Genomic DNA, 256,750 nt, shown 5'->3' on the forward strand with positions numbered 1-256,750 from the left:
CAACCTCCGTCTTCAAGCCACTCTCAGCCTACCATCATCAGGGACAGAAGACCTCCGCCCTTCTGGGCGGGCACCGCCATTCCTTCCGGTTACGGAGTCTCTCACGCCGTGCTCATGAACAACCACAGACCTCCTTCGGCGTCGGCATTCAAGAGGCCCTTCCCAGGTGTCACGGCTATTCACATCTACCCGCTGACGACCGCACCATCTTCGACCACAGCCGTTTACCCTTCTCAGGGCACCATAGCCTCGATGCCACTCTCGGTGTACGACACGGTGGCCAACACGACCATCGTCCACTCCAACATCATCACGCTGTCCAAGCCGACGCACACCTTGTCGCCGCCGGTGTATGAAGTGACTACGTCCTCCCCGCCTTACATGGAAGAAGACGAGTACATCACTACAACTGAGGCGATGACGGAGTCCACCGAAGCATCCTCCTCCCCATCTGCTCCAATGAGGCCGCCGGCCACAGAGCCGCTGCCCGCCTGGGCACTCCAGCACAAGCCTATGATCACCACGTCGGCGCCTTCGTCCAGCCTTGTGGCTCCTATCGGTTCCATGCCGGGAATATTGGGTCCCATCGGAAACCTGGTGCAGAAGTTTCCTACCGGATCTCTGTCCATGTTCCAGAACATAGGACGCGTCATGGCCGTGCTGCCGACGATGCTGGCCGCCTTCCTCCTCACAGCTCTGCTGTTCGTGTGAAAGCTCGTGCGCGTGTGTTTGTGACAAGATGCAGGAGGCTGCACAGACAACTGTTGTGCGCGGCATGATGTAGACGGTGTTTTCAACAAATAGCGTGTACCCGCGCTTCGTGCGTAGCCTATCCCCTATATGACCGCATCTTCTATTTTCTTTCCATTGATTGATAGAAAGAACTGCCATTCTACAGTCGGTTAAGAAGAGCTTCATTCTGCGGACTAATCTGCACGTCGTTATGTGCAGTAGCTCTTGACATAGAAAGGAATTCTTGTTCATTGCTAAATTATTTTAGTGAAGGCCTTGCTATTGCATACAAAGAAATAGCTAGAGGTCAACTTTTCCCTCGCCAGAACAATTGAGTGCGCATGGTTGGACCCCTACCTGGACCTGCGACGGTGTTCACCAATGCTGGTACCGCATCGTGTGGACCATGCTCAGTCATCCTCAGTGCTACAAGTTCAGGTCTAGCGGCCTTTATAACTGTGCCCCTTTCTTAAGAACAAGACAAGAGCTTCATTCTTTTCCTTCCTATCTTTTGGCTATTTTAAAGCTTGAATGCTTGTAGGCCCCGCTAAACCGTTTCTCGCAGGACCTCACTAAATTGTATACACCTTCACGTTTCCTAATCGTATAGCTTTGAATCGTTTTTACTGCGGTTCAAAGTTCAAATGCGGTTAAAGAAATGCATGCATATAGACAAATCAAGTTATTGCTTGTAAAGGCAGAGAGGCCGGCAGGAATGTTGAACATCTGGCCTACTACTCTACATTTGAGATGGAAAAGAGGGGAAGAAAAAGGGTCATGATGAGTGACACCGTGGTGAGGAGATGGTATGAAAATACACAGGTTTTGTTCTTCTGCCCCCAAATTTAGTGTAGTTGGCTTAAATGAGACACACATTTGTCACCATTGAAATCTCTGCTTTTAATGATTGACTGCGCAACTGTGCGACTGCAGCGTCAAACTGGGGGAGTTTCTGTTGCCTCGGTGTCGACGCTTGCATCGGTGACGACTTCGGTTTGTCTCAATGTGAAGGCCAAAGGTCAAGTCGTGACTGGCCCCCGCCATTGGTTATCATGTATGACAGTCTCATGACTATGTTTTGCTAACCGTTTAGCGTTGCTGTGTAGCTGTTGCTATGCACGAGCATGACACTGCAAGAAAGAGAAGATTTTGCTCGGCGTAGTAGGCACAGTGCCATGACTATACATGGCTAACTGTTACAGTGTTGGTATGCATAGGCATGGCTTCACAAGCAAGACAAGATTTTGCAGAGATTAGTGATTTTGCACTGATATACTCCAATCATTATCTAGAACCAAATTTACCATATTAACCGTCTGAACTAATTCGTAGAATTAAGTTCCCCCCAGGTGTCCAGGTGGGTTATTTATAAAAAGGGAAGAGGGGGTGAGAAGTCGTGTTCAATATATCGTACTCCGAAACGCAGCAAAGCAATATGCAAGGAAGCTACACGGAAAGACAGATTGCAGGAAAGGAAATCAAATACCAAAAGAAACGGCAAAACGAAAGTTCCCTAAGCAAGGCAAGCTTATGGCAATTTAGTAACGCATATCGACCAGACAAGAAAGTAGCAAAAACGGAACATCGCAAATCATGATACGTCATGATAGCACACACGCAAAATGAAGAAAGCACCACCGCAATGCACATATTTAAAGCGCGAAATTAATTAAAAACCAAGGTACGCGCAGCAAACCATGACACAGAGCTTGTACTCTCGCTGATATTAATGTGAAAACAGCGGCAATGGTGTAGTGATGTCATAAGCAGCATTATGAAGAACGCCCCTTGAGGAAGGTCACAAGAGCACGACACGCTCTGTCACGCCGTGATGCACAGCGATGCGTGAAAAGGACATTGTCATAAATCTCACTCACACCACCGAGAAAAAGACTGCAATCATGAGCAACTGGCAGCAAGCCTGCAAGGCGTACCTCAACGGGGAACTCAGGCAAGCCGCCGCTCACATCATGAGAAATCACGCTCCCGGTGCCCGCACCCGTCACAGTATTCTGCGGATTCCAGTTCGCTAATGCATAGAGGGCAATGAGGTGGCAACAAGATAACTCGAGGTCGTACATTCCAATCCCCGTCGCCGTCCACCTCTGAGCCTCTCCACGAACATACGGCGAAATCATAAACTACCACCGACTTAGTCGCAGCCCCCCACAAAGACCTCACTCGACAGGAAGCCATTATATGCCGAAACCTGCAAGCCCGCACACCTGCGGCCAGTTACCGAAGGCCACAATTACCGAAGGCTGCAGTTTGCAGATTGGGGCATGTGACATAGCCTGTCCGAGAGATATGGCATTCATCTTTTTCCAAGTGGATGAATAAAAAGCCGTACCACGTTCAAATCCAAGAGTGCAGAGCATCCCCCCCCCCACACGCACACACATGCACGCCCGCCCGCACGCACATACATGGGCGCACTCAGACACCCATGGTGATTTCAACGAGTCGATTAGAGCTGGGCGCCTGAACCCGCACAAAGCGACCTAAACCGCTACACAGCGAATCACCCTTGGTCGACCAGCAGTCGCATCCCAACGGCGAAATTGTTGTGATTGATAAATAGGCAGGTGTGCGGCCCTCTGCAACTTGCTTTCGATGAATTTAAACGCTGTAGACATTTTTCAATAGACGCACTTCGATATATTAGCGCAAAAAAGAAACGGTGATGCCAAATCACATGGAGGAAGGAAACAACTAAGGAGGGGCCCTTGCCATTCCCAATGCATTAGAGAAAGTGTGGCGGAAGTGACGCCCAAATTAAGGGTTAGCCAAGTCAGGCCATTAGCAACGGCATCGCTGTTGATGTGAAAACTCGGGCCACTAGCAATAGCGTTGCTAAGAGCCCGAGCAACGTGAGCGTCGCGGAGAAAGAAAATGCGAAGGGTAAAGGAGGAAGAGAGACATTGCAGCGTCCTGTCGCGGCGCGGCCGCGCCGGCTTAAAAAAAAGTGACGTCAGGGCCTCTTCTAAGTTATTTCCTTCCTCCATGCCAAATCACCTCAGCCGACTTCGCTAAAATCGTTAAAAACTGCCAAAAAATTCCGGAAGTAACCACATCACCGGCTAGAACTTCCGGCGAGATCCGACTTTGGTCGGCGGATCAAGCGCCCTACCTTGCCCCGAGTTGCTCCAGACGACCAGCGGAATACGCGCAACCGATCCCGATCGACCAGTGGAATTCGAAATTGTCATCCCGGGGTAAGAAAGGGTGCTCCAAAGCGACCAGTGGAAATCGCCATCACACACACACACTCACTACACTTTCGTTTCGCTTCGGGATACAAATAGCAAAGAGATCCACATTATGATACGAAGAAATTCGCGGGTGCTTACCACTGTCGCGTGTGCGAACGACAAGCGTTGCAGGCATTGACGCAGTCACTTCACTTGTTGTCATTGAAACTTCTGGTGCAGTTGCACTTAACCTATTATTGTTCTAGCGTTGAAGATTTCACACTCGTGCAGCTCTGAGTCGCATGCAGCTTTTCGTATTCACATTGTGCAAGAGGCCCTATATATTTATGTCTATTTATTACGTGCATGCTGTCAAAATGCACTTTGCCGGTAAAGATCAGCTTTTATTTTCAAGTCAGAGCGCTGAAAAGGGAAGACATACTTTAGTTATGTGATGCCACGTAGTAAAGGTATGTCACGTTTTCTGAGAAAGACTTGCGGAATGCTTGTTTCCCAGTCTTTAAAATATCATGCGAATGAACTTAGCAGAAGTGGAAAATGAAATGCTCACATCAGTGAAAATTTATTACCGTGATATTCATTTCACTCTGTCTGAGCACAACAAATTTGTGTTTTTATATGCAAGACTTTTGAAAACAATAACCGAAGTATTCTATTCCAGAGTATTATTGAAGAAATATTACTCGCTAGGAGTAGCATTTTTCGAGGTTACGCTTTCTGTGTATACAGAGTTACTGAAAAGTATACGCGCCCCGCTTCAGGTGACCGAGAAACGCGGTAAAAAACGTGAAACAGCGTGAATACTTATTTAAGTGCTCTTTGAATCATTTGAGTTTAAAATATGCCCACCGATCCCGATTCTTACAGTCCCTGAATGATATTCCTGTGAACCTCGGGACACTGTTGATCTTTTGGCAAAGTCTCTATTCTGATATCCCACTGCTAAGCATAGGCGGTGAAACTCATTTCTTACTCTATGACCATTTTTAAGCTACACCATGGTACACTAGAGTAGCAAAAACCTTGGTGGTATTGGAGCTTTGCTACGCTGGTGTAGCTGGAGTAGGTTAAAAAGTTGCCCTTATGTCCCACCGTTGTCATTTGAAATATACGGGGCACCAGCTGCCCCCCCCCCCCCCCCCACTCCACCTCGCCAATGCATGTCAGAACAGCATTTCGATGACTTGTGGCACCGAGAGATAGTGTCGTGAAATTATTTTATTTAAGCCTGTGCGATCACAAATCTAGGTTCACAACTGCGTAGTTTAATGCTATCGAAGGCTGGCCTCGAATACCTCAGTATTTCAACGAGACTCAATGGTGTGCGTCTTGACAGTAAGTTATGTACCCAGCTTTTAGAATCAGTCTCACGAACCGAAGTCAATAAATCATCTGTCTTCCCCTGGCATTGATTGTTTTGTATCGACCAAACGACGAGAGAGCCTCAGAGTTACCGGCCGATGAAGAGGGTTCCGGAAACTGAGTCGCTAAGCATGTGCCCTACATGCGCCTCCTCTATGCTTTCCCGGTCACGTGAAAAGCAGCAGCCTCATGGACCAAGGACAATGACGTGTACAAGGACAAGCACGTGTGCAGCGGTGGTAGTGGTGAAAAGCTTTTATTGCGCAATAAAGAGAGGTGTGACCCCACCAGCGAGGACTTACATGCTGGGTGGCGTCCCTATATAGTCCGGGATCTCATTGGTCGAAGCCACCGTCCGGCGCTTGAACCAAGGGCATCAGAGCTTGAAGATCTGACCAGCCAAACAGGGCTGCCTCCCAACGGGACAAGAGTTCAAAAACAGAAAATGAATGAATGAATGAATGAATGAATGAATGAATGAATGAATGAATGAATGAATGAATGAATGAATGAATGAATGAATGAATGAATGAATGAATGAATGAATGAAAAGGCTAAGAAAATAAGTAAGCAACATGCGCGCCTCGAACCATAGCCTTTTGTGATTTAGCGTTAAGCTATTAGAACGAGTGGCCGGACAGTGCTAAAACACATTAAAAAAACATTGTTCTACAACCATTCCAATATCACCCCCAAAATTAGCTTGGAAGCATTAGAAGCTTCATTGGAAGGAAATCACAGCGTCTTTCGAAAAGCGGCACCATGCTTAAAAAGTTGCGTTAGTCCAACAAGCACCTGCGCAATCAGCTGAACGAAACAATACGAGATCATTAAGATTCCCATTGGGAAGGAAGCGCAGCTCCCCTCAAAACATAACCTCATAAATCCCCTACCACAATCAATCGAATCACTTATCTGACATGCATTGAAATCTGATTAAATAGAAACCAGTCCCAAACGGGAGGACAGGAAATCCTCGTTGACTGGTGCTTTGACAGGTAAAATGGTCATGCGGTGATTAGCTGCCGAGTTGGTTAACCTCAAGACATCACATGGCATGGCCCGAATCGGCAGAGGCTTTGAGCGTCAGATTCCAACGGCTTATTTTTATTCCAGTGCCCCAATATTATGCTGAGAAATTAAGGGACGTCAACGTCATTGTTGAGTCTTTTCTTTTTAAATTTTCTTTATCGGCGATGCGACTCGAAACATCGACGACGAAAAAAATTCTGAGAGGCTGTGGAATCTACACTGCAGAAATGCGAAAGCCTGAGCATGCTGGTGCACACGGGGTATCCCGTTTGCTCTCATTATCGTTATCGACTAAACGCACCGTCATTATTATTGCTAATATCATCATTGTCATTATCACTAATTGCAGTGTCATTGTCATCGCTACTATAATCCTCACTGTATACAATAGACAAAGCGAATTATGATGTGTGTTTCTCTATTTCACAGAGATGTTCTCGGTAGTCGGCCTGAGAAACCTTAGTGGATAGATGTGGTCGACGGATTGAGCAACATGAAAAGGTTTTCATATATCGTTCTAGCCAAAGGTAGGCAGCGATTTTTATGCATGTGTGTAATTTGTTGACCGGCAATAAAGAAAAAAAAATCCCGGGCGTGGCGCTGTTGGTTACTGCGCTCGTCTGGGGATCCTAGGGATGTAGGGGCTCGATTCCCGGTGGAGGCAGGATTCATTTATTTTCAACTCTCATCCTCACGGTAGACAAGGAGAATTATGATGTCCCTTTCACGATCCCGGGCGTGGCGTAGTTGGTTGAAGTGCTCGGCTGAGAATCCGAGGGATGGAGGTTTTTATTTTTCTGATCACGTTAGTTTCGGTTTCATGTGATGACGTCATTTGACTGACAGCTATAGTGTGACCGAACGAACGAACGCCGACAGTATGAGCCATTTAGGGCTTTCGCCTTAAAATTGAGGGGCACTGGAACACTCGAACTCGGCTTGTATGACCCGGCAGATTTATTGGCCAGTGTCTGCCGACTCATCTCGCAGATCTTCTTTCACGTACAGGGCCATCAACATTTAGCGTGAACACGCGAGCATGTGGCCGCTCTCGTCAAAGCGTCAGTGCATCCGACCTGTTTGCGCTTCGAAAAGCCGTCTCTCGTGCGAAGCACCACCTCCAGGTTCATCTCCTTCATGAAAAAATCTATTTATTGTGCCGATGACTATGTGGTGAAATAGCCACTCCTGATCCCATATTGTGGAATTATAAAAAGGAGCCGCGCCCCCGGAATCTCTAATGCAAGTTCCTACTCTCGAACAATAGGAGGCCGTGTTGGTCAGCTCAGACATGGGAGTTCAAACTTGGGCTATTAGATGGGCTACTCAGGTCGCTGTCAACCGCCATGGACTGATAGCCACCTAGCACGGATCATCTGCATTTTGCCTTTTTTGACGAAATAAGTGTTTTGCAATCCAATCCAGGTTCATGTGTACAGCCTCTGTCAAAAGTGTAGACCCCAGGGAGTCTGCTTTTGAGCAGTGTAGTGGCGCTGATTTAGCATTAGTGGAGGTCTTTTCCATTGTAAAGGCCAAGACAAAAATCATCTGACCATCAAGAGATTCGGAACACTGGAAATGCATTACAAGCTTCACGAAGTGGCTCATAAGCAGACCCCCTGGACTCTACACTTTTGACAAAGACTGTTCATGCATGCGCTACTTTTCTGTGATGGACGGTCGTGTCGCGTGCAGCAGCGCTTCGAAGAGAGCGACCACCTCCTTGCGTGTTCCCCCTAAGAGTGCACGACCCTGTACATGCGCTTTGCTACTCGCTGAATTGCTGTCTTAATTTATGCCTCTATTATTCCACACGCGCTCAGTAGCATACAGGCGCTATTAAGATAGCACATTACTTGAAACCGAGTGGACATAGACAAAATGCCCGCTTTAAATAAGCTGGGCTACTATGCATGCGTGGCTATGCACAGCGCTTTTAACACGCGGGCCCTAATATCCCGGAACGGTGAATATTCCATCGCAATGGAAAAGCACGAGTTGACAGAGCTCATTAACTCGGCCATATCCTATGACCACGTGATGTCGCACATTCCAAAGACCAGTCAGTGCATGGCAGTGTTACCTGCCGTCTGCCATCTGCAAAGAGCCATGCCCATGGTTAATTGAAAATATGGCGTACGCGCCGGCGTTGGCGTAATTCATGAACATGGTGCTGGCCTGCAGTAGCTGGCAGCTGACATGTCCGCCACACTGACTGGGCATTACGTTTGGCAGGAGCTGCCAACTCGGGCCCCTCCTTCCATATCGGAGGGTAATATCAGTATCAGCCTCCCAGGACTGTTGAATTTACGTTACCACCTAGATAGGTAGATGGGTTTATTGAAAGGAAAGGCAGAGAGGTTGGCCAGAATTATTAAAATCTGGCCTTCTACTCTGCACTGGGGAAGGGGAGAAAAAAGAGGATCATGATAAGTGACGATGTAAAATGTGCACAGGCACGGCACTGGCTTTACAAGTGCGAGTAAAGTTTGGTGGCGCATAAAAAACAAAGAGCCCGCACTGCCCGGATACAAGGGGATAACCCTTTTCCTGCCAAGTGGCCAGCAGCAACTCCTCTGATAGAGGCCTCTTGTCCAAACGCTTCAAGGAAACGGCTAGCACTTTTCATTCACGCGCATACACTGGAACACTTATACTTATGGTCCACAGTATTGAGGATGCCACAATTTGAACATTCCGAGAAATCTGCCAGTTCAATTAAATGCAAGTATCTGCGCGTGAAAGCTACGTTTAAACGAAGTTTATGTAAAGCATGCGTGATGGCGCGGTGGTGGTAGTAAAAACATTTATTGGATATTTACGAGGAGGTATGTTTAGCGCGGAACCTTAGGGGCCTCCTTAAAAATACTAAGTGGAGTCCCTAGTCATGGCAGTTGCCGCCTCCCGCGCACGCCGAGTTAAGGCCTTTGGGCCTGTAGGTCCCTAACCCCTCCCAGTCCTCCCGGGAAGGATTAGGGATGAAGGGAAGGCATGAGATCTGTTGGCAGGCCCATACCATGTGGTAGGTGTTAGCCACCTCCCTACAGTACTGGCACTGGCCATTGAATTGGGAGGAATTTCACGCGGAACATAAAATGTCAATGTTCGATCGAGCCTTCTTAGACGGATGTGTTGGGATTACCACCGAGGGCACGCAGGCACGTTCATACGGCTTGGTAAAGCTGGGCATTATGTGTGGAGTGGTGGCCTACGCTATCGCGTAGGCGGAGCTTAAGTGTCCCTTAAAGGCGGAGCTTAAGTGTCCTCCATATTGTTTTCCCTCACAACATCTGCACCGACAATGCCAAAGCCAGATTTCATAGAGAATGGGGCTTTTAACCGCGCTGTCGCGTTAACACGCTTTTGAGAGCATGTTGAAATGGCTTTGTAAAAATATACAAATGCCAAATGTCATCGATGCGTGCGTTGCTGCCTCCAAATTCATGTTAACGTTTTTAAATCATCAAACTCACAAACAGCATCTGTATTTGATGCATAATAAATTTTTTAAGCCTCATAGTTATGCTGAAAATACAGACCGTGCTTATGCATTTGATGATGTAGACGAAGTTAACGTGAACTGTGTGACAGTACAGCCAGAAATTTCATGGGACAACAACACAACCAGTAGCGACGGCGTTCTGTAATGTACAATGCGTGAAATCCAACTCAGTAAACATCCAGATCCGTATTATTGAGGATCGATATTTAGAGCTATATTGCCCAATAAATAATACATAAAGGAGACTCACCTTTGATGTTGACGACCTTGAATTTTTAAAAATATAATTATGCAAAATATCAAGAATTAAAAGTTAATTAGTTCATTTAGCTGATTATTGTCCTATTATTATAATTCATCACGGCTACATTGTCTGCCTTTTTGTACACTCAACCTGCCCAAGACTCAGCAACGCCTCTTTACATCTTGATATATATCGGGGACACTTAAGCTCCGCCTTTAAAGGTATGACGCGATAGCGTTAGGCTATCAGTCCACATATAAAGCGCCGCTTTAACCAACCTGTATCAAGTGTGCCTGCGTATAGCCTATGGGTAAAGTGAATGCAAGGGTCCTGGCAGGCTGATCCTGATGTCAGCCTCCCATATGAAAAGAGAGGCTGATCCTGATGTCCTGAGCCTCCCAATGAAAGGAGAGGCCCATCGCGCCAAAACAAAACTCATTCACCCCGCCGATTGGTACAGAGGTTAACATGCTCGACTACTGTACCGGAGTATCCTGGTTCGAACCCAACCGCCGACGGCCGCGTTTCGATGTAGGCAAAATGGAGAGGCATCCATATGCTGTGCGATGTCAGTGCACGTTAAAGATCCCCAGATTAAACGTAGCCTTGAACGCTACTCCCCAGATGGGGCTGGGACAGGTAGGTCACCGCCGCTTGGTGGTGGTGGTTAAAACATTTATAAATAACAATTAAATGATTACAGAGGTGTTTGGGTTAGAGACGTATCGGTCTCCCCCTCACAATACTAGGTGGAGCCCCTATTCCGGGGCCCCATTGGCCAGCAACGCCGCCCGCGTCCGTTGAACCAAGGCCTTTTGAGCCTTGAGTTCTTGACAGCCGAGCAGGGCCGCCTCCCAGTCCTCTCTAGTTGGATTGGGGTTGGGGGGAATGGATGGGTTTGACTGGCACGCCCAGACCATGTGAAAGGTGTCGGCCACCTTCCCACAGTACTGGCACGCACCATCAAAGGACGGGTTGAAATGTTTAAGCACCGCCGGGCACAGTACTGTATTGGTAAAAATTTTGATGAGGAGGCGCTCGTCAGCGCGATCCAGTCCCTTACAAGGGGCCGGGTAGCGCCTGTGCTCCTCCTTGTAGTAATCGGTGATGTCTTTGAATGTAAGGGCCAGATTGTCTGATTGGGAGTAGGCTTCCAAGGACAAGGAGATAGCCCGGGGAGAGAGTGCGCGGGCGGCCTGATCGGCCTGTTCGTTTCCCCTGAGCCCCTGGTGACCGGGTGCCCAAATAAGATTATGCGGAGTTGGGTCTATGTATCGGCAGCTAGATTGCAATATACGCCGGGCAAGCGGGGGAGCCCATCCCAGCCTATAATTCCGACAGGCCCCTCGCGAGTCGGTGATGATGTGTTTCGAATTGGGAATACTGAGAGCCAGAGCGATAGCAATCTCCTCCGCGTGAGTTGTGCTGTAGGCTTTGAAAGTTAGCCCGTTAACCGTGTTTGTGTTGTGTACGACTGCAGCCGTATACCACCCCCCATGGTAAGGGCCGGCAACATCCACATAATACACGTGTTGCTGGTGACCATAGTATCGCTCCAACGCTTCCGCGCGCGCCTGGCGACGACCGTTATGGTCTTCTTTGGACATGTTGCGGGGAAGGGGTCGGACCCGGAGGGCGCGTCTCCAGAGTTCTGGCACTCTCACCCTTTCCTCAATGTGGTAATCGTGTTTGATGTGTAGCCGGTCCAAGAGGCGGCGACCGGACGTGGTCTGTGTAAGACGCGTGTATTGGCTTAGTAAGTGGGCTTCTCGTAGCTCCCGGAACGTGTTCACCACGCCCAGAGCCAGAAGTCTCTGGTTGGACGTGCTGACCGGAAGGTCGAGAGCCCGCTTGATGACTTTCCGGTGGATGGCCTCCAATTGATCCTCATCGTGTTTACGCAGGTACAAGTAGGGTGTCGAGTAGAGTATTCTGCTCGTTACAAAAGCATGGGCAAGCCGCAGTGCATCCTTGCTTCGTAATCCGCCCCGCTTGTTGGAGACCCGGCGGACCATACGACCCACCTGGTCTCCCACCATGCGAAGTTTGGCCAGAGTGGTGTCAACTCTGCGTTGATGGTGTATGAAGAGGCCAAGGACGCGGATCTCTTTGGCCTCCCGGATCGGTCCCGAGGGGAGACTGATGCGAAGCTGAGTTGTGTCTCGAGGGGATGGACGTACGTGCACAAATTCAGATTTAGCTGGGGCGCACTGGAGTCCGCAGTAGGTCGCGTAGTCGTCGACTACGGTCGCCGCTGCCTGCAGGCAGGACTCCATGTGGCCCAGGTTACCTTGCGTGGCCCAGATTGTGATATCATCCGCGTAAAGTGCGTGATGTATCCCGGGAAGAGAAGCCAATTTGGAGGGAAGATGAAGCATGGCTAAATTGAAGAGGAGGGGAGACAAGACAGCGCCTTGAGGTGTTCCCCTCGAGCCGATGGTGTATGGCCCGTGTTCCGCATCTTGTATGCGTATGTAGGCTTGGCGGTCTGTAAGAAATTGTTTTATGTAATTGAAAGTTTTGTTACCACAGTTGGTGTGACTGAGGTGATCGAGGATTACTTCGTGCTTCACATTGTCAAATGCGCCTTTAAGGTCCAAGGCCAGGACCACCTTGTCATTATGGGGGCATTCGACAGGATCTAATATGTCGTGGTGGAGCTGAAGGAGTATATCCTGTGCTGATTTTTGAGGGCGGAAACCGAACATGGTGTCCGCGAAAATGTGCTGTGTTTCAAGAAATTCGGAGAGTCTGTCGCGCACCATTGTCTCCATCAGCTTGCCGACACAAGACGTGAGAGAGATGGGGCGAAGGTTCTCCACATCAATAGGTTTGCCGGTTTTCGGGATAAAGGTGACGAGAGCCGACTTCCAATCGAGAGGGAGAGGAGTGTCTCCGTCCCAAATACTATTGATGTATTTTAGAAGCACAACATATGCTGCATCGGAAAGGTTGGCCAAAAGCTTGACCGTAACCTTGTCGCGCCCGGGTGCAGTGCCGCGTTTCATTTTGCTTAAGGCCGCCCGGAGGTCGTGGAGCTGGAACGGAGTGTCCAGCTCCGTGTTCTCTTTGCCTGCATACGAGTAGGCGACCGCCCGGGGGTCCTTGGTGGTGCACAGGTATCGATCCCTGAGTGTGTGCGCTAGCTGTGTTGTCGTTCCTGTAAAGTTGTGCATGACTTTATGTAAGTGGCGTTGGGTTTCCGTGCGTGTTTGTGTTGGATCGATGAGCGCGCGGAATAGGCGCCACGTATTACGACCAGACATCTGGCGCGCAGCCGTGTTGCACCTGTCTACCCAGTTAGTGTCGGCTAGCTGAGCAGCATATTCCGCGGCTTGATGTGTGAGTTCGAGGATGCGTTTTTTAAGGCGTTTGTTATGTTTCTGTTTTTTCCATCTTTTGGTGAGGCTGCGGCGGGCCTCCCAAAGATGTAGGAGGTGGTTGTCTACGTCCGTTTGCGTTTCCGTGAGCTGTATCTGCCTTTCGTGTTGTTTCAGTGCAGACGTGAGTGATTTGTACCAGGTGTCATATCCCGACTGGAGGGGGTCTACGATAGACAGAGAGGTGCGGAATTTTGTCCAGTTCGGGACACAAGCTTGTGTTTGTGGGCGTTTCAGTGGACGCGTGTAGATGGTTGTGTAGATTATACAGTGATCACTACCAAGAGTTTCCTCTGTGTTCAGCCAGTCGGCATGGCGTATGTTGCGTGTAAATGTGAGGTCCGGGCAAGTGTCGCGTTGAATCGAATTTCCTACACGTGTTGGGTTGGTGGGGTCGGTGTGGAGGGTGAGTCCGAGTGTAGAGAGAAGTTCCGCAAGCTTCCTCCCACGTGTGTTCTCCCGGGGATACCCCCAGAGCCTGCTGTGAGCATTAAAATCACCGACAATCAGAAGTGGGTCCTTTCCCGCTACCTGCATAGCTTGCGTGAAAATTTCGCTTAACGTAACATTTTTAAGTTTCGGGGGACAATAAATGTTTAGAATGTGTACAGGTGGGTCAGACCGCCTTAGGGGCAGTACTGACACCATCGTGTACGCGAACGGTGGTGTTGTGGGGAGTGTGACTTCCTGTGCAGTATATTGCTTGTGAACAAGTATACATGTCTGCGGGTTGTGTTGAAATGTAGTGTAGTTTGTGAGCTTGACGCCTGCGCCGGGTTCCTGAAGGGCAACCGCGGCAACGAGGAATTCAGAGGTCTCAAGGTAGAGGCGGAGTTCATCCCGCTTCTTGCTGTTCTTGAGACCTCTGCAATTCCACTGCGTTAGTGTAAGCGGCTGAGTTGTTCTGGCTCTCGACTTAGGGCTGGGGGCCATGTTCGGATACGGAGGGCGGGATTACGTTGTTAAGACCTCCCAGTCCGCTAGTGCCCGGCGCAGACATGCAGGAGTCTTCAGAAAGGTCAGACTCATCGGGAATGACTCTGTTAAATTTTGAAGGTCGGTTAACGTCCCTCATTGCACCCATGCGTTTAAGAACGCGAGGATTTTCCTGTATCCATTTTTGGATAATGTGAGTTACAGCTTGTGTCACCTGTGTGATGACATTGTCCAGCTGACGCGCGATTGTGTCATGGATAATTTTGGGAAGATCAGCCAACTGCGTTTCAATCGCGGTGACCCGAGTCTCCAGGGTTCCGAAGCGACTCTCCATATTATTAGGAATCTCCCTGTCTGTTATGTTTTCTTCCTCGTCGCTAGAAGAGGGTTGCGTAGTGATTTGATTTTTCAGCGAGTTAAGCTCACTGGCTAGTTTTTCGTTTTGAGCTCGCAAAAGGGCGAGCTCGCGTTTAAGTTCCTGCGTCTCGGCGGTGCTGGTGAGGGGGGGAGGGGAAGAAGAAGAAGAGGAGGCGACCCTTGCCCAGCTGCCTACCTTGGATTGTTTGCAGGCGGCGCCGCCAGGAGGAGGCTTTAGAGCTGGGAACTCCGCGTCTCCGGGTGGTGGCGTTGATCCAGTTGATCCCGCTGTCTTGGTATTTGGTGGCGTTCCGCCGCGGTTTTGCGTCTCCTGTTGGCGTTTCTGTTTGGCGGGGGGGCCCGATGTCTTGGGCCTTGGCTGTTGAGGCCTGATGAATTTCCCCGTGCATTCGCGGGAGCTGGTGAGGTGCGGCCCCCCGCAGATTATACACACTGGATTGCATTCGTGGGGGGCCATCCCCTCAGTACCAGCCCCAACGTTTTGGCCACAAAGTCCGCATCTTTCATTCACTGGAGTGGGACAATTGTCCGCCCGGTGACCCAGAGTGCCACAACGGTAGCACGCTGGCACAGTCTTCTTGTAACCCCTTACGGGAGTCAGTTCTGCGTTGTAGTGTACGTGCCGCGGAACGTTACGTCCCGCGAAAGTGAGCACAGCAACGTTGGAGTTCCCCAGCTTGCGCACATGGACGAGTTCTCCACCACGCCACTGCACACTATGTTTCAAAGAGTCACTGGTTTCTAGGTTGTGCACAGTAATCACTCCGCGACACACATCACCGGTGAGCTTGAGGTGTCCGTGAAGCGGAAGCGGTCCTTTGCTGGTGTTAACTTTGAAGTCCGTGAGCAGCTTCTGAACTACCTCTGCGTTCTGCGTGCCACAGACGATGATGTTTTGTTCCCAATTGGGAGAAATTGTGATGGCGTTCATGTGCTGCCTACCAATGTATTGAGAAATGGCAGCGCCGAGCTCCCCCTGTTGAAACGCTGTCTTGAGGTCGACCGTAGTACTTGGCTTGATCACGATCACGTAGTCGTCAGAATTCATCCTGACGGTTGGTTTCGGCGTCCACTTGGAGAGTGGGGATGAATTTTGTTGAGTTTTCGAAGACGGAGCGCGAGCGTCTCCCGTGTCTGCATTGTTCAGAGGAGTCTTTGACTTGGCCGCTCCTCGTGCGTTTTGCCGGCGAAGTCGCCGGTTCTCGACGACTTGAAAAAGGGCAGCTTGTTCCGCCGAAATGGTGGATTGGCCGTCCTCTGGCTGGCTTATAGGGACAGACGACCACGACAGAGTCGTGGGGTCGTAGCCGCGTTGTTCGTGCTGAGCCATGTTGATTGGGTGGCCAGCGGGCGTCTTCGCAACCAGCGGCGGGGGAGCCGCAGCCGTTAGGCTTAGCTCATCCGCTACGTGGTTATGCGCAGATTTGCTCTAAATGGCCGAAAATTGAGCGTACCTGGATATGATCGGTGTCTCCAGGATCGCGCTGCCTTCACGGATGCAGATGCGCAAGTTTCGCAGGAGTCAGATCCAGATTTCTGCGGTTCCAGCCGAAAATCGACGGAGCCAGTACGCCACGCGTCCGATCGCTCCGCGCTGCGATGTGTCGCCCCGCCGCTTGCGGCGGGGGCTAGCCTGCCACAGAATTTTTATCTCTTATAGGCCGTCATTGCACCCGCCACCGTTTCGGTGGTGGACGACGGCTGTTGTTGCGGCGCGCGCCTTTCTCTCCCTCCTCCTTTGCTATTTTCTCTCTTCTTTCTCTCTTGCCACTTTCAATCCCAAACCTTCCTCCGTTCCCTTACGGCGCGGTTGCGGTGTCCACAGAAAACAAGTGAGACAGTTACCGTGCCTTTCCTTTCCTATAAATAAATAAATCTGTCTGCACGAGGCAGCGAAGGTGGCTCAGCTTCAAAGCCAATAGCAGGCCCGTGCATTTTCTTTGCCTTCCTCCATGAACGATGTCAATCGGCAGAGCAGCGACCACCTGCATTCTGTATGAAACGATAGTCCGACAACGAAGATCGGTATGCTTGTACGAGCGCAACAAATACAGGTCATTGTTGTATACGAGCTTGAACCAACTAGGTTCGCAACGTATATTACTGGAATTCCTTTAATCTTCTTCCAGCGAATTTCTTTCAAAATGTTTATGTTTGCGGTGAACAGTACCGCTTTGGAAGATAAGCGATGCAAAGCAAGACGCCGTGCAAGCGCCACACAAATTCGATGACGACTTTGCAATTAAGCGCGTTGGGGTTTTGTTGTGTGTATTATTGTCAAAACATATCGCGAGCACTCCACACAATACAGTAGAAAGGCGATGGGTCCTATATTAACGAACAAATCTGGCAGTAGTGCACGGGGCAGCCGAATGATATTTAATCTGTAATGAGGCAATCACATTTGACACGGACTTGGCCTTGTCGAAGGACGCAAACTATAGGATTGTTGTTCATTTAGAGTGAACGAAAGGGTAATCATTTGGTTTATCTGGCGCTTGCATTTACGCATTTAATACCGTCGCAAGTGGGACACTAGATTGTAAACTGTTCCTATATTAACTCGAGTTATAGTAGCATATATGCTGTCAATTCGAAGTCCCCTGAGTGCTCGCGAGTAAGCCAGTAAAATTCCTTTCTCTGCTGGACGAGATACGGCAGGATGATATGCGTCAAAATCAAAATACTCAGACCTGTTATCGGTTTATGCTCCCCCACTGCAATTTGACGTTATAAACCGATTTCATACTGAAAAAAAACATGCATAAAGTAATTCAAACACTCCATTAACGACAAGCTTAAAAAGGCTCTAGGTACGGAGATTTGGCATAAACACCTGAACACATTGTGGCAAAAACTCACACAAACACCTCATTCAACACCAAGACGTCCAGTGCTCAAGAGACAAATGCTTTCAGAGACTGCGACGTGGGTTTGTCAGCCCTACCTCTGGGCCACAGAAATCTACATAAAGACAAGCGCGACAGCCATGAAATGAAGGTTCTTGAAAAAGAGGGAGCGTATGGTTATATCTAAGTGGTCTTATGAAGACGTTAACTTGAAAGATTTATACTCGCGAAAAAAATATGTAAAATAAAGCATAAGAAGACATTGGTGCCTAACAAATACTTTTTTTGACACCGAGGGAACCATCGCGTGGAGTTCTAACAAGTGGGAAATGCAAAACAAGCCACCCTGATTACGCCCGCCGTTCAGTGTGGTCGTCGTGAAAGACCTCAATTCTATACTGTTTCTCATTGCCTGATCGGCGACGGCGAGGATGGAGTAGAACGCCTCGAAAGAAGTATCTGCAACAGCGAGTCAACTCGGACGGGCTCCTGCTGTTCGGCCTCCTGGATGGTGTCAGGCACTCGCAGTAAGTTAGTCTCCGGTAGGAGCAATGCAAGCAAGCTGAATCCCAGTGTCCCGAGTGAAACCACTAGGAGAACTGACGTGTCCATCGCTAGCGGGTCCAGGTTCGTCGCGTTTCTTAAGACCAAAGCGACCAAGGCCCCCAGTCGGCCGCTCATGGTTGAAAACGCGAATCCCGCGCCGCGCACCACAGTCGGAAACACCTCCGCCGTGTACACAAATAACGTGCAAAAGACACACAACACCAGGAGCACTGAGGCACAGAGCAGAGTTGAGGAAAGCAGCCTGATCTCTAGCATTCTCAGAACAGCGAGAGCAGCGCTGAGACAGGATAGGAGAGTCATTCCCAACGTGAGCATCCGGCGGCGTCCCCAGCTCTGCATGAGAATGTAGTGTATAATGAGCAGCGGGCCTATGCAGTACGTAACCACCATCTCGCACTTTCCGGAGCCCCGAATCCGGGTTCCAGGCCGCAGACTCGTGGAGGTGTTGAGCACGAAGAACCAGCAGCCGCACATGATGAAGCTTCGAACGCGCATGGCCTTGGACCGCACCAGGTCCCAGACGGTGAGGGGTGCGGGAAAGCGGCGTAAGCGACTCTTCATGTTCTCCACCACTCCCCTGAAGAGCGGCCTCATGTCGGCCATGTTGAGTCCGTTGATGCGCGCTGCCCAGAAGACTACGCGCTCGGCCTCGGCGAACTGCCACGTGACGACGAGCCACCGCGGTGACTCCTCCATCCAGTAGGTGGCCGGCACAAGGAGAATCGTGGACACCATGATACTCACCTGCACCACTCTCCAGTTGTAGGTGAAGCGGGCGCTCATGGAAAGCCAGAATGGGCTTACCACGCACGCCCCGTACACTGCCAACGCCGTGAACCCAGTGCGACCTCCACGCGGGGTCACCTCGAACAAGATGAGCGTGGCGCTTATCTCGGCCACGCTGGCCGCCGCTGAAGTCAGGATTCTGAGAATGGCGAACGTGTACAGGGTTCTCGCCATGCAGGTGGCCATGCTAGATAGCATGAACAATACGACCGCGCCACAGAGGATGGGGCGGCGTCCCACTCGGTCAACGCCCAGTCCCGCCAGAGGCATGACTGCCATTCCGCCTAGGAAGTACGACCCCTTCAGCACGACCAGAAGCCAGCGCCGTTGGCAAACAAGATCCCACTCGCTGACAATAGTCGGCCCGCCTATGCTTAGGTCGTAGTCCCAGGCCTCGCAGGCCACCTCGGTTTTGTTGCCCTCAGCGTCGGGCAGAGGCGGCTCGTAGCGGGAGCACCGTCCCGGCCCGCCGTCGTCATCACGGCGAGGAAGGCTCACGTCCTTCCAAGTCTCGAGCGGAAGGTACTCGTACTCCGGCGGTCGCTTGCACCAGTGGTCCACGGGTCGCGCTAGGGCTGTCAACGCCATGTGGTGCAGGGAAGTCGCCAACAGGCAGAGGAAGGTGCAGAGCAGCACGCGCCTTTGGAACGGCCCGGTACCGAAGATCAGGACCGACCTGGGCGCCGTCTGCTCAATCAGAGTCTTGAGTTTATCGCCATCAATGCGGCGGAGGGAGAGCGGCGAGCCCCACGTCGAGTCCATCGCTGGCGATGATTTCTACGGAGGACGATCTTTCTTATGAATGTTTCAGAACGAGCTCATACGCTAGGGGAGCTCACGAGGCACGCGTTGCCACTTCAGCGTCCTTCTCCACCCTATCCACTTCTTCGTCTTCTTAAAATGCGGGATCGAATCCTGGCCTCGGCCGCTGCTTTTCGATGGAGGCGAAAAGCAAGGCACCCGTGTGCTGTGCGATGTCAATGCACGTTAGAGAACCCCTGGTGGTCGAAATTTCTGGAGCCCTTCACTACGGCGTCTCTCATAGCCTGAGTCACTTTGGGACGTTAAACCCCACAAACTAAACCAACCAATCTTAAATTTGGCCAAACTCAATCTGGCTCGTCAGTGTCCAAATCAATAATAATACAAGGTAAAGAAAAGAACAACTATATTTAGTCACTCAAGAAAAAGCCGCACCGGTAGCCTGGAGGGATAACATCCGGTCTAGGGCAAAGCGAGGTATTCGGGTGAACGCGTGATAAACGTGCAAACCAACAAAAAAAAAAAAAGAAAATGAAAACAGGAAGAAACAGGGTGAAACAGCATTTTTGGTTTATGATATAAGAAACGTTACTATGAAGACATGTGTGAATGAAGTAGCTTAGGCTTCGCCATTATGAGCCGCGATGTAATACAATGATTTCATCGGTAATCTATTTCTTTCCTTACTATTTTTTCCTTTTGACATCGATTACCGGGATTTGTCATTCACCACGGCGGGTAAGAACAAAATAGAGCAGAAAGAAAAAAAACTTTATATTCTACCAACCTTGACTACGCGTCCCCACGTGCCCTTGGAATACTACATTAACCAGCACGTATAGTTCCCCTAAGTTTTTTCCCAAGATTCTATGCAGTTGCTTCCAACCAATCAAGAAAACACAGTTGTCGTAAAGCGTAACAAAAAGAATTTTAAACGACAGCTCATATAGCTTCTTAAATCGATAAGGCGTCACCGCCGCCATTATCCATAACTGAGAAAATGTGTCGGGAAAAGATATGCACGTTATTTCGTGTCAAAGTTGTGACGCGGCCATTCTTTCTCCAGCATTTGTGCGGTGTCATACTGTTTCGCTTCATATTAAACATCCATCTGCTACTTAAATTAGAGCCTAGTTTGCGATAAGGATTCGAACCTGCGACGTATATATCTTCAATTTTATGCTGCTCACTATAAGTGTGGGCGTTGTATCTTTTCTAGTTGCTGTTATCGGTGAGGGGTCTCACCTACATACCGCATGTTCGGGCCAGAACAAGCTGAGGGCAGGTGGCGTTCATCGCGCGCCTGCGTTCTCACTGTGGAGGAAAGAATGTGCAGGTAATTAAGAGCACAAATATATATTCCGCAGAAATCTGCATTATAAAACACCGTACTAATCCCCCAGACCTCAGTAAAACCCGTAGCCTTTGCCACAGCAACCGAAAGCGGGGCCGTCGCGCCGCTCGCGCAAGGCAATTTACTCACGCGTTCGCAGCGAAGGTAAGGGCGCTCGCAGGTTGCACAATTAACAAAAGGGTTAAAGCACGCACGACACATCATGAAAGAAGATGAGGGATGCGCGGAGCTGCCATCAAATTACAGGAGAACAACAACAACATCTTGACAACACAGGTTGCACGTCGCCGACTCATCGTGCATCGCCAGCGGCACTGGCCGGTGGTGGCCCTTGCAAAAAATAATCCTGAAGTTGCGTTGACGTTATGTTGAGCAGCCTCAACATGCCATCTTGAATTCGTGTCGGGGTCATGCAGGGCGGTGGTGGGCAGAATATTGAGGCAGAGTTGAATCACCGTGAGTTAACGTAATCCTGAACCTTTTCAACATTATTTCTAGCTATTTTCTTGTTGAGGCCATGTTGAAATTTAGTGTGCTGACTCAACATGCAATTGCCTTTTCTGGCTAAAAATGTATATGAGCGACCGTGTGCCGAAGCTATTTTAAGTGGCCTTCAACACCGAGGCAGCCTATAGCTAAACGTTATATGCAGTACCTAGACGTAGGATGTTTTAGACACGATGCTGAGCACACACAGATTATAAGCACATGCACCCCTAAGCATTAGGCGCCAACACTCACAGGTAACAAACAATGGAGCAGTTTTTCACAGGACACTATAATAGAGGGTAACTTGGAAACCTGTGCCTTTTCACATGATGTACAGCTCAAGTCCATCTATATATACTTCTCCGCAAGGACTTCTAGAGGTGTGCAAGTTTTCAACTGCAGATATGCAAAGTTGCTTAAGCTATTCTTGATAGTTATCTATTTTTATTGCGAAAGCAATACTACTCTAGGTTTCGAGCCTTCAGCGTAGCGCGGCGGTAGCCACGTCTTACCCACTTGATGTTGTGACGTCACGCCCCACGTGACAGTAAGGTGTGAGCTGGGCTACCAACTCAAGCGGTCGGCATAGCGCGGCGGTAGCCCCGTCTAACCCATGTGATGCTGTGACGTCACACCCTACGTGACACAAAAGCGAGAGATGGGCTCCCAACTCAAGCGGTCGGCGTGACGCGGTCGGAGCCGCGGCTCAGTTGGCAGGAGCTTCCAACTTGGGTCTCTCGTTTCACATGGGACGGTTATGTCAGAATCAGCCTGCTAGGACCCTGGCATTCACGTTACCCCAATAGGCCACTAAGGCACGTTCATATGGCTAGGTTAAAGCGGGGCTTTATATGTGGGCTGAGGAAGAAGAAAAAAGAGGAGAAGAAGAACGCTCGATCACCCGCAGCTAGTGCTTTCACTCAATATTTGGTTCAGCAGCATTGAACTCTTGAATTTTTTTTATTGCAGTAAAACTAATCAGGTCCATGTAATGCCATTAAGGCTATGCGCAAAAAAAGACAACACAAAAAACAGAGGCAATGACAGGACGAGCGCAAACTAACAACTAGTTTATTCAGAACTGTTCTGAATAAACTAGTTGTTAGTTTGCGCTCGTCCAGTCGTTGCCTCTGTTTTTTGTGTTGTCTTTTTTGCGCATAGCCTTAATGGCATTGCATGATTCAAGCCAACTAGCCCGACAACAACTCTTGTTAATCAGGTCCACCATGCTACACTCTGTTAACTGAGCCCCTTCATTTCTTTGCCGACAATAAAAATGAAGCGATTAGTTAGAGCTGATTTGTGTTTTTCATAAAGCGTTGCCCAACTATAAGAACATACGCGTCCCCCTCCGCGTTCTTCTTGGAACTTGGTTTTCTTGTTAGATTTTAGCCCTTATTTCCCGGTACTTGTATGCAGTATATTGCGCACGCTTTCAAATATTTGCCAAAGGGGCCCATTTTCATGTTTCAGCCGATGCACTTATGAGCGTATATTTGCTGTTTATATGCTCTTGAAACCACGACGGAAAATTAACCTGAAATCGTAACATAAACTATATGCTGTGAAAGTGCAAGCGAAATTTTGGTTAGCAATAGATGAGCAGACTCAACATCCGGTTCATGATAGCTTTCTGTCGACTCAACTCGTACTCATCAAGGCGTCAAAACCTGCTCAAAAGTCATTCAAACGCCATCCGGTCGCCGCATTCTTGACCGACTAGACATCCAATGCACCACCACCTTTGAGGAACGGGTACGAGCGCCAGAACCCTGGAGACGCGCCCTCAGGGTCTAACCCATTCCCCGCAACATGTCACACTCTGATCATAATGGCCGTCGCCAGGCGCGTGCGGAAGCACTGGAGCGGCATTATGGTAGACAACATGCATACTACGTGGACATTGCCGGTTCCTACCGTGAGAGGTGGTTCACCGCTGCAGTGGTCCACAACACCAACACAGTGGCAGGACTCACGTTCCAAGCCCACAACACAACATACGCGGAGGAAATCGCGATTGCGCTCGCCCTTTCCCTCCCACAAGTAAAACACATCATTACCGACTCCAAGGGGGCCTGTCGGAATTATGGGCTGGGTTGGATACCTCTTTTAGCCAAGCGCATCCTACAAAATTGCTGTTCGGTCCAGCGATCCTCAAAATTGCAATTTCATCTGGGCTCCCGCGGCCATCAGGGACTCCTGGGAAATGAGTTAGCCAATCAGGCGGCCCGCGCGCTCTTTCCCCGGGCACTCAGACTTGCTCGGAAAGTCTACTCTGAGCCCACCCAATGCCTTATCACATTCAAACAAATTACTACATATTATAACGACAGCCATCGCCGCTTTCCGGAACCTTGTAAAGGTCTCCGAAGAGTGGACAAAAGGCTCCTTCTCAAAATTTTTACAAACACAATGCTGTGCCCAGCAATCTTGAAGTGCTTCGATACAGACTTTGATGGGGGCTGCAGCCTGTGTGGAGCGACTTTCTCGGACGTTTTCCACATGGTCTGGGCCTGTTCATTCAATCCCCACCGTTCCCAATCCTTCATTACCCACCCTTCTAGGGAGGCATGGGAGGCGACGCTGCTCAGCTGCCATTTCTACAGTACCAGCGGACCTTGGTCGCCAGGGCGCGAGCGGTGTTAGACGCCATTAGGGCTCCGGAATAGGAGCTCCACCTAGATTTGTGAGGGCCTGGGCCAATAGGGCCTCGGTCCAAACACCTCCTTATAAAAAGAAATAAATAAATGTTTGTCACCACCACCACCCTTCTTTGAGAGGAAGGTTTCACTGAAGAGTTAGAAACGTGCCGGAAATAATACTCACGGGATATTGGAGCAAAGCTGTGACGCAACCGTTATTTGTGCAGCGCTCAGGATGACGTCATGCCGTTTAGTTTCCCAATTCGCATTCATATTCTAGACAAATTGGAAGCCAGTTTGCGATAGGGATCCGAACCGACAACATATGTACCTCCGACTCTATGCCGTTCATTGGAAGTGTAGATGTCCACTCTGAAGTGAGACAGATACAGCGCTTTCCTTGCCCCCAAAAAACAAGCTTAAATAAACAGTGTTATCGCGTCTATTTCCAAGGCGAAGCTTTAGCGTCCGCTTCATTTTCATAGCACCGGCACCCACTCTGCCTGCAGAAAAAGCATTTCGTTGCACACCGAGAGGGTGAGCGCCTATCGTATTTAATATGCCGGAGCAGCTGGCACCGCTAGAGCAAGTACAGTATTTATAATTCCGGAGCATCGGTACGGGCAATGCTCATAGTCTGCCTCCATTGGAGTGGGGTCTCTATTGGTTCGAGCACAGGCGGAAAGGGAAATAAAGAGGGAGAGAGAAAGCAGCTGGTGGCCTGCCTCGCACATCGTGTTATACAATTTCATGGGGAGAAATCACATCAACCAAGTGCATATTTCTCCTTCTCGGGCTTTAGGAAGTATGTTAATGCCGTCTTATTAAAAATTACTGAGAAATTGCTGGAACAACAAATGTTCTGACAATGCAATGACAAGAAAAAAAGATGTCAGCCTGCTTCGTATTCGCACAACCCTTATACAATATTCGAGTGCGAAGGAGTTTAGACCTCTCTTCAGTGTTGGTGGGCTGACTTCCCTGACTTTAAGCCTTGGGTACGGGCTGTGCAGGATCCAACATGCACCGGTCGACGTGCCACACGTATACCGGACGCTCGGTCGCGATCAGCGAATAGGCGTTGGCAACGCGGTGGACGAAAAAGAGAAGATTCAAAATACTACACGAGTTCCGGGCCATCCCTGTCGCCGCCCGCACACATCCGTGTTGTCACACGAGCACGTGCATCCTCCCCTCCGTCCACTCCTCGTTCACCCTCTCCTTCGGACATCACGCGGCATGCGACACGTGTGACAAGGCCGACGACGTGCGGTCGTGAGGACTCCCGCTGTGCGCCAGGAGGCGCTGCCCGCACATCTCTGATGCTTTCGTGAAGCAAACAGACCCTGCCGCATAGTCGGTTGTTGCCTGGTCAGAAAACGTGCCCACAGATGGCCACTACATGGAGTGAATGAAGGCTGTTGGTGAGAGCGGCTCAGTAAGACCCCGCCATTGCAACGACCTTTGGGAGCGGAAAACCTTCCCAGTGCCGCTCACGCTTATCACGTGCACGAAACCGGAATACGCGTGAACTTTGAGAACGCACGTTTTCGTTATAGCAAGCACAGCCCAGTACATAACGAAAAAACAAACGAAGTCATGCGACGCGAATACTTAAAGGCAAACACTGGCGCTGATTACGATTCGAATGGTAATAATAAATCAAGGCCAAATAATCTGTAATTGTCACTGGAATGTAGAAAAGAAGGCTGAAGCATATTTCACGTGGAAGCTTTACTTTTTACCGGGCTAGTTATCTTTTAATGCTGGTAAAAAATATATACTTTGCGTAAACGGTAGCTTGGTGTAGACGTTCTAGTCAGCTGATTTTCGAGGCTATTTGCAACTTTTACACTGACGTTTTGTTTTTCAGCTCAATAAATAGAAGCATATTATTTCTCACTGAATAGTAACGTATGTAGGGCGAAAATATACAGCACAGCTGGCCGAGCGACTACCAACAGCTCTCGGTTGGTTGTACTATAGGCGTCTTTATTGAAACTTTTGTCACATTCAGGCATATACACGAACCCACACGCCTTAGGCCAATTCGCGTGAGGTCTAATAAATCTTCCCTGTAGACAGTCATAATATCACGTAGAAGAAGTTCTGGAGGAACAAAGTCATTTTGTATTCAAGAACGAATTCTGCTGTTACTTCTGTGATGATGTTGATAATGTTTACTGCCCTAACCCGGCCATGGGAGAACCGTTTACAACAAAGTAAAAAGTGTGTAGTCCAGTAGTACTAAATGACTGTTGGCACCAAATTTCGAATGGATACTTTATCTTTTATGTAAAGATTTCATGGATATTATATCAAGCTTGAGAGGGGGCGGGGGGGCTTGGCACTTTGCTGCGACTGCCAAAAATCTGTGAGCGTAGCCCACCGAAAAGGAGTTCTTATGTGCGCCACACATAAGAACTTCGCTCTCATCGCTGGCCTTATTCGAGGCAATTTTAGTTTTTTCAAGCCTCCCATGATCTATACTGAACTTTTACGTCGCGTAAATCCTTCGGCTGTTGAAACAATAACCGCATGTGAAAATAATTTTAGAATTTTTTTATCAGACGCAGGCAAATACTAAACAAAATTTAACGTTGGACGAGATCTCGTCTAGTAAGGTAGTAAGTTCATTTCAACAACAAAAGGATCCCTAACCAATGATTTGGGTCAGGAAAAACAAGACGTTTCGGCTTTCCTACGAAATCATTATTCATTACCAACAGTCTCTTCACTAGCACTTACTCACTAACAGCAACCTTGTTCACCAACAAGTGAACAAGACTTTCGCAGGGAAGCCGAAATTTCTTGTTTTTCTTTAGCCAAGCGATTGGTCGGTGATCCTTTTGTTGTTCAGATAGTACATGGTGGTTCATGTAGGCTAATGTTTTACGCATCATTGCGAATAAGAAAACATGCAACGAAAAACAAGGTACCTACACCGGTTTAAGCAGTAAGCTTCAATTGAATGTGTATAATAGATGGATCCACCTGCACAAAGCCACAACAAAGGTGCACCACTTCAATGGGGTTCGCCATAATCCATAGTACACAGTAGAAAAAACATTTCCAAGCAATTTTTTCCTTCAATTCTGCTGGTCAATAAGTGTCGATCCCTCTTGCGCTTATCATCAACAGGGGTGCTTGTAAAACATACAGTTTAATACTACAACAGGCGAAGTGACATCCGTGCATTGGTGAATAATGTTATTTTGCGAGATAGCAGACAAAAGGGCAATTTTTTATTTTACTCTTAACACCACTTGATTTTGACTTAGGGATTATATACATTTCCACCGTGTACGCGCAGCAGTCAAAACTCTGCTCTTCAGGTTCAGTCAAAACAATGAAACTACTGACCAAAGGCAGTTGACATTAGCTACAGAAAGCTTGCGTTACCAACCCTTGCGTGCTTGCGCCACGTTCTACCAGCATTCCAGTGAGCAATATGGCGACGCCGGGGAAAGCGTTTTGTAAAGGTCATTACAAGGTATACAAGAACGACACGGCCGCTTCACGACCTACATGATTATCAGCGGTCAGCTTGTGAGAACAGCATGTTTAGAGGTGGTTCGAGACATTTTATCACTACCTATTGCGTTATGGGGCTCCTTTCCGTCATAAGGCCGATAGTAGCCACCATATAGGTAACTCTTTGATGCCTGCAGTTAAGCTTCCAAATATTCATTCATCAAATACTATGATGGTCACGCCATTAGGATCGGAGGCGGTTACAAATATCACAGCGCTCTACATCTCAGCAGCTAACGCTATATATATATATATATATATATATATATATATATATATATATATATATATATATATATATATATATATATATATATATATATATATATATATATATATATATATGTATGTATATATATTCAAACTCAAATCCACATCTTCTTTTGTTTCACACAACAGTGTTAAAGGCCCCGTTATAGAGAAGATCTGGTTTGCGCACTGATTGGGCACTGGTAGGTTCTAGGGTTGTTTTAACACGACAGTGTTAAAGGCCCCGTTATCGAGAAGATCTGGTTTGGGCACTGATTGGGCACTGATAGGTCCTAGGGTTGTGCGACTTAACGCGACCACGTGACATGGTAGATTTGACAAGAGCTGCCAACTCGTCCCTCTCTTTCCAAATGGGTGGGCGAGAGGAAAGCAACCTTCCATAAGACATTTGTATTCCGTGACACGCTAACATAGGCCACGCAGGCACATTCGCACGACTTGGTTTAGCGAGGCTTTATATCTTTGCCTGGCGGTCTTCTCTAAGGCGAAAGCTTTTCTTTGCTTATAGGCTGCAGAAGTGCTCGCGGGAAATGTCCACAGGAAATATTCGCACGAACTCAAAACAAATATATCTCCACTGAAAATCAAACCTCAACAATTATCAGCATCATGCTTTGAGAACCACTAATCTATATGAAGGCACGCCTAAGAGGCATCCGAGCAACAGTGAGCAACGACATTTCTAGAGATAAAAGACAACGAAATTAAAAACATATTTTTTTTTTTTTACCCCGTAGAAAAACACCCCCGGGTGATCTTGCGATGTGCTGCCGCAGATCTGGGTTAGCAGAACTGTAAATTTCGTTTTTGAATTGCTTTCCCATTGCGCTTTTCTTTTTAATTTCATCATCGGCCAATGGTGGATGGAGTTTTTTGGAAGGTGGGTGGAGGTTTTAAATTGGGACATTCATTGGGCCGGAGGCACCTCCAGGGAAAGAGGCAGGTGCCCGCAAGGTGGAGCTATATTTGCCCGCTAGAGACATCCGCAGGTGATCTTGCGATGTCATGTGACATTTCCGAGTTAGCAGCAGTTGTTGTACATTTCTCTTTTACTTTGCCTTGCGCTTTTCCTTTTGCTTTCACCATCATCTAATGATGGATCGAGGTTTCTGGAAGGTGGGCGGAGGTTCGCCGGTAGGAAATTCATCCACCCAGACGAGCTTCACTGAGAAGCGCATTTTCACTGACAGAGGACTAACCGCTTATACTGTAAAATATAGCTAAATGACAAGAAATACTAGATTTGGTAAGACATATTTAAACTCGGCGATTCGGCTGGATCACCACCTCCAAATGTCAAAGCAACCAAGAATAACGTCGATCCTCCAACCCTGGGGCGCGCCCAAATCCAGCCGCTGACATAATTATACTCGCCCTTCTGTTTAGGCTTATATGGTTGGATGGATGGAATATAGGAGCGTCCCCTTTGAAACGGGGTGGTAGCAGTTGCTGTCAAGCTCATTTTCCCCCCTATATCTTAATTATTGTTTTAGATTGGTTAACTATAGCATCACTCTATTTATTGAATTTTTGTTTCTACGTTACTAACATTATGTCACTTTTCTGCTTTTAAGCCACCAATCTTCCAGTCGTTTTTTGCTAGCTTCCACCGCCGGTTTATTCACCCGGCCACTGGTATCTCTAAACCCGAGAGCTTCAGAAAGAGTGACTGCGCTTGCATCGACTTCCGTATGGATACCATTACATTCGAGTATAATATAGTCAATTGTTTCAGTGAAGTTACCACATACTGCACATGCGTCATCTTCATTATTAAAAGGCCCCGCTCAGGGTGGCGCAGTGGTTACGGTGCTCGACTACTGCTCCCAAGGAAGCGGGATCGAATCCCGGCCTCGGCGGCCACTTTTCGATGGAGGCGAAAAGCAAGGCGCCCGTGTGCTGTACGATGTCAGTGCACGTTTAAGAACCCCAGGTGGTCGAAATTTCCGGAGTCCCCCACTACGGCGTCTTTCATAGCCTGAGTCACTTTGGGACGTTAAATACCACAAACCAACCAACCATCATTATTGAATTTCTTTTTGTAGCTGCGTGTTCTAAGGCACCCTGATCTAGCTTCAAAAGTAGGGCACTGCCTCTTGAGTTATAAAAGAAAGCTTCCTTCGTGATCTGCCTTTTCCACACTCTGTTTCTTTTCCATCGAATTTATCCAATTTTACCTTCTGTGTTTTTCACCTGTTGCTTATAATGCCCTTTATTTCTTGGTCCTTGTGATCAGCATACTTACTGGTTAGTTTCCTAGTTCTTTTCCTTCATTGTGAGTCAACGCTTCTTAGGTATAGGTATTTAAATACTTCAGCTGCCCATTTATTACTGTCCAATTTCCTCAGGCGTTCATCACATAATATTTTACTCTGAGCTTCCCGTACTTCGAAAGATGTCCAGCCCATATCTCCCTGTACCGCCTCATTTGTGGTTTTGCCGTGGGTACCCAATGCTAATCGTCCAACGGCTCTCTGATGTATTTCTAATGTCGACTGTGCCTCTGATTTTAGGCACAAAACCGCATTTCCGAAAGTATAACCCGGGCACCATAATTCCTTTCCAAATAGCCCTCAAAACCTCATACCCGTTGAATCCCCACAATGCCCTATGCTTCATTATCCCGGCATTTCTTCGCCCTTTTGCCTATATCAGCATGCACAGCAGCGCCACCTCGCTATGCACACGTTACGACGCCCTCTTAGAACTCCACGTGCTACAGGACGAGGTCGCGAGCCGATAATAAAGAAAGCACGCGTGCCGTCTGACAAAGGGAGACGGCATGAGGGAGGGAGAGGCTCCGCTGCATACAGCGGTGGCAGCGGCAGCCAGGCGCAGCGAATTAGGAACCCCACAAAGGACGGCGAAACAACGTGACCGCGAGCCGCGTCGTGTGAGCGACGTCACGAAGCGCTGCTGCACCTTCGGGCTCTGGCACAGCGAACGGAGAATGAGCGCGGAACCAAGCATTTTTCTCCGCGCTCCTGTCACCCTCCGCGATGAAAGATGGCAGCCCCGAAATCGGGCATAGCCCGCGCGACGTGACTGTGCGTCGTAAATTTGGAAAATAACGTGTTTTTAAACGTCTCAACAGTTTAACGCTTTTTAAGGCCAATGCAGCGAGTGGCGGAAAAGGAAAATGTATATGGGGCAGCATTAAGAAGGAAAAATTAGAAGCTCGGACATATATCATGACAAGGACATGAACGGAACATGCAGTGCGAAGAAAAGATAGCTAAGGGTGAAAACCTGCTGTAGACCGTTCAGTTGCCTCATGGGTTGTTAATGTGAAGGCGTTGAGGTACTCATTAAAACTAAAGCGTCCTTCCTCTCGATGGTTCTCAGCACCTCTGTACCTTTATCTCTGAGGTGACGGGATTTCCTTTTCTCTATATTTCCACCTGCCAGCTATGGTAGGACGTAGTAGCTAAATTATATTTAATTCACTTCCTATTTAGTTAAATTAGGTTAATAAATGAATTCTCGCAGGTTGCTGTTGACAGGTGGTTTATGACACCACTTTTTGAGGAACACCGGGTTCCCTACCAAAGGAGCTCCTTTTGATTTCACATTAACAATAAATTATGGGCGTGCACCGCTGTGTTTGAAGGGAACACAAACGTAACCAGATCCAGGAAAGAGGCAATGATGGAGACGAGTCGGAATGTTTGATAGCGGGGCTAGGCAGGGGTAGCTAGACTGGTAGGTTAGGTAGAGGATAGGCAAAGAACAGCTCGGCAGGGAATTGTGGGACGGGGAGGCACATTGGAGAGGTCTTCTTCCTGCAGCGAACACAGGTTGGCACCTGGGGATGATTACAACGACGTGATGACATTTATAAACGCGTTACTACTTTTAGCGCTCTCGCGGCCGTGTCAACATCTTTGGAACGTGAAGGGTGCTTAATTTCTCTTTTGAGCTCATATGCATGCTTTCTGGGTTCAGTACTATAAGAAAGTAGGAGCAATCAAATTCAGCGCCATTGCCAAAATACTTTATATGCTACGCATTTTCCCATGCCGGCTTCAGGCTCGCATATCTCTGTGGATACCTCAACAAAGGACTCTGTAAAAGGGGGCTAGAGGATTTGCACGACAGATCAAGGTCACCAGAGTGAAATTGATCACTGTTTGCACAGGACTTATTGTCGATCGACGTTTAGAGTCTTCGAAAAAAAAAAAAGCTCTTTAACCAAATTTTTGTGAAGACAGATAGCGGTTCTTGGCAGCGCGAAGCAATGGCATTGGTGAGAGTGCAGATGCCCCAGAAATTTTTACAGACCACTTAATAAACGGCGCCACCAAACGACCAATTATGTCGTTATTACGCCGGTCCCACGAAGCACAACAAAAAAAAATTCTCCGCAATGCATGCCCGGACGCAGCACGCCGATGTAACATACAATGAGCGACCATCCGGGGCATCCTATGCAATCTGTTACTTGTCTGTCTCTAATAATTATGATGATCATTAACAGGCGAGAGCAGTTTTCTACATGCAGGCCAAATATTTCTCCCAATAATAACCAAGTAAATCACCTTCTTTCCAATATGGCTACGCTATGCCATCTAACTTTTTCCCCTCATTGCTTCATGTATATCCTAACCTCCCCTACCAACGTTTTTCATCAATATCGTCTTAGTCACTCCAAGAGAGCACTGGTTATCAGTTTTACGCATTAAATATCTAGCAAACCATTCCCAACTTGTTCTTGTTAACAACCAAAACTCTACTTCTTTGGTTGTAACATACGGCGTCCCACAAGTCACGGTTCTTGGCCCACTGCTGTTTCTAATCTATATTAATAATTTACCAACGCATAAAAAATGTAACGCTAGCATAATTGCCAATAATTGTGTCAACTATGCCGCAGCGATTAACATATCTAATCGATCAGCTCTTCAAACAATCTTAATCACGTTCATCGCTGGTGCAAACAATGGCTCATGAAACTAAATGCTAACAAATGCAAACTTGTCTCTAATTGTCACCCAACAGCATCTTGCATTTAACTGTATTATCCTCAACTCTGCTGTCGAACGTGTGCAACTTTATAAATACCTTGGCGTAACCTTAATCGCTGATCTTTCCTGGCGCACTCATATCACTAACTTTGTAAAATCGACCAACCAATCTCTTGGGTTACTTGAATGATGTCGTTAATATATAAGAGAAATAAAAGTGGACATAGCACTGAGCCTTGCGGCACCTCTGGCATGACCTGAACTATGTAAGAGTTTTTACAATTAAAAGCGAGGGGTTGAAATCCTAAGTGTAGGTAATCAAATATCATCTGAATTAATTTATTACCAGGTTAAATTTCACTAAGATTTAAGAGCAGTTTTGAGGCTCACAGTGTTGAAAGCTTCCGAAAAGTCGATGAAGACGGCACCAAGCTGACGGTTACTTGTCGTTGTAGCTATAATTCAGGTCAGGACTCTGGTCAAGCGGAAATTCTAATTGCTCTCTCATAGAAAATCATGCTCTGAAACCGTGCAACTGCTAAGACAAAAAAGTGGTTTGCCGATAAATACTGAATGATGTGTTTATGAATGATGGGCTCGAGAAGTTTGCAGCAAGTGGACAGCAATTATGTAGGTCTGTAGTTAGTGAATGGCTGTTTGTTAGCAGACTTGAAGAGGGGAATGATGTTAGCAAACCTGCGGAACCGTGGACGTTTCAATACAGCTAGTAGAGACATTTAGCATACCGTGATCCGCGATCCGCTACCGTTGTCCGCCACCGCGCGTTCCACTGCGCATGCCCAGATCCCCTTGAAGCCGATAGATGGCGCCACATACTTGATGTCGGCTCATAGACCTGCCGCGTCGGGACCAATCAGCTTGTGCGCTCCGCCCACGCGCGGTAGAGGGTCACTGTGGCGGATCGCGGATCACGATAAGCTAAATCTCTCTATTGAATATTACTGTCAGGTAACGTGCGTCCCATTCAGAGCACAATTTTAAGTTTTAATAAATTTAAAGCCGTCCAACGCTGCCCAACGTGGATATCGAGCGTTAGTTCACGGAATGCAACCGTTGAGGGCACAGCTTGATGCTGGGATTTCTCCGTAAATTGATGATATGCATGCTTCAGAAATGAAGGCACGACACGTTGGTAATGTGTTTACGTAGCTGTTATTTATTTTGCTCAATCAACTCATAGACCGTACGATGATCAGTGAAATTGATGGCTATGGTTTCTATGGCGGTAACCTTGTCGTCACTACGCGCTAGAGACAATTGGTAAACACCATATCGATGGTTGTCCCCAACTGCGTAGTCGGAACTTCTTATTAACGCCAGCTTTTTTGTTTCTTTTTTTTTATTTATTTATTTATTTATTTATTTATTTATTTATTTATTTATTTATTTATTTATTTATTTATTTTGTTTATTTTCAGAGCGTTATCTCTACTGCTCACATTCGGCGTGATGCCATGATTTCATCTTGAACTACAGGTGTTCGCCGCGCCGCGGTGTATGCGCGGCGCGGCGCATACACCGCGCTGCGCGTCATCTCCCGTGGAGAGGAGTGGAAATGGTAGTCTAGGGAGTAATGGTAGCCGTAAAAACATTTATTGAAACCAAGGCGTTTCGAGCCTCCTACTAGCGTAACATGAGTATCCCAGTCCTGCCAGGTGATGAGGTGCTCCAGACCCTGAAGAGGAGGATCCGCCGGGCATTGGTATAGACTGTGGGCGAGGGTGGCGGTGGGGTGGGTGCAAAGTGCACGAGGTGTTGGTGAGGGTTTGGTGGTATCGAGACCTAATATAAGGGGATGGGTTGGTTCGCGTCTAGGTGGCGCCATATTGTTTGATGGTAATTGTCTAGGAAGGAGTGAGGTGGGGTGGGGTGCAGAGCTGCTTCTCAGCTTGGTAGCCCGAGTCAGCTCATTGAAGATGTGCATGCGCTCACGGGAGTACTCCAACGAGGAAGCCGCCTGTGCTCGGCGTATCATACCTCGGGCTAAGCTGTTGGCGGCCTCGTAGCCGGGGCTCTCCGAATGCGCAGGCACCCAGATGATATCCACGTGGTGGGACGGATTAGCAGCGGGCGAGGTCAGTATGCGAAAAGCGGGGACATGAACTCGCCAGCGCGCGAAACTTAGTAGTGCAGTTTTGGATTCCGCGAGTACATATCTCGCTTCCGTGTGGGCAATTGCAAGGGCAATGCCTGCCTCCTCGGCGGCTTCTGAGGAGAGGACCAAGGGTATGGGGAGGGTTGCAAGAGACTGAAGATTATCGCTCACCTCGGCTGCCGCTGTTTCCTCGCCCGAGCATGCGGCGTCTACCCACACTGCGTCCGTTCCAGACCCGTAATATTTGTGGAGCGCATTTGCCCGGGCTCGGCGGCGGGGCTCGTGGTGTTGTGGATGGGAGTTTCGGGGAAGGGGTTTACATCGCGCAATCATGATGACCCTATTCCATCTTAATATAGGCGTACGTATGTATACACCAATATCAGGGCGCTCTATACCAACCGAACGGCTTAAAGCCTACTTCGGCCCACACGCATCACCTCCACACTCTCTTAGAAGAGTCAGCATTCCCCAGAGCTCCATCCTCTTCCCCTTTCCTTTTCAACACAACAATAATCTCACTCGCCCATAAACTAATCACAAGACCACACCTTCCGGCCCACCCCCTATGCCGGCGATATCACGTTGTGGACCACGCTGGTGCAAAAAAAAAAAAAAAAAAAGGCGCCGTAGCTGTCACACTTCTGGGTCGACACCGGAACAGTGGTGTAAAGAAAGAGAGGTAAGAGAGAGTGAAAGAAAGAGAGAAGGAGCTGCCACAGTGGAGGGCTCCGAATTGCAACACCGGCCCAAACTCGCAGAATGCGTGCAGTAGAGCTCATGCCCTAAAATGTGTTTGGTACTTCGTATGGGCCATAGTCGCATCAATGTTTAGCAATAGTTTATGAACACCAGCGCAAGTTATATAACAATGGCAGGAACCTCTGGCAAAGTGTCACTGACACAAAAAGGAGGGGTTACGACATAAAAAAAAAAAACGCAGCCTGAAAATAACTGCTGAATGCATAGGAAATAATCTGAGGATACGATGAAGGATGATTGTTAATTATGTGTGACGAAGGATCATGAACATCCGGAAGTAGTGTTTTCCAAAACTTTGATAGGCTTTCGTTCATGAGCGTTGATAAAGTGATATGTAAATGTTTCTGGCTTCATACACTTTAGTCTTTTGTACAGGTTTAAGCATTTATTATATCGAACTTCGGCTGTTTTGACTCAGCTTTTTGATGCTCCTGATGAAATTAATTAGGACTCTGTTATACCTGGGGTGCTTCCGGTTGCGAATTATACACTTCTGTAGAACAATTTATGAGATTGTGAGGTGCATTTGTGAACAATGTTGCAGTATTTGTTAAACAACTCACTAACGCTGAAAACTTTGTTATAGTGCAGAAATGCATCAAAAGAGACACTAAAACATTAGCATTATAATTGTCATCAACATGGGTAAAATCATTAACAATATAGAAAATAGGCTTATTAGCTTATTAACTGACCTATAGGCCTATGAACAGCGCATGGCACGAATATAAAAAGTTCTGCTTCTTTACCCGACAGGTTTGCGTGTGGCAGGCATATTGCGCGTGCCCGTCATCAGTACTGCCCATAACTGATTCGCACCTACGACAGACACCATCAGACAGAACTCAACTACCGAAGCCCGTCTCTCGTGTAGGAACAAAAAAAAAAAGGATAAAACGGCACAAGCAATAGTCGTGGCATCGGGCACTAACGCTGGAAGTCATTTCCTCGCTTCCTTCCGATTAAGTCACGCAGAAGGGAAGTTATTTGCGAGCTTTCCTCAAGCACCTGCGACGAATGTGCGTTTCCCAGAAGCATATATTTGTTCGTTTCCCATGAAAGAGGTACGTTTTCTTACTTGGCCTATTTCCTAGAAAAAGTACGCCTAATCAATCTTGGCATTCCGGAAAGAAAGAAAGAAAGAAAGAAAGAAAGAAAGAAAGAAAGAAAGAAAGAAAGAAAGAAAGAAAGAAAGAAAGAAAGAAAGAAAGAAAGAAAGAAAGAAAGAAAGTGTTAATAAACTCGTATATAAATGGATAGACACGCAGGTCCGTTTGTCCCATTTATAATGCAGTTTGCGTGTGCCTGCGGCATTCATCGGCTTCCTCCGCCGAGAAGAGTGGGAGAGAAAAAAAAAGTGAGGCCAGGTCAAGTTCACACACAGGCACCAGAAAGAAAATGCTTTCGTGCGTGCCCGAAACTGTGAGTCTCTCCGTTTTTGTTTTCTTTTCAATTGTCTTGGGGAGAAGGGGGCTCGCCTTTCCTTTTTGTTAGTTTTGTTTTTATTGCTGCTGTAGTTGTTGTATAAGGGCACGAAGTGTACAGTGGTCAAACAGCACACGTCTAAATTGCACCCACGTGAGTGTAACGACCCGCACTTGGTCTGCAAATCGAAGCTGATTACAACGGAAATGTAAGGTCCTAATCATACTAATGCTGCGGTTGGGTCCGCCGACGAGACTACTTCGTTTAACCACCCTAACTTTGTCCAGTGGTTAAGTGAGTGACCTGCGAAGTTTCTGCGGCAAGCAAGTCTGCTCAGCGCGGGCGTTAGCGTGCCGATTGTACACCGCATATGAGCGGAAATGTTTGACGATTATACGGCAATGCACTCAACTAGTCTGGACTATTTTTTGTTTTCGTATGCCCCACAACGTATGACTCAATCGCCTAATCGCCTTACGGTGTAAGGCGTAGCTAACGTGATTTATATATCCGTTGAACAATTATGTTTTTGTCCTATGTTGTTTTAAGATCGCATCTTTTATTACGTTCTTACTTTCTGAAAGTACTTCCAATAAACGCCATAGAGTAGGAAGAAGAGAATAAGCGTGCACCTCAATAAAAAGTGCAGTCAGGAAGCTCGAACTGATTTTTGATTGGCATGGCATTCCGCTAGAAATACACATGGCGCGAAATTCAAACCGAGTGCCTTTTCGCAACTTTACCCGAACCTGTGATTTCAAGAATGTCGTCCAGCCCGAGATTCCCCAAGCCAATAGCCTTACCGAAAATGGAGTGCAGTCCGCCAAGCTTCTGCTGAGCAAGACCAGAGATGTCCGGGACAGTGATGATATATATTGGGTTGAAGAAATATAATAAAATGAATGAAAAAAAAAATGCAACCGTTTTGATCGGCCTTCAAGACTATCGCTTATCGCGTTTGGAAGCATGGTCGAAGCGCAGCTGAACTACCAATGAGACGAAGACTACGCAGACGTCTTCCCGATTTCGGGATTCAGCCTGTAGCGGAGGTCACGAAGCACTTACAAAGATCTAGGACATGGAGTCGATCACTTCCTACCCTTCCAATGGAGAAAGCGGATGACCTCGGATGGACAACCATTGCAGCAGTTCAAGGTCAAGTAGCTCGGCGATCATATCTGCTCTGAATGTAAGGTGGTCAAACTCTATGATGTAACAGGCAAATATCCGAAAGGCACGACAATAATTCTAGCCAAGAGTGTCAAGTGTAGACAATGAAGACTGTAATCGAGTCCGACATACCCAATCCGCACAATACCCATCCTCGAAAGAGCGTAGGCGCCGCAATAAAAATGGAGGAAACTATATCGCAGCACAGCAGCCGGCGTCTGCGGGTAACTCTACATCGGATCGTATCAGATGAGGCGATGACTCAGATCAGATGACCGAAGCGATAACGAAAATTTATTTTGTCAAATTACACTATATGGGGCTGGCAATGCTGAAAATCTTCGTAGGTCTGCACGCATCAGGCGCGCACCCTCTAGACTTCAGTATTCTAAAAACTCTCTCCGTGAGCGCGCGCGCGCGCGCGCGCGCGTGTGTGTGTGTGTGTGTGTGTGTGTGTGTGTGTGTGTGTGTGTGTGTGTGTGTGTGTGTGTGTGTGTGTGTGTGTGTGTGTGTGTGTGTGTGTGTGTGTGTGTGTGTGTGTGTGTGTGTGTGTGTGTGTGTGTGTGTGTGTGTGTGTGTGTGTGTGTGTGTGTGTGTGTGTGCGTGCGCGTGTGCGTGTGTGCGTGTGCGCGTGTGTGTGTGCGTGTGTGTGTGTGTGTGTGCGCGTGCGCGTGCGCGTGTGCGCGCGCGCGTGTGTGTGTGTGTGTGTGTGTGTGTGTGTGTGTGTGTGTGTGTGTGTGTGTGTGTGTGTGTGTGTGTGTGTGTGTGTGTGTGTGTGTGTGTGTGTGTGTGTGTGTGTGTGTGTGTGTGCGCGTGTGCGTGTGTGTGCGTGTGCGTGTGTGTGTGTGTGCGTGCGCGCGCGCGCGCGCGCGCGTGTGTGTGTGTGTGTGTGTGAGAGAGAGAGAGAGGGAGCTGTGCTTCACGTGTGATAAATGCGCATGTGTTTTTTTCCCCGTTTTGAGTGTGTGTATGAAGATGTTGATTTATTGCTTATTGTTCTGACTCCGTGGTGTGAACGACAACCGAATCTGCGAGCCTCGAGCTGGTAAATTCATCTATGATAGCTTTAAGCGGCAAGTGGATAGGCTTAAAGACGCAAGGTATCCATACCATATATTGCTCTCGGTGGCAGAAGGCATGCTCAAAAATATTCGTGCCATAAAAACAGCGGCCAGCCAGGATGCTGGTAGAAAAAAAGCAAAATGCAGTCGTGATTCCATACATTCGCTAGGTATCGCATAAAATGAGCAGAATTGCTGCTCAGGTGAAAACAAATGGGATTTTTTCCGCACGAGACAAGTTGGCGAAATTGTGTAAAATAATAACCTACCCACAAAGGAATGCAAGTGGTTGTAAAAAGAAACACAAAGACCCTGCGTACGCATGTGGAAAAGCAACTGTGTATAGGATTCCGCTGACACGCGGAAAGACATACGTTGGTCAAACGAGACGTTGTTTAAATGATAGGATCCGTGAGCACAAGAACAATTTAGAGCGAAAAAGTGACTAGAATCTTGTCGACCATTCATGACTGCAAGTGTGAAGCGTTCTTCCAAAGGACGGAAGTAATAGACCGAAACCGAAACCAAATAGCAAGAGAATTTATTCAGGCAGAGTAACATAACCGATGGCAAATAAACATGCGTAAGCAGCATCTCCGTAACACTTCAAGAGAAAGAAAGGGCTTTTTTCGAACGGAGAACGTGGCGTACTAGGGCATGTGACATGTGTTCGTCGACTTTTTATCAGCCGCTGTGTATAAAAAGATATTTTTCATGAAACTAAAAAATCAATGGTCAGTTCAGCGTAATATCTGTTTGTCTCTTTTTATCTGTCCGTGTTCTGGCGCTGTTCTAAAATAATCTTCCACGGGGTAAACATTTTCATGAGCACAAAAAGATCGTGCCACGCCCGGCATCGTGAAACGCACATCATAATTCTCCTTGTCTACCGTGAGGATGATAGTAGTGATTTCAGTGACGCTGCAGTTACTGATAATGACAATGATGACAGTAGCAATGACAATAACGGTGCATTTAGTTGATAATGATAATGAGAGTAAACTTTATGCACCGTTTGCACCAGCAACGCTTAGGCTTTCGCACTTGTGCAGTGTAGATTACACAGTGCACTCGGAATTTTCGTTCGATTTTTGGAGCCGCCATCAATTCTAAGCCTAAGCTGATAGAAAAAAAGAAACAAACGAACAGCTGTGTTGTCCACACTGCAACCGAAATCATCCAGGTGCTGGCGAGTTCTCACCGTTCCCATTCGCAGCCTATTTGCTGGGTGTTGCACATATATGATCAAGCAGGCATTTTTGACCTTCTTCTTTTCTTCTTCCATTCGCTTGCTTTTGAGTAGCACTGCCAGTTGTGCAGCTTCCGACAGGAAACCAAAAGAGGACAAAAGGTATGCGTATAATGATAAGAACTCAAAAGCAAAACAAAACAAAAAATCCACGTCTTGAGGTATTCTACGAGAGAATACGTTACCGGTATACATAGACCAGCTGAATACAAAGGCAACCCTCTCCGAGAGTGATAAATGTCCTGTCACTGCTGTCTTCTCGCGCTCTTCATCTCAAAGACGTATAGCAGCTCACTCGCCGATTCTTGAAAGGTGGGCTCGATTTGCCGTGACGCACAATGCTGTGACACACGCGCACGCGAAGATCAAGGAGCGCGTGCCCATGGAAACCTTTCGTAAGGCCGTGAGAATCCCGGAGACGGTCGTAATGAGAAGCGGTTCATCTTATAGACACAACACACTCAAATCCACGCCTCACCAGCGAAACCCGCGAAGACAGACAAAGCAAATGGGGCGGTGGTCGGCCATGGATCCCACCCCAGTGTGTGTGTTACGTCTTCTTTCTTCGGCTGGCGGCGATTGGCATTGCAAGAAAAAAAAAGCTACGAGTCTGTCTGCTGCTTCGGAAGGCAGGCAATGCGGAACGCCAAACGCGAAAGCCTCCTCCATTTTCTGCCGTCGTCGTCTTCGTCGCCCCAGCATAGCGTACAGCGCCAGTGGCAGCGTCGGGGGTGACGAGTCTGTGGAACCGAGCATCCGTACAATGGCGGGCACGTCCGGGACACGGCAAGCCGACTGGAACACTCGGCGTCTCCTTTTCTTCGCGCCAGGCCGCCTGAAACCGTGCACACAGACACACGCCTATACCTCCTCACCCAACTGCGTGACGCGTGTTGCGGGGCATCCTGTCCCACTCATGAGTGACGCCTTCTTACACCACTGACCCTGACCACCGAAGAAGACTGGAAGACAGACACACCGTGTGCGGCCCTCGTGGGGTCGTGTGTTCTCCGGCCAGGCAGGTTCCGCGGAGACGATCAAAAAGACGTACCTACCCTGGTGGTAGTGTGAACCGAGTCGCGACCAAGCCATTGCCACTACTGAAAGCTCCAGTTACGGTGTACACCACCGGATAACCTGCGCCGTCCGCATCCACTGGAATTGCCGCAACGGTCGCCCCGCGAGTCGTCTTCTACACGTCTTCGGTAAGTACAGCAGTAATTTAACAGCACGCCGTATTGCGTTAGCCTTCTCTTTCATTTTCCAATTGTATGTTATGCGCTGGTCTTCAGGAAGATACAGTTGTCGCACCACTTTTCCGCCTTTCAACTTCAACGCTACAAGACCGTAATTGAGTGGCCCTGTGATCTGGTATTTAAGTGGTCAGCTTTAAGGAAAATTGCCAGCTCAAATCTCGGCTCTAAGCGTCGTCGCCAACAAAGACGCTTGCGCTCCATTTTATCTTCCTCTTTTAAATTTACCTTTGATATATGTTACCCTCACCTAAACTGTCATTTCGATAATTAGCGGATGTCTTTTTACTCATCGCTATACAGGTGGGTTCATGCGGAATAGCTATAGTTCTCTTTCTTCCGTATAAGGCCGACTGGTCGGCAGAACGGTGTCAGGTTGCAGAGCCTAGAAGGTAAACAAGATGCCGTTTATTAATAGCAGCAAGTTTGCCACGCAGAATTGAACAAGATTGTGACACGGCGCGAAGTACAAAAACAGGGTAGGTGCTCACACAAAAGCGACCAATTTGCAGAAACTGTGTGGATACTTGTCTATTCGTCTGAAGCATGAAAGAACTCGTCAACTTGACGCACTGAGATATTTCGATCTGTTCAGTTGCTCTCATTTTCGAAGGTGACTTTCACGCATTTGGAAATTAACGCGCAATTTTTCTTTTACGAAAGCGCACAGGTGTAAAACCTTTAATGCGACTAGAGAGAAGCCACCGTTTGAGACACACAGGGCGACGGAGGATGATGAAGATGATTTAACACGTCGGTATAAGAAACAAATGTAACACAAAGAAAACTGAAGTGTCGTCATAAAGTGAAACACTAAATGGGCTTTGTGTCCTTGTTGTTTGCCATTTCGGTCATCCTTGTGTTGTTCCGCCCTTAACTGAAATACCATCATCGAAACACAAACATGTTTGCTCCTGGAGAGAAAACGCTAGGGAAGTTGACTTCTAACACTTCTAAAGGAGAGTCTTCGAGCTTTCGAAGCGAAGCAAACCTGCTCATATAGTACAGAACTTTCTTCGGCTTTCCTGTTTTCCCCTTTCGCGCTCGTGTTTTAATTGTCATAATTGTTCGACACATTTGTTGCTGGTAGTACTGAGGGAGCATATACAGGAACACTAAAAGCGCGAGCACTTAAGTATTCAGAGTGCAGCGCCCCTTGTAAAGAAGGTATTCCCAGCCTTGGTATTCCGTCTCGTTTCTACCTGCACACCTTTTCTTTTAGTCCATTATATTCAGAAACTATTTATTACAACTAATGCCAGCTGCACGTGTAGCCCTCATTAATTCCGAATGTAGAAGAGGGCTCTCTAAGGGTGTTTAAAACCACCTTGGAGGCTAGCTAAACGCACTAGTGTATAGGACAGGTATGCATGTATGGGTCACTCTCGGACTCGGAGACGACTGGGGAGGATCCAATTTGAACTTTGGTTCTTTGTCGTTAAAAGAGGTTGGGTCAGCATGATGTCCTTAAAGGAAAGCTTTTTGGGGGACTGCCCATCCATAAATCCGGCCTTGATTTAGGACCGTCCAGTAAGAAAACACGGACTAGGTGAGAGGTCATGCATATAAATAAAGACGACCCACCGGAATGGTGCGTCGCACTTTATATTTATTATAATTTCGCGGCAAGAGTAAGGGAGCAGACCTGGAATTCGAAAAGCTGGTTTTCTCGTGGCTAACGACTGGCGATTTTCTGGGAAAGGAAGGAAAGAATGTGGATTTTTTTGTGGATTTGACGCCCCTACCAGCATGGAAGTGATAGCAGTGCTGCGATAGCTATATGAGGCGCTTACCCACACACACACACACACACACACACACACACACACACACACACACACACACACACACACACACACACACACACACACACACACACACACACACACACACACACACACACACACACACACACACACACACACACACACACACACACACACACACACACACACACACACACACACACACACACACACACACACACACACACACACACACACACACACACACACACACACACACACACACACACACACACACACACACACACACACACACACACACACACACACACACACACACACACACACACACACACACACACACACACACACACACACACACACACACACACACACACACACACACACACACACACACACACACACACACACACACACACACACACACACACACACACACACACACACACACACACACACACACACACACACACACACACACACACACACACACACACACACACACACACACACACACACACACACACACACACACACACACACACACACACACACACACACACACACACACACACACACACACACACACACACACACACACACACACACACACACACACACACACACACACACACACACACACACACACACACACACACACACACACACACACACACACACACACACACACACACACACACACACACACACACACACACACACACACACACACACACACACACACACACACACACACACACACACACACACACACACACACACACACACACACACACACACACACACACACACACACACAAACACACACACAGCCCCACTGAGGTGGCGCAGTGGTTACGGCGCTCGACTACTGTTCCCAAGGACGCGGGATCGAATCTCGGCCTCGGCGGCAGCTTTTCGATGGAGGCGAAAAGCAAGGCGCCCGTGTGCTGTGCGATGTCAATGCACGTTAAACCCCAGCTGGTCCAAATTTCCGGAGCCCTCCACTACGGCGTCTTTCATAGCCTGAGTCGCTTTGGGACGTTAAACCCCACAACCCAACCCACACAAACACACAGTGTGTGTGTGTGTGTGTGTGTGTGTGTGTGTGTGTGTGTGTGTGTGTGTGTGTGTGTGTGTGTGTGTGTGTGTGTGTGTGTGTGTGTGTGTGTGTGTGTGTGTGTGTGTGTGTGTGTGTGTGTGTGTGTGTGTGTGTGTGTGTGTGTGTGTGTGTGTGTGTGTGTGTGTGTGTGTGTGTGTGTGTGTGTGTGTGTGTGTGTGTGTGTGTGTGTGTGTGTGTGTGTGTGTGTGTGTGTGTGTGTGTGTGTGTGTGTGTGTGTGTGTGTGTGTGTGTGTGTGTGTGTGTGTGTTTAAGCGCCTCATATAGCTATCGCTGAAAGTCCTTCATATGGATGTCGTAAAAAGTCGTTTAATCATCTGTCGCATAAAACACCTCGTAGAACAGCTTCTCATAAGAAATTCTAGAAGTCACTTGGCTACATACAGTAGAAAGTTATTCTGCACCGATCGGAAAATAATCCTCGCAAAGGTACCCAACGGCTGTTAATCTCAGGTCCATCATAGGTTCTTTATATATCCGCCAGAGACAGTTACTTCTATAACAACCTTAGAAATTCGTCCAGAGAGGAATATGTAATATCCCTCACATAGCCGGAGCAAATAGTTCTGGTAAAATTAAAGGAAAATATCTTAAATGGCTCTCGGAGAACATCTCTTGTAGAGGTACCGCATGAAGTCCTTCAAATATCCGACTAAGCTCCTAGTAGCAATGAGAGCCTATTATTGCTCACATACGCATTGGTGAAAGCCTCACATATAGGCACCGGAGAAAGTATCTCGTAAGGGAGCAGAATGTCAGGTGAGCGCATGAGATAAGTTTTCTGGGATAAGATATCCGCGCACAGTTTTAATTGGAGGGGAGGTGCCTTTATCCTGCAGTTTGCGAGGTTATGATGATTCTGACAACAATTGTAGCTGTCAGCAGGAAGCGTGATGTTCGAACATATGAGACACAAATATTGCCACCTCATTTCCAAGAGTGGTAGGAGATGAGACGTGAGAGCATGATACATTAGACCTCGAAAATGTTCACGAAACAAAAGGCGAACTGAAATTTTCTTCAACTATGCAGGCTTAGTTAGCGGACAAAAGAGTCAGCTGGAATAAACTGATTGTCCGTAGTGATGTACTACTCCTCTGTTGTTCCAACTTTTTAATTCACTTTTTTTTTTACTTCCTCTCCAAGCTTCGCTTACCTGTCCCGCTTCCCTGCGACGTTCCCTAGTCTCCAGAAGCGTGTGTGCCCACCATTCCGCATGCCGCCAGTGCGCGTACCTGAACGCATTGTCAGAGGTGCAATTTATGGGAAAACGGACTAAGAGAGAACTTCTAAAATGTACTGCGAAACTAAGGCCGACCCTGTATTTATTTCCTTACTTTCAATCCTGCATTCGACCCATGTACAGAAAGGGAACTGCGTTGCCAAAAATGACATCAAACAAATAGTAATAAGAAATATTCCGGATCACTTAACTGCCACGACACTATCAAGGGTATAGTTGGGCCCAGAGGCAATGCGTGACGACATGTTTCTGTAAAAATCAAGCGATTCATGTGTTCACACGCACAAAAAGATACAAAACTGATAAAAAGAATTGAGAGAGAAAGCGATCCGTCAAGCAGAAACATTCAACGCAACGTGTCCGCGGGCCGTGCGCTCCGCCAGCTGTCAAAGTAATTGCCAGCCGACCGCACGGAACAGCCTGCGGGCTGACAAAAGGGGACGAAATGATAAAATAAAGCGAGCCAACTATAAAAGAGGCAACATATATACAGGGACCGTCGAGACAGAAAAGGTGGGAGAAGAAGGGATATACAGAAGGGAAAGGCATGAGCCCGGGAACCCGCGGGTGCCCCAGGGTCCGTACACTGGGTCAGTGTCGCCGCCGGGTGTGGTCAACTCGCGACTCTTCCTCCCTCTCTTTTTTCTTTTTCCCCTCTCCTGCGACAAAGCCAAGCTGAGGCTTGGCGTCCGGTCACGCAAACGCCGCGGTTAAGGTCGCGGCACGCTAGCGTTCCGCGCTACTTGGCGTCGGCTATATGTACGTCGCTCTGCGCGCCCCCTCAGTGCCGTGGGCAGCGGAGTCGCCACAGCGTCGGCCAAAGCGGGGCCCTTGGCCCGCTTGCTCGGCCATCCTTCGCGCGCGCGAGGCGCCCACGGCCGTTCGCCGTATGCGATGCGCTGACTGTTATGAAAGGGAACAAATACACGGGCTTGTGCGCAACATCGGAAATTCAATAGAGGAAAAGAACTTTCGCTCCGTTAGTTGTGAAAGGGATCTCTAGGGAGAACGCGTTGTGCATCCTAAGTGACGCCATATCATCACATGATTGTAAGTGACGTCATATTATCACATGACTGTCTTGAAAAAAATTATAGCGGTGCACTCAAGTCTGCTTGCGTGCAGAAATGCGAAACCATTGCGAGTTTCGTGCTCAGTTACGTCATAAGTTCTGCATTTCGTGGCTTTATGTACTTTGTTGCCGTTTCTATTGGTCGAATTCGGTCAAAGTGAGGGTCCGGGGGGCCAACTTTTGGGTGGTTGCGTACCTATATTTGCAAGTAATCAGTTAACTGGCCATACTAAAATTAGGTTAAATACCAGTTTTGCTCAAAACCAGACGACCACAAATTTCGTTGTTCTCGGGAGGCCAAATTTCGGGTATGGCCCATCCATGTTTGCAGATTATTACTGAATTGGTCATGCTGAAATTAGTTTAGACATCGATTTTGGTATATTCTGATGGGGTCAAATTTTGGGGAACTAAGGGGGACAAATTATGGAGGTTCCCCATTTTAATTTGGAGGTCAGCATCGAATTAGCCATAATCAAATTAGGTTAGACATCAGTTTTTGTCCACTTCTGACGAGCTCAAATTTTGGCTGTCCGTATGGTGTTGACCCTACAAATTAGATTGGATACCAAATTTGGTCAAATTACCTGATTATTCGTGCAGACATGCTCTGACGAGAAGCTCTGTCCATATATCTGTCGACACTGGCGATGCCACTCATAATAATAGAAATGTTTTGTTTTTGTTTTGTTTTTGTTTTTCATTAAAATGTGACAATGTGATGTGTGCACTCGCGGCATGGATACCTGCAGCTTATACGCGTCAGCTTTAAGGCACCCGTTGAGCGCAGAAAGCAAGGTTGTAGTTGAATTGAATTGAATTTAATTCATTACACAAGCTCATTGCAAGCAACAATGTATACATAAGACTGTTTCAGTGTCAATGACTATCGGAACCTTGTGTGACTTGTGTACAAGCAAATATTCGGGCACCAATCAGCCCCTTATAACAGCCATATATAAAGAGAAAGAAAATTTTAAAAAATACTCCGGCTTGTAAAATAAACAGTGTGCCCTTGGCTCATTGAGAGTGATAACAAATCTACGCCAAGGCACAAGAAACGCATTCAAACTAGATGCACTGCACGAAGCAGACTAAAAGAAATGAGCAAAAGTTAAAAAACACGTGTATAAAAAAATAGTTCAGTATTACTGTGATGAATGTTATGAAGACCGGTGCTAGTTATTTTCAGTGAGCTAATGGCACCAAGAATTTCATGTGGTGCTGTCTGGAAAGGAAAAAAGGTGAATGCGGTACACGGTTCAGTGAGAAAACGCGGTCATCGATAACAATTAAGGTCGTCAGGAATAAACGTGCCACTGAAGAGGCTGGCAATTTTCAGTGATCGGCCATACGTAACGTCGTTATGTGTGATAGTATCAAGGATTGAGCACGTTCGTGCTCACAATAAAATTATTTGCGTAACTTTATTTTGGTATGAGAGCGTTACATATTTCCTTGTATTGTGCAGTCAGGGGGACAAACATGCTGGTTTTTTTTTTGTTTTTGTTTTTTTGCTGCACACCAGTAAAAAAAAAACTCAGGATTTTTTGTTTTCACAAAGTTTTTGTGCGGTGTTTTGTGGTGAATTGGGACAACAAAAATTTTTGTAATGACATCAGAATTTTGTGTAGTTGCGAGAAAAACAAACTACAGAGCTGCAAAAAGTACTACAAAATTACAAAAAACATCTTACGTTACAAAGAACTACAGAATATTTTGTTGCATTTTTAACACGGTTCTGTAGTTCTTTAATTTCGATTGGAATATTTGATTTACACATTTCACTTAATAATCCGAGAAAAGACGAGCATGGTTTTCGTTTTTTTTTTCCTTTTACTAAACAAAAGAATTAGCTACAAAGAACTTTCTGAACTTTTTGTAAGTCACTTTTTTAACGGATGGCAGACCAGCCACTCAGAGCTACGGATTCTGAAAATGCATGCTGGTTCGCTACGTACCTCAAGTATGGAATCAAATATGTGACTATAGCTGTGAGTTGACAAAAACAGGGTAATGATCTGCTATGTCTACATTAAGGATACCTGTGACAGTGACGTCAGGTTACTTAGTGCGCAGTCTAATAGTGTGCCGGCACTTAGTTTATTGCAACGAATCGAAGGTCACCCAACTCTCAAAACCGAAACAGCGAAATCAGGTGATATAGACAGATCAAGAAGAACCACACTATTGTTTTCAAATGTTAAGTTGCCTAGAGGCCCATCGAGATTGGAACACGTCAGTAAAAGACGGCGACCGGTATACGCAACGAAAAATAGCGTTGTTTGTCAACTTGAAGAAACTGAGGAGTGAACTCTACCCAAACCGATTCATATTATTATAGTTTAAAACCAAGGCCTTGACAGCGTTGTTTAATCAGATATTAGAGAGATTTAGCTTACCGTGATCCGCGATCCGCCACGGTGGCCCTCTACCGTGCAAGGGTGGGGCGAACAAGCTCATTGGTCCGGACGCGGCAGGTCCATGTGCGGACATCCAGTATGTGGCGCCATCTATCCGCGTCGAGGGGGTTTGGGCATGCGCAGTGGAACGCGCGGTGGCGGTTCACGGTAGCGGATCGCGGATCACGGTAAGCTAAAGCTCTCTATAGTAGAGAGATTTAGGTTACCGTGATCCGCGATCCGCCACCGTGACTCTCTACCACGCATGGACGGGGCGCTCAAGCTGATTGGTCCCGACGCGGCAGGTCTATGTGCCGACATCCAGTATGTGGCGCCATCTATCGGCGTCAAGGGGGGTCTGGGCATGCGAAGTGGAACGCGCGGTGGCAGATCACGGTAGCGGATCGCGGATCACGGTAAGCTAAAACTCTTTAGTATCTGATACGTAAGCAAGCGACGCTGCCTAAACTGCTAATTTATGACAAAAATTACCTGAGTGAAGCGGAAAGGAGAGCTAGTTTTACTGCGAAAACATTAGTAGGCTATGTTGGTGCCTGAAGTGCCCGTAAAATGTGTCGCCGGAAGTTGGTCCCCTCATGACGTCCTCGCCAAGTGAGGTCATTAGTCAATGAACGGATGAGAGTTGTAGTAGTGTAAGAGCCGAATGGTTTAAAAAATACTGTATCATCAATGAGTCATAAGTAATTCGTCATGTGACATGAAAGTGTCGAGTCACGTAATTCATGAGTCCTAACTAATGTGGGTTATTGGTCATGACACAAAAATGACTGAGTCATCCCCTGTGGGTAAATAGATGTAGAAAGTTGTCGACTAGGAACCACTGACGTAGCGCCAACGCCAATACTTTCGCATTCTCCCAGTGTAATTTCCGCAGTGATCTGCAAGTTTTGTCATCATCGCAGCGCCAAGTCTGAGTTATGCCAATGATTCCAGTGTGGATGAGCGCATCGGCAATGGCTAGATGGCTGATGGTGACGAACGCCTTGTCTAAATCGACAGCTACGAGTATGCCGGAACGCCTGTTCACTATCTGGGTGTTCTGTTCAGGTTGATGTGGACAACATAAAGGCTGTCCTGTTCTTAGCTGAGGGTTCATTGGTTTGGCGGTGGTTGGTTGACTGAACGATTAGTGAGTAGTGCCTGGTGATTACTGAACGAAGCCAAAATGATGTAGACAAATAGACAAATAATCTGGTGCGTGTGTCCCTCAGTTTGACACGTGTGATGGAACCTGTTGCTGGAACCAGCTCTGCATTGTCGTCTGACATTGTCCTTTGATATCGGTGCAATATGTGTGGGGGCTTCGTTTGGGGTTGTGACTTCTGGTTATGGTGGTGCTCGACTACCAGGGATACTTGGTAAGACGAATGCCTATAATTCTGGCGAAAAAGCTCCATATGAGATAGCTAGATGATTGAAGCGAAGGCGGTATGCCGAGGTAGGAGCATTAGAAGTGAGGAAATAGCTGCGCGCCCTATTGCGTGTACCCTCAAGACGAAGATTAAACGAACATCCAATTTTTTTCTCTGTCTCTAGTTTCAGAAAATACGTTACTATTCCTGATGAAGGGTCACTGATTGGGTGGCCGCAGTATAATTCAGCGCAGAGTAACCCAATAAGGCATACAAACATCACACATAGTCAATCACGACTCAAAGTCCTGATCGACTCAGCACTTTACGAATGTGAAGTAATGTAATGATTTTGGAGTTTTCAAACGTAACCAGTATTTGATTCCTGCCAAAATTTGTTATTTGTTTTGCCGGCATTTTGCTCTTTTCTCCTTGCGCTGCTGTGCAGATACCATCAAGACTACCTCTTTGTTTTCTGTTTTACTGTCTTGTCCTTGCTCTCAGCGGCGGAACAGCACAAAAGGAATAGATGCTGCTGTCCACCTTCTCTTTCCATTAAAGTTTTAGCGTGGCGCGATCCGTTAACGTGATCCGCCCCGTACCTTCTACTGCGCATGTCCAGATTACCTTGACGGCGCTAGGTGGCGCCACAAGTTTGAGGGCAGTGCGTAGATCTGCAGCGTCGGGACCAATCAGCGCGTACGCACTAGCGGAGCGCGGTAGCGGGTTACGATGGCGGATCGCGCTACGCTAAAACTATCTATTATCTAACAGGACTTCATAATGCGCTAAAAGCCGCTATAGTGACTGGGCGACTGATATGCAACTCAACTCATTCCAGCCATTCGCTTGCCATGGCACCGTCCCTGCGGACCCTCATGCTGGTATTTTACTTGGGCACGTGCTGCTGGACGCTGGCGACCAGCAGCTACACAGCTACCGTAGGCCTCCTGGCCACATCTCGTTCGCTCAGCCCAAATTCCAGGCACGGCAACGGAAGCGCCTCCACGGGAAAGGTGGGAGCCACTTCCGCCTCCTGGAGCCTGCCCATCACAAGCAGCTTCCTGCCGTCGTCCTCGCCGCCATCCTTTTCGACGACCGAGTCGCCACTCTCCAGTTATCTCAAGAATCACGCGACGAGCTACTCACTGCCCACTGCACACACGGCAAGCAAGAACTGTGAGTATGCAGTTCTTAACAGGACAGACTGCTGCACTATACAGAACATTTGTTGGCTATAGTCATAAGCTTTTCTGTCTGTAAGAAAGAGGTACAGTATGTCTAGAAGAGTTTGCCGAAAAAAAGCATTTCGGATTTCGTATGCTATCCACAGCGCAAAGACAAGGCAGTCTATCCTTCCTGGAGGGAAACAAAACACAGTCGTGGATGCCAGATCTTTTTCGCCGGAAAGGTGAAGACCCTGAAGCTTTCGATAGAGTGTACAAAAGCAAACCTCTCTTTGCTGCATTGGAAATAGAAGTGCTGTATTCTATTCTTAGCTGCATTGACAACAAATCGCTGACGAAGCGCCGGTTTTGGTTTATTGCTCATCAGTCCCGACGGCTTCTCAAACTCTGCTGCCTTTCGCGGTCAGCTCTCTTCGCCTACCTCGAACATCCTTCTTTCATTTCTTTAGCGCGACAGTATTAAAAGTTAGAGAAAATTCGTGTTCGGCGTTATGAGCGAAAAATCACGAGCATGCTTCTGGCGGTTGGTAGTCGGAAAGCGACATGGCCGGACATTGATCGGTCAGCGGGTTCTGTGACGTCTCGAGAGCACATGATATGGTCGAATTTGCAGAAGCTGCCAACTTGGATAGCTTATTGCGGATAGGAAGTTGAGATGGACATTTCACCCTTCAAGGCCCATGGATGCCTAGTCATACAAGTTGCCCCTAGGTTACGCTGGACCATTAATACGGCGTGTTAATGAGTATGTGTGAGATAATAGAGACATGCATTAAGAGATTAGCGAATAAGCAAGTAGTAGAGTGCACGTACGCGAACGAGGGTCAGTAAGGGGAGCCGCAAGCGGGAGCCATTATCCTTCGAGCTTTAATGTGAAAAACTTATCCCATCTAGCGAAACACTGGCGGCGCTGCGCACACGAGGTGGCTACAGAAGTGGCGGCTATGACAATAAAAATTGATGTCGTCATCAAGCAACCGTACAACGCACGCAGCAAGCCTAACATGTGCGATGCATCACTTCGATGCATCTAGACCCATCCACAACCGAGGCCATCGTCACTTCAAACAAATTTATATATGTGTCGTTCTTCTATGCTCGGCCCTGCTTGACCTCCGCGTGGCGCTTAGACTTTCGTATCTCAGCTGTTTGTCGTACAGCGTTCCGGGTAGTGTCATGATTTTTCCTTGTATAAACATACGCGTGCTGGTAAGTTTGGAGGATATAGCTCGTCGGAACAGTGACAGCCTTAGGCGTATCTGCCGATCTTTTCCCTCTTCAGCCTACTCCTGGCATGCAGATGTAATCTTTTCTGGTTATTTCATTGTCTACATATTCCGTTCTCTTCTTTCAGTGGATTTTACTAAATTTAAGCGCTAGATATTTTCTCAGTCACGTACAGGAGCCAGAAAAGTGCGAAGTCATTTCAATAGAACAGCACATTAGTCCGGCACCTGACGACCTGTCGACCCGTCCTAAGCATGTGCTGAACTCGTTGCCTTTGCCAGAGCTTAGAAAGACTTGTGTAGCACTCAGCACACGCTTAATGGTGAAAGCACAGCGGGGCACTCCCATGTGTACAATAACAGCTCTGCAGTATGCTTCGCGAATGATGTGTTCTATCAGAAATGTAATGGCGCCGTTCTCTCAGCTTCAAATGTTTTTGCGTAGTCATTAAAAAACGCACATGAGTATGTCATAGCTTGAAAATGAGGCTTAGTCTCTCGTTAAGCGGTTGCATATGCACTTACAAGGACGCATGTCCCACCATAGAAAAATAGTATAATAACTTTTGAAATAAATAAGAAAAAAAACTTACGTAGAGCTCCTCTTCCCTGACTACACATTTTTTATATTTGTGCCGGTGAAGGCCAGGGAGAGAAGCTCATGACTCCGAATTCATTCTTTGCACATTGAGTCTGGGCCTCTCCTCAGAGCCGCAAGCACGATCAGAAAAGAGCACTTGCGATAGAATGATAGTTAAGTACATCTGAACTGGAACGCCGGTGGCCAACAAGGCTGAGCGCACCTGGCTAAAGATACGTCATGAGCGTCAAAATGTCATTGTACTTCCAGTCGAAATGAATTTAACTAGTCCTGTTCCTGCTCATAGGGCGTGAGTGAATGCAGCGTGAGCGGATAACCGTGACCTTCGCAACAACTCCTGAAGAATTCGTTTGCGAATCCTGCCGCTCCAGAGAGCGAAAATAGTTTGATTTTCGTGAACAGGGTACAGACATTAGTTCATAACACTGCAGAGAAAATGTCAACCAAAATGTTCACGTGCGCTTTCCATTATATTCAGCGCATTTCGGAGTTGTATTCAATTTTAGTGACAAAATTGTCAATTAAGCTACCTTAATATGGATATGGCAAGGAGACAGGATCACTGTAATAGCCTTACTTCCACGTGTGGATCTTCAGCAACTAACGAGCAAAACAATTTCACCTTCACTGTAACGCTCAAATCAATCTGGTTTTACACAGTATTTCATAGTTTCATTGAGATGGTTCTTTCGTTGACTCCAACAGAACTCGCCTTGCCTCAACGATAGTATATGCGGTTTTATGCACAAATAGCAACTTGGTTTCATCACATACAATAAAATCTCACTTAATTTTTTTGCAGTTTACAGTCCACACAGACCGAGCTCCTCGAACTCACTCTACGCCGGCTCTTCAAATAGCCAAGCGGCCTACGCTGCGGCGGCTTACTACGCCACGTCTTCGACATCGACCACGACAACGACTCCACGGCCGTTCGCGTACAACTTGCCATACAGCCCCATCGATTACTACTTCGATAACAAAAACCACGGCAGCGGAAGCGGCAAGGTGGGTTTCAAGCAAGGGACCCTGTTAACAAAGCCGTCTGATGGCGGGTACTACACCTCCAACGACTACGAAGACGACGAGGACGATCGCGACCGTTACCTGACGAGAAATGACGCCCTCAAGACGACAGACTACGATTCCGCCGAGGCGCCAACATATGTCAAGACCAAGTACGGCTACACGTCCCGGAATCCCCTGCTTATGGCCAGCGAGAGCAACAAGGTTGCATCCAGCCAGGTGAGCCGTGGAGACGCCGAGAAGGCGGACCAGGGGAAAGACGACAAGACGTACGCCACGGCTTCCAGCAGCGACCATTACGACTACAAGGGATACATGGCCGCGGACTACGCCGACGACTTCGGCTACCCGGACCTGGACCACCTGCCCTACCTCCACCGGCGCAAGCACCACAGCGGTAAAGGACCGTTGGCTCTGCTGTTGGGACTGCTGCCTTTAGGCCTACTAATGGCTGCGCTCGTTCCTAGTGTGATAAACCTGCCTGTAGCGGCGGTCGGCGCGGTGGGCGCGGCGGGAAGGAGACGCAGAGAAACCACTCCAGCCTACCGTAACCCTATATTGGAGACCATCGCAAAGTTCGGCGTGAACAGTCTCGAGGACCCCACTTGCCTGCAGCGAATCTTCTGCGAGGTGACGGCGAAGGGCAAGGCGCCGGAATCACTGCCGGTCCAGAAGGTTTTCTACACCCTGTCCACACTGTGAGTGTCGGTATAGTGCGTATACAGGGGAAAGGGGCGATATACTGCGAATTTTGGAAGGCGTGGTATTTTTTAAATTGCGCGTTATCTTTTATGGAAGCATCATCATACGGAAACTAACATCGATATTGGGATGTTAGAAGTAAAAAAAAAATGATTGATGACGCTTTTGTACTGCCAACTTAATGGCTTAATTACAGAACGAGGTTGAAGAATGAGTCCACCATGCATTGTCAGCTGTAATAAAGTTTTCTTTAAATATGATTGTGCGAATAATTCTGGCGAGGCATGCAAGTGAAAGACAGGAAGTGAGAATATCAATATGAACACGACAGGTCACTATAGCGGAACAGTTTCACCTGTAAATACGGCGACCTGGCATTTTAAGCGAACAATCGGCATTTTGCGAAAGTAATTTCTGTGGGTTACATATAGCGACAAGTTACACAACTACAGTCAACAATGTTTCATGCGCTTTTCCCCTTACTTCGGCTATACTTTACTTTTTTCTGCACTTTTCCTCGCAGAGTCAACGACCTGTGGGCCGAGAGGCTGGGCCTCAAGGTTCTCTTCGGGGCGGTCAAGAAGGGACAGTGCGACGTCTTCCAGTGCAAAGTGGCGAAAGCCACAAAACCGAAGAAGCGCAGAGGAAACAAGTCGAAGAGCAAGAGTGGCAAGCAGGCATCGAGAAAATAAAAGCATTTCGATATTCACTGTCTGTCCTTACATACACTTTTGGACACAGAAAGCCGATCATCATACACGCAAGGTCAGGCAAAGAATTAGACTTCGACTACATTTTTCTGACCTGCTGCTTCGTACTGGTGAAAATGGAGAGGGAAATAAAAATAATCAAGGGGCACTTTGACGATCTAAAGTGCGCAGAGGCGAAAGCCTTTAGCCACCACTGTCGCTGCCTTCTGTTTGGCCACTGCTTGGTTTCGTTTGGTGCCTCTTGCAGCTGACTCCCGTGTCGCTGTAACTGAATGCATTAACGAGACCTATTTCGAGACTACAACTTTATTGATAAGTATCTATTGGAAGACGACGCTTAGGGTCGCCATCTGCAACCATTGCTTCGTGGTCCGAGAATTGGTTGGAGATGTACTCCACTGAGCATGCGCAGTGCGTGCGTTTTAGATGTCTCAAATGTTACTAATTAACCAATTACAATTGTATAATTAACTAATTACGCTTGACTACTTACCTATTTATGTTTAACTAATGTTCGTATACGCCTACTACTACATCATTGATTAAATATCAGTACTGAAACCATCTTAATCCTGAAGATGACTGACAGCTGCCGCAGACGCACGGACGCACGCACGGACACGCCGGCGAGTCATGAGCCATAAAAAGCTCTCGCCTTAATAGGGACACGGCGTGTAACAATGCGGACTGAAAAACAAAATGAATTATGCAGTAAACACGCCATCACACTGCTGAAAAACCAAAAGTTCTACGGGGCAATAACCTCATAAAATTTCATCTAATTGCATAGACTCTCATACGGTGCGCATCATTATCATATAATATCTTACATAATGTATAATAATGTGCAAGAAACTTTGAGACCTGATACAATTATATGCGACTTGTATGTGATTTCTTATGTGAATTGAGTGAGATTCTGCGAGAAAATGTGGGGTTATTGCCTCATACAATTTTTCAGTAGGGATATAGGCCTGACCGCAGCCGCGAGACTAAGTTGGCGCTAGTTATAGGTACCGAAAGAAGGCCAGAACTGCCTGGATCCTTTCCAGTTCTTTGGCCATGCTTACAACATGACGTTTTTTAGCACAGTTACGCCGTTTATAAGAAATTCACAAACAATATAGGCCCTCAAATAGAGCACCGTACTCGTAACCGAATGCTTCTAGTAGACAGTATACTTTTATACGCGCGCGCTCTCATTTATAGTTACTGGACTGTCTACAAAATTATATATATACTCTAAAAACAGTCGATAGGTTTTCTGTCTTAAAACATTTAGTAGATGGTTGCCAATGAACAAAATAAAAATACTTATTCTGGTGGACCCGCCCCGCCAAAAAAGGAACGCGGTTTCCATGCGCTTAGCCAAAATTGCACAGTGCTATAACTATGAAATCTATACACACAATGCCTCTTCGCCCATTCCTTGATCAAATGTGAACGCACGTGAAAGACAGCAGCAAGGCTTCCACTGCTTCACCAAGATCTCGGTACAGTTTAAGAATGCAGCCACGGATCTCAATTAGATCAACTCTCTGTAGTGCTGCCCTAGGAGCTATATGGCGTTCCTGAGCACGGGATCGAGGGATCGAATCACGGCAGCCGTGGGCGGGTTAATCATCATCACCGTCATCATCACCACCTCTGCCCGACTACATCCAGTTGGATATGGGAGAGGCCTTTTCCTTGCAACTAAACTTAAATAAACACACCCATTTACTGTGCGATCGAAATTAATATATTCACTTTGCGGCGCCCATTTATCTGTGTCCGTATGAATTTATTTACCTACGACTTCTCATTTTCTGTGTCATTTCCGACATTTCCGGCACACCCGACTAAGTCTGCTACAGCTGCTATCATCTTGGGCACTGAACGGTTCTCACCACGTCACACTCTGTCCCCCACTGCTTGAGCTGTGGCCTGAACCGCAGCACTCAGCACCGTGAACACCGCATTCTACAGCAGCCCCGGACATCACTTAAGCCTTCTTCCGACAAGACGTTTCCCAGTAATTGGAACCTCTTACAGCCGCAAGGACTATACATATCAACTCTCTGACCGGCCCTGCCCGCAGGCGGTAGCTCCATTGTGACACATCTAAACTAAACCAGCACTCTCACGTGAGCCGGGCAACGGCTTTATCATCCACTGTTTCTACCACACTACCCTACATACATCAGCCTTATAAAAAGCAGCCGCCCGCATGGCCGTTAGGCGCGCGAACTTGGGGTTGTCCCATGACCGGTGCACATATGGACATCGGCGGGATTTTGTTTTGGGAGGGGAGGGGGGTGCAAACATGTCGAATCGCAGCGGAGGGGTGCAAAAATATTCCCCTTCCACTTGTTTTTACCGCTGGGGTTAAGAAAAACTTTCCAGAGAGTTTCTTGTCACCGATGTCAACGGAAAAAGTGGAGGTGGCGGCTTGGTTGGAGGCAGGGGAAGGGTGTGGAGGCAAGGGCTGCAGTGGTGTGACTTTAGGGTGGAGGGAGGCAAGTTCCTTTTTTACACCCCCCTGCCGACGCCAATTACAATGCACCACCCTCGAAAAGAAAGTGAACGAACTCATTGAGAACATGCATGCTTCTCGGACCTCTCGTTCAGTATTATTACCAGACTCCTCCTCAGCCCGCATTTCTCCACCACCTATATCCCCTGTCACAGCTGACCCCTCGGGTCCTGACCTTCAGTCTAAACTTACCACATTCCTCGAAGAGCAGCAGGGATGCTTACACCGCCTACAGAACGAAGTTCTAGAGAACCATGAACAAATGTACTTCCTCACAGACAAAAGTTGATCACTGAAAAGCCTAAACGCAAGCCTAAACGTAAGCCTAAATCAAGCAGCCTCTATTATTTCACGGCCTTCCCCCTCCCCTTCCCTTGACCTGCTCACCCATCCTCACGACTACGTGATGTCGTGAGTCGGTACACGGGTAGGGTAGTGACTATGGTTTACAAATACATAACTGCTGCCAATGTCGACTCAATAATCCCGATATTATGTCCGTGTTGAAATTCTCTCCATTTAACGTAAGCACAGCAGTACATTCGTGCTCAATGTGTACAATCCCTTAGGCAGCACCAAGTTTCTAAGCCCTCGTATACAACAGCCTACCCGTCAGAGAGTGCCAGATTGGTCGTATAGTGAGATTTTAACGCGCCACATGAAGTTTCGGGCTACCGCTACGGACCGCCCAAGGGGCGCTCGATCGCTTATGCCGGCAACTGGCGGCGCTGGTATCGAAGCACCCTACCGGCAACCATCCACTACAACCTTGCAGATGGTCACTGACCAGCTCACGGCCACTTGGCTGGGAACTAGCACAAACTGCAACACTTACCCTGATCTTACCATTGTGCACCTTGCATCGCACCTTTGCTGGGTCGACACCAACAAACACTTGGGCAGTGACCATTTCATACTTGCCACGCCCTCCCCAACAGCTTCTCGCAGGTCCCTTTATAGCACTTATCTCACAGACTGAGCCGCTCTTCGCAGCAGCTGTGACCCTCATCTCATTGCGATATGCAGACAGGATAAGCGTACTCCTAACGCAACACACCAGATGCTCCAAACTCTCACGCGCACCACGGATCACACAGACGTTGCCTAACACCTATTCCTCCCTCAGGAAGGTTCGCCGGAGTCCCATTCGGTGGTAGTGCAGATGTCATAGAGACCTTTAGCGTAGCACAATCCGCAATCTTCAACCGTGACCCGCCACCGCGCGTTCAACTGCGCATGCTCAGATCGCCTGTACGGCGCCATGTTATGAAGGTCGGCACAAAGACCTGCCGCGTCTGGACCAATCAACGCGTACTCACCTGCGGCCCGCGGAACGGGTCAAGGTGACGAACAGTGGATGACGTTATCCTAAATCTCTCTAATGAATGTTAAACAAGCGCATCGCCCTACTTACCATATAAGCTGAAGAGTACGCAACCACCATTGTTCGCCATAGCTAGTCACATTTCTTCCTCCCTCCCTCTACTCGAGCCAAATTTAAATCTGAGACTATACCGAAACTATCGCCATCTCGCACAGGCCTCCCCTGGAGTCGATGCAGCATTCCTCGCCGAAGTCGGGCAGTGTACCTTATCTCCTCTCTATAACGCGTAGATCATCCGCCATATTACAGAAAGCGAGATCTGCGCAGCACCAGCCACGCCAGCAATCAAAACAACCCTGGCAAGGATTGTTTCTCAACTACTAATCAGTAACCTCGCTCCAAATCTGATCCCTAAGGCCGGTTCACATGCCAGCGATTGAGCGAACTCAGCGGCGAGCTGCAACGACAAGAAAAAAACTTTCCACAGTGTTTGAACTGCGTCGCTCGAGCCGCCACGACAGCTCAAAACAGGCTTTTGTGTCGCCGCGGCCGAAAATCGCTAGCGTTTTCGCTTACATGTGGAACAGTCTACGATTTACCTGTATGAACTGTGGAACTCCGGAACAGATCCCACGGCACGGTGGCACACGCGGAGATTATTCCGATTCCTCAACTTCATTAACTCTAGACCAATCTGCTTCACATGCCAACAATTGAAGCTGCAGGAACCCATCTCCAACCAACGTTACTAGATTACACAGATCTAAGTAACAGTTACGAAGCAGAGTGAGCATGAAAAAAACATTTGCACAACTCAGCCGATGAACTAGCTTCGCGGGGTTTATTCACAAGAAATATAACAGCCAAGCAGACAGCGCTGGCTCTAGCAGCATCATCAGGGAGCATGTTTGTTCCGTCCGTCGATTTCAGGTCTGCTTTGCATTCCCGCCGCTACTCCAGGAGTCGACGATCGCGGAGGTTGTTGTGGCTGTAGAAAGAAGAAAAGAAAATACACGGGCCTGCTACTGGCTCTGTAGCTGAGCCACCTCCGCTGCCTCGTGTGGACATCATCATCATCATCAAATATGGTGAGGCAGCCAAAAAGAGAATAATATGCCTCTGCCCGTGTCACTCTAGGTATAACAGGCTCAATCCAATCGAATATAAAAGAATTGGTCCCGAAGGACAAGCTTGGTCTGTGTTTGCACCCGTAGGCGAAAGAACCCGAAGGTTCCAAAAAAATGCGGGAATCTCTACGCAGCGGCCCACAGCCGGAGAGCGGGCCCGGGGAGATCCCCCGTGATCTCCCCTGGGAAGTAGAGGGAAGGGATGGGACAAGGGAAAGGGAAATGGGATATAGGGAATGGGTTATGTGATTGTAGGAGGGTTCGGGGCAGCTTAGGGATTTCTCAAATGATCCTGATTCGATTCGAGCGCCAATTCCTTGGCCTCAGTTGAGGGCGAGCACTCGCTTTAGCCAATGCACGGCCCCCGGCCTTCAAGCGCATTCACATCCACATCACGTTCGCCGGGTCTCCGCCACATGAGACAGGCTGCTGGGCCACATTGGGGTTCCCCGTCCCTCAAGTCAGGCTCCCTCGCCCCGACTGTACTAGGGCTACTGAAGGGGCGCATTTCGCCGTACTAAGATTCTTTCAGCCCTACTCCAAGGTACTAATAGAGGTGCCCAGAGTCACCTTTTGTAGACAACCCTCCATTCACCGTTTTCTCTCCAACATAGTATGTTTGACGGCTAATTCCTGGTCCTCCAAGCCAGGTTCACCGTCTGATTATGTCCGCAAAGATACTCGTGCACGCACCTACAGAGGTACGGCACTGAGGGGTCACCACTCCCCTTTTTTGGCCCTGAGTCAGCGAGCCGCGGTTCCCTTAATACTTCGCGAGCAGCGCCACCTGGCCCTTGGCAGCGGGCTGGGCTTTCCCTCGGCCAGCACTACCGCCCAGGACCAAGGGGTTTAGAACCCCCCGCTTTTGCCGAAGAGAGAAAGTATAGAAGAAAGAAAAAGAGAAGGAGAGAAAGACGCGCGCCGGCAACAGCCGTCGTCCACGACCTAAGCGGTGGCGGGTGCAATGACGGCCTACAACAGATAAAAATTCAGTGGCTGGCTAGCCCCCGCCGCCAGCGGCGTTGACCTACCGTCCCAGCCCCATAGGGCCACCCTTCGCAGCGAAGGTGGGCGGAGGTGGCTCAGCTACAGAACCAGTAGCAGGCCCGTGCATTTTCGTTTCCTTCTTCCTACAGCCACAACAACAACGACTACCTGGGGATTTTTAATGTGGGGGCGAAGGAGGAGGGTGGCTGATCCTGGCCCTGATGGGGCTGGGACAGGTAGGTCACCGCCGCTTGAGGCGGGGGCTAGCCTGCCACCGAATTTTTGTCTGATTGTAAGCAGTCATTGCACCTGCCACCGCTTCGGTGGTGGACGACGGCTGTTGTTGCGGCGCGCGTCTTTCTCTCCTTCTTTTTCTTTCTTCTCTATTTTCTCTTCTGTCCGCACGAGGCAGCGGTAGTGGCTCAGCTACAGAGCCAGGCTCGTGCATTTTATTTTCCTTAATCTTCCTACAGCACATCCAGTTGCACATTGACAACCATCCGATACCCCCGGTAGCCACAATCAGGGTTCTCGGAATGAGTTAATTTAGAATAATACGCATAACAGAGAACGCATACGCCGGCTGCGCGTCACGGCGCGCCAGATAGGTGGACTGGTGAGGTGCATGCATTGCCACACATCGCAGGGGTATGAGAGAAGCCGACCTGTGCCGATCATTCAAGCCTTCATGATAAGCATAATCATGTACGCCTGCCCGTACTATCATCTACGTCGTAGGGACGAAGATGCACTTAATAGCATTAGAACAGCATACAAAGCGGTCCTTGGTTTGCCAGTATACGCTAACTCAGATCGACTACTGCAGATGGGAATATTTAACACGCTATCTGAACTAATCGAAGCCCATAAGACAGCCCAATTCCGCTTGTCACGCAGCGTTGCAGGACACGTAATGTTCGACAAGCTCCACATACACTCCACTGAGGAGGTGTGCGCAACATCCCATTTATCGGCTGACAATACTAGTAGACTAGTTGCAAAGCCAATAGCCCAAAACATGCTACCAGGCAAACATGATGCCCACAGAAAGACAAGGGTACAAACCATTGTGAAACAGTACGAGAACAATCCACAAGCAGTGTACGTGGATGCAGCTCAAGACATCATAAACGGAGCAAACGTGGCATGTATAGCCGCTCCAATGTCAGCGTTCATTAACGCCATATCATTTCATGCTAGCTCGATATGCGAGGCAGAGGAAGTATCGCACTGGTCATAGCGGATCCCCGCACCAAATCTATTCTAAGCGCTTCAAAGAGCGCCGCTCAAACTTTGCCAAACATTCTGTAAGCGCGCTCGCGAAGCGAATTCTGCGCCACCGATCTCTCAATCGCAACATCAATCTCGTATGAGTTCCGGTTCACGCGGGTAACTCCGGAAACGAAGGGGTCGACCGTCTAGCCCGAGGCTTGACCAACCAGGAGACGGGAGATCTATCGGGAACGGACGCGGTCGCCGAGGCGCCGCGCCCATACGCGGAGATTGCTAACCAATTTATCGCGAGCTAAGATGCACGCACCCCGCCCCTCACCCCGATCTGGACCGGGAGCAAGCCACGACTCTCAGACTCCCCCAAAGGCCATTCTTAGCCTCTATCAATTGCATTTAATTACAAACGGTGAATACATCCCTGCATGCTGGCACTGCGGTGACGGGACACGTGGGAATGTCCAACGACACTCTTGCCAGCTTCCTCAGCGGAGAAATGGACAAGCTCTTGGCATGCCCTAGCCCGAACTAATTCCTTGCATTTTGTGCCAATAAAAGTTACCACCACTGTTTAGGTTAGGTTTCGAGGAAGGAAGGCGCGTACAATTGGGTTAACACCACAAATCATGGACACTCACACTTAATTAGGTGAAGGTCATTTGAGGGGTACATTTAAGGTTTTGCTTCCATTGTGAACTGGTTTATAAGGAAAGGTCACTTGAAGGTGAAAATCGTGCATACCCGACGGCTCGAGCTACCTGGTGTAGTGAAGCTTTCGCTTCAAAAAGTGGTCGACTAATGTACGGCTTACTTAAGCAGGGCATTGTATTACGCCGGCTGGGCTTTCACATAACCTAGTGGCTTCAGACGTTTCCAACGGTAGTATTTCAAGGACCAACACCTCAGCAATATTTTTTGGATCAGTGTTGCCCTCTCCAACCAGGTAATTCCGCCAGAACATCCTTGCCTCATTAGCAAAATTCGGAGAACACACCGTAAAATGGCGCTCCAATTCCAGCACTGGGGCAGCAGCTTCTGATTCACCACCGCCGAATACGATAATCGGGCAAGTACCCCAAATGTGTATTAAAATATACTGCCGACAAAATGCCGTTTCTGTGCAAAATTTGAGCTGCGAGGATTCCGCGCTTCAGCTGGGAGCAGCATTCTACAGCGCGCCTGTAATTGTGCTACGAACTATCACTAACATATTTAAATGGCGCACTGAGAGAAACCGTCGGAGGCAGTGCGTCATTAAGTCTGTGTTCATGTGCACTACGCTTTTTTTTCTGGGTGAAAACTCTTGATATTGTCATACTGAACTTCGATGAGTTTCGGAAAGTTCCAGGAAAGTGCCCCCCCCCTCCACTAACACACACATTGCCAGTAATTTCGACTTGCTCGGAATTTTACGGATAACATGCTGGTATTTACGAGTGCATGTGTAATTAGAGAAGTTCCAATTAGGGTAGTACTGATTAAGTAAGTAGCAAAGCATTTATTAGCACTTCTGATAATTGCTTGGCATAGCAAGTGGTAAAGACCAGACTTTGCCACCAGTAAATACCTGCGATTTGATTAAGCCACTGTCCCAACAAATGAAAAGGCAGGCGAGCAAAATAGTGGTTAGCCTGTGGAACCACTGTAGCTGTGCTTACGTGAATCCAAGAACTAGCACATTGCATTGCATCCTGTTTCTAGTGCATCACATTTATGTAAACGGGGGTAATGCACCAAGCAGGGCTGGATTGAGAGGAGTAAGTCTGCTTTCGCCGCACATGTAAAAAATCCGGTCACATCGCCTTAAAGGCCATTAGTGTAGGTGTGATGCCCTCGTCGAGCACCGAAACTGTCGCTTGACCTCAGCTCTCCCCTCTCACACAACAGAAAACGGTCAGCCAGAAAGCATAATAAAAAAAAACTAAAACCTGTTCTGACAAAAGCACCACCTTTGCTTTCAAATGCGACACGATATGCTGCCAAAACTACGCTAGAGATGATGCACTACATGTCATATCGCATTACCGTGAGGAACTACTAAATGCGATCCGCTACTGTCGACTTAATGTGTAAACACGGCTTATAGACCAGAATACGGAACTGGCTATGTAGAAGAACATATAAGAAATATACGAGTTGTAACACTCTTTATTGTTGAAATCATATGAACCTGCTTGAGAAACGAATGAAACCAATGTCAGTGCAGAAACATGAAATGGGGTAGAGGTAAGGATATATACATGTTCAACATCTCTGCCTCAAACAAGCATAGAATCAACAGGGCCATTCAGTACCTAAAGCACGCTTGCATAAAGTACACAGATCTCAAAAAACAACTGCATGTCATACAGTTGGGCGGAATGTCATTGGTATGAAAAAAATGCACACATACTTTTTCATGCACCTTGGCTGTGCCAGCTAAGTACACATGCCCCCCGACAAGCATTCCACATAACAAAAAAAAAACAGTGGCAAACAATGAGCCAGTGCTAGTTACAAAATGGAGCATGCATATGTTGAACCCGGATATTCCGAATTAATTGCTACAAAATATCCATTGAAAGTCCGGCATAAATACAACGTATTGCGATCAATCAAACTCCAATTGCACCAGATATTCAGTACACTGAACAACCTGCCGCACCTCTGCAAAATGTCCTTCTAATGGTCCCCTTCAGATCGTTTAACATGCGACAACGTGTCATCTGCGCGGCTTTGGTCACCTGCTGGCAGCCTAGTGCTGGGAAACTGCGTAGCCTTAAGGTGAACATGTGTGTGCCTGAGGGTGACCTTCATTCTCCTCATTTTTCGTGCCAAGTCGTCATACGGTGAAACAACCTACCTAGAACTAAAGCCTAGCAGTAACCCTCGCATGGCACGCTTTGCTCACTTCACTGCTGAAGGCATTCTAGAAACCAACTGCAGCTTAACTGCACAATTACCTCAAAACCCCGTGTATAATACGAGGTTTTCAGGTTTCCGCCTCATATTATAGGCATTACTCGAATGCTTCGATGGTTTCAGCATCTCCATGCAGACCTCGCAACCATGGCATGAGCAGGGTGTTCATGATGCAGACTTAACCGGAAGCAGGGATGTTTCAGAGGCCTCTCTAGCCATGCTGGCCACATCCTAGATAAGAACTGCAGACGCCTGACGCATTCCCAGTATTGTGCTTTCGAGAAATGCGGGATAATGAACGTGTCTAGAGGTACTGAAGAGTTTATACGGAAAGATATTTCTAACAAGGGACTCTCGGCAGATACTAGTACACTGGACAACGACAATGACGAAAACACTTCCGGAGCACACATGGCGCATGCCTGCGAACTGGCAAGAGCCTGGTGCATGCTAACCGGCAGCTCGTGCGTGGCAGTCCTGCGTCCAAGCTGGAAGCGGCCTGCTGGTTTACAACAACAGGAGGACTGTGTCGCTTCCGTGATTGCTGGAGCGAATTTGAGCTGCTCTTCTCACAGTGCATAAAGTTCCCTGATCAAGAGTGTAGGCGCAAGAAGGTACGTGGCGCTATTCATGTCGCCTAGTGCATGGTGTTGCTAGATGGGAAAGTGTGTGTGCCTCGCGGAGCAACCGCAAAATGTAGTGCAAATAAATACTTTCGTTAATTGTTCTTTGCTTGCATTATAATGCCTGGATGAGAATATTTTTTTCCAGCTTTTGTTATCTCAAAATTTCACCTCGTATTATATGATGCGGGTTTCTATGGTATTTAATTTGAACCAGTAACAGTATCAGAACTCTTGCGACAGCCTATGGCTAGCTCTAAAGCAACAGCAAAGCAGGTTAGGCCTAGTAACGCCTAGAGGATGGTGTGCTGTCAACACTCCAGAGGTCAGCACGCCTTTGCAAGAAGAGTGTAATTAGTTTAGTTGTTATGTACTATTGCTTCTAGGTTAAAAAAAGACTTATCTATTGCCAGTCTTATATAAAATTATTGATATATCAAAATATCCTACTCTCCCCTACGAATTCAATACGTACTTGGGTTTTATTGTACTTATATAAACGACATACTTACAGCCAACGAAAACCATGCTTGCACGGTCATAGCACTGCACCACAGGTACCTTCAGACACCTCACAGATGTGTAAAAATATCTCTGGCTCAGTTGCAGAAAACTGTAAGGCCTTGTTGAATAGATTCAATTGCCGTCATGTATGAATATACTTTGACGCCATTTTCGTAAACAAGGTATCCAAAGGCAAGCATTGAAGTTAAACACTGTATACATGACCCAAGTATCTAGATGTTTAAAAAGTGTTGTAAATCAGTTTGCACCTTGAGGGCACCACGCACAAAGATGATGCATTCGAAGCTAATGCATTTGTCTAAAACAGCATTTCCAGTGCGACATAAAACACGGTACAGGCTAGACATTGAAAACTGGCAGTCGATTTACACAAAACAAAATTGCAGTGAGCATATCCACTAAAAAACGTGAATAAACATGCTTTGTGGATCCATCCTTCCAATGCTAATTTGCCTTTCTGCCACAAAAAGAACTGAGTTTACGCAACCTGTGGCCATTTTGGTCTCTCTAAACTCTATTAAAGAATTCCTTTCAGATTAACATCTACAAAATGAAAGCCATCCTTGTGTATTACAAGTTAACCTCCAAAAAAGCAAATGAGATGGTGAAAAAAAGTAAATGTGGTTCAAAGAGACATTATCATGAACTTAGATTTTTAACACATTTTAACTAAGATCACAGAAGTATAAACCCTAACGGTGTTCAAAGAACCCTCAGTGCACTATATAAAAAACCTAAAATAACAAAGGAACAGTTTTCAAGTGCAATCGCTGTACAACGAGTCCTGCACTTCTATCTAGTGCATCATGCCAAGGTGCCAAGGCAAGATATCCGGAGCAAGGTGTCCAAGGCACGACTGCAAAGGCAAGGATGCATGCGCGGCACAACCATTGAATTGCTCACAACACATAAACCAATGCAAATATAACTATCACAGGACCAGCGTTAATGACAAAGCCACTTAGAAATGAATCGAAGAATGCTATATATAGTACAAGCAGTACGAGTTACTCCAAAAAGCACTGTTCTCGGGTAACAATGAGCACCAGCAGGCATACTGCACAGAGTTGGGGTCATAGAAGATTGCAACTTGCTCTGAAAACTCCGCAACTGATGGTACCGTACAATATAACCTACACAACTACTCTGAACTAAAACACTGGTCATATACAATGGACACCTTATACAGAAGTTTTGTAAGCACTTCATAACAGCAACAACAAAGTTGCAGACCATGAACATCAATACTTTCCTTTTTTTTCTTTCATTCTCTCGTCACCACAAAATCACAAGGTCACAAAATTCCTCAAAACGAATTTCTGCGAACAGCAGCCGTTCCAGCCAGGCCATTTCAGGTTGAAACATAATTATCTGGCAAGCACCACAATGCAAAAAAAAGTCTTTTTTTTTTTGCATCTCAATATGCTACAAAACAAAAAGCCAGGCATTTTTGAAGCCACCATTAAAATAAACACGAACAAAACGATCCATTTCAATCCAACTGATGACTTCATAATTGCTGCTGCTTTGTGCGTTTCGAAATAAATAACTGTGCGGCGACGTGCTACATGCATGGTTCTTAGAACCTACTGAGCAGTGTGCAACCTAATATGTCACAAAGAGGCATAACAGCCGAGCCTGACAAAAAGATTACTAACCAAGGTAAAAAGAGCACAAAATATGCGCAAAGAATCTACCCTTCGGGCTAAAGCATGCTAAATTAATCCAAAATACAGTTCGTAAGCACCTTTCCTTGCCTCAAAAGACTACAAAACAGTGCCAAGATATCATGCACTGCCAGCTAGACGTTGAGCAAAGCATAACAAAGTTCCACAGGTGAAACAGTCAACACAACTCATTAAGCCTAACATCATAACTAGTTTCACCCGGGAAAACATGGCCCTGAATAAGCAGAGCAGCGACACCCTAGATTCCCACTGCAGCCCTGACATATTCGAAACAGCTAATGCCACTTCTAATGCCTATAATATGCAGCAGAAAAAGTATAGAGAGAGAGAGAACTTGCCTCACTTTCTGCAGCGTCTGATGACAAAGTATGTGGTGTGGCATTGCTAATGAAGACCGATATAAATGTCACTTTTCTTTAACTTGCCAAGTTGCTTGCACTAGAGTTTAATGCTGAATCGGTAAATGGTTGTGCGTTTTGTTTTACACAACTGATCACAAACCTAGTCTACTAGGTCTCAGCCAAGACAAGTATCTGTCCCCTACAGCACAGCAAGATCTCAATGTACAGGGTCATCCACTTCTAGCTATAACATGGTCACTGCTTTCAACGCAACACTGCGTCCGACGCAGGCGCATATCGATGCAAAGCGATGCAAGCACAGAGGGAGCCGGACGTGCTGCTTCACATCGCCTGCCACTTAGGTTTATTGCGCGGCCGGGTGGTATGCAATGATGCTTTGAAAGGTGTGACCTTGTTATAGCTAGAAGTGGATGAGGCTGTACAACTGTACAGCCTAACAAGCAGAACACTGCGTGTCACATGGTCATGTCCTGGCTGCCTGTCCCAATAGCCTCCTTTTTGTGGATTCCGCTACATTACGAGCACCTGCTGCCCGATGTTTTTTCTCTTTTTCAGATAAATGTAGAAAATGTCTGGCTAAAGGTGGCTTAGCAAGTGGTAAACTACACTGATCTGAAACTAAAAAGAAAAGAAAACATCCATGTGAAGTATGAGGCCAAGTAAGTGACCTGTCCCCTCTAACAATGCTACAGACTGTATAAGAATGCCCAAAAGCCCTCGAGGCACACTGCTGGAGACGTCAGACAAGCTCCCACCCATCCATGTCAGCGTCGGTCTTCTCAGCAGAGGCAGAGAGGCCAAGAGTGTCCATCTCGTTAATGCGCGATGGCAACTCACAGGTGGACAACTGGAGCGCCGTACCATCCGCAGCCACCGCCCAGAGTCGGTCGTCAATGGACACTGCGACAAGCAAGTGAAACAGCAACGTCAAAAAGCATAGGGCTGGAAAAGGGGCAAATGCTACTGATGCACTGTGCCCAAACACCAACACACACAAATATCGAAAAAGTAAAAAACACGGCATCATCAAGGGACAAAGCCTGCACAAACAGCCAGCTTGCACAAAAGAGCTGCAATGGAAAGATATCGCCCACTCAGCTTGCACAAAGAGAAGCATGAGGTTTCTGTTTATGGAACAGCTCTGCCCCTCGTTGAAATGGGGATTCATGTTTAGTAGGGAATGAAAAAGTGTGTTCCGCAGCCTGCCATTTAGAGAAGCTCCCCTGTTCTTTCAAGACGTGAAGTTTTAGGTAGGAGCACAGTGAACTATGTGATGCTGGAGCACTAGCACCGGTAGTAGTGAAGCTCTATTATTGTACTTACAAAACACGGTTGCAGTTATATCACTGCCCTTTGGGCAAACCTGGCAGTTTGTCTTTCAGAGCACCTCAATGACAGTGGAACCAACCTTTAACAGTTTACACGAAATCGTTAAGTCTACCAGGTTAGTTCACATAAATTTTTCCAGGAAACTGTTATGTGACGTGACGTGACCTGGCAAACTAGCAGATGTGACAAATACAGTGTGTGATGTCTGTTCTATGCCTTTTTTTTCTGATGAGCTCTGGCAGCACTATCTGTCTCATTACGAATAAAATGTGGGGGAAAACAGTGTTAATGGCTCCCTGCCGTTATCACTTCCCCCTCATGAATACTCGTTCCTGTACATTCTCTTTGCTACTTGCTTAATCACTAATCGCTTAATTTGCGCATCTATTATCTCATACATACTCACGAGTGTACAGATGTAAGTTACCATTATGTGACAGAGCACCCGACATTGACATAAAGCCCAGCTTTAACCAAGATGTATTAATCAGCCTGCGTGGCCTAAGGGTAACGCGCTTGACTAAGAATCCAGAGATTCCGGGTTCGACTGCCATCTCACCTTTCCATTCAAAGGAGACGACTCAAGTTGGCAATAATACGATTCAGAAAAGCAGACACAAAACAACACAAACCAGTCACCGACGTTCCCGTCATGCTTAAAAGTTAAAAAAGTACACACTCACCAGCGAGGCAGGTGGCGTGACCGGGAATCCTCTTCCAGTAGTCTCCGACAAAGTTGTTGTTGGAGATGCCAAAGCGGCGGTAAATTTCGCCCGACGGTGTCAGTGCCCAGACGGCCTTCTCGCTGACACAAAGCTGGCGTGCCTGAATGCCGGGCACCTCCACCCAGCTGGTGCCAATGTGCAGCTCAGGGTAGATGCCCTCGCGGACGTAGATGCGCTTGCGGTTGTCGACAGCCCAGACCATGAAGTTGCGGGGACCCACATACACCTGGGCGTGGTACCATGCTCAATGAGCATGCATGAAAAGCAATCAAGCAATTGGAGAGCCTTCAACATGCACAGTTTGCAGAGGGGCTGTGTGCTGCTCACGTTGATATAAAAGGCAGGCATTGAGAGACGCCAATGCCTGCAACTAATGTCCTTACTGCAGTCGTTACACAAAGATCCCAGTCATTATGTCGTCCGGGTGTCCCAGATCACCCTGCACGTTACACTCACTACATCGCACGTTAAGATATCTAGCCCTCTGTTCTATGATAGAGCAGCACTCAAGGCACCTCCCCAAACTAGCATTAATATATTTGTTAGTGTGGGAAGTAAAGAAAGGAGCATGTCCAAGAAAAAGTTCCTCATGCAACCACACAAGAACATAGGCTGGTTAGTAAAGTAAACATCCAGTAAACTACCAAGTCAAAAAAAGCTATATATATATATAATACCTTTTGCACATGTCTTCCGATATACTACTTAATCATTAAGTGCGTGATAAGCCTCCAGAGGATTCAATTCTTTAAGACTTGCAATACACAAAGTGAAACTACTACAGTTAGTGTTTACCTCAAACTTTCATGTGAGGCCTATCTTCCCAGAAGGGCTTACCTACCACGAAGCAATAAATTACACCGTGACGCAACAGTAATGAGGATTCGGCAAACTTGCTGAAACCACTGCTACGGCTCTTTCGCAAGACTCAACCAGAAATACCCGTCATACTGAGGCAGTAGCGATATTTTCACACTTGACACCCAATGTGGGCAGTAAGAGAGCACACACTACTGCGCTGACAAAACCAAAGTTCACACAGATGACTTAAGATGCATTTTTACATGGGCAAGATGATAGGGATGCTATATGATGCCACAGTCACACACTAGTTAATTTTTTAGAACTTATGACAGCACTAGTACCAGAATACTAGGCATGTCTCCTTCCCTAAACCCTTCTCATATTAAAGAAAGAGTCAATTTAAACCATGCCACGCAAAATTGCAGACCTCCGAGGCAGCCAACAAACACACTTCTTCCAAAACCAAAGACACCAGCAGGCATTCAAGGTCGAAAAAGAGAAAAAGGTGCCATGCAAGTGATTCGAATCTGCACGTGCCAAGAGTAGTCAGTGGCATGCGAAGAGCGGAGAAGGCAAGGTGGCGGTTAGGGCGGTCGGTGCATGTGAAGGAGCGTCCACGTTACGCATGACCTACCTTTGTGAGATGGGGCTTCAGAAACCTTGAAATCTCAAAGGGCAACGAAAAGGGGTTTTCTGATGTGGACTTGGGTGTCGCCGGAAGACAGAACAGAAACAAAACACGAGGGGTGTAAACAACCGCTTCTTCCCCCCAGCACAGAAAGGTGAATCGAGGAAACAACGCTTGCAAGCGATCCAAAAATAAAACGAGGTGACGGAATGAAATCTAGAATGGAGAAGAAAGCGGCAAGTGGGGAAAACAATAAAATGGAGACCCAGCCCTGTGCACAAAAAAATAGTACCTTACTAGAGTCTTGTTATGCGCCTTTAATACATAACTACATACATAACTAGAAAATAGGTACACAGATCTTTCTGGGGAAAAAAATATGACCTCAGTTATTGACATTGGCTTTCCAAAGAGCAGTATGCCTTATCCAGCAAATTCTTAACCTTGTCATTTACCAATGCACGCTATTTTCTACTACTGTGATTGCGTTCAGTTCAAACCACTACCAGATGTAAACAAAATGTTGGTTTTGGGTCAGACTGGACCTATAAGTTAATCCAAACAACAAAGCTAGCAGTCCATGGCATGTCAGCACATGATTTGTCCTAGATCATTCAAAGGCTCATGAGAAGATTTATGAAACAATGTAAACCCAGCATCAAGTGTTTATGGACGATTGGCACGAAAAAATTTGGTTTTTCTGCACCAAATGTGCACTTCCCGAGATTTAGTGATGCACTGTGAAGGTCATGCTCCAAATCATGCTGTAAAGGTATTTTTTGTTTGCCAAATTTAGTTACATGATAAATACGAATAGTTAGCTCCAGGATTATTGGCTTGAGAAAAAGAGATAAATTCAAAAGCTTTAGGTCATCTTGAAAAAGAGCTAGCTGCGATGTTTCCATCGAAGTACGATTTATCTTGCAAGGACGTTATTGCAGGCTAGTTGGTGCATTTCTTCAAATCAGTTTTAGCACAGCACTACGGAACACAAGGAACAGGACAAAGAAGCGCCTTGTCCTGTCTACATTGTACGATTTATGTAGGTTTGTTCATCGACTTTCAAAGAAAGCCCCTATCTCTTGCCCAGTCTACTAGCAATGCTCCACTGGAGTCAGTGCTCCAGTAAGAGCAGATTTTTACTGAAGTGGCACAGCTGCCATATTGAAGTTTTTTTTTTGCTGTGTGATTTATCGTTTCAGGCCAGTAAAAATGTATGCTTTATATAAACGGTAGCTTGGTGCAAACATTTCAATTAAGCTGTTTTTTGATGATAATCTATAACTTCTGTATTGATACCTTGTTAATGAAGCCAATGACTATTATGTTAGATCATTAGTCTTTACCAATCCATTAGATTTGTCAAATGAAAAAAGAAAGGATACTTTATAAGAGGCCAAATCAACAGCTCTCGGACAGTTTCAATAAGCTAGTACACTCCACGTTTTCTAAGAGGTTGGTTACATTTATCTGGAACATCCAGTATATCTATTCATGGTCACATGTGAAGACGTCTGCGAAATAATCTTTTTTCCTGATACTGCATTTCGAAAGCCTTTCAGTGCTGCTGTATGTGATCAGTAAGGTTCCTAGTTTCCAGTAATTCTGTGAAAAATTATGGATTTAATTGCATCTCATGAAGGCGCATGTTAACAGCCACATTCTCTTTTCTGATGTACTGCCGATCAAAAAATGACTACCTTATATCCTCAAAATAATGCGAGAAAGGAGTTTGACCTGATATGAGATCCAAAAAGAAAAATTGCTGCAATTGTAATGCGATTCCAAACTGTTTTGGTCAACTAGCGCTGAGAGCTGACACACAAAAAGCTAAAAACAAACAAAAACAAAAAACAAAAGTAGCAGATAGATTGATATTAATTTAAGGAGCACTACTTCAGATGTACATGTCGCAACTGCGCAGAGGAAAGACTCCGATAACAAAATACATGCAGCCATCCACGCAATTGCCGCTGCTGCTATGTTTCTTGGCTGCTTGGTTTTTCAAATATTTACACCTTGCTTATGAATAAAACATGAGGTTCGTTCTTAAGTTTTACTTTGTCTCCTATAGAATGTAGTGGATGCTTTGATCTCAAGATGCGGAATTTAAAATTTTTCATTGCAGGAAGCTCTGAGCATTGCACTCTAAGCACAAATAAGCATAAAGGGAGTAAAAAGAGAGTAGTCTGTCCCACAGTGCACTCCCTATTAAAATCAGGGAATGCTGCTCTGGGGAAGATATTTATCATTAGAAATACAGAAGCAAATCCTTACTTCAAAATATGCGAAGTTCTAGCAATTACGATGATTTTAAGTGATGTTTCTATGTCCTTTAATAAATACCATAAAAATTTCTGGTGCAGCGATTAAGTCTCCTTGCTTTACTGACAACATTAAATAAATATAATTTAGGAAGAAAACCTGCTTTTGTTACCAAAGTATAGCAATCTTTATCGTTCGTGGTGAAAATCTACCCCAGGGCTTGGAGAGAATACCATGTTTCAACGAGGGAGTGCACTAGAAAACATGTTACTCCCTTTTACTCTCTTTTAGGCTTATCCCTGTTTAGAGTGTAGCTACCTCTTTTCCATGACAAATGTGCAAGGTGATCATCTACATACAAACACACTCCTGCAGATTAAATGACAGATATGTGCTGCACAAAGTGTAAACACAAGACAACAAAAGACTTCACTCAACAAAAGCAATAAAAAACATGGGTCCTGGCAGGTGACAGCAGTGCTGTGAACATGCTTTCAGACGAAAGTGGCACAGGAACAGGATGTGATGTGCATAGCTCAAGCAATTTGCATGCAGTCTTCTACTCTTCAAAATGCTTAGACACGGACACAACAAAACTTTTCAACGACTTCTTTGTAGTCGTGGTGCCAAGACCACAATGTGACTCCAAGGGACACCAGGCATGGCTTCGTAAACTGTCCACTCACCTGGAGAAAATAAAGGCAGTGGACGCCACCACAAGATGGCGCTCCCTGCATTTCACGTGCATTTACAGTTTGATTTCCTTCATTCAAAAGCACTTTCTAAGTGCACAACTTGTGATGACATCAGCAATAGCTCTATGCAATGATGGAAGGGTTCTTACGAGATATAAACAAAAAATAATTCACTAGAGAATACTAACTGGCATATCCTGTGCGTTATTTTCGACCCAGACCGCTTGCTTGGCTCGACATTTTTTCACTGGGGCTTTTTGTTTTCCCATTTCCACGACAAAAATAAAACCTGTCATGTCATGTCCAATTACAAGGAACACTTTTTTAATACTTATGCAAATAAATAGGCTTAATTGTGAGTTGCCTGTTTGAGACAATGCCCATTTCAAAGCGTATTTAATGAACTTAAAGCAAACTTTAAATTAATGTAATGACAAGCCAATTTCCGTTTTGTGCATAACAAATATAAAGCAAGAGACAGCCCTAAGTTCATAGTAAACCATGAAGGGAGCTTTGTAGAAGAAAAGCAAAGTGTGGCATATTCAGATTTTTCAAGCTGCCGCTTGGTCATGTAATAAAAATCAATGGGCTTTCATGTTGGTGTATCTTTACTCCAGGCATTGTCAAAAGAGACCGTCCAGCATCTTAACAGAAAGCGTAAATCCACTCACTGCGGATATGAAAGGCGACTCTTCCTGGTAGCCTGACTCAACAGGCACCCATGCCGGAGGCAGCGTTCGGGGCGCAGGAGGCCGCAAGGAACCAATGCGCATGTACACTGTGCCCTTGGTGTCACAGGCCCACACTGTTTCGTAGCTGCAACTCATATGCGTCAGCTGGGCATCACCTGCATTTGTCACAATACGGGCCACCACAATAAAATTGACAAACAAGATGCATCAATAAAAACAAGCACATGACGAAAAAATAAAAGAAAAAACTGCACAAACTATAAAACAACCACGACAAAGTCACAGCCGAGCATGTCGAACGGGTATGGCTGTCATATCCTACCCAGCTGGGAGGTGTCCAGGGGGACCCAGGTGTCACCCATGGGGTTGTGGGGGTTCTGCCCCGTGCGCACCATCACCTCGCCCGTGGTGGTGAGTACCCACAGGGATTCCGGCGAAGGGGCGATGCAGCCCAGAGAGGTTCCTTGGGGGAGACCCACACGATACCACTTCCGCAGCCTGGGGGACAGGGCCATCAGTTGGCCCCCTGTCTGCAGGCCCCACACAACACCTGGGGGGGGGGGGCAGAGAGAGTATTACCACAACAAACAGAGCAAAGGAGGGGACTGACAATTACATTTAAATGCAATTCAGTAACAGCATAAAAGAGCTCCATCTACGCATCTAGCAGAGTAGGTCACCTCTACTGTCACCTCTTAGGATTCTGGGCATGTCATCTCTACTGTCACCTCTACTGTCATCCCTGAGAATTTTACCATATAGCACAGCAAAGCATCGATAATTTTAAATCCTTAATTCACTACATGAATTATAAAAAAGAATTAGAACGAGCAAACACCCTGCATCAGCCCTAATAATTCCAAGACCCAGTGTGCTATGTGGGAATGCCCTAACCCAACTTCACCACAAACCCAGTTGATGCAATGCACTTTCGAGCTGCAAGGAGAGACTGCAGAGTGCTGCCAGTGATGAAGCAGCCTAGCCCTAACACTTCCAACCAAAAAAACACTTTATAATATGGCTCACAAACTGCTAAAGCATGACCCAAGCACATGTACAGACCTGTCCCGGGAGTGCCAAATTTTCCTCTGAATGCTTTGTTAAGAAAGCACAAGGTATAGGCACCGAAATTGAAGCACGCCTCCTCTCTAGCAAAGACAAGCCTATGATGTGACCATTCCCACTTCATGTCTGTGACTTTGTGCGATGTACCGTGGTGTGCTTGCCAGAATCCATTATTACTTGAAATAATCACAATGTTGTTTCAATAAAGGCGCACTTCAATGAAGAAATTGCTTCCCTGTATCTTACTTCTTCACTGCACTAAGCAAATTTGAAGTCTCACTTAATGCGAAAATTTTTTGCAGTTCCTACAACCTCAAATTAAAGGGAAGCTGAAGCGGTTTTCAAATTGCATGAAATGCTGTGGTTGGAAAGAAAAGACCTCGAAAATCATGTGTGTAAATTTTTTCTCGATTCTGTCCGTTAGAACAGCCGCAATCGCCTTTTAAAAACCCGCTGCGGACACGCCCCCGTCGCCTCCAGAAGCGCCGGGTTGGGGGGATAGCAAAATTGGAGAGCTGGCGGAAGTGACGCCATTCACGGGGAGCCGGCCGGCCGTCCTGCCCGTCCCGCATTGCTTGCTCCGCTGCCTCTTGCGCTTTGGCGTGGCGAACGACGATTCAACGTAATCCTTTGCTGGTGCCGTTTGTTTTTTCTAGTTCGAGCGTTCTGTGTGGAGTGGGTGTAGCGACAAGTGGCCATCATGCCGTCGTTCTGCGTAGCATTCGGCTGCGCGAGCACTGGCGACCGGGACGATGTGGTGTTTCACATGTTTCCAAAGGACAAGAAACTTTCAGCGCGGTGGGTCTCTGCCGTGAAGAGGAAAAATTTCGTACCTACGAAATCAACTGTGTTGTGCTCGAACCATTTTCGTGACAGTGACTATTATCGGAGCTTGGGAACGATGCGGGCACTCGGAATTCCAATTAAATCAGCGCGACTGAAGCCCGGAGTCGTTCAGTCAGTGTTCCCACACAACAATAACGCCTCGCCACCTCCAAGAGCGGCCTTCGCCAAATGAAAGCGGCGGGAGGTAAGTGTTTAAGGTACGCTTGTGCCTGTCCGTGGTTTGCTTGTGTGGTTCAACGTTCCGCGAACTGACTAGAGCTATGTGAAGGACATAGTGGCGAAGGGCTCGGGAAATATTTCTCCTGCTCGAATCTCCATACATCGGATATTACACAGGCGCCTTGCATCTCCCAAAACTGGATTGCGGCTGCTGTGGCGGGGCCAAATCCCTCTGCCTCGAAATCAGTGTCCTAGCAATCGGCACCCGAGGGCCATAACTGTATAGTGGATCGTGTGAACATATCCTGTGCACCGCAGCGACTAGTCGGCGGCACGAGGCCCACCAGTTAATAAGGTGTGACTCAGCAGCCCGTCTGTTTCCTTTCGACGACATTTGTCAAAACAACCACTGAGCCACCGCGGTGGGACAGTATCTTTTTTTTTAATTGCATGCTATCAGCGTTGTAGTACGCGGGGGTATATCTGTACAGCATAAAATTGAGACCTTTGGTCGGAGTTTAACTTTCGGATTCTCTCTCATTCACCCTCTGAACATATATCTGTCAAAATGCACCATATTGGTGCAGTGGCAGTAGTCTTCTGTGCTCGTTAGTTAAGTTGCACTCACGCTTGTGCTGTTAATCAGTATAAATCTGACCTCTTTTGAACAGAATCTTTCACAATGCAAAAGAACAGAGTGCAGGGAAGAGCACGTCTCAGGATAGTAAATTCCTTGAGGCTCCTAATCTTTGGATGTGGTCTAAGGCACTGTGGTTATTGATACTAAAGAAAAAAAATGCTTTTGTCAGTGTTTTCATGAATTTTTATGAATTTCTTCATAGTAGGCTGGCATTTGTGTTGTGCATATTTCATATTCTTTCAGGTCCTCGCAGGAATGCTCGAGAACACGCCTCCTGAAGAAGAAGCTACCACTTCACCCCCTTCGCCATGCGAAGAGAATGTAAAAATCTGGGTTACAGAGGCACAGGTCGTCTCAAAGGAAACTGCTGACAAAAGCCTGCAAGTTGTGGTGCGGCCGCCAACAGTTTGCAATGCATCCCAAGCAGATATAAAACCCATGAAAACATCACGAAAGACACAGACACAAAGCACACACGAATAGCTTCCTCTGTCATCTCATTACACTGCAGTCCAGCAGTGAACTCACTAAACAGGTTTGGCGCTCTTTCGTAGTAATAAAAGGCCTTCGGATGTAAGTAGGCACCGTGCTCTAAATAAATGAAAAACAAATGCTTTACCTCGCGTGACTCGTGTAAGCATGCCGGCATTTTGAATTCGATATTACAGGTGTCTGGTGTTTCATCTGTTATGCAGCAGCCAATAAGCAACAGCGTTTCGACGTGATTTGCTTTATTACCACTACCATCTACCTCTCAAGGATATGTAAAAACAAGCACCTACGCAAAACATACGTACCAGAGGAGATTTCCAACCCGTGAAAATGTCGCGGCGTCACTTTCTCCATCGGCGCACTCCGTGGCGTCGTTGGTTCCGCCGTTTTCTGCAGCCGCTGATGGCTCGAACATATATGGCGAGAGTCCAAACTGTTCACTACTGCCCGCACTATACATAATTTTCAATACTAGGCCTTCCAGCCAATTGAAGCAACGCACTACGCAGCAACGCCGTCGGTGCAGGCCGGAGACCCGCGGGATACCCGTAGATGACGTCACGACGGTCCCGACCACTCACAGGCGACAGTGGCATTCGCTCGGCGCCCTGAGGCGCTGGCGCGCGTTTTCTTCTAAAAAACAGCTGTTTGCGTTTATTTAAGCCCTTTTTTAATGCGATATTCTTGTTCAGTGGACCAAAACAACTAAATGCTGCCGAAAACTCAATTTTTTCGAAAAGTGCTTCAGCTTCCCTTTAATGAGGCTTTACTGCATAGCAAACCGCACTACTTCATCCACGCAGTGCAGAAATATAGATAGCTCGAGCAAAGGTGCTCGTCATCTTACCCTCGTCCTTGAAAACACCCCCAGCAGCAATGTCTGTCCACTTGGATCCCGAGGGCAGGAGGTTAACGTGGGCCTTTTCCCAGAAGTAGCCTGCATGAAAAATGCGTGCATCCAGCAGTGGAACATAACACGCACAAACTGCAAGCTTTCAATTGACTAAACACTTTATTTAACAATTCCCTGCAATTAATGTAAACTGCTGTTCGGGAAAGAACAGCAGTTAACATTAGGTAGCGAAGCATTGGAAGTAGTAGGCGAATTTGTCTACTTAGGGCAAGTAGCAACCACAGATCCAGACCATGAAACGGAAATAACAAGGAGAATAAGATTGGGATGGAGCGCATTTGGCAAGTACTCACAGATTATGACTAGCAGCATACTAGTATAGCTCAGGAGGAAAGTATACAATAGCTCCATGATACCTGTACTCACCTATGGGGCTGAAACGTGGAGGCTAACGAAAAGGGTTCTACTTAAGCTGACGACAACACAGATGGCGAAATGAAAAATGGTAGGGGTAACGTTAAGAGATAGGAAGCGTGCAGAGCGGGTCATGGAAATAACTCAAGTTACTGATATTCTAGTGGACATCAAGAAGAAATGGGCTTGGGCAGGACATGTAGTGCAAAGAGAGAATAACCGATGGCCGCTTAGGGTAACAAATTGGATTCCAAGGGAAGGAAAGCATAGCAGAGGGCGGCAGAAAGGTAGGTGGGCGGATGAGGTTAAGACGTTTGCAGGGGTCAAGTGGATGCAGCTAGAACAAAACCAGGCTAATTGGAGGAATATGGAAAAAGCCTTCACCCTGCAGTGGGTATAGTCCAGCTGATGATGATGATGATGATGATGATATAGAAGTGCGCTGAAATGCGGGACCTAACAAGTTATGCAATTAAGTAGGGGCATAATGCATGCAGAAGTAGTTTTGTTTTAAAATAACTAAAACTAATCACTTGCTTAAATTATCAATTAAATTTTAACCTTCTGAAGGCGTGAAAAATGTTTGAGTCAAAAAAAAGAAATGCCAAGGAACACTGAAAGAAGAGAAGGTGAGGTTAAGCGAGAAAAAAAAACATACTGACTCAAATCTCAAATTACAATTTTCCAAACTAAGCTTCACCCTTCGAACGTCGTTAAAGCAATCAATGGTTACTTGGGCAAAGCAGACAAGACGAATTTGAACACCTGGCATCAAGCGTTTCCCTAGCCCTTGAATCTCCAAGTTACTTGAAGAAAAAGAAAAAATGCGCAAAATATCTCACTTTTTGTTATCATATATTCTATAACTCCAATCCTGAAAATATACTGTTTGATCAGTTCTGAACTGTTATTAACGTAAAAAAAAATATGTCAGTCTTAAAGAAGCCTTCCCTCAATGGACGCAATAGGTGCAAGATATGGACCATAAGGGTCTACTTTGGAGCAGTATATTGAGGCACTTGCGGTACTAACAAGCCATTAGCTTTCCCAAATATGAGTATGAGATTCCTCATCTTTTAACAATATCAGATTCCTGGAGTGCCTTAAATTCATTAATTGACAAGGCTCAGAAACAGACTAAGCAACCTGGCAATTTATGATAATTCCCGCATGCTTTGATGAACAAACGCTTCGAAATTGAATCTCGGTAAGCATGTTGGCTTTACAATGAGAAATTAAGTGACATGAGCACAGGCACGTCTCCTGCAACTGTAATGATGATGATATCATTGTCAATGATGCACTGGCAGCTTGGACAACGAGCACCAAAGTAAATTCTTCTGGCCTGCACCAGGGCAGGTCAAAGACCTATTTTTCCCAGCGCATAACCCTAGAGAAGCCAAGCAATGCCAGAGGAAAGCTTGTACCTACTCCCTGGCCTGAGCCTAAAGAGCGAGTGGACAAAGAAGAAGAAATTTAGAGTACACCTGGCTGTGCACCGGACTGTGCGTACATGATGCTGCAGCACATCAATTTGGTTCTGGCTTCAATATGTGTGCAGTGTTCTTTTTGCTTCGCACTCAAGCCTTGCACCCGTACATCCATTGGACGACCAGTGCATACCCTGCACTACAGGGCATCAAACCCCATGCCTCCCGCACACCACCAGGCCGCGGCTGCAGTCGTCATTGGCGACAAAATGTGATGCAACGAGTTGGTCACGACGAGGCCCACAGTATAATAGGTGCACACCTGTGATGTCTCGCCGGCAGGAGTAGAGATGGGAGGACATGCTCTCGCAGAACCAGACACCATGCTTCCCGGCCACCAGGTGCCACTTGCCCTTGCCGAGAACCCTGTGAGAGATCTTCTCGGCACAAAACACCGAGCTGAGGTTCTTCTGCATCTTGGCCAGGGGCGGAGCCATCTGGTAGACGAACTCGTTCAGGTCTACCTGGAAGAGGGAGAGGTTGGGGGGGGGGGGACATGCAAAGATGCAAAGTAATGCGATTCGGGTGGGGGCAACACTTTCAAAACGGCTGCCAAATAGTCGTAGTAAAAACTGTGGCACAAAATCGGACAGTATAAGATACAGCTTTCACCAGAGCTCAAAACTAAATAATAATTTTGTTTAGTACTGTTAAGGTATGTCGCTGGGCAAGTTGGTTAATCATTGTCAGAGAAAGTGCATGTGTGTGTCCGCCTCATCCTTGTCCGTCGTCTGCTAGCGCTCTTCCTCTGACAATGTCTAGTACTGGTTTTTATTTTTTTAATATAAGTACCTTTTCTTAAAATGCAAAGTCTTGAAATTTTTGATGGATGCAGAAACGGTTACTTTAGGAAACCTGTCTGGTTGAAATGGAACACGAGGCAAATAAAACAGCACTGACCAAGGACACAGATTCTGCAGGAAGTAGGACTAACTGCAACAAGGGAAGAGGGCTTCTCTAAATGACTCATCGACAACGATAAGAGCAGGAGCCTTCTCCAGTTCCTTACGGAAAATAATTTACATGGGTTTTTGGGATGCATTTTGTGGGATTTGGGATGCATTACATGGATTTTTGGGACTGAAGACGGCCACAGAGGTACTTACGATTTTGGAGTAATTCTCAGACATTATCGACAGCACGCGCAGAGCAAAGCGGTTGACGAAACCACAACATATTGTCGATGTAGCTAAGATTTCCTGGCAAAAAATTTACAGACAGCAATATTCCACGTGTTCATTGGATATATCATTACTGCCATGCAAATGGATTTTGGCTTTTTTTATACGAACACTCGATAATTCAGCTTTCAGATAATTCAAACATATTCCCTGACCCCTTCAAGGACAAATAAACGAGACTTTACTGCATAAATGCAATGACATATGTCAGGAAACAGCTAGCTGGAACAGTGCCACGGCAAAAAATGGAGAAATCAATTGGAAATATTTCCCACCTGCCACCACTCCTTGTTGTAGCCACAGGGGACGTTGTGTTTGAGGTTCGTCTTGAAGAAGACATTCCCCTCGTTATCAATGAGCCAGCCAGTGCTGTTGTAGCCCAGAGAAATGCAGGCGGGGCTTCCTTTGGAGGGAAGGCTATGAGAGAGACCACAAGCACACTCCCTTCACAATCTCCCTCCTGCGCCTTTTTATACTAAAGACCGCGCATTGCAGATTCGTGTCCCATTTCTAAAAAAAAAGAAAAACAATGATAATGGCACAAAATAATTGCAGCATTCATCATGTTGCCAGAAATCAGCAGTCTCCTGCGCACTCCCTTTAAGATGATTTTAAAGGGGACCATGGAAATTGATTTATCTTACAGAAGTTTATCACAAATGGCATCAAAAAAGCTGGCGAGCCAAAATACCTGCTGCATGAAAAAAATGAGCAAAATAGCCTTGCAGCTCCACCTGGTTTCATGAGGTCCTTCCTGTACAAAAACAATCTGCTATACGGGATCCTGTATAAAATTTATACTGAATTCTTCAGTAGGATATACAAACTTCTGTGCAATTCCAGTTTAGTTTTGTTTGCAAATACCTCATAATTTTTGAAATAAAAAGGTAAAATGTTTGCCAATTATTTTCACTGAGATATTTTCTTGATGTGATATTCAAAGGCATTTTTTCTCCACATTCATATTTGATTCGCATTCAAAAATTTCAATATTTGTGCACCCTTAATTATACCTGTTATGCTCCCACCTCCCCATTACAAAACTAACTGACTTTGTAAGGTGTACATAAGCTACCATTAAGTGAGCGAACTGAGAGCGGCAACCGAGACTTACGGCACGTCCGTCCAGCCAGTTCCCTGGGGCACCTTGGACGAGATTCCGACACGTGCGAGCAGCGTGTCCTGAGAGGTGAGCACCCAAACGACATTGTCGTAGCACGTGACCTGCTGCACTTTGAACAGACAGCTCACTCCGTAGAAGGTCACCGGCCTGCCCTGAGCCAACACGTTGGGGCACATGAAGACGTCCCCCGTTCCCGTCACGTACCTGCATTGCGCCATGCAAAGCAACTTCTAACAAATGTCATTAAAGTCAACTAACGTCCCTCACTACCTATAAAACTACACCAGCGTTTCCCATCTGTGAGTTTTCTCTAACTGTTCTCAATATGGTAGCATTTGTTGCAACCTTTCACTGTGCAAGAAAAGAGCTCCCTTGGCCCTCTGCTAACTGTAGCATCAAATCTGTTCTGTTTTTGTTTTTTTTTGTTGTTGTTGTTGTTGGCAGACCACGAGAAAGTCTTAGCTTTCATAATTCCTCTTTTCCTCCTTAAAGGGTTCGAGACAGAACAAGCGTGATTCTGCTTTAGAACTGGCATATGACATTGGTACACATGGATCTCAACATGGAATTCGCCAGCACCTAGTATGAGATCATGAGACGCATACAATATATTCCGTTTTACAGTTATAATTCATGCAAACTTTTATGCTGCTACAGCAGAAACTAGAATTATAGCGATTGCATAAAGAGCTACAATGTTGCAGTTTTTGTGGAACTGAAGTAATTTCGCACTCATTTGCAACGTCGTAAACATTACATTACAACCGTATTTCTTGTTTCGTGACATTTCAGTCACGTTATCATTTGCCTGTAAAAGTCATAACTGAAACAACATGGTAGAAAAAAATACAATTATGGATTTTCTACCAGGCATGCTTCAATTTGACCCCATCATTCACATATACAATGTTCTCATGCACTGTTACAAAGAAAAGAACTCACAAAGCAGAATTTTGTATCAGTCTATGGCCCAGTTCACACACTGCTATCTTAAACTGAAACCTCACTATGTCCGCTATACCGCAATGGGGTCAGAAAATTGTACACCATGTTACACTGCTTTGTGACCTCACCAGGCTGTGGTCTCGGTGACGCTGACGCTGACCACACCCATGGCGACCTCGTCCCAGCCCATGGCAAGGGGTTCGTTGTGCATGGGCGAACGAGCGGTGTACAGCTTCTCCTTGTACACAGCCCAGAGAACGCTGCCCGAAGGAGACAGGGCCACGCGGTTCATAGGGCGCGTCCCACTTCGCCACGTAAACTCGCGGCCCATGAGGCGCGAGTAGTAAACCTTGTCTCGACTGTCCACACAGCAGAGGTAGCCATCGCAGGCGGCCAGTGAAACAATGGGTCCGGGACCTTTGACCTGTGACCATCGAAGTATCGAAGAATGCGTATGATGAAACACTGCACAAGAAGTTTTAATAAAGGCAAACAAATTTTTTTAGTGGCAAGCTTTTGGGGATACAAACATGGTTTCTGTGATGCTGAAATACCAGTCTTTGTAAACATCAGAAAATGGGTGATGCATGTTACCAACTAGTAAACCGATTAAAAAAAATTTAAAAAGCACACTTTTTACTATTTGTATATAGTTTGGCACACATTTGAAAACAGAGATTTGCAGCTTGTTGTCAGTAATGTACAAGCCAGTTTTAAGAACTTCAACCAATGGTTGCCTTCAGTGCTGTGCCTTAACGAATTTTAACCTTTGGTTATGCATTTCAAACATCTCACCTCTTCACATCTCAGCATGTGGCCCACAGAGTGACGTGGAGAGGTGGGCGTTAACAGCATTCGGTGCAATATTTGAAACGCATGAGAAAAGGCCGGAATTTGTTCAGACACAAAACCAAACGTAACTGCTTCTTCAAATTACAGAAAGTGAGAGGTCTATCCCTGATGGCCAGGTAAAATCAACCAGGTGCCTAAATGACAGTTAAGAAGTCAACTACAGCAAACTGTCATTAACTTTTCTTCGAGGGACTGGACAAAATGTTTGTGTTAACCGAAAGTTGAAATTATCGAATGGGCCTGAAAAAACAGTAATATTATCTGATGAGCACCTGCAATCTGCATTTGGGATGAAACCCAAATGAGAACAAGCGTTTTTCTTGGTTTCTTCAAGTGCTTTGTTTTGTGTACACTATCAGGAACGCTGCTCTAAAATTTAGCAGGATCTCCGAATTAACGGGATCGAATTGACGAAACCTAACTGTATCAGAAGTTCATTAATCAGCATGCTAGTAACACGAGTCATCTGTTTTTCAATGCCCACAAACGCTAGTATTACGATGTCACTGGAGCCTTCTCTGTAGGTCAAAAATCCCTGATTTTAAACATTTCTCTTTCCCCATCACTGAAACCTTATGTGTAATACGTAAGCCAATAATCTCTGACCCTCTCTGCATTATTTTCACCTACTACTAGTATGCTGTATTCGAACGAAATGATTTACATCCAGAAAGAGGGAGCGATGTTAAGAACACAAGGTTAACCCCAACCACACTGCAGCTGACCGAAAGCAGACTTCATTTGGAATTCAGAAAAAAATTACATCACAAAATTAAATTAATTTCAACTTCTTAAATTTAGATTGAAAAACTACCTTTCTACAGCACAATCTTTTGTTACATCTGATCGTGTGCATTATGTTTCACCACTTACTAGCATTCATGTACTTCTAGCCACTGCCAAAAGCAGAAGGAACATCAAGTGAAGCTAAAAAAAATAAAGGCGGGTTAGCGTGACTACTCTAAACATCAAGCAGTTTGCAAATAGTATTTGCTATTGAATTCGCATGACATTACTATTCAAACAATTCGAATCAACCTAAACATTAAGAAATAATGAATTTGCTGTTCATCGAACTTATAGTAAAATGTCACTAGATTTCCAAATGCGTCCATCATGCGCTTGCTACGATTTAACTTGCTTTTTCTTCATAAAACAGACGTTTTCCTAATAAATTGTGGGGGTTTAGCATGGCTTGAACCTAGTGATAGAGTGAAAGCTGCAAGTGTTGCAGTGATAGCTTTTCAATCCATAGTTTCTTCATAGTTTTTCTTTTAATTAATTGGTTCACAATGGAAGGGAGGAAGGTGGAAGTGAAAGTGGAAAGAGAGAAAGGTATGCTGTAGTGGAGGGCTCCGCAGTAATTTGACCACCTGAGGGTCTTTAACATGCACTAACATCATCTCACAGCACATGGATGCCTGCCTCTTCCTTTCACCTCCATCCTTGAGTTACATTTTGGGGAAAGGAAGGCACCTTACTCCCACACCTAATTAGGTCAAGATCATATTTTCATACTTTTTCTTGTAAATTGGTTTATAAGAAAGAAAAGGCACAGTATCTGTCAGACTTCTCGCGGACACACAGTGAGGAAAGGGAGGAACATGGAAGTGAAAGCCTGAAGAGTGAAAAAGGTCCCATAATTTCGGCCAAGTGCACTGGCATCGTACAACAGAGGGCTGCCTCTTAAGTTTTAAGTTAGGTTTCGGGGAAAGGAAGGTGCAATACAGAGGGCTGCCTCTTAAGTTAGGTTTTGGGGAAAGGAAGGTGCAGTACACTTTTGGGCGAACATCACGGAATCGTGGACACCCACACACAATTAGGTCAAGGTCACTTGGTCAAATTTAGTACCATGTGGAGGCCAACGCTACCCAGCATAGGGAGCTTAGGTGGTTGCTCCTGGCCCTTGTGTCAGGGGCTAGCCTGCCACATTTTTATCTGTGTCATTGCACGCGCTACCATTTCCATAGTAGGGACCACTAGGTGTCTTTCTCCCCCTTTTCTTTTTTCTTCTCTATTTTCTCTTCTGTCCCCATGAGGCAGCGGAGGTGGCTCAGCTTCAGGCAGTAGCAGGCCCGCGCATTTTATTTTCCTTCTTCCTTCAGTCCCAACAACAACAATACCCAGCAAAGTGAAGCTTTCGCTTCAATTGTAAATTGGTTTATTGGAAATGTGCTGTATCTGTCAAGGTCACCTGAAGGTCCAATTAGCATGCGAAGCACTGCTCTACATGGTGTAGTCAAGCTTTTGTTTCAAAAGTTCTTGTCCCACTCGCATTGCATGAAGCTCAGGTTGCTGCTCCAGGGTCTGTTTTAGAAGCTGTCTTGCCTTTTACCAGCAGTGCCCTCTACGTTGACCTTCCGATAACCAATATCGCTTCTCTGGTAGGCATATGGAGTCTGGACAACTAACAGTGCTTCATGGCAAAGTTCAGTAGGATCCTTTGTAATGTGAGAATTACGTCAAACTGTGATATTTAAGATTTTTCACTGAATGAAACGGTTATCCAAAGGATTGCAAGCAAGGTATTGATCTGCAAAATGATGTTTTCCACTGGCCGCAGAGTACAGGGACGACGCAGGTATTTGCTAATGATAGTTGAAAACTAAACTTGTCATACCTCCATTCCTTTTCCACAGCCGAGCTTCACAGAAAAGCATTTGTTTCAGTTTAAGCAAGCTGTACTGATACTACTCAAAATTATTCAAAGCTATCTGAAAAAATTTAATTCGATAAGCAACTGAAAATTTGATATTTCCACAGCTCTAGAAAAAAAAAAGAACTAAAAATTGAAAAATTTCAGACATGTGCACTTAAAAGCCACAAAAAAATTCAGTGATTTCTGGGGTTTCTTTCAACCATATCTTGCCTTTTGCAGTGAATCAAGAGCTTGGTTTCTCCAGACAGACTGATGCTTTGCAATGACAACAGGGCAGACGAAAATGCAAGCATGAGTGAATCGTCACAAAGAAACTAAAAGATGCAGCACGACGACTAAAGATTCGCCAGGAATATGACTTTGCACATACTATACAGGGAAAGTCCTGCCACCTTCCATAACATGTAAGCAAGCTTAAAGCATAACATGTAAGCATGACACCTGCAACCACACCACAAATCTTACCTGTGCCCAGTGGAAGTCGTAGCGAGGAAAGCGTGGCTCTACAATGCCGTGAAACACAACATGTGGCACAGATGATTCCTCAGACTCATATGAGTCGCTTGCGTCCTTCTTTTTGCTATAAATGTCCTCCATAGAAAGATCTGGCTCTGAGTCTGGACTGTCTTCTTGGTCTGGATTGCTGCTGACGCCGATTTCTGCACTGGCTTCGACACAGTCCTCAGGGTCAGCTGGAACGCTCGCTTCAGCAGCAGGCTCTGTAACCACGCTTGGAGGTGACGCTGGTGATTGAGACAGATTGTCGGCATTGGCAGCCGGTGATGCATCATTTCCAGTAGGAATGTCTTGTGACTGGCTTGTGTTGGATTCTTCTTCACCGCGAAGCTGACGCTGCTTCAGCTGACCGTAACGACTGAGAATGTGAGACACCAATTCGTTTTCGGACGCGCTGTATGGTGGTGGGCATTCAGACTTCTTTGCTTCGGTGTTCAACACAGCTTGACCTACCGAGGAAGCGCTGCTTGGGGAGGCGAAGACCTCGTCATACGTGGGAACAGGAGACGGACGTCTATCCATCGATGCTGGTGCAGCGAGCGATGCTGTATTTGGTGACACACCAGCTGAAAATGACCCTGCGCAAAAAAAAGAAAAGAAAAACGCTTCCAGCTCAATGTTTCCAAATTTCAACTAGTGTACTATCTATCTACTCGTGTGAACAACTCACCCAATTCTACTAACAGATAAAAAAGCGAAGTCCTAATTAGAACATACATACAATGAGCAGCAATTTGTGCTTTAGGAGAGTATACAAAGGCCCTTCAACCTTAAAACCACAAAAGCGTGGCACTAACGGCTCTCCCAATAAATAAACTTGCCAAAATTTAAACAAAAAAGAAAGGTCTCTAGTGAGAGAAAAAGAAAAACTGCAAATGATCAGAGAGTCTGAATTTGCACAGTATATCAACTGCTTGCTCCCTCTATAACATGGTCAGGTCTATTTTCATCCTTGCCTGCCACCAGCCAGAAGTGGCAATACTTGGCAGTAGACATGAACAAATCAGCAAGCGGATTTGATTCTTGCTCCCGACCTTCAGCAAGATTTCCAGTCTGTCTGCAAAGCTTAATATTAACTCCATTGCTATTTGAGTAGAAATAAAAAAATTATGGCCCAATGACCTAGCTCACTTAGCTCAAATTATCCGTTAATGATAAAAATGAGAAAATTTTAGTCCGTCACTACGGCAAAGTGGATTTTTATGCAACATATACTTTTTTTACTTTTTAATGTCCCACAAAGATTCAGAGATCCACTCCGTTGATGCATGTAAAGTACAGACATTTCTATATTATTCTGGCTGTCATAATGCTAACATTTACAACATTCACCCTGCCGGGGTGGCGCAGTGGTTACGGCACTCGACTACTGTACCCAAGGATGCGGGATCGAATCCCGGCCTCGGCAGCCACTTTTCGATGGGGGCAAAAAGCAAGGCACCCGTATGCTGTGTGATGTCAGTGCACATTAAAGAACCCCAGGTGGTCGAAATTTCCGGAGTCCTCCACTACGGCGTCTCTCATAGCCTGAGCCGCTTTGGGACGTAAAACCGCACCCAAAACAAACCAAACCAAACCATTTACAACATTCAAGGAAGGGTAAGCAATCTTAAAAACCTATGCCGCAATTGCTAACTTTATTATAAAGTCTTTCTTGCCAAATGGGTACGCTTTTAACACTACCAAGCGGCTTAGCGTATGATGCATGCAAAACATACGATGACCCGCACTTCCAAAGGTTAACAATGCTTGCGGCATGCGGCATGCATAGTCTCTCGAGCTGCAAGACCCAATTCATCCAGCATGCATTCTCAAGATGGCGGCACAGTCACGTGGCACACTTTCCAGGTTCCATGCCTCACCCACCATGCTTCCTGGTCTTGAGTTTCCTGACATTAAACACGATGTTCTCTTCGACCTCAGTTTCGTCCAGAAACTGCATCGACTGGAAGCTCCTTGATCGCTGCATCGACATGTCCTCGCTTGACAAGGCGATCCTTGATCCAACTGGCAATGGCTCTCGGTCGTCTGACGATGTTTCCGTGCCCCGACCGTCACCGCTGCTACCGCTGGCCAGAGCTTCTCGACGAATGCCACCAGGAGAGCTGCCAGCACTGTTGCTTCCTGGCGGCCTTGAAGAGGGCGCCCTCTGACGAAACCAGTCAAGTACCGCACTGCCATTTTTGTTCTTGAAGGTCTGCAGCACCTGTGGATCGGGCAACTTGGTGTCCCTGATGAGCGCCGTGATCTCCTTCAACGGTGTGACAAGGCTGTTCTTAATAGCTGCCATGTCAGGAAGCAGAGTCTCGTTATCTGAAATGCAAAGTTGTGCTTGCGTGAGATGAACAAGCTAGAAACCTCCAGAAAAAATGCTTTCCAGATGTACATGATCCTATACCACAGCCGCATGGCACTTTTGATATTGACATGAGTTGATCGCTAGAACTCGATGAAAGTCCAGCACCACTTCGGTGGAACCTTGCCGATTTGCTCCAGGTTCACGTGCTCAATATCGAGCACACATAATTTGCCAAATTTTGATCCCGTGACATGTTTGGTGACTAACTGTAGGTGCACTAACATATGCACCCATAACCACCTCAACCTAGAGGCCCCAGACATCAACAAAGGTCTTAGTGTACATGGCTGCTTGAGGCACGATCATGCCTGATCCTGCATGATGCCAAGTGCCAAGCTGCAACATTCCAAATTAAGGTTTTGACCTCAATCAAGGAGCTTTCACCGCTACCCACATATACTAAGGAAATTGAAGACACCCATATCAGATCACAAAGCGACCAGTACTTTCACTCAAAACAGATATTCTATAGGCTAAAAAAGTACAAGAAATTAAGTAAAGTAGAAGTTTGGGTGGAATGGTTAAGAATCATTTTACCAGCACAAAGACGAGGATGAAGAAGAGGATGGACACAGAAGGGGTTTTGGTCAGTGCCCTGTCTACGTCCCTCATGTTCTTTGTCCTCTCCAATAAAAAAATTAAATACTGCCGCTTGTTTATTATTAAGCCACATTCATTATTTATTACAAATAAAACCACATCTGAAAGTAGACTTTTTTTCCCTGGCCGTTCAATTCAAACTCATGACAATGGACTCTGATTGCTAGCAGCCAAGCAGATATTGCTTTGACATAGCCTCAGATGTGTGCAAAATAAGAAACGAAAAGGCATATCAGCTCTGCCACAATTTGGTGCTAAAAGTCTCCACTGGCAGTGGTACATGCATTATGTATGGCCTTATATAGCACACATAAGCTCTTTTCGCAGTGAAAACAGCTGCTCCATCATATTACAGATTAATGAATCAATATAGACGAACTTCAATTTGTCCTCAGTATCCCTTCAGAGAGCATACAAAAGGAAAAGAGCCTCCAGCACAAAGGCTTCACACCTTCCGGTTGGTCCCATATGTCTTCGGGGTGGCCCGCAAGCCTGACAATGTGGCGCTTGGCTTGTAGCACAAAGACTTCTTCCCCACAAGCTGCCACATCGGTGATGTTGACAAAACCGGGGCACACAACCACCAAGGAACGCACAGCGGGGTCCACCACGAAGAAAGTCTCCGAGCTCCACGTGAGTAGCAGCCGCTTCCGATACGGCCGGAGCAGTCCAAACTGGGAGTCTGGCAACTTTTCCAAACAGGACTCCTGAACAGAAGCAAAACGGAAGAACCATGAGCAGATAGCTGCCTAAGGTGTGTGGAAACAAAAGCTTTTTGATCACACCAGTTGGGAAATTCCGCTTCAAAAAGCAACTAGTTTCAGTATGCCCTTTTAAAGTGCTCGTGAAGTGTGGTGCCATCTAGATGTTGCCAATAAAAGCAACCTGCTGTTGCTGTCAATGCATTCTGAAAATCTCTTTGTTTCTCCTCTTGATTATCCCTACGGCTGCTACATCTAATTATTTTTGCTACTGCACCTCTTCAACCGGCTTTATTTGGCAGATGGTTGAGCATTTATCTGCATTTATTAACAATTTGAAAGGACCCGCCGTGGTGGTGCAGTGGTTACGGCGCTCGACTACTGTGCTCAAGGATTAGTATTGAATCTTGGCTGCGGCGACAGATTTTCGATTGAGGCGAAAACCAAGGCACCCGTGTGCTGTGCGTTATCAGTGCACATTAAGGAACTACAGGTGGTCGAAATCTCCAGAGACCTCCACTGTGGCGTCTCTCATAGCCTGAGTCGATTTGGAACATTAAAACCAAATTTGAAAGTTTGCAACAGACACAGTTTAATGACCATGGGCGCTTCCACTATCTGTAAACACACAAATTCTGATCAATCAGAACTGCAGTTTTTTTTTTTATACATAAGCTCTGTGGAAAGTTTTGAAACTGGTAATTATTAAAGAGCTCTGCTGCAAACAACAGCGAAAACTGTGGTTACCAGTGCTAACCTTAAAGGTCATCATGCTACGTATCTGAACACTGACTAATAAATTTTAAAAGTTGCTATCTTGATACTCCTCAAGAATGTTTTACACATCAGCAGGAATCCTACACACCACAACAAATTCAAGGAACAAAATTTAAAGCTACATGAAATTGGTCCCTGTTTTGCACATGCTATTTGACATGTTCAAAACAAGGACCAATTTAATTCGATTAGGTTTGACTACATTGGACCAAGATACATAGCGCCAAACCATTTCAGTCCCATCTTGGGCAAAAAAAAAAAAAAAAAAAAAATTCGAACAATTTTGCCACTGTTTTAATGGCTAAAATAAATATTTGTTCAACAACCTTATAGTCCGAACAATGCTAAAAAATAATTTTGAAAAGAGAATATTCTTAAATGCAGTTTAGGAATCACGGACGAATTAATAAGCTGCAGGTAACTTCAAGAACTGTTGCCAATGGCCACGAAAAACGGAAGGTGTCTGACCTTTGGTAGGCTGAGCATCTGAGGTCGGAAGTACTCCTGTTTCAGGGAATCCCTGAGCAGCAGCGTCTCCATGACAACACCATCCACTGTGCCCTTCCAGAGCCGCATTCCAGGCCGGCATGCCCAGACCGTCACTTGGCGTTCACCATATGACACAGGTGGCACAAAGCATGCCCCGAAATTGCTAGCCCTGCGAGAAGATTGACGACGCCAGTACTCGAATACCCCCCCACTCTCCATCTTCCTCTTATTTTTTATCGTCAAATTTTTTTCAGCTGATTCACACCACAAGAACCAAGGAATTAGGACCATGGCACCAATTTATAAAAATCTGACGATGTTCGCTGCTTCAGAACTAACACAGTCCACAAGAGATGCTGTAGCAGTGAGCAGCAGTTCAATTCACTTTGACAAACTCCAAAGGCCAACGAAAAGACAGTAGCTCAATTCATTATTCCCAAAAGATCACAGCTAGTATGATCAAGGACTGAACATCTCAACTAAAAGGTTTTAATGCAGCACCGATTTACTGATTACCTAGCATGTGCTCAGCCCCAACTTGCTTAAATCCGCCAAATTTTGATGCCTGTACCGATTCCAGGTGCTTTCACAAAAAACAATAAATATGGAAAGGATGACCTAATTTAATAAGCACAACAACAGAAGGTCACTCTTAGATCTTTGTTTACCTGCTATCACCAAAATTTAAAAGGGGAATACATGGAGAAGGAGGGAGGGGGCATGACGCACAAATATAGAAAGCATGTCAAAGAGTGCAACACTTTGAAAGGAGTATAAATACTCCTTTGAAAGGAACTATACGGTAGTTAAACGGCGTAAAATTACAGCAGCATGACAACATGAGGACGACAAAGAAGCGCAGAAACAACAAGGAAAACATCGACCACACAAAATCCAGTGTTTCTGTGCTCCTTCTTTGCCACCACAGTACTACAAATTTTATGACAAATATAATTATACACTAACGGCACAAATGAATATTGATTGCAAATTGTGCGAAGTCCATCTCTTACGACTTTCTCTCGTGGTTTCCAAGCTGGACGACCTTGGTGTTGTCCTTTGTGAAGTGGCAAATGACCGTCCTCTTGGTGGTGGAAATCAAGAGGGTCTGAGGCACGTAGTCCAGCTGGATCACAGGGTATTCTTCTCGATGCAATTCCTTGCTCTTGCATAAATGCTGACGAGGGGGTAAAAAAAAGAAAAGAAGACGGAACATTCGATAGCATTAAAGACTCCTATCCGTGCCTCCCCATGTGGATTCTAGTTTGCGTATATGCGCATTGCTAGTCCCTTAATCATCTGTGCCTCAATTACGTCACGCATACTCATTAGGATACAGTCATAATCTACTAAATTATGTGAAAGACCACCCAACACAGATATGAAGCCCTGCTTTACCCAAGACATAAGGATATGGCCTAGGGGTAGCATGCCTGCCTCAGGATCCAAGGGACCCGGTTCGAATCTTATCTCGTCCTCCTATCTCATGGGAGAACAAGCTGCGCGATTCCGTGATGCTGTACAACTTGCCAGCCAATCAAAACGGGGCCATCTCATCTCCCATCTACCACTGGTCTGATGCATGCTCATAATTTTTCACTCACAAAGCCAATAACGCCGTATTGTGTTCAGAGTGGGGCCTTGCTTGCGTGTTTAAAAATTATGGGTGATACTTAAGGTCTGCCTTTAAAGGGTCTGATGCAATAGCATAGGCCCCCAGGCCACATATTACGCCACGCTCTAACCAAGCCGTATGGGCTTGCCCACATGGCCTAGAGGTAATGTGAATGCAAGGGTACTGACAGGTTGATTCTGATACACTAAGACTGACTTGTTATATCACATTCTAACATTAACATGCAACATCAAGCTTCAAGATTCAAAACGTTTTCTCTACTAATGCTTCCATGCTATCTTAACCCTATTCCAGCAATTACAAAGAGAAAACCATGTTTATTAACAATCATGTCAAAGTCGTGCATTCATGCAGCATGTAGAATGCATGAGCTTTATTCACAGAATTTCAGTAACCTTATTGGCTTCCTCGGTATGTAACATCAACACACCAACGTTTACAGCCAAGAGCTCCAGAATTAATGCTTTCTGCAAAGTTCTGTAAAACAAAAACCGTCAGAATCATAGTCCAAACGTAACTGTACCTGCTCGTAGTCTATTTCCATACACACAACAGAGCCCCCTGCATCGCCGCTGTAGAACTTCATGGCATTTGGACTCCAACAAACACAAGTGACAGGTGCGCTGTGCATATCTTGAATAATATACTTTTCCATCTGAAACAGAACGTGACAGTCTGGAATGGCACGTTTTTATTTATCAATTTGCAAATACACCCTGAAGAGTAACCCGGGCAGACCATTTGTAATCCTATTCATAAACTGGCAACTGTACTTTCCCGACTTGAGTGGTCAAAATGGAAGGGGCCAAGACGGCGCGATCGTTTCTTCCTCCTGCCCGTTGACCAACCAATTTTTTTTTTTTTTTTTTTTTTTTACAGTTGCAAGCAAATGAACGCATATCGTGGAAATATAGAGATTTCGAGACACAAGGCTGTTCCAATGTCGCTGACCTTTTCAACGTTCGTTCATCTCTACCTCACATGCTTAGGCAGGAGGGGCTCTTCCTCGCTGTCTTCACTCGATAAGCCATTTAGCTGAATGAACTGCTTCATCGTTGTCACTTTCACATCAGTGAGAATTCATCAACGGTTCTTGAATATATTCCGTAATTATATTCAAGAATATTCACGGAATATATTCCGTGAATATATTCCGTCCGTCAAAGCGCGGACACACATGGCACACTTACTCGCCATGGCTACTGTGCTCTATGACCTCACTGTGCTGCTGAGACGACAACGAAACAACACAGTGATGATAATGATGATGCAGATCTAGAAACATCCACTCTAGCTGTTGTTTGATATTAACCAAACAAGTTTTATATGTTTATGTGGCCTCTCTATAGAATGCACAAGATGCCTGCAATATTTTTTACACGAGTAGTAGTAGTAGTATTTACACGAGCAGTAGATTTATCTCGGGAGTGGCACTATTACATTTCCAACATTAAACGATGCACACATCACCACCTTGTGCCTTTCTTCAGTTCACCATTGGTCTAGCATATTTTAGTTGCATACAGCTAATTTGGAGTGCGATTTCCAAAGTGCAAGTAAGCCAAAGCTGCATTTAATCAGACACAACCGAGCAGTGCTGGTGTACCACACACAAATAAAATGAAGCCGACCTTTGACTGCGTTCCGGCCATGGGGATTTGGTAAGCCACACAGAGGCCGCTCTGGCAGCCCACTGCCAGCATGAAGTCCACCGATGTAATCAGGGACACACAGGTGATGGTGTCCAGTATGTCCTGGTGGGAGATAATTTATGGCACACAAGAACATCTTAAGTGCTGTTTATTTCTCTTTAAGTAGAAGAAAGCATAATTTAAAAAATTTAAAAAGAGGAGAAAAAAAATTCCACTGTGTGTAGCTCATCACAAAGATATGATGTGACAGAGAGATGACATATGTTGTTATGAGTAGCTTAGTGTGAACTGGCACTAAGCAAGGAGACAGACGTGCTCAGTGCATTTCACACTAGACAAAAGCTTATCAATGACTCCTCTGGGCATAACTGCGTAATACATGACATTTACAATTCACAGAAAACTGCTTCAGAGCAGTCACCCTAAAACTTATCTTATTTGTACATGCGTATAAATCCAGTGTTATTGCAGGGGATGGAAATATTTGAGGCTCTGGTTCAAACTTTAATCTCAAGCCATTGTAGTTTGCCTCTTAGAAGGCTGCGGGACGCTGCCTCACGACAGTTGGGTCGTGAAATTCAAGCAGCTTATTCGACTCAGCTTTTGACTTTGGTACAAAACCACGGTTAAACTTCTTGCTTGGACAACTATTTCAGCTTCTACAGGGATGTTTGTTTACCGCTTGCTGTGGCCGTTCTTTTTTTTTTCATGAGTGAAATTTTATCAAGGAAAACGAAAGAGCCTGTAAGCACCCAACCAAATGAGCGCCAAACCGGGCAAGTCATTAAAAATTAATAATGGGCTGCGGTTGGGTCTAGACCAAAGTGGCGGCGAGTAGGGCCAAGTCCAACCTAGATATCAGGCCATACAGATCTCCTGCACCAAGTACAAATTTGTTTTGTATCTCTGCTCAAATCTGAAGCTTGCACTGTTCTGGTTAAACATTCCAGTTCGGCAGTAGCACTGTTTCTACAGCATTCAAACAGCATCACTTTCTCACTTTAAATTTACAGCCTCAATGTTCCTTCATTTCTGGCTCATAAGAGGCATATGCAGGAGATGGTTGAAGAGATAGTCGGAATTCCTTAATCAGGCCAACAATTCTGTGAAACTGAAAGTGAGAGCAGGGGCACTGCTCGATGTGTCATACGAATTCCATTTTTTAAAGTGAAGATGACCAGTTGACATGAAGTAGTTTTATGTATGCCGCCAGGGAAAGAGTTGCGCATGTCGGCACCTGTCTCGCACACTGTTAAAACGCTCACTAGGTCTGAACATGAAAAAAGACCTCAAAGAAAGCTTCAAGGTTTATATGTCATGCCAACCTTCATTCACGCAGTACTACCCTTTAACATCTTGGACTCAACCACAGATTTCATGCCAGAAAAGCAGAGGCTTGACGTTAAATTATGTGCAATGAAACATAGTTATAGCACATCCTTTGATTGTGGGCAGATTGTACTAATCATGACAGCACTGTTTTTGGAACATCTGATCCTGCTGAGCCATTCAGTGGAAGGGAAGAGGACTCCTAGCTCCCGTGGCATCATGCACTGCTGGTATCATTCAATGCCGACCAATTATTTCCAGAATGACTCTCAGTGGTGGGGTGAAGGGAGGGGGACGCTCACATGCTGTGCCCTGTCCACCCTGGGGTAGGGGGTGTCAGGACCCCTTATCCCGATTCAAGCCACTGCAAGCAGCCAATATCTAATCATCACACAAATGACATCTCTCCATTTCATTTTAAACAGTACCTATCCAGATAAGGGACATGCACACAGATTGCTAACTATAACAAATGGTGTACAGTGCAAATGCATTTGTCTTTTGCTACATAAACCTCATATTCTAATACTAGAAAGCAATAACTTAGGAGAGTGTGTTAGGACTCCTTTGGCAAACTAATTACAAATCACTGCCTCATTTTATTTTATCACACGGTATACTAGCTCTCATACGATAACCTAGAGGTACTAAAAAAATTTGCTGTGGGTTAGCTTGTGGTTAAACCTGGAGTTACGCGAGAGCTATCTGCATGGTTACCCTTAGGTTCGGCTTGAAAGTAAAGACATGGCTTTTGCACACAGTAGTTGACTCAATGGTTTCAGCTTTATTTATGCCATAGGGGGCAACTTTTGACCACTAAAGTGCGATGAGACAAAAGCCTCTATTGCACGGTGGTCCGAAGCCCTCCACTACAGCACCTCTTTCTCTCCGTTTTCACTCCCACCCTTGCAATGACGCGATAGTGTAAGCTACCAGCCAACATATAAAGCCCTGCTTTAAACCAGCCATATGAATGTGCCTGCGTGGCCTAGGGATAACAAGAATGCAAGGATTTTGGCAGGCTGATTGTAATATCACCCTCCCATATGAAAGGAGAGACCCGAGTTGGCAGCTCCTGCCAAATGGAATGTCAGGAAACCCTTCGTCCAGTTAGTGCTCGGCCATTTCAGCTGCCAGCTGCTGTCTCCCACGACTTCTTTCTTTGCTCTTCGGACAGGCACGGACAGGCACCGGACAGGCACGGCGAGACTGTGGCCAATGTAGCTCTCGCTACAAAATCCTGCCTGCCAATTTCATATAGACGCATAAAGTAGGCAATAATTTGTTACAGTAAGATTATGGCTTATGGTCTTTTCAATAGCAATATGCTTTGCAAGAAAAGATAATTTTGAGCTGTGGCCAGGTGTACCAAAAAATTATGAATTTAGGAATGATAAATTCAAACATTTCATTAAATTCCCCTAGGCAATCTGATCAATCCCATGCAAGTAAAAAAGTGATGTTATAAGGCTGCCTTGCACCAGTATGTGCCAACTGCTTGTTAACAATGACACGTATGACAACCAAACAAAACTAGCTGCTTTTTTGGAATAACAGCGCAAAGGACGAGGACGAAGATCAGGACACAAACACAGCGCTGTATTTGTGTCCTTCTGATCTTCGTCCTCGTCCTTCGCGCTGTTATTCCAAAAATGTATTACCAACTAGCCGGCACTTCAACGCTTGAAAACTAGCTGCAGTCAGTGCATTGCGACGGAAGCGAGATGCAAAACACTCTTGTACCGAAATTTCTGCAGAATGCGCAAGTGGTCGTGATGAACCTGGAGACCTCGACGATGGGCACCTTATGGCCCCAATTTGCCTTGGCACACAAAGATACGCCACTAATTAGACATTAATTAAAGTTATGAACTGTACTATACTCACGGAACATTTCAGCCTTGTTACTGTGTTCTTGGTTCGGTCGTACAGGAAGACAACACCAACACTGGACCCAATGGCAATGTACTCGGCTATGACGTCCAGGCATGTCAACTTGACATCTACTTTGCTAAGGCCCCTCTGTGCATGCTGGGGTATCTGGCTCAGAAGGTGAGTCAGCGGCGCAAACTCCTTCAGGAACACCGGAAATGGCCTTTCACTTTCTGGCACCTTGGACACGCCATTTAGAGCACTGGCGTCCCCAGCTGATGCTGCGCCGGTCTGCACGTCCGGAGATGCAAATTCCATTGGAGCACGTTAGCATGTTATTGTAGGACGGCTCGCAGAAGTCATCTGGAAGCGGAAGAGATATCAACATTGATACGCTCGACAGGTCAACAATGCACGAGAGTTGATCGACCTTACGATAAGAAGAAGAGATAATGACCCAGTTCTTCCGTCAGTTCTAAACATGCATTCAGGTTGAGCTGGCACGATTATTATCCGTGGTTAGCGCAGCAACGGAGGTACGCTCTTATGGGAGTGGCGTAAGCTTCAAGCACTTCACAAGAAGATCGGTTACTCGAACTACCCTGTTATTGTAGTCAATAGCTGTCTTTTTATCACACCTGACATAAGCGTCACAGCACGCATATAACCTTCCAGGTATGCACATATCCGGATGTATTACAAAAGAAGGGTTCTCTGACAATAACGATGTATCAGTACTATGGGGTGCTCCAAGCGCTAAAATTTCAGTAACTGAACTCTTATACCAGTTGATTATGGAAATAAGCGGCGAATATTTACGGAACATTGCATGAATCACGTTTAGAAGCTGGGCAGAGGCACGACTGCAAGGCTTTCGCCACTTACGTGGTTTTGTCAAGACCGCCGGCGCTTGCCGCCGATCTACAGGCAAGTGCTATCGTTCTGGCATGAAAACGAAGGCACACTTGGACGGATGTTGATGCACTGAGCTGACACACCGGATTGTAGCGGTAGACACGTCAAGAAGGAACTAAAACCTTCATTTTTCGACTGCTGCTCATGAGCACCGTCAAAACTAACTCTATTTGCCAGCAGCAGAAGCAACGTCAAGGAGAGGAGGCGTGTGCGTGTTTTTCTGACACAAATACAGATGGCGACAGCAGCAGTGGCAGTTACTTTTACCAGCTTCTGGTAGCGGCACGTCTACTTCGGCTTACTTGTGCGGACTTTACCTAATCTTTCTGGCCAAATATATCCCGCGTCGCATCAACTAATCATGCTTGCTTCGGCCGTGACAAGCACTGGCATTCGACACTGCAGGCACGATAATTGAGAGTAAACAGGTCGCCCAGCTCAAAGGTGAAAACTGTAGTGACCGCGGCTAAAATGGTATGCACCTCCGCATGACTATGTGGTCTTGAAATTTCTTACATGACTTCGCAGTATTGTACCGCTGCGTACGAAATGTTCACTTCGTAGTGGCGGTCGTGGAGACTGCCGTGAAGAATGTGCGAAGTGCTCCCAATCTTTACCACGCGTTGTCTAGATCAGTTGGCCTGCTACTTTCGACTTGAGATAGTTCAAAGCAGATAGTGCCGAGATACGCAGCCTTGCATTTCACTATAGCCCATGGGAAAACTTTCTACTTCGCGTCGCACAAACGAAAAGGTTACCAAGGCTGTCATTAAAATATTCGCTACAGACGCGGCATTCCTTTCGCGACTGTGAGTTCTTGGCGTAGCTGGCCATTATCGTTATCGCAGCAGCTCGCCTTCGATTCATGTGTGACTTTGTCGCGTCTTTACGGCAGGAGTTGAGACAGTCTTTCTACAATGACCAGGCGATAGTCTGATGTTATCGAAGAAAAAAGACCTCAAATATCTTCGAGATGGAGTGGCAGGGAAGTACGTCAAAAAGGAAACACCACCGCACGTACCAGGTCAGTCGAAATAAGACCGTTTCACTTACCGAATGATACTCGAAACGCCTACTTTTTCTTTTGCTGCTGGAGAACTAACCCGAGTATTTCTCGCACATACTAACAGCACAGGGGAGGGAAAAGTCACTTATCTCGATAGCATCATCCATAACTTCAAATAACTTTCTATTTTACATTCTGCAGCCAGACCCAGATGCTTCCAGTGCTTGCCATATGAACCTCTAACTTTACCGAAAGTTGCACAGGGCATATTTATGTGCTTGGCTATTCTCTGCATTCTTCTTTTTATGCACCCATGCTACATATCTTCCTTTTTTTAACCACTAAAGGAGCTCGAAACAGCTTTCATCAGAGCAGTTCATATCTGGCGCATATCTTCCCTCTTCTGTCGCTAATGGTGGCATGCAAGAAAGTGTAGGGAAAAGCATTGCTAAGCATATCGACACTTGACTGGTCATATATTGCTATGATGATCCTTTAACTTCTATTCAGGCAATGTACCAACACAGTCTTGGCCCCTTTCATAAAGTAAAACAGACCAGTGCTGGTGCTTCACCTTAATCAGAGCAACAGAAACTATCCTAGTGTAGAAACACCCATCCAGAGTGTTGAGGACAGAAAAGGGCCGGCAAAGCAAGTCGCCCGTGTGCTGTGCCATGTCAATGCATGTTGAATAACCCCAGGTGGCTGAAATTTCCGAAGCCCTCCACTAAGGCGTCTCTCATGGCCAGAGTCTCTTTTGGACGTCAAACCCCGCAAAAAAAGCAGAAAAGGGCTGACAAAAGTGTTTCGGTGTCCTTTACCATCATTTCTTTTTGTCACATTTCGTTACACACTGTGATCATGCATGCTTCCGTTTCAGTGGTGAACACTTGGACCACTGCGAATCACCGCCAGAACCAGCGGACTCCAGAGGAAGCACAAGAGCAGTGTGCATCTGAACCCGCCAGCCTAGCCCAGAAATGTGCTCGTGCTTGTCAGAACCGTGCCTGCCAACAGAGCCTCTCGGTGCCACACGCGGGAAATTCCAAGGAACACGGTGCTCCGCTGGGACCTTTCCTTAGGTCTGCATCACCCATCCCCGTGCAACATTCGCATTTGAGTTCAGCGTCGACATCAACAGGAGGTGGTGCGTCATTGGGAGTTCCTGAGCAAAGCTCTGCCAGCTCGTCACCTAAAGCTAGGCACACTGCAACTAGCACAGTTGGGTGAGGAACCACTTTGTTCTAGCTGGTTTTGTGAACCTGCCATTAGCCATGTTGCTTTTGCATTGAGCATGCAACAGCTAGCATATATAGATAAGGCTTTGCTTCATTGTAATTAGTGCACTAACTGAGACTTGGGACTGAATGTACTGAAACTAATGTTAACCATATTTCGGTTCACCTAACCACTGGCTGTATGAATGTAGAGGGCAGCTGTGTAGCAGTAAAGTGTATTGGGGGCTTAGGCACTGTATACAAGAGTCATTATAATAACTTCATTGGTGCTAAAAATGCTTTCTGCTCACCACTGTTTTCGCAAGCTTAATGGCTGCAGTGGTCTAAGGCTGGTACAGGTTGGGGCACTTATTTTTCTTCGTTTTCTTATGCCCCAACATAGCATGTGTAGTCTAGTGCTGCTAGGCAACAAACATGGAAGAAGCACGGAGGCTTTTTCAGTGTCATCTAGAACAGGCGTAAATGCACATGGCTTCGCCACTGTGGCTCGGTGATTATCGCGCATTAAACATAGACAAGAATCAGATGCACGCACTTAGGGACAAGGCAGGCAATGTCACAACTAACATGGACAAGATAATCAAGGTAGCCAAGGATTTCTATACGGACCTCTACAGTAGCCATGGTAGTCAGAACAAGAATGAAATTGGCTGTAATGATGAGCAATCAAACATTCCGCCAGTAACGAAGGACTAGGCTAAAAAAGCCTTAGAAGCTATGAAAAGGGGGAAAGCAGCTGGGTAGGATCAGGTAACTACAGATTTGTTGAAGGATGGAGGGGATATCCTGCTAGAAAAACTGACCATCCTGTACACAAAATGCCTGATGACATCGAAGGTACCGGAATCAGAGAAGAATGCCAATATTATCTGAATTCATAAGAGAGGTGACGCTAAGGACTTGAAAAATTAGACCAATCAGCTTACTATCAGTTACGTACAAGGTATTTACCAAGGCAATTGCTAATAGGATCAGGACAACCTTAGACTTTAATCAACCAAAGGATCAGGCAGGATTTCGGAAAGGGTACTCTACCATCGATCATATCCACATTATAAACCAAGTGATAAAAAAGTGCTCGGAATATAACCAGCCCTTATACATAGCATTCATTGATTACGAAAAAGCATTTGACTCGGTAGAAACCACGGCGGTCATACAGGCATTGCAAGATCAGTGTGTAGGAGAGACATATGTGAAAGTACTTGCTGCACAGCAACCATAGTTCTGCATAAAGAAAGTGATAAAATTCCAATTAAGTAAGGTTTTAGGCAAGGAGACACGATCTCCCCAGTGCTATTTACAGCTTGCTTAGAGAGTGTATTAAAAGTCGTGGAATGAGAGCAGCTAGGCATCAGGGTCGATGGAGAATATCTCAATATGCAATTCGCTGATGACATTGCCTTGTTAAGTAGCTCAGGGGACCAACTGCAACAAATGATAAATAATCTAGACACGAGAACCAGAAAGGTAGGCCTAAAGATTAATGTGTAGAAGACTAAGGTAATGCTGAACAGCCTGGAAAAGGAACAGCAGTTTAAAATAGGTAGCGAAGCATTAGAAGTGGTAGGCGAATATGTCTACTTATCTACGTAGTGACCGCAGACCTGGACCACGAAAGAGAAATAACTAGGAGAATGAGATTGGGATGGAGCGCATTTGGAAGGCACTAAAACATCATGACTTGCAGCTCACCGGTATCAGTACTCACCTATGGGGCTGAAACATGGAAATTAATGAAAAGGGTTCTACTTAAGTTGAGGACAATGCAGAGGGCCATGGAACGAAAAATGGTAGGTGTAATGTTGAGATAGGAAGCGTGCGAAGTGGGTCCGAGAATTAACTCAAGTTACTGACATTCTAGTCTAAATTAAAAAGAAGAAATGGCCATGGGCAGGACATGTAGTTCAAAGAGAGGACAACCGATGGTCTCTAAGAGTACCCAATTGGATTCCCAGGGAAGGTAAGCGTGGCAGGGGGCGGTAGAAAATTAGGTGGGTGGATGAGATTAAGAAATTTGCAGGGGTCAAGTGGATGCAGCTAGCACAGTACCGGGTTAATTGGAGGAAAATGGGAGAGGCCCTGCATTGGATATAGTCCGGCTCGTGATGATGATGATGGTTATCGTGCTTGACTGGTGATCCAAAAGGAAGCAGGTCCGATCCAGGCCACGGCGCGGCCGCTTTTTGATGATTGCAAATAGTAAGCTGCCCTTGTGCCGTGTGATGTCAGTGCACATTAAAGAACCCTAGATCGGAGGCTTCAACTACGTCGTCCCTCAACAGCCTCTGTCGCTTTAAGACATTAAGCCGTACAAACTAAACCAATCAATAAATGTATATGTTACTGCCTCACAATTTGTGACAGTTGACTTTGTCAGCTCTCAAAGCTTTTGACTGTGCTTTTAAGACAAAGGGATTGGAGTTAAGGGGAAAACATTTAGGAATTTCCATATATTAATGCATATAAGCATTGTATGGCTATGTAGGTGGGTTTCACATGGGCGTGATTTTGTCGGAGGTGTAAAAGAGCTACTAGTTGGTATATCGGAAAAAGAATGGCACTGCCAGATAGAGCGTCAAGGAAAGGCATGCAAGTGACAAAATGGTTGATGTGGCTTAATTAGGCAAATAATTACAGCCAATTAAGAGTGTCATTGGGAGCCAAGGTGGCCACCAGTGAACTTCCGGTTTCGGTTCTCAGCTTCCAGTCACGTGTCTCAGTGTAGAAATGTGAAAGCCTGAGCGTTGCTGCTGCACACGGTACATCGTGCTCCCCGTGTCGAACACAACCAGCATTCCGTTGAACGCATGAAAGTTGACCGGCGTTCTGTAATTGGTTTACAGGAAAGGAAAGGTGCAGTATCTGTCACTAGCGGAATCCCGCCGACACATCTAGCGGATAACGCAGCAACGCTTACGCTTACGCATTTCTCCAGTGCAGATTCTGCAGTGATTTCGGAAAATTTTTGCAGAATTGCTTGTTCTAATAGAATCATGAGCCCTGAATTGCAATACTTCGATTACTTTCTTAAGTGACCCTAGCCTAACCGTTGACAGCGTCACATGTTGTAAGCACAAGTTCTCACGCTCGCGTGCTGATCAAGAATGTAATTTGAGTGGATCTGGAAGCAGGCAGTATCAGTGTTGCCCCCCATGCTGTTATGTTGGCCAGCCGGGCCTCGCTCGTATGTGAAATGGGTGTTGTGAAATAGTAGCAGCGGTTAGAGAGGCACACTACTTCAGCTGCTGCTAGTTTTCACTACAGTAGGGCATAAATTTCCTGTTTTGTTTGTTTGTGTGTTACTCACTCTTGCTTGATGTGTGATGCACACTGTGGTGGGCCAGGTGCTGTGGAATTCGCACACACTGAAATTCATGGAAACCTTGGAGGGTCTCTGAGGGAAGATATGGTGGCCAGTATCGATAGGGTACCACATTCTATCACAAAGAGACCAGTTTTAACCAAAACTTGAGTTTTTATAAGCACCAGTGAACGAAGCATAGGTGCTACAATCAGTGGCCAAATTCACAAGTAGAATGCATGCATTGACACTGATTTTTAGGCATCGATTCCAGAGGCAATGCTACGCAGAAATTTGTTTCAGCATGACAACCTGTAATTTATGGTAAGGACATCATAAGTTCAAATCAACTGGCGGGAAGGTTTCCAAGTCACAGTTTTCTCGCCAATTAATTTAACATTCATTGGCAGACAGTTTTCAACATAGCCAGAAAGATAGAGCCAGAGAAACACCTTTTTTTCGAATAATTTTCCAACTCCGATAATTCTTTGGAGTTGTCCGTAGTGTCTATTTAAAGAAATTACAGTTCATGTGGAGCCCTCATAGAGTACAGCACTGCTTGGTTATGTAAAGCTGCATATATTAATAACCACTAGTAATATTAGTTGATATTATGTTAACTCCCACGTCATACACCTTGATAGTTAATGGGATGGGCTTGAATGTGTTGGTACTGGATGTTCTAAATCCATTATGAGCCTCATTGTAGTTTTTCTAGCAGTTAAGCACACTGTTGAAAACAACACTTTCTTTTATTTCTGAATAATTTCCGGTGGCGAGTAGGAGTCGACACTACGAGCATCTAGATGCAAGGCAGGTAATTGTAAAGAAAATTTTAAAGATTGGCCACCAGGCACGTAAAGCAAACAAATTGGCTAAATGCAAAAAACAGCTATCTCATGAGATGAAGCAGCATCAAGTTGCATCTACCTCCCTCCCCCACAGCAGCTGAAACATAATGATAATAATAATAATAATAATAATAATAATAATAATAATAATAATAATAATAATAATAATAATAATAATAATAATGAAACAAAACCCATTTTTTAAGGTCACAGAGCACATCATAATGCACAGAAACATTCTTTTAAGCAGGGTTTCTCAAAACTGAATTCTGTAAGCGGCTTTACGGGCTCCCCAGACACTAAGGTCCGTGAGCATCTCGATCAACACCGTCTTTTCCGTTTAACCAACTTTCCCAAATAATTGGAATTCCTTCAGTGGGCTGTTTCGCTATGGAGCCAGTCATTACTAATTAGTTGAATTTGGCCATGGCTGAATGTGTTGTGCCCGCCTTCTCTTTGCTCTTATTTTTTTTTTCTTTTTTTTTTTGCACGTATATTGGGCATGGAGGAGTGCCTGAACATTTTTTGAAGCCATTAGGGCATCCTGAGGATTAAAAAATGCAAATTGGAGACGCTTAAGATTCATCTTAAGATTTGCCTCTCCCTGTGTCCATCCTCATTCAGTTACATGCAAAGATGGGATCACCCAGAAGCTGATTGAGTCATATCATAGAAGGAGAAAAAAAAAGGAAAACGGGTCTGGCTGCATAAGTCTGGTTTTACTAATGCTGCACAAGGATGAAAGCATCTTTTTAGGTAACTGTGAAAGATTCTAATATTAGGAAAGAAAATGAATAAATAAAGTGCTGTCGAAGTGTAGTACTGTCTTTTGGATATACTCCCTTCTTGTCTTCCCGTTGCACTACAAATGATCATGAAAAAAAAAACAATAGCTACACGTTCTTACTTGATCCTGACTGCCTAGTTTGCCTGCTGGAGGACAAATAGCGCTGCGCACTGACATGGTTTTGTATATGGGGATAAACTAATGAGATTGTAAGAACGAAAAATAAGCAAAACTGCTTCTGATAAATAAATCTCTGGTTTCATCACAAATGTGTGCCAAACATAATTAGCACTAGCCCATGCATGGGGGTGCTTGGGTTCGTTTACTAATTGGTCAGGGGAACAGCACTCGCATATGTTGGCACCAGTTTTGAAAGTAAACTTCACCGGTAAAAATAAATAGCTATTTTAAATCTTGCAGCTTTGCTGACTACCTCCGCGCTTCACAATTTTTTCGCAATTGATTTTTCTTTGAGCAGTCGGATTGCCGAACTCGATTGTGATTGATTGTCCACATAGGAACACACTGTACCTGCATTGAGCTGTATCCTGGTTGTCTTGATCACTGTTGAAAGTGGCAGTATGAAAAAGCGATACAATGCTGCATCCCGCATTTTTGTGCAGGGGCGTGAACGTGAGCGTGGCAGCAGCGAGACCCATTGCTACGGTTCCTCAGTTGGTGCCCCAGCAGGTGGTGCTAGTCTCTCCGCAAACCGCACTGCCGGCGCACGCATCGCACATCTATGCCAATCCCTACGTCTCCCCTCGGCCATCTTTTGCCCATGAGTCACCGGGCCACCCGCACAAGGGCTCTTCAGGGCCTTTCTTTGAAGGCAAGTCGCTGTTTCTCGTTCGTGAATAACACTCTTTGCTTAGAAGAAGACTCTTTAATGAAGCAGAGATTTTAGCCACTGTTAATGTTCGCTGACATGCTACTCTGCTTGGGGGAGGAGGAAAGGGGTGGATATGGCCAGGTCTGAACAGTTCCTTCGCGTGAATGCAGTTTGTTTGAGGCATAGAAGCACCTTCGGAAATGCCTAACCTATACTCGCTGCACTGTACAGCGGCCACCACATTTAGCCCAAACACACTTGGTGAAATTCTATTTGCCTGATATAAGCGTTTAGTCGTTGCACTATGTATATTGCCCAAGCATGTTGAGGCAGTGTGCAAACACACATTTTAATTAATATATTATTTTCTCTTTTTTGCTTGCAGAGTCTCAGCACCAGCAGCAGCAGCAGCAGCAGCAACAACAACCGCTGCCGTCATCGATGGTCATTGGAGGAGGCATGCAGGACGACCGCTCTGCCTTGGATTCGGCGCTACAGGACAACTACTACCACCAGATGGAGGAGAACTACCAGATTCAACTGTACCACCAGCAGAAGCGGCAGCAGTATGCTCAGCAGGCCCATGCTTCCCTTCACGCCCCCACCACTGCTGACCACCACCCCCTGCACAGTCCGGGTCCACCACACATTACCAGGGTATCGGGTAAGCACTGCTCAGGGGGCATCTGTGGCACTTACACTCTAAACACAAATAAGCCTATAAGGGAGCAAAAAGGGAGTAGCATGTCCTCCAGCACGTTCTCTATTAAAGGAGTCTAAATCGGAAGAGGGAATGAAACAGATTATACTCCGTTTCATACATCAGGTGCAACGCAGCGAAAGCTATGCAAGTAGTCCGCAAGAAAAAAAAAGAAAGGAGGTGTATCACTACGCGCTCGTTTTGTGGCCGAGTGGTTCCTGCAGAAACGGGCTCTATTCTGAGTATACACGTTTGCAATAACTTGCTTCGCGTGCCTAGATATCTTCGCAGTGCGGATCTTATAGAAAAATGCGCACCGAAGAACCATTTTCTCAAAAACAGATGCGCAGCGCGGAGGGCATAGCCAGCGCCATCTAGTGGCACAGCTGGCAAGGTTGCGGGGCAGTGAAAACGCGACACGAACGAAACGGCATAAAAAAAATACAAATTCACCAAATCCGATCCTTTCTCCCTAAAAAAGGTGCTCTTTATAAAGTTTATGGCAAATGTAAGATGTAATAAGCTTGCAGACAAAATAACTACTATTTCCTCTCGTCAAGAGCAGGCACTATATTTTATCGCGGATGCGGAGAGCGCAAATAAGAGCTGTAGCTTTGGCAGTGTTGCACTTGATGTATGAAACGGAGTATAGTAAGAAAGAAGTCCATCAACGAATTACCGGTGAGGGGGAGGGCAGAAGAGTTCAGGATCTCGCTACAGGATAGATATTTAGCTCTAAACGAGGATGAAGACATTATCCTAAAAGCAATGAACAATAATTTCAGAGATATCATTACTGAGTGCACTGTAGAAGTAGGCAATTAGATAGTTCGAGAGGATACCGGTAAGCTGTCTAAGGAGACTAAAGATTTGATTAAGAAACGCCAAACTCTGAAAGCTTCCAATCCAACAGACCAGATAGAATTGGCTGAGATATCAAGGCTAATCAATAAGCGCAAAGTGGCCGATATAAGGAAGTATAACATGGAGAAAGTTGAGCATTCTGTAAAGAACGGGGGAAGCCTTAAAGCGATGAAGAAGAAATTGGGCATAGGCAAAAATCAGATGTGTGTGCTAAGGGACAAGGCGGGCAATGTCATCGCGAATATGGAGAAGATAGTCGAAGTAGACGAGGAGTTTTATACTGATCTTTACAGTAGCCAAAGAAGTCGGGACAATAATGAGATCGACGATAGGGTAATGCAGTCAGATGTTCCGCCAGTGATGAAGGACGAAGTTAAGAAAGTGTTAGAAACTATGAAAAGTGGGAAAGCAGCTAGAGAGAATCAGGTAACTATAGATTTATTAAAAAATAATGGGGGGGATATTGTGCTAGAAAAACTGGCCACCCTGTATACGCAGTGCCTGGTGTTATCGACGGTACCAGAACCATGGAAGAACGCAAACGTTATCTTAATTCATAAGAAAGGGGACGCTAAGGACTTTAAAAATTGCAGACTAATCAGCTTACTATCAGTTGCGTACAAGGTATTTAGCAAGGTAATCGCTAATAGAAGCGGAACAACCTTAGACTGCTACCGAGCAAAAGATCAAGCAGGTTTTCGGAAAGGCTCTACTATCGATCATATCCATACCATCAACCAAGTGATAGAAAAATGCACGGAATATAGCCAGCCCTTATACACAGCATTCATTGATTACGAAAAAGCATCTGACTCGGTAGAAACCTAGCGGTCATGCAGGCATTGCAAAATCAGGGTGTAGACGAGCCGTACGTGAAAGTGCTGGGAGGTATATATAGGGGCTGCACAGCAACCTTAGTTCTGCATAAAGAAAGTAACAAGATTCCTATGAAAAAAGGTGTTGGGCAAGGAGACATGATCTCCCCAGTACTATTCACAGCTTGCTTAGAAGTATTCAGAGACTTGGAATGGGAGCAGTTAGGGATAAGGGTAGATGGAGAATACCTCAGTAATCTGCGATTTGCTGATGACATTGCCTTGCTAAGTAACTCGGGGGATGAACTGCAAAGAATGATTGATGACCTAGACAGGAAAAGTAGAAAGGTGGGCTTGAACATCAATATGCAGAAGACTAAGGTAATATTCAACAGCCTCGGGAAGGAACAGCAGTTTAAGTTAGGTAGGAAAGCACTGGAAATAGTAGGCGAATATGTCAATCGTGGCCTCAGTGGCTTTGAGAAGCTGCTGCATGTTCTGCCCTTCTTCCCTACCTGATGAGGATTTGAACATCCATGTATATGCAGTGTTCTGCAGCTTTATGAGAACCGTTTTGAAAAGTTCTCCAGCCTCAACCGTGGGATGAAACTGCTTTTGTTGCATAGTAAGTTTTAACCATGTTGCTTACCTGGTTTGGTCAGGCATGATGCGAAACCTAAACAGTCTGTGACGACACTGAAGGAATGGAAGATGCCAATGCCAATTTTCTCTCAAATGGCTGCGGTGGGACCATCTATCTCACTACAAAAACACGCCACGCTTACCTCTGCGCTTTGGAGCCGTGGCGCTTGACTCCAGTGAGGCCAGATGGCGCGACAGCCGCCGTATGTCGGAAACTCTGTATTGCCGGTTTTTGCTTCCTCAATCTCGTCAAGCCCTCATCATGCACGCCCAAACCAGGTAAGCACCATTGTCAGACTTAGTACACAGCAAAAGGGTCAACAGCGTGCAAGCTTTGTGCGCGGTTTCACCGTAAACGAGCTTCCGGTTGAGGCGGGAGAATTTTTAAAAACAGTTTCGATAAAGTTGCAGAGCACTCTATAGGTGCTTGGGGAACACCACAAAGTTTTTCAAGGAATTCAATTATTGTTCAAAGGGATTCAGTTTAAGGAAGCCTGCTCCTAAGAATGAATGTGCAAAAAAATTTTTTAAAACTTGCTGACTAGTTTTGTCTTAGTAAAGTGCACTTCTCTTGGGACCAGAGAAGAGTGTCTCATCACATTCAGTCCGGTCTCATTTTTCATTCTATCCTTTTATATTAGCTTTATTTTTATTGTCAATGCAGCATGAATGAAAAAGCTGCAACAAGCTGACATAGGGTGTGGATAAAAGTAGTAGGACAGCTTTTATAGTTGCTTGTTGCATACAGCGACCAGGTTAGCCTTGTATTGCTAACTGAAAATTGCAAGTGTTGAAGCGGCAGTTTCGTTATGAGCTGGTTTCAAGCCCTTTTAAACAGTGATGGAAGGTGGAAACGGTGCTACTTTTCTCAAAAAAGCAAGCTGTACTGTTAGGCGGTGTTGTGCAGGTACAGGTTGCAAAATTATCTGTTTTCAAATATAAATTTCTCATCAGTAAAATGTCTTTCGTTGCTGATGAGCGATGAAGCATCACCAAAGCCAGAAAGTGCATTTTTCATCATCTCTTTCACACACATTTAATGTTATCTGTGTCCTGGCAACAAATAATGAAACATATATTTTATGAACTTCAGTTTGTCTAGGTGCTCTTAACAAATGTGGCAGTTATTAGATAGATTCAGTATACCGTGATCCTCTACCGTGCACGCAGTGCACACATGCTGATTGGTTCCAACACAGGAGGTCCATGTGCCGACATTCAGCATGTGGTACCATTTATTGGCGTCAAGGAGATCTGGGCATGCACAGTGGAACACGCGGTGGGGAGGGGTCATAGTAGCAGATCACGGTACACTAAAACTCTATTGACCAGACCCCACTGTAGCTGCTGGTGCAGTGAATAATGTGAGTAGAGATCTTCATCTGCCATGCTCATGGGGGCGGGTGAAGCAAATCAAACCGAGATCCCATTGCATCTTTTATCGTCCAGTGAACGCGAGTGGGTCCAGCCCCATGGGTGGTGGTGGCCAGCACCAGCTTCCTTCCTCCTCGTCGGTGTCTGCACAAGTGTCGTACACACCAGGCATCTTCAGCTCCAGCCAGCTGCTGCCCACTGCTGGTGCCATCACTAGTGCACTGCCCATGTCGAGCAGCCACCTGGCTGCCCCCACGACTGCCTCCCCCACGACCAGCAGCCATCCGCAGCTCCTCTCTCTGGCACCACAGAACGTATCTGCTGGTGGCAGCAACTCCTCCCTCCAGAGGTACGGACGTTCTTCAGGCCTTGCAAGGAAAGAGATGACAGTAGTTCAAATGATGGAGGTTAACCTAGCTTACTTAGCTGCTTCAGGGTTACATGGGATTAAAGGACGAAAGCAGCGGTTGAAAGCAGATTTGTCGCACAGCTGACTGACGCGTAACCTCACCTGTCCAGAAGGTGGCAGTCCTATGCATTAGGACTAACCACATGTGACCTGCAATTGAGGTCTGACCCTTTCTTTACCTGTCATTGACCTGTCGGTACATTTTAGCATTACCTCCCCTCACCACCCCCCTCGTTCCACTCTATGGCTGATGTACCCATATGTTCCACACTGTGCACTCAAACATTTGTGCCGGAGCACAAAGCTGGCATCCTTGGACTGGTCACACCATCTGTTGTATCATCGTTTAGAAGCCTGTATTTTTGCCCCACACTGTGGGAGCATTTATATTGAAGAGTAGGGAGTGCCTGCACCCTTCTTTTAAGGGGGGAAGGGGGGGGGGGGGGGTTCTACTTGCACTACTCTCTCATGTGGAGCAATCATGCACACGTGCGACTAAGACTACAAAGGTTGTTCTGCCGTCTGCCCCAGCTTTCCAGGTTTTCTTTCCCCCCCCCCCCCCTTTTTTTCTTTTTTTTTTTTTTTTTTTTCTTTTCTTTCTGCATTTACACGGCCTTGCTCGCTGCTGTCAGCAGCAAATTGTATTCTCTTTGCATCTCTATCTGTCATCTTTTTTTAAAAGCTTGCCACTTCATTGTACGGGCCCTTGACAGTCCTTGCTCTGGGCGCACGACTGCTTTTGAATGGATATGAGCCAAGCTCGGTTTTTAAGAACACTGAAATGCAGCTTTTCCGATAACTATGTTATACATGTCATGTTCATTATCAGAAATAAATCGCTTCGCTCGTTTCCTGATATTCTTGAAACCAAGCCGGCACTGGGGGTACGTCATGGCTGGAAACACGCGACAGTGAAAGGGTTAAGTTCCTCACATGGCAAAGCAGGACTACTGGAGGCTGCGGCATGCTGTGCTGTCGTCCATTCCAGCATTGGTGTTTATCGAAATAGTGCAAGGTGCAGTAGATGAATTGGACTAGAGATAACAGAAATTGCTGCTAACGCCCACGTGAGCACAGCCTACAAACATTAGCTGTGTGGCCTTCCTAATCTTCCCCGTATGTGAAAAAATAGTCACACTCTGAGGAGGTCTGAAGTTCTCTTCCTGGCCATTCCTTCGCAGACTAAGTTAAGAACGGTGGCCAGCCAGACGTAGGTGCTGGGTTTAAATCCTGGCATTGGCAGAAACGCACTGCCTTTTCTGACAGATGGAAGAACCTTGTAGCACGGTGCCGCAACGCTCGGTTTGTCCGGTCTTATGATGGCGAGCGCTGCTGTTGTCAACCTCTGTCACCGCCAGGTTCTCGACCAGTGGTGGTGGAGGATCACAGCCACGGCTGGCGGCCAAGAGTGCCGAGGAGCTGCCCCTGCCACCCGGATGGACGGTGGACTACACAATGCGCGGCCGGCGCTACTACATTGACCACAACACCAAGACCACCCACTGGAGCCACCCGTACGAGAAAGAAGGGCTACCCACTGGCTGGGAGCGCGTCGATTCTCCCGACCATGGTGTCTACTACGTCAAGTGAGGATTGCCATTGTCGGGCCTTTTTCTCTCGAACTTACATGTCCTGAAATAAGTCAAGTCAAAAGTTGTATTACTACATGGAGTTCAGAGAGCCCTTCTATTTTGTCTGTTATTTCTTGCACTGCCATTGTGCACACAAGGCTCCTTTTATCATAGCTTAAAGTTAGCTTGCATGTTTTGCATAATAAGACTGGAGTAAAATCTAATTAATTTGACCCCCATTAATTTGGAAAATTCAAACTGACCGACACCCATGGAAGTCTATGACATTGTGCGCTCATTAATTCAGACACGGGTGGGCCGAGGTATGTCCTATCAGCGATCACTGAAATAAACCTCCTTGAACCTAAATACCATGAAATAGTGGGCCTTGTGCCCTTTGTATGTGCTGTAGCAGGTATGACGACGAGTGAAAGCCCCCCATTTTTTTTAAATGCAGTAGAACCCCGCTATTCTAAACTGGGATATAGTAAAGTGAAACTGAAGTCTCAGTTCATCTCCTGTAGACAACTGTACAATTTTCCTCCTTTATAATAAAGACATTTCTGGCAAAATTGGTTATAGTAAAGTCCGTCCATGGCGAAAATTTCCCATGAACTGTTGTCGCCGCATGTGCTCCCCTAGGATCGCGAGGTAAACTTTAAAAGAAAAAAAATAACAGCACCGAGTTTTGTTTATTTTCCAGCACTCAGGAGAAGCCAACTTTACATAGGCCTTGGAGCCGTAAGGGAAAGCATGCAGCGCATTGGGGGAGAAAAATGAAGCTGCCTGCACACATGGAAAGAAATCGACTCAGTCTGTTCAGAAAGTAAAGGAGATTAAAAGTGCAGCAAGAGATATATGGAAAGGAAGAAATGACTGAACATTCGAAGCACCGTTCAGCACGAGGCAGCGGTGGCAAGAACTGGAGGCACAGCGCGTGCGGTTTTGGAGTGCTTAACTGTCTCGCGCATTTCTCATCTATTGCCTTTTAGAAGACAGAAACAGTGGACGATAACGCCATGTTCATGCAAGGCTTTGATTTTAACATGAAATCAAACTCTGTTGTAGTGTTCATATCCACAGTGCCCTCACGCTTAAGACATACTTTCACAGAATTTAAACAAAGCAATCTTATAACTGAAAAAAGGCAGATGGCACAAAGAGATGATGACAGAAATATGAAGTGTTTTAGTGGGTTTTTTTTATTATTATTATTATTAAGCAAGAGGACTTCTTCAGTAAGTAGTCATTTAATTACCAGACAGCATCTTCAGGACCATGTCATCATCAGCAACTGATATAGGTAGTAAAGACCCTGATACAAAAAAGATTTTTTTTCGGTCCCAGTGACTTTACTCTGAACACATATGCATAGTATTTCCATCGTTAGCATCCACATTCTAGTGTGCGCAAGTCATGCGCCGTTTACAATCGCGTGGTGAAGTATGCCCGAAGCGTGACCGAGGTTTTATTCATGAAAGGCACCACTGCTACTGCATCCCACTGCGGAGAGGGTAGCGCAGGCCGTCGCGATTTTGGAGCAATTTTAAACATTCCCAACAGTGCGTTCAAAGTAAAGCACTTGACTAAGTCGTGAAAAACTGTTGTCTCCTGGGTTTCAACGCAGGTATTCATTGAATGAAATTACTGAGATGCAGACAGTTTTTGGGGCTGTTTTGTTTTAGGACCGCTCAATCATTTCAATTTTCAGTTAACCTGAACATTTTATTCCGGCCTGTTGGATATCGAATTAATGCAGTCGTACCATATTAGGTAGAAAGCTGAAGGTTCTACAGTGCACTACAGTTCAACAATGGCACTAAAGGATATTTGGTCATCCGTAATCTCGGAACTCTGTCCATGTTTAAATTTCCTCAGTTTATATTTGTTATATTGTTTACGGGGTGTTATTGATGTTTACAGGGTGCAGCACTCTGCTGAGCATAGTGTTAAAGTTTGTTTTTATTACATAAAAACTTGTATGGCCGGTAATAGTCGAGGGCCATTCACTAAGGTGCCCCCCGTAACCGGGGTTTAGGTTGTTCCTTCTTCTTATGAGCTTGTCAGTTCAAACAGATTTATATTTTGTGTACTCGCTGGACAGACAAAAAGCCGATCTCACTCATAGCATTTGGTTTGAGTTTTTTTTTTTTTTTTAATTTTAAATACTGCATCCTAGCAGGAGGAGCAGAATCAAACATTGTTAAAGACATGAAATGACAAGCATATGCAGATAATATTAGCAGAGAAAAAAAAAAGAACTAATCAAAATTAAGTCAGAAGTGGACAAAGAAAGACAGCCGCCATAATACAAAACGAAAAACTCCTTAATGGTGGAGGTGACATTTCAGTTCTCTCGCAATATTATCGGACAGAAAAGTATGAGAAGGTAGAGCATTCCATTCAGATACAGTTCTGGGGAAAAGGCTCGTTTTAAATGTGCTTGTGCGGGTGAAAATCGGTGCCAGCATGTGTTGCTACGTGTGTCCGGTCTTCCTCATAAAGTGAGCTTTGACGCATGTAGGTGGCTCCATTTTTATTTTTCCTTGTAGACAGTGACTCAACAAGGTGTGGCGACTAACCTTCCTTCGGGATTCTAAATTGAGTATGCTGTGCTGATTCATTAGCATAGAAGGTGAATCGTGTCTTCTATATTCGCCAAAAATAAACCGCACAACATTTCTTTGCATATGCTCGAGTTGTATTTTTATTATGTCGGTCCCACACAGCCACTGCATACTCAAGTTTAGCTCTAACACAGTTGTTACATATGCAAGCTGTTTAGTACTGGCAGGGACAGGCTTAGGTTTGAGCTTCAGGAACCACAGGTTTCACAGCGCAGCAGCAGAAGTTTCTGATGTGTGTTTCTGACATTTGCAAGCGGAACTCCAAGATGTTTATGTGCCTTCACCTCTGAAATGTTGTGGTTGTTGTGAACGTAAATGTACTCAGGTGTAGTTTCCTTGTTACTCGTAACAGTACCGTTTTATCAATGTACATAACTGCATACCCAAATTTATACACCAGTGGGAAATAGCCCCAAAAACGACCGAATGATTTCACTTCGGATCCAAGGTTATCCTTTCAACATAACAGTTATCCAAGTCTATGCACCAACCACTACTGCTGAAGAAGCTGATGTTGAGAGATTTTATGCTGGCCTGCAATGCCTTTTAGACCACACTCCATCATCAGACGTCATGGTCTTTCCAGTTGTGATGTATGGAGGCGAGAGTTGGACTGTGAAGAAGGCTGACCGCCAAAGAATTGATGCGTTTGAATTGTGGTGCTGGCGGAGACTCTTGAGAGTTCCTTGGACTGCCAGAAGATCAAATCAGTTGGTATTGTCGACCATAAACCCTGACTGCTCATTGGAGGGTCAAATTCTAAAGTTAAAGCTTAGCTACTTTGATGATCTGATGAGAAGAGAGGAGTCGCTGGAGAAAGCTTTGATGTTGGGAAAAGTTGAGGGTTTCCGGAGAAGGGGTAGGCAGTGAACGCGGTGGTTAGATGGCATCTTCGAGGCGCTGCAGATGAAGTTATGTGATGTTAAGAAGATAGTGACAGACCGGAAAGCGTGGCGTGATATGGTCCATAGGGTCACGAAGAGTCGGACACGACTGAACTGAACTGAACTGGGAAATAGCTTCTTAAGTATATACTGTAATGTTTCTCGGTCTTGATTGATCCCTGACACCAGACATCCCTTCCATTCTCCGTTGTGGCATGCATAGCCACATCACCAAGCAGGCCCAGTACGAACACCCGTGTGCCACCCAGTATGGCCAGAGCGGTGGCTCCCCAGGCCACCCGCCACCACCACGCCACACCAACTTCCACCAGCACAGCGTGCTCGTGCCTGCCAACCCTTACCTCACTGAAGGCAAGTGGTGCCGGCAACAATGCCTGCATCTGACGCAGTTGACAACTGACAACTTGTCACAGCAGCGGAATTTACTGATGGGATGTGCTGAGTACTGAGAGGGAAACGGAGTGATCCTTTGTCACTGCTGTTTCAAGTTAACGAGGCGAGGGGCTGTTAGCATAATGGAATGCTTGCAGTGTTGTTCCTGCTCGATATTGATAAGCGTTTTGCCACCTTTTCAACAGGTGGCATCATTGCTCCAAGCTCAGTCACAACTTGGTCGGGACTTTAAACTCCGTAAACCACACCAAACCAACACTAAGTAATTGCAGAAATTGCAGTATAGCCTAGAACATGAAACAGAACAGCTCGTTCAGGCATGTATTTTTTTCCGCATGTTCCACTGCAGTAAAAACAAAATGGCTTAAAGGGCATAAAAGAACAGCAGTCATTATAAATGATGCAAAATAAAAAAATAAAATAATCCAGCCCATTTGGAAGTGTGGCACCTGCCACTGCCTAGATTCGAAGAAAGTGTCAACGCAAGTCTTTCGTCCATTACAAAATTGCTAATCTTGGGTCGCAGTTGGATGTGATTGAGTGGTTATAGTTACCATAGAAACTGTGACTCCCACAAGCATGTCTGGGCATGTTTTTGAGAGGAAGCATTTCATCTGTATCCGCACGCTGTGAAAAAACGACAGAGGAGGCGGTTACTTTTGGGTGGAGTGCGCACTGTCGGGCAGACATTCTCGAGGCCCAGTAGTAATTACACGTGTTCTTCGTGTGTGTTCCTTTCAACAGAGATCCCCAAGTGGTTGTACATCTACTCAAGGGCACCCCCGGAGTCTGACCACAAGCTGAAGGTAACTTCCAATTCAGCTCAAAGTTTGTTGGTAAACTGGAGTCTCCAACCAATTTTGAAAACTCCTAACACGGTGGCTCTCAGCCATGGATATGTCCGGTAGGGGACACCTTGTGGACCGGTGGAAGTGGAACAGCTTGTGCAGAAGGGTGTGGCTGTTGGAATCTTTTTTGTTCCTTGCGGACGAAAGTGCACAGTCCTTAGGCATACATTTGGAGGGGAAATTGCCCCATGTGCATTTGACATTTCCGTCATTTGGATACGCCAAAATTATAGTAAGAGCCTTTGTGCTCAGGTTTGGGGTTGTGTTCTCTCGCAATGTTGTAGACGTTTTGTTCGTGCTTTTTGTGACTTGTCTAGAGAATCATAGTCCTGGACTCGCATATTTTATTTTTTCCAAGATTGCAGCAGAGCAGCCATATGTTGCTGTCACTGTGTTGCTCTTACCTTTAAGGAGTCACTAAGAAATTATTGTGTGTGCACAATTTATTACTTATTTAGTTATTAGAGAAATTAACCATTTCATAGTTAAAGAAAATTCGTGCCGGTCTGTAGACAAACCTTTAGTGGTGTGCGAATATTGAATTTTTAATACAAATCGAACACGAATGTAGGAAAAAGTGCCTTCAAATATCGATTCGAGTAGCAAATATCTGATCAGCGGACAAAAATGGAAAATTGAAAAATACCAAACATTGTTCATCCTCTTTATTTTAGAATTCACATTTATCTGCAAATAAAATTAAACTAGAATTGCGCATCGAGTATAAAATAGAGCATAAGGTTCATACAGAATTCTGCTAGCTGGTTTTCGATGCGTCGATGCGACCTGCCATTCCTCCTTCTCCCGATTTTTTTCAGTGCAATCGCTGGTTTTCTAATCATTCGGCACACATTTTTAATCTACAGCCACCGCCCAGCAGGCAGAAATAAATTCTCAATAGCACAAGCCTGATAGCACTGTCGTGACACAACCGGGTCTCGTGTACAGCCAAAAAAAAATCCCCCACTTCGTGCGGCTGGAATATCGCTAGCGACGTAGGTAATAAGAGACTGCAACCTCAGCACAGCACGAGCCACGGTAAGTGTGCACCTTTAAGGACTGAATTTATTCCGCTGCCGACATGCGTGAAACTAATTTCCCTAGGGAATTTCGTGGTCAACGCTGGTACGCCGGCCCGTGGGGTTACTGTTAGTGACTACGTATTGAGCAGCGTCTACCTTTTCCCTTCCTCTATTCCTATTCACCATTTGGGCAATGGGAGAAATGTTTAGTTTTCAGAAACGACAGAACTGACAAAAGCATGCCACAACTAGAAAACAGCACTGAACAAAACAGATGATGATTATGAATGCACGGAGAGCCACCTGTCGTCTGCAAGAAGAAATTTTCCTCTCCTGGCTCTCCGCGCGCCCACGCCACCACGCTGTCAGCGCTTGACCCAGTTTCACGCATCACGGTTCCGTGTCTATAGTTCCTTTTTACGAGTCTCTGCGCTGCTTAATTAAGGTGCGTGGACAACAAGCATGAAAGCTTTACAGCGATTTGTGTTCAGTGCCTGTCTCGGCAACATGGCTAATCACACGAAAAGTGCGATCTGGAAACATTTCGTAAAGGACAGTTTGTAGGAAGTGGCATGCAAGATGTGCAGTGCCAAACTTAGGATGCCGACGGGCACAACGACACCGCTACCAAACCACCTAAGGAACTAACATTACGCTTTGCGCAGTATGCTTTTGGTGAAAAGCAGGAAGCGAACAAGTTTCGCAGCGCATCGCAGCATTCTGTCACATGTAAGTTTGACGCGGCCAAGAAATTGTCGCAGTGCCGAGCACAAGAAATCGCAACACGGATTGCTCGGATACTGGCCCTCAACCTGCTGCCATACGACTTTGTTGAAAGCCGAGGGTTCAAGGAGTTAATGCATGAAATGGAACCGCCGTATAAAATCCCCTCTCGGACAACGTTTTCAAGAACGATCATTGCCGACCTTTACAGGGAAGCGCTGTCAAGGTTCAAATTCGCGCTAACCTGCTGGAAGGTGTACAGTCTTTGTCGTTCACCAGTGACGTAGACGTCGAGGTCATACCAAAGTTACATTAGTCTCACATGCCATTAGTTGACCTCGAACTTCGAAATGCAGGCATTTGCATTGGGCAACCAGCACATGACAAAGTCACACTGCATCCAACATCTTGGCAAACCTGAAAGAAATGATGAGCGAGTGGGACCTGCAACTGCAAGAGGTACCTATTTTTGTTGTGACAGACAATGCTCGAAATTTGGGTGCGGCTCCTCGGGACTTCCAGTGTACCCCCTTGCAGTGTTTGGGCCATACATTGCAATTGGCCATCAAGGATGGCAAGGAAGAAAGTGCAGGAGTGCCTGCCATTCTTAAGAAATGCTGTACAATAGTGGACCATTACAAGCACAGTGCCCAAGCTGCATCAAGAGAAAAAGACTGCCAGCGGCGGATGGAGCTACCCCTCTTGGAGCTTGTCCAGGATGTATAGACACAAGGTGGAATAGTGAGCATGATATGCTCTCCCATCCTCCTTCAGCTTAAAGAGGCAGTTTGCCTTGAACTTACTACCTCTGACACCCTATGAATGGAAAACTGGCTGGACTGGTCAAGGTCCTTGAGCCAATTGCATCAGCAATCAAAGACCTGAGTGAGCAGAAATATGCAACCTTATCTTTGGCGATACCATTCCTTTACGAAACGCATATGGTGCTGAAGGACTGTGCTGTGGCAGATGATAACGCATCACTGTTTGCAAAAAAACTTGCAAAAAAGCATGAAGGCAAGATTTCCTAGCCTCAGTGAAAAAAAAAAAAGAGTACATCATGGCAACATGTTTTTGACCCAAGGTTCAAAAACATCTGTACTGAAGCTTTCTAAGAAAAAAGCTTCTGGAACTTGCACGGAGTGAGCTACAGAACTAGTTAACCCCACCACCCGGTGACTGTGCTAAGCCCTTAACATCTACAGCACAAAAGGAGTGCAGTGCCAGTATATGGAACAATATAGGCAAACTTGCCATGTCATCTGGGAAAAGACACAACCAGGAATCGGGTAACATTGATAAATTTAAGCGGTATCTTCGAGACCCAGTTTGCAGCAGGAATGAAGACCCTTTTCAATACTGAAGGAAAGCAGGCAAGCAGAACTCTCGTGGTCTGTGCAAAATGGTCTCGAAATACCTGGCGAAACCAGCAACGCAAGTTTCAAGTGAAACACTGTTTTCTACCGCTGGCAACATTGTCACGTCCAGGCAAGAAATAAGAAAAGCTGTTGCTGGATCACGTGCAGCAGCTGCTTTTTTTTTTTTTTTTTTCATCAGAATTTGAAAGTTATACCTTATAAGCATTTCAGCACATGTTTGAGTGAATTTGTTACTATTCGATTCGATATTCGGTTTATTTTCTTGATTCGATTCGAGAGACATTATTCGGTATTAGGTCACCCCTACCTGTTGCGTTTTGGGGATACTTCACTGCATAGTCCACGCCATCAGGCACTGCAGTGAAGCATCCTCAAAACGCGGTGGGTCGTTTTGTGAAGAGTGACCTTCCCTTTTCTGAAGCGAGTCTTAGCGGCACTGGATCCGCCGCGGTGGTGCAGTGGTTAAGATGCCTGACTGCTGTGCCGGAGTACCCGGCTTCGATCCCGACTGCCGGCGGCTGCGTTTCGATGGAGGCGAAACAGAGTGGCGTCCGTGTGCTGTGCGATGTTAAAGAACCCCAGGTGGTCGAAATTTACTGAGCGCTCCACTATGGCATCTCTCATAGCCTGAGTCGCTTTGGGACGTTAAACCCTTCAAGCCAAACCACCTTCCTGGCACTGCAAGCCCACGCGATCAAGCAATGCAGTGAAGCATGCATTGCAGGGAAAGTGTGGTGAATTCGAACGTTTTCGGTGCATTTGGAATATTCGAAAATTACCGAATTTTCTAAAATTTCGAGTTAAGTTTACGAATATGAATACAAATCAAATAATAAACATATTTGGTTCGTATTCGAATATTCGCACACCCCTACAGGTGGTTCACTAACTGCAAAATTTCTTGTAACAGCTTGATTGTTAGCGTCTCTTTGTAGCTGTATGGTTATGTTTGGGTGGATGCAGATGAGTAGTCAATCCCTTATTAGTGCCCTTTATCAGAAAGCTATAGCTGCAGTGAAATATAGGGAAAAAGGGTTCCTTGCATGAAAAGTGCAGGCAACATTAGAAAAACTGCTGGTTCCTGCTTCCTTTGAAGAGAAACTTGGCAGGCCAGTTGTTTTTAGGGTAGGGGTGCAGTAGGGCTCTGATTGCACACTTTTGGGGAACTGTCCTAAAGTTCCATATAATCACAAACCTCACACATTTGAACACATTTGTGGAATAAATTCACTGATTACCCCACTTACCAGAATGTGCAACTTGTTTGATTTTTACTATTCTCATTACACAAAAATATGTCCGTTGTGTAAATACTCGATAGTGCCTGGAAAAGATGGCATCTTCGCGCAGATGGCCGGCACAGCAGGGTGGGGAGCATGGCGGAGGAGTGACTGACGATGACAGGTTTCAGCATGCTGAAGCAGGGCAGCATCATCCATTGGAAACTGTGAATATAGGCATATATATGGAAACTGAATGATGAGAGCTGTCGCCAGGAGATGACCGCAGCAACATGAGTGAGAGTTTCGCAGAATCCACTTTGTTCCGCAAATCCCGCCTTTATGTGCGCCCGCTTCTTTTAGCGGTGCGCAAACATTGAAATATTTGAATATGGATTGAATACGAATATAGGAAAAAATAAAATGCCTTCAAATTTCTGATCAGCAAAAAAACAAAAGTTTGAAAAATAGAATCGTTCACCTTGTTCATTTCAGAATTCATGCGGTATTTGCAAATAATATTAATCTAGAATTGCATAGAAGTGTACACCCGACTAAAAAATCCAGTATCAATTTTATACAGGATTCCATATACCGGTGTTTTGTACTGGAAAGATCTACATGAAACCACTTGGAGCTGTCATATTGCTGCTGAGTACAGTGAACTCTCGTTAATTCAGCCTTCTATCGATCGGGAAGAATGTCCCAATTAACCAAAATCTCGAATTATGTGCCTGAAAAAAAATTGCCAAGAACCGTTTGCGTCACAGTAATTGTTTCTGATGAACACCTGCCCAATAGTCATCTGCATCTGAGATGAGACACAAGTGAGAACGACGATTTTATTTCCCCGGTTCGTCACGTGCTTTGCTTTGCGCATGCTGTCGGCAAGGCCCTTTTCAACAAAATGGCCCCGCCGCGTTTTGAAGGTGCTTCACTGCACACAGTCGAGCATTGCGGTGAAGCGCTAAGTGCGGCGAATTCAAAAATTTTTGGTGTGTTCGATTCCGGAAATTTTAAATATCAGATATTCGAGTAATTGCACACCTCTAGTTTCTTTACATAGTTTCCCCAAACTGTTGAGTGTTTGCACCTTGTCAGGAAGCGGTCTGTTCGTTTTTTTTTTAATGCGAAAGCATTACTTCGCTATGTTCACAGATTTCTGTCTGCAGACTGCGTCCGCAGCAGTTGTAATTGAGAAGTGGTAGAGGTTAATGGGTGGTGTCAATTGATAGAGGGTGATGTAATGATGTCCGAAAAAATAATTAAGCCGATAAGTTAATTAGGTAATTACAGGCAAAAAATGTAAAAGTTGTCTGCAGAAGTTGTAATTGAGAAGTGGTAGAGGTTAATGAGTTGTGTCAATCGATAGAAGGTGACGTAATGTGTCTGAAAAAATAATTAAGTCAAGTTAATTAGGTAATTAAATACAAGCAAAAAATGTAAAAGTTGTCTACAGCAGTTGTAATCCGCCTTTTTCACAAGCCCGCTCTGCGCATGCGCGCCAATCCCCTAGTTGAAAACAAACCACCAACCCCAGCTGCGCATGCGCAGTTCTTAACCTCCGTGATCGGCGCAGTGGTAGCTGATCTCAGAGGCCATGGGTAGTTAATATTCCTGACAGATGTATGCGATAGATGGCGGTAACTGTCAAGAACACACACCGTCATTTCGCTGGCGGCTGCATCTCCCAAAGACGTTTTCAACCAGTAGCAGACGAATTTTCAGCCACTCCCAGAGGGCGCCACATTTTGTGAAAAAGGCGGATTGAGAAGTGGTAGAGGTTAATGAGTTGTGTGAATCGATGGAGGGTGACGTAATGTTGTGTCCGGAAAAATAACTACGGTTAATTACAGGCAAAACATGCAAAATCATGTCTGCAGCAGTTGTAATTGAGAAGTGGTAGAGGTTAATGAGTGGTGTCAATAGATAGAAGGGGACATAATGTGTCTGAAAAATATTAGGTCAATAAGTTAATTAGGTAATTAGAGGCAAAAATTTTAAAGTAAAGGCAAAAATGGTCTCATTAGCCAATGGCTTGGCACCACATTGAATGTATCAAATACTAAAATAGTTAATTAAATCAGTCAATTAAGGTGACGTCAAGGATTTGACATCACGCAACCTAAAGTCGAGCCAAAAAAGGACATAGGAAGGGATTGGCGTGCAATTTGAAAGTACCTAAGACTAAAACGGGTAAGCAAGAAGTAAATTAATCTGATGTGGAGGATGTGACGTCACGCAACCAGAAGTAGAGACGAAAAAGGGCATATGAAGGGATTGGCGTGCAATTTGAAAGTGCCAAAGACTAAAATGGGTAAGCAAGAAGTGAATTAAGCAACTAGAAGCAACCAACTGCAGCATCCGTGCTTTCGCATTACTCCAATGCAGATTCTGCAGTGCTCTTTATTTCTCTATTGCTCTCTATTGCTCTTTATTTTTTTTCTTCCCTTGCGCTGCAGTGGAACCTGTTCCGGCTGCCGGAGCTGGAGTTCTTCCAGGCTATCCTAAACCGGCTGCACCGCCAGGAACTGGAGGACCTGGTCATGGGCTACGAGGTGGAGCGGCTGGCCATCGCCCGTGAGATGGAGAGGCGCAGGGCGCAGGAGCTGGCCAAAGGGCGCAAGGCCTCCACCAAGGTGCGTCATCGCTCTGTTCACTGTGACATATTACCCTACCACTTACCCCATTTGTAGGCGTCCATGGTGACCGTTGACTCCAAGGTCCGATACAATGGATGGCTTAGCATTCACTGGGTTGTGCTACTCATCCATGGAGCCTAATTAGCATAAGGGTCTCATGCTTATACAAACAGTTGGTACTAAAAGGTTGTCGTTGTAAGAGTAAAGTTTGGGGCTAGCAAATAGCTTTAAGCACAAAAAAGAAATAATTGGTCCATTTTGTTATTGTTTTTTTTTCCCCCAGACCTAACCAGATTTCGTGCTCTCATGTCGAGCTTAATTTCAGCGTGCATGCAGTGATCTAGTAAGCCACTCTGTTAGCGCCTCTCTATTCACGGGTCTTCATTTCAGGCATTGGTACTAAGAAAATACGCTCTTCTGCACCTCATTCAAAAGTTTGTGGAAAATGTTATTGGAAAAAAAATTCACACCGCTAAATGGCGTACTACTGCTGATTCCAAGGTCATGAGTTCGAACTTTGCCTTGGATGTATTTCGATAACGGCTAAGTATAAAAAGCCCGTCTCCTGCATAATGTCTGAGCGCTTTAGAGAACCCCAGTTGTCTAAATAATATGGAGCACTCTAGTTAATGTGTTGCTTCAAGATGTTAAACTCCATAATTTACAGTTTTTAGTCCTAAACATTAAGTTATGTATTGCACCATTAAGCCCTCGGTCAGTGTGCCCTACATGCTCCTAAATTAAATTTCTTTATCAAAGTCAAGTTCCATAAAGTTTTAACGGTGCCTGTACATACGGGATGCGATGTGGCATTTGTCTCTGTCCATATAAAAAGAAAAGAGTGTTCAACAGGAATGCTAATTTGCAAGTTTTTCTCATACCTTTCACGCCGAAGCGATACAGATAGCGCACATTTAAAAAAATCTCCAGGTGGTCTAAATTTCCGAAGCCCTCCACTACGGTGTCTCCCATAGCTAACCAGCCAATGCCCACAAGAAAGGGTGACGATTTTTTAACTTTCTGGTGGTGAAGGTGGTCTCTCTTTACAAGGCAGGTTTTGTCACCAGAGCCCAACGTCCCTTTGCTTTTCTTACAGTTATGACTGCTCTTGTGGAGAAAGGGAAATCCAGGGTTGCAACACAACCGCCTCCTAGTCACAAGAACGACGTGCCGAAAAATGGTTTTGTGCTTGCCTGCCGCTTCGTCTATGCCACACAGTAGCCTCGTGAGGCCACGCTGGCCGTGTGCCTCCTAGGCTTCTTTAATGGCTGTGCAAAGAAAAAGAAGGGAATTTGCTCTGGAATGTGAAGTGTGTGCGTGTTGTGCGTGAGCTGGGTATTGCTGCCAAGTTTGAAGGGAAGTCATTTCAACAAGCTCTGCATTTTCTCCGAGTTGCAGAGCAGACTGCACCCTTTACATTGTTTGTATGTAACAGTACCGGTGGCGCCATCTACCACACTCTGCGAAGCAATGGGATCACGGTTGCCTCATTACATAGTGGGTGCAGCAGGATTTTGCACATAATGGTTGTTCACTGTCACGTGCGTTATGATGTTCCAAGGATATATATATATATATATATATATATATATATATATAATATCTTCAAAAGACTGTTTTGCAGAGGCTGTCTTGCATCATGTGGCATGCCCAGCCCAGAACCACTGCTTTGAGTTGCATGTGATAGACGGCGCCAATGGTTCTGTTCTTATGTGACAGCTTCTTGTGGTTTTTGGGCCATGCCTAGCATGCATCTTGCAGGGTTTTCTTTTGATCAAAAAAAAAAAAAACTGGAAAAATTTCAACACAGAAGCTTTCACAGACAGTGAAAAATTACATCAGTGGGCTACATTAAAAAATATTCTAAAACTTTTCAACTTACTACCTTAAGTCCTTATAGTCTGGAAAACACATTGGATATACAAGGGGCTTCAGAAAAACAGGCTTTCAACATAACTTGTTTGTCCCAAAGTGTACCTCGAATTTCAGGTCCACTGTATTCTCACGATAAAAAAGCCTGATGTATTTCATAGTGTGGCCCGAACTTCCCATTGGCAGGCTATATATATATATTTTTTAAGCTCATGGATGTTTTGCAGAATGCTAGTGGAATTAAGTATGCAGTATATGTTCATTTGTACAAGACTCACCGCCGACTAAACTTGGGGTTGGCTTTGTTATGAGCCCTCTAACCGGTCATTTACGTGACCACTTGGGGACAGCAGCCCCGTGACTCTTGCACACTCAGTATTCCTTATTGATGTCTTTTATGTTCAAAGAATGTTTACTGTTTGGCTGTTTTCTGCTGAAGCAGTATGGAGTGTAGGGACAATTACTATACGAGCTGCATTCATATAAAATTTCTAAATCATAAAAGAGATTTTGTGTACAACGTCAGTTTCTTCTGTCAACTTGAACCAGTCATTGTATTAAACGTGCTCGAGCACCCCATTCTCAGGTTTATAAAAAGAGCCTTTCAATGTCTATTGGCTGCAAACAGCTTTTCAGTTTTCATGCCCTAGGTTTACACCTAGCTGGTTTGGTGAGTGTTGATAAATACATTCACCACTGAAATAACGACTGCTTGCTATCTATCAAGTTTCTATTCAGCACTGGATTACTGTTTATGCCAGATGCTGTTCGTGAACCGAATTAATGTCCCGTCGCTTCCCGTAACCCACACTTTTGCACCAGAATATAGCTTTCCTTCCAGAACAAGCACCGTCATAATTTCCTCTGTGGCAACTGTTGAAGCGAAACTTCTAAGAATCACTAAGAGACATTGCGCTATGAAAATGTGCCAGTATTTGGTTCCTTTTCTGAACAGCCGCTCAATGAGGTTCGAAATGCTGATTTAATGGTACACAACGTACTGACTATCGAGCACCTCATGTCTAACTTTTTAGTTTTAGCCTCTGATGTTAATAGTCCTTGAAATTGATTTTTGTGGGACTTGTAATCGGGCTGTGGTAGTATTTCACAGGCCTTGACAGTTCGTTTGAAACTACCAAGGAAAAAAATCTTTGATTTGATACGCAAATTTTCTTAAAGGATAGCTTGAATTTGTGCCCTTTCAGAGGAGTGGTGGTGTTATCTGGTTAGCAGCGATTGCTTTTCAGCTGTGGCAGTGCTTTTAGTCCCACGAAGGAAATCTGCATAGACCTGGCTGTTTAACAGCGCAAATCTGTGGTCAAGTTATGATTCGTATAATTTACACCTAATGGGCAGTGCCTTACACCACTCGGCAGTATTTATAACTTTTCCGAGGCAAAATTATATGCGTCAACACACTGCATTTTGTGATGCCAAGCTCAAAATATGTTCTATGCAACAAGCTTAAATTACATTTTGCATGGCATTTTCGGTCATTAGGGAGTTAATAGGGGGACCCAACGCTTGGGGCCCCCAAGGAAATAGCGTGCGGCGGCGCAGCGTGCTAGCCGAGCGGCCAGTTCTAGAATAGGGGGTTTTCCTGACGCAGCAGAGCCGGGCTTGCGTTCATCGATTGTAGCGCCACGACAGTAAACCAAGGAAAACTATTTAAATATATAAACGCTAACAATGCTATTTTATTCATCAAAAAGTACTATTATTGCACAAAACTTTATTAAAACTACCAATTATATAAACCGTTTTCATCAGACAAGACGAAATCGGCCAATTGTCAATCCAGGCAGAGGCCAGGAAACCTCATTTGAACCTTCTGCGCTTTCCGCCGTCTGGTCCCCATGGCAACCAAACGAGGCGAAGTCGCTAAGCCTAGCAGCTCGATCAGAAAATATAGTGCATTTTATCGCTAAAATTTGGTGATGCGGTCATCATGAGACATAGCATAAGCTTCGTTGGCCTTTCGTTTGCCATGAACGCGTGACACCATGGAGCGGTGACGACGAATGTGTGCTGAGGTGAGCGGCTGCCGCTTGGCCGGATGCCGCCATATTGCCGTAACCCAAGCGACCCAACGGCGGCTTGGTGCAAACGCTATTTTCGAAAAATAGGGGCTGCCCCTAGCATTAACCCAAGACCCCAAGCGTGCCTTACGTTCTGCGCAATAGGGGACGCCCCAAGCTCTTTGGGGGCCCCGAAGCTTGGGGCCCCTTATTCTAAAGCTCTCTATTTTGGAGGTGTGACTGTATGCTCGGATGTTTTGGAAAGCCAAGCACAACGTATGCATCCGTTCTTTCAATTGCTCTCACCGAATTGAACTCCAACACCACTGCAGTATCAGTGGCGGTATCAGCCACGTAGTCTGAGGACTACTGCTTTTTATTGAATGTGCCAAAAACACAGTTTTGTGCCTTTTAATGCCAAGAACATTAATAAAGGTTTTGTTGTGCAAAGCTGTACAGGGATGGGAAACATAGTGATGACAATGGCTCTTGTGTTAGCTTTATGCGTATGCTTGCGGAGCTGCTATTAACTGTTGATGCTGTTGATGCAGTGGTCACAACCTTAGGCCTCGTGCTAACAGCTGCTGTTTGCGCGCGGAAGACAGTCTTGTTGACAAGCACATGGTCACTTGAGTATGTTTACATACTTGTGTTTATTCCTGTCGCACTGTGAAGGTGTGTGCGCTGCTGCTTTGGTGAGAATGTCGTGGCCAATGTTTTATCGCAGTCAGTCAAGTCTGTTTGTTGGCTTTTGTGTCAATAAACGTTGTACAGAAAAGACTTAGAAGCCTCGCCTTCTGCTGGAGCTAAACAAAACCTATAACCTAGAGAGACCACGAAGCATTATGCAGTCTGCACTTTGCTTTTCTTCTCGATTATCTCCTCTCTCTGTTGCCGAATGCCAATGAGGTCCTCTTCGGAGAGCTCCCGTCTGGTGACGGAAGTGCCGCTCACGCTCAAAATTGTGGCATTCTTTGCATCTTTCTGTGCGCTTGCAAGGAATGCCGCTGCAAGAAAGGCAACAAGGAAACTGTCAGTCACAGGTCGACCAGATGACCTCGTGATATGCGTGCACATCTGGGCATGGGTTATCCTGGATATCCTGGAACATCCAAAATATCCTGTACGATACGGAGTCTGAACAAGTTTTCATGAAAGAATTTGCCTTTTTTAACGTATCTATCAAATGAAAGTGCCAGCTGCAAAATGTAAGTAACCTACTAAGGAAAGCTCTTTGCAATTATTTTCAGTGAGAGCTTGATTCTCTGGCTTTTTCTCACTAGCTCATGTTTGTTTGGTAGCAGAAGACAAATTTCTAACCAGCAGAACTGGGCATAAGAATCTCCATGCCAGTCAATCCACATTCATGATGTCCGGGGGTATTAAGCACTTTTTCTTTGTTTTTTAATATATCTTGTTGAAGCTTAGCATGCAAGTATGGAGTAGAGTGCCGATTTGAAATATGCATTTAAATTAAAAATGCCTCGTCAAGCAAAGACGATATGGCAAAATAACATGTCCATTATATCTTGTTGAAGCTAAACACGCAAGTACGAAATAGAGTCCAGATTTCAAATATGCATTTAGATTTAAAATACCTCATTAAGAAAACACGATATGGCAAAATAACATGTCCGTTTCTAACATGTGCGCATTAAGGAACATCAGGTGGCCGAAATTTCCAGAGCCCTCCACGACGTCGTCTCTCATAGCTTGGGCCACTTTGGGACATTAAACCCCATAAACCAAACCGAACCTACTTTCCGACTTAGCTGCAGCTAAGTCACCCTGCAGCAAGACGTCACCCTAATTGGCTTTCTATATATATATTTTTTTTTTTTTTTAGTAACTTTAGAAGTTATTTGAGAGCTATTGGCTCCATACGAAGCTTTACTCGTAAGGATTACATATTTGTTGCATTGTAATATGACTACAAAATCATCTTAGGGGTCTTTGTAAATGCAGTCAAATAGTTGAGCGCCATCCAACTAGTAAAAGCTGCTTTTGCTCAGCTGAAGAACCAACGAGTCGATTACCAAGTTCTTGCTTTGAATCAAACACCACTATCACAAATATATACATTGTGACTGAGCCTGTTGAGTGCAGCAGCAGCAGCAGTTAATGGCAAGCCTCGGATCCCATTCCTTACGAGTACCGCACCATATTTGCGCATCGCACTGAAAAAATACTGCTGCAAGCTGCAAAATACCCAGTTATCGCGCTCGTAACTGCTGTACCCAGAGGTTTATGACACACTGAGACTGCTATTAAAGCAACTAGAATAGCACTTGCCTAAAGCCTACACCTTGCAGTTATTCATTATTAATATAAACAGCGCGAACACGAAGACAAAGGACAAGATAAAAGAAAGCCACAGTACAAGCGCTGACTCACAACTATGCCTAAGCCCTTTACTCCAAGGTCCAGAAAAAATAAACATGAAGAAAACGAAACAGTCAAGTGAAACAACCCTTGGGTTCACCTGCTGCACAAAAAATCACTTAAATAAGACACCTCTTTGCTTGAAAGAGCAATAGAAGTCTTGCTGACACACTTATTGTCCATTGAAATAAAATATGATTCCACTATCTCTCTCGTCATCGTCTCTTTGTGGCGATACAAAATCCTAACCTTGTCAAACTTAGGAGTGCACTTCTTCTTCTCCTTCTTCATTATTTCACATGAATGGCAATGTGATACCAGAAACGTTTTGTCCTTTCCACTTTCCAAGTTGTTCCATTGTTCCTGTAGTCTCTTATTAATACATCGTCCTGTTTGTCCTATATAACTGGCTCCACAAGAGAGTGGAAGCCTGTACACAACACCTGTCTTGCATCCAACATATGGGTTTCTATGTTTCACCCCACATTCTTGCTTCTTCGCTTCTCTTTCCCTTTGAATGGCCGGGCAGATCCTCTTCATCTTGAGCGGGGCGGTCAATGCGACGTCAACACCATACCTCTTGCCTACATTTTTGAGGCCATGCGAAATTCTGTGCACATACGGTACCACTGCAACCTTCCTCTTCCTCTCACCCATGCTGGGCAGTCTGTGCGTTCTTTTAACGCTCTTCAGTACCCGGCAACTGGCCTCAATAATAACCGACTCCCAATAACCGGCCTTTGCAATTCTTATCACTTGTCTTTCAAAACTCTTGTCCATGCCGTGGTAACAAGATTTCTTCAACGCATTTAATAATCATGTGTTAATCATCCCACTCTTCACTAATTTGGAATCCCCGAATTTGAGCTTAGCAACGGCTTCATCGATCTCGGGTTGTATTCCCAACAAACATGATCATCACCGAATTGAATCAATAGATCTAAATACTGTAACCGATCGTCCACTGGTTCTTCAGCAGTAAATTCCAGCCCGGATCCACACTCAGTAAAAACATCCATAATGTCCTTCATTTGTTGATTGAATCCTTCACGGTCTGTGAATACTAAAAAGTCGTCAACATACCTGAAGGTGGAATAATGTAAGCCCTCTAAGTTATCCTTCAGGTGTCTGTCCACGTACATTGAGAAGATGTCACTCAAGACCGGTGCAACACTCAGGTGTAAGTGTTGGAAGTTTCCTTGAACTTTTGAGGTTCTACCTGGAGTCCACCTTCATAGGCTGGAAGAACAAGCTGTATACGCTGAAGGCTGAAGTATGCATTGGGTCGAGTGTTGCACCGGTCTTGAGTGACATCTTCTTGTACGTGGACAGACACCTGAAGGATGACTTAGAGGGCTTACATTATTCCACCTTCAGGTATGTTGACGACTTTTTAGTATTCACAGACCGTGAAGGATTCAATCAACGAATGAAGGACATTATGGATGTTTTTACTGAGTGTGGATCCGGGCTGTAATTTACTGTTGAAGAACCAGTGGACGATCAGTTACAGTATTTAGATCTATTGATTCAACTCGGTGATGATTATGTTTGTTGGGAATACAACCCGAGATCGATGAAGCCGTTGCTAAGCTCCAATTCGGGGCATTCCAAAATTAGTGAAGAATGGGATGATTAACACATGCTTATTAAATGCGTTGAAGAAATCTTGTTACCACGGCATGGGCAAGAGTTTTGAAAGACAAGTGACAAGAATTGCAAAGGCCGGTTATCGGGAGTCGGTTATTATTAAGGCCAGTTGCCGGGTACTGAAGAGCGTTAAAAGAACGCACAGACTGAAATCCCTGCCCAGCATGGTGAGAGGAAGAGGAAGGTTGCAGTGGTACCGTATGTGCACAGAATTTCGCATGGCCTCAAAAATGTAGGCAAGAGGTATGGTGTTGACGTCGCATTGACCGCCCCGCTCAAGATGAAGAGGATCTGCCCGGCTATTCAAAGGGAAAGAGAAGCGAAGAAGCAAGAATGTGGAGTGAAACATAGAAACCCATATGTTGGATGCAAGGCAGGTGTTGTGTACAGGCTTACACTCTCTTGTAGAGCCAGTTATATAGGACAAATAGGACGATGTATTAATAAGAGACTACAGGAACACCGGAACAGCTTGGAAAGTGGGAAGGACAAAACGTTTCTGGTATCACATTGCCATTCATGTGAAATAATGAAGAAGGAGAAGAAGAAGTGCACTCCTAAGTTTGACAAGGTTAGGATTTTGTATCGCCACAAAGAGAAGATGACGAGAGAGATAGTGGAATCATATTTTATTTCAACGAACAATAAGTGTGTCAGCAAGACTTCTCTTGCTCTTTCAAGCGAAGAGGTGTCTTATTTAAGTGATTTTTTATGCAGCAGGTGAACCCAGGGGTTGTTTCACGCGACTGTTTCGTTTTCTTCATGGTTGTTTTTTCTGGGCCTTGGAGTAAAGGGCTTAGGCATAGTTGTGAGTCAGCGCTTGTACTGTGGCTTTCTTTTATCTTGTCCCTTGTCTTCATGTTCGCGCTGTTTATATTAATAATGAATAAGTACCAACTTGCCCAACAAAGTATCTTGGTAAACCTTGCAGTTATGTTACCTTACAATTTACTGTAGCGCACTATTCGTACAGACCTGCATTCGTATTCCGAGTTTGCGTCATTATTGAACACGTCGCTATCTCCCTGAACTCGAGTCATCCAATTGGTAGAAATGCCAGAACCAGAAATGGTAGCTACTTCCTGTTCCTGTTCGAGGTCAGGGAGGTAGTAACACTTTCGATAACGACGCAAACTCGTAATGCAGGCCCTGGTAACTGGGTACTTGTTTTGTTACAAAAAACTACTACTACTATACTACTGATATGACTCGGGACAGAAGAAAAAGGGCCAGCGACAATGCTCACCATAGTCTATTCCTCTGTCATCTGATGGTGCTTTGCTCCTGTAGATGACCACCAGAAGGGCCACAAAGGCCTGCCAGGCCGTAAAGGCGTAAACTAAGCTCAACCGTCGGCGTACTGTTTCGTGGTCGGCATACTCCAAGGACGGGAAAATGCGCCGAACGAAGCGGTAAAGCTTTTTGCGAAGGAGCCACATGTCCAATCTTCTCTTTTGGTTGGCTGTCAATCCACTGCAATGCACAGTTTTATTTTACTTAACATACTGTCGGCTGTTCCAGGGTGGGGATGAACCAGACAAAGTTAAGTACAGAGAAACAGTTAAGAAAAAACAAAAACTCTGTTAAGGCACTGTTGATAAAAGTGGAGATTATGACTGCATATTTCAAGGATGAGGAGATCATAGTTTGACAAGCTTTAAATTTGACATTAAGGTCAGCATTTTTATTCTTTCAGTTCAAGAAGCTGACTTTTGTGATAAATAAATAAAACCACAGGTACGGTTCAAATGCCCACTCAATTTCTGGTTGTTATTGGTAGTGACACTAATGCACTGCAGCTTGATGATGCATTTTATTTTAGTGTTACTGACTGCAAAGGGGAAAACGAGAGACTCCTGCTTACTTGAAACAGCCATGTAAAATGTCTTTCCAAGATTAATGCTCATTCCCCACTGAACACATCAACTGTAAATCTTTCCCAGAGACCTATAACGTACCAGACCTACTACGCAAGTAGGCTTGTGCCCATTTAATAACGCTTGGATCGATGCCAAACCTGTGCACTTCAGTGAATTTAAGTTGCAGACCTTGCTGAAGGACTTAGAAAGGTCTAATAAGGTTAAGTCAATTTTTCTATGGTGTTAATAGCTGCAGGAAAACTATGGCAACCCCGCCGGGGTGGCGCAGTGGTTACAGCGCTCGACTACTGTACCCAAGGATGCGGGATCGAATCCCGGCCTCGGCGACCACTTTTCGATGGAGGTGAAAAGCAAGGTGCCTGTCTGCAGTGCGGTGAGTGCGCGTTAAAGAACCCCAGGTGGTCAAAATTTCCGGAGTCCTCCACTACAGCGTCTCTCACAGCATGAGTAGCTTTAGGACGTTGAACCCCATGAACCAAACCAACCAAAGCTATGACAAGTTTCAAATAATTATGTGATTGTTGTTAGATGACTGTGGAACCCAAGTTGCGCGTAGTGAAGAATATAATTTTTAAGGTGATGCTCTGATAATGATATGCTTGCCATGTTGACAAGAGAGCATCACGGTTAGCTAAAAGCATGGCAACACCAACTAAGCCATTGCTGCGATCTCAAGCCAATATTTGCAAACACGTATAAACATGTACTTCCGCACATACAAACAATGCATCTGTGCAACTAAAACTCGCAAAGGTTCCAGCATTGTTCAATAGCGAGCTTTACCTGCCCAATGGAAACCAGAAGACTGCAGCATGAGATTTTAAAATCTGCTTTGGGGTCGATCCACGGGGCAGCCAGGCATCAACTGGTTTTTCCACTCTGCACAAGCTTTCCCCTGATCATCTTTGGGGCAAAATGCTTGAAAATATGGACCATTATCCTGCCTCGTATAAACCAAATGCATTGACCATAAAACTCTGGTCAAGCTGGCCTTGCTCCATTAAAATCCATCACCATCATAAATAGAAGCCAAAAGGATAGCAACCAGTGGTCGCACTCTTAAATACACGAACTGAATGCGCTAAAACTCTGGAAGCCCGTACATGTTCGGAAAAAAATTTATAACAGAAAATAGAATAATATTCCGAAAATTTGCATTCCACATGTGACCACCTCCACGAGTACAGCAAACGGGGATGCAACAAGCTATGGAAAGGGGGGGGAAATGTCTAACCTTTCCTCATTTATTTAACACCACCTCTCCCACGTTGTTTTTTTTATTTCTTAACTACCGTTATGTTTAGAGGCAACAAATAACATTATAAAAAGAGGTCAATCATACACCAGGTGAAATCAGCAACAGAAAATGGTACTGGCAGGCAGAAGCCAGAGTCATGACCTGCCACGGTCATCTGGAACACAGACGTCTCGGATAGTCTGATCAATAGCAGCAATGGGATCCTGAGGGAACCCTTAACACTATCATGTCCTATACTCAAAGGCAAAGCTTAAGTGCACCTGGAATAGGGTGGCTTGGGTGACCACCCTATTGCAAGTGGCAAAGGCCAACCTGGGACACAGGATTCTGCATTGCCTGAGGCAACCTTCCGTGGTCGCACGGAACACCGACGCCTTGGACAGCTTGGGGAAAGGTAGCACTCGGATACTGATCGCATCCAGCCCTTAAAGGTAAAGCTTTTTCTTGCACATTTAGAAAAATACACAGCAGAGTAACACATAAAAGAAAAGAAAACCAGAAAAAGTGTACATTAACCAGCTCACGTCACTGACAGCAAAGATGCCAGGTTTTCTGCAACGTATAAAGCTGCACTCAATTTTCGCATTACTCAGTATATTGTAATCGTCAGTGCAGTTTTTTTTTTTTTTCCTTACCGCTGCCTTAGTAATAAAGCATGAGTTTATTATAGCGACCAGCAATTTTCGCATTTGTCGGAAACTACACAATTTAATGAAAAGCAGTAAATTTGTGCTTCTGTTTTCCCGTTACTCCTTCGTTGACATGTGTCCCTCCTGCCCCGCTCCCACGACGTTGGCGAGAGTAAACTGCCTTTGAAAAACCTCCCCTGGACACGGGACAGCACATGACCAATGTTTACAATTCCAGGGCTACCACCTAATAACCAATCTGCCTGCCACATGGGAAGTTTTCGAACGAAAAATAAAAACATGCATATGTAAACATATGGCCATCAGTATCGAGTCCTGTTAGCGTTTATTAACAAAATGGGCCTGTACAGGCTCCTTTAATTTATGTCAATGGACAAATTTGCACACTAAAAATATCTGAAGGGCCCGGCCGAGCATGTTTGTAAAACAATTGCGTTCAAGAAGAAAATAACCAGGTTTATTTTTACTCTGCTAATTGAGGCTGCTGCTGTCAGCAGAACAATCCACCAGCCCTAGAGCATGAACAGAACATGCAATATGGACACAATGGTGGTAATGTGCAAAACAACATCACCGGGTATTCTGCATTCTCCTTCATTGATCTCCAAGTATGTAACCACATACATCATGCACAATTTATGCAAAATTTTTCCGAAGTAGGTTTTTATGCATTTGGAGCTTTCAATACTGATTCCACACAGCAGCAATGCGTGCAGAATTCATCAGCATTAAATGCAATATTTCTCCAACAGCCACATAATGCCTCCATATAGAGACAGGGATAAAAATTAGTTGTAGTTTAGCTCTGGGTAACCCTAGTTGAATTGTGAAAGCAACGACGGAAGCCTCTTTTGCCTGCTACATTATTCCCCTATCGCGCCCTATCAGTGTAAGGTGCTACATTATTGTGGACACTTAAGCTCATCCTTGAAGGGTATGACGCGAGAGCATAACCTACCCGCCCGCAAATAAAGTCACGCTTCAACCAAGCCGTATGGACATGCCTGCGTGTCCTAGGGGTAAGGAGAATGCAAACGGTTCTGGCAGGCTGATTCTGATATCACCCTCCCATATGAAAGGAGCAACCTGAGTTGGCAGCTCCTGCCCGTGTCATAGAGGTAACGTGAATTCAAATGATATTTTCTTTTATGAGGAGACCATAGCTACAGCTCTTTATGGTGTAGCTGCGGCCACCCGAGGTCTCGCTTTGGCTGTCAGAGTGTTAATTTCGCAAAAAGTGGAAGGTGTAGGCGAAAAAAAAACTCACTGTGAAACTGCACTGTCTGATACCCGCTACGAATATCAAGCAATGTCGCATCACATGGCCAATGGCAATGGAAAGGCTGCCTTCGCATCATCAGCAATTGTGTTTCAATCCTAGTTTGAAGTAAAATTATATAATTCATCTTGTTACAGAAAGCAGTGCAGTTGCAGGTAAGATGTAGAGCTTCCCAAACCTAAGTATGAATTCTTTCCTTTGTTTCGTGGAAAAAAGAGTAAGCACTTTTGCAATATTTATATAATGCTATACTATAAGGCAGTCAATTACAAGCAAAATAAATGAAATGAAACTGCTTTGGTGAACTTTGTTCACTCAACGCTGGGTGAAAACGGAGCACACAAACACAAATGTCCACTCTTCTGAAGAAATTTGCTTTGGTTAACCTGTATGCTCCAGTCAGGTTACATGTGAGCATCCAAAAAAGTTCCTCAATTTTCAACTAACATAAATGCAATAGCAAAACATAATGTCACTGTATCTACATAAATGCAATCAACTCCCAGCACAAAAAGTGTGCATTTTGAGACTAGAAAAGAGCAATTTCTTGGGTTTGAGCAAAAGCACCGCACTGTAGTAAGGCACGAGCACGTCCAACAGTGCTGTGCTCGATACAGCTGGCCATCTCTCTGCAAACATTTGAGAATGACCAAGGTCTGCGTTTAAACATCCATACGCACAGAAGCATTCTCAAAGCTGTCCTCAACATTCTTCAGCAGCGGTACAAATGCAATGCCAGTAATCAAGTCAAGGCGACACTTCACCAGAGCAACATTCCCTTTTCGAGCTACCGCGCGTCTTGGCTAGGACTTTGTCTAACTTGCGCACAAACACATCCACGTCTTCCTTCTGCAGGCCCAATGCGGAGGCAGCTGTCAGGTATGCGCACGGGTAGTTGTTTGAATGCGAGCCCCAGTTCTGGAACGACCGGTCGCCGACCTTCTTGGGCTCTGTGCGGTCCGTCGGCACGGCTCTCGCTCCGGACACGAAGCGGGTGAACAGCATTGCCCCGATGCCCGTCACGGCTTCGGGATCGGTAGCCGGCACGGTCATGGCCATCGAGATACGGTTGTTTGGCGTACGCAGAACCTTCTGTCCATGCTTTTCGGCGACCTGAGAAAGCCTCTCCTGGAGGTACTTGAACATGGCGCGTCGCTCTTCACGGAGTCTCGAGTACCCAGACAAACCGAGTGAGAGAAGAGTGATAAACACGTCCATGGTGGGAGCGGCCGAGCCGCGGCCTGGGTACGTCTGCGCGATGGCGTCGACCAGCTTTTTGTCGAAACCGGCCACGACGCCGCCTCCTACAGGAACGAGGAAGTTTTTGTCCGCGCTCTGCACGAAAGCATCGACTCGACCGACCCGCGACGCCTGTTGAATGAGGTGCATGCACTTAGTGCACTGGATACCGTACGCGTTGTTGACGAGATGTGGGACGTCGAACTCCTGGCAGACCTGCGCGACCTCCTCAAGACTGTCGGGTGCGCGCGGTGCGAAGCACGAGGTCGTCGTTAGGACGCACGCGACCGTTTCGGGGCCCAGCTCGGCGATCTTGGCCCGGATGGCGGCGACGTCCGTCTGCAGTTCGTCGCCGACGTGTAGCAACTCGACGACGACTGGCTCAAAGCCGGCTGTGAGCATGGACTTAAAGCACGACTTCTGGTCGATCCTCGACCAGACGACGTAGCGCGCTGAAGGCCTCTGCTGTCGAAAGGCAAGCATGCAGAGCGCGAGGCACATGCCGGTTGCCATGGGGACGATGAAGCAAGACTTGACCGCGGGGACGCCGGCCGCTTGGAGCAAGTGAAGGAGCATAGAATTGGTCAGCTTGTTCATAAGACTAGAACCGGCGGCCTTTGGCTGCGTCTCGGAGATGTCGCCCGAGCGGCCGATGCCGTGCCCCATGCGGTAGTGGCGCCGGCTGACCAGTGTCGAAGCGATGCGGGCCTCACGTTCGCCGACGCCGGAGTTTCCCAAGAAGTTGTTGCTATCCATCAGCGAGAGATGGTGCAGGAAGAGTTCGATGGTCGCGTCGTCCCAGCCAACCTCAGGGATGCGGCCCTGTTCTAGTAGCTGCGACACCTTGGACTCGTGAGCGCAGATGGCTTGTCCGGCTTGAATGACGTAGGACGGTTTGATGAACTTTTTCGCCAGAACGATGTTGTCGGGATTCATGGCGAGATTTCCAACGCTGATATGTCGGGTCAAAACCAGTTTATAGAGGAGGTCGTGGTCAAAACAAGCGGCGATCTACACGCTTTTTCCGCGAACGCACGCTCCTCACTCGCAACAGACTGCCTGACGTGCCGCACCGCGCACATCATGCATTTGCGCGTATCAAAACCCCGGAAGGTTGCAAGTTTCGTATTCGCTACGCGATCACTGTAACGACACATCCTAAACGGTAAACTATTTTTGAACATAGCCTTACAAATTGAAAGCCAAATAATATAACTAAAAATTGCGGAGATCATGCATGAAGTGCCAATGTATCTTAGGCTCTTACCGACGACTCGGAGGGCAAGCAGAAGCTTGAAGCTTGTGCCGGTTCACCTTCAAAACGTCGACTGCTACAGTGTCATTTATGTCACCAGTATCGTAATCGAAAATAGAAATCGGCACTGTGAATCATTACGTGAGCTCTGCAGTAAAGCAGCACCATACAACACGAACTTATTGCAGACGTGATAAGTGATAGTCCACAGCCTGCACCAATCCAATGCACAGCATCGCAGCATGTTTGGGGCGCAGTTTCGTAAATACCTTCCTCGTAAACATAGAGGAAGAAAATCCTTCATGGAAGTTTAAAAGAACCTTATGGTTATAGTTGACATCGTAAAGTTTTTATGGAACTTTACTTATGTCAAAAATATTAACCAATGTTTTTTAGACAAGCGTTATGAGGCGCGTGCATCAAAGTGTCTTGCGCTTCTTACCATCATACGATCATACCATCTATCCCCTAGCTAAGCACCCGCCCATTTTCGCATCGTAAACATCGACAATCGCGCGTTTTTATCAGCTTATTTGCGGCTAGTGTTTTTTTTTTTTTTTTTTTTTTTTTTTTTTTTTTTTTTTTTTTTTTTTTTTTTACTGAGCTGAATCGTTTACTATGTGCAGTTTATTTTCTGTGGAAAGCCATTACTCAAATAGAGACTGCTCATTCTAATATTAGCTAAGACACTAGTATACGCATAAGAGCCTCGATCTGCCATATACCCGACCGTACATGGCTCACATATATATACAATGCATCACAACAGAAATATTTTAAAGTGTTTAGAATAATTCGTCTTCGTACGGCGGCTACCACCCGGTCTCTGCCTCCTTCCTGGATGAGGAGAGGGGTACCCTAGCTTCCTCCCATTTTCTGCCTGCCATGAAAGTATTCATGCATGACCGGACTCCAATGCGAATCCTGGTCGTCAAGAAAAGGAGACGGGGATTTAATTCTCTCCCTTCACTTTGCCACCTTCTAATTATAGTAGGTTGCAGCCGGCGCTTCCGTGCACCAACATTGGCAGGGGACAGCTAGGATTCATCCTCCGCCACATTCATATTCCAATTCTCTCCTCTCGAAAGGAGATACGGGGATTTATAATTCCTTTCCTCCGCTTTGGCACCTTCCAATCTTTACAGATAGCAGCCGGCGCTTCCGTCCCAGTAAAAAAAAAGTCAATGGGTCCAATTGGGACGACCAGTCAGATTTAATTGGTTCTGCTAATCCCAAATGGTTTGTCCAATGGGTCCTATTCAACCCAACTGGTTTCTTCACTTTCAATTGGGAAGCCCAATGGGTTTCTTCAATCCCAATTGGGACGCCCAGTTGGTTTCTTCACTCCCAATTGGGACGCCTAGTTGGTTTCATTCCCAATTGGGAATGAACCTTATATTAATTGGGCAATTACACCTGCTATCGCACATGTAGTCATACTCCCTTTTAGTCCTGCATGTTTCTTCGTCCATGTCGTGTGGATAATGATACATTTCTGCTAAGTAATAGCCTTATTAAGGTGCTAAATTAGTACTCATTGGTAGCGCTAATTAGAGCGCTAAGTGATAGGAAGACGGATGATTAGCATGCTACTAGCGAACTTCATTTGTTTGGCCGCTGCCAATAATACGTCAGTATTCGAGTTTGCGTCGCTTTCAGAATTGTCTTTTTAGCCTTCGTTTGATTCGGATAATATTTTTGCGAATCCTGGGTGCGCAATTACGTGAAACTTGGGTGACGTAGCCTATACATCACGTACACATATCTCGTGGAGTTTTTCTTTTTTCTTCTTTTTTTTTCAGAAAGGGGCGTTTACGGGGGAATGTAGAGTGAGCGTCAATTCTGTGCGTTCGCAATCTTTTGCTTTCGTTCTTTTTCTTCCGGTGGTTTGGCGGGGTGGCTGGTGTATTCGAAGCATTCGAAGCGACGCATGGACTCGGAATCCTTGTGCAGGGGCGCGAGTTTGCTTTTCGCAGCGCGCTGCAGACATTGTGCATTTGTTTTCCTCATTGTAATGAAGACGTGCATGAATACTCACCGTACGCGGGGCAGCAAATATATTGAGTGCCTGCACATGAATTATTTGCACACGCGCGCGCTCGCCCATGCACACACATTGCAGTTTTGTAGTGATGGAAAAGAAAAAACTCATGCTGACAGCATCAATTCTAAGGACGCGTAAACTGACGTTTGGTACTCCAGCAGACCATCCAAGACGAAAAAAGACAGATCTGGAGAAGGCGCTGGGGTTTGTCGGGGAATAGGGAGCCTACCGGGGAAAATGCAGTTCCAAAAATGCAAAATCCTTCCTCTATGGTTGGGAGATTGGAGAGGGGAATTGCGAAACCACGGAAAAGAGAAACTAGGCGGCGCAAGCTGCAACTCGATACAAAGGGTAATCATCCATCCATCCAGCAAAGATTTCGTCGCGTCGCTTGGCGTCACTGGCTTTACGGCTAGGTACGGCTAGGCGGCCTGTGGCGCCGCCGCCCGATTCAAAGGGTTCAGCCTTATCCATCCATCCATCCATCGTTGTCGCCGCCGTTTGGCCCGAGTTGTTTTCATCCGTTTCGGCGTGCGGCTAGTCTTTTGCGGCCTTGTATTGCACTTCTCGGTGGTGGTTTTAAGCGCTTAGCGCTTAATTGCAAGATGAGACCGCGCAAAGTGAGAAAGCGATGCTCTGTGGCACATTGCGACAGCGTGGACTCAACCGTCGATGTCTCATTACACCGCTTCCCGCCTGACTTTGACCGGTGAGTGAGCTCGTCAGTGAGACGCTGGTCAGTGTCGTCTGCTTCTAGCTCCATAGTTATTTCGGGCTGCTCTCGCTTGTTTCATAGCTAAACAATTTCGTACGTACTCGGCTTCATGTTTTCGAGAATATTTAGTAGCCTGCAGTACACACCTTGCATTCCTTGAGTTAACAAAAATTGGCCTGCCGTTCAGCCAGTTAATCTGTAATTATCTATACAAGGTAACGGGCTATAAGGCGCAACCACGTGTCTACTACTGACCGCGAGGCCAACGCAGAACATGACAGCTGTGAGCATGGCATTGTCTGGTCTGTCAACACCGTGCGTGAAGTCAGTTTGAAATTTTCCTCGCGACCGGGGTTATCGAAACTCGGCCATGCTTACCTGTGCGCTGTGTTGAGGGCGCCTTAACGAAATTTGCTCCGCAGGAATCATTGCCTACCACTGCGCGCCGTTCTACATATACATTACCGCCAGGATAATTTTAAACGAATTTCGCTCTCGTCAACGTTTTCAGCAAGCAGCTACAGGCAATGCTTATAGGTGGGATGTGAGGGTGAGCGCGCGAGCCCGCACCTCGCTCTGAGGCGCGCAGGCTTAGCGGGAGCATTTTACTGCCATATCGATAAAATGCATGCCGTATTAATGTACTGCACTTAAAAAGAAATGATTTGAGGCATTGCGTATTGGCGTTTCCAGTGCATGATATTAATTTCACTTTTGTCAATTGACAGTGAGCACTTTTTCTGTCCATCTCAATCCTCGTTTTTGTGGTGTCGCAACTAAATGCATGATATGAATTTCGATACAGTTTTATAACGTGCGTGTTACATATATCATGTCCAGATGCAAGTCGTGGGTCCAGTTCTGTCGCAACATAGGCCTGGACAACAAAGCACCGTGGCAGCTGCGAGACCGGAGAGTTTGTTCGAGGCACTTCTCACCGTCTGCATACGAGCAGTCAGGACGACTTCGTAGGGACGCTGTACCAACTCAAGGAAGCGTTGAAGGTAATTGCCAAACACTGAAGGTAATTACAGGCATACGCCACTCTTGAAATGCGTAACCGTGAGCACTCCTGCTTGCACCTTTCAAGAAAAGAATGCGAATGTATCTAAATCGAGTGTGTCTAAAATTAGAGTAAAATTTTACCGCCACCCTACTAAGTGAAACAAAGTAAAAATGTCGCTTCATGTGTGTGAACAGACGTGCACACATATACGTACACACATGCATGCATACGCAAACTCGTGCACACAAATATGTATATATAATATATGTGCATTCATTCATGTCACTTATATGCAAATTTAATTATTTTTTTCCTACGGTGTTCAAATACGCTGCAAGGTGAGAGTAATATAATGCGCAAAATTGTTGGAGGAGAGTACTGGTGTACTTCATTGCTTTCATTGTTCGTCAAAGGTACTTTTTCTTCTTCCATGTTAGTAAAGGCATTTCAAGGTTCATACATTGGTTCGAGCGGAGTCATGAATTGTGATTTTCAACTCTGTGGTCCCTGCGACTGTTCCGGTGTTAGGAGCAATTTTTTCTTCCCGCAATACACTGCACGGTGCACTGTACTTCAGGTTGGTGGGTAGAACATAAGAGTTAGTTTTGTGCTTGTAATAAGCTGGCGGCAAAATTTCAGTTGGCAAAGGGAGCATGCAACAGCAGGCAGTCGGTGTGAAAAAAATAGTACACTGACCGTGTGAACGCTGTTGCCTGTTATTTCATGTTAGAGGGAAAGGATAATGGAAATGGGATTACCGGGCGGTCTGGTACGGCATAGGGTTGCAATGGAGATTGACGGTAGCCTACGAGACCTCGTGTTCTTGCTGTTTGGCGCCGGTGCCATCATGGTACCATTCTCAGCAATGAAACGGGGTGACTGAACATGGCTAGGCAGCAAATGGGATTCGAATCTTTCCTATTGACCACGATAGTTTGTCACATGAATAGTCTGTCTCGTGTCAAGAAAACCTTGTAGTCATTCCTTTTATGATTATAAACAACGTTTGGAAGGATGCGGGGAGGGGTGTAGAAAGGCTACCATGTGCAGCAACAAGTGCTGAAAGACCTTAAAAATGCTGCAATAATTGAAGTGCAATAATCATTACCTATGATCTTGCTGTTTATATCACTGACCATGGTAGCAAAAGCATGTTTTCCTCCTTTTTCGACAATCCGCCTTTTTCACAAGATGTGGCGCCCTCTGGGAGTGGTTGAAAATTCGTCTGCTGCTGGTTGAAAACGCTCTTGGGAGATGCAGCCGTCAGTGAAATTACGGCGTGTTCTTGACAGCTACCGCCATCTATCAATACGCCTGTCACTAATATTAACTATACATGGCCTCTGAGATCTGCTACCACTGCGCCGATCGCAGTGGCCAAGAACTGCGCATGTGCAGCTGTGGTTGGTGGTTTGTTTCATGGAGGAAGGGTGGTTTGTTTTCAACCAGGGGAGAGGTACGCATACTCAGAGTGGCCTTGTGAAAAAGGCGGATTGTCTGTGAGTTCATCTTATTGCAGCTTATTGCATGGGTTCTATGTTGACCTTCATAGGTAAGCCGGCAAGCGATATGATGCGCATCACTTTATTTGAGTTGTCGCTGTTTGCGTGAGAAGCATATCTTGCACTCTTCAAGCAGGTATTGCACATAAGAAACTATAAGTGATTTATGCACTCTCTATACCTTCTGATTTCATTGAAATTGATAGCCTAACAAATCAAAGTGCTAAGCAGAAGTTAACTTCACCAAAAAGCATTTTTCCTCCACCAGTGGTGCCATATTTTAACAGCATGGAACAAAAGTTGCAGTCGTTTGCAAATTAATAGCCGCTAGGGCACTGATGCATCTCCTTCCTTCTTGAAAATGTCATTTCAGATGCCTCGAATGAACGCAGCAGCCACATGGATGCTTCACCGTCCAGTCTCAGCTTAACTTCGTCACTGCATCAGAATGGAGAGTCAGGTGGGAAGGGTTGAAAGCATTGTGGATACCTCTTTGGGAAATGGTGTTAATACAGGGCGAATTGTTCTTTGTTTAATAGGTGCCATGCTCAGTGAAGCAGTTGCCAAGGGGTGCATGCAGAGCCAGCAGTCCCAATCACTGCAACTCATCATAGAAGGTGATTGTTATTTTCAACCTTTTGGAACAGTGAAAGAAAGGATGATGCAGAAATATGCTACAGTATGTTGGCTGTGGGCTTTGCAGATGCCGGCACCCAGTGTTCTTCGCTGAGTCAAGTGCGGACCCACAGCACTGCTGTTGCAGTGGACCACACATATGCTCAGACCAGCACGTCGTCCGCACAGGCCAACATGGCTGGGGAGCTTGCAGCACTGCCATTGTGTGCTGCATCACCACCAGAACCTTCGCGCTGCAGTTCATCGCTTTCTTGTGAAGGTTGATGTTGCAAAAATTGCGACACTTTCACACTGACTTTTATTTCTTGGTTCTGTACGGATATATGCACATGTACTGAACCCGACAGCTGCTAATTGCTCTGCTGATTATTGTTTATCTTGCAGGATCTTTCACCAGCCCCACCAATGTAAGGCGGCCACTGGACAAGCTCAGTGCCAAGCTCCGGCAGCTCCGTGACCGCAAAAAGAGACTCCAAGGACAGCTACTACAGCGCCGACGCGTGAAGACTGCTGTCGAAGTGGTTGAGACTTTACGTGAGCATGTGACCCCAGCGGTTGCTGCTCTTGTGGAGGCTCAGTTGAAGATGAACAACACCAGCAGGTTTGGCCGTCGATGGGGCAGCCAGAACAAAGCGTTTGCTTTAGGTCTCTACTTTCGTAGCCCGAAAGGATACAGGTATTGCAGGCAACTCCTAAAACTTCCATCTATTAGGTCCCTGCAGCTCTGGCTTTCGCGTATACCGTGGAGGGTGGGATTTTATCCTGAAGTTTTCGATTTGATCAAGAGACGGGTGGCGTCTTTTCCGCAGAAAGACAGGGCTTGCACTATAATATTCTATGAAATGCGTGTTGCAAAGGAGCTGTCGTACAACCCAGTTTCAGACAGATTTGAAGGCCTCGAAGAATATTGTACAGCACAAGGGCGAAATCTTGCAAATAAGGCTCTTGTCTTCATGGCCAAAGGAATATGCACACCGTGGAAGCAGCCTCTTGGCTACTTCTTTGTGGAGAAAGCAGCACCTGCGAGTGTTCTGCGTAGCCTTCTTTTCCAGTGCTACGACTTACTGGTTTCAGCTGGGTTACAACCTGTGGCTGTGGTTTGTCGTCAGGGGAACCAAAATGCATCTTTGTTTTCGAACCTCGTAACCCCTCAAAACCCGTACCTACGCATCAGTGGTGAACCGCTTTTCTTTATTTTTGACGCTCCACATTTGCTCAAGTGCTTGCGCAATGTGTTCTTCAAATATGACTTCAGGATTGGCAGTGACACAATCAAAAGTTCGTACATACGACAGGCTTATGAGAGGGACCGGGAAATGCAAATTCGGTCCATTCCAAAGCTGAGCGACCGTCATTTTAATTTGACTTTTGCTTCAAAGATGTCCGTGAAGCTTGCAGCACAGGTATTCAGCAACCACTGTGCTGCTGCATTATGCACTTTGGTAGCATTTCAGCAGTTGCCAGCAGAGGCTATCCATACAGCGAGATTTGTTGAGAGGATAGATAGACTCTTTGACAGCCTAAATGTATCTCAGAAGTATGGAAAGTCACCTTACGCCTCTGCTATGTGTGCAGGGTCGGTCCACAAAGAGTTCTTGGAAGACTGCATTGCAGTTTTTGAGAATATTGAAGTTCTAGGCTGTGCACGGCAGCCTCCTTGCATCCGTGGCTTCTGCCAAACTGTGAGGTCTTTGCTGATGTTGTGGAACCACTTGGCCTATCGGTATGGTTTGGCATACCTCCTAACCAGGCATCTGAACCAGGGTGTGCTCGAAAATACCTTTGCATGTGTTAAGTCAAAGTCAGGAGTGGATGGCAACTCGTCTTGCCGACAGTTTCAAGCAGCATTTAGGCACCTTTTAGTAGGCCACCTTTTCAAATTGTCAGAAAGCAGCGACTGGGCTGAAGACATGTCAACTCTCCTGGCGACTGTCCCAGTTTCTTTTTCTACACCTGCTTCTTCTCTTTGTACAGCCACTGCATCTCTTCCACTTGTAGTAGAAGTTTCGCCCAATGATTATCCATCTGCATTGGCCGAGAACAACATTGTCTACTTTGCTGGCTGGCTTGCTTCTAAATTTATGAATGGCCACAGGTGTGCCACAGGGTCGCACAAATGTGAGTTAAGGCAAGAGAATGCAGTCTTTTCCAGTCAAAGCCAGCTGCTCTTGTACCTAACTGTAAAAAAACCTGGTGAAGGTGACTTTGGGAGCCCGTCAGTTCCTGTGCCTTCTTTCGTTTCATTTATCAACGCTTGTGAAGAGGTTTTTGTTGCATCAACTTGCGATATCGTGGGAAAAGAGCATGTTGGACATGGTCTGTGCGTGTTGTTTCACACCAAGGTGGAAAAATCCCTGACTGTGTGTGCTGACGACGTTTACGATAGTTTGTTTGCCCTATTCATCAGGGTGAGGCTTCATTGGTTCACACGCAGGAGGAATGCTGAACTTCATAATGAAGCAACTAAGCGGAAAGCAACGAAACAAGCACGGCGGTAAAACACTTGAAAAAGAGAATTCCAATTGTCGAGAGGTTGTGAGTGATTTTGCAGTGTGTGCTACGTATCTGTTCAGGCTGGGGTTTGGGTTTGCAGCTGGTAACATAACGTCGCCACGTCTAACATAGTAGCTGCTTTTCTTTTATGGAGCCATGTTCAAGTACCTGACTTTTATACGTCTAGCCCAAGGAAGCTCGGATCATCTGTCTTGTGTGCTATAACCAGTCTTGAGAGCGAAGTTATCGTGCAATTTCTTTGTTTTATTCTTGTTTGCGACATGAATATAGCTGAAGTTCTATGGCACATCTTCCAGGCCTGCTTCTGCGTAAATCGGGAAGAGTATATTTGACATTTCATCTAACTTCCAGTTATTAGATATTATATTAGATAGTGAAGGAGCGGAAGTTTGATCTTCCATTTTCTCAATTATCTTCTCGTATGACACGTTTGATATATGTATGCCTTTGCCGCGTCCAAGTACAGTAACAGCCGGCTGGTGATTTATACGCCATCTTTACAGATCAACCAGCATTCGTAGGACATTGATGCTTAATATATTATATGGCGCCTTTTCCTGGCATTTGTAGCAGCTCTTACTCATTAGGAACGGAAAGGCGCTGGTAACTAGTACCAGGAGGGCTACATGTCATATAGAACTTTGTTCTCAACCTTCCATTTATTAGGTCTCTTCAGCTCTGGCGTGCGTGCTCCCTACAGAGGGTTGGATTTTATCCTGCAGTTTTTTTATTTGATCAAAAGACTGTCAGCGCCTTTTCTGCAGACAGGGCTTTCACTAATTTTCAATGCATTAACGTTGCAAAGCAGCTCTAATACAGCCCACTGTCTAAGAGTGCTCACTACTTGTTTAGAAAACAGTACACAACAACAAGAAGGCAGGAGGTTACAGGGCACATAGACAATATCACACAAACGTGGCCTTAGGAATCGTGACAAGTGGTCCTTATTAGTCTTTTGAGTGCTGAAAGGAAAAAAATGTGATGTAAAATTTTCCAATCAGTACTAGTCTTAAATGTGATGTTGTTTTGGGATGTCACTCGAGGTGGCCTCGCTGAGGCCATCGGAGCATAGCTGAGGGGCATCTTGACAATTCAAAACGCGGCTGGGGTGTGCGAGCCCTGGAGGGCATCCTTGATGTTTTTCCTGCACCAGGCGTAAAGGTCGGAATCCCTTGTGTACACGTGACACGGTAGCAGGTGTGGTAAAAAATTATAAATGATTTGTGGCCATTCTATGGCTGCTGATTTCATCAAACTTGATAGCGCTACAAATCAAATTGCTAACCGGAATTTTCCTTCAACAGAAAGCATTTTTCCTTCGTGGGTGGTGCCGTATCTTAAGCGCAAGGTGTGGAAAGTATAGTTTGGAAATTGCTAGCCACAAGAATGCTGATGTCTCTCTTCTCCTCTCGAAAATGTCATTTCAGATGCCTCGAATGAACGCAGGCGGGCTTAGAAATCGTGACAAGTGGTCCTTATTACTCTTCCGAGTCATGAAAGGAGGGATGTCACATGACATAGTGTCGCTGAGGGCTTCGGAGCACAACCAAAGGGGCATCTCGACAGTCCGAATCACGGTGGTATACATAAGCCCAGGAGGGCAGCCTTAGATATTTTTCCTGCACCAGGTGTATGACTATATGAGATGATAAGATGACTTTATTTTAACATACCGTGCAGTGTGAGAAATGTTCATTACATTCTTTACGACCGCATTAATGTCCGTCAACCTCAGTGTAAGCTGTACTCTGTGTTGTTTAGGTGGATCACAGTTGCGTCAAATTTTGGTTGCTGATCAGAAGCAGGTCTGGAGGTTGCACACAGACTCAATGTATGCTCTGATGCTCCTGTGTTAAGCATGTTTGTAAAGCTACTTGGACCATTGCCTTGATAACCTGTTTTCCTTCAGCCGAAGATTCGAAATGTGAAGAGTGATCCCAATGCTCTATGCTCCACGTGTGTCTTGATGCACCTACTTTCATGTCATTGTTATTGCAACTGTAGCCGTCATAGCTTTGTTTTCTGTACATGTTTCTTATCTGGTGTGTTTTGTGGCACTTCAAGCCTTTTTCATGCCTCGGCTGTAATCATTGATATGATGATGATGATAAAAATGTTATAGAGTGCAGCAAGGACTTGGGTTAAGGGAAGGCTGGTCGGATACCTAGTCCGGGACACTATTGGTAAAAGCCGCCATTCATACTCATTCGACGAGGGCTCGTTGTTCCTCGAGGTCAGAGTTGGACAGGGCCGCCTCCCAGCCCTCCCACGTTGCCTGATTTATTATGTCAAGACTGTTGTTTTTCTGGCAAGCCCATACCATATGGTATAAGTCTGCCTCCTGGCTACAAAATTTGCACTGAGCTGAAAAGGGCTCGGGCTCAATGGCATGAAGCGTAGCTGCATTATCAAACACGGTTCGTAGCCTTCGAAGGTGACACTTCTCTGATTTATTAAGACCCTTAGCGGGCCTCGGGAGTGTCTGTCTTTCAAGACGCAAATGCTGTAGTATATATGTTGTTAATGGAGAGGAGGAGCTTAAACCAGTAAGGGAGGATGTAGAAGGAACCCGGGGAAGAAAAGCTCGGGCCTAAGTGTGTGCGCACTCGTTTCCTTCAACTCCCTGGTGACCTGATACCCATATCAGCTCCTTCTGTGCAGCTGAAGTCCTACATTGAATGAGAATTTTGCAGGCTAGCGGCGTGATTCTGCCATGCATATAGTTTCTATAAGCCGCCTGGGAATGTGTAACAGTGTATTTCGGTGCGGAGTGTGTTGCGACTAGAGCTATCGCCACTTCCTCCCGTAGCCAGCGTTTCCCCATTACGAAGTGAAAGCCCATCTACGACCTTCATTTGGTGTACCACTGAAATGATTGATATCCCCTCTACAGGACCCTCAGCATCCATGAAGAAACATTCTTTTCTTGAATAGCACTCATTCATCTTCTTGCTCCACGCCACTTGTCTAGCATGATGATGTTCCGGACACATGTTTTTCAGGAAGCGGAAGCGCAAGAAATTTGCTCTTCCACTCTTTAAGTATATCTTGTCTCCCAACCACTTGTTGCAGAAAGAAAATGTTTAAATCTTTCAAGACCTTGCAGCCTGTCTTGGTTGTGGCCAGTCACACTACCTGGCTTATAAAATGGGCACTAATCAATTCATCAGCCGTATTGCGTACCCCCAGTTGTAGCAGGTCCGAGCGCCTTATAAGCTGTTCGAATTATCACACCCAGGTGGTTTAGATTGGTCTTGCTCATACGAAGGTACATAATCATGTACACAATCCTGCAGATGATAAAGGCCTGTATTAACCTAGGGGTATCCTCTTCTTGTGTACCATTCTTGGTTGTGATCCGAGATAGCTTACTAATAACTTGCTCGCATACCGTTCGGAGCTTGGTGACCGCTGCTGTGTTCACGCCCTTGTTGTTAATAAGCAGCCCCAAAATCCATATCGTCTCCTCCTCGGGAACAGGTGTATCGTGGACAGAGACTTCCAGCGGTGCAGTATCCCCCTTCCCGCGCAGGACGAGGAGCTCCGACTTGTCCGGGGAACAGGGTAGTCTGTATTCTTCTGCATAGTTTTGAACCGTAGTGGCAGTCTCTTGGAGGGCCTCCTCCGTCTGTCCCAAGTTGCCCTTCATTGTCAGTATGGTTATGTCATCCGCGTAAAGGGCATGGCGGATTCCCCTTATGGCGTTAAGTTGTTCAATAGTTTGCCGATTAAGATTGATAAGCAATCCCACCGTCACTCTGTCGTTCCCTGGTGCCGTGCCCTGCCTCATGGCCATAAGCGTCACCTGTATTTCCTCGACTTTGAACTCTCGAGCCAGGTCCGGATACTCCATACCTTCATAATCCTGCACTGGCTCATTGTCTTTCACTGTACAGAGGTACTTGCTGGTGAGGGCTGCAACCAGCTGCTCGTCCATGCCCGCAAAGCTGCGTAGTGCTGTCTTGAGGTTATGTTGCTGATCCACATGTGACTTGGAAGGCTCTATCAAACATTGAAGAAGACTCCATGCTGCCTTGGTGCTAAGTCTGCCTTTCATGGAGTTGCATTTGGTTAACCAATTTTTGACCAAGACCGTGCATACTCTTCTGCTTGTGATATTATTGTCGCGATCTTGAGCTTGCGTTTATGTTTCTGTCTTTTCCACTGCCTTGTGAGACTTCTTCTTGCCTCCCATAGATGCAATAGGTGGTTGTCAATAGCCAGAACTTCTTCTGAGGTCTGAAGTGTATGTGTAAAGCGATCCCTGACACCCAGCAGCGATTCAGCCCTCTACTCGTACTTTTCAATGGGTGCATCAGGCGCAGTCTTCCGCCTTTCGGAACAACAACCAGCCCGTGAGCCGAGCTTGCCCTCTCGGTTTGTGATGCTTATTGTAGTCAAGGTCGATCTTGAGAAGGCAGTGGTCACTTCTCAAGGTCTCCTGTGTGTTGTGCCAATTATAGTTCCTCGCTCCTTAATCAATGAGAGATCTGGACACGGATGCTGCGGGTCAGTAAGAATCATCAATGCTAGGTCCGATATGGCTGCAGCGAGTTTCCTGCCCTTAATATCCTCCTTACTATAACCCCACAAGGAGCTTTACGCGTTAAAATCTCCCACTATGGTGAGAGGGGCAGCTTTTGCCAATTGCGCTGCCTTTTGGAAAATTGCATCGAAAGATGCACTGCTGTTATTCAGTCGACTATATATGTTCAACACATATGCACTTCTGTTAGTGCGTACGTTCAGTAATAGCTGAATAAATATATGTTCCACCTCAGTGACCTACTCCAACTCTATTGTTACAGCCATGCAATCCTTATGCAAATGGACCAGCTGTTTTAATGCGTGGTATATGGTCCGAGTTTGGCTTCCGTGTTTGCGTCTTGCAGTACAATAATATCTGGTAATTTATCCAACGAATCTATGTATTACTGTAGTGAATCTCTCTTCCTCCTAAACCCCCTGCAGTTCCGCTGCAAAATCTGCAACTAAGGAGCGCAGGACATTTTGAACAATCAAGGAAATTGTGCCTGGTGTGTTCACTCCAGTGTCGTGCAAATCTTCATCTCTAAAATGCCTATTACCCACCTAGCCAGTCAATTTTGGAACCATCGCCCGCGTGCACTCGGCAAGCTCCTGAAGTTTACGATCGATTCTGATTTCAAAGGCTTGCATCTTAATCAGATGAGCTTCCAAGATCCCCTGTAGGACCTGCTCTACTGCAGCTTGAATATCCCTCTCAATAGCTGCCTAAACGTTTTTCTTAATAGTTTGTAGAGTTGCCTCGGATAACCTGTATATTCTGCGTTATACGAGCTTCCAAACACGGAAGGTCACTTAGCAAATGTCACTCCACAACTGCCTCAATCCTGTCTTTTCGACAGTGGCCCCCTTATCCGTCTTAGTCTCCACTATGTTAGTGTTTTCCTCTTCCTCATTTTTCACACCCTGAGGGACAAGAGCTAGTGCCTGCCGAGTAGGAAGGAGAGCAACATTATCCTCCATTGTGAATTTGCCAGGCATATCTGGCATGTTTTCTCCTCTTGCTAATACCCTTAGTTCCTGACTTTTATACTTGGCCAGTTCCTGTTTTAATCTGCTATTTTTAACCTGCTATAGTTTTAATCTGCTATAGAGGCAAGGAAGTGGCAATCCTTGCCCAGCTTATCCTGCTCCCATAGGTTTCCCCCGACCTGGCTCCATGTTTGGTTCCTCCAAATTTCTTGTCAGTTGGAAGACCTCCTCTTTTAGGACCCTGCCAGGACACCTCCATTTTGGTAATGGTGAACTACTCGGCAATGGAGTCGTGGCCCGCTTCTTCTGCGGTTGCAGTCCAGGTTCCTCCGGCCCTCACTGGTTTGATGCTTGTTGCTGAATATCCTTCCACCCGGCTCTGGAACCATTGCTGTATTTGCAGGTGCAGTGTGCAGAGCTCGTGAGATGGGCACCCCCCACAGACTAGGCACCGGGGCTGGCACTTGTGCCCCTCTTCTGAGATGTTTCCACAGGCCTGGCAGATATTATCTCGTGGATTATGGCAAACATCCATCCTACATTCCACAGTGAGTACAAGCTGGTGTGGCCTTCGGGTAGAGACTGACAAGCACAGCCTTCTCCCCTCCCCTGTAGAACACGTTGAATGGCACTTTATGGCTCTTGAACGTAATCACCGCCGTATTCAAGTCTCCTGATTTCCTCACTCCCATCACAGGAGTGCCTGCCGTAGCAAATATTCTGATAGAAACCTGTATTAGACCAATGCATTATATTTATTGGTTTTATAGGGATCTTACTGGGTCTGTACTGGTTTTATTTTACATTGTATAGGGCCAATATAATAATGAATTGGTCCTATAGACCAGCAGATATTAGTCCAATAAAAATAAGTATATTGGGACATTGGTCAAGCACTCCAATAAGCATTGGTCTTATGGAACCAATTCAGATAAGCATATTGGTTGCAGTGTCAAGTAGACCAATTACAATTGGCATGCTGGACCCAATACAAATATGGCCATTTGGTAGCATTATCATCAGCTTGACTATATATACCCACTGTAGGGCAAAGGCCTCTCCCATATAGTCCTTCAATTAGCCCAGTCCTGTCTAGCTGAATCCACTTGATCCCTGCGAACTTTAACTCATTCATGTAACATCCTGTCGGCCTTTATGCTTTCCAATTTCCTAGGAATCCAATTTGTTACCCTAAGTGACCATCGGTTATCATCCTCTCTTTGCACTACAAGTTCTGTCTATCCCATTCTTCCACTCGAATGTCTTAGCACGAGTTATTTCTTTGACGCAATACCATTGGGTCATTTTTAAGTGTTTCTCTGATCTATATGATATATATTGGTATGTCTAACGTATAGTTTGGGTAACCTGCAATAATGAAAATTACAACCATTCATATATGTCATGTATCTTTCCTAACAGTGACAACCAGATCAAATCTACATCAGTCCAAGTATGTGTCACATATAGCTGTCTGCAGGGCACTACAGTGCCCACTGATGTGAGAATGTATGTACAAATATTGTTCATCTTGCAACCTATATGACTTATACACTTGCTGACCTTGTTTAAAAATCATGCTTTCATTTTCCCCGCAGGGGGCACCTGTTAAAGCAGGTGTTTGTGTGTACTGTGCGACACCACGGACCCCAGCACCCACGCTTAGCCGTGCGTGGCATCGCCGTGTCTGGGGAAAAGGGGATCCTGGTGGTTGAGCTGATGCCGAGTGTTTGGACCCTTAAGGCCCCTCGGCGGAAGCAACACACCACTTTGGCCCACGCTTCCCACAGACGGCACCTCCGGGCTGACCCACCCGGGGGAAATCGGCAGTCGCCTTTTCCTGTCCTCCCCTTTATCTTTCACTTTCCTATCTCTTCTCTTGGCACTGTCCTGTCTCCTCCTCCTTTCTTGTTTTTTTCTTTTTTCCTGGCGGCGAGGGTTAACCTTGTGTGGAGTAGCTACCCTGAGTTGCCCATATTTGGTTATAGTAGCGGTGTACTGCTGGCGTGGGCAGGACTTCTTGCAAGTTCCTGTCCCGTCCCCTCGTTGGGCTCCATGGTGGGTGGCAGGCACAACTACCGAAAACACAAACCCTTTCATGGATTCTTTCTCCCAAACAAATGATCGCCCTCCAAACAAACGAGGGCGGACCGATGCTACAAGCCATTTTTTTGTGAAAACAAAAGAGACTTTTCCAAAATTCCATGTTATACATAGCGAGGAGCATGAAAAACCCGCTCGAAAAATCTCCCCTTTCATAGTGTCGAAGTGTCTCACTAAATACCTGGGCCCTGGATACAAAGTATCAAAACTTGCAAATGGTGACCTCTTGCTAGAAGTACAAACCAAGTGCCAGTCCTCCAACCTGAAAAACATTGTGTCGCTTGGGGACATCCCCGTCGTCATCACTCCCCACCGATCCTTGAACATTGTAAAAGGAGTAATATCTGAGATAGACTTCATTGCTCTCACTGAAGATGAAATGGCAGAAGGACTAGCAGACCAAAACGTCATAGCGGTTCACAGAATAAAAATCCGAAAGGATAACAAGGAGATCCCTACAAAACATCTGGTTCTGACTTTCAATAGCTGCACCCTCCCAGAGTCAATTGAAGTCGGCTACATCAAAATAAACGTCCGACCGTACATCCCAAATCCGAGGAGATGCTTCAACTGCCAGAAATACGGCCATGGTTCGCAAAGTTGCCGTGGCCGCAGAACTTGTGCGAAATGTGCTGCGAACGACCACAACTCTGATAACTGCACCGCAGACCCACGCTGTGCAAACTGTGAGGGGGATCACCCCGCATACTCTCGATCCTGCCAAAAATGGAAAGAAGAAAAGCAGATCATAACACTAAAAACAACAAAGAACATCACATACAAAGAGGCACGTACCCAGTACAACAAAAGCAAGAACACATTTCAATTCACAGCGAAACCAAATCTCGCCGATGTGGTGCGACAGGGCGGGGCACCACAGCGGCCTTCGGCACCTACCCAGACCTCAAATGAGGCTGAGGTAGTGCCATCCCCTGCCCCGGTGGAAGCAGCTCCCGCTCCTCCACCACCCCCAAAACAGGCTACGTGTCCCTCAGGGTCGGCGGGCCACAAGACCTCCGCCCACGAGGCAAGGTCTAAAAAGAAGGAACACGTGCCTCAGGCACGTTCGTCCAGCACCTCAGACGAGGTAATGGACATAGGTCAGGACAGCTCTTTGCCGTCTTCGTCACAGAGACGGCGGAGCTCCTTAGAACGAACCAAAACAGACAAGGCCCGAATCACGGGCCCTGGAAAAAATCTAACTTAATTTCCAAGCTTTCGACAAAATAAGATGGCATTCCTGGTACAGTGGAACTGTAGAGGACTTCTAAAGAATATTAATGACATAAAAGACATTCTAGATACAGTCTCGCCAGTTGCACTGTGCGTACAGGAGACAAATTTAGGTTGCATGCACTCGAATATACTGAAAAAATATCAAGTCTTCTGCCGAGATCGAGAGCAAGCAAGCAGGCTTTCGGGTGGTGCGGCCATCATATTGCAATGTGGAGTTCCAGCTCAAGAACTGAAATTAAACACTCCCTTAGAAGCTGTAGCAGCCAGAATAATTGCCTTTAAAACTCTTACGGTGTGTTCTGTCTATATTGAACCAAATCTTAAAATAACACTCCATGATCTAGAAAACCTTTTTTGCCAGCTACCAGAGCCCTACCTAGTAGTAGGAGATTTTAATGCACACTCTCCTTTGTGGGGAAGTGAAAAAAGTGATACACGTGGACAGCTTATCGAGGATTTTATTCTTAGTTCAGACATTTGCTTATTGAACTCCTGTAAGCCCACGTACTGTTCACCAAGGACAGGAAAAATGAGTTTTTTAGATTTGGCTTTTAGTTCACCTTCCCTTTTTAATGATTTTAAATGGGATGTTCTGAACAACCCGTATAGTAGCGACCACCTGCCAGCAATAATCAGCTTATCATCCTCACCATCACTCATGCCGACCAAACCGAAACGGTGGAAACTTCACTTAGCAGATTGGGAGCTTTTTAAAGTAGAGGCTAATCTAGGAGCAGTTTTTACAGATGCCCTTAGTGTCGACAGAATAAATGAGTTGTTCACGACTTGCATTATCACTGCCGCTCATCTCGCCATTCCACAGTCCGTAGGTGTGGTGCGACAAAAACACAAGACGTGGTGGTCTCGGGAATGTAAGGAGGCCAAAAAGCGACAAAATAAAGCATGGGGTGTTTTCCGAAGGTACCCTACACACGAAAATCTTACAGCTTTTAAAAAGGCCAAAGCTAAAGCTCGATACATCCGTCGCAACTCTGAAAAAGAATCCTGGCAGAAGTATGTCACGTCAATAAATAGCTCAATGACGTCTAAAAAAATGTGGGAACAAGTTCGTAAACTCAGTGGAAACTTTTCCCCGTTTACAATTCCCATCCTCACAGCCCCTGGTGTTCAGACTAGCATAGAAGAACAGGCCAATATACTAGGCGAACATTTCACACACGTTTCAAGTTCGTCACACTACACAGAAACATTCTTAAAATACAAAAACATAGCTGAGAAACAAAAACTCCCAACAAGTGGTGGCAGAAATGAATCATATAATAGTTTTATTACACTCCAAGAAGTAAAGAACGTCCTTGCTGCTGGAAAGCAGACTGCGCCTGGCCCTGACGAAATTCATTACGAAATGCTGGCTCATTTATCCGAATCCTCTGTAGAGGCACTTGTGAAATTCTTTAACAAAATTTGGACTCTGGGTAAACTCCCAGAGGCTTGGAAACAAGCCGTTATTGTTCCGTTTCTGAAACCAGGAAAGCCGCCGACCTCAGCGGGCAGTTACAGACCCATAGCTCTGACCAGCTGTTTAGCAAAATGTTTTGAAAGTGTTTTAAACATCCGACTAACTTTCATCTTAGAATCTCATAAACTTCTTAATGTTCATCAGTGTGGTTTTAAGAAAGGGTGCGCAACGACCGACCACTTAGTGCGTCTTGAAAATACTGTCAGGGAAGCGTTCATACATAAACAAAATTGCCTGGCCGTTTTCTTTGACATGGAAAAGGCATACGACACGACTTGGAGGTTCGGGATCCTACGCGATATAGCAGATTTGGGCATCCGAGGCCGGATGCTAAATGTTCTGAAGGACTTTCTATCAGGTCGTTCATTTCAAGTACGTCTCGGTACCACCTTCTCGAGGAATTTTATTCAAGAGAATGGGGTACCTCAGGGGTGCATTTTAAGTACAACTTTGTTTATTGTAAAAATGAATTCTATTAGCAAGGTAATCCCAAAATCCATTATGTTCTCGCTGTATGTCGACGACCTTCAAATAGCCTGCACATCCTCAAACATATCAATTTGTGAAAGACAAGTACAATTAACACTAAATAAACTAGACTCATGGGCTTTTAAAAATGGGTTCAAATTTTCCCCACAGAAAACCGTGGCAGTAATGTTCTCGCTGAAACGAGGGGTACAGATCAATCCCAAGCTACACCTAAATGGGATTGAGTTGCCAGTAAAGAGCGAACATAAATTTTTGGGTGTAACGTTCGACAGAAAACTAACATTCCTGCCTCACATAAACATCCTAAAGAGGAAAGCCATAAAATCTCTGAACATACTGAAGGTTCTCTCTCGGAAACACTGGGGGTCTGATAGGGCGTGTCTTCTACATATATATCGATCTGTTGTGCGGTCTAGCTTGGACTACGGGTCCATAGTCTACGGGTCAGCTAGACCATCATATCTAAGGAAATTGGACCCGGTACATAACTTAGGTTTACGCCTTTCTTGTGGCGCTTACAGAACATCCCCTGTTGATAGTCTGTATGCAGAGACGAATGAGCCTCCGCTGAAAGATAGAAGGGCTTCACTCACATGTGCTTATGTCCTTAGAATAAGGTCACAGAAAAAACACCTCTGCTATCCAATAGTCTCAACATGCCGCTCACGAGTAATTTTCACAAATAAACCACAAGCAACGAGGCCACTGATAATGCGTTTCGAAGACATTTGCAGTGAGCTAGAAATACTGGACACCTTGCCCGACACTGCACCAAAAAACAGCCCCCTACCCCCATGGTACAAACTTCCATATGTCTGTGATCTCACTCTAACACACTTCAACAAAAGCCAAACTCCTAAAGAGCATATAATACAAGAATTTCGCACAATAAAAGAAAAGTACAGTAATTATACAGAGTTTTATACAGATGGATCAAAAACTTCTACTTATGTTGGCTGTGCCGTAGTTGAAGAGAACTGGGAACAAATAATTAGGCTTCCTCAGTGCGCATCAATCTTTACAGCTGAATCCTATGCTATCCTGACAGCTGTAGAAAAAATAGTGAATGAAGGCTTTGGGAACGGTGTCATCTACACCGATTCGTTGAGTGTACTGATGGCTTTAAATCACAGAAATGCTGCCATGCCTCTAATCGGTGACATAATACATAATGTAAAAATGATCACGACACAAGGACATAACATAGTGTTCTGTTGGGTCCCTAGTCACGTAGGCATTGACGGCAATGAAAGAGCAGACAAATGTGCTGCACTTGCCCACAACAAATTGATTCAGAAAGTAAACATACCACATAGTGATTGCTTGAAATTAATAAAATATAAACAGATGAATAAATGGCAGTCCAGATGGAACAACCAAGAAAATAATAAGTTGCGTCTCATAAAGCCTGTACTAGGAGAATGGCAATCGAGCACACATCAACAACGTTTTATGGAAGTGATAGTATGCCGTCTTCGTATTGGACATACACATCTAACACATAACTTTCTGCTAATGAAACATAACAAACCGACCTGTGAAGAATGCGGCGAGATACTCACTGTAAACCACATTCTAATTACATGCTCAAAACTTGAGGCACTACGGAGAAAACATTTTACTATATTTTACAATCGTACCATCCCATTCCATCCCACCTTGCTTTTAGGAGAAAGAGCACTTGTAAACCTAGCCTCTGTTCTCAGTTTCCTAGAAGAAGGAAGCTTTTTAAATAAACTATAGATTAAACATATCCATTTCCTCTTTTGCAATCAGAACATACATTAACCTCGCTCTTGGCGCATGATAGCCTTAGTTGCTTATGCGCCATAAAACCCAACACAACACAACACACATGCTTTCATTTTTCAGAACAATGGTAGGTTTTATAGCATTGCACTGACGTTACCACCAGTCAGATACTTATAAAAGGTATACAGAGGAAGGAATTGAATTCTTGTTAAAGAAATGCAGGATTGGAAATTCATAACAAACACTTTATTTAGTCTTTCTCATAGATATTTGACAAGTTTCCAACATAGCAAGTGGCACCAACAACCATGTAGAAACAAATCTTTTCAACATTAACAGGAAAAACTGCAACTTTTCGAGAGGCTTCCATACAAGTATATATGTGTGGAAGGTTCTTGTAGGGTTCACAGAGAAGTTGTGCACATAACAGCACACATCTGCCATTAGGTAGTTCATAGATTTTCTGCAATCTATAATGCTGCCCCTGTGTGCATTTGAAAGTAGTATTACACGTTTTCTTTGTTCGCATGTAATTAACTTGTGCAGGTACTGGCTGTTCACCTTTATGCGCTGGTATTTTGTTACCACGCTGGGTACATGGCCAAGCTTTTCGAAATAGGCCTCTTGTTCGTCCTGCTCTAGGGAGTCAACAATTCCAGTGCCAAGCACTAATGGTCTTATATTGCTGTTGGCACTTTTTGGCCTCAAAACATTGTCATACAAAGTCCTAATAAAGCTTGCCAATTCTAGGCTGTTTGCAAGCTTTTCAACCGTAAGCTTCATTGCAAATCTCTACAACTTTAAGAGGCACACCATTTGCGTAACTTATAAATTTGAGGAGCATTCCATTACTAGACTCAAAAACAAAATGTAGAATGTGACCAAAGGGGGCCGAGCTGCAGTACACTTTTGGGGAGCTGGTGCACGATAAACGTCATGCATGCATCTCCATACAAATTCCCCATCTGGATGACAAAAGTGGAAATGTGGTCCATTGCTGAAAACAAATGAGAGTTTGTGACAGTGTCCCTCAGAAGGAGAAAAATCCCTGTTACAATGGAACACAGATGATCATGTTTTGAATTTGGCAAGATGCCATTATGACATGGTGCAGCGTAAAAAAGTAGCCACCAGTGCCATTCGCTGGCCTTCCACATGGCTCTTTCATTGATTGCTCGAGACAGCCTTGTTACACACAAAGGTGGCTTAATGCTAAGCAGCCGTTCATTAATTTGTCGCAGCACAGTAGGCTCACCAATGTATGCCAAAGAGCTGGTTGCACTAAACCATAGGGATAGCTGTTGACACCTTCAAGCACAGAGTGCATATAATCGCGGCACACGCCCCGCACTAGGTCAAGGTCTGGCAAACGAGAAAGTAGCGACAGCCCTTTTACACCATGGGATGGCCTGCCTGGAGATACTGCAGTTTGCATGTCCTCTCTCATGGGTTTGTCGGTCCTCAGAGCTGGTTGACGACCACTTTTAGAAACTGGGTACATGACAGACCCTTGAATTGAAAAACAGAAACTCTTTAAAATACCTGCAATAAAATTATGTATCAAATATTGTCTGAAAACCTGCAGAATGTGTTGGTCTGCACCTCTTTTGTTTAACCAAAAGCAGGTATGTTTAAAGACATAACAGCAATTTTTTTTTAAAACATTACCCACTTGCATGAGTAAGCTAGGCTACATGTAGCACAATTTGCATTTATGAGCATAGAAGGAATCAAGGATTGATACGACCAACATAGGCACCTTTGTGGCAGCAGTAGCTGCATCCATAATAACCATTGAACTGTTTCATATTGAGCATAGCTGCTCGAGCCAATGCGTCAACGCAGCAGCAGATCACGTTTACCTGCGACATAAACTGCTGCCCATCACACTCCCACTTCACAGGTCTTAGTTTGTGGATGACATTGGCGAATGTTCTTATGAACAGTTTCACTTTTGGGTGAGTTTTCCCAAAGTACAGGCCACAAAGCAGAATGTTCTTCCATCGTACAGCTACTGGCAATTCGTTTATAATGGCTTGTATTGGCCAAAGGGTATAGTATTTGCTGCTTTTGAAGACACTGGCTCCATCAGTGTTGAATATCACTGAAATGTCACACCAGGAGGCTCGTCTTATACTGCGCTTGTAGAGTTTGCCATCAGTGATATCACTTAGAGCGTCCCTGCTGGAAGCTGCTGCCTTATCCTTCAGTGATGTTGCTAATGCTCTGGCAACTTTATTGTCCGAAAGATGAGCCTCTGTTTGTTTCTCTATGCTTAAGCTAGCAAAAAGGTTCTGTGAACGGTCAGTAAATAGCTTCAGCAATATCTGCTTCTGACACTTTTCGAAGCCACTTGAATTATTCCACGGCACATATTTTCAGGCATCTTGAGGTAGTCTTGCACCGTTTGCAATTGGCCGCCAATCTGCAGACTCTCGACCGCGAGGACTTGACAAGTAAGCTTTGCGTCCCTAATTCCAACAGTGACTATGTTCTGATTCCATGCCGGCCATATTGTAAGCGCCTGTGATTTGCATGAGATGCCGGCAGCGCAGCAAATATAACTTTTATCTGATTGGTACCCTTAAAATTCTACAAATTGAGTGTTCCCTTGGGTTTCACGACGACAACAGTCTTCCGTGCCGAATTTGGGCACCACCTCTTGTCTCCAACGCTTCAGTTGAAGCGGTTTGCTTTGCGCCAAAGTGGGGTCATGGGCGTCCGCAGAGTCTCCACCACGCAAGCTTTCCTGCTATTCAGAGCCTGCGGACGCTCGCTCTTGCTTTTCTAATTTTTTCCGAATAGCATATTCAGTGACTTCATCGAACACTGGCCTCTTTGCAGCCTGTAGCTCGACTACTTGCATGCTTTTCGGGTTGTGTCTTTCTACAAGACTCGTGGCGGCCGCTCCTAGTGCCGCTGTCGTCACCAAGCCTAAGGCTCAGCAGCGGTGCCAACGTGGTCGACAGATCCAAGATCCCGTAAAATCGCCAAAGGCAGGCCCACCTGGATGAAAATAGTGTCTATGGGTGCCTGATAACTTGCTGGACAAATTCCCACTGGTGTTGAGCGGGGCAGATCGATTGTTTGGCAGTAGGACATCCGTTTTGCTTAGCCAAAAAAAAAATCACCTCCCGTGCAAGAGTGGAACTCGTATAGTGAACTAGAATACTAATTCATTATGATTAGCCCGCTTAAACAGCGCTACTGTTTGTGATGCCTGCGACATGCATTTTTTATTGTGCCATATTGCTGTATTTGCTTAGTTGATGCAATAAACCATGAATATGAAAACCATCATTGTGCACTTGGTATACTCTGTTGAGAACTAAGCACGACTGCCCGGTTGCACCAGTGTTTTTGGACCCCACCTTGCTGTGCTTATGGACAAAGTACTTGCATGACTTGCAGCAGTATTTGCTATATGAATTTGTGGGCTTGGTCTATGTTTGAAAGTGTCGCTGGCTTTCTATGCTGCCATCTTTGCCAACCACTTTCATTGTGATTGAGCAACTGCTCATAAACAATTTAAGGACATAACAGAAACTCGAGTTCTTTTAGACTGCAAAGGTTGGCGCGCGCTGAAAGGCAACAACCTTCAAAAGGTGCAGGCTCATTCAATGCCACGCGGTGGTTTTATAAAAAGACTTGTCTATAATTATAGCGCCAAAGTAAATGTATGCTTGACGTCTTGAAGCTGAAGCTGGAGATTGCCGATGATGGCGGCCGCCGGCGCGCACACTCGCCCCTTGGCAATGTTATGCACAGCGTTCCTCGAGCATCTATAAGCACGGTGCTACGCTCGGCCTCGGAGATCGCCAGAGCGATGGCAACCTTCTGGGCGTCTGTAGCGCCCGTACACCGCACGCTCGCTGCTGTTGTCTTGGTGTCAGTAGCCGCCGCAACGACCACAGCCGCGAATCCTCCGCTGCGTTCGCGTACCCGGCATGCGGGTCCTGGTCGCGTTACTCGGTGATGGTCTTGGCCCGCGCCTGCCGCCGTTCTTGGTTGTGCTCGGGGTGCACGTTCTTCGGAATGGGGTTCACATGGATGTGGGCCCGCGCCTCCTCGCTGATCTCGCACAATTGCCGGCTGGGATGTCGGGGGTTGTAGCCCAGGGATGTCAGTATACTCGGCCCGTCTTGTTAGTAGAGAGGCGCTTCATTTGCGCGGTGAGCTGCGCCTCGGCTGTTTCTTCTATAGTGTTACGGACGCCGAGCTGCAGGAGCCGAGAAGGAGACCACGGGTACCGTCATATAAGCCTTTCTTATCAGCGTGTTTACCCTGGTCCTATCAGTAACCTGCCAGTTGCGGATGGCCGCAACGTAGGCTATGGGACTGATCACGAACGACTGGGCAAGGCGCGCGAGACTCTTCACGTAAGCATGCCTGCCCGTTGTGCCGAGACCCGATGTATGAGCCAGATGGCACCCATTGCTTTGGTGGTAAGCTTGATGGTTTCGTCTCTGCGGCCCCTCCTGTTTAGCAGCAGACCCAGGACCCTGATTTTGGGAGCTTCGGGTATGTGTTGCCCCAATGCAGTCCCGATCTTGATGTGATCGCACTACCGAGCGGGAGCGCATCTCCGTCCCGGTCGTTCAAATTCAAGACAACGCGCCGTCGATGTAGTCCCCTCCGCTCCCTCAGGAAGACCCTAGGGGCCTCCTGGGGGCCTTTAATGGGACGTCTTTCGCAAAGCGTCCCGTGACTTACTCGAGCTTGCTGCTCCGGAGGAGGGCATCCCAGGTTTGTTTCTCTGATTCCATCAATATGCCCGGGAGAATTTGGGCATTCCCAAATGAGATGATCCCGATTGGGTATTATCCCACATTTGGTGCAGAACTTTGGAGGTTCCTCTCCCTCCCGTATAAATGAGATGGAAAGAATCGGTTAGTTTGTAATTTTCTCCAATATCTGCACTCGTTAGGTGTGAGAGACCGATCTGGAGATGGAAGGTCCAATCTTTGATTCCTGTGTGCAGCCGTGATTTCCGTGTAAGTGATGAGCGGATCCTTCGACCCTGGTAAGAGTGATTCCACGCCCGCCCGGGAGTAGATATCTCGGGCGAGACTGTTAGCAGCCTCATTGCCTGGAATCCCCTCGTGAGCCGGGACCCAGTCCATGATTTAGATCTCTCTATCCAATACCGATTGTCGAAGTATCCTAACTGCTTCTTTCGAAACAATCTCCTTAATTATTTAAGTTTCTTACTGCTATTGCTGCTGTCTTGCTGTCGCAAAGTATGAATTTGGCTTTGGTACTCCTGCAGGCTAATTCCAGAGCGGCCTCTCCGCTATGAGCGATTTTTGGTGTTGATGGATCCAGTGACTACTGTTTTCGTAGTCTCCACCGATTACTGTTATTACAGCCGCTCCTTCTAGGCCGTATCGCAGTACGCAATTTGAGTCAAAGTTATAAGAAAAAGGCTACGAGGGATAGACTACTCAAATTGCGTGCGTCCTGGTCGTAACTCTATGAGGACGAACAGCTCGTATTTGGCGGGCGAGCAAACTAACCAGTACCATAGGGCCGCCCATAGGGTAATGTCATCGACGCGTAGATCGTATGCCGGACGTCGGTCGCCGCTACTGCCCTCGCTACCCAGATCATGACAGGTTGAAAGCCAACGGCTGATGACCGAATCCTGTGGGATACTCGTGCTGCCGAGCTTGCGTTTGGGGACCTCCGACGTGGAGTTCCACCGTACGGTTGGTCAAGAATTGTCTTGGATGGAATTGTAGCTCGTTATCGCATGTTGAATCGTTGAATCTTGATAGTTGTGTAAATAAGGCTGAGTGTTTGACTTTATCGAGGTGGAGGAGAAATCATTTATTGTGATACTGAAATGATTTGGGAAAGGAAAGTGGGGATGGTTAGATTGACCGCCGCCGCTGCCCGAGCTCCCTGGACCAGGACACGCTGGGCCTTCAGGTCCGATCTGGACGTGGCCGCCTCCCAGGCCTCCCTAGTTGGCTGCTTTATAACTTCTATATTTGTGTTTATAACTTCTATATCTGGCAGGCCCACACCATGTGGTGTAGGCCAGCATAATGCGCGCAGAACTTGCACTTACCCGTGAATGTTGGGTCTGCGTGTTTTAGTGTGGCGGGATTTTTGAAAACACCCGCTTTGAAGCCGTCTAAGGTATCACTCCTCAGATCTATCGAGACCCTTGGCAGGTCCCGAGAATGCCCTCCTGCAGAGGCGTAAATGATTTTAAATCTCCGCATAACTTATGAGCGGGATTGGTATGGTTGCCGCGGTAGAACCGGAGGATTGAGCGGAACCCCGAGATAGGAACGCTCGGGCAGCCGCTAGAGCGGTCTCGTTCCCCTCCGCCCCTTGGTGACCGGGCACCCATAAATCTTTTATTTTTTTTTTTTATAGTAGCCGAATCTGAATTTCTCGTATGTGCCAATATTCTGCGAGAAAGTGGCGCTATCCTAACTGCACGTAATTTCGGCAGGCCTGCTGCGAGTCCTGCGTCGGAGTGGGTGGCGGCCAGTGCAATCGCCACTTCCACCAATATTAACGCGTCGCTAATTTTTATCTAGATGCAGTTCACCTGCTTTCCTTTGTGCAGAACAGCAATGGTGCAGAGGCCGTCCTCGGTTGCACCCGCTGCATCCGTGTTATATGTGCCTGTCTTACTGCCTTAGTCATTTTGTATAAATTTTGCCCTGGCTTCATGCAACGCAGAAAACTAGAAGGCCTTTCAGGTATGATCTGGATCAGATTCCATTAGAATATGCTGTGGAAGTGAGGAATCGATTTCAAGAATTAGATCTAGAAGACAAAGAGCCCGAAGAGATGTGGACTAATGTTCGTGATATAATACAAGAAGTTGCTACTAAGGTAGTTCCAAAGCAAAATAAATGCAAAAAAGCAAACTGATTATCTGAAGAGGCTTTGCAAATAGCTGAGGAAAGGAGGATGGCAAAAGGTATGGGGGAAAGAGAAAGATACAAGGTTCTCAATGCGGATTTTCAGAAAATAGCAAGGAGAGATAAGAATGCCTTCCTGAACATACAGTGTCAAGCAGTTGAGGACAACTGCCAATTAAGGAACACAAGAGCTCTGTATAAGACAATCAAAGATATCAAAGGAAGCTTCTGTGCTAAGCTGGGCGTGATAAAGGACAAACGAGGCAAGGACCTCACTGAAGCCTCAGAGATAAAGAAGAGGTGGCAGGAATACACAGAAGAACTGTACAAGAAGGACCCGGATGTGCAAACCCAACATAGGACGGTTGTGATTACTGATCTCGAGCCGGGCATCCTGAAGAGTGAAGTTGAATGGGCCTTAGCCAGCCTTGCTAAGAACAAAGCTAGCGGAATTGATGGTATTCCAGCTGAGTTGCTTCAAAACCTCAACCACGACGCTGTTAACACACTGCATACATTATGTCAAAAGATTTGGACAACCCTGCAGTGGCCACAGGATTGGAGGAGGTCAGTTTACATCCCCATTCCAAAGAAAGGCAGTGCCAAAGATTGTTCAAACTACCGCACGATCGCGCTTATTTCGCATGCTAGCAAGGTGATGTTAAAAATCCCTCAAGGTAGGCTGCAGCAGTATGTGGATCGGGAGCTTCCGGACGTGCAGGCTGGGTTTCGCAAGGGCAGAGGAACTAGAGACCAGATTGCCAACCTTCGCTGGATCATGGAAAAAGCGAGAGTTCCAGAAGCCCATTTACTTCTGCTTTATTGATTATGCGAAAGCGTTTGACTGCGTAGATCACAGCAGATTGTGGCAAGCTCTCCAAGAGATGGGAGTTCCAATTCACCTCATCTGTCTCCTCAGGAACCTTTATGAAGGGCGAGAGGCCACAGTCAGAACTGGGCATGGTCTTACTGATTGGTTTCCGATTGAGAAAGGGGTGAGGCAAGGCTGCATACTGTCGCCCTGCCTATTTAACCTATATGCAGAGTGCATCATGAGGAAGGCCGGTCTGGATGAGTCTTCAGCTGGAGTGAAGATTGCTGGAAAACGTATCAACAACCTTAGATATGCGTATGATACCACTTTAATGGCAGAAAGTGAAGTGGAACTCAAGAGACTTCTGATGCGCGTACAAGAAGAGAGTGAGAAGTTTGGGCTTAAACTGAACATTAAAAAGACGAAGATCATGGCGTCTTGCCCTATCAAGTCCTGGAGCATCAATGGACAAGAAGTGGAAGCTGTGACAGATTTTCTGTTCTTGGGCGCCAAGATTACCTCAGAAGGAGACTGCAGCCATGAAATTAGGAGACGCCTGCTTCTGGGAAAGAGAGCAATGGTTAGCCTTGACCGCCTAGTAAAGAGCAGAGACATTAGTCTGCCAACCAAGATCCGTATAACCCGTGCTATGGTCTTCCCAGTTGTGATGTATGGATGCGAGAGTTGGACTGTGAAAAAGGCTGACCGCCGAAGAATTGACGCGTTTGAATTGTGGTGCTGGCGAAGACTCTTAAGAGTTCCTTGGACTGCCAGAAGATCAAATCAGTCGATATTGTCGACCATAAACCCTGACTGCTCATTGGAGGGTCAAATTCTAAAGTTAAAGCTCAGCTACTTTGGTCATCTGATTAGAAGAGAGGAGTCGCTGGAGAAAGATTTGATGTTGGGAAAGGTTGAGGGTCGCCGGAGAAGGGGTAGGCAGCGAACGCGATGGTTAGATGGCATTCTCGAGGCATTGCAGATGAAGCTATGTGATGTTAAGAAGATAGTGAGAGACCGGAAAGCGTGGCGTGACATGGTCCATAGGGTCACGAAGAGTCGGACACGACTGAACGCCTGAACTGAACTGATAAATTTTGCCCTGGCTTCATGCTTCCCCTGATTATACCCCCAATTCATGATTTTCGGGAGCGTCTTAACCGTCAAAGTATTTTTCCAATCTTACGGGATGTCCACTCAGTTTTCGGTGGTGGGAAAGGGCCGAAATTGAGGTCTTGGAGGACTGTCCTGCCGAGGCCGGTCGCCGACAGCCTAGCGATCGTTCTGTGGTCCTCAATCAGCTCCCCTGTTGTATGTGGATCCCAAGTTTGATCAGGCCCTCCGTAAACGCTCCGGCCTGAGTCCTAGCGCCTTTTTTTAACCGCCGCCCGAATCATCGCGTTGAGAGTTCTATGGGCGCTTTTCCTGAGCTTGAGGTAGGGCGCCACCTACACCACATGACTGATGACGAACGCCTAAACCAGGCTAACGGTTTCTTGTTCAAGAAGTCCACCGTGCTTGCCAGATATCCTGACAATCATCCTACTCGCAGGTGGACTTTAATTTTTTCAGGGCCATGGCATTGTTACCCCGGTTATAAATTTGTATATTGGGTCCCAATACAAAAAGTGTGTCCCCCTCTGGTATAGGAGTGCCGTTAGCGTAAACGTATGTTTTTTATCCTAAATCTTTGTTTTTATTTCGCTAACTTGCTATAAGGCATATACTATAGAAAGTCTTGAATCTCGTTTTCTGCCAAAAACTGGAGAAGGCTTTTGCTTTTAGTGTTGTCCGTTAACCGCTTGGCGAAATCCTCCTCCCGCGTCGCCGACAGTCCTACTTTCTGGAGAATCCGTGTCCTTGACGCCCTCGTCCCTGCAAAATTGTCTACAGCAGGGGGCGAACATTCCACCTCTGCAGCCGGTGTAGAACATTTTGGGCAGGTGGTCGGTCCTGTGTCTTGGGAGTCCCATCGGCACGTGACCGACCGGGTAAGGGTCGCTCCGGCCCTTATCCCTCTAAGGGATACCTCTTCCAGTCTAGTTAAGTTATTAGGGAGGAATTAAGTCCACAGCGGGATGAGGGCACGTGTTCTTTCCCGCAGAGAGAATGGGAAGGGGGGGGATTATGCTAGGGGGCCTTTATGGTTTGCAATGGGCAAGAGTTCTGATTTATTCGGAGCGCATTCCAGTAGTTTTCTACTACCGAGGCGGCCTCTTGGAGGGCCCCCTCCATCTGCCCTAAGTTGCCCTAGGACAATCAGATGGTGGGGAGGATGCTAGGGGGGTCTTAATGCTTTGCAATGTGCAAGAGTTCTGACTTATTTGGAGCGCATTCGAGACCACACTCTCGAGCGTAGTTTTCTACTACCGAAGCGTCCTCTTGGAGGGCCCCCTCCATCTGCCCTAAGTTTCCCCGGGACGAACAAATGGTAATGTCGCCCACGTAGGTGTTGCGGCGTACGCCATCCACGTAAAGCCCATCCACGGCGTTGAGCCACTCTGGGAGGCCTATGAGGGCAACGTTAAAGAGCAGCGGAGGGAGAAAAGCTCCTTGAGGCGTTAATCGGGTTCCCATATCGATGGTTTGGGAACACAGCGCGGAACAGGACGCAACACAAGAGAACGAAGGTAGACAGGACGGAGCGCTGAACTGACAACTTTTATCATAAAAGTTGTCAGTTCAGCGCTCCGTCCTGTTTACCTTCGTTCTCTTGTGTTGCGCCCTGTTCCGCACTGTGTTCCCAAATATGGATTTGAACCAACTAGCCCAACAGCAAGTGTTGCATATCGATGGGTCCGAATTATTCATTGCCGATTCTGATGAAGATTTCAGATTCTCTAAGAGGTTTTTTTATGGAGCTAAATGTTTTCTCGTCGCAGTTGGTGGCGTTTAAATCTTCCAGAATTTTACTATTTTCAACATTGTAAAAGGCCCCCTTCAGGTCCGGGGCCAAAATGACCCTGTCTCCTGAACTCCCGAAATGGGGATCAATGACTTCCCTATTGATTTGGAGCAGTACATCCTGCGCTGATAAATGTGGCCGGAAGCCGAACATGGAGGGCGGCAGCAGCTCGTGCTGTTCCAAATAGTCGGACAGCCTTTTCCTCACTGCCGCCTCCATGCGCTTACCGCCGCAGGACGTGAGAGATATTGGTCTTGAATTGTCTATGTTTATATTTTTGCCGGTCATGGGATGAACGTTACTATAGATGTTTTCCAGTCATTCGGTAGCACTTCCGAGTCCGAGTAATCATTAATGTAGGTCGTAAAATCTTCTAGTTTGATCACTGAGGTTGGCCAGAGGGCCGACCGTTATCTGGTCGTATCCCGGTGTCGTTCCTCTCCTCATACTCATTAATGCGGTTTCGATTTCCCCGGCGGTGAATTCTGCATCCAATTTTGGGTTTTCTGTCCAGTGTACGTTCTATATACCTCATCTTCGTCTACGGTCATACATAAGTATCTTTCTTTTAGTTTGTCGGCGGCTGTTCGTCCGTGCCATTTAAGTAATTGAGTGCACTTTTCAAGTTTCTGCTCTGCTCGCCTTTAGATTTATTAGGTTCATTGAGGTTCCTGCGAACGATCCATGTACTTTTCATGGTGAGGGTGCCTTGGAGGGAATCGCATCTAGATATCCAGTTGGTTTTTGCTAGAGACAACGCGTATGTTTCCGCCAGATTGGTTAGCTGGACAATTCTAATTTCAAGCTTACGGAATTGCGTTATTCTTTCCATCTCTTAGTAAGAGATCTCCTTTATTCCCACAAGTGTAGGAGTGTAGGAGATGATTGTCTACTACCGGGGTGTCTTCGATGGTCCAGAGTTTGCGCGTGAAATGGTTCTTGGTTTTAATTAGCGCTTTGACTCAATCCTTATATTTTGATGCGTCAGCACATAGTGCCGGGGTTGCCACTTCCATGAACTTTGTCCAGTCGACGACGCAAGCTGCTCTCCTCTCTTTGCGAATTTCTTTTGAATTTAATTCGATTTTTAGGATGTAGTGATCGCTCCTGAGAGTTTATTCTGTATTGTGCCATGCGTTCCGGACTAGCGAAATGTCCGGGCACTTGTCTCGGGAGGCGCTATTTTCTATTCTAGTAGGGTATGCGGGTCCGTGAGGGTGATTAGTGCCTCATCGACTAATTTCCTGCCTTTTGTGTCCTCCTTACGGTATGTGCGTTAAAGTACCCAACTACCACTAAAGACGATCCGATCCGCTGGCTATTCGCATCGCTTTGTGGAAGATTTAGTCAAACATGGCTTGGCGTTGTTGCGGCCTGCTATAAATAGAATAAATAGAAAATAAATAGAAATAGAATATAAAATAGCAGGGCGGGCTGGAGGACGTCCGATCCTATCCGCACCCAGCAAGCTGAGTATGCTTTGGACAATGGTGAATGATGGTGGCCCGAAACCAACTAGGTGATAAAAGCGGCAGGACAATAAGTTCACCTCTTGTGGCACTGATGTAATTTGTGATGCCCTACTCTCTTTCGGAGATCTTACGTGGGTCAGATAGTCGCTTTGTCAATCACCGCATAAGGGAACACACCACTACTACAAAAACGGGGTACGGCATGCATGCTGGTGAAACGTGTATCTGCGCGAAAGTGCAATCCCCACTTCGGACAATGCCAGACTTTAAAGCGGTACAACCACGAGCACAAACGGGAGCTTTATGAAGCCTGTGTCTTGGAAAAGAAAGCTACGGCATACGTAAGCACTCTGTCAATGGTGTTGACGAGGAAGGAAATTGGATACACGCATGACGGCAGGATGTAGCAGCAGAAAAGTTTCCTCGCTTTTCCTTTGTTCCTGGTCCTAATTTGGGTTCATCTCCAGTCTTTTTTTATCATTTTCTTCTTTCTTTTTCGTGCTTTTTAATTTACACGCAGAACCGCCCAAAGAACTGAGCAGACAGGAGGCAACAGCCTGGAGGAACATACAGGCTAGAACCTTCCCAAACCTAGCAAAGTAGCACAAAATCTGGTCCAAAAATAAAAAAAAAGAACGCATTTACCGCATGCGGAGAAGTCGCTGACATCATTCACATGATATGGAATTGCAAAGAACAATTAGAGAAATATAAAACTCGAGCACTGAGCCAAACGGAGTGGGAAGCACAGCTGGCCCACACGGGTCTCTCTGAGCAGCGCAGCCTGCTCACCAGGGCCCGGGAGGCATCCTAAGCCTTCGGAATCCTGAACCTAGGATACCACCCACGCAATTCCGTCAACCAACTAAAGTTTATTCTCTTCTCTCTTTTCGTTTACTCTTCTGATAAGAAGATGCAATAGAACCTTCAGCTGGTGATGGCAAATCCCCTCTCTGGGTATGCGCCATTTTTTATGAAGGCAACAACAATAGTCTGTGCCCTGTGCGAATGTGCGTGTCTTCTATTCTGTACTCCTTTTTTTGTGGCCTGATTTCGTTGAAATTATATACCAACTAGCCCGATATCTTCGCGTATTTCTCCAATTAGTGCTTCTTCGCCTAGGAACCTTCCACAACCCCGCTTGACTTCTACCTCGAGAAATTCGTCCTGGCTTTCTTGCAAAAAAAAAAAAAAAAAAAAAAAAAAAGAAAAGAAAAGCGCAATTATTTTTGCGTACGTGCTCACGAAATTAGAAGATCTGCACGGTCGGCATACTTTGTAACTCTGATATATATTCCAGTCACAGAACCTTTGTCAAAGTGACTGTTTCTTTTTTAGTGTGTTAGCTTCTGCCGTTGCTCGCGGTAGCTAAAGTAATAGGAACTAGTCACGCTATTAATCAGCCTAATATATACCTGTCAGAGAACCTTTGTCTTAGCTGAACCCTTTTTAAGCGGCGTCTGAATTGTACATCTACACGCTAGCCAGCTTAATTAAAGAATCTGCGGTCGGCGCTTACTTTGATGTGCCCGTCAGAGAGCCTTTGTCCTAAATGAGTTTGTTCTATGCGGCGCTATACGAACACATTTATGTTTAACGTGAGCCTAAACCTCTCATCCTGTGTCTCACGCAAAGACTGGTTATTTAAAGTACCCATTGTGTAAATATTACCATCCCCTAGCACCGAACACCAGGAAGCGGTAGACATAAATCATCCTGCTCTGAATGGATACATGTTCTTAATATGAGCGACTGTAAGAGGACGAGAAAGGTGGAGATGAACCAAGAAATCTTTAAATGAGTCTGAAAGTATGCCTCTCCAGCTGAAAGGCAGCCTTCGTAATGAAGTCACGCAAACCGCAGGCTCTCGACACGCCATCTACCGTTCACCAGAAGAGTCAGCCATAGCTATCTCAGCTCCTGACCTGTCATGAGGTTCCCCTTTCCTCTTCTCATCTTTGCAGTGGCTGCGGCAGTCGATATACCCGACGCGTTTTCAGACGAACGACATTCGGCAGAGGCTCTGGATGGGCTTCCAGGAAACGAGGCTGATTTCATGAACTTCGTACCTTTGGCGCGGAAAGTTGCTCGTCGCATTTCCGAGGGCAGAAAGCAGCTCCTTGTCGTCATGTCCATAAAGAGAATTCGGTTGATGGTAAGTGGGAAAGGTGGTCTGTAGTGGAAGACCTTTCAAAAAGCTTGAGAACAGCTCGCTAAGTTGTGCAGAAAAAAGAGCCTGCACTGTATTGATGGTGAATATTGTGATGTTTGGTTATAATGACGGGAAAGACGCTGAAATTGTTTTGGTCAGGGAGAACAGCCGAACCGCGTCTTGAGTAAATGGACGAAAAAAGAGAGTTAAAGGAAGAAGAACAGAGAGAGAGAGAGAAAGGAAAGGCAGAGAGGTAACCTGGAGGATGCTCCGAGTAGCTACCTTACTACTCTTGAACACCAGCTGAAAACGGCTATGTTTGATTAGTTTTAAGAATTAACGTCCATCCCAAACCAACTCAGGCTATGAGGGACACCATTATGGAGGGCTCCGAAAATTTCGACCACCAAGGGTTCTTAACACGCACTGACATGGCACAGTGCACGGGGGGCCTTGCTTTTCACCTCTATCGAAAAGCGGGTGACGAGGCCGGGATTCGATCCCGCTTTCTTGGGTACAGCAGTAAAGTTCCTTAACTAGGCCGGTAAAAATACGGTTGTGTGTATTCGAAAGAACACTCTAATCTTCTTTTCCTTGGTTGATTCCCGCTGGTATGAAGTGTACTAGTCAGCAGGTTTAGTGGGCTTGTACCAAACCAGTGTGATTATAACGCCTATAATCAATATACTATATGCCGCATCATGTGTTTTCTTGTCGTAGTCGACAACTGCATCAGAAGTAAATACTAGAACCGCCCTTTTTAACTGAATACATGCTCACTTTGAGTGTTTCAATAGCAGGTACCGGTCTATTTATACATCAGCTTAATTTTATTTTATGTGCCCTAGCTTTCAGAAGTTGTATTAAGTGTTCACGGTAAAGTCCAGGCGGAAACAAAGACGATCGAATTAATTTTTATTAATTATTACCAACACGTAAGTTATTAGAGTAGCGAATGAATAAGTTAATACATGAAGTTATGAAAGATTGTACAATGTGAAAATGAATGAATTAAGAAGTGGGTTAGAAAATCAAATCCCTCAAGATAAGAAATTATTTGCCACAATTTAATCGTGTGCAATAAAAAGTTCTTTAATGAGTGAGAAAATTGCGCGCGTTGGTTGATCAGTGAGCACGTGAAGAATTTTTTGCAAGCACCAGATTTGAGTAACCACACTTTTTTTTTCCTAAATACAAACAGCAGCTTATTTTACTAGCAAAATATGGCGTATGTAAATAACAAGCAACCTTAAACGCCGCAACAAAGTCGAGCAACATTTATATGCTATACGATTATTAATTATTTATCTCAGGGTTCTAAAGAACACATTTGGATCGACATGGATCTGACCCCCTCTAATTGTAAGATGGAGCCCTCCAGACCTCCTGCTTGGAAGTGTGCGTCTCTAAAGAATATGGTGAGCACCTCCAACTGGAAGGAAATTGAGTGATGGTGCTGTATGCTGGTTCTACTGACGTTTTTTCTTCTTTTTTTCGGGATGTGCATGCCGTTTTAAAGATCGAAGGGACGGTAGATTTCAGTACCGATTTTGGCCCCCTGGTGGCGCAGACGTATAACGCAGCGTCACCCGCCGCCATTGTTACAAATATAGCAAAACTGAAGTGTTCGATTCTATCGTAACATTGTCGATAACTCTTGTTTTCGTGATTTCGTCCTCAACTGAAATGTCAGAATTATTCGCGAACATGGAATTACGCAACTCCAAATTTTTCTTAATTTCTTTTCTTTTCTTTTGATTCCTTGCGTCAGATGCGGAGAAAGGGCATTTCACGATCCTTGGAGTTTATAAAGTCCTTCTATTTTCAGACTATCATTTCTAACCAATTTGATATTCCCACGTAGCTTTTATATGCCTGCAGAAAATATCAGTTGCCATTTTGCGTTTACGCATTAATATTTTTTAATCTTGGCGAGGTATCTGAAATGAATCTGAATGCTGAATGTTACCATTTTCAGTATATATACTTAATAACGGCACAAAGAAACTTCATTTGCGTCACTCAGCGGCTGATAGTGAAATGCGAAAGGAAGAATTTTTGATTTCTGTTATTTGAATTTCCTTTATGTCAAAGTGTGTCCTGTTGGACCAAATGATGCGTAGTGAGCTTAGGGTCATGCATGGAAATTAAGCCGACTCGTCAATTAAGTCATTTATAACTGACATAGGTCTTCAAGGCCCGTAACACACTCAGGGAGCTGCTTAAGTAGGCTCGTTTTATTTATTTACAGTGCAATCCACATGCTCCCAGATGAAAAAAACAAAAAAAAAAACAAAAAACAAAACAAAAAAAAAACTACAGAACAGTGCCAAAAATAAGACAAAATATTATCTATTTCTGTCATAAAACGCCAGATTTTTCTGTAGTTCTGTAGTAGTATCTGTTGTTTGTAGTCATGTAGTATTTCTTTGTTGCACTACTACATAAAATTCTGATGTTACTACAGAAAGTTCTGTTCAATAGGTTTTCCCGTCAAAACCCGCGCGTAAATGCAGTTGTAAAATTTTGTGTAGTTTTTTCCGACTGGGCTTTTACAGCTGCAATATTAGGCGCGGCGATGAAGACAAGGGTACATGAAAGTGTACGGATCTGTTTTAGTGAAAGATGAACCTGCTTTACGAAAAGCCGGTCCTGGAGAGATTATTTTCTTGGAAGCAGATTTTGTTTTACTCGAGAGCCTCCTGGGCTCCTTCTGCCGAAAAGCCGTCGCATTAGCTACAGTCGCGTACCTTAGTTTGAGAGCGAGTTTTCAAGCGCGAGTCAAAAACGTGTCGGAGAAAGCATACGGTGCCATCATGCAGCGGCCAGCCGAACTCCTAGACTAGATACGTTGTTGCAAAGACAGATGGCGCCTCCGCGTTCCAGTGCAAACCACCCGTCTACGTCGATATCTCAATGCGTAAGCGCCCTAAAGGGCCACAAGGTGCTTCCTCAAGAAGGGTCTTAGGCGTCCGCTAATTTTTTTCTAAGCATTGGAGGGGAGATAACTGCATCACACACGACGCCTGTCATGAATCGTAAGTTTCAGGAGACTAAAGCACACAGTGCATGAGCAAAATACAAATGGCGTATTCTTGATTACTGTCGTATATTGGAAAACGATGCTAGGAGTATCAGTTGAAAATACCTTCCAAAACTAATCGAGATTACATAAGAAAGCTGTGAAAAAGTACGCTTCAAATTCCAGTTTTATATATTAACCATACGAATTAATCGGGAAGATGGATTCCGACAACAGAGGTCGACGCTTCTCGGCATATGGAGGTAATGAACGATGGAAGAGACGAATGCGAAACTATGCGCATCCTGTGCATCTCGAGCCCCCTATCTGATGTTCCCGCATACACTCGGTCAGCTCGCTTGGAATATGACAATGGACAAAGAGCAATTGAACAGCTTATATCATGTGCACAATATGCCCTCTGTTCTTCTTCCAGCCCATTTTCTCCTGCAGCAGCCACGTGCGTATGCCTCAAGAGCTTTTGTCGGCACACGTCTTGTCCTATACGTGCACGTAAGCATATTCGGTCAGATATCGAGGTTTATGACAATGGCGACAATGGGTTTAGTTTTTACAACAAGAGAGCGCTAAACGCTCCGGCTCATATATGTGTGTAGACTGGAGGTGCATGGTTATTGTTTAATTCATCAAAACGGCAGGACTCCTGCCGCAACTCAACTCCAAATAAGACTGGAATCAGTATGAAGCATTTCTTGACTTGTGCATACATCTAGCAACCAATTACATCTATTTCCTTATGTTATAATAGACTTCTAGAGGCCGGGGGACTGACATGTAGGTTGCTTCAAGTTTTACTGCATGCGGACTAGAGAGTACAAAAAGTATCTCGAATTTAATTAAACAGTGAACTAGCGTTACGTTTCTAACAGTTGCTGACCTGTTGGGTTTTTTGCACTTCTTTATTTCAGCGAAATATCTGGCCCGAGTGAGTTCGTCAAGGATTGAAGTCCGTTTTGAGCAATTCAGGACGCCATCTTCGGAAAACGTTTCTGCACATTTGGAATAAAAAGGTTTCTAGTGTCCACACAGGCCTTCGTGCAGTAGTGGGCGGCTTTATTTCAGCCAAATTAATTGTCATTGCCGTAGTCGGAGAAGCAGGGCTCGCTGCAAGCGTAGGTCCTTCCATTCCTATAAGTCTCACGGTGGTAAAAGAATACCAATACGACTATTTACACAATACTCAATAGCGCAGGCTATTGCAGATTCCTGCGCGAATCTGCAACACTATGGGTTTGGAGATCATCGTCTGCAGCTGGAAATTATTCAACGCCTGCAGGGCCAGACTTGCACATGCTTTTTGTAAGGCTGGCTGCGTCCAATCAAAGGCATGCAGTAGAAATAGTTGCTCCAGTGTCGAAATATTGGTCTCCGCAGCAGCAAGTCGGGCGGATGGGCAAGTCGAAGTATCTTCCAGACCACATGGATGTGGGTATGCCTTCCCCATAGCTGGCTACATTCAGTCATATATGTACAATGAGTTGGACTAATATCGAGAGCATGGTCTTTACAGTGGTAGGTCATACGGAGGGACAAGTGAAAGTATCTGCAATACTCTGTGGATGTGGGGATTCATTCGGCAACACTGGCTACGTCAAATCGTTGGCAGTATTACGGGCACTTCCAGAGGCAGTATGCAGAACTCTCTAAGTTTGGCTAAAGTCAGAATCTCCCCGAGTTCTGACGATGTTTTCAGATGATGAACTAATGCTGTCAAGATATGAAATTCAACCCTCAGAAAGCCTTCAAGTTTCATTTGTTTGTGTAGAGTCATTCTGGGATTACCACCACTTGGCCTTCGTATCATGGGCTTCGTGGGCAGTCGACAAAGTACGACTCACGTGATCACTCCGTTCGCGCACTCTTTCACTTTTTGTTTATCGTTCCACCGAGTGCATCATATGTGCAAGTAACTCGCACACAAAATATTTATAGCGTATTTTTATTACGCGCTTTATAGTACACTACAAGCGTATTTTTATAGAGTGCAAGATGTGCACTGAATGCGCTTTAGCAAAAGTTGTAATTTATTACATTTTTTTTCCTCGAGGGACCGCTACGGCGTCGTGATCAGCTGAAGTGGCGTTTATTTCACGCAGAAATTCAGGTGGATGGGGGAAGGGGGGGGATCTTCTCATTGCCACGTGGAATTTAAATGAAACGACGGCTCTGAAAATTAACTGCGCAAACAGCTCTGCCCATACCGTGTCCGGCGGTGGCGGACAAGAGGTGAATGCTTGCCTGTTAGTGCACAGGAAAAGCAGAAACGTAGACTTGAAAATAAATATGCAGAAGACCAGAGTTTCTTACGCTCTTAACCTGAGGGAAAGCTGAGGGTGCTGCACTTCAGCCACCATGGGCGCGCTAAGAATCATGGGCCAGTGCCCTACTTGATGCGAGACCTGCGGGACAGTCGGTTTTCCTCGGGTGCATGGAGTGGCGTTACTAGGATATCTTTTTCATCATCATCATCATCTCGAGGTGCATACATAGACCGTAAAAGTCATGGTAGCGAAGGCGCAAAAGCAGACGTCGTCAATAAAAGGCTTCAGTTTCCCGAGATGCCACCAAAACTTCCTTAAGTAATTGCGCAACCATAAATATTTCCAAAACCTTTTTTTTCCTTTCAAAGTGTGCCTATTAAGTGCGAAATATTGGTATTTGTGCTGCTCAAAACTACGCCAGTAGGAGAAAGAGCCATCGCTTATATTGGATAAATTTCACACTGACATGGGGGGGGGGGGGGGGCTGTTTCTCTCTCTTTTTGCAATTTATAGTCACAAAATTGAATGTTAGAACATTGTTTACGGTAGAACAACGTTTATCTTTGCATTAGTTTTGGCCAAAAGTTGTAGTTATGCACTCGGTAGTTCTCCAGCCCATGATGTTTTGGGCTCCTCATAGGGGCTGAACTGGTTGTTTGGAAACTCCACGTAAACTCCAACAGATGGCAGCACAGCTTTCTCTCTAGGTAAGAGTAAGAAACTATGCAGAAAACTAAGGACTATGCAGAAGACAATGCAGAAGCACTAGAAGTAGTTGCCGAACATATCTACTTAGGAGAGCTAGTAACCTCATATCCGGACCATGAAAGGGAAATAACAAGGAATAAGATTGGGATATAGAGCTCATTTGGCAAGTACGCGCAGATTATGACTAGCAGCTTGCCAGTATCGCTCAAGAGCAAAGTATACAACAGTTGCATCTTATCTGTACCTACATATGGGGCTGAAACGTGGAGGCTAACGAGAAGGGTTCTTAAGCTGAGGACAATGCAGATTACTATGGAACACAAAATGGTAGGTGTATAGCGTTAAGAGATAGGAAGTGTGCAGAGTGAGTTAGAGAAATAACTCAAGTTACTGACACTCTAGTGGAAATAAAAAAAAAAAGAAATAAGCATTTGCAGGACATGTAGTGCGGAGAGGATAACCAATGGTCGCTAAGGGTAACAAACTGGATTCTAAGGGAAGAAAAGCGTATCAGGGGGCGCCATAAAGTTAGATGGGCGGATGAGGTTAAGAAGCTCGCAAGGGTCAAGTGGATGCAGCTAGCACAGGACAGAGTTATTTGGAGGAATGTGGTGGGAGGCTTTTGTCCTGCAGTAAGTATAGTCCGGCTGATGTTGATGATGATGATGGTAGTAGCGATGACAATGATAGTGCATTTAGTTTATAATGGTTATTGCAGTGACAGTGATCGCAATGACGATGCAGTTAGCGAGAACAGTCCGGCAATGTGGCTTTCGCCATTTCACCTCTTAAGCAGACTTAATGCATAGTCTGTAACGTTTAGCAATTTTCCCATGGCTTCTGCAGGCGATGCCAAACTATATACCAACAGCAACTCTTGATAAAACATTTGAGCGCCATAGTCGCAGATACATGAGAATGTCTCTCCAGATGCTTACAAGACATAAGGCGCACAGGATGACGGTGACAAAATGGTATAATGAAGCACTTTCAATTCTCCAACAGAAAGGCGTTAGAGCTGCCAGTGTGTATTGTCCTATTAAAGCCAATTAACCTGAGCACGGCAGAACATTACGGTCACCGCCTAATTATTGTCTCTCCCTGCAATACCGATTAACTGCGCCATCGTTTTATTCCTACTGAGATTGAAGGGATTGCTTCGTGTCATCACTGAAACGAGGAAATCGGCTTTATTGTAAAAACTTTTTGACATAGGTAGAGAACGCGAAGACACTCATAATCGATTATGTTGACTTATCTCTCCTGTACGCAGTTTGAGTTTGTGCTTTATTAGGAATGTATCATCTGTTGTTTTGTGCTGTTGGTTGTAAATATATTTGCCTCGAGAACGGGACAGTGGTACGTTGTTGGTTTATTGCACAAAGAAATGAGGCCAAACAAAGCAGCATATAGCAGACACCCTCTCGAGCGAAGGCAGCTAAGAGGGATGGCAGTGCAACGCCTCCAGCGGTATCTCATAGTACAAGATTACTCGTATGCACTGCCATCATCACCTAGATGACAAGGCGGTGTTTGTTCGGCACGTTCGACTTGCCCGCCTGCAAGCCGGGGCTCACTGGCGCCACTCACGGCAGAAAGTGCCAAATTTATGACATTTTCCTCGCGCTTCGCTTGCCATCAAAGCTTGCTTGCAATGAAAACTAAAAACTCTTTATTGCCTAAATAAAGCATTCATAATATTGTTACGACGGGGGTTTGGCGCCGGAGCGCTGAACAACAGGTCGAGAGGTCAGGGAGGCTCAGCTGGTCAACGGCCGCGCGTCCGGCACGAGAGCCTTTTTCCAACGTCTTTCTCCTTGGCTTGTGCTATCAGCTTCATCTTCTTCAGGACTGCTACATTCTCCCCCTGGACAGACGAAGCCCCCCGGGCAAGGTAGTTATTCGTTCCCTCGGGAGTGACACGGCTTCATACGGGCGACATGGGCAACTTCGGTTATGACCGAGCGACGACCACTTGCTGTCATGCGTGCTGTTCAGTAGTTTACTTCGCTGACGCGGTCGAGCACAACGCAAGGGCCAGCGTAATGAGCGAGCATTTTCTGGGCTAAACCACGCTTGCGGAGAGGTCGCCAAAGCCACACGAAGTCTCCAGGGGCGTAAGACACATGGTTATGCCGGCTGTCGTACCGAGCTTTGGAACGCTCTTGCGAAGCGAGAATTCGCAAACGGGTGCGACGGCGAGCTTCTTCGGCCCGACAAAGAGTTTCGGCAACGCACGGTTCGTCATGGACGGAGTAAGGAACATTGGTGTCTAAACAATACTGAGGAGGACGGGCATATAGAAGAAAGAACGAGCTGTAGCCGGACGTCTCATGTGTTGCAGTGTTGAATGCAAACGTTATAAACGGCTGTATGGTATCCCAGTTCTTGTGGTCTGATGCGATATACATAGACAGCATGTTGACTAGTGTGCGGTTTGTGCGCTCCGTCAAGCCGTTTGTTTGGGGGTGATATGGTGTGAAATGTCGAAAATGTGACGCGCACAAACGGAGAAGCTTTTTCACAAGATCTGCCATAAACTGGTGACCTCGATCACTGATGATCACTCGTGGAAGTCCATGGCGCAGGATTGCAGAACGGAGCAAGAACAGGGACACGTGGAGAGCGGTGGCCGAAGGAAGGGCGGCCGTTTCGCATTAGCGGGTGAGATAGTCGGCACAAACTACGATACAACGATTTCCGTCGCAAGACTTCGGGAAGGGACCCGACTTTTGTACCACGTGATGGAGTCACAGGATGTAGCAGGCCGTATGGCGTGGACGTTGGACGTTTGTGTCGTTGGCACTCAGTGCAGCTCGCCACATATCTCTCAGTCGTCTGGTGCATCTTCGGCCAATAAAACCCGCCGCGGGCACGGTGGAGCGTTCGTGCAGAGCCCAGGTGACCGGAAGTGGGTTCGTCGTGCATTGCACGCAGGATGCACGAGCGGTGGCTCTCGGGAACCACAAGTTGAAAATTCGTGCCGGTGCTTGAGTAAGCTTTTTGAGTAAGCCTCACTGGGCTGCGTCGCTGCGTTGGCGTGCTGCTGCACGGTCTCCGAAGAAGGGCTGGGTGTTCGTCGCGGCCAGGTGGTGTAATTTCGAGGGCTGCCGTTGCTTCTTTGTTTCCAGTTGGCGGGGGATATGAGCGGTCAGGCGTGGAGGCAGGATGACAGGGGCGAAACTTGAACGGCAGCGAGACACCGGACTCGCAGGTCGTGGCGCAGCTCCTGTTATCTGCCCTGCTCGTTTTCTTTTCGACCGTCTCGTCCACTGCCGGCGATCCTGCCCTCGCTCTCCCGTTCGCCTCCTCTCTTTAAGCCCTCTATCCCCATTGATGTGCCTCCTTTTCACGGGTTGCCCAGTTTCCGCGGCCACCGGCTGCCTTTGTTAGCTCCCCCACGGCTTTTGCCCCTTTCACACGTTGGGAATAGTCGGTGGCTGGTCATATATGGCCATTTTCGCCCGTGATACCAGTATGGGTATGCCTAGAGTTGGGCCACTCGACGCCGGTATGGCGCTGTCAGCAGTATCCATGAGTCACTGACCGGCGTAAGCAGCCTCGCGCACGTCCACGAGCCGTCACATCTTCTCTATAGCACGCGACGGCAAAGCCCGCGCGCCTGTCAACGAGACACTGGCCTGGGCGCCTAAAGCACGGGCCGTGTTTTGGACTGGTTAATGAGTGCCGGAGAGGCGGCTATCACAGAGCAAAGAGCGCGCGACATCAACGTTCTAAGAACGTTGCGCGACATAGACGTGTGCCGGAAACATGAAGCAGCGCCACTTGACGGGACACTTCTAAAACAACGCCCCAACATGCGGCCGTAAGCGTGCCGCCCGGAATGCCTGCCGGAGCCACAAAGTGTGGCGGGCCCCACTCTTGGTGTAAAATTGATAGCTACGAAATCATCGTATCCTAGATATACATGTTCGTCCTCTATTTTGAATAGTCTCTAATAATGTGATTCTGCAATACTCTCTCCCTCTTATGAAGGGCACAATACTTCTAGGAGGTATCGTGTCGTCTATTTTAGCTCATTTTCACGGCCGTTCTCGATGCTATATACGATGCATTTCTGATATAGTGAAGTGGTTTGGGGATAAAAGATTCGACCAATTGTTTAAATATATGTGGGATACTGCTCCCTTCAATGATCCTTTAAGCTTGACGCACAAGGCGTAAGGCTTGAAAGGTCACTTCGCTGCACGAGGAAGCAATTCTACACGTCCATCAAGCGAACAAAACATTTATTTTACATGCATGCTTGCTAGTAACTTCCGTTTCTCTTATCCGTCGCATTTATCAGAGTTATTAAAAATATATCAAAATCTTACTAACTTGTAAAACGATGTCATCATGGTCTATGAAATGTAACCTTTTATATAGGCGACGCGACCTCCATAAAAAGATCGGAAACGTTACGCCCGCTTTCTCCGCACAAACCAGCGACAAGTCAAATTTGAAGTCAGGAGTAGGTTGCAGAGCAAACGAACGCAGCGTCTCGGTGTATCGAGCACTAGCACGATGTATGGACTCCAACGAGCACCGGCATCCGTAAATCACGATATAGGCACGACGATCTAAGAGCGAAGAGTCCTATTTGCGTGCGCGCAATACTGAACGGGCGAATGTGTGTCATCCATTTAGAAAGCTGTTCTGTATACCGTCACTTGACAGCAAAGTATTACTAGTCCTACTTGTGAACGGGGAAAAGGCTGGTTGTGCACGTGAGCTTTATAAATGCAGTATAACCGTTCCTTAATGTCGCAGAGAAGTATAGGGGAAAAAATTATAATTAATGCCAGAACCGAGAAAAGCGATACACAAGGGCGCGGGGAAGGATTTTATTGACGATGATCCTTGTGTACGTGGTCGCCTTTGCTGACGCATCTACAGAAACTAAATGCGCGTTCCCATGGGCTGCTTGCCTGCTTAAAAGCAGCCACAATATCAGAAACTATAAATAATTTGTCGTACACCGAAGTAGTCTTAGAAACACTGACAGCTATTGCAATAGGACATCAGAACGTCGACAGCACCCATTCATTATTACAGTGAACCATAATGCTGCCTCAGATGTGGTCGAACGTGTTTAAACGAGACATCACAGCCACTTTCACTTCAGTGGTAGGGATCTCTAACCGTGCAATACGGTACATAGGCGACACGGCCACGTCATGAGTCGGCTACAACTTGCACCCGTTTCGCCACCAGAACCTTGTAGTCAAAGCTAATCACGTGACTCACAGCTGCTGGGTCGCGTTTAGCAATCCGATTTGCACCCGAACCTATATGACCGCGATTTATTACACATAATATAATTCCTTTGGCGTCTGGGGACGAAGCTGGTCCTCGACTCCGCAGCTCATCGCCGTGTGCAATGCGGATTACACGTCCACTGATTAGCCTACTGTTGGCCTTAGCCACAGCAGGTAACTTTCCCTTACATATGCCTTCGTATGCGTGTGCGACTTCCAAGTTCTTCGAAGTTCCCGGGTACGCGTTTCATATGTACGAGGATCTGGCCTGGAAACTGACACTCTCATTGTCCTTGAACCGGAAGCCCATCTTCCACTTGCTGGGCATCAGGCGAGTACGATGGCTGGTAAGTAGAAGTGATCCGCTTCGCCATTCCGCGGAACGAAAAGAAAAGAAAGAAAACACGATGTTTTCTTCTTCTTCTATGGGTAAAAAGGTGAGTGATTGTTACAATGTTCCCATTCACCGGTGCGCTCCTTTTTTCTCCATTAATTAAGAGCATCTGCATCCGGATCAAGGAGAATGTTCAGGATCGTAAAGATAAGGACCATCTTGACCACGTAACCGCGCAGCACACTTGAAACCTGGCAGATCGTCCGGATGTATTGTCCTCGATGTCTGGCATATGAATGCATTATATTTCGGCTAAGACACATAGTCTTGAATACATCGCGGTAAGCTAAACAAAAGCGGCAGGCTCGAACAGTCGTGCGCTAGTGCCCTCTAAACATTAAACAGGATGTATCGCAGTGCCATATGGCTGGTTAATCCTACATTTAGTAACCATTTATTGAGGGCTCGAAAAAGATATCGCAGTGGTTGAGTACAAAATAAACTATCGCTGATTTCTTGGAAGATGATTGATTTTTACGTTAACGTCTTGCCTGGTCGTACGGGCTATGTGGCTATCTGCAACGAAAGGTTAAAGGCACAGAGAGTGTGAAACTAACCCAATAACTTTCAGAGGCATATAACTCATAAAATAAATCAACTCATTAAGCTATGCATTAAGAAACTGAACAATGTCGTTCACTTACGAAAGTGGGGACCGCTACTCACTAAAGCAACGCCGAAAAAAAAAAATTGGTTTCATTCTACTTTATTTTCTCTTCATTGGCTCTAACAGACGTTCTGGGTTCATTCAGGGATGGAGAAGGTGGTTGAAGCAGCGGGTAGAGTCCTCGAATCCCGTACTGATGACTCATGTGCTGCTCCAATCACGTTCTTTATCCCTCAATAAATGTTCTTGCTTCCCTGTATTCCTTTTCTGTTCGTAACGCTCGTGTTTCGTAAATTGCTATGATGTGCACTTAGAATCTGTTGCCGATGTGATCCAAGAGAACTTAGTTATGGGCAGAAAGCTGTAAGGTTAGGCTGCTGTGGTATACAACCACCATTCCTATTTCTTAACATATATATTCATTTTCATTTTATATTCGCCGAGAGGAAGAGGGTGGATGGGATGCAATACATCTGGGAGGCTATTTTCTTATTACGCGAGAGTTATTTTGGAAAGTTCAACTGGCATGAGAGTTGCCAACTTATACAGAGCCGATCTCACTTGTGCTAGAGCGATGTGTAACGGATTAAATCAGGCCAACTCTTAACGCAGCTACATTGAAAAAGCCAATCAATTCGCATAACGTTTCAGAAAGTAAGACTGAGAACCTGCTCTTGGTTCACAGCGCGCAGACAAGTGAGGCCGAATCTGTACAGTACCGATAAGTTCACACTACGCAATATGCCTTCGTCCCTGCTCTTAATTGACGTATAAAAAGCAGAACTGGGGATCAATTGGGCCTTTTGATGCTTTTGCAGTGGCATCGCATATTGTGGTAACTTACGTTTCTTTCCACATTGTAATACTGAGCTGACCGGTGACGTTCTTTCCTCACAGAATAAAAGAGAAAATGTAATCATCCTCGACATCGCGACTGCCGACTCTACCTGCCAAAAATGGCCCAACGACTTTCGAAAGGCGAAATGCAAGGCGCGTCGCAATTCGGTAAGTGGTGGGTAGTGGCATAGGCTACAACACTGTAAACCTAATTATGAAATACCGTGCTGCTCAACGCTACACGTTTGTCCTATTAAACGTGCTTGGAAGTTATGTTAAAAATAACGTTCAATAGCTTCAGGGAATAAGGCGTACACACACACACACACACACATACACACACACACACACACACACACACACACACACACACACACACACACACACACACACACACACACACACACACACACACACACACACACACACACACACACACACACACACACACACACACTCTCTCTCTCTCTCTCTCTCTCTCTCTCTCTCTCTCTCTCTCTATCTCCCCCTCTCTCTCTCCCCCCCTCTCTCTCTCTCTCTCTCTCTCTCTCTCCCTCCGAAGTCGATACTCAGTACATGGTGCGGCTAAACCGTTTTTTCTTCACTCTATTTAATGCCTACTATGAACATTGCATGCAGGAACTCTCCCCAGTGCCTTTAAGGGCAGTATTTCAGGTTCATTAGCATTCCTTACGAAAGAGGGACATGCAATGAACTTTTATGTACATATTTAAATGACACTGGATGCCTCGACAAGCTCTAATTTTACCTTGCATGTTAACCTTACCCATTATTCATGCAAATAACTTTGTTAGCCCATTATCGAACTATGTATCTCATTCTCATCATTTCATGTCATTACGTTACTCGACGATGTACCACGAATTTATTGGCCGCATTTTGTCTTGTCCCTTTTTTATTTTTTCTATTATCCACACCGCTGTCCTCCCATTTTTCTGTCCCTAATCCCCTTCCTCACGCAGATTAGCGGGCCAGCGATTTCTAAATGGTGGCTTAATTCTTTTTTTCATTAATTGGCTTCGCTATCTCTCTCTTTCACGTTGCCCTGTAGAATAAAAAATGGACTTAATAAGCGTTGATGAGCTATCGAGGGTAGATGCATGATTTGTTTTCCTCGAAAGCTGAGGGATGGAGAGAATGATTAAACCACTGAGAGACTGGGTCATTGAGAGATCAACTGTGAATGCATATTTCAGTAAGCGTCTAAGTTAGATTGAGTGCATGAGTCAATGAGTGGACTAGTCTGTGCGCGGGAATCAAAGGACCAAAACTAATCAGTAAGCAAAGTCGTATTTATTGAAAGATTGGTTATTAATTATTTGATTGATTGGTCAATCAATCATTAATTCAACCGTTCAATCAATTCGGATTTGCTTAATGATTCATTTCGCCTTTTCATTCACACGCACAGATTAATCATTCACTGACTCCAACTTAGATGATTGATTGATTGATTGATTGTGCTAGATTGATCGATTGGATGAGTTCGAATTCCTGAACGTGAGGTGAGCGCGTGCCATAAAGCGAGTTTCTGCGTGAAGGAGAGAGTGTCTCAATCAATCAGAGAGTCGGTCAGTGTGAGCATTTCGTCAAGCAAGCTTACAAATCATCTAGTGAGCATGAGGATGGAGTAAGAACGTTCTGTGGTGAGTGAGGGTGGAGCGGAAGCCTAGTTTGAGCGTGAACGGTGATCTGAGCGTGAAGGAGGAAATAAATTAGCGAATGAGCTTACTGGCGGTTAAGCACCTCTCGAAAAAGGTTAGTGAGCGGGTTACGGCATGGTGGTATATGCTGTTAACGTTCATTTCCCCTTGCGCCGCTTAGATGATTGCGGAGGGTGAGAAGATAACTCTTAAAACGAAAAGTGTGGCTGAAGAACATTTTGTAACAGTCGCGTCTTTAACAAAGTGATCTTTTCTATAAGCGTTTTCGAAGACTTCCTCGAACCAGGACACATCCCGCCTTAACTTTGAATGTTTAAAAAGCACCGCCCCAATCACTGTCATATCTCGCAGTGAAGCTTAAGTAGATGATGTACTTGCAATCCATGCATCATTATGTATCTACAAATAATAAGAAATTTGCATGGTGTGTTATTTACCTTTATTTACCCTGTAGCCTAGATATATCTGTTCGGGCTGGGCTCTGGTGAAAAATGGCCTGCAGCTGAGAAGTTTCGTGAGAAGAACATGCAGGTAAGCAATCTTGAATTTATTGTGTATAAAACAAGCCACAAGCATTGCCGACATTAGAGAGACTAGAAATTATATTTCTATTAAGGTATTCTGTTTTACTTCACTTTATTTCTTCTTCTATTCTACTTCCTTTCTCCTTTTTTCTTTCTTACTTTATTTTCCAGGCGATCCCACCTCGTAATTTTAGTTATTTGTGTTGCTTCTTTCTTTCTTTACTAATAATTTCCTTTTCTTTGTTCCTTTCTTCCTCATCCTGTCTTTCTTTCTTCCTTCCTTTCTTTCCTTCTTTCTCATTCTTTCTTTCTTTCGGTCTTTCTTTCTTTCTTTCTTTCTTCAACTTCCTTTAATTTCTTTCCCTTTCCTCTTTGATTTCCTCAGCTTTATCTCCTTTCTCATATATCTTCCTCCCTTCATCCCTCTCTCCCACATGACGTGAAAGGCAACTCTTGCTTCTTCTTTCCTGGAATCAAACCTTTCAGGACCCTTGGGCAAAGGGTAAGACGCGCAACTCATAGGCCGCGCATCCACGCCTTCACGGCTTGGTTAAAACGGTGATTTATAGGCATCTATTTCGGGTGGCAGTTTACATAGGGGTAGCTTACGACTACGTAATGAGTATGTTTGAGAAACAGAGAGAAAAGTTAATGAATTAGTGATTAAACGAGCAGCAATGGGCGTGTACACGAGCGAGGATGCGAAAGAGGACAGCGGGCGGCAGCCATTAACGTATTCAGTCATGGCCTTAAGCGGCATTTCAGTGTACCCTTAATTTTTCTATCATTATTACACCAAGAATACCAACAAGAAGTAAAATAGTTTCGAAGCTTGCAACCACCCAAGATACACGATAATATTTGAGATTTTAGAGGTGTTCGCCAATGCCCTGATCGAAGTATTTGGGGATCACAACACCAGAAAGGATTCTTTTTGTACCTTTTCTCCTTAATTTTGCAGGAAAACTACCCGGAAGCCTTGAACACGACTGGTCGCCATCTGTCAGGCAATGTTTACATATGCTGATGAAAACGAGAAATAAGAAACCCGTCTGAAACCCGCCCTTTCTGTGTATTTCGTCTCTTGAACTCGCTCTTTTGCCCATTCGGGGTGCGTGAATGGCGGTGCCCTCCAATCGTCAACCCCAAAGTCTCAACTATCGCTAAGCTGCATGCAGAGAAAGTAACAACGCTCTACAGATCATATCATGGACGGTGCAGTAACATAAGAAAGGTCAAGCGTCTTCCTGTTGTATTAAATATCACTTCAAAGAGTGGTGACAACTGGAACCTGTCCCCAGCCCCGTCGTGACGTCGCAGGAGTGGCGGACCACCAAAGCTGCCAGGAATGCCGAGGCAGTAGCCACTACCAGGACATGGGCTTCAGCCTTGAGGATACCGAAGTGTTAGTACAATGAAAAGTTACTGAAATGAGGTGTGGCACTATCGAGCAGTGTCCAGTTGGGGAATAGGTGGTTCACATTCACAGTACCACAAAGGAATATTGTCCGCTATATTGTCCGTTGCCCAGTTTCCGCGGCCACCGGCTGCCTTTGTTAGCTCCCCCACGGCTTTTGCCCCTCTCACACGTCGGGAATAGTCGGTGGCTGGCCATATATGGCCATTTTCGCCCGTGATACCAAATATGGGCATGCCTATAGTTGGGCCACTCGACGCCGGTATGGCGCTGTCAGCAGTGTCCATGAGTCACTGACCGGCGTACGCGGCCTCGCGCACGTGCACGAGCCGTCACATCTTCTCTCCAGCACGCGGCGGCAAAGCCCGCGCGCCTGTCAACGAGACACTGGCCTGGGCGCCTAAAGCACGGGCCGTGTTTTGGACTGGTTAATGAGTGTAGGAGAGGCGGCTATCACAGAGCAAAGAGCGCGCGACATCAACGTTCTAAGAACATTGCGCGACATAGATGTGCGCCGGAAACACGAAGCAGCGCCACTTGACGGGACACTTCTAAACCAACGCCGCAACATGCGGCCGTAAGCATGCCGCCCGGGATGCCTGCCGGAGCCACAAAATGTGGCGGGCCCCGCTCTTGGTGTAAAATTGATAGCTATTTCCCTTCTACTGTTGTAAGATATCTTGCAGGGAATTTTATAGCGAGAGTAGAGTTTTTTACTAGTTTCTTGGCGACGAGCAGTGAAATCATCGTATCCTAGATATACATGTTCGTCCTCTATTTTGAATAGTCTCTAATGATGTGATTCTGCCATACTCTCTCCCTCTTATGAAGGGCACAATACTTCTAGGAGGTGTCGTGTCGTCTATTTTAGCTTATTTTCACGACCGTTCTCGCTGCTATATACGATGCATTTCTGATATAGTGAAGTGGTTTGGGGATAAAAGATTCGACCAATTGATTAAAAATATGTGGGATACTGCTCCCTTCAATGATCCTTTAAGCTTGACGCACAAGACGAAAGGCTTGAAAGGTCACTTCGCTGCACGAGGAAGCAATTCTACACGTCCATCAAGCGAACAAAACATTTATTTTACATGCATGCTTGCTATAACTTCCGTTTCCCTTATCCGTCGCATTTATCAGAGTTAATAAAAATATATCAAAATCTTACTAACTTGTAAAACGATGTCATCATGGTCTATGAAATGAAACCTTTTATGTAGGCGACGCGACCTCCATACAAAGATCGAGAAACGTTACGCCCGCTTTCTCCGCACAAACCAGTGACAAATCAAATTTGAAGTCAGGAGTAGGTTGCAGAGCAAACGAACGCAGCGTCTCGGTGTATCGAGCACTAGCACGATGTATGGACTCCAACGAGCACCGGCATCCGTAAATCACGATATAGGAATGACGATCTGAGAGCGAAGAGTTCTATTTGCGTGCGCGCAATACTGAACGGGCGAGTGTGTGTCATCCATTTAGAAAGCTGTTCTGTATACCCCACGTCACTTGACAGCAAAGTATTACTAGTCCTACTTGTGAACGGGAAAAAGTCTGGTTGTGCACGTGTGGTTTATAAATGCAGTATAACCTTTCCTTAATGTCGCAGAGTAGTAGAGGGAAAAAATTATAATTAATGCCAGACCCGAGAAAATCGATACACAAGGGCGCGGGGAAGGATTTTATTGACGAGGATCCTTGTGTACGTGGTCGCCTTTGCTGACACATCTACAGAAACTAAATGCACGTTCCCTATGGGCTGCTTGCCTGCTTAAAAGCAGCCACAATATCAGAAACTATAAATAATTTGTCGTACACCGAAGTAGTCTTAGAAACACTGACATCTATTGCAAGAGGACATCAGTACGTCGACAGCGCCCATTCATTATTATAGTGAACCATAATGCTGCCTCAGATGTGGTTGAACGCGTTTAAACGAGACATCACAGCCACTTTCACTTAAGTGGTAGGGATCTCTAACCGTGCAATACGGTACATCGGCGACATGGCCACGTCATGAGTCGGCTACAACTTGCACCCGTTTCGCCACCAGAACCTTGTAGTCAAAGATAATCACGTGACTCACAGCTGCTGGGACGCGCTTAGCAATCCGATTTGCACCCGAACCTATATGACTGCGAGTTATTACATATAATATAATTCCTTTGGCGTCTGGGGACGAAGCTGGTCCTCGACTCCGCAGCTCATCGCCGTGTGCAATGCGGATTACGCGTCCACTGATTAGCCTACTGTTGGCCTTAGCCACAGCAGGTAACTTTCCCTTACATATGCCTTCGTATGCCTGTGCGACTTCCAAGTTCTTCGAAGTTCCCGGGTACGCGTTTCACATATACAAGGATCTGGCCTGGAAACTGACACTCTCATTGTCCTTGAACCGGAGGCCCATCTTCCACTTACTGGGCATCAGGCGAGTACGATGGCTGGTAAGTAGAATCGACCCGCTTTGCCATTTCGCGGAACAAAAAGAAAAGAAAAAAAAATACACTGGATGTTTTTCCTCTTCTTCTACATGGGGTAAAAAAGTGAGTAATTCTTACAATGTTTCCATTCACCGGTGCGCTCCTTTTTTGCCATTAATTAAGAGCATCTGCATCCGGATCAAGGAGAATGTTCAGGATCGTAAAGATAAGGACCATCTTGACCACGTAACCGCGCAGCACACTTGAAACCTGGCAGATCGTCCGGATGTATTGTCCTCGATGTCTGGCATATGAACGCATTATATTTCGTCTAAGACACATGGTTTTGAATACATCGCTGTAAGCTAAACAAAAGCGGCAGGCTCGAACTGTTGTGCGCTAGTGCCCTCTAAACATTATACAGGATGTATCGCAGTGTCATATGGCTGGTTAATCCTACATTTAGTAACCATTTATTGAGGGCTCGAAAAAGATATCGCAGTGGTTGAGTACAAAATAAAATATCGCTGATTTCTTGGAAGAAGATTGATTTTTACGTTAACGTCTTGCCTGGTCGTACGGGCTATATGGCTCTCTGCAACGAAAGGTTAAAGGCACAGAGAGTGTGAAACTAACTCAATAACTTTCAGAGGTATATAACTCATAAAAGAAATCAACTCATCAAGCTATGCATTAAGAAACTGAACAATGCCGTTCACTTGCGAGAGTGGGGACCGCTACTCACTAAAGCAACGCCGAAAAAAAAAATTGGTTTCATTCTACTTTATTTTCTCTTCATTGGCTCTAACAGACTTTGTGGGTTCATTCAGGGATGGAGAAGGTGGTTGGAGCAGCGGGTAGAGTCCTCGGATCCCGTACCGATGACTCATGTGCTGATCACGTTCCTTATCCCTCAATAAATGTTCTTGCTTCCCTGCCATCCTTTTCTGTTCGTAACGCTCGTGTTTCGCAAATTGCTATGGTCTGCACTTAGAATCTGTTGCCGATGTGATCCAAGAGAACTTAGTTATGGGCAGAAAGTTGTAAGGTTAGGCTGCTGTGGTATACAACCACCATTCCTATTTCTTAACATATATATTCATTTTCATTTTATATTCGCCGAGAGGAAGAGGGTGGATGGGATGCAATACATCTGGGAGGCTATTTTCTTATTACGCGAGAGTTATTTTGGAAAGTTCAACGGGCATGAGAGTTGCCAACTTATACAGAGCCGATCTCACTTGTGCTAGAGCGATGTGTAACGGATTAAATCAGACCAACTCTTAACGCAGCTACATTGTAAAGGGCAATTCGCTTGTGTCTTTGCGATTCGCATAGCGTTTCAGAAAGTAAGACTGAGAACCTGCTCTTGAAGTTCACAGCACGCAGACAAGTGAAACCGAATCTGTGCAGAATACCGATAAGTTCACCCTCCGCAGTATGCTTTCATCCCTGCTCTTAATTGATGTATAAAAACCAGAACTGGGGATCAATTGGGCCTTTTGCTGCTTTTGCAGTGGCGTCGCATATTGTGGTAACTTACGTTTCTTTCCACATTGTAATACTGAGCTGACCGGTGACTTTCTTTCCTCATAGAATAAAAGAGAAAATGTAATCATCCTCGACATCGCGACTGCCGACTCTACCTGCCAAAAATGGCCCAACGACTTTCGAAAGGCGAAATGCAAGGCGCGTCGCAATTCGGTAAGTGGTGGGTAGTGGCATAGGCTACAGCACTGTAAACCTAATTATGAAATACCGTGCTGCTCAACGCTACACGTTTGTCCTATTAAACGTGCTTGGAAGTTATGTTAAAAATAACGTTCAATAGCTTCAGGGAATAAGGCGTACACACACACGCACACGCACACGCACACGCACACGCACACACACACACACACACACACACACACACACACACACACACACACACACACACACACACACACACACACACACACACACACACACACACACACACACACACACACACACACACACACACACACTCTCTCTCTCTCTCTCTTTCTATCTCTCTCTCCGAAGTCGATACTCACTACATGGTGCGGCTAAACCGTTTTTTCTTCACTCTATTTAATGCCTACTATGAACATTGCATGCAGGAACTCTCCCCAGTGCCTTTAAGGGCAGTATTTCAGAAATGCGAAATGGGCAGTATTTCAGGTTCATTAGCATTCCTTACGAAAGAGGGACATGCAATGAACTTTTATGTACACATTTAAATGACACTGGATGCCTCGACAAGCTCTAATTTTACCTTGCATGTTAACCTTACCCATTATTCATGCAAATAACTTTGTTAGCCCATTACCGAACTATGTATTTCATTCTCATCATTTCATGTCATTACGTTACTCGACGATGTACCACGAATTTATTGGCCGCATTTTGTCTTGTCCCTTTTTGTTTTTTTCTATTGTCCACACCGTTGTCCTTCCATTTTTCTCTCCCTAATCCCCTTTCTCACGCAGATTAGCGTGCCAGCGATTTCTAAATGGTGGCTAAATTCTGTTTTTCATTAATTGGTTTCTCTCCCTCTCTTTCACGTGGCCCTGTAGAATAACAACTGGAATTATTAAGCGTTGATGAGCTGTCTACGGTAGATACATAATTTGTTTTCCTCGAAAGCTGAGGGATCGAGCGAATGATTAAACCACTGAGAGACTGGGTAATTGAAAGATCAGCTGTGAACGCAAATTTCAATAAGCGTCTAAGTTAGATTGAGTGCATGAGTGAATGAGTGGACTAGTCTGTGCGCGGGAATCAAAGGACCAAAACTAATCAGTAAGCAAAGTCGTATTTATTGAAAGATTGGTTATTAATTATTTGATTGATTAATTGATTGATTGATTGATCAATCAATCAACAATTCAACCGTTTTCAATCAATTCGAATTTGCTTAATGATTCATTTCACTCTTTCATTCACACGCACAGATTAAACATTCATACACTCACTCCAACTTAGATGATTGATTGATTGTGCTGATTGATCGAGTGAATGAGTTCGAGTTCCTGAACATGAGATGAGCGCGTGCCATGGAGCGAGTTTCTGCGTTAAGGAGAGAGTGTCTCAATCAATCATAGAGTCGGTCAGTGTGCGCAAGTAATGAAGTGAGTTAACTTGTGAGCATTTCGTCAAGCGAGCTGACAAATCATCCAGTGAGCATGAGGAATGAGTGAGAACGTTCTCTGGTGAGTGAGGGTGGAGCGGGAGCCTAGTTAGAGCGTGAACTATGATCTGTGCGTGAAGGAGGAAATAAATCAGCGAATGAGCTTACTGGCGGTTAAGCACCTCTCGAAAAAGGTTAGTGAGGGGGTTACGGCATGGTGGTATATGTTGTTAACGTTCATTTCCCCTTGCGCCGCTGAGATGATTGCAGAGGGCGAGAAGTTGACTCTTAAAGCAAAAAGTGTGGCCGAAGAACATTTTGTAACAGTCGTGTCACTAACAAAGGGACCTTTTCTCTAAGCGTTTTCGAAGACTCCCTCGAACCAGGACACATCCCGCCTTAACTTTGAATGTTTAAAAAGCACCGCCCCAATCTCTATCATAACCTCGCAGTGAAGCTTAAGTAGATGATATAATTCTAATCTATGCATCGTTATGTATCTACAAATAATAAGAAATTTGCATGGTGTGTTATTTACTTTTATTTACCCTGTAGCCTAGATATATCTGTTCGGGCTGGGCTCTGGTGAAAAATGACCTGCAGCTGAGAAGTTTCGTGAGAAGAACATGCAGGTAAGCAATCTTGAATTTATTGTGTATAAAACAAGCCACAAGCATTGCCAACAGTAGACGGACTAGAAATTATATTTCTATTAAAGCATTCTGTTTTACTTTGCTTTTTTTGTTCTCACATTCTACTTTCTCTCTCTTTTTTCCTTCCTTCGTTTAATTTCCAGGCGATCCCACCTCATAATTTTTAATTATTTGTCTTGCTCCTTACTTTCTTTACTAATCATTTGCCTTTCTTTCTTTCTTTCTTTCTTTCTTTCTTTCTTTCTTTCTTTCTTTCTTTCTTTCTTTCTTTCTTTCTTTCTTTCTTTCTTTCTTTCTTTCTTTCTTTCTTTCTTTCTTTCTTTCTTTCTTTTTTGATTTCTTCAGCTTTATCTCCTTTCGCATATATCTTCATCCCTCTCTCCCACATGACATGAAAGGCACTCCCAACCCTTGCTTCTTCTTTATTGGAATCAAACCTTTTAGGACCCTTGGGCAAAGGGTAAGACGCGAAACTCATAGGCCACGCATCCGCGCCTGCACGGCTTGGTTAAAGCGGTAATTTATAGGCATCTATTTCTGGTAGCAGTTTACACAGGGGTAGCTTACGGCTACATAATGAGTATGTTTGAGGAACAGAGAGAAAAGTTAATGAATTAGTGATTAAACGAGCAGCAATGGGCGTGTACACGAGCGAGGATGCGAAAGAGGACAGCGGGCGGGACCCATTAACATATTCAGTCATGGCCTTAAGCGGCATTTCAGTGTACCCTTAATTTTTCTATCATTATTACACCAAGAATACCAACAAGAAGTAAAATAGCTTCCAAGCTTGCAAGTTGCAACCAACCAAGATACACGAAAATATTTGAGATTTTTGAGGTGTTCGCCAATGCCCTGATCGAAGTATTTGGGGATCACAACACCAGAAAGGATTCTTTTTGTACTTTTTTTCTTTCATTTTGCAGGAAAACTACCCGAAAGCCTTGAACACGACTGGTCGCCATCTGTCGGGCAATGTTTACATATGCTGATGAAAACGAGAAATAAGAAACCAGTCTGGAACACGCCCTTTTTCTGTATTTGCGTCTCTTGAACTCGCAGCAGAGAAAGGAACAACATAAGAAAGGTCAAGCGTCTTCCTGTCATATTAAATATCTCTTCAAAGAGTGGTGACAACTGGTATGGCGGTATGCGGTCAACCGCACCTGTCCCCAGCCCCGTCGTGACGTCGCAGGAGGGGCTGACCACCAAAGCGTCCAGCAATGCTGAGACAGTATACCACTACCAGGACATAGGCTTCAGCCTTGAGGATACCGAAGTGTTAGTACAATGAAAAGTGCCTGAAATGAGGTGTGGCACTATCGAGCAATGCCCAGTTGGGGAATAGGTGGTTTACATTCACAGTACCACAAAGGAATATTGTCCGCTATCGGCGAGGTGCACTCCAGCAGCGAGGCAAAGGATTTCTAAACGTCAGCAAAACCGGACTCACTCCCATACGGTGGAGGCAGTAGTAGGGGTTCACTGGTTACTTTCACTGGAGAAATAATAGAGCCCATAAGATCTACAAAGTTGAAGCCTTTGGGCCTGGTTCTACCGTAACTTCAGATTGAAAGAGCGCCGTCGATAACACAGCACAGGACAGCGGCTTCTTCCGCGCCAGATTCGAGTGAGTAGCTCCACGCGGCGTCATACCACTACGTTGCTATGGAGACGGTAGGAACGCTAGACTAGAACTAAGATATGTTTCTCACGTGCAAGGAATGGCTTTTCACAAACTGTGGAGGTCCAGGAGCTTAATAGTACCCAACAGAATGTCATCTGTTTCTACATTTAAGAATGTTATGGCATATGGATGTCGCGGGAATCACTTCCTTTAAGGATGCAGTACAACAATGGAGATATTGAAGTGCAATCTGTACGTATTTCATTGCAGGTGTAATCCGATTCAGGGAGGAGCATTGTGCACTTCCTGACCCATCGACATAGATTCCATGTGCTTGATAAATTGGTACTGATGAACAAGCTTTAAACCTGTCATGTCAGTACAACTATTGCTGACATGTTTCAGCATTATGTTTTGTACCTGTATCATGTCAAAGTCGGCAATAAAGAAAAGTGCGGAGTGATTTAGTCGGCTAACGCATTCGCCTTGATCTCAGGGATAGGAGTTCGATTCTAGATGGAGGATAATTCTTTTCTTAAAGGTTACGCAGAACACGGCCGATATCCCGCGGAATCTCGCGGACAGCATGGACAAGTGCTCTCCGCACTAATTAAATTGTCCTAGTTATTCCCTCTCCTGGCCCATAAGTGCGGTCACTAACTGACCTAAGGAAATGTATTCTATTACCTTTGCCATGCTTCGCTGTTTCTTTTAAACTTCTGTTCCTTTGCCACACTATTGAATATTAATCTAGTTTTCTGCATATATCTTTGTCCCAGGCTTCTGTTCTGCCAGTCGAGATCCTCAAGCATGCTTTGCATTTCTTCTGTTATTTCGGAAAGTATAGTTGTCAGCGAGTCATAGATTACAAACTCTCCCTAGCCCTGGGGTCATGATGCGCAACGATCCCCTCACAAACCTGTAACAAATCTGTCACAAACCAATAAATGAACCCCGCACTCCGGTTGGCCGATACCTACCCGCGGACATATGGACCAATGGGAGCGGGACTAATTGACTTATTTGTGACAGTTTTTGTTATATGAACATAATATGAGTGTTGCATATTTCGGCCCATATTCTATGAATATCTTATTTGAACACGCAATGAATAGTAGTGGGTAAATGCTACCCTCTGCCTGACGCAGCTCCTATCTGGAATTTTAATTTCTGTACGGAGGAATATATATAGTGGCTGGACGGCTGCCGTAAATATTTTTCAGAAATTAAACGCATCCCTCTACCGCCGTTCTAATCATAAAGGAACCACTGTCACTGTAAACAGTGCTTTACATGCTAGAAGAGATGAAAAAACAACAATGAAATACTGAAATACAAAAGTTTATCAAGTAAACAGCCCGAGCCGACACCGATTCTGGAGTGCAGTTCCAAGATGCCCAGAGATGACCAGAGGATCCCAAAGGGAGGGGAATTGGAGGTGGTGAAGTTGTGATGCTAATGCACAAACGGAAGCAGAAAGGATGGGACATCTCAGTACTGCCACTATATGCGCCCGAAAAAGTTCAACTGCCCCGCAGTAGGCAGCGCACCATCCCATGGTGCTTAAAGCGTCTAAAGTGGATGGTTAGTTGGTTGCACAACTTCTCTTCTTGCACAACCTTTATTCTCTATTTTCTCTTCTGTCCGCACGAAACAGCGGAGGTGGCTCAGCTACACAGCCAGTAGCAGGCCCGTGCATTTTCTTTTCCTTCATCCTACAGCCACAACAACAAAAACAGAAGAGAAAATAGAGAAGAAAGTAAATATAAGAGGGAGAGAAAGATGCGCGCCGCAACAACAGCCGTCGTCCACCACCGAAGCAGTGGCGGGTGCAATGACAGCCTACAACTGACAAAATTCGGTGGTTGGCTAGCCCCCGCCGCAAGCGGCGTTGACTTACCGTCCCAGCCCCGTAGGGCCAGGAACTGCCACCCTTCACCACCTTCCCCCTCTTCTGTCCGCACGAGGCAGCGGAGGTGGCTCAGCTACAAAGCCAGTAGCAGGCCCGTACATTTTCTTTTCCTTGTTCCTACAGCCACAACAACAACATCACTATCATTATTTTTAGATGTCCTACTAATTAATTAGTGATTGGTTTGCAGGAAAGGCAAGGCGCAGGTTCTGTCACTCTCTGTGGACACCTGAACCATACCGCAAGGGGAAGTAATACTACTACACCGCACTAACGTTGTTGTTGTTGTGGCTGTAGGAAGAAGGAAAAGAAAATGCAGGGGCTGCTACTGGCTCTGTAGCTGAGCCACCTCCGCTGCCTCGTGCTGACAGAAAAGAAAACAGAGAAGAAATGAAAAAGAAATAGGGAGAGAAAGACGCGCGCCGCAGCAACAGCCGTCGTCCGCCACCGAAGCAGTGGCGGGTGCAATGACGGCCTACAATAGACAAAATTCGGTGGCTGGCTATCCCCCGCCGCAAGCGGCGTTGACCTACCGTCCCAGCCCCGTAGGGCCAGGAACTGCCACCCTTCACCACCTCATCGCACTAAAGTTCGCATACACAGTCGTGACTTCACTTTTTCCGTTCAAATTTTGCATCCATGGTTGGGACTCCTCATCATGCTTTCGCAAATAAAGAACCGTTCGCCCTTCGGGCTGTGTTCAGTCGAAGAAAGTATGCATCCTAGGCAGCTGTTTATTATGCTGCAAACGCAAGCAGCAGGTAGTACAAGCATCTAGAAACCAATACGTAGCTCATAGATAGCAGAAGCTATCGCTTTCCAATACGATTGACGACCAGAGATTTATAGCAACCGACGTGCACATCACACATCGACACAAACCTTCAACAGCGTCGCTCGATCGCTTTCACTATTTTGTCGCCGCTGCGCCTAGCATTTCCTTTTCATTGGCATAATGGCTTGCGCGAGGCCGCGTGGCCTATATGTGTATGTGAACTTACTCTTATGACTTTCTTTTGTGGGGTGCTTTTGTATAAGGAGTACGGGCTTTCAAACCTCCTTCTTGGCAAGTGAAGCTTTTTTTATCCATTCGATGCGGGCGGTAACGTGCCGTCAACCGTTAGTTGTTTTCCGTTCTTTAAGCACCCAGCGTCAAACATCTGCATCAGCCACAGACCCATGCTGTTGTTGGATGCAAGCAGAAGCTCTGGGCAAATCGCGTCGTGACATTACGTAATGTCTGGTCGTGTTGCTGGCGCGACTACCTGATGAGGTGCAGACCTTCTGTTCTATATGTGGCTCGGGCGGTTTTTGCTGCTGTGGCTAGGAGCTTTGTCGACGAGCTTGGACTTTGGTCTCGGAGGACATACCCTGTACCAAGTTACTAGGTACTTTTACGTTCCGGAGTACGCGCTTTACAGGTACGAGCACTTAGCGGAGGCACTGACAGGCTTACTCTCCAATGGGCGACATCCTGCCCTCTACCTGATGGCCCTCAGGGGAGCTCAATGGCCGGTGAGTGAGTTGAGAATGTTATTCAAAAAGACGCAAGAGAAAATTTACTCTCTGTTTAGCCCTGGTTCCACTGGTAAATCCGTGCTAATTCGTGTTGTGGAAGGTTAATACAAAGGTAAAACCAAAGATCATCTGTACCGTGGTGGACTGCCGCCCATGACTGTATGATCTCTCAGTCACCCAAGAGGGGGTCTCTGCTAGCGAAACAGCAGCAGCTGGTGCTTGTTTCGTGTTGCACCGGGGGTACAGTCCTCACAACTTTCACCTACACATATGGGGTCTCGAGCCACCTGGCTATTCGGACCACAGGGTTTCAGGGTTTTGATTATCCTTTAGAGCTTCCCGCCCATACTTTTGTCCCCGAGAGTACACGGAAGTGCTCACGCCAGAACGTTAGCTATAGGCGAACAATAAAATAAAAAAAGAGCGCAAAAAAGACTGAGATGAACTGGGCCGACGTGAAAAAACGCATGACAAAACATTAATGACACGGCAGTGATCATGGCTTTTATAGATGTTGCTTGGGCGCTTCCTGATACTTTTTTTTAATAGCACCTGTCTATGCCGTTCCTACCAGTCTTCGTCATCCCTTCGCGCTACATTTTTTAACTATGATCATGAACCAGCTCACCCAACTATAGTTATTGCTTAAGTTGCTCATCCCTAGCGAAACTTTTCATATGATGAGTCTAATAATTCGACATGTTTTCCTTAAGAAATATATGGACAGCATATGGACCGTATGGGCTGGGTATGGACTACATGGATTATGCACATGGAAGGAAAGGAGCTAGGACCATATCGAAATTATGCGAAAAGAACCAGATGTTTTTCCACACCATATGGACTCAATATCCACATGATTCTACATGATCGGCTAATTTAAAAGCATTCAAGCAGGGATAGGACTGAATCTCCGCTCCTTACCCATTTTTCAAGTTTTTGCTTCCAAAAATTACCTGCTATCCTCTCTTCTACCATGGATATGTATGTTATTACGCGATCTACAGCGACAACTGGGTTTACACGCAGCGAGATTGACACCCTCATCGCCTGGTTAAGGCCAGAGCTGCAATGACATCATGTATGCATCATACAGCGCGGTTAAGATTTTGGCGCGCGATATGACTCACATTAAGCCGCTTGCCATCCTTTCGCAAATGACTACAGCGTGTCTAGAAGTGGCCTTCACCTTGTGACTGAGGGTTGCCTCTTTCCTCATATCAGAAATGTCGTACTCCACTGCTGAACTGGAATGGGGCTGCATAGCTGTCTTCTCGCCACGGCAGTGAGTCGGGCACATTTCATGTGTGGACACAGGTGCCGGAGCGCTTTAAATCAGCCGACAGCAGTCATTACGCAATGCTTCATTTCTCTCTACATTTTTCGCAGTCACGATGCAGGTTTATTTTTTAAGTGCGCTGAGGCTGCAGCAACACTAATGCAAATATTGCACCCTTAAGAATGGTCCAATACGACTCTCATCTTTAAATGCATACGTCGAGTTGTCCTCCAACGTTCTGTCGTTTCCCCTCCCGTGAAAAAAAAAGAAAAGAAAAGATTACAATTGATGTTATACACGTAATTAGCTTTATCTGAAAGATAAAAACAGGCTTGAACCGAATATTTAGTTTTGAGTCTTAGTTTTGCATCTATTTGGCGATGTGGATGTACACCACTGCCATATCGGTCGCATACTTGCGTGGATGCACTAAAGCATGCTGCTGTTTTCAAGGACTTCAGGACTCATTGGTGTTAGGGAAATAAGGCAAGCACTAAATCTTATAAAAGTACTGCTAGAAATGCAAGCGGTGTTAGCGCTGTGGGACGAACATAATCGGCGTTGCCGAGTCGACATCGCGGGGCGTTGTGCCTGTCTTTCAAGGGTGCAACATTTATATATATTCTGAAAAAAGACAGCAGCCCAGTACGGCCGCAATTCTGTGGTGAAAGCGTGTGGCTGGGGCTGCATGATCCGTCCCTTATTTTTGGTTCTTTTGGTTTTCATTATAACGAAAGGTTGATATCATATTTGAAAAGAAAAAGAACAAAGAGAAAAAAAAAAGCTATTTTATGGTCGGAATTGCGAGATGCCCGATATCCGTGCACCGGTCATCGTTCCGTATCATGTGCTTTATTAAAATTAGCTGATGTGCTAAAGTTGTTGCTGGAGTCATACAAACAGGTGTAAGAAGTCTATATCTTATTCGGGCCATTAAATTCTTTATTTACCCTGCGCCACTTTAAAAAAAGGAATTTCCATTAGACTCGCATGGTATTAGGTACTTGCCAGTAGAGAATGATGATGGGGTGCCATTTGACCTCATTATGCTAATGGCCCTCCACTGTATTTGGCGCTCGAGAATGGCAGGATACCATTGCGATCCTGACGCACGGCCAGCACGGATCTATTTTCGGGAAGGCATGAATAGATATATTGAAATTCAGAAACTTGCTCCCGAAGCTCCCGAGTGGCTCGGAAGATTGGAGCTATTAGTGACCCTAAGAGAATTTTAGCATGACGACGCCACAACCCACCTGGCTGATTGTTGTATTAATGAATGCTCATTGTGCCCTGTAAGTGGTTTTGTGTATTGTGCCGAAGTCAGGCAATAAAGAAAAAAAAAAGCCGGGGTGGCGCTGTGGTTACGGCGCTCGACTACTGTTCCCAAGGACGCGGGATCGAATCCCGGCCTCGGCGGCCGCCTTTCGATGGATGCGAAAAGCAAGGTGCCCGTGTGCTGTGCGATGTCAGTGCACGTTAAACAACCCCAGGGGGTCGAAATTTCCGGAGTCCTCCACTACAGCGTCTCTCATTGCATGAGTAGCTTTGGGTCGTTAAACCCCACAAACCAAACAAACCAAACCAATTCTTTATTTGTTTTTTTTTTCTTTTCGGTGATGGTGGGGAGGAGGCAGGTGTTTGTTTTACGATATACGCGTGAAGGAGGCTAGACCAATGCAAGATTTAAATTTTGGCGGTTGTCTTTGCTAAGAAACGTACCGTCTTTGCCAAAAGTAACCAGGTTGCATGTTTTGCTTCTCACTTCTATTATAAAACCAATAAGGATTCCCACTTTACCCCAACTAGTTAAGAAGTGAATACAGGTCCGTAGTACTTGCGAGCGGGCTAGTTGGCTATGCAGCGCCGGAGGTCGTCGGAGTGAATACAGGTGCTCAAATGGGTGCACTTCAGGGATTTAGAGCTTCAGTCGTGGTATGAATCTGCTACCATATGGCTGAAAAGCAGATCCTGTAGCCTGGTTACTTTTGGCAAAGACGGTACGTATACTTTGCGCCATGTCGTGGTCATCGAGTGGGTTCGAGGTTCTCATTTGTGAGTGTTATAGTACAATAAACTTTTCTGTGGTGAGTTCTTTTTTTTTTTTTTTTTCAGGTGTGCCTGTAGTTTCTTCTGGTGTTTCATGGGATTCCACTCTCAAGCAATGCTCGTTTGTCGTTCAGGACTCGCACGCACCGGTGTATAAATGGACAAAGGAAGATTTTAGTGAAATGGGAGCTGGAAGTGCTGTTATTGGTATTTTTTGTCACATAACTGATTATTGATTTTATTCTCGCAGGAGAAAAGAAAGCACGTCGTACTCCTGAACGTCGCGACTGCTGACTCCACCTGTGATACATGGCCGAGGGATCAACGCGAGGCGAAGTGCGAAGCTCGCCCCAATGCGGTGAGTACACGCTAAGTAGCGTACTCCATCAGAGCCTTCAAAAAATTCCGCAGGCCACTTGCGCCACAAGGCGTACAAACGTGGCTGCTTTTAATGCTGAAATATGCGACCCATCATGTACACGTCTATGGTGTAAACTTGCTGAAGACAAAGTGGAAGGATGCAATAGCGCCTCACTTTAACGGATGCGCTGGACAAAACACTAATTCTTGTTTGAGCGATTTCAGTAAGCTTTTAAGAAACCAGCGAGAGGTCGAAATTAATCCAGAATCTTGGCTTACTGCGTCTGCCTTAACCCGATTGCAGCTTTTCGACGTTTGCGCGTTAATCTCTCCCTGAACATGACGTTGTCATTCGCGAAGCCCTAAGCGTCGTGTACAGTGCTCGGAGCAGGAAACTCCATGTATTTCTTGGATCGTATTAGTGGCATAAACCACTCGCCGTTTACCCAATCAACAATTAAGCTCGCGTTCTTTTTCTCTCTTTGGTGTAACTGATAACTACTGAACTCTGACAACAGGTGGGGAAAGCACCCAAGAAATGAGTGAGCATCAGTGAACAAATGAGCGAATGAGCACGCCACTAGGAGAAAAAGTGACCACTCGAAGCAGAGAGCGAGTTAGGCAGTTTTGCAAGGAACGCCGAGAATGCCCTGCCATCAGCTCGACGTCTCTTGCGGAGAGCATTGCATCAGACTTGATGTTCACGTTTTAGAAAATGTCCCCTCGAGAAATAATTACGAGCATTGGTGTTGTACCAGCTATCATAATGCATTATACTGCAAAGAAACGATCCGCAAAAGTGAAATTTTGCTAATTCTGAGGGAACTATCCGAAAAGATTGCATTGAATATGCGTTTATCTTCAGCCGTGAATATTTCAGAAAGCTAAGAATTTTTCCACCGCAGTCATTTGTTTACTACCAGCAAGATGACGTTTCTTTTTTTTTTTTTTTGCTTCTTCAGACAGCAAAGATACTCTCTATTTACCTGCTTTGTGCTTAAATTCGCTGTACAATTTTTTCACGCAGACTATTTATATATGCAAAGGCTTGGCTTTGGTGACGGACGAGCTTCGATTAAGACGGTTCGTGAAGACTCGTTGCGAGTAAGTATAAATGACGATGACAATAAGGAAAGTATACATATGCATGCGCCACCTTGGTAATTTCGGCAATTTGAGTCGATTTTATTTGTAAACTATGTATTTATGAAAGCTTATGTAACGTGTCTGTTTATTTCCAGTGATGATGTATACTTTCAGACTGCTGCATTTTTTTTAAATCCGAAATTGTGAGGGAGGTGACGTCATCGACACTTTCACTTCTTATCTTTAAGCCAGAATGTATTATACGGTTGACCGCTTTACCAAATTCTTCTCCTTATGAACAATTGTTGGCATTCTTATCTGTTTGCTTCTTTGATAATACTGCTGAATAATGTAGACGAGTTGCTATCAGCCGTCGTATAAGTAAACAGATTTAAGAGGACAAAAGCAGAGCTTTCCGCGTCATTTCGCGCATTCCTTACTTTAGACTAGAGTGTTCAATAGTCATTGCGGTATTGACCAAGTGTCCGAAAGAGCAAAGTTGGAGCTCGGCTTCGAAATGCCCAATTTTTATATCTTGATTTCGCGAACGCATTTCCACTCGATCCCCTTTAGCGCGACCTTAAGACTAGCGTAGACAAAAACATGGTGATTATAAGGCGCACATAAGTTTTTCACGTTGCACTTACGCGGAATGGGTAAAAAAATTATAGGACCCATAAAGCCTGCTTTATAACGCCTAGGGCGACACATTTTGCACTTTAGATCCGTAGTGTACCGCTTCCTGTTTTTTCGGCCCATGGAACTAAACAAAAATTAATGATAAAATGTAACTTTCTCACCCATGTCTCGGCTCCGATTCATGCAAGATTTGCCAATAATCCTCCCTCTGAATCAAAGTAATGAGTACTCCCAAGCGATTAAAAGGCATTATACGTGCCCTTACGAGGTCCAACAAAGGAGTAATTCTTGCTAATGCTCCAAAAGAGCGTTCAAGTAAGGTAAAATAACTTGCTTGAAAAACGAAAATTTTATTGCATTACCTTTTCGCTAGGGCTTTTCGTTTTTCTATTTTTTTTTTCAGCGTCATACATTTTGATATTACTAAGAAATTGACTAGCTCGACTTTAAACCTGGCCTGAATTGTAAATTGCGAAAAGTGAAGAACATAGATGAGCAGTTTGACACAAAATAGCCAGCGAACTCAGCAAATCAAGCAGAGAAATTTTCAAGACAGACAAGTAAAAAAAAAACTCAAAGAAACCACGAAAAAAAAATACGAAAAAGTGTTGTGAAATTCGTACTTCTAATTCACTTGCTCCCAATAACTATTTCTTTTTTTTTTTTTTCACATACACATGCGAAATGCTTCATGCAGTTGTTGCATTCCGTGCCACTGCAGTTCAACATACAAACATTTTTAATATTCCAGTCCATACGTTCACTGAGCGCTTATACTCTACGGGCTGTTCTTAACTATTCAAGACCTTATCAAAGAACATCAACATTGGTAAATGTCCAGCATTTAAAGCAAATACAGAGGCACTGGATGCTTAAACAAGCTTCTCTCAAACCTTCCATTCGTTACTCTTCCTTCGTCGCTCCCCGATAACACCCGAATCGCCCCATTTCATAAAACCCATGGGGCAGATACTAACCCATAAAAACATTCTGCACACGTTACCAAACCCATTAATCTTATGGATTCGGCCTTCATCTACAAAAGCTTAATATGAACTCAGGTCGGAGCTGCTCACTGTTTATTCCGACCATTGCTAATAAGAACCAGGCTGTGACTCACCCTTGGTACTTGCAGAGATCTCCCGCCTACAGCGACCCTAAAGACCCTTCCGATCATCACTAGTATCCAGGACATCTCCCAACATCCCCCTAACCCATCAGGATATGCAATATGCATCCATTCAATTCAGGCTGTACGCGCAATACTTACGGATCGGGTCCCTCCACATTTGCGGGACGATCTGCAAGAAGATGTCACCAATTTATGTCTACACACTGTCACACTAAGTTGCATTCGTAGTCGTCCTGGAATCCCAGGTAATGAGATCGTGCTTCGCCCGAAAATTTCTACACCTTGCGCCTGGGATTCCCTTATCCACCCACGTTGGTTATCACACTCCACTGCAAACAAGAAACAAACCTTCACTGCGACAACAGAGAAACTCTGCGTACTCTTTCAGTCTCGAAAAAAATTCTCACAATTGTGCAGATGCTCCCTCTTTGTCGCGCAGGCCTAAGAACAACTTCTTTCCTACAACATTTCGTCATGCCTCAGTTGCCTCGAACACAATGCAAATATCAAGCATTGACTTTTTTCCAGTCTCTTTGTTTCCCTCACCATGACCTAGGACATACTAGGCGCTTAATATCGTGTTGAAATAAAGTTATCATTCTATCTCAAGCATGCAATCGTTTCTTAGACTTTATTTCTTCTGCGACCTATACAGCGTCATCTCTTACGGCTAGTTATCCAGGTTCCGCGTCGGGGTAGTGGCGGCAGAAATCTAAAAAGAATGTAATATAGCTACACGTACATGTGCGCCCATATAAAATTCTTAACCTTATACATCATGGTAGGAAAAGGAACACCTAAACAGTTGAGGTTGAATCTCTAGTTACTCAGCGGTAACTGTCCTGGGTAATTTTAGAGCACAGCTCTTAAGCTACCGCTCATAGGCTGAATGGTGGCACCAGCCACCATTCAGCCACCATTCAAGCCACCATTCAGTGAATGAATTGAAAGAAAGAAACCACAAAACCATTCAAGCCACCATTCAATGCGAAGCTTACCATAACGTAGCTCCATCCTGTTGGCACTTCTCAGGCACGCCTCTGTGTTTTGCCTTTCAGAAACCTGGAAGGATCACAAATAGCACCTCGAAATTATAGACTACTATTAATGCTATGGCGCTCCATCAGCATGTGTAGAGGTTTGTAAGTGGTATTAACTGATTGAACTCATCGATACGTCAGATAAAGTTGACGAACTGGGTACTGCAAAGCCGGACAACGTATTGATGAGGACGGTTATGTCGAGTGTTGGTCAAATCTTTACAGGCTACAGGGCCTGCTTTTAATCGGCAAATTTTTAATGTTCTAAGAAAATTCTTAACCATATCAATGTTACCTATGTTGTTTTGTATATTTGTATACATTATACTTCGTGTCCATTTTATTCTTCTCAATTTCTCTTGTGTGATGTACTCTGCACCCTGAATATATAAATAAATAACTAAACCAAAACACCTGACGAGGTGTGCTTAGATTTCGCAATAAAGGACATCGTAATCGTCACCAGATTTTCTTCTTTTTGCCTATATTTTTCACCTTCCGTGCCCTCCTGTACTATGTGCGCAGTGCTCTTCATATGGCCGTCTATGTGGCGTACCTGATTTAATATTTCGCCATAGTCGCATCGGACAGAGGATATCATCAGTTGACTTATCTCTTTATTTTTCCCCCTTTCCATTCTGCAGAAAAAGTCCTCACCGCGATGTGAAGCAGCTCTTGAACATCTCTCCTTGAATATTATCCCCTATGGGCAACTTTGTCTGCTCCAATAAAATAACCCCACAAATGAGACGGAATAAAAATTCGTAATAAGGGCTTCAAACAGAGATTTTGTTTTATTTTCATTTTGCAGCGGTTTCCAACGACAAAGACGAATTGTAATAAAGGTAATGTGGTAGTAGTAATAGTAATAATAGCATAGCCATAGTATTAGCAGAAATAAAATAATAGTAGTAGCCGTAGTAGAATACAGTGATAGAAAGCTCAATGACGTCACCCCTCTGGGATCTTGTAATTACCTTCTGCGACAAAAGAGCGTTGCTTTGTCCACCTGCCAGCCATTGAGAACGTGTCATGTTTGGTTAACCTGCATTATATACAAAGCCGTTCCGTTTGAAGGTGTAGAAGAGCAAGAGGCACAACATTCATCGTACCTTCACTGCTCCGAAGCTGGGTGAAGCTTTGCACACAAAAACTTAATCAGAATTATTGTTTGCTTCATTGGTTTTTATGTTTTTCATTCTCAAGTCATAAATGGTAGAAATACATTCGAGGTAACAAGAGCCTAGCCGTGGGCTACCAGGAAGCTGCAACTTGACGAGCAGTACTGTGTTGCGTGTTGTATTGGGTTTAATGACACAAAAGCATGTATAAAGTCAGCATACACCAAACACTATGTTAAACTTGGCAGTACTGCAGTTCTCCTTTCTCGCGCGGACATTATTTTGTCCGTAGACGGCGTTGCACCACGAATAGCACCACTATATCACGCATTATTAACCGATCAATATATATATATATATATATATGAATATTTTCTGTGAACGAGGATAATGGCAGACGAATAACACAATCCTATATTTTACACGGTCTTTATTGTGACGTACATTTGGCAGAATGGTAACGTACCACAATAGCCAACAAAGGCAGCGTAAAGAAAATCAAAACAAACGACCACAAAATTAACATAACAATTCTTGTTAGGTGTCTTGTAGTAGTTCCACCGAAGCCTCAGTTATCAACTAACTTAGGTAAGGAGTTGATTTTTACGCAATTATGTAAACAGCACATTGGACAGAAAAGGCATCGTCATCGCTGCAATCAAGAATTGAGAAAAACGTCTCGGGAGACATACGGACGTGATTTCGTATCTAAACTATTACACAAACGTTATTTGTGCTTACATATAGCGTCCATCTGGTAGTTTATTTATTTATTTATTTACCCTCAGGGCCCGGGGGCATTACAGAGGGGGGAGTGGGATACATAAAAGTATATGAAAGTGCAGCAAAGTTGCAGAAAAAAATGCAGTACAAGTACACAAAAAAACATGCGCAAAAAAAAAAAAGGAAAACAAAACTTCACAATGCAGTGGGGATAAGTAAAAACTATGTCAGGAAGTAAAGGGCAAACAACATGGTAACAAGCTAAGATACATTCAAAGAAAAACAATGGCTTTGCGAAATGCGTCGTTATCTGTTATACGTTCATTATCATGGGGAAGGTGATTCCAACTGACACAAGTTCTAGTTATGAATGTGTCATGGAAACATTTTGTGTGACTAGATGAAACCCCAACTTTATGGCGGTGATCAATGCGCAGTAATATGTAAGATGGTCTTGTTAGTAATCTTTCTTTCAGGTAGCTGTTGTGGTAAATCTTATGAAAAAGGGATAATGATGCTACTGATCTGCGGCGAGATAGAAGTGGAAGGGACAAACTTGATTTCATGGCAGTTACACTGCTTGTTCTGTGATAGTTTGACAGTATGAAGTGACAGGCGCGGTTCTGCACACCTTCCAAATCGGAAACGAGTGAATCAGTGCCAGGGCTCCAGACAGATGCAGTTTGGAGACTAGTTGGCGATAGGGATTAAAACGGTTTAATTATGTACCTCCAATTATATGCCGTTAATTTGGCAAGTGCAGGTATCTCCCGAGAAGGAAACCGGACCGGCACATCTCCTGTCAGCGCTGATCATGACTCAATATTTTGTCATTCTGCCATGCGGTACGTGTTTATAGTGAAGAGTAATGTATAATGAGCTTAACGTTTCTTCACAATGCAGAACTAGCGTCTTAGTCTTGCAAAACCGCTCGATTGCTAATAAAAGAAGAGTTTTGATAAGTGAGCATATTGCGTTAAATCAAAAGACCGCAGCGACGTTTCTTGAGGAATCTGTAACTGCGCTTGGTCAAGCAAGGTCGTCTGAATTTACGGATTGGCGATCGACCTGAACGGAGGAGGTGGCGACCAAGGCAGAAATCGGGGCTAGTTGGTGTCAGTAAATCCTTAGTTGATGTTTAGCGCTCGTCCTGTCTTCTCCTATGTCTGTGTCTGTGTTATATGCGCTAGTCCTTTTATTAATGAGGTGGCGACGCCGATGCTCGCAAGGCTGCGCGTTCTCCTTACGAGGAAAAGGACACTCTCAATGCGACGCCACATGCGCGCTTCTTTCACGCCACGCTGGCTCAACGGAAATGTGTGCCGATTTCGTGACAACCTGCAATCTGAAAGAACGCCGCAAAGTCCCTATTCGATGATGGTCACCAACTTCCCTGAAGTTTCTAATAGCATCTTGAATGTGCTCCTGTCTTCTATCTTATCGAGGCAGCTTCGATATTTTCTTGACGGGTCTTATTTTTCCTTTCAGTTCCTAGTGCGGTACTCAGGGTTATCTTAGTTTCCTCGCGTACATCAGCTATCGGCGGTCACGTTCATTTTTGTTTTCCTTTCTTTTTCTTTTAGCCGGGAGGTTCTTCACTATTTCGCCATATGACGTTGGACTGCAGAATGCAGGGCTGCCTCGTCGTGACTCCTTAGAGCGCGAAGTCACGGTGGCGGATCGTGCATAAGCTATAACTATCTAATAAAATTTCTCTGTGAGAGGGGCAGAGTTTTCAGTTGCCTCGCAAATGAAGCGTTTCTTCGGAACTTGCGCCATTAACTACTCCCACGAAGGCAGAAACATGGGCCAAATGTACAATGGAAACTACGTGGAGAATTTTTGTGATACAACTGTGCAGGCGTGTGTTCTAATAAGCAAGTTCTTGAGCACTGATTGCGGTAACTGCTACTCGGGCTTCGCGAGATGTTTGCTTTCCCCACCCACTATACCTTTATTGACCCCTATCTCGATCGCGATCTATAATAGTCTTGCCCATATTTATTTTCTTCCACGGTCATTTGAAATTTCTTTTTCAGTACTGCATAAGTAGCCTAGGATGATTACTAATGCATATCGTTCCACGTGGCATCAGACTCATTTAGTTTGTTTCAGTTAAACTTTCGTTGTTGGCCATCAACGTTTTTATTGAAAGAAAAAATTGAGACCTCAGACTTTCGGAGGCCCTTTGCTTGCTCTGAAGGGTACTAATCCGTGAAGATCCAGTCGAAAAAAACTACAGAACTGTGTCAAAAATACGACAAAATATCCTGTAGTTCTGTCGTAACCATCAGACTTTTCTGTAGTTCTGTAGTACATTTCTGTAGTTCTGTAGTGTTTCTGTAGTATATTTTTGTTGTCTGTAGTTTTGTAGCACTTTTCTGTTGTAACTACAGAAATGTCTGATGTTACGACAGAATGTTCTGTTGTCACAACAGGTTTCCCGTCAAAAACCGCACAGAAATTCTGTCGTAACATCAGAAAATTTTCTGTAGTTTTTTCCGACTCGCGAGGCCTGTACATTTACATTCTTCCAGCAATCAGCCTTCGTTAGCTAGGCAAAAGTGGTCACAAACACGGCCTTCACTAACAAAGGTACATGTCCTTCGACAACGACACACCGAACTGTTTAGCGCCAACATCATAGATGGAATTGTTTGCTAAAATGTTCGCTGCACAGATGTTAATAACAAATTCTATTCTTATCGCATTCGCAGATAGAGTAACAAAGCTTGTGTTGAGATTTATTTTTTCGGACAGCGATGGGAGCTTGCACTGTTACCTGTAGCGTACTCCCGGCATTGACATGCAGATATACAAAGCAGTCATGGACTCAACAACAGCTCCAGCAACGACACAAAACCAAAGTGTGTAATGCTGACACTTGCTGACAAGCAAAACTACAAAACTAAATTTACTTTTTAGACACCATAAATTCAGTCGACCCTCTGACCCAGCAGCAGTAACAGAGTTCACAGAGGTCACGTTACCCCATTTGCTCCTCTAGGTCAACGCTATCGCCATTCACTCCCCTGGTGGAGCTCACGCCGGATATCTACTGAATTTTCATTTTAACATTGCTTTGTGGATCTGTGCCTTTAGTTTAGCTTCTATGTACTCCACGGAACCAATGAGTTGCAGCTTGATGCCCTCCATAGGTTTCTTTATTATTTTTACACTGGTTTTACAATGGCATTTTCAAATGGTTTTTCACTAATTTCATTTCCGATTGCACCTCACTATCCAGTTAACCATGAACCCAGTTTTCCTGATGACACTCTTCCATTTCTTCCTTGCTGCTTGCTGCTTGCTGCTACATTTGCTTTCTCAGTTGAAAAAAAAAAATACTTCAATACTTCAGAAAAGTTACTTACGACAGAATTTATGCACGGCTTTTAAGAACAAACCTGTTATGACAACAGACATTTCTGTAGTGACATCAGATTTTTGTTTAGTTACAGCAGAAAGTACGATAGAAGTCACAGAACTAAAATAAAATTACTACAATAATTACATAAATACCTGACATTTGCGATAGAACTGCAGCATATTTCATAGTATTTTTATATGTTTGTGTAGTTTTTTTACTGAGATTTGTTTACGCTTAAGCCATGTCCACACAGCGTGTTTTCAAGCCACGTGTCCCATGTGTATGCCAATACGTTTGTAATCATTTCCTAACGTCTTAGTGCTTCCCTTATCAATTTCCAGTTTCGCTAGCCCCGCCGTGGCGGTGCAGTGCATAGCACGCTCGAATGCTGTGGCCAAGAATGTGGGATCGAATCTTGGCACGCTAGACGCACTTCGGCGGAGCCGAAAAGCGAGGCGCTCGTGTGCTGTGCGATGTCAGTGCACAATAAAAAAAACAGGTGGTCGACATTTCCGGAGCCCTCTATTACGGCTTCTCTTAACCTGAGTCGCTTTGGGACGTTAAACCCCAAAAAACCAGATCAAACCACACCAGCTTCACAAGCTTTTTACATGTTTCTTCTCACATCACTTAGCAACCTTTTGTTCACTGCATGGTTCGAAATTCTAACGTAATTCCTTCTCACTATTCTTCTATTTTTTCGTCTACAGCGTGCTGCCCAGCTTTCGACATCGAATTACACTCGTGTGCAAGAAACGGAAGCCTTACTTTCACACAACATGCAGAATGAACACGGGAAACTCTACTATTCCTCTAACATGTTTGATCCCTTAAAAAAAAGCTGTTTAAGGTTTTATAAAGAGCTTCATTGAAATCGTAAATTCTGCTTCTCGATCGCTGTGCTCTTTCGCCATGAACCGCATCGCACTCAGTATTCTGACACGTCTGAAAAAAAAAAAAAAAGAAAAAGAAAAAAAAAGAAGTATCACAATTCATAAAGCATTTAAAACAAGCGTTCGCGAGGACAGTTGTCTCGGGCTATGTAAAACAGCAGGCTAATAGTAAGACGTTCTCGGAACAGAAGTTCATCAAAGCTGCGGGGTTTTGTGTGCACTTCAGCGCTTTCGTCGGGCCTGCTAGGCATGATGACATGTTTTCTTAAAGGTACCCGCGCTAGGTGCGTTCAGGTGCATTCAGTTTTAAATTTTATTCTCCTTGCGAATTGCTTACGCTGAGGCATATATCAATTAGAAAAAAAAAAGAGTACTTTCAAACCCACTCTTGACTGACAAGGTCGCTTGATAGACGCGTCTGTAGTCAGTCAGAGGTCGGAAATATATATCTGAACCTTTGAGTGGGCGGTAATGAGGTTCAAAGGACAAAGAAATAGACATGACCTATAGAGAAGGTTGCTTTGCTTCACGTCGCCTTAACGGATGTCTTTCAATCCAAGTACATGTGTTTAAAGGACGTGATACAGCATCTTATTTCACACAGACTTTCTGTGCAGCAGACTCTGAGGGTGAACCAGGATGTCTTTGTGCGAAGAGTTGTATGCTCATTTATACGAGTACTTCTAAAAGGCACGTAGCTGTGATGTGTAGCGCTAGGCGCTCATTGGCTGTTTGTACAGCTTATAGGAAAAGCAACACCTGCAGAGATAGCATTTAACCCTACATCTGCCAAATAAGACGTACAGAGTTTAAAGGCAGCCTTCTGGCATGACAGCAAATCTCCTTCAGGAGAATGGTTATAAGTAGAGTGAAGACTGATCGGCATTCCGACGCGTAACGAGCAACTACACGGACGAAGGTTTAGCACTAGGAATCTGGATTTACCATGAAGGTCCCCTGTCCTCTGCTGTTGGCTGTGGCAGCCCTGGTCGTTGTTGCGGGTACTGGCGTGGCAGCGAGAAAGAAGGATCCTATCCTGGGAGGAATAGTGAAGCAACCAAAGTCCGAACTGCATAAATTCCGGCGTTACGCGAACGCTCTCGCTCGAGAAATGTCCAAGGGTAGGAAATCTCTTCTCCTCGTGCAAGAGATAGTGGAGGTCAAGACCCAGGTGAGCATGAGACGGCGGCACGTGACGCAATGTTCGTGCTCAAATGAGAGCAAATATTCCAGACACGTCGCTGAGGACCCAGTCTCACTGCAGTCGACATGTCTGTCTAGTTAGTTCTGCATACTTGGGAATGTTGTGCAGTAGAAACATGGGCTATGTCAGATAAGGACGTGAACACTGGCCCTGACTAACAGCATTATTTATTGCCTGGGACCATGTTATGTCGGCACCAGGTACAAGATATCACAAGGGAAAGAACAATTGACGTGTCCTCCGCCTGGCCATATCCTTTCCTTCTATCATTCAGGTTATTATTAGGGTTTCTAAACGACAGCTTTTCTCGCTCGGAGTTGCTGACACAATCCCTGGAGAGTTTCGTAATTGCCAAAGTTTCTATTATCACGCTTGTGACGTTGTTTCGACACTTCCGCAGAGTAGTTGTTTCTCCGAACTCGTGTGTGCAGCTCTTGCATCACAACACGACCTGAAAAATGTGAGAAATAGGGCAGGAATCGATGCTGTTTTTTGTCCTAATAAACTTAACCAGTTAATTAAAAATTTACTTTCTGGCACCACTAGAAAATCTGAATGATTCACGAGACAATGTCTACGTCTGGTGAACCATGAAAAAAAAAAAAATACCTATTCGATTTGCTGGTCGTGCCGTAACATCTACATGGCCAAAGCGAGAAATGTTTAAACATAAGTTTGCAATAACACAAATTGAACATCAAGGATGTAAATTCAGGAAAACTCTGCCAACATTGTAGCCTATGCGAGGGCTGCACACCCGAGTTCGGAGTAACAACTGTTCTGTGCAAGTGCCGAGGCATCACCTCAATCGTGATAATGGAAGCTCGATTTCAAAATTCACTGGTGATTTCGTCAGTAACTCTTCTTTGCGTCTGAACAACAAAGATTAGTGGTTTTAACACTATAATGATGGTCAAATATTTAGGGGAATCCCCCAAGGTGGTGTAGATTTGTAATAAGGGTAATTTGAGTAATTACTGCCTTATTACAAAACTATAATGATAAGCTGAATGATTTGACGCATGCTCAAAGAGAGCTTAGATAGCCGTGCCACGAGCACGTCAATTGTTCGTGTTGTCTTGGACCTAGTAATTACATGGTTTCAGGCAATAAATAATGTTATTAGTGCCTGTGTTAGCTATCTTGTCTCGTCCTGCATGTTATTGCATGCGCTGCCCCCCCCCCCCCCCCCCCAGCAAAAAAAAGAAAGAGACTTACTTTACACTCAGGTTAAATATTTCAAGAGTATTATGCGTTTACAGGAACTATATTTAGAGCAAAGTAGAAAGAAAAAAATTAAAACTTCCTACCTCAAAGGAGCAACCCGAATAGGCAGCTCCTCCCAACATTCTGATATCCCATCGTTTTGTTAAGTCACACAACTCATCGAAGAATCAGTGCTCTCCCGTGCCAACATCCGGCAACCACTTTCCAGTGTCATTCCCGTGATTCTTCCCTTACAGCGCCGAACGATGTGCGATGTCAGTGCATGTTAAAGAACCCCAGGTGGTCGAAATTTTCAGAGGCCTCCACTATGGCGTCTCTCATAGCTTGAGTCGCTTTGAGATGTAAAGCCCAACAAACCAAACCAAACCAAACCAAACATTTTCTGCACAGCGGGGCCTTTAACGCCACCTCGTTAATGTCCGCTCCAAAATGTCTGAACTTTTCGCTTCCATATCCGGGGCTAAGAAAATAATAGCAGTAGTTGTATAGCATGCCCCCATCATCTCCTTCCTCTTCCCACTTCGCCCTTCCTCGACTGAGCCGAAGCCGACGCAAAGGTTCGCTGATGACTCAGCTCCATGGGTTCTCTCTTTTGCCGTGGTATTTCCTTTGTGCCGGATAGCACTTGCGACCGGCCCGGAAGAGAGAGAAAATATACAGGCCAAAATCACTTTCCCAGAACCCCTGGAAAGGAAGTATAGGTCATATACACATCGGTTCACGATAAGACCACCGTCACTTATAAGTCTCCCTGGCGCCTATAACGGCGTAGGTGAAGACCTGCGAAGGAAGTGAAAAAATTAGGCCCATGCAGGACCTAAGAGCAAGCCTACTGAAAAACCAAAAGCTCTACGTGGCAATAACGGCGTGAAATCTCATATAATCGCATAGACTCTCATATGGTGCATGTCATTATGATAAAATATCTTACATAATTTATGATAATGTACAAGAAACTGCGAGATCTTATGCAATTATATGCGACTTCTATGTGAATTCTTACCTGAAATGAGTGAGATTGTGTCAGAAAATGTGAGGTTATTGCCTCATACAATATTTTCAGTAGGGGCGCGCGCCGGCTGCATACTTGCCCTGTAGTTCGTGGCGGGAGCGTGCTTGGTCCTATCTCCAGCAGCATTGCAGTACACAGTGTACTCTTTACTTTTTGTTCTTGTACGACTAACTCAGGAGGGCACTAACACTGTTTTTGTCTGGTGTTATTTCAGTTGGTTTCGGGTCTCAAGATCTGGATAAAGATCAAGGTTTCAGAATCTTCATGCAAACCGAGAGTCAAGAAGCCGTCTAAGTGTAAACCCTCTGTTGGTGGGGTGAGTGACAGTCCAATATCCAAACTCAAATTCAAATCGCCTAAGCAAAGTTTACACTGGGTGTGGTAGAGGAGGAGCGGAAAGGGACGTGCCTGATGCCGCCGACCTCCAGAAATCTCCAATCCATCTCGACATTCGCACGGGCAGTGAACAGCTAACAGCAGCATCGCTCGATCCTACCAGAAGAACCGACAGCTGTAAAGATCGCAGCGGTGAGAACGCCGCCACCGGCGTCGCGCTCAGCCCGATCAGAAAAATTGTCAGGTGCGAGGCTGAAATCCCAATCTACGCATTTTGTGGCTACCATCATTTGATTTTAGTAACTTCCAGCACTTTTTTGTGCCCTCGTGTGTCCTACTTAGTTTTTCTAGTTAATTCCCTCGCAGAAAAAAATTAAGACTTGGAACAAGGAGCGGGGGAGGGAAAATATTGAACGCATTCGGAAATTTACCGGCAAACCTATGCTTTTTGTCAAACCGTTGTTGTCTTGGATATAACTGTCTTGAATATAACTTGAATATAGCTTCGTGTCTCAACCATTTTACCCTCCCCCCCCCCCCCCCCCCCCACTTGAGCATCCTTAGCCCGAACAGCCTCCTCTTCATTCCCCAAAATTACACCATCTTCTCTCTTCCCTCCCAGTCGGAAAAAACTACAGACATTTTTTTTATGTTAATTACGACAAAATGTCTGTGCGAGTTTTGACGGGAAACCTGTTGTCACAACAGAACATTCTGTAGTAACATAAGAAATTTATGTAATTACAACAGAAAAGTACAGACAACAGAAATATACCTCAGGAAAACTACAGAACTACAGAAATGTACTACAGAACTACAGAAATGTACTACAGAACTACAGAAATGTACTACAGAACTACAGGATATTTTGTCGTATTTTTTACACAGTTCTCTAGTAGTTTTTTTTTTTTTTTCGACTGGGCTGTATATACATTTTTTATCTTTTTAAGGCTGCATACCGGACAGCCTGTTGCCGTCCCTGAAAAGGACGTGAGTACGTTGCGAACAGATGGATTTTTAAACTGAACCCTTAATTGGAGACTGTGGGGCAATAACTCATTAGCTGGTGCTAAAAATAGCAGTGAGCCTACGCAGAATATACGCGACTGCAGCTCATGTGTTTCCGTGTTTCTCTTCGTAGCGGTATTACCCCTGCAGAGCTGTGATCTACGACAACTTTGGAAAATTAAAATTTCTGAAGAAGAAATGCAATTTCAGGTATGTATGACATCCTCAAGCGATCCTGTTTTTTTTTTTGTAGTCTGAACCTAACTAGGAAAGCGAAGTGGTCAGTAGTGAGAGGGAGCATGCGTCTTGTTTTTAGCGCCACGTCACATTTTGTGGCACATGGTTTGTCGAAACAGATTTAGCATCCGGCAGCGCATTTATTGTGTGCCTAATCCAAAAGACGCACATGTGCTTCCGGACGTCAGTGCACGTTAGAAAGGATCCTGAAGACAACTCCATCCAATTTACGTTGTCAATAAAAATTGATTGATTGGTCTGGGTATGCTGACGTTTTCAGGCAACAATAGACAAAAACGAGTTTCAGGAAATGGCTGGTTGCCATAGTTTTCAACAGATTGATAATTTAGCTTTGCCTCCGAGATTCGCGTATAAAAGACGTAGGCGCACGTAAGCGCAAGCTTGCAGAATCGACCGGGGATGGCGGCACCAATATATCGTTTTCTGACATTGCCTAGAATGCAAAGAGTCCGTTTATGGAGATAGCCGGTGATAGCCCAGGTGGCCTGCCCATGCAAGCGGCCGATACTGTTCCAAATCCCTCCACTACGTCGTCTTATTCTCCCTCCCTCCCTCCCTCCCTCCCTCCCTCCCTCCCTCCCTCCCTCCCTCCCTTCAGCCGCCACCTTTTTCGTTGCTTTAAAAGCAAATTTTAGTCTCACATCTTTGCTGGCCATTAATCTCCGTCCCCCTCCCCTTTCTTTCCCATTTTGCAGGAAAGTCCCTATTTGAGAACCACGTGTTGGCTCCCTATTACAGAAGCGAAAACGCCGGTGGCATCCTGCTGAACCAAGGCTAACTTAGACGTCGCCACGTGTTTATGTACTCACATTGCTGCTTAGATAAATTATTTCGTTCTACCGAAACGAAGGCCACTTTCTCCCATCCTTCCGCCAAATGCACACCACTTTTATTTGCTTACTGCATTTTCTTTACGTTGCACGAGCCTAATGTGAAACGTTTATAGAAACAGTGACCAGTAGCCCCGTGGCAGCGCTTCTGTTGCTTACTGACCTTAAGCAAATGATCATGCCTGCATCATTTCGGCTTTCGCAGTAATGACAGAATTTGATTTTAACCTTTAACCTAGCAAGGTATTGTTTGGAAGCTTGTGCTGCACTTGTGAATCACACACGGAGGGAGGTGGCTCCTCGTGGTCATACGGGGCTGGGATTGATAGGTCACTGCCGCTTGCGGCGGGGCCTTACCTGCCACCAAATTTTTATCTGTTGTAGGCCGTCATTGCACCCGATACCGTTTCGGTCATGGACGACGGCTGTTGCGACGAGCGTCTTTATTTCCCTCTTCTTTTTCTTTCTTCTCTACTTTCTCTCTTCTGTCCGCACGAGACAGCGGAGGTGGCTCAGCTACAAAGCCAGTAGCAGGCCCGCGCATTTTTTTTCCTTCTTCCTTTAGTCGCAACAACAACACACTGAATTTAAAGCTCAGTGAGGCTTAATGTGACGGCAGAATGATTTCAGCGTTGGGAACTAAAAAACACTTAGCGTATACGCCCCACACTCTTGAATTCTAAACGACCTAGGGGTTACATGCCCCACCTGCACGTCATTCGTTTGTCTGCCCACGTCCGTGTTTAACCAATTAATTATGACTAGATTTATCAGATCTAGATGATAGTGAATTGAAAGCAGATCAGTTTACGTTCTCTTTTACAGAAAACAAATGACAAGGGTTGTAAAAAAACGCATCTCTCTACCGCATATGACGAATCTGCTCACCCTTCATTCAGGATGGAGGTAGCTCTCATTAGTTATAAAATAATAAAACTACTAAAAACAGTGTAACATTGGAAGATACAAAAAGCAACAGTATGTATATACATTAATTAACTTAAGCCGCAAAAATTTATTAAGCAGGGAGTTGAAGACGCGAAAAGCAATAAAAAAAAAGGAATCTTCATTTATGAGATTAAACTTGTTAAGACTAGAAAAGAGACTAACAAAGATACTGTTTCAACGCGACAGCGACAAGAAGCTCGTTACACCGGAAGCCAGCGTATAGTCTGAAATGGCCCCAATGGAAATAATAAATCGAAAATTTGAAATTGAAGGTAACAGGTCAAGGAAGGCTCCAAATGAAGTAAAGCTTGCTGATGACGTTCTTGTAAAGAGGGATACTTAAGAAAACAAAAAAAAAAGTTTTAAAAACAAACTAGTGCAATTTCTGGCGTGGCGATCAAACCAGACATTCTCGTGCTACACATATAAGGCTCGTAGACGCAAGTGTGTTAAAAGGAGGGGCATAGTGTCATCAAGAAAAACCACATTTTCCTTAATAACGGCAGAGTGGGCATGCTCACTCAATAATCTTTTAAGGTGGCTATCTGTCTTGCTTTCATTACCTTCTTTCTTATTTGTTTCGTATCTCTGTTAAAGAGTTGACTACCATTAAAATTCGGAGTACACACACTTGGCATGCATTCCCCATACCTTTCGAAAAGACTGCATTTACCGTTTTCTAAGGGCTTGATGTCCTCATTCAAACTCTCATTTAAGCACCTCTTTGCATGACCTACATTTACATTACGACAAGAATGCAGAAGGAAATAAACGATTCCTTCACTGCAGTAAAAAAAAAAAATGTCCTTGTGTTCTTAGGGAAAATTTGCTTCTGTATACAAATAAAAAAGAATTATCACCGTATGCAGTTTTGTGAGCTTATTTGGGGCTGAAAACAATTACTTGCTTGCTTTTTTTTTTTATGTGAAATCTTGTACGTATACAGAACTGCTGCTTATTTTTTTTTTTAACATTTCTCAGGCAAGCCTTGACCTTTCTTGCAATGCGGTCGTAAAACATTGTTGTATTAGCGGCTTCAACAGCTGCCACTGACGTCACTCCATTCACACATCCGAACTTTAAAGTTATATCCGACATGTGTGCAGCATCTCGAACGTGCGGTAGTGCTTGTTACGTCGGAGAGAGACTCGAGACACTTTGCCGATAAGAAAATTGAACCTGCCTTCGGCAAGCCCTTTAAGGAGGTGACCAACTTTGACCTCTTTTTGTCATGCGAAGACAGGGAACCTTGCACAAATCTCACCGGAAAGTTAACTCGTTTTCGCTTGTTCAGCTTCCTTTACAACATTTATCAAAGCCCCTCTTTAACACTTGTACTATTTGCATGGTCCCTACGGATGAAAGTATCTTCGTGGTTGTCATACCATGTTAGGGCCGTATGGGTAAACGCAAATTCTACGACAGCCATAGCGAAACCTCGAGTGGGCGCATCTACGCCGTGAAGAGGCATAGCTACCGTCTCGTCATAAAACATCAGCCTGCCATGACATTTGAATTCACGTTACCCCTATGCCACGGGCAGGAGCTGCCAACTCGGGTCGCTCCTTTCATATAGGAGGGTCATATCAGAATCAGCTTGCCAGAACCGTTTGCATTCTCGTTACCCCCACGACACGGAGGTACGACCATACGGCTTGGTTGAAGTGTGACTTTATACGTGGGCTGGTAGCTTACGCTCTCGCGTCATACCCTTAAAGGATGAGCTTACAGTGCCCTCATTAATGTAGCACCTTACACCTTACACTGATAGGGCGTGATAGGGGAATAATGTGCCAGGCAAAAGAAGCTTCCGCCGTTGCTTTTGCAATTCAACTAGGGTTAACCAGAGCTAAACCACAACTAATTTTTTTGTACCAGCTTACTTGCTGGCAACGGGAAAGCCACACGACGACGTCGTGACTTGTCGAGCTCGCGAACGAACGTGGCGCCCGGTAATGCTGCCACGAGCTGCTTGGCGCGCTCCTCGGAGGTGTTGGCAGGCAAGCAAGTCTACGACTCCGGCGAAGTTCAGGATGGAAATTCGTCTTCACCAGCACTTCTCTCCAGAGTGTTACAAGCAGAAAGTTTTATTAACTCGAGAGACAGAGAGAGAAAGAGAGAGAATGCAGAGAGGTTAACCAGGAAAGCTTCTGGTTTGCTACCTTGCACTGGGGAAGGGGAATGAGGATTTTAAAAGAGAAAGAAGTGAATGATAGGAAAGGTAAGGCGGCGAGGAGCACTCGAGAACTATTAACTCGAGAAGTGACTGAAGCAAGCTATGTCCTCCTCCTAGTTGTTGGCGTCTGCTAACATAGCACACACCTACGAGTGAGGTTTCACCCCGGTTTGGTGAGCAATGCTAGAAGGATTATTGAAATGATAGCAAGTTTGAGGGGGAAGTAATCGTGTATGAACGAGAGTTAAAAAGTTGAAAAAGTAATTAAATGAAAAGATCACATGATTGATTATGAATAATAGAACTAGAACAGGGAAAATTTAGAATAGATTTAAGAACAATCAACTAGAGAGTATACCGGTTGCAGTTGCAAAGTCCGAGCCGGAGCCGCCTCTACGTTCAATCTTCCGTTTCATTTTTCCTTTAGCGCCATCATGGGCGTCTCAATATGCTCCATTTTACGGCACGAACTTATTATGGACATTGGAGCGTTCTTCTCAACTAGTTTATTTCCATCTTGTGGGTAGGCGTGACCGTCTTTCACAGTCAATCTGCCGGGAGAACACTTGTTTTCACTTGAAGAATGAAGATTCTCCTTAAGAAAGGGAGCATTGAGCCCCATAGTGTTTCATAAAAGTATTGAAAGTTTCATCTCGACCAAGAGGATTTTCATGCCTATATGCAAAAGAAGGTTAAAATGTCCAGGCTCTGTATAGTAATTTCTTGCATTGCCGTCACGCGCTTCACCAAGGGTAAGTGAGAAAAACGTACTTAAGAAACCACCGATTGGCAATAGGTGTCTAACAAACTGCGATAGCACGCGGATATTCATCAATTTAACCGGAAATCTAGATATTGCTGACAGGACTGTTAGGTTTTGATAAAGAGCACCACAGTGTGCGGGGCTTATTCATCGCGGACTCGGTTAGGGTGGTTGAACAGTATTGAATTGTTTTCTTTTGCTTTCTGCTTACATACAACTTGTTTAATCATTGTTTAGTTTAAGTTTTGTGTTAATGTAAACAAACGTTTAGCATATGACACCCTCTTGATTTTCAACTTTGTAATAACATTACAATATAATATCTAACGCTAGTGCAACTCACGCGACAATTGTATGACATAATGCCTGTACTACGTCGGATGAGCTTACGAACTGCAACTTGATCTGACATCGCAAGGCCAAAGCGCGAACAGGCCCGGGTACTGTGCGAAATCAGTGTACGTTGAAGAATTGCAGGTGAACCAAATCAATAGGGTAGTCATTCACCTCGGTGTTCATCGGTCACCACAGGCTATGTTCTGCTTCATGTTGTTGAAACCTGCGCGTCCACTTACCTACTCGTCATCGTCTAACGAACGCTCATCCAGACGGCTACGCAGGTTTGAATGAAATATGCTACTACAAAACACCAAGCGCATGAAACTTCAGCAGTAGGGTTTTCGAGAAGCGACATTTGGGCATTTTTCTCGTAACCTTTTTTAAAACAGAGGTGAGACGCATATTTATGTTTAAGAACTGCCCTGCGAGGCTTAAAAAAACAAAAAACAAAATTGTATATTTGTGCAACTGTCAATGACTTGACACCATTTTGTTTTTTTGTCCTTGACTGTACCCAGCCCACTAAGCTATAATGTCGAACCCCTCCTGCGACTAACTCTTAGTACCCTATATATATCTCGCGATAAGGCAAACAGGATGCTCTTGCAGGCAATTGACTGGCCGCCTTTTGATCACTCTGTTCCTGTCACCCCCCCCCCCCCCCTCTCTCTCTCTCTCTCTCTCTCTCTCTCTCTCTCTCTCTCTCTCTCTCTCTCTCTCTCTCTCTCTCTCTCTCTCTCACACACACACACATCCGAATTTTAGAGTTGCTAGATTTCCCAAAGAACACACATGAAGAGTGCGCACGCCTAACAGAGTTTTCCCCAATTGACGATTCCATCTTTTCCGGTCGTGTCCGCGTGAGGCGGGCGAAGCCCTCTACTAAGCATTGTTCTTTTAATATCCGGATCAAACCTGCTATGCCATTCTCTTTCCTGGACATATAAGTGTCCCTGAATCGTCCGAATCGCAGTTTAGGACTGTCGTCAGAGCTGTTGAAGCTTTGCTAGGGTAGAAATTACCACCTGCTTCTATTGATGTAACGAACTCTAAAACGTCAACAGGACACAGGACAGGATACACGGAGGAAATAAAAAAAAAAACATTGACTCGCGACTGAGTATGTTTATTGATGTACCTAAATAAACAGGAAATTGATGAAATTGACACAAGGATAAAACGTAGAGCAACTAAACAGAAATTATAAGTTAAATTCGCGTTCTCGTAATGGGGTCCTAAATCGGCAGTTACGGAACTCGTGCATATGGCATTGGGTCATGGTCAAATGTTAATGAGCTAAGTGGTCCCTCAACGTTAATGTTAATGTTAGCCGCTAACTCTTCGTTGTTAAAGTCTTACTTTATATTTGTGAGGCAGGAGATTCCGTAACTTACGCTCTATATGTGAGGCAGCTTGCGACAGGCATACATGCATCTCGCGGTTACGCTAAGTGAGTAACGTTTCTAAAAATCGCCCACATCTTTATCGGTACGGTCAGTTACAAAAGCATAATAATAATAATAATAATAATAATAATAATAATAATAATAATAATAATAATAATAATAATAATAATAATAATAATAATAATAATAATAATAATAATAATAATAATAATTGGTTCACGGGAAGGGAAATCGACGCAGTGTCTGTCACACTTGCTTCTGTGGACACCTGACCCGCGCCGTAAGGGAAGGGCGGAAGGTGGGAGAGAAAGTGGAAAGAGAGAAAGAAGAGCCGTAGTTGAGGGCTAAGAAGCAATTTCGACCACCTGGGGATCTTTAACGTGCGCTGACATCGCACAGCACACCGACGCCTCTTCGTTTCGCCTCCAAATCCAGATAGAATTGCATATGTAGGCAAAAGAAAAATGAATGTAGTCGTAGTCAGTGGCAAGCGAGAAATGGTTACAGCAATCTCTATAAAAACAAGGTCGATACAGAAAGCGGAAGAGGCTGCAATAGCACTGGTTCTTGCTCAGACCGAGGCAAACTACATAGTCAACGAAAGCAAAAGCGCAATCAGGAGCTACACCGAAGGAGTCATAGCGACGATCACGCGTAGATCATCCTCGATCAAAAGCGAATAGAAAGAGACGTCACCCTTGTTTGGACGCCAGCCCACGCAGGTGTGTCTGGAAAACAGGCGGCACACAAACTAGCCCGAGATCTCACACACCGGGCTGGAGGAGTGCCACCGGAGCAAGGCAATCAAGAGGACCTGATTAATATAGCGAAATAACAATGCACTACAGACTGAGCGGGAGGGTCCTACCACCACCAGACCCCACGTTAGGCAAAGAGGAAACAACAGCATGGAGAAAGCTACAGACAAATGCATACCCGAACCCAGTTCTAGTCAACCATATATGGCCGGAAACACGATCAGACCTATGCTATTTATGCAAGGAGAGGGGATCACTAGATCACATATGGGAATGTGCGAAGTCACCAGGCAGGGCTAAAGATATAACTAAAGACACATGGGAGACCATTCTGCGAAGCTCAGACCCAATTGAGCCCAAAGAAAAATTGTTCGACTGGGCGAAGATGCCACTGGGGTCCAAGAACTATCGGCCTGCAACTAAGGCGACTGTCCCACCTTCCGGATCTAACCCTCAAAGAGCGGGATAGTCACTTTGTTGGACAAATAAAAATTCTCTCTTTCTCGCTCTCTCTCTCTCCATCAAAACGCAGCCACCAGGTGGATTTTCATGTAATGCGACTAATATGTCGTTTAGCTTAAATTTTCTGATAGTGAGAAGTGAAACGCAACTCATTGCTCCAGCCACAGAAACTCCAATCTTACAACAGATGTCCTGGCGCCGTACACAGAGCCATTTCAGGCCTCTCTCCTAACTACGATTAACGATACCTGCCGTGGCCGCAGCGTGCAAGCGCCCTCCGCTGCAGGATAAAAGAGGGAACAAAAGGACTTCCTGCAGCATTTAAATCCCGGCAGCGGGCCGGCAGCAGCCACGCACACATGTGGGCGCCTCTAGGTCTAGCTTTGTTTTGCGCTGCCCATGCAGCGTCGGCGTCAGATGAGTATCCACAGAAAGTCGACTGTGATGGGCGGAGGTCTCCCGACTCTCTTTACGATTTCGAGTTTCCTGAGATCACGGGTGACAACCCCCTAAAGCTGGACCAGTACCGGGACTACGTGCTGCTCCTGGTGAACGTGGCCACCTACTGAGGACTCACCTGGAACTACTGGGAACTGAATGCACTTCAGGACAAGTTCTGGGAAAGAAACTTCACCGTCATCGGCTTCCCTTGCAACCAGTTTGGAAAGGTGAGGATTATTGAGCGTCAGTGACCGCGTGCTCCCCGGTGGCAGCGGTAAAGATGTAGATACCTGCACTGCTTTCGAACTGTTTCCATGTCTCTTCCAAGTTCTTGTTGTATAGCCATTTCTTTGTCTCGGAGACGGTATTACCGCTTTTCCCGCAACACGCATCAACCAAGCAGTTCTTGTGCTCACATTGTACCTGCTAATCAATGGCGTTTATTACGATACTTATTTCCTTCGCTCGATTTTTCTATCATAGATATCTTCTTAGCCTCCCTAAGGTATGCACTGAGGAGCTTCTTTCGAAAGCTCGTTTCCCTGGTGTTTTCTCATGTCCGTCCCCTACGCTCACGGCAAGCCTTATCCGCCCCTACGCTCACGGAGGTGGGAGCGTCGCAGCATGTATTTCTTCGATTTTTTTTTATACTGAAAGTAAATTATCGATAGTCCCCGCAGCCCCTTATGGTGAGGAGGTACGGCATATGACTGACATGCTGTTTTAACTGATCATCATATGTGCCTATGATGCATGCTATTTCCAATAATAACAAACGTCTTAAGCAAATCTGACGATTGTAAAATTAAATTTTTGGCACGGTGACTCTCTTTGCCTATTTGCCTATGCACCATTGTGTTTTGTTAATCGCAAGGCAAAAAAAGTTCTTATCGGTAAAGCTGTCTGAGCTCCCGTTCTGCATTAAACCAACACTTCAACAATTTCTTTCTTTCCGGAACCTCGGCAGCATCAGTTAAGCTACGAGATAAATCTGAAAAGGCTTTCTAAGCTCCAAGTCACTGGGCTCAGATGTGATGAGTGGTTGTGCAAAGTCTTCATTAAGCCAGGCTTTCTGGGACACATTCTGATCATGAGGCTACTGCGAGATATTACAAGATACTTTTATGAACATGCTGATGGGAACAATCTAGGCTTCCTATGATTGGCAAAAATCACGTTTCTTTAACTTTTTCTTGGGGAAGTAGAGAATAGTTGAAACTGCCGTAGAAAACAAAATGACTAATCTTTTGAAAATAATTGTGAGGCAGCTGCCGAACACCGTAGCATATTTGATGAACATATATTGATAGGAATGGTCTTTGGCTTTCGATACGTAACGATATTTTCCTCTTCAAATTAGTCTCGCGCTCACAGGGGATGATTAAGGCGTTGTAGAAAATCAATCATGTGCGTTTTTGAAAATAAATAGCAATAACCCGCAAGCCTGCCGAGAGACGCGATATCAGGATATATGCATTCTTATGGAGCAGCCATGCAATGAGCGAAAAATGTTTAAGAATTCTTTCTTAGAATTTTTAAGAAATTTCTTGGTACATATGTATCATCATGTATTCTATGCATGTATCATCATCAAGCGTGACCCAAATTACAATGAATGGCGCGATAGCCTCCTGATAATTTAAAAATTCCCTGGCTAACCTTAAGTCTGCTTAGGTGCAGTAATGCGAAAGCATTGCGTGTTCTGTCACGGCGCCTGGCGGATTCGCCCAACACTATAGCTAGCAAACTTCGACTGCACTCGGACAAATGGCGGATGTATATGGCGTATTTACCAAGGTGAAATGAAGGACTGGTGTAGATGGAGCTTCATGAACGCACCGATGTTTGCTGCGCAGGAGAGTATGTTGCAGTTTTACACGAGGCGTGATCGGCTGCGGTGATGCCACAGTGCTCTCGTGTCTGGGCCAGGGAGGCTGATCCGTTCATTCTGACGCGGATTCAAAACTCAGTCGCGGCAATGATTTTTTTCTCCATTGGCAGTTCATGCGGACGCTCTATGTCCGTAATTCCTTCCCCGTCACTCTTGACCCAAAAAATGTTTTCGCATTAATTAGGCCAAATCTTCATCCGCCATGCTCTTTCCTTCTTGATCCTCCTTTCCCTCCAGCTGCCAACGGTGCCCACGGCACGCTTTTTCTCATAAGCGAGAGCTAGCCAGCCGCGGCTTGTCAGCGGAGGCATTCAGCTTCTCAACGCAGCGTAGAAGGCAGCATCTTCAATACTGAAAGGGAAGCCCTTTAGCAGATTCTTTTTCTTATTTCCCCTGAATAGTAGACAAGGATGTAAAATGAGCTTTTAATTCGCACAGTTGATTTGGTGTCCCAAACAAATTTCCCGTCGCAAAACATTTTATGGCCTGCATCAGACTTTGCACTCCCTTTGAGGTTTATATAAGGGCCGCCTGGCTTGTTTCTGACGAAGGCTCTTAAGCGTGCACTGAAATCGCACAGCACAAGAGCGCTTTGCTTTTCGCCTCCATCCAAAAGCGGCCGCCGAGGCCGGTATTCGATCCCGCATCCATGGGCACAGCAATCCAGCGCCATAACCACAGCGCCACCCCGGCGGGTTGAGTAACTGTAAGGCTGATATTGTGTTTGAGCAGACCAAAGCGCGCGTTTAACTCAAATCAATGAGTATATAAGTACAATTCAACGCAATAGCTGCTAGAAGCATAGGGTATACATTTTTTTTTTTTTGCCCTGTTAGAGCGTGAGGCGAATTCAAGTTCCGGCCGACTTTAGGCGTGAACTTTGAGCAGACAGAACATGATAGAAGGATCCCGGACAAGACTCCATGTGTTGGTATTCCTTTGTCCCCCTCGCAGCAAGAGCCGGGTGGTTCGGGTGAAGAGATTCTGAACGGCATCCACTACGTGCGACCGGGACATGGCTTTTCACCTCACTTCCGGCTATCCAGCAAGCTGGACGTCAATGGCGACACGCAGCATCCTTTCTTTGCCTTCCTCAAGGTGAGCGTGCTCGGTGCCCTTCCTGGGGAGACAGAGGAGTGGACGTTACAGATCTTGTATACTGTCTTCAGAATCATTGGTAGCTCAAGAAAGCTCTGTCTGTTTGTGTGTGGGAAGCGGGTGGGGGGTGGGGGGGGGGGGGGCGTGTGCGCGCTTTTAGTGACCTTTTGGGTAAGCTCTGCCGGCATGTCAATTGAGTCACGTTCTTTTTTCGCGCATTTCATTACAATTTGGGGAACCATTGAAAGCCATGTACAAGCTTCCTCTGCTTCGATAGCATCTTAAACTTTCAGTTTTAAGCATCTAGCAGCGGTGAAGGCGCTCAAAGGATAACCAGCAACCTTAATACTTCTATACGGGCGCCTATCTCGATCGGTTCGGTCTACATGACGAATCTAGTGGACGACAAGAGAAGATTTTTCGGCATCATTTCACCCCCCCCCCCCCCATCCCCCTCCTTCCAGCCCTATTTGCAACTCATATTTATTTGGAGCAGTCAGCGCTTTCTAAGCTGTCCCCTCCCCCCCCCCCTCCCCTCCACACACACACAAGGAAGGATTCGCCGTTGTCTAGAAATCCAACTTCATTTCAACAAGTGTGGAGCATTGTGGTGTGGAGGTGATATTTTATTAGATACAAAGAGAGCCTTTCTCCTTTAACATTTTTGTGGCTCACTGCAGCCATATATCCTTGGCGTACCAGTCAGCAAAAATCGAAAGTACACCCTTCAGAATATTTATTAATATCGCGCGAGTGTAACTGCTCGGCATTGCTGACACCGGAAGACAAAGGAGAGGAGAAAGCGTTGCGAGGGCAATGCAGTTACTATTCTAAAGCTATCCAAACACTTGTCCCCATGTCCATGAATGTGTTTGCGTCTGAAAAACACCCTGTGGGTATTCGCCATTGCGACTGAGGCCATCCTCATCATCATGCTCACAATGTCTGCTGCTGGATCGAGTAATTAAGCGCCATCTTCTAAGGTGTTCTGGTTATTGTGAACAAGCCCCCGCCTGTTATTCTTCGGCAATCCAAGTTGCTGAGACCATGCACTTGCTTTTATACGAGCTGCATATCGTGCCGGTGATATCTGTTAGGAGTGCACATTTTAGAAGCCACAGTTACGATTGTTTCTTTCGAAAAACTAAGTGTAGAGGACCCTCGGTATTGCCGCAATAATTAATAAGGCAGTGATTACTCACTGGCGCCCACCGAAGCCCACCAAACCTGTTGCACAACAAAGTTAAGCTTTCACCGAAACTTCACTGTTGAAGAAAAATTCATCCTGATACGGGGTTTGAACCTAGGACCAGTGCCTGTCCAGGGCAGTCGCCTTGCCAACTGGGTTAACCAGAAACGTTAGCAGATCACGTTGTTTTACTGGAACGAACTGACCAATCATCCGAAGTGGGGATACTATTGTTCCAAGTTTCGGGGAATCCACTAAAATGGCGGATATTTCTTATATGCGAGTAATTACGTAACAATAATTAAAATAATATCTGTGAAGAATCTTTCCGCAAAGGCAACAGGATGCTGCCGTCGCGCTTGCAATGTTCCGCATTTATATAAATTCACAGCAATAAGCACGCAGCAGATGGAACAGAAAAGAAACGCTCTCAGTACTCGACAATAGCACTTGCTTCGTGGGGATTCCTTCGTACGAAACAGAGCAGCCGAGCACACGAAGCTGCCTCCAGCGTCATGTCCGACGAGCATGGCCGTTTTCTTTTCCTATTTCTGTTCTCCTTCGCTCCGGTGCCTCAGCAACCAGAAACTGATGCGAGCGCAATAATATAAAAAAAGCCACAAGACTGCATACATCAAGCCTAAAATTACTGAAATAATACCGATGAGATGAGAACCCTAAAACACTAAATAAAACATTTATTTTTATTCTTTCCGCGGCCTCAAGGCGGTATCCTAGCAACGCGGTGTTTAACGCCTTATACTCCGCCGCTGTCGATAGGAGGTGTCCTGCTCCATGTGCCCATCTTGATAAGTTCGACATTTGCGTCGGTGGTGAAAGTCTATGTTCTTGGCGCAAGTACTGTCAACGCTAAATGAAGCATGGACATAAGGACTGTGACGTCATACCACGAATTTAAATACACTAACTGATGAGGAAAACGTGGCGGCAAGATTAATGAACATTTAAACGCACCGGTCTATGTCTTATCGAAGTGAATGCTATATTTGCTGCGTATTCTGTCCCCATAGCTAATACCTTATCAGTTTTAGGGAGAAAGCGATCATTTCTATTATCGTCAGAGGCCGGCAAAATCTTTCTTGTGCCTCATCAGTTTCCATAGCAACTATGACGCCAACCGTTGTCGCGCCATCACGGTAATTAAAAGGATGTCATGCACAAGAAATAACCATGTGGCAGTGTCTCTCCCTCTATCGGCTCCATCACGCCATTTGCCCTTGCCTTGTCAGATGGAAGGAAGGATGCACTAGGTGCGATCCTCCTGTGAGGGTACAGACCTCAACCTGCGACCATCATCATCCTACGGCTACCCCAGGCAAGGCCTGCCGCACCATAAGGTTTGGGGTTTTTTTTGTTTCGGGGAGCGGGCTTTTCCCAGCCAAGGGGCTCATGCAGTCCGGCCTGTTCCCACCGGGGCGGGGTCGCAGTGCATATGCACCACGTCCGCACCACCACGGTGGGTCGAAGCCTGACGCGAGCAAGTCTTCTAATATCTCACTTCGAGTTTTCCGTTTTCTTCTTTGAAGATCACTTCTTTCTCCCTAAGTGGCGTCTCTCTCTCTTTAGGTGGAACCATAGTTCTTTTCTGATTTTGGCCTTCACTTCATGGAGGCTCGGAGTCTTGTTCGAGTAGGCCGCTTTGCAGCGGGCCAACCACACCTGATAGTTGACCTCTGCCAGTGTCAAGACAAACTGTTCGCGCCCTTCCTTTGGAAGCGGGTTGAAGTAGCGCACGGTGGGGTATGGGATCCCGGGGAGGCCGAACATATCTCTCAGACGCTCTAGGAGTGCTGCGGGAATTAGGCAGTCAAGAAAGATGTGCTCCGCTGTCTCTCGGGCCAAGCAGAAGGGACACAGGTCAATCATTCCTGACGTCGCAGGGACGAAGGCACGCCTTCTAAAAGGTAAGATGCCTCTTGCGAACCTCCACATCAGGGAGGCTCGGCGTGCATCGAGGAAGTGGGCTGTAATGTACTGCCAACTGGGTCTTTCTGCACATAGCATGTATCTTGATAGGCGGGCAGGGAGCGGAGGGGTGATAATATTGATAATATATTTCAGGTGCATGGTTCGTGGGTCAACGTCAGACGAGTTTTCTTTCAGGTACTCTAAGTCTGCGGCTGCGGTTCGGTAAAATGATAGGGGCGACCCTGCATGCGGGGTGTTGTGGTGTAGGGCCTTCTCAGTGAATGTTCGCAGCCGTGTCGACAGATAGTACGAAGCCATAGTTTTTGTTAGCGGCATGTCGCATTCGACGGCTCTGAATGTCCATTTGATGTGCAGAGCCCTTGCGAGAATATCCAGATCGGGCAGCCCCAGGCCACCTTTGAATCTGGGCAGGCAGACAATGGCTCGTTTTACCTTATAGGGGGCTCCCTGCCACAAAAAGCGGTATATGTGTTTCTGGAGCTGTTTTTTCTTGTCTGGGGGGATGTCAAGAATGCTGGCCACAAAGCTGAGGGTAGAAATCAGCATTGTCTTGATGATGGTGGCCTGCGCAGTCAGGGGACATTTTAGAGCACCAAGGTTGTGGGTTTTGATGCTCAGTTGCTCTTCAACCCTATTCCAATTTCTAGGCGCTGGCCCAGCCGAATCGAAGAAATATCCGAGGATTCGTGTCTCGAGAGTAACAGAGATCGATTAGATAGTGGTAGGGGAGGGGGTCGCGTTCAAGGCCATAACAGTGGATTTTTTGTGATTGAGGCGAGCCCCACTCGCTTGGCAGTACTCCGTAGTTAATTCAAGTAGTCTCTCCAGTGATGTTGTGTCTGGCACCACCACAGAAACGTCATCCGCGTAGGCGAACACTGGAGTGCAGGGAGGGCCAGCTGGCAAAGGTGTTTTGTGGATGCCGCCATCTCTAACAATCTTTTGCAGGAGGGGTTCAATCGCTATGACATAGAGCAACGGGGAGAGGGGGCAACCTTGACGGACACCCCTTTCCACGGGGAATGGCATTGAGATGCGCCCTTGTACAATGACTGCTGCTTGTGGTGCGGCATAAAGCGCCTTGCACATATTTATGTACTGTACGGGAATGCGCGCGAGCTCAAGTGTCCTAAACAGGTACTCGTGACTCAGGCGGTCGAATGCCTTCTCTTGGTCCAGGGAGCAAAGAAATCCATTGATGCTGCGTGATTCCATCCATGTCAAAAGGTCTCTCAGAGCCATGCCGTGGAGTTCTACCGAACGGCCTGGGACACAGCAAGCCTGTTGCGGGCCTACTATTGACGATAGAGCAGGCGTCAGGCGTAAGGAGAGACATTTGGCAATTGCCTTGTAGTCCGTATTTAGAAGGGTTATTGGCCTCCAAGCTTTAAGGTCACTGCTCCTGGAAGTGTCCTTGCACAGGAGTGTGATGAGGCCTTCGTTCATACTTGGAGTTAGTTCCCCTCGCTCTAGGGCGTCGTTTGCTAAGTTGGTGAAAGCGGTCTTTAGCGACGGCCAAAACTTTATGTAAAAAGCTGGCGGGAGTCCATCCATACCCGGGCTTCTGTTTGGCTTCATCTGTTTTAGGGCTGTGTGTAGTTCTTCAGACGACAGCCATGTGTCGTCTAGGTTAGGTGCGTCAGTTGCTACCTCCAGCTGGAACGATGTGGGGGTGCAGGGCTCAGCAGCATAAAGTTCGATGTAGAAATCGCGTGCTAAACTCAATACCTGCTCAGGGTTCGTAACAATATGGCCGGTGAGTGGATCTTCGACTGCAGAGAGGGTTTCGTTCTTTCTGGCAAGGCGACGGCGTAGCAGATGACGCGAACACCATGCCTCGGTTTCCCATCGTTCAGCGCGTGCTGTTGCGCGAAGTCTGTCCCAGCGCCGATTTAGAAGACGATGGAACTCCTTACGCAGGGTGGCCAACGCCGCGGGGATGCTTGGTCCCTGAGAAAATGGGGCCGATAGCGCGATGATGGCATCCGAGACTATTCGGATTTCTTCTCTCTCTTCCCGCGCCATCTTCTTCCCCCACTCTTGGAGGCAAATCTTGATGGAGGTTTTCATATTATCCCAGCTTTGTGCATCCATGTTAGGGGAGACGTAACGCTTTATAACTTTGACGACTTCCTGCTGGACACGCTCGTCATCCAGAAGTCGCGTGTTTAATTTCCAGCAACCCTTTTCTCGTGGAGAAATATCAGCCGCACACAAGCTCGTGATAAGCAGCTTGTGATCACTTAGGGCATTGGGGAATACCCACACAGAGTGCAGGGAATCAGCTACGCTAGCAGAGACATAGACGCGGTCAATACGGCTTTCGAGACCACAGCCAGACCAGGTCATGCCGGCGCGACCAGGTTGTAGTGCGCGCCAAGCATCGGTTAAGTCTAACTCCTCCACCAGATCACGCAAGGTCTGTGCGCCATTATGGTCTCGTCTAAGCCGCCGCGGTGTGCCCCGAAGAGAGCGGCGGTCTTCTTTGAAGAGGACAGAGTTAAAATCGCCCAATAACAATATTTTGGCTGGGCCAATAAATCTCTCTTCTAGCCCCTCAAAAAATTCTCGCTGTCCAAAACGGCATGGGGCATATACATTAATGATGCGCATGCCATTGTTAAGGTCAATCGAGACAAAGCGTCCTGCGTTGTCCCTATCATGGCGTAGGACTGACAGGCCGGCGTCTCTTAGGAAAATGAGCGCAACTCCCCCTGAACCCTTCCTTCCGAAACTCCAATAGGATTTTGTGCTGAAACGGAGGTCAAAATTTTCAATTTGTTCTTGCCGGTGAATATAAGTTTCTTGAAGTGCGAGGATGTCGATCTTTTTGGCGCGGGCTATGTCTATTGTTTCAGCTTGTTTCGCTGCTTTAGTAAAGCCGCGAATGTTTAGCGTTGCGAGAACGAAGGAAAAGGCCAGGATGTAGCTAAAGGAAGGAAAGGGGGGAAAGCGCGACCACCTCATGAGGAGGGAGCGGTGTCATGAGCAGTGGGAGAAGCAGAAGGTGACTCCGCTGTGGAATCGGCGTCGTAGATGTCCGAGATGTCCGAGTAGCAATCACAATTCGTTGTGTTGCAAATGTGACAGCGATGTTGGCTCGGCATTTCTGTTTCAGTGTCAGAGCTGCTCTCGCTTATTGGTGGAGGGTTTTTCAGAAACGCACGCTTCGTCAACGGCGCGTCGGCGGAAGATTCCGATGATGTTGATGGCGCTGATTTTTTGGTTTTCTTCTTTTTGGGACTCCGCTTGCGTTTGGGCCGCACTGTGGTCGTATCCATGTCCTTCTCTTCATCTTCTTCAGTTTCAACCGATCGGTCTTTTTTTGCGGCAGCGACGCCGGCTGCACACTCTTGTTCCTCTACCGTGGCGGCCACTGAGAGCACCTGGCAGTGTCCAGTTTCAGTTTTCTTTTCGGGGTTCTGTTCGGGCGCTGTAGAGGGTGCGGCAATGTCCGTAACCGCTTTCCCGGCAGCGGACGTTGGGGGCACCTCGTGGTCTTCATAGACAACTTCTGCTTGGTTTTCTTCTAACTCTTCACATGGCGCGGCCGCAGCCGTCGCCTCCTTGCTATCTTCCTCGGTGACGGCGTTTGTAGACGCATCACCCTGCGTCTCGGTATCTTTCGGGTTCTCAGGAGTTGCCAGCACGAGTGCTGGTGCGGGCTGCTCCCAATAATCGGCTGGCTGTTCATTCACGTCTTCATTCCCTAGCACGGACGCAAATGTCCTCTTCTTACATGCCTTTACAGCGTGGTCCTCACCACACTTAGGGCACACGGCATCGCACACTTCATGCCCATACGCGCCGCAACGCTCGCACTGTGGCGTGTTGCAACTCGCGCCCATGTGCCCTTCATATCCGCACTTGCGGCATACCCTCTTGACTCCTTCATACTCGCACTGGATGGTTGTATCAATCACATCCAGGAAGTTCGGAATCTCAGACTTCATCTCTATCTTTATCCGTCGGATCCCCGTGGTGACGAACGGGAAACCGGGGACGGTCTGCCTCGATACTCAAAAGTCACCGCAGTTCCCTTAACATCTACGACGGGATCGTTCAGGAATCTCTCAACAGCAGCCCTAGTCTTCAGGAAAATCTCGAACTTCCCGCCTGTGAAATCTTGAACGCCACCCAGTTCCGTTTTCGAAAAACGTTTCACTAGGATTTTCGTCAGTTCTAGTGTAGTGGTGCCTTGCGGCACACGGCCGAAAAACGTAAAAGGCTTCAGCCGCTTGGCTCCTGGCATTGCAAGAACGCCGGACGCGCAAGTGTCCTCTCAGCGACGCGAGGCAAGAATGGCGGCGTGGACGCACAATAATCAAATCACAGGGCCAGCTGGCCAACTCACCCCTTTAGGTAACGTATCCGTCCTTGCGGCATCATCAATGGATGCTCACGTAGCGCCGGATTTGTCCTCTTTCGTATCAAATTTGCCCTTAAGGCATCACCAACGGATCTTCATGTAGCGCCGGATTTGTCCTCTTTCGTATCAAAATCGTCGCGCAATCGTTGTTCAAGCAGCGTTTAGGTTGGTGTCATACCATCTCGCTTCTCGGTTAGCATCCATATGTTAGTCAGGCTAGTGGCTAGTTTGTGATAGAAATTTGAACTGACTACATATGCAGCTCCAATAGTATGCCGTGCAGTAGCGACATAACGCTGCCAAACTCTTTCAGTCTCTCAATGACAAACTACCCAACAAAACTACTCTAAGCCACATCAAACAATGCCAAACAGTGCTGTCGCATATCTTAATATAGGTTTATGCGGAGTTATAGTAACTCCGGTTAATTTATTGTTCCGGTTTTATTTCCTTCTTCTCGCTTCCTTTGACGCTGAGAGTATGTCAAAATCGCAACGCAGGTTCATTCATCTTCCTCGTCGACTTATTTGCAGAGCCACTGCCCGTCCCCGGTGACGCAGTTCCGGTCCAAAGAAACTCTATTCTACTCTCCCCAAGACAGCGCCGACATCCGCTGGAACTTCGAGAAGATCCTCGTCGGTCGTGACGGCACTCCGCTGCGTCGATACGAGCCAGACTTCGCGCCGCAGGCTATTGAGGACGACATCGACGTATTGACGAGCGAAGGAACGTTGCCACCCATCGATTAGATGTACTAATTAGCTTGCTTCACCCGGTCCAGTATTTCAAAATTTCTAGTACGCGGCTTTGCTTAACCCCGATTGTGTCATGGTGAAGCATTGTATACAAAGCCTTCAAAGCGCATATCAAAACAGCAAGCTAGACAAAACTTCCAGGCTTTCGGTTTTTCTCGTCTTTTATAACGGTGGCCTTCAAGGCATCAAACAACGATTTTTGTTGGGCTAATTTGCTCGTTATGCTGGTCGTAAATGCGTGAAGTGCGACCAAGACGGACTCCCGTCTTTTGTCCATCTCTGTCGCGCTCCATGACGTCAGTGGAAGCATTCAAATAGAGGGTGTCGTACCCATAGGCATTGGGTCTTGCAGATAATGCCTTTCATCTTTCAGGCACTTTTTGCTAAAGAAGCTTTACTACACTGTTTACAGGAAACTGCAGATTAGTTATGCTTCCGGCTTTTTCGAACTATTAGTGCTGGCACAAGCTGGTTCAAATTGAGCGGAAGGGGCTGGCCATTTTCTTTTCAAACGTTAGCCCAACAGTTGCTAACAACAAAAAGCAAGCATCCGCATGAAATTTTGAGGCACGAGTTAAGGCATAAATAAAATGGGTGAGCAATCAAAGCAAAACCTACGAGAAGCAGGACGCTCAAAAATGGTTTCAAACCGTTTTAGTTTTCCACATTTTTCATTTTTGCATGGTTAGGGCATGCGGCAAGTTCGAATGTTGGAGGGTTTTGATGCGAGCTTTGAGCAGACAGGAGTGTCTGACAGCGCCGAGTCAAGCAGGTCTGGTATCCCAGTACCCGCACCAGGTGAGCAGGACGTTATGCCATTTATCCCGTGCCCTTCGTTCAAATTAGTAGCGGCCGTTCCAGCAGCGAGTGCTTGCCGACGCAGCCAGTATGATGACGATCCGACCTCAAAGCAAACGCCAGGTCGGCTCCGAAGACAGCCGCCGCCGCATCCTTCTTGTGCATTCAGGGTTGCCTCAGCGGCGGCTACCGGCTGCAGGTGCAGCCTCGCCAAACATGGCCGCCACATTCTCAATTATAATAAAAAAATAAAAAAAAACATCACGCCTACCTCGAAGCAGTGTTCTTGCGTCATTTTATTTTGTGAACCTATAGTTTAGCTTCCGTCGAAGGCTATGAAATACTTCTTTAGATGCTTTCTCACATGTTTCGCCCTCAGCCTGTGCGAAGAAATGACAGCGATGGAGAGTTTAAGAACTTAATGATGGCAGACCGGATCTCGTTGTTATTTACGTCCTATTTCCCCTGGGCTGTCCTATGGTGTGTTAGAAGTAAGCCTGCGGAACTGTATATACGCGTTCTTGCGATTGGCTGATTTTCAAAGATGCTATAGTACACTGCCCCTAATTGAGCAAACCTTTCGGGACCGTCTTAGGGAAACAAACAGGAAGTGAGCAAGTCCTCAAGCTCTATTGCGTAAAGCGATAGGCTAAGCGAAAGCTATCGCTGTGCTTATGCCTGTTTCGCTAATGCTAATGACCTACAATTAAGCCTATAGACCTACACGTGGGGAGGGGAACAAGGGGAGAAAAAGGAAAGAAAGAGCGCCAAGGAAAGGAGTCCTTCACATGTCCAGATATCTATAGTAAAAGGGACCAAAAAGCGTACACTTAAGTCTTGAACTCAAGAAAGCTAAAATAAGGCAATATAATTCGTCCAGCCTGATAAGCTATCGTCAGCAGACGTTTAATGGGTTACTATATTTTCTTTTATTTATACATATGTTCAATTTATAAATGTTAAATTTTGTGTTCTGCATTTTTGCAAATATTCATATGCTTTTATCTATTTTGTTGTAGTTTCTTGTAATTGTGGTTTATTTGTTTACTTTTGATTACATCCCTGTATCCCCCCTATGTAATACCCTCAAACTGAGGACCCTTAGGGGTATGTTGTATAAAATAAATAAATAAATTCTGCACACCAAAAATTGCGAAGGTTTGTTTAGGTTAAAACTAGTTACCCGAGCATAAGCTCTGTTAAGCGTGGCTACGCAGCCTGATGCCTGCTCCAAAGCGTTAACACCCTCGTAACTGCGCGCACCTCACCCAAGGCGAGATTACTACCAAGCGCAGGTGAAGCAATTGTTAACAAGAACAAGCCTCTGTCATCGCCTACAAAACAACAAAATTGTTCTCGAACTCCGCTACAATACTACAAAATAGTTATGAGAATACAAACACAGCTGTCTGCAAGCTTGAAGTTCGTGTCTCCTTCTTGTTTACTGTTTTTTTTTTTTTGTTTTTTTTTTTTTTTTACAGGTGAAACGTTTCCGCCGTCTAATTAGAACATGGGCTTCCCAAAGGACTGGAGCCTTCCTTTCTGCGGCGCAGCATAAAGGCGCAATGCGTTGACGGCTTTCTTTTACGCTCGACATTCTATTCGGGCTTTTTTCAAAGCGTGATAAAAGACCTCATTGGGAGACCAAATATCGCATCACGATCGTCGCGCTATTTTGCAGGAGAGACCCAAGTTATCTCATTCACCATTTCAATGGCATCTGGCAATAGGACTGCTTCAGTATTTATAGCAAGCACAAGTGGCCGGAATGAAAGGCGACTCGGCCGATAGGGTCGGAGGCTCCGGTGGCAAATGGTTCTCAAAGGAGACGTGAATCGAAAGGGAGGCTCCCCGACTGCACTCTCTTCGGGAGCTGTCGTCTGGCCGTCTAGGAAAAGATGATATGGTTTCTCAGAAATACTATTGGTAGAGTTGTAGGGCTTATTAGTTTCGTTTTTTTTTTTTTTTGTGTGGATTTTAAACTCATGCCCAAAACTCACTCCAGTTCGGGCATCTCCTTCAGCATCCATGGCTTCAAATTTTCTCAACGGTTCTCGATCAACATTCACTGGCTCTTTTGAGAGAACGCGAACAACCGCACATGAAAGTAAATGTTGTTATTTTATTCAGGCAAAAGAAAAAATTGAAAACAAAAGTCGCCACGAATTATGATATAGCCTTTCAGCGTTTATCACTGAGCAAGGCAGTGACCATAAATAAGGTGCAGATTCGCCAGCGCCTCGCCGCGTGAGAATCGAGCACAAGGATAGAAGCGTAGCCTGCGGTATCTTTCTACTCAATGAAGATTACACATTCTCTGCTATTGATTGTGGCGGCTTTGGTCCTTGGTGCGAGTACCGATGAAGCGGGGAGCAGGCCTCTGCCTTGAAGAATATTTACGGTGCCAAAGTTTCACAATTACCAGCATTACGCAAACTAGCGCGCCTAATGTCCGAGGGACGGCAGAGACTGCTCATTGCAAAGTCCATCACGGAAGGGGAGTACAAGGTGAGCACCAAGCCAGGACATTGAGCCGTGGTACACTATATAGGGTTTCTCCTTAACTCAATAAAAAAAGTGTCTGCTCGCCGCATCACCGAGCTCATAGTTACCTTGCAGTCAATCATGGGCCTGACAAAGAAGCATGCCATGAAAGATGAGTGATCTCTGCCTGTGCAGTTCCAAACAGCTTATTGGTGCATGACAGGGAGTAGCTCAACAGAGACGAAGACTCAAGGATACGCATGCACACCGCTAACATCGAAGTGGCTTATTTTACGAAATAAACAATTGCTGGAAGTTAGCGGTGTGTGTGTGTGTGTGTGTGTGTGTGTGTGTGTGTGTGTGTGTGTGTGTGTGTGTGTGTGTGTGTGTGTGTGTGTGTGTGTGTGTGTGTGTGTGTGTGTGTGTGTGTGTGTGTGTGTGTGTGTGTGTGTGTATCTGTGTGTGTGTGTGTGTGTGTGTGTGTGTGTGTGTGTGTGTGTGTGTGTGTGTGTGTGTGTGTGTGTGTGTGTGTGTGTGTGTGTGTGTGTGTGTGTGTGTGTGTGTGTGTGTGTGTGTGTGTGTGTGTGTGTGTGTGTGTGTGTGTGTGTGTGTGTGTGTGTGTGTGTGTGTGTGTGTGTGTGTGTGTGTGTGTGTGTGTGTGTGTGTGTGTGTGTGTGTGTGTGTGTGTGTGTGTGTGTGTGTGTGTGTGTGTGTGTGTGTGTGTGTGTGTGTGTGTGTGTGTGTGTGTGTGTGTGTGTGTGTGTGTGTGTGTGTGTGTGTGTGTGTGTGTGTGTGTGTGTGTGTGTGTGTGTGTGTGTGTGTGTGTGTGTGTGTGTGTGTGTGTGTGTGTGTGTGTGTGTGTGTGTGTGTGTGTGTGTGTGTGTGTGTGTGCGCGCGCGCGCGCGCGTGCGTGTGTGTCTTCGTCTCTGTCGTGCTACCATTTCCTTACTGTACAATTTTTCCCGCAACAGAAAACAACGTAATAGTAAATAAGAATAAAGAAGAATAATAAAGCAAATAATAAAACTTCAATTTACTGTTGGCTGCGATATTAGTGTCAACGGCTGGTGATAGTGCTTTTCCGGCTCTTCGGCTGTAGCGCTGGCGCTTATCTCCGTCCGAACCAGCAGAAAAGTAAATTCTTCTTCGGGCATAGTAGAAGGCGCGAATCTGGCAGCCTTTGCGTAGTCGTGGATGAAAGCGCTATAACGAGGCGCACTCGGGTGCACGGAGCGCGCTGTTTCGCGTCGTCGTCGTCGTCGACCGCGTTGGCCTCGTAACCAGCTCCGCCCCCCTTTCATCTCCCCATTTCGAGCCGGCTCTGATTTAAAAAAAACTGATTTATTTGTAGGATGGGAAAGGCACGGTAACTGTCTCACTTGTTTTCTGTGGACACCACAACCGCGCCGTAAGGGAAGGGAGGAAGATGGGAGTGATAGTGGAAAGAGAGAAAGAGGAGCCGTAGTGGAGGGCTACGGAGTAATTTCGACCACCTGGGGATCTTTACCGTGCGCTGACATCGCACAACACACGGACGCCTCTTCGTTTAGCCTCCATCGAAACACAGCCGTCGAGCCGGCTCTTCGGCAACCGGAGCCTCGCAGGAAGAGGGGAGGGTTTACATTCAGCGGCGAACGTTGGGGGCAGAAGCGCGCGCAGCAACCGGAGCTAGAACATGAGGAAAGGAAAGAGGGGGGGGGGGGGGGGGTCGCCGGAGGCAGCGCTAGCAGCGACTGACTGATGCCGCTGCCGCCGCTAGCGAGTCAAGACAACGTGACTGCGTAAAAAAATGATTTATTTATAGGAAGGGAAAGGCGAGGTAACTGTCTCACTTGTTTTCTGTGGACACCGCAACCCCGCCGTTAGGGAAGGGAGGAAGGTGGGAGTGAAAGTGGAAAGAGAGAAAGAGGAGCCGTAGTGGAGGGCTACGGAGTAATTTCGACCACCTGGGGATCTTTAAGGCGCGCTGACATCGCACAGCACACGGACGCCTCTTCGTTTCGCCTCCATCGAAACGCAGCCGCCGAGGTCGGGTTCGAACGCAGGTACTCCGGCACAGTGGTCGGGCGTCTTACCACTGCACCACCCCGGCGGGGCTGACTGCGTACTGATTTATTTATTTATAGGAAGGGAAAGGCGCGGTAATTGTCCCTTCCAAATAAATAAATCAGTTTAAAAAAAAAAAAAAACCCGGCGGAGCAACACCGTCGCCGCAATGCAGAAAGAGGAGGAGGGGGTCCCCACTCTTCCTGCGTGGCGGCGTGGGTGCTTTCCGATTGCCGAAACGCCGGCTCGCTGTCAGCGGATCACGGTGCGTGCATCTCTTTCTCCTTCGCTTCACTCGCTAGCGGCGTCAGCGGCATCAGTAGGCGCGTATATAGTCCGCTGCTATCTGTTCGTCGCGCAACGTTCCTATGGGCCTACGCGCTGCTTACCGCAAGTTTCCGATAACTCAATTGCTCTCTTCTCTTCTCCGACCACAAAGCTTCTTTCATGACAGCCAAGAACTGTTAGTGGAGTGTTTCTTGATGGAATAAGTGTGAAAAATTAAAAAAAAGTTGTCTGCAATTGTACATGCGTGTCTTGCTCGAAATATGTGCCTCAATCTATCGAAAAGGTGAAACAGCTGATAAGCTGCGCTTAAATTTCGCCTTAAGAGGTAACGTAATCGTGGGCAATTTTTTTCTCAGCTGAACATCATTGATACCAATTCATTCACAGCAATCGATAACTCTCGGATAGCAGCCGTACACAGTGCATGGATTGCAGCGCTATAAATGTTACTTCGGCTCATTCAAGCAAAACATTTTTTCTTGCTTAATTAATAACTCAATCCTTCTTGTACAACTATGCGAGTATTTCAATATATCATACAGACGCGTGTCGTGGTTTTTTTTAGCTCAGGATAAAAATAGTTAATAATCATGCCATGTCGCCACCATTATATTGAAAATTTAAAAACTTTCGTTATTGGGGCATAAAAACTGGTGGTGGTTTAAGCAATATATGCCTTTAACCTATAGTTATACGAGCGAAAACTCTGTTAAGTATGGTTTAGCAAGATTGTACGCTGTCTGACCGCTTCAATTAGGGGGAAGCTCAAGCTTCGACTTAACCGCGATAGTTATTCCGAATTTTCATTTCACGGTTTTTTTAAATATTTTTTCAAGCAGGATGAGTCAGAAAAATAACAGTGGGTACTTTACATGCATCCTCATGACACTCACTCGACTTAAATGAGCCTTATGTATTTTTTGTATGAAAGGAGCTCGGTTGCCGTCGGATTTGAGGTGATGTCAAATCAAACTACCCAGAGCTAACATTCGGGAACCGAACAAGGTTCAACGAGACGAGTTCGTACAGCACCCGCATGTATCCCAGAAAGTGCCCGCACGCGCAAAATGTGACCTTCTCGACCCCTAAAATTTGACCTCATATTTGACCAAAAGTGGTGTTCAACCTAATTAATTTTAATAAGGCCAATTCAGTGGTGGCCTCCAAATTTAGTTAGGTTGGCCACCGCCAAGATTTCGTCATGTGGGCCCTCGAAATTTGGCTAATTCTTCCAAATTTGGCCATAACTGGTGTCCAACCTGATTTTAGTACAGCCACCTTAGTGGTGGCTCCAAATTTAGGTGGGCCAAGCACTAAATTTGATCCCCGGACCCTCAAAATTTGACCTCGTTTGAATTTGACGTCGACTGGCGTCCGACCTAATTTGTATACGGTCAATTCAGTGGCGATCTGGTGGTCGCCACTTTATGTGGACCAGCCGGGGCCCAGCCCTAAAATTAGGTTAATATATATGCTTGCTGGCAGTGCGAAGGTGTTTGGGGGCGTTTGCATCGAGTTTTTAACTTAAGTACGACCAATTCAATGTTTTTTTTTTTAATCATGATCAATCTTAGCTGGAATACTCTAAATGTGATGTGCCATAGAATTTTTGACTATGTTATGCGAATGTCACAGCGTCGGACCCTCTTAATGCCGACTTGATTCAACTATCACCGAAGCTCAACGGCGGCATATGACGTCTGTATGACTGGTTTATGCATACGTCTCCTACTTCTCTTCGCAGCCTTATTGCTCCTGCAAGGCAAAAATCTTTGAGGACAAGACGCACGTGGAATTCCAGCGGAAGCACTGCAACTTCGAGTGAGGACGCCGTCGTCATGCTACATTGTTGCCTTAATTACTGAAGTGCACAGCGAATTCAGTCCTAACATGGGATACATGAAAGGAGGCCATTTATTTAAAACACAGCATAGACCTCTGTGTAGCTTAGTATCTGGTCAAATTGCACAATTCATTGCTATAGTCGGATACAACTCGAGAAGAATTAGCAGTGCATGCCCCTTAAAGGAGGTCATTCAGCCAGTGACGTCAAAAGATTTTCGCAACGCCACGATTACTGTAATGAACCGCCTTTCATCTGTCGCACCTGCGTTGTCTAAGGGGACCATCGTGAAGTTCTCGGCTGCATTGGGGTAGGGGAATTCAGTGCCTTTTTCTTGAGTTGTATCCGGTCATAGGAGTAAAAGAATTGTCAAATGAATAACAGGCGATCATGTCCCTCGCAAGGAAATTTACCCAATGTGCGCGCAGCGTTTTAACGCGGAAGCTTTACTACGCCACGATTTGCGAGTTTCGCCGACACAATCGCTTTGACCACCAGCGACCTTCAGCCGTTCTAGAGCTGCCCTGGCTCGACCATGTGACTAGCCACGTCCCTCACCGCGTAGTTCCGCCGCCGGCGCCCGCCCTCTACGCCGCCGCATGCTGGAGCCGCCGCGCCTGTGCTCTCCAGCTGTCAGGAATCGCCGCGCGCCCTCCCCGTTCGCCTAGGTAGTTCGCCTAGGTAGTGCGCGAAGCTGGGCCATCTCGGAACGTTACGCAGAGGACCTTGCAAAGTAATCAGCAAGCGACATATGCTTTCGCTTTCTATAACTATGTTTATAAGAGTGAATAAGCTAGCTGAAAGCATTTCTGGACTCATGGTGAAAACCTCGCGTCCTGGATCGAGATTCTGCGAGATTTGTCCGCCAGACGTCGCAGTAGGTCTTGACGTCTACACAAATTCTTCGTTCGGCTAGTTAGGCCTAGTTCCTATAAGAAGCTCCATAGGGCCACGTGTAAGTCAGTTCAGTCTCCAGTCTCGCATGTCGAGGAGACGAGTCCTGCAATGCCGATGTCGCCGACCATGAAACCAAAGAAAATTTAGAAAGAAGTGAAATTATAACAAGTACACAAACACGCAATACAAGGTAGGAGAAAAGAGGGGGGAAATGTTTTGCTATTAAGCTAAGCTAAGCTAAGGGGAATCCCGTAATTTTTTGGCTTCATGTATTTCCATCTGAAAAGTGCTGTCCAATTTTGCAGCTTCTGCAAGTCCAGCGGTTGCCACTCCGTACATTTCGTTAAGTGGCTAAGTTTAGCTCCACCATATTTTTTTTTCTACTTCGAATTCGCTTTTACCATGGATTCGTGGTGTGAGGAGCATACTTGGAGGTGTATGAGTGGGTGGTGGCTGGAGACTTATTATAGCTAGACGCTGGATGGATATGCGTAGAGTCTTTTTAAGAGAGGAGGCCGGCATACAAGTGGGTGGACGCTCGTACGCGGGAGACGCACCTTTCAGGCCCGGTGGGTGTACGGAAGCAAGAAGTTTCACTCGCCAACTCCAATACGTACCGGATAGGTTTTATGATGATAGGCGTTTGCCTGTTTACTCATTAAAATGTGTTTGTATAACAAACCCGTATGAATTATAAAGAGTTTCTACCAGTGAATCGTTTCCCTATGCATGAGTTTATTCACGCCTCATTCCACTCGATTGGGTGCGCTTTCCTCACTTACCTTTTTTTTTTTTTTCATTTAGGAGTCCCAGACCAAGGAAACGCTGCTCAGTCAAGAATGTCTTGTGTATGACCACGCGACGTTGTGCTCACCTTCTAGCCTAAATAATTTTTTTTTCCGAAACGAGAAATTGGTTTCCCCTATATTTTCTGACGAGTCCACACCGAGCTTCATTTAGTGATCTTCTTGCTGCAAGGCGGTTGACCTTGCAGCGATTTTTTAAAGTTTTCGGTCCGCCATTAGTGCAACGTCAATTCCGCGGCACCGCCTACATATGCAGGAAAACACGTGGCGCAACAGAAAGACTAATGAACGGACAGGCAGACGGTAAAGTTTTTAGCTCCCTTAGTCATGTGCAGGAAATTAAGCGCAAGCAAAACATGATCTATTGAAGGCCTTTGCATTCTCAACTTTGTCCAACCTATCCACTCAAGCCTCTCACTATGCACTTTCAAATTCCCCATGAGCGAGTGGAAAGTTATGACGTACGTACATTACACCAATGCACAATAAATCCAAATTTGGCAAAACACTTTACTAGCGAAGCAGTAACTTTACATTAATCAATCCACTTTTTATTATAGGTTAACTCCTGAACTGATCAACACCATGTGTGAGTAGATGCGACTGCAGCCATGAAGCTGCGTGCGGGTTGTCTGTTTATCTCATGACGACGTAATGGGCTAATGGCCGGCTGGGCGCGCGATGATAATAAACTTTGAATCACAGCTCGACTTCGACATATCATCTCAAAAGCCATCGCTGTCCTTGGTTTGTCAGCTTTTTTTATATATATTTTCGCTATACCGGCGTTATTGTTAACGAAGGCGCAAAAGCGAGTGTGACAGTGGCCAGAGGATTATCGAAAAAAATCAGGTTGGTCACATAGTTTCGGTTTCACTACCTTTTCCGATTTCAACGCCAACCCGTGGCTGTACACATCGGGTGGGAGTGTCCAGGGAAGCAGCTCTCGAGATCAGCCAGAAAACTTTACGGATACGTAACTTCTAATCTATAGTTATTTTATTAGCGGAGTGAGTTGTTTTTCTAGGGCGGTTTCTGCGAAGAAGCTGCTGATGTTCGCTTCGTCAGAGCCATGCATCACAATATTTCAATGAATGCTTAGCAGAAATATTATTAAACACGAAAGGCCGTTGTGGTGCATATATTGCTAAATACAATGGAAATGTTTAAAAAAGAGAGTTCACATTTTACAAGTATCGGGACCCCTGAAACGGTAGTTGCGCTAATAGTCCAATGCAAGGAATTCACAGAGGTTGTCTTTATCAGTATTTGAACCGAATTTAAAAGCTTTGATGTAGACTGTCCCCTAAAAACAATTTTTTTTAAAAGCACTCCTGGTGACCGCTAGCAAGCGCACTCCCTCCCTGATGATGTCATCGGGGCTTGTTAGATGCGGCCGCTCATTTATTGCTGACATATGTTACGCGCGGCCGGGACGAGGTGTGGTGGGGCACCATCGCTTTTTTTTTTTTTCATATTTTCTCGTGCGCCGGTGTGTGCTGAGTTGAGGGGGAGAGTGTCATTTTCGATCGTCAATATATACCGTGCTAATGACGCTGGCTTAAACAATTTTGCGCTGCGGAGAGGATAAGGGTATACCTATTGCTCGCGCACGTTTTCTAGTTTTAGTAACCAGTTTTTTTGTGGGACCAATAGTGAGAACTGACATCGACCATGGTGAAGGCGTGTCAGAAACTCTTCTATTTCCCGAGCGTGGGGCCCACACAACAGGCTGCGATCGTCAAGTGTGCCTTTCGCCTAGTGACTTCTCTTGCCCTTTTTTCTTTCTCCTTCACCTTTTATCCACTCATCCGCTTCCCACAGTGCAGGGTAACAAACTGGTTTCTTTTACCAATTGACCTCCCCGCTTTTCTCCTCTCTCCCTCTTGCACAGTTTTCACCTCCATGGAAAGAAGGAAAAGAAAATGCACAGGCCTGCTACTGGCTCTGTAGCTGAGCCACCTCCGCTGCCTCGTGCAGACAGAAGAGAAAATAGAGAAGAAAGAAAAGGAAGATGGAGAGAAATAAGCGCGCCGCAACAACAGCCGTCGTCCACCAAAGTGGCTGCTGCGACGGGATGCGCAGCGCCAAACTCGCGTCAGTGTTCAGCAGTCGTGCGCTCTAATCCCTGAGCCACTGTGGTGTGGCAATCTTGACATTAATATAACAGATT

The 256,750-nt window shown here is 45.7% G+C and overlaps 8 protein-coding genes and 1 pseudogene across 11 annotated transcripts in view; 6 read left to right on the top strand and 3 right to left on the bottom strand.

Moving 5' to 3' along the window:
- LOC146176143 (uncharacterized) overlaps positions 1-842 on the top strand; it is a 2,377-nt gene extending 1,535 nt beyond the window's left edge. The window contains exon 2 of the mRNA XM_084580921.1: positions 1-842. This exon is cut by the window's left edge and continues 255 nt beyond it. Within this exon, the coding sequence (XP_084437047.1) occupies positions 1-711 (711 nt within the window). The 3' untranslated portion in view covers positions 712-842.
- Positions 843-18,032: 17,190 nt separating this feature from the next.
- Positions 18,033-24,183, bottom strand: LOC146176144 (solute carrier family 22 member 7-like). Its single transcript, XM_084581264.1, has 2 exons — positions 24,142-24,183; positions 18,033-19,757 (listed from the first exon to the last, which is right to left on the bottom strand). Exons 1-2 carry the CDS (start codon positions 24,181-24,183, stop codon positions 18,033-18,035), a joined length of 1,767 nt encoding a protein of 588 aa, XP_084437390.1.
- A 17,416-nt stretch (positions 24,184-41,599) lies between these two features.
- Positions 41,600-56,441, top strand: LOC146176145 (uncharacterized). The gene is made up of 4 exons (XM_084580922.1): positions 41,600-41,983; positions 51,849-52,186; positions 54,824-55,745; positions 56,273-56,441. The coding sequence occupies exons 2-4, from the start codon at positions 51,862-51,864 to the stop codon at positions 56,439-56,441; spliced, it is 1,416 nt and encodes a 471-aa protein (XP_084437048.1). The 5' UTR covers positions 41,600-41,983; positions 51,849-51,861.
- A 9,331-nt stretch (positions 56,442-65,772) lies between these two features.
- Positions 65,773-102,626, bottom strand: LOC146176146 (tectonin beta-propeller repeat-containing protein 2). 2 transcript variants are annotated; one of them, XM_084582476.1, is made up of 19 exons: positions 102,415-102,626; positions 101,545-101,892; positions 98,308-98,430; positions 97,200-97,331; positions 96,054-96,217; positions 95,020-95,209; positions 93,525-93,780; positions 91,981-92,427; positions 90,064-90,692; positions 86,216-86,511; positions 85,134-85,346; positions 84,295-84,436; positions 83,101-83,302; positions 80,929-81,018; positions 77,202-77,429; positions 76,859-77,034; positions 73,234-73,302; positions 71,754-72,021; positions 65,773-70,641 (listed from the first exon to the last, which is right to left on the bottom strand). In XM_084582476.1, exons 2-19 carry the CDS (start codon positions 101,845-101,847, stop codon positions 70,481-70,483), a joined length of 4,089 nt encoding a protein of 1,362 aa, XP_084438602.1. In that variant the 5' UTR covers positions 101,848-101,892; positions 102,415-102,626; the 3' UTR covers positions 65,773-70,480. The 2 variants fall into 2 exon arrangements, with proteins under 2 accessions (XP_084438602.1, XP_084438603.1); XM_084582477.1 differs by lacking the exon at positions 73,234-73,302.
- An 84-nt stretch (positions 102,627-102,710) lies between these two features.
- Positions 102,711-130,395, top strand: sav (scaffold protein salvador). 3 transcript variants are annotated; one of them, XM_084582479.1, is made up of 11 exons: positions 102,714-102,918; positions 103,370-103,468; positions 104,331-104,676; positions 110,254-110,462; positions 110,848-111,126; positions 114,933-115,206; positions 116,625-116,852; positions 120,572-120,720; positions 121,507-121,568; positions 128,417-128,593; positions 129,693-130,395. In XM_084582479.1, exons 2-11 carry the CDS (start codon positions 103,381-103,383, stop codon positions 129,696-129,698), a joined length of 1,818 nt encoding a protein of 605 aa, XP_084438605.1. In that variant the 5' UTR covers positions 102,714-102,918; positions 103,370-103,380; the 3' UTR covers positions 129,699-130,395. The 3 variants fall into 3 exon arrangements, with proteins under 3 accessions (XP_084438606.1, XP_084438605.1, XP_084438604.1); XM_084582478.1 differs by having other exon boundaries at positions 102,715-102,918; positions 103,340-103,468; XM_084582480.1 differs by lacking the exons at positions 120,572-120,720; positions 129,693-130,395 and having other exon boundaries at positions 102,711-102,918; positions 103,340-103,468; positions 128,417-128,555.
- A 2,448-nt stretch (positions 130,396-132,843) lies between these two features.
- SecS (Sec synthetase) lies at positions 132,844-144,032 on the bottom strand. Its single transcript, XM_084582481.1, has 3 exons — positions 142,377-144,032; positions 137,765-137,980; positions 132,844-133,493 (listed from the first exon to the last, which is right to left on the bottom strand). Exons 1-3 carry the CDS (start codon positions 143,758-143,760, stop codon positions 133,330-133,332), a joined length of 1,764 nt encoding a protein of 587 aa, XP_084438607.1. The 5' UTR covers positions 143,761-144,032; the 3' UTR covers positions 132,844-133,329.
- A 2,586-nt stretch (positions 144,033-146,618) lies between these two features.
- Positions 146,619-159,597, top strand: LOC146176149 (uncharacterized). The gene is made up of 6 exons (XM_084582483.1): positions 146,619-146,832; positions 147,679-147,842; positions 149,720-149,806; positions 149,886-149,963; positions 150,050-150,241; positions 150,367-159,597. Exons 1-6 carry the CDS (start codon positions 146,729-146,731, stop codon positions 152,478-152,480), a joined length of 2,739 nt encoding a protein of 912 aa, XP_084438609.1. The 5' UTR covers positions 146,619-146,728; the 3' UTR covers positions 152,481-159,597.
- Positions 159,598-221,941: 62,344 nt separating this feature from the next.
- Positions 221,942-226,818, top strand: LOC146176150 (mialostatin-like). Its single transcript, XM_084581266.1, has 4 exons — positions 221,942-222,166; positions 224,653-224,754; positions 225,916-225,992; positions 226,779-226,818. Exons 1-4 carry the CDS (start codon positions 221,942-221,944, stop codon positions 226,816-226,818), a joined length of 444 nt encoding a protein of 147 aa, XP_084437392.1.
- A 7,263-nt stretch (positions 226,819-234,081) lies between these two features.
- LOC146176151 (glutathione peroxidase-like) lies at positions 234,082-245,409 on the top strand (annotated as a pseudogene).
- The last annotated feature ends 11,341 nt before the right edge of the window (positions 245,410-256,750 follow it).

Source organism: Amblyomma maculatum, chromosome 10 (assembly GCF_055883805.1).
Source record: "Amblyomma maculatum isolate TAMU_Amacu chromosome 10, ASM5588380v1, whole genome shotgun sequence".
NCBI classification, from domain to species: domain Eukaryota; kingdom Metazoa; phylum Arthropoda; class Arachnida; order Ixodida; family Ixodidae; genus Amblyomma; species Amblyomma maculatum.

Bases quoted from the DNA above. Each gene is read 5' to 3' on its own strand.
- LOC146176145 (XM_084580922.1), top strand. From the start codon at position 51,862: ATGGCACCGTCCCTGCGGACCCTCATGCTGGTATTTTACTTGGGCACG. The intron at 52,187-54,823 runs GTGAGTATGCAG...ATTTTTTTGCAG, and splicing joins ACACACGGCAAGCAAGAACT to TTTACAGTCCACACAGACCG. The intron at 55,746-56,272 runs GTGAGTGTCGGT...TTTTCCTCGCAG, and splicing joins TTCTACACCCTGTCCACACT to AGTCAACGACCTGTGGGCCG.
- LOC146176144 (XM_084581264.1), bottom strand. From the start codon at position 24,183: ATGGCAGCTGAGCAGCGTCGCCTCCCATGCCTCCCTAGAAGG. The intron at 19,758-24,141 runs GTGGGTAATGAA...CGTCCTCCGTAG, and splicing joins TCCCATGCCTCCCTAGAAGG to AAATCATCGCCAGCGATGGA.
- LOC146176149 (XM_084582483.1), top strand. From the start codon at position 146,729: ATGAGACCGCGCAAAGTGAGAAAGCGATGCTCTGTGGCACATTGCGAC. The intron at 146,833-147,678 runs GTGAGTGAGCTC...TATCATGTCCAG, and splicing joins TTCCCGCCTGACTTTGACCG to ATGCAAGTCGTGGGTCCAGT. The intron at 149,807-149,885 runs GTGGGAAGGGTT...TTTGTTTAATAG, and splicing joins GCATCAGAATGGAGAGTCAG to GTGCCATGCTCAGTGAAGCA.
- LOC146176150 (XM_084581266.1), top strand. From the start codon at position 221,942: ATGAAGGTCCCCTGTCCTCTGCTGTTGGCTGTGGCAGCCCTGGTCGTT. The intron at 222,167-224,652 runs GTGAGCATGAGA...GTGTTATTTCAG, and splicing joins TAGTGGAGGTCAAGACCCAG to TTGGTTTCGGGTCTCAAGAT. The intron at 225,993-226,778 runs GTATGTATGACA...TCCCTATTACAG, and splicing joins AAGAAGAAATGCAATTTCAG to AAGCGAAAACGCCGGTGGCA.
- LOC146176146 (XM_084582476.1), bottom strand. From the start codon at position 101,847: ATGGAATTTGCATCTCCGGACGTGCAGACCGGCGCAGCATCAGCTGGG. The intron at 97,332-98,307 runs GTCGGCTTCATT...GTTCTGTTTCAG, and splicing joins TGGCCGGAACGCAGTCAAAG to ATGGAAAAGTATATTATTCA. The intron at 90,693-91,980 runs GTGGGTGAGGCA...TTTTTTGCGCAG, and splicing joins ACTCAAGACCAGGAAGCATG to GGTCATTTTCAGCTGGTGTG.
- sav (XM_084582479.1), top strand. From the start codon at position 103,381: ATGTTATCGAAGAAAAAAGACCTCAAATATCTTCGAGATGGAGTGGCA. The intron at 116,853-120,571 runs GTGAGGATTGCC...TGGCATGCATAG, and splicing joins CATGGTGTCTACTACGTCAA to CCACATCACCAAGCAGGCCC. The intron at 120,721-121,506 runs GCAAGTGGTGCC...TCCTTTCAACAG, and splicing joins CAACCCTTACCTCACTGAAG to AGATCCCCAAGTGGTTGTAC.
- SecS (XM_084582481.1), bottom strand. From the start codon at position 143,760: ATGAATCCCGACAACATCGTTCTGGCGAAAAAGTTCATCAAACCGTCC. The intron at 137,981-142,376 runs GTAGCTCGAAAA...GTGGATTGACAG, and splicing joins AGTCCTAGCCAAGACGCGCG to CCAACCAAAAGAGAAGATTG. The intron at 133,494-137,764 runs GTGAGCATTGTC...CCTTTCTTGCAG, and splicing joins TGACAGAGGAATAGACTATG to CGGCATTCCTTGCAAGCGCA.